The sequence below is a fragment of the Mauremys mutica genome, chromosome 8 (assembly GCF_020497125.1).
Source record: "Mauremys mutica isolate MM-2020 ecotype Southern chromosome 8, ASM2049712v1, whole genome shotgun sequence".
Taxonomy (NCBI): Eukaryota; Metazoa; Chordata; order Testudines; family Geoemydidae; genus Mauremys; species Mauremys mutica.
Window position 1 is genome coordinate 48,275,209 of NC_059079.1, and position 288,358 is coordinate 48,563,566.

General features: G+C 40.8%; 5 protein-coding genes across 10 annotated transcripts; 3 read left to right on the forward strand and 2 right to left on the reverse strand.

Annotated features, from left to right (window-relative positions):
* Positions 1-8,672: 8,672 nt before the first annotated feature.
* On the reverse strand, positions 8,673-189,662 carry CDC73 (cell division cycle 73). 2 transcript variants are annotated; one of them, XM_045026657.1, is made up of 17 exons: positions 189,435-189,652; positions 180,699-180,804; positions 176,623-176,692; positions 175,770-175,832; positions 175,626-175,678; positions 172,392-172,480; positions 169,147-169,363; positions 152,540-152,638; positions 150,419-150,497; positions 136,366-136,430; positions 59,192-59,249; positions 54,940-54,975; positions 54,652-54,739; positions 37,706-37,867; positions 35,725-35,825; positions 21,815-21,956; positions 8,673-13,282 (listed from the first exon to the last, which is right to left on the reverse strand). In XM_045026657.1, exons 1-17 carry the CDS (start codon positions 189,563-189,565, stop codon positions 13,246-13,248), a joined length of 1,596 nt encoding a protein of 531 aa, XP_044882592.1. In that variant the 5' UTR covers positions 189,566-189,652; the 3' UTR covers positions 8,673-13,245. The 2 variants fall into 2 exon arrangements, with proteins under 2 accessions (XP_044882592.1, XP_044882591.1); XM_045026656.1 differs by lacking the exons at positions 8,673-13,282; positions 21,815-21,956 and adding an exon at positions 23,167-23,600 and having other exon boundaries at positions 189,435-189,662.
* On the forward strand, positions 94,245-101,598 carry B3GALT2 (beta-1,3-galactosyltransferase 2). Its single transcript, XM_045026658.1, has 2 exons — positions 94,245-94,809; positions 99,857-101,598. Exon 2 carries the CDS (start codon positions 99,989-99,991, stop codon positions 101,264-101,266), a length of 1,278 nt encoding a protein of 425 aa, XP_044882593.1. The 5' UTR covers positions 94,245-94,809; positions 99,857-99,988; the 3' UTR covers positions 101,267-101,598.
* A 15,503-nt stretch (positions 189,663-205,165) lies between the features above and the next one.
* On the forward strand, positions 205,166-210,591 carry GLRX2 (glutaredoxin 2). 4 transcript variants are annotated; one of them, XM_045026045.1, is made up of 4 exons: positions 205,166-205,251; positions 206,494-206,557; positions 208,769-208,945; positions 209,643-210,591. In XM_045026045.1, the coding sequence occupies exons 2-4, from the start codon at positions 206,495-206,497 to the stop codon at positions 209,787-209,789; spliced, it is 387 nt and encodes a 128-aa protein (XP_044881980.1). In that variant the 5' UTR covers positions 205,166-205,251; position 206,494; the 3' UTR covers positions 209,790-210,591. The 4 variants fall into 4 exon arrangements, with proteins under 4 accessions (XP_044881980.1, XP_044881977.1, XP_044881978.1 ...); XM_045026042.1 differs by lacking the exon at positions 205,166-205,251 and adding an exon at positions 205,403-205,530; XM_045026043.1 differs by lacking the exon at positions 205,166-205,251 and adding an exon at positions 205,795-205,996.
* Positions 210,592-216,840: 6,249 nt separating this feature from the next.
* Positions 216,841-252,298, reverse strand: RO60 (Ro60, Y RNA binding protein). Its single transcript, XM_045026652.1, has 9 exons — positions 251,864-252,298; positions 239,069-239,668; positions 237,968-238,188; positions 237,511-237,657; positions 228,479-228,616; positions 223,286-223,402; positions 221,833-221,946; positions 220,421-220,567; positions 216,841-219,056 (listed from the first exon to the last, which is right to left on the reverse strand). Exons 2-9 carry the CDS (start codon positions 239,646-239,648, stop codon positions 218,904-218,906), a joined length of 1,617 nt encoding a protein of 538 aa, XP_044882587.1. The 5' UTR covers positions 239,649-239,668; positions 251,864-252,298; the 3' UTR covers positions 216,841-218,903.
* On the forward strand, positions 252,232-282,324 carry UCHL5 (ubiquitin C-terminal hydrolase L5). Of its 2 annotated transcripts, XM_045026655.1 has the most exons (12): positions 252,232-252,293; positions 256,863-256,926; positions 259,234-259,339; positions 265,618-265,701; positions 272,198-272,323; positions 272,421-272,482; positions 272,570-272,700; positions 274,345-274,408; positions 275,017-275,119; positions 275,559-275,672; positions 277,884-277,982; positions 281,640-282,324. In XM_045026655.1, exons 6-12 carry the CDS (start codon positions 272,421-272,423, stop codon positions 281,682-281,684), a joined length of 618 nt encoding a protein of 205 aa, XP_044882590.1. In that variant the 5' UTR covers positions 252,232-252,293; positions 256,863-256,926; positions 259,234-259,339; positions 265,618-265,701; positions 272,198-272,323; the 3' UTR covers positions 281,685-282,324. The 2 variants fall into 2 exon arrangements, with proteins under 2 accessions (XP_044882590.1, XP_044882588.1); XM_045026653.1 differs by lacking the exons at positions 252,232-252,293; positions 265,618-265,701 and adding an exon at positions 252,365-252,577.
* The last annotated feature ends 6,034 nt before the right edge of the window (positions 282,325-288,358 follow it).

The following is a 288,358-nucleotide window of genomic DNA, read 5'->3' on the forward strand; positions in this document are numbered from 1 at the left end:
GCAGCGTTTACCATCTAAATTCGAGACATAATACACGTATTGGGTTTATGCAAACAGCATAGAGGACAGACAGACCAGGGTAAGATTAAGAATACTGCATAGTTACATATGGCACAGATAAATTGCCTGACAGTTACCCTTAGATTCTGGCGAACTAGTAATAGCTTGCTCAATAGCAGGAATTGGAACCTAATGGTACCTGGCAACCACAGGAACATGGAAGTGATACTAGTCCTCTGGTTAACTACTACCCATTACATTGAGCATTTGCATTGCCTTGGCCACTCAAGGCAAGGATTGTTCTTTGGCAAGAAGTTTTTCTTTTTTTCGCCAGTGAGCATAAAAAGGGTTGCCTTGTGGTTAAGGTGATAGACTGGAACTGGAAAGATCTGCGGTCAACTCCTGACAGATTTCAGGTGGTGCTCTGGCTAATCATGTAAGTTCTATCTGCCATCTTTAAAATGGCATAGTTCCTGTCCTTCCCTTTGTCTGTTTTATCTATTTAGACTGTACACTCTAGAAGGCAGGGATGGTCTTAGTATGTGTATATACAGCACTTAGCACAACAGGGGCTCTAGCTGCTAGTGTAATCCAAATTGTAAGTACTAACAAACTCAACTTTATTTTGGAACCCTGGCAATGAATGTGAAGAGAAGCATGACAATATATTGAATATGAGCACATCACTTACACATACAATGAGACTGCATTGTAATTATTGTCAACAGGCAATTTTCTACCCAACTATCTAGAAACATCAATTTTACAGGTGGCAATACCAAGTGTTAAGTTTTTTTTAATTTCCAATTTTTCTCAACTGTTAGCTTTAGTAAAAGACAGAATTTACACATAGTAAACCTGAGAACCTCACAACAATTTACATAGAACATTTAACCATAATGCGTTTTGCTGGACACATCCAGAAGTACAGCCAAACACATGCATGTTTCTACTCTTGCATGTGCATAACCATATCACAATAAGAGCAAGGAATCCGTTCTGTTTCTAGCACACATATATATTCATACACCTGCATAAACCTGAGATGAAGTATATCCTGGAACACGGCCTCACAGAAGGAGAGTTCCTATTCTCTGTACTTCATTGTGGAAAGGCTTGTATTGAAAAGAGCATCCAAAATGCTGAGTTTCGCCCTTTTCACAGTAAACTATTTTTATATTCTGCTTGTAATATTCTTCTATTGGTCTTCCAGTGGGATAAAAAACAATTTTTCAGCTTGTCAGCACTTAGACTACCATAAAAAGAAGCTCCATTGTAAAGAGCCAGTATGTGTCATACAAAAAGCTAACTAATCAATATATAGCACGTTGGAGATTAGATCTTGACAACTTGGTCACTGCTTTACCACAACTACCTAAGCAGCAGCAAGAGTGTCTTTTACTGCTGTCAGTACTGCTTGAAACTCTCACATATACTCCCAGTGGTCCTTTTTCAGTATGGGAAACACTGCATTTCTTCTTTAGAATGACAGCAGTTGACTTCTGACTGAGTAAAATGACCCTAACAGGTCACATTAATCGATCCTGATATTCAGAAGGCAAAATCTTGTAATATAGCTTGGGATCAAAGTTAAAAATATTGCAAATAGGTAAGTTTACAAGTTCCCATGAATTTCAGTGTACAACCCAATTTTACATTGTGTGCAAAGTCTGAAGGTATGTCTACACTACGGGATTATTCCGATTTTACAGAAACTGATTTTTTAAAACAGATTGTATAGTCGAGTGCACGCGGCCACACTAAGCACATTAATTCGACAGTGTGTGTCCATGTACCGAGGCTAGTGTCAATTTCCGGAGCATTGCACTGTGGGTAGCTATCCCATAGTTCCCGCAGTCTCCCCCGCCCATTAGAATTCTGGGTTGAGATCCCAGTGCATGATGGGGCAAAAACAGTGTCACAGGTGATTCTGGGTAAATGTCGTCACTCAATCCTTCCTCTGTGAAAGCAACGGCAGACAATCATTTCGCACCCTTTTTCACCTGGATTGTCCTGGCAGACGCCATAGCATGGCAACCATGGAGCCTGTTTTGCCTTTTGTCACTGTCACCGTATGTGTACTGGATGCTGCTGACAGAGGCGGTACTGCAGTGCTACACAGCAGCATTCATTTGCCTTTGCAAGGTAGCAGAGATGATTCCCATCCCTATTGCACCGTCTGCCATTGTAAATTGGCGATGAGATGATGGTTATCAGTCATTTTGCATTGTTTGCATTTGGAAATTGGTGATGATGGTTACCAACCCTTTTGTACCGTCTGCTGCTGTCATGGGTGCTCCTGGCTGGCCTCGCTGAGGTCGGCCGGGGGTGCATGGACAAAAATGGCAATGACTCCCTGGGTCATTCCCTTCTTTATGTTTTGTCTAAAAATAGAGTCAGTCCTGCCTAGAATATGGGGAAAGTGTACTAGAGAACCAGAGAGCACAGCCGCTCCGTGTCAGAGCCCCAGAGATCCCGCAGAAATGATGAGCTGCATGCCATTCTAGGGGGTGCCCCTGCAACAACCCCACCTGTTGCTTCCCTCCTCCCCCAACCCTCCTGGGCTACCGTGGCAGTGTCCCCCCATTTGTGTGATGAAGTAATAAAGAATGCAGGAATAAGAAACACTGACTTTTAGTGAGATAAAATGATGGGGAGGCAGTCTCCCGCTGCTATGATAGTCCAGGCAGGACATTAAAGGGTGTGGGGGGAGAGGAGCACAGCCTCCCGCTGCTATGATAGTCCAGGCAGTACAGAATCTTTTCTTTAGACATGAAAGGGGGGGGGGCTGATGGAGCTCAGCCTCCAGCTGCTATGATGAGGACGGTTACCAATCCTTTTGTACCATCTGCTGGGAATGACCAGGAGTCATTCCTATTTTTACCCAGGCGCCCCCAGCCGACCTCACCGAGGCCAGCCAGGAGCACTCACGGGCTGATGATGATGATGATGGATAGCAGTCATATTGTACCATCTGCCACCGGGAAGGGGATGCTGGTGTTCAGCACTGCAGCACCCTGTCTACCAGCAGCATGCAGTAGACATAGGGTGACATTGAAAAAAGGCAAGAAACGATTTTTTCTCCTTTTCTTTCGGGGGAGGGGAAGGGTGAAAATTGACGACATACACCCTGAAACACCAGGGAAAATGTTTTTGACCCTTCAGGCATTTGGAGCTCAGCCAAGAATGCAAATGTTTTTCGGGAACTGTGGGATAGCTGGAGTCCTCAGTACCCCCTAGTTCCCCCCCCTCCCTGAGCGTCCATTTGATTCTTTGGCTTTCCGTTACGCTTCTCACACAGCACTGTGCTGAGTCCCTGCTGTGGCCTCTGTCTATCATAGCCTGGAGATTTTTTCAAATGCTTTGTCATTTCGTCTTCTGTAACGGAGCTCTGATAGAACAGATTTGTCTCCCCATACAGCAATCAGATCCAGTATCTCCTGTACGGTCCATGCTGGAGCTCTTTTTGGATTTGGGACTGCATCGCCATCTGTGCTGATCAGAGCTCCACGCTGGGCAAACAGGAAATGAAATTCAAAAGTTCGCGAGGCTTTTCCTGTCTACCTGGCCAGTGCATCCGAGTTCAGATTGCTTTCCAGAGCGGTCACAATGGTGCACTGTGGGTTACCGCCTGGAGGCCAATACCGTCGATTTGCGGCCACACTAACCCTAATCCGACATGGCAATACCGATTTCAGCGCTACTCCTCTCGTCGGGGAGGAGTACAGAAATCAGTTTAAAGAGCCCTTTATATCGATATAAAGAGCCTCATTGTGTGGACGGGTGCAGGGTTAAATCGGTTTAATGCTGCTAAATTCGGTTTAAACGTGTAGTGTAGACCAGGCCTGATAATAGCTCAATTGTTGCCAAAATTTTGGTAACAGAACTATTTTTTTTAAACAACCAATTCATTACTATACATCATTTATCTGAAGCAAGTTTTCTATTGTGTTTCATGCTGTCAAACAAGCCGTTGCAGCTTCAATCCAGTGTGAGGCGAGTGAGATGTTTCCTTATTTTTGTTCTTTCATGCCCAATTTGCAAAGTTCGTCACTGATTTCATGTTGTAGGAAGATATTTGTGCTTTGAAATTGTTACTGGGCACTACTTTTAGCTGAGAAATCTTAAAATTAGTAGTTGGATTCTAGCTAGTAAGATACACATTATGAAATTATTTATATTAATATTAAAAATTAGTAAGCAAGCTTGGATAGTCTATTCAGACTATAGTATAGCAAAAATAATCCAATATGGATGCAATTATATCACTATAAAAGTGCTTTTATACTGGCATAGCTATTCAAGGGAGGGGGAATAATGATTCTGGTGTAAATCACCTTCACACCAATATATAAATGTACCCACACACGGGCTTTTATCAGTATGACTATTTTAAGAATTCATACCCCTCTAACCAAAATAATTATACCAGTACAACTTTCAAAGGCTCAGAAGGTTCTTTTCAGTATTTAATGTGAGTTTTAGTGGTGAAAGGTGCTGGATGTAATAATGCAAGTTTTCCTATACCAGTCTGCCAACAAGCCTTAACCCTGACCTGGAGGGACCCCTTCTACAAAGATCAACATTTCACTTATGTCCCCCATAGGGAGGCTGGGAATGTTTTACTACCTATGCCTGTAGAGAGGAAAACCTGGCCACTCTTATAGGAAGAACAGAAACCTAAAAATCTATGAGTGAGATTTTATATATATATAGCTGGGAGACATGCCACAGTGAAAATTAAACCTGTCAGATTAGATATGTGGAGAAATAAAATGTGAAGTGGTACTACATCCACCACCACCGGCCTCAGGCTACACATGTGACTCTGCAGAGAAACCTAAGAACATAATGCAGGGATATTTCTGGGAGTGGAAGCTTATCCCAGTCTAGTCTAGTGAAGGGTACGAAAAAACCCCAAAACCTGGAGGCCACCTAGTCCCATTCTGGGAGGAATGATTTAGTGGTATCTCTTCTCAAAAAGGGAGACACTGATTTAGGGCCCGAGCCAAGACCCAGACTGCAAGCTCTTAAAAATAAGAGAAATATAACCATCACATCCCTTGAATGTCAACATAGGCTCTAATTTTCAGTCTACCTGGTAGGTGCTTATATCTCAGTAGGCAACAAATGGATAGATGTCTTAAAGATTAATACCAGTCTCAAAATTGGACCCCAAAATGAACAGGCAGCCAGTGGAGGGCACAGCTCTTGGCCATCAGTCTGGCTCAGATAGGTCATGCTTGCTAAGTCCTCATCTAAGATGACAGTGTAGTTTCCTGGCAAGCTGGAAGAGTTTCCAGCTAATGTCACTTCTTGCTTAAAGAGCAGTGATGAATCCACTGAAACTCTATACTTTGCACTATTTTGACTATCAGAGAACAGATGTAGTTAATGGGAGAGGGCAAGGTTACTGCTAATTGGTCCAAGTACTTCCTTTTTCCTACCAGGTGACTTCAGCCTTTCCTGAGTCAGATGCCTACTGTCCAGTTTCACATGTCTTGGGCCATTAATATATGTGGTGTAAACATCAGTAGAAAAAAATAGAAGCAAATTGGGAGCACTGTAGTCCATTGAGTCACACGTCTTCTCCTCAGGAACTTATATGGATTGTGTGTTAAAAAGAGGAGGGAACTGGGCTGAGTCTTATTCCCCTCAAAGAAATGCAAGAGGAAAGATCAAAACTTTATAATGCTTCACTATCTATTCCTACTGAATCATGTTTGCATTTCAGGATATAACTAAGCATATAAATCTCATTATCAAAAGGTTTCAGATTGGTAGCCGTGTTAATCTGTATCAACAAAAAGAATGAGAAGTACTTGTGGCACCTTAGAGACTAACAAATTTATTTGGGCATAAGCTTTCATGGGCTAAAACCCACTTCATCAGATGCATGGCATGGAAAATACAGTAGGAAGATATATATATATATATATATATACACACACACACACACACACACAGAGAACATGAAAAGATGGGGGTTACCATACCAACTCTAATGAGACAAATCAATTAAGGTGGACTATTATCAAGAGGAGGGGAAAAAAACTTTTGTAGTGGTAATCGGGATGTCCCATTTCAAACAGTTAACAAGAAGGTGTGAGTAACAGTAGGTAGGAAAAATTAGCATGGGGAAATAGTTTTCAATTACAGACCTAAAAGTGGCAATTCTTCAACAAAAAAACTTCAAAAACAAACTTCAATGAGAAACTGCAGAACTGGAATTAATTTTCAAACTGGGCACCATCAGATTAGGCCTGAATAAAGACTGGGAGTGGATGGGTCATTACACAAACCAAAAACTATTTCCCCATGCTATTTTTCCCCTACTCTTACTCACACCTTCTTGTCAACTGTTTGAAATAGGCCATCTGATTACCACTATAAAAGTTTTTTTCCCACCTGCTGCTAATAGTCCACCTTAATTGATTTGTCTCAGAGTTGTCATGTTCTCTCTCTCTCTCAGTATATATATATCTATCTTCCTAATGTATTTCCATTCCATGCATCTGATGAAGTGGATTTTAGCCCATGAAAGTTTATGCCCAAATAAATTTGTTAGCCTCTAAGGTGCCACAAGTACTCCTCATTCTTTTTTATTATCAAAAGGAACTCCTGTCGTAATAACAGGGCACAATAGTACATCTCAGGAATAGAATATCCTCCAAGAACGGAAGCTCAAAGCAACTGCAGCACACTTTTCCCTGACTGAAAACCAGTAAAATATCAGTGGACTAGTCTTGCACTGAAAGGAAACTATAAATTCTATTCAGATTAAATCCATTAAAGCCTGCACTAAAAAGCAGGTTCTAAGGCAAAACGTTTGCTCATTTGTCTATTGATTGAATCAGGATATTAATGATCTGCCTGGTGCTTATTATTTGTGGAGGGTGACATTGATTTAGAGTTGCCTGTAATAAATTATGCATACTGTATCTTGACCTGGTTAGTGGGATAATTAGTGTATGACTATCTTGGATTAAATCAACTGTTGGGAAAACAACCAGGAAGGCAAGACAATAATTTGACATAAGACATTTACACACACATTTGGGGGGTTGTTACAAAACACTTGAGGAATAATGCAAGGGCTTTTTAATTTGATGCTCTAGCTCCACCATCTGCAGAGTTCAGACTGGTTTGGGGGAGCATATTAAAGCCTGGGAATTTGAGAAAAGTTTTGACTGGATTTAATAAGAGGTCCTTAAAGACAGAAGGAGAATGTGTTACGAGAAGAGACTAAGTCCCAGACTCCCAAAGGTTAGGAAGAGTCAGGTCTGCTTAAGACTCAAGGTAAGATAAACATACATGTAAACACCCTAAATTATGCTTTGCTGCTACTCTTAAGATTAAACAATGCTTTTGTTTTAAGATGGCTGGTGTGTCACTATATTCACTGCTGGCCACAGATTCCTGAAGAGAAGAACTGCTCAATTAGATCAGATAGGCGAGCACAGTTGGTACAGACAGCTGTAGTCCAGGACCCAATCTAAGAGTGTGAGAAATCACCTGATTCCCCCCACAAGGAGAGGTGAAGACATGAGGACTGAGAGCTGAGGGGTGCCCTAAATGGGTCATAGATGCAGCTAAACCTGTAACAATCATAGTGTATGTTTAAACATGTTTAGATGAGAAGATGCACTGGTGTGTGCTAGAGCTATCAAACTACTTGAGAACACACACACTAATCCTGTGAGATTAATAAATACTTGAGGTATCCAATTTTTAATTATAGCCAACTCCCCCCGCCAAGTTAAAACATACAGCCTGATGTTTTCTTTGTACACAACAATAGTGCTTCAAGTCCTCTCACCAGTGATGTCACACTACCAGTGTCCAGAGTCCATGGTAACCTTTTGGTCACATTTTATATTAAGGTGCCATTTATAAATGGCCAACAAATTATTAATAGCTGTTATAAAGAATGTTACCAACATCAATAGTATGTTAAAACTGATTCTAAGTACATCAGTAAAAGCTATTATAGATCATAACCTACAGTGGATCATAAAATATAGCAATAAAGAAAAGTATTGACTGGTTGGACTAACAACTAATCATTTATTAAAATATCTAATCATTTACTAACCCTTTTAAAACCATTTTTGGAACCTTTATACTAAATGTGATCAATTTTTTCTAAGATCTAATACAATTGCCCGAGATTCAACCCTTACACTTTTATAAAACGTCTCCTCCATCCCTACTTGCCACTCCTTCATTCCTGGAAGATTCTACAGAATCTCTCATTTTAAAACTCTCAGTCTTTAGGACATTGGGTAAATCTAGGCCGGAGTGAAATCAGTGGGAGTTTTGCCATTGACTTCTGCATGGCCAGGATTTCAACCCACCCCGATATACAATCTGAGAAGGCAGCAGCTGGAACTGAAAAACTCTAGTTCACACAGGGCCACTCAAGCACTTTCATTAGACAGGCTAGGCAAACTAGATTTAAAGTTAAGCTTCATTTTTTGCTTCCTTCCTTGCTTGTTATTTTAGACAAATCTGCACTCATAACTTCAGGCAATTACAGTTTCAGGAAGATTTACATTTGACAATTTCAGGAATATACACAAGCATGGTAATCAGGTTTTCTGACTTTGGGATAAGTGAAGAGTAGATGGAAAGAAATTTATAGATGCAAATAAAATCCATGAACAGTAATACTTGTTTATATAGATTTTATATATTACCTCAGAACTTTTCCAGCTTTACAAGTAAACTAGCTTATGGATTTAAATTTCAAACATTTAAGAATATTCTTTGGATCTGCACTCATTTACAAATCTTAAGACAACTTCTGTTTAAAGAAAAATGAATGCAGTGAAGTCAACTTAGAAACACTGCCTGTCAGCATTTGCTTCTTACCAAAATGTGTTCTGCTTCAATAAATAACCATTTTCTCTGAGTTTACAGCAATTATATTTCTCACCAGCAGAGAGAAAAATGAAAGTCATGGAAGTCAACAGCAGCCCTCCCATACAAGTTACATTGCAGTATTCTCTATACTCATTGGCACCAAGCAGAGGATTGGACTCACCACACCATGCTTACACTGCCAAAAGGAAGGAGCTTCATTCCAACCTCTTCACATTTTAAATGATTTCCTTCCACTCCTTATTACCTCAGGATTTACATACAATGTTAAAGGTCTTCGGGTAAAGAAAAAGACTGCACAGCAAACCAAAAAGATAAATGTGTACTTACAATTTGTAATGAAGCATGTATCCATCCAGACAAATGAAACTAACAGGACCATAGACCTTAAAAAACAGGTGCTACATAATTTAGAGAGCTACAATTTGATATTCACAGAATCCAATCTATATGGCATATTTTTCCACAGATTTCTTTTAGCATTGCAGGTGAACTTTAACCTGTCAGGCCAGCAATTTCTTCAGTCAGAGATTTTTAATTTTTCATGAACACATTGGTTTAATAAAGTACTTGGCATTAGTTATGGCTTTTGAATTAAAATAAGCACAACCTCACAACATTAAATTTTAAACCCACCATCTAATCCATTAATTTTGACCAGCTTATTTTTGTATAGTGTTAGCAAGTATTAGCAACGAAGTGCATATTTCATTGGGTATGAGAATGAAAAGTTAGAATAATAAAACTTATTTTTGAAAGTCATTGAAGAGAACTAATATTTTATACACTGATTGAACACAGAATGAAAGCCAAAAACAAATGTGCTGTTCAGATAAACATTTATCTGACATCAAATATCACATTATCCTTGATCATAGGTTCAGCTCCTTTATGAACTTAATACATAGTACACTTCCCACATATTACTCCTTATCTGTATTAAAAAATAAGAAGTTTACAGTATTGTAGAATAGTTCTATAAATCATGTACCTCAAGCACTGGCTTTTAGCATATCCTTGTAGAATTATCTTGATAGAAAAAAATTCTCTGCCAATAACTATATAGTAGTTAAGCCTATTCAGTTGAAGGTGCTGATCCGTTATTTCTTCAGGTATACAAGTCTATTTAAAAAGAAATTACCTCTGCATTTACTTAAGAAATCTGCTTCTGCCACTTTGTTCAGTGCAGCGTTCAGAAAGCTCAAGTAGTGTACAGACAGCTCTTGCTTTGTATAAATTATAAGCAATAATATTTTTAATATAAATTGGTATTTCAAAAGGTCCCTATTGGCAACTATAATATTGCTGTAATTTTTTTAAACCCTGGCAGTATGGAACCCTGAATATCACACTGTAAGCCAGTTTCCATCTTGTCTTAGTACTTTTTAAACAATGATAGTAGAGGTGTTATTGTTTAGATATTTCAAAGCAGTTTTGATTATTAAAACAATACTAGAATAGAGAGGAAACAGTCAATTTGATAGTTGAACCCTAGGTACTGCTTGTGTCATTTAACTTTTATGTAAAATGACAGTCAGTAAAATAGCTCACTTTCTCACTTATACATTTTAATTTTCAATACAATTTACACAAATTATACACGTCTCAGCACTGCAAGCTCTTAAAACTGCTCACCAATAGGAATGCAGCTCACTTAATTAAACAAATGGCAGATAGTACAGCTTCTCCAGTTCCTGGTACCAGTTTTCCTTACAATTCATTAATTTGTAGATAAATTAAGCATAAAAAGTGATCTCAAACACCTGATCTGTTGTAAAATGATGCTGAATGGCTAAACTTTAAGTCCAAGTAGTTTCATAATGTGTGTATAAATGTATATATAGAAAGACCGCAGGAGAGCTATTCTGTGAGGACCGTATCCAACTCCCACTGAAGTTAATGGGAACTAATTGCACAATGACTTAGAAAGATACCTCACTACCTCCACGAATGAAGAGATCTAAAAGTGCCATCTCCTTCATAAATAAGTTTTAGATCGTAATCACATATTATATTGCAAATAGAAAATTCCAAAAGATTAAAAGTCTGGCTTTGAATCCACAAAAAATGGTACAGTTCAACCAACAGATTTCACACATTCTGCTCTCCTGCCAGTTTCACACCTGCATCACTCCACTGCCTCCAATGGATGTACACCAATGTAAGCGAAATCAGAATCAGGCTGTCGTCCAGTGTGCCACATTGAGCCTAAGCATTGCAGGATCTTAGACTGACTGATGAGCAGTAGCACCATGTGCTTTTAACACATAACACAACAAACAGAGGATGGAGAAGAGACAATGTCAACTGGACTTTGCATATTTAAAAAAACAACACAGTATAATCTGTAAATTATAATGCATGTGAGCAGTACATGTGTATACCAAAACCTCATGGGAAAAGTTGCAGCTGCCCATTATAGTAGTCTTTTAAAAACTAAGTACGTTGCCCACATACATAGTACTGACTAACTCTACAAAATTGCCCATTTCTGAGCAGCAGAAACAGAAATATTAGATGCCCCAGAACTTCAGCAGTATGAAACCCCAAATTGTATTGATCATTTCTTCACAGTAAAAGTGTTGTGCCAATGACAATTGTTCCCTAGTTTTATCCCAAGGTTAAGAGATACAAAGAAAGGAAAATTCTGGTTAATTCTGTGAAACAGAATTAGTGGGAGAGTCAGTGACCTGGATCTGACCAAACCTCTTAAACCAGTTAAAGGAACTTTCTAAAAAGGATTTTATTTAATTATTTTACAGTCTTGAATTTTTTGCTCTTCCCAGTGATTTTGTGATATCCATTCAAAACTCCACTCTTAGTGCTTCTGATGTGGATTTTAATTGCTATGAAAACATTTGAATTGGGAGGTTTTTATTTTTCCTAGTTTTAAATTTAAAAATTGTAGTCTTAGTACAGTTGAGATGAAAATATTAAGTATCACCAAAGCCACTGGGACCTCGGAGCCCTGGTATGCCAGTATGGTTCTAAAACTTCAGTAGGAGCTATGCTTCCAGTTATATTAAAAAATGAAGATAAAATGTGAAATAAAAGCAAAAGAAAATGAATATGTAGAATATTTTACTTTTGTCAAACCTCAAATGCAAAGCATAAGAAACATGGTTCAGAATTTAAGAGCAGAAACATAAGCACATTTTTTCTACCCCAGAAAAGTATGTTATAGTATTTAATCATTCTATTATATCAACTGGTATACTATATTAAATTATGTCATAAAGTAAGTAGTTACCATAAACGCATACAAATACCAGTGTTTTCTTGCCTTAGTGATGCTCTTAATCTAGATCAAGCAAATGTGTTCTTTGGTAACTGGAGTAGGTTTATTTTGAGTACAAGTGCAGTACTGCTGGAAGGCTGCATTAGCTGCTCAGATCAGAAAATGGCAACTCCTGGAGACAAGGTTTGGGCTACTTTTGTCATAAGGGAAAAACATTAGAGGTTATCTAATGTACTGGCATTAAAAGTATTAATTTCGTGTGTTGACTTAAAAAAAGCGAACTCTCCCCCGTTCTATTCATTGTTTAGTCTATACTATGTTTGGACTCTCATATATAAAGTATTTGACAAGTAGTAGTGTACACATACACACTTTAAATTTTAAATTAAAGGATCTGTGTGGAAGATGGACATTCTGTGTTAACATTACTTGAATGTATTTGTAATAAAGTTTAAAGATTTGTTAAACTGGAATATTATAAGCCCAAAGAAGTGGTTCTTGATTTTTCATCATCCCTTTTTCAACAAAACAGAATATACAGTACATATACAGGTTGACATTTTGATTTATCCAAAACAATTGTCACTTTGCTTAGTTTTGCAAGTCCTATAGACTAAAACATAATACCATTCACAACAAAATATTTTCAGTAAGTGAAACAATAAAGCAAAGGAAACCAGAGCTAAACTCAGAAGCAAAGTCATTTTGAAAGCCTTATAACATCTATATATATATATACACACACACACACACAGTAACTTTCAGTGAAGATCAACCTATTTTCTAATGAGGAACAAAAACATTCTGTTTAAAAATTTTCCTAACTTAACAAAATGGGGAAGAAACTGCTGCTATCAAAATATACAATTTGATTTGCAGGCTAGAAGGCTAACATTATTAAAAAAATAGTTTTAAGCAAAACACTTTTGCTTGTAATAACAGCAGGAATCAACCTGCCATAACACGAAGCATCCAAACAAGATCTTATAAAAGATTAAACTGTGACCCTTTCTTCATTTGTAAAGTTCCTGACAAATGCATACAGTGAGAGCCTTAGTCTCCAGACTGGAGCATCTTTCATATTTCTCAATCACACTCCACGAAATGAATGGCAGCCAGAGGATTCAGAATCTCAAATGGGATTTGTGCTTTACCATGTACCTGCAATGTTAACAAAAAAACAGCATTAACAGCACTTTCTGGTAGTTATAGAAAGTGTTTATTCAAGGAACAATGCTGCACAGTAGGGAGAAAAGTAAAATTATTTTAAAACCTAATTCTTAGAACATTAATAAATGTTAAAAGATCCAAAATAAGATTCTTCATGAGTCATGAAAGTTGTGTACAATGCTGTGTTCCATATGCCTGAAAAGAGGACAGTCAAATGTTTCCTCTCAGAGAACACTGGCTTGGTTTATAGACCACAGAAATGGAGGGCTGGAAGGGACCTGGAGAGGTCATCTAGTCCAGCTCCCTCCTCTGAGGCAGGATCAAGTAAACCTAGACCATCCCGCTGATAGGTGTTTGTCTAAACTGTTCTTAACCTCCAATGACAGATTACACAGCTTCCCTTGCAAGCCTATTCCAGAGCTTTATTATCCTTATAGTTAGAGAGTTTTTCCTAATATCTAACCTAAATCTCCCTTGCTGCAGATTAAGCCAATTACTTGTCCTACCTTCAGTGGCCATACAGAACAATTGATCACCATCCTCTTTCTAACAGCCCTTAACGTATTTGAAAACTTGTCAGGTCCCCACCCACACCCCATCTTTTTCTTTTCTTTTTTTTCCCTGAAGACTAAATATGCCCAGTTTTTGTTTGTTTAATATTTCCTCCTAAGTCAGATTTTCTAAGACTTTCATCATTTTTGTTGCTCTCCTCTGGACTCTCTCCAGTGTCTCTACATCTTTTGTACAGTGTGGTGCCTAAAACTTGACACAGTGCTCCAGCTGGGGCCTCACTAGTGCCAAGTAGAGTGGCACTTCCATGTCTTCCTTACAACACCCCTGTTAACGCATCCCAGAATGATAATCTTTTTTGCAATTGCATCATGTTGATTTATATTCTATTTGTGATCCAAATTCTTTTAATCAATATTACTGCCTAGCCACTCATTCCCCATTTTGTAATTGTGCATTTGATTTTTTTCTTCCTAAGAACAGTACTTTGCACTAGTCTTTACTGTTGATTTCAAAGACCAATTCTTCAATTTGCCATGGTAGCTCTGAACTCTAATCCTGTCCTCTGAAGTGCTAGCAATCCCTCCCTCCTTGACGTCATCCACAAATTACGTAGGCGTACTCCTTTCCATCATTAAGTCATTAGTGAAAATACTGAATAGTATTGGACCCAGGACAGACCCCCGTGGGACCCCATGAGATACAACCCACCAGTTTGACAGCACACCATCGATAACAGACAGTTACTTTTTCCATAACTGGTGTTCTTTGAGATGTGTTGCTCATGTCTATTCCACAGTAGTGTGCATGCTCACGACGTGCACCGGTGCCGGATTTTTTCCCCTACCAGTACCTGTAGGGGAACGCCCCAGTGACCCCTGGAGTGGCGCCACCATGGTGCAGTATAGGGGGTGCTGCGCGCTCCTCCCACTCTCAGTTCCTTCTTGCCAGACAACTCCAACAGTGGGGAAGGAGGGTGAGATGTGGAATGGACATGATCAACACATCTCAAAGCACACCAGTTACAGAAAAGGAAACTGACTTTTCTTCTTCGAGTGATTGCTTATGTGTATTCTACAGTAGGTGATTCCAGGCTATAACTGTTGGTACCATACACTGAACGAACAAGCGGTTTGGGGGACGAGCTACAGCAAAGCTGGAGTAGAGCTGTTCCGAAGCACCTTCACCGGCGGCAAGAAGGAACTGAAGGTGGAGGGAGTGCGCATAGAATACACATGAGCAATCACTTGAAGAACTGTCTTTACTTCTTCAAGTGATTGCTCATGTGCATTCCACAATAGGTGATTCCAAGCTATACCTGTTGGAGGTGAGTAGGAGTAGGAGTTCACAGACATTCGGGATGGAGAACTGCCCTGCCGAATCCGGCATCCTCCCTGGTCTGGGAGACGATCGCATAATGCGAGGTGAACATGTGGACCAATGACCATGTAGCAGTCCTACAAATGTCCTGAATAGGGATGTGAGCTAGAAAGGCGGCCCACGAGGCTTGCACCCTTGTCGAGTGCACTCTCACAATCGGTGGTGGGGGAACTCCCGCCAGGTAGTAACAAGTGCGGATACATGAAGTGATCCAGCTGGAGAGCCGCTGAGTGGAGATCGGACGATCCTTCATGCATTCGGCCGTGGCGATGAACAGCTGTGAAGACTTCTTGAATGGTTTTTTGTTCGTTCCAGGTAAAATGCCAGGGACTGTCTCACATCTGGTACGTGGAGATGGCACTCCTCACTAGACGCATGGGGCTTGGGATAGAGCTCATATGACAGGCGGAGACCACCTTGGGAAGGAAAGAAGGGTGTGGGCAGAGTTGGACCTTAGCTTTATGAAATAACATCTACAGGAGTTCAGAGGTCAGGGCTAGCAGACATGATTGCCACAAGAAAGGCTACTTTCTATGAACCAGGAGCATGTGGCAAGCAGCTCAAATGGAGGCCCTGTCAGTCTGGCCAGAACCAAGTTCAGATCCCACTGTGGGACCGGGGGCCTAACGTAAGGAAAGAGGTAATCTAGAGTCGATTAAGGAATCGACTGATCATGGCGTGAGAAAATACTGTGTGGCCCTGGACTGGCAGGTGGAAGGCCAATATGGCTGCCAGATGCACTTTGACAGACGAGGGTGCTAGGCCTTGGGCTTTGAGATGAAGGAGGTAATCCAGTATAAGCTAGAGTGGGGCAGCCACTGGTGAGATGCCGCGATCCGTGGCCCACCAAGAGAACCTTTACCATTTTGCCAACTAAACAACAGTCCAAACAGGGAAAGCTACAGCAGAGATCTGGAGCACAGCAGTTCCAAAGCACCTTCACTGGCGGCAAGAAGGAAGGGAAAGCAGTAGAACAGAGACCCTGGACTTCAGAAAAGCAGACTTCGACTCCCTCAGGGAACTGATGGGCAAGGTCCCCTGGGAGAATAACATGATGGGGAAAGGAGTCGAGGAAAGCTGGCTGTATTTCAAAGAAACCTTATTGAGGTTGCAGGAACAAACCATCCCGATGTGTAGGAAGAAAAGTAAATATGGCAGGCGACCAGCTTGGCTTAACAGTGAAATCCTTGCTCGTCTTAAACACAAAAGAACAGCTTACAGAAGTGGAAGATTGGACAAATAACCAGGGAGGAGTATAAAAGTATTGTTCAGGCATGCAGGTGTGAAATCAGGAAGGCCAAATCACACTTGGAGTTGCAGCTAGCCGGAGATGTTAGGAGTAACAAGAAGGGTTTCTTTAGGTATGTTAGCAACAGGAAGAAAGTCAAGGAAAGTGTGGGCCCCTTGCTGAATGAGGGAGGGAACCTAGTGACAGAGGATGTGGAGAAAGCTAGTGTACTCAATGCTTTTTTTGCCTCTGTCTTCACAGACAAGGTCAGCTCCCAGACAGCTGCACTCTGCAGCACGGTATGGGGAGGGGGTGACCAGCTCTCTGTGGAGAAAGAAGTAGTTCGGGGCTATTTAGGAAAGCTGGACGAGCACAAGTCCATGGGGCCGGACGCGCTGCATCTGAGGGTACTAAAGGAGTTGGCCGATGAGATTGCAGAGCCACTGGCCATTATCTTTGAAAAATCATGGTGATCGGGGGAGGTCCCGGATGACTGGAAAAAAGCTAATGTAGTGGCCATCTTTAAAAAAGGGAAGAAGGAAGATCCAGGGAACTACAGGCCAGTCAGTCTCACCTCAGTCCCTGGAAAAATCATGGAACAGGTCCTCAAGGAATCAATCCTGAACCATTTAAAGGAGGGGAAAGTGATCAGAAACAGTCAGCATGGGTTCACCAAGGGCAAGTCATGCCTGACTAATCTAATTGCCTTCTATGACGAGGTAACCGGCTCTGTGGATGAGGGGAAAACAGTGGATGTGCTATTTCTGGACTTTAGCAAAGCTTTTGATACAGTCTCCCACAGTATTCTTGCCAGCAAGTTAAAGAAGTCTGGGCTGGATGAATGGACGGTAAGGTGGATAGAAAACTGGCTAGATGGTCGGGCTCAATGGGTAGTGATCAATGGTTCCATGTCTAGTTGGCAGCCGGTATCAAGTGGAGTGCCCCAAGGGTCGGTGCTGGGGCCGGTTTTATTCAATATCTTCATTAACGATCTGGAGGATGGTGTGGACTGCACCCTTAGCAAGTTTGCAGATGACACTAAACTGGGAGGAGTGGTTGATACGCTGGAGGGTAGGGCTAGGATACAGAGGGACCTAGACAAATTAGAGGATTGGGCCAAAAGAAATATGATGAGGTTCAACAAGGACAAGTGCAGAGTCCTGCACTTAGGACGGAAGAATCCCATGCACTGCTACAGACTAGGGTCTGAATGGCTGGGCAGCAGTTCTGCAAAAAAGGACCTAGGGGTTACGGTGGACGAAAAGCTGAATATGAGTCTACAGTGTGCCCTTGTTGCCAAGAAGACTAATGGCATTTTGGGTTGTATAAGTAGGGGCATTTCCAGCAGATCAAGGGATGTGATCATTCCCCTCTACTCAGCACTGGTGAGGCCTCATTTGGAGTACTGTGTCCAGTTTTGGGCCCCACACTACAAGAAGGATGTGGATAAATTGGAGAGAGTCCAGCGGAGGGCAACAAAAATGATTAGGGGGCTGGAGCACATGACTTATGAGGAGAGGCTGAGGGAACTGGGCTTGTTTAGTCTGCAGAAGAGAAGAATGAGGGGGGATTTGATAGCTGCTTTCAACTACCTGAAAGGGGATTCTTCCGTCCTAAGTGCACTGCTTTCCCCTCATCCACAGACCCAGTTATCTCATCATAGAAGGCAATTAGGTTAGTCAGGCATGACTTGCCCTTGGTGAATCCATGCTGACTGTTCCTGATCACTTTCCTCTAAGTGCTTCAGAATTGATTCCTTGAGGACTTGCTCCATGCTTTTTCCAGGGACTGAGGTGAGGCTGACTGGCCTGTAGTTCCCCAGATCCTCCTCCTTCCCTTTTTAAAGATGGGCACTACATTAGCCTTTTTCCAGTCATCTAGGACCTCCCCCGATCGCAATGAATTTTCAAAGATAATGGCCAATGACTCTACATCACATCCACCAACTCCTTTAGCACCCTCGGATGCAGCGCATCCGGCCCCATGGACTTGTGCTTGTCCAGTTTTTCTAAATAGTCCCGAACCACTTCTTTCTCCACAGAGGGCTGGTCACCTTCTGCCCATACTGTGCTGCCCAGTGCAGCAGTCTGGGAGCTGACCTTGTTTGTGAAGTCAGAGGCAAAAAAGCATTAAGTACATTAGAGCTTTTTCCACATCCTCTGTCACTAGGTTGCCTCCCTCATTCAGTAAGGGGCCCACACTTTTCTTGACTTTCTTCTTGTTGCTGACATACCTGAAGAAACCCTTCTTGTTACTCTTAACATCTCTTGCTAGCTGCAACTCCAAGTGTGATTTGGCCTTTCTGATTTCACTCCTGCATGCCTGAGCAATATTTTTATACTCCTCCCTGGTCATCGGTCCAATCTTCCACTTCTTGTAGTCTTCTTTTTTGTGTTTAAGATCAGCAAGGATTTCACTGTTAAGCCAAACTGGTCACCTGCCGTATTCACTATTCTTTCTACACATCGGGATGTTTTTTTCCTGCAACCTCAATAAGGATTCTTTAAAATACAGCCAGCTCTCCTGGACTCCTTTCCCCCTCATGTTATTGTCCCAGGGGATCCTGCCATCAGTTCCCTGAGGGAGTCGAAGTCTGCTTTTCTGAAGTCCAGGGTCCATATTCTGCTGCTCTCCTTTCTTCCTTCTGTCAGGATCCTGAACTCGACCATCTCATGATCACTGCCTCCCAGGTTCCCATCCACTTCTGCTTTCCCTACTAATTCTTCCTGGTTTATGAGCAGCAGGTCAAGAAGAGCTCTGCCCCTAGTTGGTTCCTCCAGCACTTGCACCAGGAAATTGTCCCCTACACTTTCCAAAAACTTCCTGGATTGTCTGTGCACCACTGTATTGCTCTCCCAGCAGATATCAGAGTGATTAAAAAGTCTCCCATGAGAACCAGGGCCTGTGATCTACTAACTTCTGTTAGTTGCTGGAAGAAAGCCTTGTCCACCTGATCCCCCTGGTCTGGTGGTTTATAGCAGACTCCCACCACGACATCACCCTTGTTGCTCACACTTAATCCAGAGACTCTCAGGTTTTTCTGCAGTTTCATACTGGAGCTCTCAGCAGTCATACTCCTCTCTTACATACAATGCAACTCCCCCACCTTTTCTGCCCTCCCTGTCCTTCCTGACAGTTTATATCCATCCATGACAGTATCCCACCAAGTCTCTGTTATTCCAATCACATCATAGTTCCTTGACTGTGCCAGGACTTCCAATTCTCCCTGCTTGTTTCCCAGGCTTCTTGCATTTGTGTATAGGCACTTAAGATAACTCGCTGATTGTCCCGCTTTCTCAGTCTGAGACAGGAGTCCTCCCCTCTTGCACTCTCCTGCTCGTGCTTCCTCCCAGTATCCCATTTCCCCACTTACCTCAGGGCTTTGGTCTCCTTCCCCCGGTGAACCTAGTTTAAAGCCCTCCTCACTAGGTTAGCCAGCCAGCCTGCTTCCCTCTCTTCGTTAGGTGGAGCCCGTCTCTGCCTAGCACTCCTCCTTCTTGGAACAGCATCCCATGGTCGAAGAATCCAAAGCGTTCTCTCCGACACCACCTGCATAGCCATTCGTTGACTTCCACAATTCAACGGTCTCTACCCAGGCCTTTTCCCTGCACAGGGAGGATGGACGAGAACACCACTTGCGCCTCAAAATCCTTTATCCTTTTTCCCAGAGCCACGTAGTCTGCAGTGATCTGCTCAAAGTCATTCTTGGCAGTATCATTGGTGCCCATGTGGAGAAGCAAGAAGGGGTAGTGATCTGAGGGCTTGATGAGTCTCCCAGTCTCTCCATCACATCGTGAATCCTAGCTCCTGGCGAGCAGCAGACCTCTTGGTTTTCTCAGTCGGGCAGCAGATAGATGACTCAGTCCCCCTGAGGAGGGAGTCCCCAACCACCACCACCTGCCGCCTCCCTCTTGGGAGCCGTGGTTGTGGAACCCCCATCCCTAGGACAGTATATCTCCTGCCTTCCAATCGGTGGAGTCTCCTTCTGCTCCTTTCCCTAAGCTGTATCAACTAGTCCACTCTCCACACACAGTGCCCCTTATACCATGCCATGGTGCTGCCACTCCAGGGGCTGCTAGGGGCACTCCCCTATGGGTACTGCTAGGGGAAAAACTTCCGGCACCAGTGCACGTGGCGAGCGTGCACACCTATTGTGGAATGCACATGAGCAATCACTCGAAGAACTTGCAGGACATCAGACCAGTGCTGAATCTTGGGGTACTGGAAGAGCTGTTGCTCGTATTCCCCGAGTGCGAGGTGGTGGAACTCATTGCTCTGGCCAAGGTGCTTTTGGAAATACTCTGAGTACAGTCTTTCAAATAGTTTTGTACGCACCTTATAGTAATTTCATCTGGACGACATTTCTGTAATTTGCTTATGAGAATGTCATGTGAGATGAAGACTTGAAATTACTGAAGACATGAAATTACATCTGAAATTATAAGACTATAAGAAAAGGAATCTAAAGTTCATTTTGATCAGTCATCTCTGGGAAGCCTTTAGAAACATTTGTGCAGTTATTTGTGGAAGACGTTGATGGGGAGATAAAAGAACAAAGAAGTTTGGAAATGAGTGATTTCACTGGGATTGTCAGAGAAGCCTGAAGGAATTCTAACTTCAATGGGATTTAGGTGCCTTAGGCAGTTTTGAAAATCCCAGCCTTAATTGTTTATATATTTTGCTGTTAAACAATCACAATATTTACACATTGATACAATAGGCTCATCTGTTTTCTTAACGTTTATTGAACTGCTACATGGGAAATGGTTCATAACACTTGTTCCTCAAGCTCCTTCTCTACATTATGAAAAAAAACTGTAGGTATGGACTTAGGGTATGTCTATACTTACCGTCCGGGTCGGCGGCTAGCGTTTGACTTCTCGGAGTTCGATATATCGCGTCTAATCTAGACGCGATATATCGAACTCCGAACGCGCTCCCGTCGACTCCGGAACTCCACCACCGCGAACGGCGGTGGCGGAGTCGACGGGGGAGCCGCGGACTTCGATCCCGCGGCGTCTGGACGGGTGAGTACTTCGAACTAAGGTAGTTCGAGTTCAGCTACGCTATTCGCGTAGCTGAACTTGCGTACCTTAGTTCGACCCCCCCCCCCCCTTAGTGTAGACCAGGCCTTAGTATTAATAGATGGTTTAGCAGCAGTTTTACCGTCACACTTTTTTTAATTAAACTGACACTTTTCATTCCAAGAAGACTGGTTATTCCCCTTAGGTCTATCTGTACTTTTTTGGAAATTTAAGGTGGCTTTGCAGTGTCATAATCATGAATAGCAAGCAATATTTTGTCTCCAAGCTATTGCTTGGATCTTTCTAAGATACACAATTTCCTTGACACCTTATTCTCCCTCCCCACAAAAAAATCATAGTAAAAGTTTTCAGCATATTTACCTGTCCAAAGTTTCCCAGAAACGTAGGAATACTGGTCTGTCCAAGTGCCGTTTGTGATAGCTTAATTCTAATACTGTTACATCCCATTTCTGTACATTTGGATCTAGACGTACTTCATCATACTTGAGATGGAAAGCTTTAACTACAGGACACGAGGGAGCAATAGTTAGATTACAATCATCCTCATTGGACAAAACAAAAAATTCTTCACAGTTAATGAACACTAGAAAATGTAATTAAGGGCACACAGCCATGTCTACATAGGGGACCCATGACCCAACTCTCTCAGTATACATCAGGGGTGGCCAACCTGAGCCTGAGGAGCCAGAATTTACCAATGTACATTGCCAAAGAGCCACAGTAATAAGTCAGCAGCCCCCCCATTAGCTCCCCCCCCGCTCCCAGTTCCTCCCACCCACCAGCAGCCCTGCTGATCACTGCTTCCCCCTCCCTCCATGCACCTCCTGATCAGCTGTTTCATGGCATGCAGGAGGCTCTGGGGGGGAGGGGAAGGAGCGAGGGCACAGCAGGCTCAAGGGAGGGGGCGGGAAGGAGTGGAGTGGAAGTAGGCCCTGTGGCAGAGCCAGGGGTTGAGCAGCGAGCATCCCCTGGCACACTGGAAAGTTGGCGCCTGTAGCTCCAGCCCTGGAGTTGGTGCCTATACAAGGAGCCGCATATTAACTTCTGAAGAGGCGCATGTGGCTCCAGAGCCACAGGTTGGCCATCCTGGCATATATCATAGTAGCAATGCTATGATTATGAGTGAAGTGGCAGTCCCTATTTTTAATGCATAGAGATTCTTGGAAAAATAGCTTGTTGAGCTGAATTCAAGTCAAATGCAATTTTTGGGTGGGGTGGAGTGGGGGTGGGGAGCTGACATTCTATTTAGCCATTTCTGAGTTGTCCCAAGATGAAAATCAGTAAATTTAAACCTTTTGAAGCCATCTTGATCATTTAAGGGCTGTCTATGCAGCAACCTGAGTTGCTTGAAAGTGAACTACTAGGGGGACATTTACTTTGCATAAATTTAACTTTTTATGCATAAACAGTCCTCTGCACAGCAAATTATTAGCCTACATGAAAGTTATTATTTTGACTCAGTACAAAAGCATTAATTTTCTGAACACTATAGAGGTCAATAAAATAATTTAAAGAAAGGAAAACACAGCATTGCTTTATTCAGTAGCCTGCTAGAATTACTTACAACAAGAATGCAGATCACAATTATACCAGATACAGCAGTAGGATTCTTGTTATGTTCTGTGTTCACAATGTGGGGCTCAGAAAACATTTCCCTCCCAGAAGCAGAATCCTCCTCCTTTTACTCCCCTTATTACAACTGCTCTGTCTTAGTGTGTACATTTGAGGTTGAGTTTTTAACTTCAAATACCACACAAATATACAGTAGGATTCTGCCTCCCACTCCAGGCTGTTGCCTTCTCTCCAGGCTTGCTTCACTTCTTATTACTGGTGTCTACTGAGGACATAATGCAGCGTTTATCAGAGCTGAGACTCTTGGACTCATTACAACACTTTGTAAAATTGATGCACAAGTAGTGACCACCAGAGCTTTTATTCTGGACTATAGCTACTGCCCCATCCTGTCAAAGAAGAGTACTGCTCTCACACTGCTGTGGTTGTGGGTAGCCACTGATCTGAATAGTGCTACCCTGCTCAATATCAGTACTCCTGTGGATGGCTCTTGGCTCCTCGTGAACTGAGAATGCTGCTCGAGTGATTTTCAATAATGCATTCATGAGTCTCAATTCTGATACACACGCTACATCTGCAAAAGAAATGAGTTAAAACTGATGAGGCTGCTTCCCAACCAAGACAAATTTACCTTCATAATGCTAAACATACTTTGAGCTCTGTAGCAAGATAATATTCACTGTTTACATATTCATTTGTATAAATGGTATCTTATGCTGTGATATCATCAGATCTCAAATTATTTTAGGTCAGTCCCAATCAGTATTATGACAGAACTTCAAGGTAATCCTAAGGTGCTGCAGGAAGTGTTTTTAATGATTCAGTAGCTGATACTTACCTCTGAGTTGGTACTTGGCTAATGCACCAACATGACATTAAGAGACACTGTGCTATTGGAAGTGCTGTCTCTTGGAGATTAAATAACACTAAGAACTGACCACACACACACACACTCTCTCTCTCTATTGCAAAATAATACAATATTTTTTATATATATACCACATTCCATGGTATTATTTTGCAACAGTAGGAAAGTTACCTGTCTCTCTTGGCCAAATTCCAATTTAGATATTACAGCCAGTCTTTAATACTTAAAATTACCCCTACAACTTCAACTTGGTAAGGTATTCTGATGCATTTCCTGTCCTAAATGGTCTGAAACTTTGCTTTGGTGTTTAACAAATGCGGCATTCCAACCCAGTAGGGAATGAATTTAACTGGGGGTTAGGTGAGTGAATAGACAGACACATGGTTTTCATAAACTCCTTGCTTACTTTGATATGGCAGCAACTAAGGGTACGTCTACACTACAAGACTATTTCGAATCAACTTAATTCGAATTTGTGGAATCGACCTTATGAAGTCGAAGTTGTGTATCCACACTAAATACACTAGTTCGACTGTGTGAGTCCACAGTAACGGGGCCAGTGTCGACTTTGGAAGCGGTGCATTGTGGGAAGCTATCCCACAGTTCCCGCACTCCCCGCTGCCCATTGGAATCCTGGGATTTCCCCCCAATGCATGCTGGGGGGAAAAATGTGTCGAGGGTGGTTTTGGGTAACTGTCATCATTGAACCGTCACTCCCGCCCTCTCTCCGTGAAAGCGCCGGCGGGAAATCTGTTCGCACCCTTCTCTGGTCGGTTACAGCTCGGACGCCACAGCACTGCGAGCATGGAGCCCGCTGCGATCATCGCTGCACTTATGGCCGTTGTCAACTCCTCGCACCTTATCGTCCACCTCTTCCACAGTCAGCTGCTGAGAAATCGGGCGAGGAGGCTCCGTCAGCGCGGTGAGGACAGGAAGTCACAGAGTGGCGCAGACCTCTCACAAAGCAGGGTACGCCGCGCAGTGGAGATCATGGTGGCAATGGGTCAAGTTCATGGTGTGGAACGGCGATTCTGGGCCCGGGAAACAAGCACGGACTGGTGGGACCGCATAGTGCTGCAGGTCTGGGATGAATCACAGTGGCTGCGGAACTTCAGGATGCGTAAGGGCACTTTCCTTGAACTCTGTGACTTGCTGGCCCCTGCCCTGAAGCGCCAGGACACCCGGATGCGAGCAGCCCTGACTGTGCAGAAGCGAGTGGCCATAGCCCTATGGAAACTTGCAACGCCACACAGCTACCGGTCAGTAGCGAACCACTTTGGCGTGGGCAAATCTACCGTAGGGCTTGCTGTGATTCAAGTAGCCCACGCAATCGTTGAGCAACTGCTCTCAAAGGTAGTGACCCTGGGAAACGTCCAGGTTGTCATAGATGGCTTCGGCGCGATGGGATTCCCAAACTGCGGTGGGGCTATAGATGGGACTCACATCCCTATCCTGGGACCGGCCCACCAGGCCAGCGAGTACATTAACCGAAAGGGCTACTTTTCTATGGTGCTGCAAGGACTGGTGGACCATAGGGGACGTTTTACCAACATCTACGTGGGGTGGCCGGGCAAGGTTCATGACGCGCGTGTGTTCAGGAACTCTGGTCTGTTTAAACGCCTCCAGGCAGGTAGTTTCTTCCCAGACCACAAAATAACGGTTGGGGATGTGCAGATGCCTACAGTGATCCTCGGGGACGCAGCCTACCTGCTAATGCCCTGGCTCATGAAGCCCTATACAGGTGCCTTGGACAGTGAGAAGGAACTCTTCAACTACCGGCTGAGCAAGTGCAGAATGGTGGTGGAGTGTGCTTTCGGACGTCTCAAGGGGAGATGGCGGAGCTTTTACTGACTCGCTCGGACCTCAGCGAAAAAAATACCCCCGTTGTTATTGCTGCTTGCTGTGTGCTCCACAATCTCTGTGAGAGCAAGGGCGAGACCTTTATGGCTGGATGGGAGGTTGAGGCCAATCGCCTGGCTGCTGATTACGCTCAGCCAGACAGCTGTGCCGATAGAAGATCCCAGCGGGAAGCGCTGTGCATCCGGGAGGCTTTGAAAGATAGGTTCCTCGGAGAGCAGGGTAACCTATGACTCTCCAGTTGATTTACAGAGAAGCTGAACCTGAGCCTGTTTCAGTGACTGTTGACTTCGATCTGCGGTTACATACCCCGTTCTCCAGGTTTCCCCCCTTCCAACACACGTTTTAAAATAACTTTAATGGAACACTGATTATTAATAAAGTTTTCCTTAATTATGAATTCCTGTTCAAGGGTTGAAACATGGACGCGGACTGTGGTGGGTACGGTGTGCACTGATGTCCAGACCGCTTCTACACTAGAGGAATGACAGGCTCCTGCTCCTACAGCGGTCTCTGGGGGGAGGACGGTTGCAGGTGGGTGTGCAGGAAGGGGTGGGTTTGCAGGAAGGGGTGAGGGGTGCTGTCTTTGGGACGGAGTTTGGATGCAGGCTCTGGACTGGGGGTTGGGGCGTAGGAAGGGGTGAGGGGTGTGTGGGAAGGGTATGTGTCCGTGGATGAGGGCTCTTGCTGGGGCTCAGGGCATCGGAGAGGCTCGTGGCTAGGGGGGAAGGGCATGGTAAGGGCAGCCTGCCTTGCCATTTGTGGATGTCAGGCGCTAGGACCCTGGGGCAGCATACACCTCACAGACTGACCCGGGGCAGCATTCACCTCCCAGAATGACCCTAGTGCCTAGTGACTGCAGTCTGTGTGTGTCCTGCTGTTGATCCTGCCCCCAAGTCTGTACCCTGGTAATGGAGGCTGTCCTATGCAATTAAAAAACCCCTCCCCCCCCTTCACACAAAGTCTTCTGACAAGGAAAACGTGACGGAAACAGTGAATAACAACAAACTACTTTTAATACTCAGCTACACAGTGGGGGGATGAAACTTGGATTTGGGACTGGGTGATCCAGGAAGGGAAGCACTTCTCACACTTTAGGGAATGAGAGCTGTTTGGTACATGAGCGCTCTGCTGGGGTGGAGTGACAGTTTTCACGGCCCCTAGCGCCCCTCCTTCTTGTGATTTTGAGTGAGGGGGGGGGGGACAGGACTTTGTGGCGGGGGAAGGCGGTTGCAGATACAGTTCAGGGGGGCTCTCTGCTCCTGCCTGCGGTCCTGCAGAACATCTACAAGGCGCCGGAGCGTGTCCGTTTGCTCCCTCATTAGCCCAAGCAGCGTTTGAGTCGCCTGCTGGTCTTCCTGCCGCCACCTGTCCTCCCGTTCGCTGTGTGAGCGCTGGTGCTGACATAGGGTCTCCCTCCACTGTCTCTGCTCGGCCGCCTCGGCTCTGGAGCAAGCCATCAGTTCCGAGAACATGTCGTCCCTAGTCTTTTTCTTTCGCCGCCTAATCTGCGCCAGCCTCTGTGAGGGGGATGCCGGGGCAGTTCGTGAAAGAGCCGCAGCTGTGTGATGGGAAAAAGGAAGTGATTTCCTTGAAAATATACATGTTTGCGAACACTGAACACAGTCTAGTCAGTTTCTGTGAACAAGACCATACAGGGCACCTAGTCTCACGAGCTCTCAGGACAAGTTCGAGATTTCGGAATACGCTTTCATTGGCTGCGGTCTTGCACAGGAGATCGGACAAGCGGGGCGGTACAGCTGAATCCGTGTAGCAGCCAGGCCTGGTAAGCACTACACTATAGGCTGCTTAACAGTTAATGGATAGCTGTGCCCTCCCGCTGAAGGCAATCTGGAAAGCATAAAGTCTGACTCTGTTCCAGCCCCTCGCGGCTGTGCACGGGAAAGATCACTGTATGCTTTTCCTCTGTGGCCTCCAACACGTGGCTGTTAAGCGAAGGTCATTGCTATGCAAAGTAAAAGTCAAGCATTCACAATAGTAACAGTACACTAATTGCCCTAATTAGATGCAGCAGTCGCCGAACGAGATTAGCCTGGGGCGGGTCACTCGGAGAGAGAGAGAGCGGATGCTGCTCGAATCCCTGCACAGACCAGGACCGTACGCTGCAATGCTGGTGGAGGCAATGATTCCGCTGTACATTAGGATGGCCTGGCGCAGAAGAGTGTGCTTCCACGGAGCACCAAATAAGGCACCTCTCCCCAGGAACCTCCTGCGGAGACTTTTCGAGCTGCTCTCCGAGAGCTTCGTGGAACTGTCCCAGGAGGATTTCTGTTCCATCCCTATCTGTGTGGACCTTCTCTTTATATAGTTTTTTAAGCAAAAGGTTTTATATAGTTTTTACATATTTTTTATTCCTGTTTTTAAAAAAATAAATGTTTCCATGTTTATAGCACTTACCGACTGATCCTTCCCCTGATTCTGAGTCCGGGTTAACGGCCGGGGAGGGTTGGTAGGGGATCTCTGTGAGGGTGATGAAGAGATCCTGGCTGTCGGGGAAAGCGGTATTGTAAGCGCTGTCGCCTGCGTCGTCCTCCACAAACCCTTCCTCATCTTCCCCATCGGCGAACATCGCCGAGGAACTGCCCCTCGACACTATCCCATACTCAGAGTCCACGGTCACTGGTGGGGCAGTGGTGGCAGACCCACCTAGAATGGCATGCAGTGCCTCATAGAAGCGGCAGGTCTGGGGCTGTGCTCCGGAGCGTCCGTTTGCCGCTCTGACTTTTTGGTAGCCTTGTCTCAGGTCCTTGATTTTCACGCGGCACTGCGTTGTATCCCGGCTGTATCCTCTGAGTGCCATGGCTTTGGAGACCTTCTCGTAGGTCTTTGCATTCCGTTTGTTGGATCGCAGCTCCGAAAGCACAGACTCATCGCCCCACACAGCGATCAGATCCAGGACTTCACGGTCTGTCCATGCTGGGGACCTCTTTCTATTCTGGGATTGCATGGACTCCTCTGCTGAAGAGCTCTGCATCGTTGCAAGTGCTGCTGAGCTCGCCCCGATGTCCAACCAGGACATGAGATTCAAAGTGCCCAGACAGGAAAAGGAAATCAAATTTTCCTGGGTCGTTTCCTGTGTGGCTGGTCAGAGAATCCAAGCTTGGACTGCTGTCCAGAGCGTCAACAGAGTGGTGCACTGTGGGATAGCTCCCGGAGCTAGTAAGTTCGATTTGCATCCACACCTAGCCTAATTCGACATAGCCATGTCGAATTTAGCGCTACTCCCCTCGTCGGGGTGGAGTACCGAATTCGAACTAAAGAGCCCTCTAGGTCGAACTAAATGGCTTCTTGGTGTGGACGGGTGCACGGTTAATTCGAATTAACGCTGCTAAATTCGAATTAAAGTCCTAGTGTAGACCAGGCCTCAGTAACACTGTCACTTAGATACAGTATAACTATAGTCAACAAATAGAAAAAGTCAAAACTAACAGTTTAGAATCACAGTGTGCTTCCAGTTCACAGTTGTTTTTTCAAGAGGCTTTTATAGCATTTGATTTCTTATTTGAAATTACTACTAAAATAAAAAGGTTGTGATTCAGAAGGAGCTGAGACCATATGAACTTCGTATGCTATACTGGATCAGTGGTCCATTTAGTCTATTACCCTGTTGCCAACAGTACAGAATATTGGCCTCTATAAAAAAAAGCATCAGCCCTTGCCTTCCACCATACATGTAACTGTGTAATACAGGAACAGAGAGGGGAGATTTCTCAGACATGAGAACTGATAACCTAGGTCCAGGATAATGAGGAGGACGGTGACACCTTAAAGACTATCATATTTATTTGGGCAGGAGCTTCTGTAGGTAAAAAAAAACACTTCCTCAGATGCATGGGGTGAAAATTACAGATACAGGCATAAATATATATTAGCACATGAAGAGAAGGGAGTTACCTTACAAGTGGAGAACCAGTGTTGACAAGGCCAATTCAGTCAGGGTGGATGTGGTCCACTCCCAATAACTGATGAGGAGGTGTCAATACCAAGAGAGGGAAAATTGTTTTTGTAGTGAGCCAGCCACTCCCAGTCCCTATTGAAGCCCAAATTAATGCTGTTAAGTTTGCAAATGAATTGTAGCTCTGCAGTTTCTCTGAAGTCTGTTTTTGAATTTTTTTTGTTGAAGGATGGCTACTTTTAAATCTGTTATTGAATGTCCAGGTGTGTTCCCCTACTGGTTTTTGTGTGTTACCATTCCTGATGTCTGATTTGGGTCCATTTATCCTTTTATGTAGAGACTATCCGGTTTGGCCAATGTACATGGCAGAGGGACATTGCTGGCACATGATGGCATATATCACATTGGTAGATGTGCAGGTGAATTAGCCCCTGATGTTGTGGCTGATGCAGCTGGGTCCTATGATGGTGTCACTAGAGTAGATATGGGGACAGAGAAGGCAACGGAGTGTGTTACAGGGATTGGTTCCTCTCTTAATGTTTCTGTGGTGTGGTGGTAGTTGCCACATTCTACAGGCCACTATCCTCCGATCCCACTGAGGAGTACCAAAAGAAACTACACCATCTGCTCAAGAAACTCCTTGCTACAGCATGGGAACAAATCTACACCCCTAGAACTGTGACCAGGGATATTCTATCTGCTACCCAAGAGCCATAAACCTGGAAATCCTGGATGCCCCATCATCTCAGGCATTGGCACTCTTACAGCAGGATTATCTGGCTATTTGGACTCTCTCCTCAGACTGTAGGCTACCATCACTCCAAGCCATCTTCGAGACACCACCGACTTCCAATGCATTGGTGATCTTCCTGAAAACACCATCCTGGCCACCATGGATGTAGAAGCTCTTTATACTGATATTCCACACGAGCCTGGACTACAAGCTGTCAGAAACAGTATCCCTGATGAGGCCACAGCACACCTGGTTGGCTGAGATTCGTGACTTTATTCTCACCCACAACATTTCAGATTTGGGGACAACTTATACCTTCTTGTCAGCGGCACTGCTATGGATACCCACAGGGCCCCACAGTATGCCAACATTTTTATGGCTGACTTAAAACAATGTTTCCTCAGCTCTTGTCCCCTCTACTTACGCTACATTGATGACATCATCATCATATGGACCCACGGGAAGGAGGCCCTTGAAGAATTCCATCTGGATTTCAACAATTTCCACACCAACATCAACCTCAGCCTGGACCAGTGCATACAACACAAGAGATCCACTTCCTGAACACTACAGTGCAAATAAGTGATGGTCACATAAACACCACCCTATACCGGAAACCTACTGACTGCTATACTTACCTACATGCCTCCAACTTCCATCCAGGACACATCACATGATCCATTGTCTACAGCCAAGGGCTAAGATACAACCGCATTTGCTCTAATCCCTCAGACAGAGACAAAGACCTACAAGATCTCTATAAAACATTCTTAAAACTACAATACCCACCTGGGGAAGTGAGGAAACAGACTGACAGAGCGAGACAGGTACTCAGAAGTCACCTGCTATAGAACAGGCCCAACAAGGAAAATAACAGAACACCACTGGCCATCACGTACAGCCCCCAGCTAAAACCTCTCCAGTGCATCATCAATGATTTGCTATCACAGGCCTTGGGAGGCAGGCCAATCCTCGCTTACAGATAACCCCCCAACCTGAAGCAATTACTCAGCAGCAACTACACAGCACACCACAGAAACACTAACCTAGGAACCAATCCCTGTAACAAACCCAGCTGCCTTTTCTGCATGCATCTGAAGAAGTGGATTTTTTACCCATGAAAGCTTATGCCCAAATAAATCTGTTAGTCTTTAAGATGCCACCGGACTTCGCATTGTTTTTGTGGATACAGACTAACACGGCTATCCCTCTGATACTTAGGTCCAGGATAAAATTACAAGGTTTAACTGTAATGCTACTCGGTTCAAATCTTCAATCTCAAATGCCTAGGCTACAATACTTGCCTTAATATCCTGCAGTAGGTAGTTCCACAGACTAATTATGTGCATTGAAGCTTATTTCAATCTATTTTATTAAGCTTACAGCCTTCTGAGTTGATTTTCATTTTTGTAGTATAGGAGAAGAAAAAGGAACATCTGACCAGACTTCTCTATGTAATTATTTTATATAACTCTAGCCAGGTCTTCACTTGCAGTTTTCTTGTTCAGTACACCAGCCCTTCATCTTTCCTTCCCACCCAAATCTTTAACCAAACTGGGCTAGTCATTGCCCTCCTATATCCATGGGTCATTCTATAGCAAGATGTACCTACGTGCATGAAAAATGTAAACTTACAACACTAACATATGCACAAAATAAGGGCCTCAGGTTGCCTTTTTTGTACAAAAGTTCTCATTTCTTTACATTAGACAATTAAGAAGTTGCTTCAATAAATAAATCATCTTATGTACTAGACTATCAAGTCAACTTCAAACCTCCTGAATGAAGACTAAGAATGAATAAAGCTAGTTTTTTCATATCAAATGATGCCAAGCCTTTCACAATAAGCAGATAAAGAATAGATAACTGCATACCAAGACTATGCATTTACAAAGAAAATCTCTGAATGTTAAACAGAACCTCTGAGTTTAGGTTAAAGATAATTGAACAAAAGTCAACCCACTAAAACTGGCCTTCGGGTTCAACAGAAGCACATTAACATGTTATAGAAGGAAGACCTTTACAATGGCATTCAAATAAAATATTTATGTAGATTGAAATGGCAAAATATTCAACTTTTCATTTGATATGCCCATTTATGGATGTAAAGAGTATACAGGTAAGAAAACTGTTATTTTTATATGAGTGTCAGTCCAAAAATAGAGTCAAAACAGTTTCACAAGAAGGGCCAAAAGCTGTAGATTGAAAAGAAAACAATGGATAAGAAGAGTAATATTTTAAGCTCCATTCATGAAACTTTACAGGATTTTAACCAGCATAAAGTGACTGAGACAGTAAAACTAGTTTGATGTGATCTGGGTAGAGTCTAATCCATGATTTACTAGATGGATTTAGATCTATTTGCTTAGATTTTACGGCAATCAACTTCTTATTTTCCAAAATTTTAATCTACAGTAACCAGCTTTAAATCTCTGTTAATCATAATTCTGGAAATGGGCCAGGTTGCCTCTGAAAGCTTTTAGCTTCTATAAATGCTGGCAGATTACAGGTTTGATAATGGACTGGTGCAGAAGCTGCTGATCATATTTAGTTAGGCTATTAAAGAGATTGTATGGGGGCAAAATGATAAATGGAGCCAGAGTGGCAGGTAGTACCAGCCAGCACTCGCTCTTTTGAATAGCCCAGAAAATACTAAATAGTTTGTTTGGAAGATGGAATAAAGCTCTTGTAGGAAGATCTAGAGATACTTTTTTTTTTTAGGAAAATATTTTTGAAATATCTAGCATGTGACACAATCTGGTGCATTTCTAAGGTTAAAAAAAAGTTTGCTTTTCTGGAGTACTTTTATGAGCCAGGGAGAAAAGTAATCACATTCCCCTTTCAACTTGAACACATGTATGTCTCTTAGACAGACAACATACTATATGTTGTAACTCTCACAACCCCTTCTTAGTTTGTGCCTTCAGACTAAACTCTTCAGGGCAGGGACATTTTTCTAGCATAGCTTACTGTGTTATCCCTTTTCCTCTTTCATTTTCAGTGCCTACTGTTAACTTGTCCCTTTTCTCACTTTCAGGCCTTTTTTTCTCCATACTGAGTGCCCTTCTCCATGTTCTCAGCTCTCATTCCTCTCCCTCAGTCTTGCTTCTTTTTCACAACTAGCATCCTCTCCCTCATTTCTCTTCCACAAACTCATTACTCTCTTCTTGCCTCGACTAGGGCACTGGTAGCAGGACCTAGGGATTTTTAACTATAGCTCAGAAAACACAGGGCAAGAGTATGTGTGTGTTTGGGGATGAAGAGGAAGAGGATTCTCAGCCTGAAGGCTGCAACACCACCACCGGGTAGATATAAATCAATGATTTTTTAATTGTTGTTTAAATTATAGTAAGCTTTTCTTTTTAAAAATAAACCTGTTTAAAATATGAATTAAATACAAAGTACCTTAAGGCCTAAACTTATAATCTCTTAAAATATTTAAATAAAAAATAAGTACCGTATATACTCGTTCATTAGCTCGTTCATTTATAAGCCGACCCCCCCAAGATGGTTGGGGTTGGCAAAAGTTGGCTCCTGGCCCGTTAGGGTAAGCCTCTGGTGGGCCTGGACGTTTTGTTTACCTGGAGCATTCACAGGCACAGAGCCCCCTAAGCTCCCAGTGTCCACAGTTTGCCGTTCCATCCAATGGGAGCTGCGGGAAGTGGCGCCACTTCCTGCAGCTCCCATTAGCTGGGAATGGCAAACCGTGGCCACAGGGAGCTGAGGGGCTCCGTGCCTGCGAATGCTCCAGGTAAACAAAACAATAATGTATTAGATATTCAATTCGATGATTCCATAGAGTTTAAAATCAACCAATTTTGGCGTATATCTGTTTATAAGCCGACGCCCACTTTTTGATGCGTCATTTTTTTACCAAAAACATTCGGCTTATTAACAAATATATACGGTATGCTGTTTTGTGTGTTTAATTAAATTCCAGCTACCATTCCAATGCAACTTGACACAAATTATGAGCAAAAAGTTAATTATCCCATAAATAATCTATGTATCATTCACCACTTTCTAACATACTAAAAACATACAGTTAATAAGCATCTGAAAATATTAGACTATCCAACTGCTTAAATTAAAGCATATAGTTATAGTGTTCCCACATAGGTACCAAGATGATGTACCAAATCTAGTGTAAAGGCTGTTTTTAGTAGTAAATCAATATGTTTTAACAATTATATCAGCCAATGAGAATGCACCTTTTTGTAGAAAATAAGTGAAGTACAAATGAAAAAGTTGATTAAAACTGATTTCGGTTTTCCACTGCAGATTTAAATCACTCAATCCACTTGCAACAGCAGCACATGAAATGGGAGTACAGATCAGAAGCAGTAAAGGCCTGGAGTTTCCTTAGATGTCGCTCCACATGTTGCAGTCAGAAAAGTAAGCATCAGTTTGTGCTTGCCCATGTAAGCAAACAGCACTGGCCTCAAGGCACACTAGGCAAATTCCTGGCTGCACAGGAGTCTAAATCCAGGGCCTGCATGTCATTATCAAATATCAGCACACTAACTGCCTTTCATCTAGCTTGTACCTGAGAAGTAGCTTTACCTATGTCAGAGGTTAAAGTTTTAGGAAGACATCTTATTTTATACAAATGCCATGCATAGCAAAATACAAACTGACGTAACCTATCCATGACAAGAGAGAGGGGAGCTGATTGTAACCCTGTAATACTCTATATTTTAGGATGTTTGTGAGAACAGAGAAAATGCAAACTTGTGCACTTGCTATTTCAGAAACAACTGGTGAGTACTGTGAACTTCATGAAGCAGCAAGATTTCTGGGAGTTGCTGGGTTGCGGTGGAGGGATATAGTTGTTGGGCTGTCTTGGAGTAAATGAAGAGAGAAGTTGTCTGATGGTCCCTGCCTGGCTGAAGGATAGAGGAGGAGCAGTTCTGTAACAGCAGACCACCTTCTCAAGGAAGATTCAGAGCTCAGACTTATTTAACATATGTTATCAGTGTTTCTGGGGGTAAAGGGAAATCAGAGATGTTTGAGGCATTAAAGGGTCTCCCAGAAATCGAATAGAATCCAACTGTTCTGTAGCAACAGCCCCCTCATCTTCAAGAAGTCTACCTCGCTGAAAAACTTGTTTTCTTGAAGGTGTATGGAAGAAGCCAGGGTGCTAGTTCATTTCCTGGAGGAGAGGGAGCTGTAGAGAGCAAGAATCATACTTGCCAACGGTGCCAAGACACTAGCTCCCTACCACATCCAAATCCCATAACAGTCCCAGCCAAACCTGGACTATTGGTGGGTATGCATTGATGATAAAAACATGTAAGAGCATTTATCTGTAAGTAGAAGCTTACTTTTTGCGAAAATATCAACAGGTGATCCATCAGGCAATAGCCATGGCCAGCCTTTGAACTGCCAAGCAGGACCCTGCACAAACACTGCGACTACACGATCCCTATAATTAAAGGAGAAGGAGACACACACATTAAAGGACTTGAGCTTTTAGTCACTGTAAATCCCTAAAAGGAAAAAAAAATCTCTATTATTCATATGACACAGGTTGTTGTCAACACTACTGTGAGGACAGCATCGTACATTAGCAGTTTCTATTTATAATGTCACCATTATAGCACTGCTGTGCTTCCAATACAGCTGCTTTTTCCACAGGTATGTCTCTTCAGCATTAACACTATTTTTGTATGTAATATTTCTGGGCTTATGTCTGCTTTTTGTTGTATGTAGCTCAATTTCAAACTTTGTATTTATCAAAAAGTAAATCCTGTTCATTTCTTGAGATTACTGTTTAGGATTTTTTTTTTAAAATGCTTTGGAATTTAAGAGATAATCCCCTATGAATTGTACTGTAAACTAAATGGGATGTAGCAATTTAAAAATGCTTATTTGGCACATACTTTAAACTTTTAATACAAAAAGTTCATTGCAACAGGATAGACAGCTGCAACAATTTAACCTACATTTTCAAAGTGTACTTTTTATGAATATACATAGCTACCACCTGTAGTCTAAGAAAAATCTATTCACTGTTAATACAGAAGATGAAATTCACAAATAGCAAGTTCTTTGAGACAGGCATCGTCTCTGTGCTATACATTTGTACAGCAATAGGGCTGGGGTCGCTAAGCACTACCATATTACAAATAAATAGTCCCATAATCTAATTCCTAAATTTGCATTATTGTAAGGATTTCAAAACCCCAATGAAGAAAAATAATCAGATCTCTGAAATGATAAAAACACACAGCTATACACTTAAACATTTCTCACATTAGCTGTTACGAAGTTGTTGAAACAAAAAAACTTTAACATTAATTCCCTATCACTGATTCCACTCTGGAAAATCAATCACAAAGATGGCTTTACCTTTGTCAAAAATGTTTACAGTCTACTGAAGATGCAAGCTGCCTTTTGGTACTTCGGCAGCTATTATTGTTTTCTGTTTGCCTGCTGCTCCCATCACAGAGAATGCCTAATTATCTGGAGAATTAGATCTTATTTCCTTTTAACATCCTGCTTTGAATGTTACAGACCACTAGGTCTTGTACATGCCTTAAGTATTCTTAAAATGGGAGGATAAAGCAAGAATATTGGTTATCTGATTAATCAATACTAAAGGGTTGTCTTTTTACAAACCCTCCTGGAGTGTAAAAGTACTGACAGATACTGTTCATCTTTTTACAGGCCCTCACAAATGGGCCTGCAGGTTAAACAAACCAACCTATGACACATTTGCAAAAAGATGCCCCGTGACTGGATCTCCCCTTTCACAGAGCTCTATCTTGAAGAGTATGTCAGTGTCTCTGACCATTATGCATGTTAGCTTAAAGGTGATGCAAATTATTTCCAGCTTCTTTTTTTTTTTTAAATTTACAGTCAGAAATATAAGGCCCCAACATTTTCCCTTCCAAATAAAATTCAGAAAGATTGGCTATAGACAAGGATTTTTCTTTCAGAGATGCAACGTTTGAGTGAATGAAGTAATATAGTAGCTCTGATCCTGAACAATTCAAGTGCTACTTTCATACTCCTGGAGGGTTTTGAACAAAAAAAAACAACCATGGAATAAGGCAGGAATATTGTTTGTATAATTGAAAGATGACAGTTTGTTCTTTAAAAAAGTCCCCTTTAATAAACACAACCTGAAAGGAACAAGTTACTATATAATTGCTATCCAGCCATTTCCACACACATTTGTTAATGTTTTATGCACCAATTAGCTTGGAGTTATTTTACTAGCTCATTTCAAGATCTGTTCTTGTTCTGAAAGAGAGAACTAAATGTGTAAAGAAATAATTCAAAATAGCAGCTCTGCTTTACCAATCTTGTGGCATAAGTTTCAGAGGCTGGTCTACCACTCGATAAGGTACAGTAACGCTGACTGTTGTGCCCCCAGGCTGCATCTGGTCCTTCCTTCTCTGTATTAAAGTTTCATTTTCTCGCTGACAGCCTTGTTTTTTCTTTTCATCTGATGGCACAAACCTAGGGAACAAAGAGGCATTTAGCAGACCCATGTTATTTGTTTGCTACAGTCAACAAGAGAAGTAAACCAACCATAACCTCTTCTGATAATGCAAGTAATCTGACAAGATCACAGTAGAAGTTTAACAGGGTTAAAAACTATTCTTTAACTCTATGTTTCGTCTCTGAAATGCCTCTGTATAGAATCGTAGAATATCAGGTGTCAAGGTTCCTTCCTCACTCTGAACTCTAGGGTACAGATGTAGGGATCTGCATGAGAACCTCTAAGCTTAATTACCAGCTTAGATCTGGTTTTACTGCCACCACCCAAATCCTGTAAGAGTTATTTGGGAAACTCTGTCTACCTTCCCCCCAGACTATCTCCTTCCCAGCAGCCTTGAGAGATTTCTCCACCAAGTTCCTGGTGAACACAGATCCAAACCCCTGGATCTTAAAACAAGGAGAAATTAACCATTCCCTGTCCTTTCCCCCCACCACTTCCTGGTGAGTGCAGATCCAACCCCCTTGGATCTTAAAACAAGGAAAAATCAATCAGGTTCTTAAAAAGAAGGCTTTTAATTAAAGAAAGAAAGGTAAAAATCATCTCTGTAAAATCAGGATGGAAAATAACTTTACAGGGTAATCAGATTCATAGAGCCCAGAGGAATCCCCTCTAGCCTTTGGTTCAAAGTTACAGCAAACAGAAGTAAATCCTCTTAGCAAAAAGGAACATTTACAAGTTGAGAAAACAAAGATAAGACTAACACGCCTTGCCTGGCTGTTACTTACAAGTTTGAAATAGGAGAGACTGGTTCAGAAAGATTTGGAGAGCATGGATTGATGTCTGGTCCCTCTTAGTCCCAAGAGCGACCAACCCCAAAACAAAGAGCACACAAACAAAAGCCTTCCCCCCATCAAGATTTGAAAGTATCTTGTCCCCTTATTGGTCCTTTGGGTCAGGTGTCAGCCAGGTTACCTGAGCTTCTTAACCCTTTACAGATAAAAGGATTTTGGTGTGTCTGGCCAGGAGGGATTTTATAGTATTGTACACAGGAGGGCTGTTCCCTTCCCTTTATAGTTATGACATCAGGGTTGGAAGGGACCTCAGGTCGTCATCTAGTCCAACTCCCTGCTCAAAAGAGGACCAATCCCCAGACAGATTTTTGCCCCAGATCCCTAAATGGCCTCGTCAAGGATTGAACTCACAACCCTGGGTTTAGCAGGTCAATCTCAAACCACTGCAGAAGGGCATGCTAAGAAAGCTTGATCATTAACTAAATCTATAATTTTACAATAATTTTCTCAGAAATAGGTGATTTAAGTATTTTTAGTAGCAAAAAAAATCAAAGTATTAATATATGGAGCTTTTGCACTACATATTTATGGATTTAAGTATTTAGACAGTTTATGCCATTAAAAAAAAGTTTGTCAGATCTTTGTCCCAGACATGCAAGAAGACAGATAAGATGCAAGCGATGTGGTTTAATTAGGCCACAACTTTATTAACGTAACTCATATGTGAAATATCCAGCAATAACTTATTCAATGCAGGTCATCTCTACATCCTTAATCATTTCCACCTGTTTAAGAACTCCCATCTGCCCCTGATCCAGTACTGGTCCCAGATAGTCTTTGGGATTCCATCATCCTCCCCTTGCGTGAGGGTTAAGGTTTGGGGGGAAAAGGTTGTCTCCCATGCTGTACCAGACATTAGGAGACTCAACCTCATTTCAGCATTCTACAGAAGATGTGAATTTATGCCTCCAAAATTCTTGAAGACTAAGGCATTTACCCAAAATTCCTTTGACGATCTATTGCATTAATGATCGAATCCTCTACTTTTGAGCTATTATACACATCGACAGAAAATGGATTATACAAATCTTAGACAACAGTAACATAGACCTTTGATACAACACTACCTTGTAAACATATATTGTGAATTCAAATCATGAAGCCATTATGCTCACCTATCAATACATACTGTAGCACGAAGGGTTCTAACCTAAATACCGACCATTTCATTTGAATAAATACCTACACCATAAAGATCAAATTCAAATCAGATAGAATTTCTCTCCTTCCACTACTTTTAATTCAATGCTTGCTGGCAGGATGTGGCCTTCCATGGCCAATGACAGTATAACTAAAGAAACCCAGTAGTCATTGCAATCCTCGACTCCTGAATGTAACAGCAGTCACTTTCTTTGTATTCATGTCAGGATTTTTATGTTTTTGAAAACAGCACTCTTTATACTACAATTAAATTGCATCTTAAACATAAAGGGCTATTTAAACAATTGTGACCACTCATGGGTCACCCAATGAAACCAATCATGAGTTCTTACTTCCTGAAGTACAGACGGTTATAAGCAGTTTGACTAAAGGGAGCAGAGTTGATTTCTGAAAATCAAAGTGCGAGTTGTTGCCACACCTCTGGGGCCTGCCCACTTACTTACATGTGATGCACTGGATGGGAAGTCAGAAAGCCATGGCAATAATAGGGGGACACCAGCAGTTTACCCACAACAACAATTTAAGTAATGTCATGAAGCTCATTGGTGCACATTTTATAGCTTTTGGCTATAGGGACTTGATTCTATCCATCAAAATTATGTCTTAGCACAAACCAAAACATGTGGGTTTATCATAATGCTGAAGTTAAAGATTTTTTTTTTATTTTTCATCTAGTTAGATGGTGAGTACTGATAAGACAGAGATGAATTATTTAACTCAGTACAACAATTCCAGATTTTTGAATGCCTAGTCTGAGGTCTTGGGGGTTCCCCCCCCACAAATCATGCTCAATTATGCATGAAAAACTAAGACGATATGATTCTCATGTCTTAGATAATCTCTTAAGGACAAAATAAATCTTCCTAGCCCCAGTCCTAAAAATGCTCCATACATTTGAAGAAGTCTCTTTATCTTGCTGTAAATAAAATGTATGGAGCAGTTTGAAGAACTGTGGTCTTAGATCCCAAAAACATATACATAAATGTATATAGTAGTTTATATATATATATATATATATAATTGTTAAGTATATATAATATAAGTGCTTTTAATCAGTAGACCCCAACTTGCTTTACAAAGGAGGCATTACTGTCCCATCTGCAGATGGGGAAACTGAGGCATAGAGGTGAAGTCAGGAGTCCACAGTTATCCAGAGGCCAGTGCAAAGTTGAGGATAGAACCCAGGTCTCCTAGTCCCAGTGCAGAGTTCTAACTACCAGAAAACAATGCATCTCCAAAATACAAATATTTTATACTAGTAATCAGAGTTGGGAAAAAAAATCAGTTTAAATTTCTATCTCCAAAAAATGCATATTTGGGAGGACCAAAATATTTAGTGAATTTGTGTCAATTTTGGCAAATTGTTTCAAAGAATTTTTTTCATGTCAACATGAACCATTTCAAGATTTTCAAAATGAAACTTTCAAATTTTTTAAACTAGATTCACAAGGAAACTTAGGCCCCATTCATAAAACCCCGAAGAAGGAAGAAATGGTGGTGGTGCCCCCTTAGACCACATAGTCCAGGCAGCACTCACCTGTGCTGGGGGATGTGAGAGACTAAGATTTGAATCCCCACTCTAAAGCAGGAACTTGAACCCACTGCTCCCCAGGTGAGCAGGATGGATAAAAACTGATATTACAAACAGAATGCTGGATTTTTTTTTAATTTAAATAGATTTTTTTAATTTAACCCTATTTAACGTTAAATCTATGTTAAGGCCTACATGTATTAAAATAATTTAAATCAAAAACAAAATAAATATTAAAACATGTTTGCTGTCAAGTTTGAAAGAAGGGGAAGTCTCTGAATGGGTGAAAGTCACCAGCTAAGGACCTGGAATCAGACTTTGTTGAAATGTTAAACTAGCTTTTGACAGCAACGGCCTCTTCTACAGCTGCAGAAAGAATATCTTCTTTTCAATTTATTCAACTACTAGTTCAGTTCAATGACTAGTACATTCAAAGTTAAGAAACCAGTTAGGACTTGAAAAAACAGGACAGCTTACCTTCTTCCAATCTACGAAGTAGGTGTGAGAGGGTGAGATCTCCTAGCTCTAAAATCTTGAAGGACATAGCGACCAGAAACAATCAGTTCAAATCACTAATTACAAATAATACTTTCCTGGTTTAATATATCAGTTATTTTTAAATGCAAACATGTTTTGATAAAAACAATTTCTTAGCATGTAAAGTAGTTTTATTTAATAAAAGTCTAAAATGCTGTTTTTGTGCATTTTAATGGAATTTGGATTTCTTTAGACATTGAAACAAAATTAGAAGTAAAAAATTAATCTGGTCTAGTAAATAAGAAATGCATTCATTGCTCACCATCTTTTAACATAAAAAATTAAGTATCTGAATAAATGTAAGTTAAGCTATATAGCTGCATAAGAGAATATATAGACATAGTGCAGCCTCCCAGTTAGCAAAAAGCAGCATCAAATTTAGTATGTAGGCTATATTTAGTTGCAAATGAACATATTGTAATGGTTATCAACTAATGAAAAATCAATATTTCTTTAGGAAAATAAATAAAAAATACAAATGCAAAACAAGATTAAAAAAATTTAAATCAAGGTTTCCATCTTGACTATTTAAATCATGATTAAAATCAGTGATTTAAACTGCCTTGACCCTCAGGTGTATGCTCTAACCACAAGGTCTCAACTTCTCCTGTTGGAGTTGTCCTACTTTGTATAAAAATTTAAATATTCATTGGGCAAGAAAGAGAAAGGATGACTCTCTAAATGGCGGTTAGTGCACCCAGGTTCCAGTCCTCACTCCAGTTAATATTTACTGCCCTCCCAGCCCTTCTCCATTTTGTGAATGATGCCTAAGGGTATGTCTAACACTGCAATTAGACGCCCGCAACTGGCCCATGTCAGCTGACTTGGACTCACAGGGCATCGGCTAAGGGACTGTTCATCTGCAGTGTAGACGCTTGGGCTGGAAATCTAGCCTTGTTAATCTAGCCTTGTTTCCAAGTTCCCTTTGTTTTTATTAAAAAGTGGTGAAAACTTCACCAAATCAAAACTGAAATCCTTTCAGATTTGCTAAAAGTTGCAAAAATTTTTGGTTTTAGGTTGACCCAAAACTATTCCTCCCACCCCACCAGATCTGAAAAATCAGTAATTCATATACCTTTAACAGCAATTATGGTTGATGCTGGATTCTTAGTACCACGGCTAGAGAAACATTTATTTTTTGTGTAATTACAAATAGTTAAAAAAAGAAAATCAGAATGTGTTCCACTTTTAATGCCAAGATAAATCAGAAGTTTTGATGCCAAATTTTAGAACATATTATCCTGTACATAATTAGGAAGATAAATAGTTATCAGAAGTAAAGTAACATTTAAAAATGGGCTGCACTCTTATTGTTTCATGATGACAGAAGAATGTTACATTAGTTTTTCAATTTTTTTCTCCTGCTTAATTTGCACATTTGAAAAATCAGATCCTGCTTAGCTTGGAAGACACTAACTGTAAATGACTGGAAAACTAGCCAAAAGAGTCAAGATAATGAAAGCTGAAAAACTAAGATGGGAAAAGGATTTTAGTCAGACTGATTATAAATTCTAGCTTTTGTTAACACCTATTTATCTTACCAGTGATCTTCAATGACTAATTAACAGTTTGGAAAAGGAAGTTTGTTTCAGATTCAACACCACCATCTCTTTCATTAGGAAGTGAGAATTAATAATATATACGGTATATCAGAGACCCATAATGAATCTTCAAGCAAAATTAGGAAAGATCAGACTTGACTTTTCTGATGTTTCAAGGAGAAAGTGAAAAAAAATCTACCTCATAGCCTTTCAGGACTTCTTTAATACATTTTAAGACTGCAGAAAAAGGGCACAATCCCAATTTTTAAAATGTACTTTGCAGGTCATCTTTAACAGTACTTAATTGTACTGGGATAGTAAAAAGCTGGAAATGACTGAGAATTGGGAAATAAAATTAACTAGAACTACAGTTAAGTTGATAAAAGTGTGATTCATGAGGGACAAGACAAATTAGAATTTAATTTTTCTTGTCTAATGCATGTAACAACATAGAACACTTGAACCAGAAATGGCTATGCATAAGGTATCCTGGAAAAGACTTGGTAAAGCAAAGAATAGACTGATTTAAAAAAAGATACTGATTTTTATAAATATCATTTATACTCCTCAAAATAGTATAAAATATTTTAAGACATACACATTCTTCTGATATAGGCTCTGAAATAATTAAACAATGTGAAAGGGCAATACATTAAAATATATTTTACTCGATACATCTTATAAGGAAGAAAAATATGGCATATTGGACAACAACACAGTTCTTTATGGAGCAACTCCTGGCAACCATCAAATGCTAGAAATGCATTAATATGCCTCTGATGCTGCCACTAAGACATCGCCACCAGAATCAGTTCTGTTTCAGAACAAGAACTACAATTTGATTTAACAATTATTCTGGAGAATGCTAATCAAGTACCATATATACTCGTTCTTTAGCTTGTTCGTTTATAAGCCGACCCCCCAAGATGGTTAGGTAAAAATAGCAAAAAAAAACCTTTATGACCCTTTCATAAACCAACCCTATATTTCAGGAATTGGCTAACTTTAGCTCCTGGCCTGTTAGGGTAACCCTCTAGCGGGCCTAGACCTTTTGTTTACTTGGACCGTTCACAGGTGTGGAGCCCCTCAGCTCCCATTGGCTGGGAACAGTGAACCCTGGCCACAGGGAACTGAAGGGATCCATGCCTGCAGACACTCCAGGTAAGCAAAATAGCAATGTATTAGATATTCAATTCAATGATTCCATAGAGTTTAAAATCATCAAATTTTGGTGTAGACCCGTTTATAAGCCTACCCTCGCTCTTTAATGCGTCTCTTTTTGACCAAAAATATTCAGCTTATGAACGAGTATATATGGTAGTTATTTCTAACGAGAGATCAACCAACACCACAGCCTCAAAGAAAGTGACTGGATTTGAAAATTCCAAGGTGGGAATGAACAGGACCAAGTGGATTCCACACTGTAGGTTACAATATTTAAAAGTCTTTTGGGTTAAATCAACCACAATTATGAGAGAATATAGCAACCCTATGTAGACTTCCTCATAAACTAAGGATAGTAATCTTCTACTATTCACTGGATATTACTTGAAGTCTACACCTGCCGTTCCTTCACCAAATTAATGTGAAGCCCACAGGAAATGTGAACACTGAATTAAGATCTCATCACAAGTCATATTTGGAGCCCTATGGCAGCCATTGCGTGTTCATCTGCTGATGCAATCTGTCCGTAAAATCCAGTGGATCTGGGCATTGGGAAATCCTCTGGTGACAACAGTCACAGCAGCTCTTAACACTTGGCACACAGTTCCTGGGCCCCAGTGTAAAGAGATGGCTGAGAGGCCCTTACATTCAAGGTTGTGGGAACCAGGTGCAAATTAGGAGCATCTTTTTTCAGCAAGCACTAGCCTGTTCAGTCCCTGGTAGCCCTGGACTTAAAGCCACCCTCAGGCCAGTGCCAATCACATCTCTGCACATCATAGGATCTGGTGCCAATATTCCAAATTGTTCCCTAAAAATAAGCCATTAACCATAATACATTGCTCAAACTATGGTTGGGTCCAAATGATTGGTCAATTCACCAGTTAACCATTGGTGAAATTGTCAAATACCACCAAAAGTGGTCAAATATTTTGAAGTACTAATTTGTTAGAAGTGTAACAAAAGACAGTAAGACCAACTAGGATTAGTATTTATACCTAATTAAAAAAAAAGCACACAAAAACAAACACACACCTTACTTAACTGAGTTTTTTCAACTCAGAAAAATGTGAAACAGTGAAATGAAGTTCTAAAAATAAAAAATTCTTAGTATTGTTAGGTTAGCATTTAAATGTGAACACTATTCAGGACTGAATTGATACAAAAAAAGCAAAATGAAATAAAACAGAAAAACACAGCAACTATAAAAGAAAAAATATTTGAATTTGTGCTCGGTAGGCAGCAGGCCAATTCAAGCTTCTTGCTTTTCATTATTATTTGTTACCATCCTCAACTGCTTCATCTATATCATTGTCATCAAGTTTAATCAGTATCTCCTTCTTCCTGCTCATCTAATGAAGTCAAAATGTTGATGATGTAAAAAACAAGTTTGCGCGGTGAAATAGTGATGGATTCCCAAAGGAAATCTTATCACTAACCGTTTTTAAAACCATCCATGGAACAAAGCCAAACTTTGCAACACTGAACTTGAAAGTAAAACTAATCTAGTGGATTTTCATTGTACAGAGAAATCCAAGAGGAAAGCAAACAGTGCATACATAGTAAAATTGTCTCATTTTAAATTAACAACATAGGACTTTCTGAACACAAGATACCTTTAGTTTAAGGGTTCATCTACACCATATGGTCACACAATATGGTTCCATGTGGTAATGAAATGGGGTATTATATTGAAAATGCTATGTTAGAAGAATTTTATGGTGGCCAACTCAAGCACTCAAAATTTACAAAAGGACAGTGAAACCTTAATTCAGCCTCCTTGAGAGAATGCATATGGCAGTTTTGCCCATCATCATGTAGGAAGCCCAGTATTGCAAACCCTAAGGATGCCAAAATCTTGAATGCTGTCCAAAATCTTAATTTGTCTTAAAACTCATGAGATTTAAAAAAAATAATAAATGTTGGGTTCATTTAATCTTTGGTTTGTGAGCCTTTATGGTTCACGTTCTCAAAATTCTTTCCCTAATCACAAGGGTCAGGAACTTTTTTTTTTTTTAATTAAACAAAACCTGAGATTCTCACATAACAACATGACTGCATGAATTGATACTAGGAAACACCGCCAAATATTGAGACCTGACATCTCAAGAGTTGGCAACACTCAAAGTTTGTGGCCGCGCCAGAGATAGAATCTAGCTTTCCTGGGTATTCGTTCAGCCCTTTAAATGCAGAACAAGATTATTTTCTTGCTATACTGCCTCATATACTATCCAGCCTGTGCACTGATGGAGGCAGGATTCCTGCAGATCAAATGTGTGATCAAATTAAAGTAATTACAGACTGTATACAGAAATTTATATCCGATTGCAGTAATCAGATTCTCATATGGATGGTAATCCAAAGGTCACATTTGCAAATTCAGTTTAGAAGTATCACAGACAGCCACACTTACACTTTAAGTGTATTGTATGGTAAACTGAAATCCATTTAGAAGACAAACATTGTCTATTTCTCACACTCTGTTGCTGTACTGTACAATAGTGATCAGAGTTATTAAATTACTACAAGTTAAAGATCTGTGATAGAGTCAACGTGTGGTTGAAGCACCATTCTTAATTCTACTTTTTAGGCCTAAACATTTCTGTGTTTAACAACTCACTTCAAAATTATTTTATTGACAGCTCCTCCACAGCTGAAAGTCAGCTGGAGGCTGTGCTATATAATTAATGCATAATTGAAAGCCTCCTCAATGGCTGTAACCCCTAGCTTACATTAGCTTCAATTCAATTTTGCTTTAATGTAAAACCCTGAGTCGTCTCCAATTCATTCCTCCAAGAAACCCACAATGCTGCCTTAATATTCTGAACTACAAGAGAAGAGAAGTTAATGGACAAGAGATAGTATACAAAGAACAGAAGAAAAGATGACAATCAAAAAATATGCAGGAAAAATTTAGATCAGACACATAAAAGAAGCACATGAATAACTGATATCCTGCAGAATGTTTCATACAAACATTGTTGAATTCCAAGCTTTTATAGCAATGCAACCACCATTTTCAAAATCTGATAAAAAAGCAAAAAAAAATGTGTCAAGTGCCTGTCAGTTAACTTGCCACGTTAGTTTTCAGTAACCTTTACCCAGGCTTTCCAGGAAAGTAGCACAAAACATGTTTCCAGTTATATTTTGAAACAGTGACAAAAGTTAGTCAGTCCAAGAATCTACAGCTTTAAATTCCTTAAACTTTCATAGCTATGTAAGATATGTGCTACGTCAATGTGGTCCATGCAGAAAGCTGGCACTCTTATACAGACACCAACTTGAAATCTAATTTTTTAAAAATTAGTTACAGATACTATACCTTCCCCAGAACCCCACACACATTTTTGAGACTTTAAAAATCTCAGCTCTTACTGTCTGAAATACATTTCAGGCAAAAGAGGTAAATAGCCACAGGGGAAAATCAGTTACACTGAGTATATATGAAGTGTTGTCAGATGCACAAAATAAACAACTAAAACATACAGAAAAGTGTTTTTTGTTAATCTCTGTTACTAACAGCTAAAATGTTACTTGGACTGGAAGTGAGTAATACATTTTCAAAGTGAAGTGTCATGTTTAAGCTGACAACCACTTTAACACACTAAGGGTTGAGAAGTAGCATATTCCTACAGCCCTGCGCTTGGGACAATGTTGGAATTAATATTTGAAATTATTAATATGGAAACCAAACACCAATTTAACCATAAATTCCTTTATTAAATCTAAAGGACTTTATATAATTGCTTTAAACATGCTTGAAGAGCCTAAATAATAAGCAATTTACTACATCCAAACAGTAACAAAAAACATTTATAAGCATTTGATGAAGATACTTGCAAATGGGCTAAACCCAGGATGCTTAGACTCACAGTGGTCGGTTCCAACGTGATCAGGAAGGTATAAGCAATTTACCCTTTAAGAGTTTCCTTTTTACATCCTTTAACAAAGTAATGGCATTGCCAATTACTGACTTCAGCTAAAAATCAATTTGAGACCGTTCACCCTTATTTCCAGTCTTAATCCAGGTCTGATTTACAACCTCCTATCTCGCCAAGGCCTCCTCCCTTCCTTCTTGCTGACCAGCAGTTTGTCTTTTGCACCTGGGTTCACACAAGCCCTATGTTTTGATGTAATAATGGTAGGTGTGGTGGGAAAGGCCATATTGGCTCACTTTAAGACTGATCTCTTTTGTCTTATTCAAAACCATCTGCAGTCACCCCTATTGGTCAGAGGCCTTCTTTTTAGAAGTGTCCCCTTATCTTATGAGTTATTCTTTGAACCAGACATACTTCCTACTTCACTCCTTCTGGCCTTTTAATTCACTATTTTCAAGGCCTTCCTTTTACTTGCAAGTCAGGGCCTGTCTTTACAACACATATATTTCCTTAAGATAACCTTAATTCTTTAATTTTCTATGTGTGCTACAGAGAGCATGGTGAGGGACCACTTTACATAAGATGCAGGAGGCACTGTGCTTTAGGATGGTTTAATGCTTCCAGAACTACACTGTAGGCTTGGCTTGACACAAGTAATTAAACATGGGGGAGAGGCTTCATTTTTTGAAAGACAGGATTAGGGAGGTAACTAAATCAGCAGGCTACAAGCGGAATGTTTGTGCTAAATTAAGTAAATGGGTCAGCAAGCCAAAAGACAGAATATCTGAGCTAGCTAAGATATGAGAGGAAACTCCAAGGGAACCTTTTACTAAAAACAAGAAAATAATGGACAAAAGTTGAGAACACAAAGATGAGGTAAAGAGTAAAGCTGAACATGGACAGGGCATGGACAAAGCATGTAGCACAGGGAGATTGGTTCCAGCAAAGTAGCCAAGTCAGACCCAAAACATGTGATGCAATGTATAGTGAATGTGATGTGTAAATGTATATGACGGCATGGGGTCTCTGTGTAACTTCGGATGTGTATAGCCAAGTCCCCCACCCTAACATATGTGCCATCTTTCCCTTCCTTGCCAGCTACTACACTTAGTCCAAATTGTGTACTTCAGAGAGCAATGCTATTACAGGACGACAAATAAGCAAACTTTACATGTGTGGTATACGCTGTAACCACCCCTACATTTGAGTCTGATCAACTCAGCATGGCTTTGCTTTATGCCAAATAAAAGAGCCTGAGTGATGAGACTGGAGTCAAACTGAGTTCTTGGGCAACCAAGTGGAAGAGATCTCGGCGGCTACTCCAACAGCCACTGCCAATGCTAGATAAGGAAGAGGAAACAGTAACGACTGTGATGGGCCTACCCTCTTTCCCTCACCTTCTTCACAAAAGGTAAGGGCAGCAGCAGAGGCTTTGGGATCCTGGGACTCTTGCCCTCTCTTAGGGAGTGAAGCACTCTTCCCCTACAGGACTGATTTCCAAAACAAAGTATGCACGGGGCCACAGACACCTATTTTGGAGTAGACCTGAAAACTGATTATTGGAGAATGCAAGTTGCATTCTCACAAAAACCTGGCACTTTCATCCCACTTCGAAAAGATTCAAAAGCAGGCAGCTATGATTAGGTCTCATATTATCATGACCGTACTTTTATAAAATACACAGCACATTTGCTAGCCTACAAAATGTTAAATACAACTACACTAGACTGACAAAATAAGTGAACAAGTGCACCAAATCTGTATGCACAAATTATTGTAAGCGAAAATGTATCTTTTCTTTTTGCACGCAAGTATTGCTGGGCTGATGCATCCACAATTTTGATAACTAGTTCCACATTTATTATTTTACTATGGCTAGGACCTCAGCTCACTCACTACAATAGTGGGTGCAGTATAAGAATCTAAATAAGAGCAGGATGAGGCCAGGGATGATATATACTCACCAAAGAGAAAACTGCAGGAAAATATTAAGTTACTAGCTAGAGAGGGGTCTGGAATGATTTTGTTCTTTTTACTTTAAAAAAATATTGTCAGGACAGTCCTTTTCTAATCAATCATTTTTGGTAGGGACTGGAACTGTAAACTGCCAAACTGTCCATAGCATTATGCATTTCAATTCTATGGTTTCCTACAATTTAAAAAAATAAACCACAGATGCTTCTGTCTGCAAATGGAATGCTGGCATCTGAGAAGACTTCCAAAGAAGGTTGATTTTTAGTATGCAGACTACACACAAAAATGATGCATATTTTACATATACAAGATCAATTTTAACTCCATTTTATTATAAGTTTAAATGATTCAGCTTTAAGTACAAGAAGTAAAACTAAAATTAGTTCTAAAATAAAGACTTGGACAGGATCCATTTGTATGATGACCAAATATGAACGGCCTAGCCAAACATTCCTGTGCTTACAAACAAATTTTACAAAAAAAAAAAAATCTAAACGCTGGATAATGCACTGGGTCCTTTTAGGATTATCTACAGATATATAGTTGTGAGCACTGTTGACTACAGCTTGCAATTGACAAACTTGTTTGGCCATCCAACGTATTGAAAGTCTAACTGTTTTAAAGTTCAGAGACATAAGGTGAGAGACGCATCTTGTGTCTCTAATAATCTGAGACCAACACAGCTACAATATCACTGTAAATGTGTTTTAAAATTTGACCATTAATGGTCCCCTTTATGATTTTTTCAGTTTTTCCTCTTAGTTTCTTTTTGTAAATCTAATCAAGAAAAGTTAACTTCATATCTATTCCAAATCCATCACTCCAAAAATTGGCACCCAAAGTGGTCACATAAATAAGCACTGTGTTTTATACACAAACTTTTATGAATAAAGAGACTGAAATTAATACAGCTTCATTAATTCGTACTTCAACTGGCAATGCCACTCACGTTATTACAAAAACCTGGCATTTTTAGGTCTCATATTACCATGATGGTACTTTTAAAAAATACACCGCAACACATTTACTAGTTTACAAAGTGTCAAATAAAACTCAATTAAACTTGACAAAATAAGTGAGCAAAGGACATTTTATAATGCATTATCCTTGAGACTTACATCCAACTTGTTCACTTATCAGCAAATTTGTAAAGTCTGATAAGCCACACTGTCTCTCTTGGTCATTAGTGTGAATTAGTGCACTTGTACTGTAACTAGAAATCACTTCAAAGGCCTTGTTTACACTAGGACTAACACAGATTGAAATGGAATGGAGACTACTGCTATTTGTGGATTATGGTGCTTCTCATCACAGAATCCCAGAGACTGATAGACCAGAGGCCAGTTATGATTCTTCAGGAGTCTACATGTTGGGCATATATACCTTTTATACCGCCACATATTACTCCTTCTACAGTTGATGCTGTGCATAGTCAATCCTCCGTTCTAACATATGCACTCTCTTTCCCTTCCTTGCCAGCTATTACACTTTAGTCCGAATTTTGTACTTCAAAGTGCAGTGCTAAAATTACATGATGGCAACTAAACATTTTTTAGTGAATTATATCAGTGTTAGCCTCAAAATTAGCATAATGGTTACACTATAGTCTTCAATTTGCATCTTGCTAATACAATTTTAGTTTTACTTCTGCTCTATATACCCTGTGGCAAAATGTAGCTTCCAGACATTCTTTAGCATTAGCAGTTCTCAACACAGAAAAAAATGAGTTAGAAATCTGCCATGTGTAATATTTATGGGTAGCAGATTGAAAAAATTAAGTACTTGGAACTTATAAATAAGCAGGTGTCCTTTATTATTTCTTCTACAGAGACATGCTCTCCACAAAGAATAAAAATTAAGCATTGCTAACAGGTAGCTACATGATATGTCTTCAGGTGTCCCTCATGAACAGTTACGGCTCTGATAAGTATGTCCAAATAGATTTCTTGAAAATTAATGAAGTATTTGCACCAGTAACATCCTTCTGGTTTTTAATTACTATTGTAATTATGTTACCCTTCCCATTTTTCATTTGTTTATGCAAAACAACCAACTAAACATTTTTCAATAACTTAGTGTAACTATACACGCTATCAGCTAAAAGATGGAAGTTAAAAGGACAACCCTGGCTAGCGACATGTACATGCTCCCCAGAAAACAAGCAACAACTATGGAACTAAACTCCCCAACCAACACTAATGTACGTTAACACTCAACATAATCACCTCTAAAAGAGTTACTATGATTCACAAGCATTATGTGGGAGGAGAGGCTGATTAAAACTATTAACTAGAGCAGCATTTTAAGTAGTCATTGACTACTGAAATTAAAGTATATTATTGTGCTGTGTGAAAATAGTGTTTTGGTTAGGTCATCTGTATTAAAATATATTCAAAGGAAGCAAATATATCCCACTATTGCCACAACTGGTCATCTATTAATTCAATTGTGACAGAGATGGTTACTATGGGTGATGACCACAATTCTGACATGGCACTGGATTTAGAAGAGAACACTAAAATGCATTAAAAACTACAAAGACAAAAAAAAAGAGTTATGTAAATGAAGATTATATTCCCAGATATAAAGGTTAGTTTATAGTTAAAGGTATTAAATACAGACCAATACAGCAAATTAAACTGTTTTCTTGAATCTTTTTTTTCCACTTCCAGTTTACAGAATTTGCCTTCTCCCTCAATCGGATTTTTTTTTGGTCTCTTTTACACACACTAAACCTGTGTTTAACCTCTCCCATAAACCTTCACTTCCTTCACGTCTGTAGGAAGCAGACTGTGCTATAGTGGTCAGATTACTCTGAGGGCTTGTTTACTCAGAAAAGTTCAATCATTTTAACTATACTGGTACAGTTAAAGTGGTACAACTGCCCCAGTGCGTACACAGTTATACCTGCACAAAAGTGCTTCATACTGATTAGCTATTTCCATACACTATATAAGACATCTTTTACCTGTATAACTGGATCCAGATTAAGGATTGTACTGGTATAACTTTTTTCCATTAAAAATCGCACCCTCTCTAACCAAAATAGTTTTACCAAAACAGTATAAGTTTTTAGTCCAGGTCCTAGGCTCAGAAAATCCACAGAATATTTCTGCTGCTTTACAGGAGTTTCTATAGGTTCACTGCAATGAGCACATACTCCTAGCGCACCTTCAATGCCAACTACTTCAATTCAGCATAAACTAATTCATGTCTGGTTTTTTTCGGTGAGCCATGACTGGGTATATTTGGAGTTCAAACACCTCAAAGTGCACAATTTAGCCTCAAAAGATCCTAGGACAGCAACTTGTCATGTTTCAGCAAGGAAAAAAAAATCACTTTTAAAGAACACAGCATATAATTTACAAAGGGCTCCATTAATGAAGTGTTAACAGTGGGGGAAGAAACGTCCTTTTCATTTTTTGAGTAGTTCCTATCAAGCCAATTTATTTATGGGAATACATTTCTAAGCAATAATTACTACTCCTTTTAGACCCACAGAAGTAATGGCTGGTGAGAAATACGCAACTTTGCACATTATGATCTACTGATATATTACATTTTTAACCAGAAGAGTAGTTAGTTACACTGGAATAGTAGTTGGTTCAGCAATGCTGAGTTTGATTTTAGACTGGCAGTTGGGTATGCTTCTTTAAGAAACAGCTATCATAATGCTATAGCATCATGGTTTGCAGGGTATCAAAATGATGGGAGAATTTATTAGTTCAACAGTATTCCTATGTGCTAATTTACTTTGCTATAAATATTTCAAGTTCTTGCTTTATTTATATTTTTTAGTAACACGTGAACTCACCCATTCTTTGTGTGAAGTGCAACTCATTCCCTATTTAGCAATGATTTAGAGAATGGGTAAAATTTACCATTTAAAAACAGAAGAGCAAAAAGGTCTGCCTTTAGACATTAACACTTCCTTCCAGTCAATGTATTTAGTTGGTTCAGAGGTCACCATTCTTGCAAACAACATTCATATTAATACTTTTACCTACCATTTCAAGGATGCCTATGCTTTCTTAAAATTTGGACTGTAAAATTAAAATTCAGTTGTCAGGAGATAATAGATACCGCTTCTTGAATAATTACTACTCTGGCTATATCTTTATATCTGAAGACAATCTTTTATAAAACATTATTTAGTCAACTACTTACTTTAAATCCTGCAGAAGGTCTTTTGCATTAAGCATAGTTATTAAAGAAGTTGTAGCCGCTGGAATAATGATTATGGGAGTTCGAGATCCTGTAGAGAGAGAATACAAAAAGGCAAATATAATTTTAACAAAATGCAATTAAAAATTGTATCACTTGCCTTATAGCTCAAAATTGGGAAAGAATATCAAAATCCTCTCCGTCTTTAGCCTTCTCCATTCAGGATAAAAATGTATATTTACATGAAGGTTTGCTTTATAAAAGGGGCTTGTATAGATATAAGTAACTCACCTTTTTTCTGGTTTGGAGGTGGTCTTGCTTGGGAAACTGTAAAACAGAAAATATTAATGACTGACATATAAACACAAATGCTTATCATTTACCACTCATAGGAGTAACTATGTACCAAGGTGAACAAAGGATTCACAATTGGTACTTGGAGGATAAACATCTTTGGTATTAATAAAATAATCCTGAAACAGTTAAATCCACTTAAGTCAAAAAGTTTACTGAAACTAATCCATACACTTTTCTCTTGCCCGTCCCCATCTCATACCAACAAAACACCACACACTACTAAGGATTTTCAATGGCAGAAAGTTGCATGGATATTTCATTGTCCATGATGTGGGACTGAGTTGAGGATCTATGCATGAAGAAATAATCTTCACAGAGCCTCATCCTTTTACTAGTGGAAGTGGTGGCAAATGGCAGTATGAAAACTTGGTTGCCCTTTAATACACAGAGTTCACAATTGCCAAATTTGAATGTCAGGCAGGACACGTTTAGTGTCTCCAACAATCTGGATTAGGTGAGCTCCTCAGATGTCAGGTACAATAAAGCATAGCAGCCCTCAGGCTGAAAAGATGACCAGAAATCATCAAGAAGATTTAACTGCATTATGATAGAAATCCCTTCAACAGATGGGGAACATATTCCCTAAGCTTGGACACAGGGTTTTCTCTTCTTGTTTTCAGGCTTCCAAGTTCAGTGACCTGCTCACATGGGAGATATTCCAGTTCAAGTGTGGAGTTATTTCATGGCTAAAAAATGAATGCGGCCATGGCTCACTTTAAACAACCTGGTAAAATCAGACAGAGACCCACTATGAAAGTGACTAACTGACAACAGGTATGCAACTCTAAGGCTAAGGATTGCTTCTCTTACGAGAGCAAGGGATTGTTCCAACGCCGCCACGGACGGTAAGAAGGAACTGGACGGGGGTGGGCCAGCTGGGGTATATATGCACAGCGCAGTGGTGCCACTCTGGCGGGGGCCCTGCTGGGAGCCGCTAAGGGAAAGCTTCCGACGCTCTTGCACGCACACACCTAATGTGGAATGGATGTGAAGAAGAACTATTATATACAACAAAAACACTATTAAAAAATTCTAAAATTTAAACCAAAAAAATCTGAAATGATACGTCTCCAGCTCAAGTGCGACAAAATACTTTCATCTGATGTACCAAGCAAACATTCCCATGCTGTAAAAGGACAACATTCCCTGCAGACATATTCCTGATACCTGCTCTGCTATTAGTCCAATATTTTAAAGAATGAGGAAACAAAGTGTCGCATGATGGGCATGATATGAATCCATTTTGGAGCAAAAATCCAAGAGACATACTTGCTCCAGATCCTTAATACCTCTGTTCTTAATTCTGTTTGCACCTTACAATAGATGGAAGGCAAGCTAGGGGGCAACATCAACATAACCTTTTTTAATATACAAATACACAGGTCTGTCAGTTAACACATGTGAAATTTCATCTAGCAGTGTAGCCATGTTGATGACAGTGGTTTATCCATTTAGATTTCTGCTCTTGCTATTTCTACCCTTTTCATATCCTTGTTTGTCAGTTCCAAATACATTCATATTCTCAACAGCCCTAGTGAGATAAATATGACAGACAGAGTGACCTTTCTAGCACTGAAACAACTGGGAAGATAAAAAAAGAACAAAAAAGGATACAACAACACAGCACAATCTAAAAACAATTTAGATTATTCAATACTTAATAGACTTTCACGGGGAAACTATTTTACCAAAGCAAATCTTTAAGCATTACTTTCACTAAAAAGATCCCAAGGAATTAACAGAGTATATACTCTCAACATCTGGTGATGTACCCAGACCACACAAAGCAGTAGTTTTATATCTTGCTTTAGCAACATCACTATTCACTGCTTAGTGAAAAGCTTAAAGAGCATCACTAAATTTATTTGACGAAGCTATGAAAAAAATTCTTGCATAACACTTCCCAAAACAATATGGCCTTTGCAAACATCTTTACAGTATCTATACCTGACCAAGTCCTGTAAACAAATTTCCCCCAATCTTTCAAAATTTACCAGTTGTAACAGTCCACTTTTCTGAACGTGTGTATTTAATGTGAGCAAATCAATGACCACCGCATTATGCTAAATCACTAGGGAATATCACAGATTACAAGATTAAAGGGGAGAAGAGAAAATAAATATTGCACTCCTTGGGGTATTCTGCACCAAAAAACTTAAAAATTCTACGCACAATATTTTAAAATTCTTCAAATTGTATTTGTCAAAAACAACACTACATAACCATAACAGTTTCAATTATTTTGGTAATTTATTTCAAAATACCTGTCATCAAGTAGGTCTGTAACAATACAGACACAAATTTTTCCCCCAGGAATAGAGAGTTAAGGAAACCTCTATGACAACGCAGTTCCTATTTCTCTGCCCACTTCCCCTCACCAAAGCCCAGCTGGGGGAGAGAGTGTGTGTGGGGGGGAGAGACACCCAAAAGCCCAGACGTGCCCCTCCCCCCCAGTCAGTAAACCTCCACGCCCCCAAAAGAGCCCAGGACTTAAAACCTTAAAACGAAACAAGTTGGAGATCAACAGCGGACCCTGGACAGCCTGTGCACAAGACAGAACTCTCGTCCACTCTTCCCCCTCTTCTTCTTATGTTACACCCAGACTTGGCCAGCCGTGGGTTGTGCGTGTGTGAGTATGAAAGTGGGTTTGGGCACAGGCACTAACGCTTTCTTCCTTCCTTTGAGTCACATGGGGAGCCCCCACATTCGCTGCTGTAATTTTATTAATAAAGCTTTAAAACTTAGTCACTTTGTGTGCTCCTTCTTCTCCTCCCCTGACAATCCTGTGGCCTCAGCCTGATCACCTGACACCCCAGGCAGATTGGTAACAGAAATCTGTCACACTAGATATACTTAGTCTTGACTCAACATGGGGAGATGTTCTAGATGACCTCTCAAGGTCCCTTCTAGCTCTATATTTTTATGATTCTATGATTTTGATGCACAATATGTTGTGTGTTATGATCCCATCAGTAATGGATTGGGGAAGTGGGGGGAATTTTTCGGTCCACAATGCTTTTAAGAGTTTTTGCTCCTCCTCACCACACCAGTTTTTGATTTTAGTCTACACCCTTCCACTATACCTCCCCTCCCTGAATCCGTCCCTTTCATCCCCCTCATATTCCTGATTCTTCTCTGAAACCCAACCTCTCCCATTCTCACATTCCCCCTTGCTCTTACTCCTCTCCCATCAATTCCTCTGGTCTCCCGAAACACAAAAGCTATCTTAGCATGTAAGCCACCAATATTGTAAGGTATTCAAAGGAAGCCATGATCTTGGCCGGGGTTCTAAGAACTACCGTAATGCTAATTCTACTAATACTAATATCTAAATAGCACCCATCACATTTTTAGATGCTTAGTGAACAAGAAGAAAGGGAATTTGTGGAAACGTTCTTGAAAATTAACAGTAGTGCCCAATGCATGACTAAGAAAAAAAAAATCATGCCCGGATCGCATTTCCCCCCACCCTTATCACTGGGCCAAGACAAGTGCTTGGAAGAACTGTACTATCACTGAACACATCTGTACCAGTCGCCAGATTTTTCCTAGGTCTAACAGGTGTAGTGATATTGAAACTGTGTCATGGAAGTAATGGTATATAGAATGACTGCTTGATTTCAACATTTTAGCTGCCAGTCTCAAGAAACTACAGAATAGGAATTTATACACACTATTTCAATGCTGGTATTAAGTATTTGGAGAAAGTATAAAGCATAGACGTTTTTTGCTTTAATGGTTCATAAGAAATCAGCTGTTAAATTCAACTCAAAATTGAAATGAAACCCCCCCACACACGAACTCAAATACCTTAAGTTTTGGGCACCAGTAGTTCTTGAATTGCTAGGTCTAGAAATAAAAGTTTTATGGTGTGCCAAAGTTGGGTTTAAAAGCATTCCAACAGTATATGGTATTTGAGTCTAGCCCTGGTAGTTCACAAGAAATCAGATTGTAAAACTGCCACTAGTCCATCAACCTAGTAGTGCTATTTCTGCACTAGTTCAGGGTGAGCATAGTTAATCTCAGACCTTGGACCACTGCAATGATAATATGTTAATTAATACACAGTGGCTATATACTTCCAATACATATCTTAACAAAATGTATTAGGATTTTAGCTACAATCTTGTCCTAACTCAAAATGCATTCACTCCAAATAATACACAAATAAAGTAATACTATTTACCTGGTCTTGGCACAGGCTGTGCTGCTGGGGTTTGAGTTTTCCGGGCAGAAGCACCTTCCTTTAAAAAGAGAAAAAGAGTTAACATTTACATGAATAGCTTTTCTCTGATTCAGATTCCTTTTCAGTTACATATAAAACAGCTTTTTAATGATGATTAGGACCTAACATATTCTAACAACTAAATATGCAGAAAACTGATCAGAAAACTCTTCACAACCACTGTTTTGGACTTTAAAAGTCTGAAAATTAAAAAAAACAACAACTTTTTTGCATGTTAATGGTCTATCCACCACAATTAGTATATACCAGTCAATATTTTATCATAAAGTGAAATTGCTGATTTACTGTATTAACGTTTTCACCTTTTAATAAAAATATCTAGCTCTTAAATAGTGGTCTTTACCAGTAAATTTCAGAGCACTTTACAAGGGAGGTCAGTGTCATTAGATATGGCAACTGAGGCAGAGGGGTGAAGTGACTTGATCAAGGTTTCCCAGTAGACTAGTAGCAGAGCCAGGAATATAACCCAGGTCTCCTGAGTCCCAGTGCAGTGCACTGCTCTACTCACTAGGGAACAGTGCTTCCCCTTTTACATATGCTCACTTGGACAAGATATAATATGTGAAAAAGTGGGTAACCATCCACATCACAAACCAAAACTGGTATTATTATCTGAATCTACTCATGAGATGCTCTGGGCTGGAATGTTATGGCCAGGATTTTGAAAGGCATTTCTGTTCTGAAAAGTCTGTATATAAAAACTGTACCTTCTTGCTCAGTAGATCTGAGCATGTGTCTTCCATGTCTTATCTGTTTACTTTAACATAAAAAACCAAATCTGTACCACCACTCTTTACTCCTGTTTGCTCTGCAGCGCCAACACATTAGCCAAGAGTGAGCCAATTATAATTGGTTCTGAATCAACATTACAGTTGTTTCAAATAGAAGGACAAATTCTGTTCTCATTTATTCCTGTGAAACGATATTGGATATAAAATCCTTAGATAATGCACAAATGCAAAAAGGATGAGCTTAAGTTTACAGGTCTGACCGAATAATCACTTTTTGATCTGTAAACTGAGCATACACTTGATCTGCAAGTCATTGAGACATTACAAACACTGAACCCCAAAATACCATTGTTATGAAGTGCTCCGCAACCCTAAATGGGGAACGATTTTCAAAGAGGTTATCACCTGCTTCCCACATGGGTATGTAAACAAGTAACACTGTGCTCTGTAACTAAGAAAATTCATCAGTAGGGGACTGAAGACCAGGAGCTACTAGATCAATAACACTTTTAAAGTCACACAACCCATCTAAATCTTAACATTTCTCCAATGTAAGTTAAAACCCAATCTTGATCTACAAAACTATGTGATATGAGCATAAGGATGCATCAGTTGTCAACTTACTAAAAGGCTCAAATTCAGTCAGATATCTCTCCACTGAACTTCAAAAGAAAATGCCTGATTAATTACATAGGGGTAGGGCTCAGCTTAGTATACAGTCAACTTCTAAACCAACTACTCTGCTGCTGCCCTTGACACAAGGATTTAACTTCCTCCTTAGATGAGAAGGATTAATGCTGAATTTCTCGGTGTGGTTTTGGGTTGGTTAAAATACCGTGGTCTATGCTGGCTGCTACATTAACTTTAAAGATAATTTTTGCAAGACATGCTGCATCTCTGCTCTGGACAAGCTATATTTTGCCACTGTCCTTTCAGAGTAATTATTCAACTGCACAGAAATTGGTAAAAGTCAAAGCATTGCACTCTAAGGGCAAAGCAGCAAGCCAAGCTGGCAAGAGCAAAGGATGGCTATCTTAGAGAGATCCCTTGCTACTAAAGAACAGCTGGAATGTGAGACTCAACACCTATTTTTTTTTCTCCCCTGAGAAAGTGAGAATTTCTGCAGTCCATCTTTACAGGAAAGTCAATGTCATGGTCTGCATGAAGACAATGTTGCCACAAAGGGGTTTTAGTTGTATATTTTGAAGAATACTCTTAATGTTGCCTCCCATAAACTTAGTGTTAAAAAAGATTCCAAATTAGTAAATTTCCTGAAAGGGATGGATGGAGGTGCAGGGAGAATCATAGCAAGTGCCCATAGATAAAGACAAAAGCTCACAAACACAGAAAAAGCCATAGCTATTCAGTTTTAAACAGAGTTTTTGATCATACCCTAGCACTATTCTTTCTCAGACTCTATAGCAACACTTTTGTATAGAAGTCCATACTGTTTGATTTTCAGAGGTAAAGTCAGTTGTATTTAATTGTTGCCTTGTCTCCCCACATCACATTAATATAATAATTTAATTATTAATTGAAAAACTTTTTAAAATACCAGCTAACCAACCTTAAAAAGTCATCTTATTGTGCATAAGAACATACAGCTCTTAAGATCCACCAGCTAAAAAGTGGCAATAGAAGTACTGGAAAGTGGGAGAGGAAAGAGTACAGGAATGCAGACGCGATATGCCAAGTCAAAGAAGAAGTCTGCAACCCTCCAGACACATAGCATGAGAGCAGAATGCAAAGTTTCAGCATTGTGTGACTAAGTTTTTGAAGAAAATCACTAGACTTCCACTCACAGGACTGGGCAAGACATACTACATTCTTTGTCCCTGCAACATGCTGAACAACTTGAGTACTTCCAGCCAAACATACAAATATACAGGAAAAAAGCAACACCTAAGTGTAGAAAACTCTTATGACTAACAAATACTAACATTGCCAACTATGTTCACTGCTAGTCATTTTGGCAGAAGCTTCCAGCTAATGGCAAAGGAAGGTAAGGGAGTTAGACTTCCAATTCCCATTCAGAGAGATTTGATTACCTAACTTCCTTTGGCTGGGGTTTTCAAGGGACAATACATGTTTATGCATTGTGGTTGGATATTAGAGTCAGAAAGAGGTGGGAGACAACATCTGAGGGGAGAAACGTCTCCCCTGTGTAGCTACATCAGTAGAGTAGTTAAGTGAAAAAAGCCCCACAAACCCTGGAAAGCAGCATCCTATATTGAAGTGGATTTGGAATGTATGACAAGGCACAATTTGCTCTCATCTGACTATATGTTAGTCACTCAATAGCAGAAAGATAAGAAATTATTTCCTAGAGCATAAAACAACATTCACTAATCTTCCACATTTTAAAAGGACCACCATTTAAGCTGCATGGGGAAAATTATGAAACCTGGACGGACACTATACAATAAAGGACCTGTAAGAAAGCAGTACATTCTTGAAATCTTGGATAATACAGGACAGGCAAAAAGGAAGTCACCTATTCATTAAACAATCACTTTTCTAGTATTAGCACTGGTTAAGGAGGCAATGAAGCATGGCTAACCACACAACTCCATTCTCTGACATCCCAATTTCACAACGTGTTCTAAGAGCCCTGGGCAAATCCCCACTACACGAACATTATGTTATAGTTGTCATACTTCTAGCTAGGTTAGACAGGATGGAACTCTTCAATAAAATATCCCCCCCCCCCCACCCACCCCCGCTTATAGGCCCAGAATTTTAAGCGTACCTTAACCCCCCGTTACTGCTTGGCGTAATTTGTAGGCCTTAACCCCTTGCCCTACTAGCATATATAAGCAATGAGTTTAATACTTCTGCAAAATGTGTTTGTCTGTATAAACGGCACCAGGAAGTAAAGCAAAAAGAGGAACCAAGCGGCCCTAAGGTGCCCAGCTGTAATACGCAGAGTCTAGCAAGAGCTTTTGCAGAAGTAACCGCAAGCAGGGGTCTTACAGGCAGGCAGACTACCAACGAAAACCACATTTGGGACAATAACAGGAAAAACCCTAGATGGTGACAGGCTCGCTAAAAGTAAGCAAGTATGCCAAATAAGGAGTTAATAACGTATAATGTGTGTGATGTGTAATTATGCTTTGTGGTTTTAGCCTTTATAAGCTTGGTGAAAATCTGTTAAAGGCAAGGCAGCTACCCCCACCTTCTTTGTGTGGGGCCATGTTGACCTTCCCTTTATGCATATCGGAATTTTAATAAAGGTGCCTCAGTGTGTCTGGCCCAAAATCAACGGTGTGGTCAATTTTTCCACGACAAACCACTCCTTAAATCAATCATAGGAGTTACTAGAGACACAGGGCACACTCCATCCCAAGGCCTGAGAGCAATAATAGCACCTGCCAGCTATACAGGGTGAAGGATGGAGATTAGGAATCTAATAGTCAGGTTTGCAAGGCAGTGCTGAGAACTAGCACAAGGTCAGCTCCTAAAAATCCCTCTCCAAGCTACCCAGGATAAATCATGTGTACTTAATGTTAAAACCATATGGCACATTTCCAAAGGATACATCTAATTCATATTTACTGTAGAACATTATGCACCTTCTTCAAAGGCTAAAAAAGAATTATGATAAACTGTTGTTTTGAACAGCATGCTGTCTCATAGCATCTGTTTTCTGATGGGTAGCACACAGAAATTGGCACTAAGAAGAATTGTACATCTGATTATCTTAGTTTTGTGGTCTTGGCATTATGAATTATAATGGCAAACTTTTGTTCTATAAAACATAGTTTGTAGTTTATATGTATGTGTGGTTTCTTTCTTCCATAGGCTATACATACAATACCAGAATAATATGTATACAAAACTATCCTGAGGATATTATTAATTTCAAGGGGCACATGTTTTTCCCTGAATTTTCATCTTTATTGTAGAGCAAACCAATGATCAATGATTCACACCTGAAGTCAAAGAAAAAAATATAAATACCACCAAATTACTAGAGAATGGAAGCATTTAAGACCGTGAAGTGACAAGATAACTGATTAGTTGTGCTGTAGCAAATAATTTCAACAATTCTATTTAAATGGCTGGATAATATACAAAGGTGACCAGCATCTGGAAGGGGAAAAATATTTGGACTCTTCAGAGAAATGAAGAATAAAGGATTAGGGTCAAAATAAGGATTGTAATGAAGGAGAAAAGTGAAGTATGAAGAGGAGTTCAACCAGGATTCAAAAAGCTATCAGCAAGCTGAAGATCCATGCATGAAGTAGTACATGGCCAGGAGAGGAAAAGCAGCACTTTTCCCATCGAGTAATGGAAAAAGCCAAGAACATTTTGTGAAATTGTCTCGTATTCAAAACAATGAAGGAAAAAGACTGAGCAAGAAGCAAATGAGACTCTCCTCAGAATATGGGATCAACGACAGGAAGATGGTGGATGAAATTTACTTTAGACAGCTTACAAAGATCCACCACACCAAGCATTCCAACTCTTCAGTAAAAACAGCTAATGAACTGTTGACAACTGATGATAAATACTCCTATAAAAGACATCTTACTTTGAAATTGCTTGATTCCACCTCTTCTCTTTAAGATTACTGATGATTTAATCTTTCTGACCCTCACATTAAAAACTGTGCAGATCATGTAGTAGAAGCAGCAATTATTAATAACTGTTTAGAGAGTACGAGATTTCAATACTACTTGTTTGCAGGAAATTTTAATGAGACAAATATATCAAGCTGGAGAAAAATATATCTGGCACAAAAGTCATAAGCATGATAATTTTGCTGCCCTGAAAAAGAAAGTTGCTGAGCTTAAGTAGAGAATATATATTACTTTTCAATTGTTGTTTGCAAGTAAAGGTAAAGATTCTCTCATGTTCATTGGTTGTAGTTCAGTTTGTGTGTCAACTATCATACAGATACATAATACTACGGTTTTCCAGAGGAAGGGGAGAGGAGCTAACTTGGAAAATTTAGTTGATATAGTAAGCATCAGGAGAAGTAGCAATGATCACACCTATTGAACAAATAACACACATTGTCTCATAAAAGTTTCTGAAAAAAATGGAACTTTTTTGCTCAAAGGATGACACACCTAATTCTTATGCATAAACTGTCTTAGACTGGTAAGGAGTAGATTATGAATATTCATAAACAAAGTCAGTAATTAGTCACAAAACCCTGTAATTTCAAAAACACAAATCTTCCTTAGACAGATGTTTTACACAATATTTTAATCACAAACAAGTTAGTTTAGTTTTCCTAATTTATCTTGCAAAGTTGTATTTCGCTAACTCATGACTTACACACTTAACATTAGGGTCTTAATCAGCTTTCATTATCTGTTTTTCTGCTCCCACATAACTACCATTTAACTTTTAGGTATGAGTATCAGCTTAATTTATTATTACATATTCAGATACATAATAACGACACCAATGTATGCGTTTTCAGTAAAGAGTCATTCATTCCATTTCAATACTTCTTGCTCCTGTAGTCACAATATTACAACAGCAGCAAAGAATCCTGTGGCACCTTATAGACTAACAGACGTTTTGCAGCATGAGCTTTCGTGGGTGAATGCCCACTTCATCGGATGCAAGAGTGGAAATTTTTCCACATCCGACGAAGTGGGCATTCACCCACGAAAGCTCATGCTGCAAAACGTCAGTTAGTCTATAAGGTGCCACAGGATTCTTTGCTGCTTTTACAGAACCAGACTAACACGGCTACCTCTCTGAATATTACAACAAAAAAGCTTCAAAAACAGACTCCAATGAGAGACTGCTGAATTGGAATTAATTTGCAAATTGGACACCATTAAATTGGGTTTGAATAAAAGACTGGGAGTGGATGGGCCATTACACAACGTAAAACTATTTCACCATGCTTATCTCTCCCCTCCTTCCCCCCAGTTCCTTATATCTCCTTGTCAAGTGCTGGAAATGGGCCATTTTCATTACCACTACAAACAGTTATTTTTCCCTTCTGATGACAACAGCTCACCTTAACTGATCACTCTCCTTATAATGTGTATGGTAACACCCATTGTTTCATGTTCCCTGTGTATATATACACACACATCTTCCTTCTGTATTTTCCACTACATGCATCCGATGAAGTGAGCTGTAGCATAAGCTTTCGTGGGCTACAATAAATTTGTTAGTCTCTAAGGTGCCACAAGTACTCCTATTCTTTTTGTGTATACAGACTAACACGGCTACTACTCTGAAACCTGGGATTAAAACATAACCTTACTTATCCAAAAGCAACAGGGAGCTTCCCAGCTGTCACAAATTTAACCAAATCTAGTCATATTAACTAAGGCCATTATTTTTTATAAAGTATACTAGTTTTTCCTCATATTCCTTAACCTAAAGTTGTCATAAGTGAATTAAATGTTTTGTGATGCATTATTCTTGCTTTTTTTGTTGACTTGATTTGCAAAATTCAGTAACTGTCAATGGATTTCCCTGTCTTTAGTCAGGTCTCACTGTACATTTAAATACTGCCTATTTCTAAAGTCTGAAGGAGCATTAACATTCATAGTTTGAATTATATCAACTGACTGATGAATTGACAAAGTAATTTTCTTTAAGTCTGGTATTGCCATAATATAAATCATTACTACAATTTGGGAAAATGCCCCTAAGATTACAAGACAGATGTATATTGTGTTGTACAACCTTTTTCCAAGAAGCATGTGTTATTTTTCCTTGGAGGAATCTTTTGTGCATACAAGTTAGCTTACATTCTAATGTAGTGCAACTTGGGTGGGGGCTGGTTATTTAAAAAGAGGTTGCTTATTGCTACTATTGAAGTCATGAATTATAGCAGTGAGTGAAGCTTTCAAAATTTGTATGCCTTATATCTCTGCTCATCTAGTACCCAAATGGTTTCTATATGAAAATCCACAAACTGATTGCACTGTTTTTTGACCTTTTGAAGAAAACAGTTTTAGCAGCAAGGGACAGAATTGACAATTTGATGCCATCTTGTGGCTTTCCTAATTGTGGAAGTTTAATTCTCATTCTGGTCCTTTCAACATTTTTGCCCTTTATCACATTTTAAAATAAAGTTGTGCTAGAGTTTTACTCAGAAACATTAAAATTTAAATACATCCACACTGCTGAAATAACACGTAAGTGCAGGTAAAGAGGATAACATGACAACAGCCTGGACATATAAAATGTAAAAAAGCTCTTCATATTACTGCCACTATAGCAAGCATAATAATTCATCATTTCATCATTAAGTTTTTCTACTTATTAAAAGTTTTGGCATTTCAATCATGGGCAAGAATGAAACACTTCATCTGACAGTGAACTTGTAAACCCAGACATTGAGGAACATTTACCTATTCAATTTCAGGGAGAGCAATGTATAAATATTATCTATTATCTGAAACTACTACAGTCTTTTGATGGGAAAGATGTACAAAGATGTGTGGTAACAATGCCCAGAAAAGCTAGAGAACCAAATAAATCAAATCTAGAATTATTGCTGAATGAGCTTCTGCTCTTTGAGAAAGTGAGGGTTTACAGTCTATATCAAGTATACATTTTTGTAGAAATTAAGGTTTATGTGCTTTAAATTACTACAAAAGAGACACGCAATAAGAGGTGTAAAGACAAAAATTGCGAAGACTTAGAGGCAGTAAACATGTGACCTGCTTGAGACATCCACTCATCCCACATTAATGATTCAGATTCTGTGAAATGCAAGAGGTCATTTTAAAAAAGTTTCATGCCCTTATATCGGGGGGGGGGGAACCCTTTTAAGTATGAACCAAGCACAAATAACTCAAATGTAAACTGCCCCCATTCATCTCAGTAGTATGTTCCCTGTTAAGTCAAATGATTCTACCAACCACACAATCTTTAAATATTTTGGGCGTGAAACTTGTATGGCTTGTCTGCACAGTTCTGTGTGTACAAATTGCATGTGCATATAGTCAAAGGGCTGAAATAAATTCGAGTCTGAAGATGCCTACCATAATTTTACATTATATTTTTACTACTGAATCCTACTTTATTTCATTGTATTCAGGTTCTTATATCAGACTCCTTACATACTAACTGAATGCAATTGTGCAGAGGTGGCCAAATTTATTGACTCTCCTAGCTGCATCCAATAATCTTCAGAAATTTCAGAGCCGGGTGCGCCTGCTGGGGCTCAGGGCTTCAGCCTCGCTCCTGCTGAACCCCCGAGACACCACTCCCTCCCCACAGGGCTGAAGCCCCTAGTCCTGTCACCCTGCTGCAAAGCACAGGCCCTGAGCTCTCCCCCCACCCCAAGTCTGGTAGGCAGAGAATGGGGTGGCGATATGGGGGGTTCCCCCAGCCACGCTTTAACAGTAAAAGAGCTGTATGTGGCCTGAGAATTGCAGTTTGGCCACCCCTGCTATAGTAGCTTAATTGATACTCTATTTAAGAGCCATGTCTACCACTAATCACTGGGAAAACTGAGGTGAATTGAGTATAACAGGTAGCCTATTTTATAGATCTGGCCCCTGACCATAATTCAGAATTAATCTGAACCAATTTGTCTACAATATGAAGCAAAACTCTATGACCCCTTCATTCCCCCCCCCCACCCCCACCCAAAGATCACAGTTAGGATCTTCATGCAAGCCTATTAATAATCAACTAGTCAGGAATAAGGCAAAAATAAGATGGGTCACAAAAGCTTAGAAAATATACTATATTAAGAATACAATTACAGTGGAGTCGCATCTTACGCGGGTGTTAGGTTCTAAAGTCAGCGGGAAGGCAAAAAACATGTATAGGTAAAATTACCTTTGAAAATCCCTTAAATCGCCCATAAAGTATAGTATACTGTACATGGTTGTGTACAGTATACAACCATATATAGTAATATGTAAATGTACAGTATATAATAAAGAGTATATATGCAAAATATAATTTTACAATACTGTATTTAATTATTTATGAAGATTCCAACTTGCTGGCTCTTCCTGTTCGTCATCATCATCTTAGTCTTCTGTAGACGATTTTATCCGTTCCTCTAACTCTTCGTTAGATAATGTTTCTCTACGGCTCTCAATTAATTCTTCAATTTCTTCCTCAAGGATGTCGACGAAGCCATCACCACCCACTTGCCTGGCCACCTGAACAATGCGTTTTACTTCTTTGTCAATGGTCGGGAAACCCTTAAAATGATTCACACATTCTTTCCATAGGTTTCAGCAACATGCATTGACTGTTTCAGGCTTGATTGCATCCATTGCCTGTTTAATATAAGTGATGCAACTGGCAATGTTGAAGGACTTACAACACTCCATCACATTAAGATTGGGATCAGCACCCATAGTGCTACATATACGTGAGAATGTAAGCCTCATATACGTGGCCTTGAAACAGTGAATCACGCCTTGGTTGAGAGGTTGGAGGTGGTGGGGGGGGGGGGTAGAAAAAGATGACTTCAACATCATTATGTGCAAACCGGAGTGCCTCAGGATGGCCAGGAGCATTGTCTATGACCACCAACACTTTAAAGTCAAGTCCTTTCTCTTCGAGGTACTGCTTGACCTCCAGAATGAAACACTTGTGGAACTAATCCAGAAATAATTCTGCCATCACCCAAACCTTTTAATTTGATTGCCAGAACACAGGCAGGAGATTTTTGTTCTTGCCTTTTAGGGCACGGGGATTTGCAGCCCTGTAGAGCAAGCCAGGCTTTATTAAATGCCCAGCCGCATTGCCACAGACCAACACAGTCACACGGTCTTTAGCTGCTCTGAAGCCAGGGGCTTGTCTTTCTGATTTCGAAATGTAAGTGCTGCTGGGCATTTTTTCCCAGAAGAGCCCAGTCTCGTCAGCATTAAAAACTTGTTCTGGAAGATAGCCCTCTTCTTCTATGATTTTCTTTAATTGTTTGGGAAGGCTTTTGCTGCCTCTTCATTGGCAGATGCACTTCACCAATAGTCTGCATGTTTTTGAGGTTGAAGCGGTTCCTAAAACTGTCAAGCCAACCTTGGCGGGCTTTGAATTCCTTCTCATCAGAAGGCTGTCGCTCTTCAGCAGGAGGTTTGAACAGCGCATAGAGGCTAAGAGCCTTTACTTGCAACATGTAGCCATCAATAGGCACACATTTACGGTTCATGTCTTGCATAAGTTTAATACCTTTTCAATCTTCACTAAAGTCTTAGCATGCACCTGGCTCGCCACCTTAGCAGTTATTGGAGCACTTGATGCCATGGCTTGACGAATTTCTCTCTCTCGAATCTTGATGGCATGGATGCTAGATTCACTGCGGCCATATTTACGCGCCACGTTGGAGACCGACATATGGTTTCTCAGTAAGTCCAACACAGCCAGTTTTTCCTCCCGTGTTGGAACAGATCGCTCTTTCTTTGGTTGAGCACCAGATGAAGTAGTTGGCTTGCATTTAGGGGCCATGTTGTATGAAAAATATGTATCTTTAAACACTAGAATCACACTCAGCGTGGCAAGATGCTCACGCTATGAGAGGCACACGGGAACTGAGACCGACTGAGGGAACAGCAGATTCACATCTCCCATCTCACGCTCACTCCAAGGCATACGCTCATTGAGTGGAATGGTGGGTGGAATCGCCCGCACTACCTACAGGTATCTTGTTATTTTTCCTTTTTTTGCCGAGCGCATGTAGTTGAATTTGCGTAAGTTAAATGTGCGTATAAGTGACTCGCCTGTACATTTGTTTGAAAATGAACTGTTATGAAACTGCTCAAGCCAAAGAAGCCATTTTATAAATATTTGAACAAAACAGAAAAAAGTGAAAGATGGCTAATACTTTACATAAACGCCAAAACAACAACAGATTCCCATCATGAAAGGTTACAAAGATAAAAGGTAAATTTCACCTTTGAGGGGAATTCCTTTTTTGGAGTATCACATACATTACTGCATCTAAAATTCCACAAGTTAAGAATGCTGAAGACAGATATAAATTGCTCTGAATGAATACAGTATTTTAGAAGCACTTTTTTTAGATCAGGTGAAGTATGGCAGGGAAAATTAGAACGTAATCAGTTTTTGAAGAAAAAAGCAGATTATAAAGTACTGGGTAGGGAATATAACAACTTCAGTTTGAACTGGGACAATTTCTGTTTCATAAGTTTTAGTCCAAAGCATGTCCTGAGGGAAGGAGAGGGTGGCATGCAGGAAACTCCATGCAAGCCTGGGACTGAGCATAAGGCTGTTTCTTCCTCCGGATCCCTGGGCTCTGGGGAGGAGGCTGTGCGGGGTGTGTGCGTGTGCTGGGCTCTGAGAGCATCTGGGCCAGGGGGACTACGCAGCTGGACTCTGGGTGGGGGAGGGGGTTTGGGTGTGTTCGCTGGGGGGGGGGGCATATCTGGGCTCTGCGGGGGAGGGGTTGTGGGTGTCTGACCACCCGGCTGGGCTCAGAGAAACAGGAATTGGGTTGTCATAGGGTTTCTTTAACTCTCTACTCCTTGGGAAATTTTTGTGTGTCTGTATTGTTACAGACATACTTGCTGACAGGTATTCGGAAATAAATTACCAAAATAATTGAAACTGGTACGATTATGAAGTGTTATTTTGATAAAGAAAATTTGCAGAATTTTAAAATATTGTGTGCATAAATTTTTGGTGCAGAATTTTTAGGCACAGAATGTCCCCAGGAGTAATATGTGTAGGAAGCCTATTTAATCATTCTACCCACCCCTACAAAAAAGGAAACAGAGTAATTAGTGGACAGATTCCCCCCTCTCACGAGTTGTTTTCTATCTAATGATCTCAACTCAGACAGTTGCCAACCTTCAGGCACGTAAGGAAGATTGGTAATAGAGTCAAAGTAAAAACTTAATATAAATATACATATTTATTTTACTTTGGATAAAAATTCTTTTATCCAGTTCAGAGTGTCATTCAGAGTCCTGTTCTCCTCTGTCAAGCAAAGATGTGTCCACAATATCCTAACTTCCATTTCTTTAAAATCAAGCAAGTTTCTCATTCTCTTGATTAGTCAATAGAAGATGCACACGTAGCTATCACTAAACAATTTATATACATTTCTTCCTGTTCAGATCATTAATTCGAAGAAAGATTTCAAGACTATTACTTGGCATAATTTCAAGTAATTAGAGAGCCATCAAAGGTTTGTTTAATCTTTGTCAAAAGGCAGGTGAGTGGCAACACAATGCTCTGCTCAGCATAGCACACTGAAAGTTTATTTATATATTCTAAGTAGAAATTCATGTGATGTATGAATCAAATAAAGTTTTCAATTGGGATGTGCATAATGAATTCATTGCAATCTTCCGGACAGCAGTGGGTAATATTAAAACTCCAAGTTTGTGCATGGATTTGTGGTTCAAAAATCACCTGTGCCAATGGCAGGGACTGAACAGAAATGTATATAAGAGTGCAGTTTGATGCAGAAGCCGCACAGGAGATAAGCAGGCTAATTATATATAACTTGAATAGGGACTGGGAGTGGCTGGCTCATTACAGAAGCAGCTTTGTCTCTCCTGGAATTAACACCTCCTCATTTATGATTGGTAGTGGACTACATCCACCCTGACTGAATTGGCCCTGTCAGCACTGGTTCTCCACTTGTGAGTTAACTCCCTTCTCTTCATGTGTTGTTATATAATGTCTCCATCTGTAATTTTCACTCCGTGCATCTGAAGAAGTGAGGTTTTTTACCCATGAAAGCTTATGCTCAAATAAATGTGTTAGTTTTTAAGGTGCCACCGGACTCCTTGGTATTTATTTTGTAACTTCTTTTAATCCACAATATATATATATATATATATATAAACACATCTGTTTAACTAAACATCTCTAACATTGTCCTACTACAGGACAGGCCCAACAAGGAAAATAACAGAACACCACTGGCCATCACGTACAGCCCCAGCTAAAACCTCAGCACATTATCGGCAATCTGCAACCTATGTTACCATTCCTGATGCACGATTTGTGTCCATTTATTCTTTTACGTAGGGACTTTCTGGTTTGGCCAATGTACATGGCAGAGGGGCACTGCTGGCACATGATGGCATATATAACATTAGTAGATGTGCAGATGAATGAGCCCTTGATGGTGTGGCTGATGTGTTTGGGTCCTCTGATGGTGTCGGTAGAGTAGATATAGGGACAGAGTAGGCAACAAGGTTTGCTACAGGGATTGGTTCCTGGGTTGGTGTTTCTGTGGGGTGGTGTGTAGTTGCTGGTGGGTATTTGCTTCAGATTGGGGGGGGTTGTCTGTAAGCAAGGACTGGACTGCCTCCCAAGGTCTGTGAGAGTGAGGGATCGTTTTCCAGGATAGGTTGCAGATTGCCGATAATGTGCTGAGGTTTTAGCTGGGGCTGTACGTGATGGCCAGTGGTGTTCTGTTATTTTCCTTGTTGGGCCTGTCCTGTAGTAGGACCTGTTAGTCTTTAAGGTGCCACCGGACTCCTTGTTGTTTTTGTGGATACAGACTAACCTCCTGATACTTGACAAAATAAATACCGCACTTATTTCCTTTTTTATTCGAGTTTAAGAAAGGGAAAGCTCCATCTTAATTAGAAAGGATATGTATATGGATTTAAATACCTTTTATTCAAGTTTTAAAACAAGTGTCAGACTGATATTTCTCATGACAAAATATAAATTATCCTTTGGTTTGTGGTATTTTACTGGACTTCTGGTATCGACACTGCAGGATCTTAATTTAAAAAATATGGCTCAGATGGTTTTGTAATAAGTAACAACAAAGAAGTGGGAACACTCACATTATAAGACAAATATACAACTAATATTGCAATTTGATCACATCTTTGCAAATGCTATTTAAAACTTCTATTCAAGGGAAGAGCGGTAGTATGTTCAAAATAATACAATTACAGTGAGGGGCAACAGCAAGCTCCCCTTCATACTAGTATGCAATGAATTAGGGCAGGAAGAGGCACAACAAGATTTACTCCAAAAAGGTGCATTTGTAACTGTACTGTAAAGACCTGTGAAATATTAGCAATTCTGTGTGTGCCTGAGTATATCTATAAGCATAGCAGATACTTAAACTGGTGGAGATGGACCTTTAGTATGTGATTTAAAAAAAAAAAGAGGAAAATATATTATTTTTGGAAGATGCTATTGAATTAAGTTTTAATAGATTTGGAGTCCATTGTACAATAAATACAATAAATAAATGCAAATTTCATGTATTATTGTGGAATTATACAGAACTTTTAGGGTGACCAGATGTCCCGATTTTATAGAGACTGTCCCGATATTCGAGGCTTTTTCTTATATAGATGCCTAATTACCCCCTACCTCCTGTCCCAACTTTTCACACTGTCTACCTAGTCACCCTGTTAACTTTTCTAGGGGGAAGATGTGTCCAGTGTAAACTCTAGAAAGTGCTATGAGCTTCAAAGGACTATTTTAGACAATGTGGCAGACAAGAAGGAACACTGGGCACAACCTAAGTTAAACAGGTTTCCTAGGAAGTACCTGGGGTGGAGAGGAATGCAAATTCCGCCCCTCGACCCAAACTTTGATGCCACACTGCAAGGAGAGAATCATTGCCTGGCTGATTGCCTGTTTACAGTCTCTGACAACCAAACATCCAGGTTGTATAAATGGGAGGCTAATCTATGAGTGTTCTTGTTCTGAACAAAAGCTGTGATGAACTTGTAACCACAGCAAAGTGTCCTGTGGCACCTTATAGACTAATAGACATATTGGAGCATGAGTTTTCGTGGGTGAATACCCACTTCGTCCCGAAAGCTCATGCTCCAATACGTCTGTTAGTCTAAGGTGCCACAGGACTCTTTGCTGCTTTTACAGATCCAGACTAACACGGCTACCCCTCTGATACTTGTAACCACAGAAACCCCATATGTGGAGTTTAAAGGACTGATATCTACCAGTACTCCTACTGGAATTGGGGTCAGGGGAAGCACTGGTTAGCTCATTAACATGCATGTAGATTCTTTTATTGTTTTTAATGTTCTCTATAATGCTTTCACCTTAAGAATAAATGTACTTGCTTAGAAAGGTCTGTACAGTAGTTGCTAACTGTGGGCAATTACACTGTTTATAGCCTTTAAGCAGAAAGCAAAGCGTAGACGCAGGCCTGTTGAGGCAGTCTGGCTTGCTGGGAAACTCACAGGGTAGGAAGAGTTCAGTGCAACCTGGAAAAGCCCCAGGAAGGAGGGAAAGAGACAGAAGTCTCACCCCAAGAGAAGTGAGGGCAGAGGAGCCAGGATCCTTGAATGGGTGCCGGACCATAGAGGAGAAGTACAGACACAGCTGTCCTGAACACTAACAGGGTTATTTAAAAAAGTCTCAGTGCTGGGAAAAGAGCAAAGGCTCCCTTTCCAGTTTCTCCTTAGTGATTCAAAAATGTACGTCCAATACTGTGGTATGCCAAATAATTAAAATTCTGAGAAACATTAAGAGATGTATAAAACCCTTGTTTTTCTCCATTTACTTTCTGAATAAATTATCTACCACAATACTTTTTCTAAAAATAATTTTATATCCTGTCTTCTCTTCCATTCACTGGAAAAATTTCATTTAACTTTATTCATCTACACCGTATTAGTTTGAGCAACCCAAATCACAAAGATTTTATCCTTGTGGTGACAGAACACAACTTCATGGGTGGTCATGGTCACAGAGTTGGAGGAAGTTTTCCAGGTAATCACCTTGGAAGGCTCCGAATATCAAAACCAAGCCCTTGATTACGTTTCTGTATCCCTTGAGGAGCCAATGCACAGAGCAGAGCATTGGGGTGAGGTGCTCTCAGCCTGTGTTGCTGAGTCAAATATTCCCCTATGGTTTTCCAATGCTTTGTTTTTCAGCCTCACATGCTGGAAAGCTGCTGCGTTCTGATCAAATATTAGCTTTTTCAGGCTCAATCAGCCTGATTAGCTTTATCAATAGATATAATGAATAGATATAATGAATTTCAATAAATCCTAGAAGTGTTTGTATCATTGTGGTCAAATCAGAATAGAATGAGCTATGGGAGAGTCTTCTGGCCAGCCATACATGGAAATAGATGTTTTTTTAAACAGCCAGAGACCAACAGTAGTGAGGACTCCTGAAGAATTCCAAGACTGCAGATTCTCTTGATAATTGGGGAGCAGACACTCAGTGAAGAGTAATGTTCTAGACATGGTGAGGACTTGAAAATGCTTCCCTCACCAGGAACATAATCACACTCGTATCTTGGATCAGTTGTAAAGAGCTATTGGGGACAGGATGCCATTACTGCTTGAGGATAAATAAGTATAGAGCTGGCTGTCATCCACGTAAGGCTTGGCAGTTGCAGTTTATGCTACCGCAGGATATTCTCCAATGGTTTCACACAGATCAGAAGTTCTAAAACTTTAGCGTGGGCTACATCTTAAGAGAGTGTTATGGAGAATGTCTTCTCCTATTACCAGTCACATCATACATCCCATTTCCAATTCCTTAGCATTCATGTGGAAATTACAGCAATTGCTTATCTGTAAAAGTAATACTTGGAAGAAGTAATGTGCTTTTATCTGACTTTCTGGGCAATTTGGAAACCAGCACCATGTGACCCATCAAGTCTCTCACATCACCAATAAGTAGCCTATGGGTATCCAGCAGTCCAGAAACCAGTTTGAGAACTACTGATAAAGATAATGAACAAGACATCAGGGGTGGGAATGACAGATTTGTGGGATTTCACACATGAAAGCCACAGAGACTGATGAATAGTTCTATACCACAAGTTTCTATGTCTGGTCTCAGATGTACTAGAGTCACCTGAAAGCATTTCTACTCTGATATGACAACTATTTTCTTTCAGGTAGTCTCTGAGCCTACACGCAGAGCCAGTCACACACTGGAACTTGTTCAGGCTATATGTGGACAGGTGCATGATAAAAACAATTATGCCCTGGTTATTATGTGATTCTTACTATAGTCAGGGATAAGTGAGAACTCTCCACCTTCAAACAAAGGTTGTACCACTGTGGTCTGCCCCTGGAAGCTTACAGACCCATCTGAAATTCTAAACCATGATCAAAGAAAATGCCACATAGTCAAGCAAGGAATGAAAAAACTGGAAACACATTTCAACCACAGACTGCTAATATTAATGTGGAACCAGGTGCCCAGCCCTTTCCATTACACCACAGATCTCCTTGGTCTTTTGATAGCCTATATCAAAAGCAGCAGAAAGAAAGAAAATCTGTTCACTACCTTTGATGCTCGTGAGTGGACCAAGTTAGAATATGACATAAGGAATTGAGAAACACAAGACATTGTATTTATTTCTCTGCCACAATGGCAGCAAAGTCATGCCTCAGACACGGTAGAGAACAATTTAAAAATTTTATTCCCCTATGGTTTTCAAATGCTTTGTTTTTCAGCCTCACATACAGTCAGTACCAGAAAGTTAACAAAATTCCGGGCACCGTATATGTATAAATATGCAAATATGCAAAAATAACTACCCCTCTAGACAAAGCTGTTAGTCTGAAATGAAAGTGATAGCTGTTATGGGAAAATAAGTTAACTGATAAATTGCTGTTAGACCATTTTTCCCCCCACACTCCCTTAATATGTAACACTTCAACACTCCTTGACAACAAACTAATAGTTTATTCAAAGTAACAGATCTACTCTTGATTGAAAGTTTTAACAATTAAGCACAAAAAAATCTAATTCATAATAAAACACACAGGAAAGTCACTTGTCATTTAGTGTGCAAGTCTCATTAAAAACATCTATGTCAGACAAAGACTGACTGTTCTCAGCAGAAACTAAACAATACCATAGTTTGCATCTACCTGATACAGGCTTATTTTGTCACAAATGGGGAGTGGGAGGGAGGGCGAGAATCTCTATTTTGAAAACAAACAGATCTGATACTTGGTTGCATGCTAATGTGTTCCTCTACCCATCCAACTGAAGTATGAACCAGAAAATAGAAAGTCTTTTGTTTAGTTTCAATCAAATGGAAGACAAGAAAAACAAATCCAAGTCTGTCAAGATGAAAAATCAGTCTCAACATTCAATTTTTTGTAATCATGTAACTTTGATAGTGTTGCAAATTAAAATGCTACATCTTATCTGTATCGAGCACAACATGATTGCTTATTAACTTGTTAAGAGGTAGGTTAATACTTTGCTACTAAGAATTGGTTAGAAATACATAAATACAAACATTTTCAATGTTATTTCTACACATGAATCTTCAAGATTGCAGGCCACAATCAAACTGATATTACGATAAATTTCTGGGCATGTACCTGGGTACTAGACACACAAGCAATAGATACTTCATTGTTCTAAACTATGAAAGAGGCATATAGTTATTATTATGATTTTTTAACCACAGAAAATTTAGCAAGAGAAAATAAATATCCTAGTAAGTTACTTAAAGCTACCGTGGGCAATGAAATGGGAAAAAATACTGGATGATAGAGAGGCAATTATCAATGACAAAACAATCTTTAATTTGCTTGAAAGTTATATTTTTGTTTATCAGAAGTAGAAATGAAGACCGTGTTAGAATTTCAGGAAACATCTAATACCTCAGTAAAAAACACACAGTTCTAAGTACTCAGTGCCCAGGTCAACTGACTTGGGCTCATGGAGCTTGGGATCTGATCACCTCCCCATCATGGGATTTCAGAGTCTGGCCTTTAGCCCAAGCCTGAATATCTAGACTGCAATTTTTGGCCCTGCAGCCTGAGCCCCACAAGCCCCAGTCAGCTGACCAGGGCCAGTCATAACCATGCTGTGGGTCTTTTACTGCAGCATAGACATACCCTCAGAAAACAGCAAAGGGTCAGGTTTTGCCTGAAGAGGAAAGGAAATTCAACTGATGTCACACAGAACTGATCAATACTACAAACATGAAAGCTGATGCAGATATAGTATAATGACCAATAAATAATGCATAAGAAATGCTGTGATAAAATCACTGATTCTACACAGATTAAGATTTTACAAGTTTATGCTAGAGCACTTATTTCTGGATTATAAAAAAATTAAAAATTCAAGTAGTATTTGACAGAATACTTACTGTTTAAAATTATGAACGCTGAAAAAAACCCTCACAATTTAGAGCAACAAGGAGGAAGTCATTCTGAAAAAATACTTGTATGTGGTATAGTCTTGGAAACTTTGTTTCTTTATAGACAATGCTGCAATATTATTAGGACTGGTGTGTTTACTGGACTAATAAAATAACCATTCACTAATTCCCCATTTACAATTAGATTGTGTGGCCTATCCCCAAATAGTTTTTTATCCATTAAGTGTATGCCATATTGATTTTGTATCATTCCAATGTATTAATCGAAGTGTTGTGTGGTACCAAGTCAAACATTTTACAGAAGTTTAACGTATATTACATCAACACGATTACCTTTATCGACCAAATTTATAATCTCCTAAAATAAAGTTGGAATTTATTTTTCATAAACCCATGTTGACTGGCATTAATAGAGAATTACTAAAGAATTAAGTAAGGGTTATATTTGTCATTTCATTATTTTATCTGGGACTGAAGTCAGGCTGATAGCACTATAAATTACCCATGTCATGCTGTTTACTCTTTTTAAATGCTGCCAAAATACTAGCTTTCTTCTAGTTCTCTGGAACTTCTCTAGTGTTCTAAGACTTACTGAAAACCCAGCAAGATCCCCAGCCAGCTCTTTTAAAATTCTTGCATGCAAGTAAGCTGGACTTGCAGATTTAAAAGCATCTAGCCTTAGTAGCTGCTGATTAGCATTCTCCTGAGTTACATTTGGAGTGGAAAGTGTTTCATCATCATCATATGCTATGCCTACATCTAGCTTTTCCCCAAATACATATTTATTTCTGCCTTTTCTGCATTATTACTGACAGTTCTACCACTTCCTCCTATTAATGGACCAATACCATTGTTGGCATTCTTTTTTGTTCCTAATATACTTCAATTCCTCATTGTTCTTAACTCCACTGGCCATAGACTTCTCCTTGTTTGCTTTCACTTCCCTTATCAATTTTCTACAATTCCTAGCTTCTGATTTATATTAATTTCTATCAACTTTCCCTTTCTTCTATTTGTTTATATATACACACAGGGTTATCCTATTTAAATTACATACACACAGACACATAGGTAGGTAGATTTTTATGGCTGCTTGCACTTCCTGTCTAAGTCTGGTTGGTTTCTGACCAGTGTGGCTTTCTCTCTAGATTGTAGCTTTTTGGGCATCTAGTAAAATGTTTTAAAGCAGTTCCCAATTGTCATTCATAATTCATAAATTTACTGAGAAAGTAAGAGACTGCATATGTAAAACATGCCCATGACTATCACTGCAATCATAATGTTTGCATTTCTTGACTAGTGTAACCTTTTCCATCTTAACACTATAATAAAATTTTTGCACTCAGTATGTGCAGCGCTATCATTAGTTTTGTAATACTATAGCAAAAGTGCTTTATAACAGTTAAATATATGTATCTGAATTGTTGATAAAAATGCTAATGTTTTCATTTGTTTTATTTACACATGCTTTTTTATTAAAATTCAGATAATTAAAATTCTTGGTTTGTATTGTGAATACATTGTTCTAGTTCATGACATAACACTTAGATACAAGGGTATCAAAGCTCAATTTTATAAGGATTTATCCAAGTACTATAATGAAGTTACTCAGCTATTAACAGGCTATAAATATGTAAAAGGATTTTGGCCACATAAACCACATGAGAAGAGTGTTTCCACTGAGTCTTTGCCATTTTCAGCTCTCTTTAGTATTGCTTCCAGGCTCCCCATTATTCTGCTCTCCTCTGCAGTGAAGTGTGAAGAAGGTTAAATTAAGAACTTCTGAAAGCACTGAGAAGATAACATGCTACTTTTATTATTCATGCCATGTATAATAGTCACATGCTAGAGGGCTTTCCCCTAAGCTTTCGTGCAACTGTATCAGGGGGTCTAGTTATAGCACAGATGTCCTTTGAAATGGTTAGAGCACAGCTGCATTTGGTAGCTCAGACAGTCTTTGTAAATGAAGGTCAACAGTAAGTGGATACAAAGAGCCACAGCAAGATGTCAGCAGACCCCATCAGTCCCGTCCCCCCTCGCCGGTCACAGTGCCTCCCATTCACCTGCAACCCTGCCAATCAGCGCCTCCCCGGCCCTCCTGATCAGCTGTTTCATGGCACGCAGGAAGCTCTGGGGGAAAGGGGAGGAGTGAGGGCACGGAAGGCTCAGGGGAGGATGCGGGAAGGGCTGGAGTGGGGGCAGGGCCTGTGGCAGAGCCAGGGGTTGAGCAGCGAGCACCCCCCGACACATTAGAAAGTTGGCACCTATAGCTCCAGCCTCAGAGCTGGTGCCTATGCAAGGAGCCGCATATTAACTTCCGAAGAGCCGCATGGGGCTCCGGAGCCACAGGTTGGCCACCGCTGGAATAGAGGGTTTGAATATGCTCCATTTTAAAAACAGTTTTAGTAATTCTGTATCTTATTTACAAAAGAGGTTTTACAACTTTACAGTTCAGCATTAAATGGTAATGCCCAGCTATCACTGAGCTGCTGAAGATATTGTTGACTGGCCTGGAGTTATCTGGCAAGAAATATCTGTTAATGCGCCTAGAAATTTAGCAGAATTCCAGTTGTCCCTACCCCCCCGCCCCTGGATTTTACAATAAACCTGAAGGGAATGAAATAGCAGAATCTCTCCTTTAGAATTTCACTCCTAGGACACAAGTCCTGATAACTTTGAGCAGTTAGATGGTGGCTACTAAGAAGTGAAAGAGAGTTTGGAGGCAGGTGGGCAATAATATTTAGCCAAAGAGTAACATTTAGAGTGCCAAAATGGATTTTATTGAGAACCACCAACATGTGGCTTCCTGGAGCTTTGTGCACAAATTGATTGTGTCAAGCTCTCATAAAAACTATCAGATGCTCCAGGGACTTGTCCACTGTCATCCTTACTTCACTGTGTTTTGAAATAATTTTGTTTAAAAAAAAGTAAGCATTCTCTTTTGACCATGTTCCTTAGTAAGGGACAGAAAATTAGAGCTACATGCAGCTAGAAAACCTAATAATATCTTCTACAAAAAAACAAAACAAATTTGTTTATTCCTCTGCTCTTGCTAAAATACAGGTTTTGGTTAATTTAAAAATAAGAATGCGGGACCCAACGTCATAATACTATTATTCCTTATTCCTAAACTTTCAAGATTTAGGATTATATATACACATACACAGATGGCCATAAAACAGAACAACTAATAATCTGGTTTATGATTCTGAATTAAAAAGTCTAAAATATACTTTACCATCAATCAAAAGGAAAGATACATTTACTACAGAGATGAAGTCTACATTAAAGACAAGACCACTAAAGATGAAGATGAAGTTTTATTTGCTGAATAGTGTCAATGCACTGAGATCTGATGGGTCTACACGTGTTACTAAAAAAGTTTGGGGGACAATGGATTGGAGCGGGGAAAACCATATTTTTAATTTGGTTTCAAGGTATGAATCTCTCTGAGTAAATGTATGAAACCAAAATCATTACGACACCCATGTAAGAAAGACTGGATGATATTTGGAGAAGCTAGAAGAATATTCACAAACATGTGTCTAAGTACTAGATAGCTCCCCATGACAAAGCTGCTCTATGCAGAGTAAGTTACATTTATCTGATATTGTGGAGTAGATAATGCTCAGAGGACGGTAAATGGGATTACTTGGTTTGAACAAAGGCACAACTATAATCAATTATCTCTTAAGACTCTAAAAGAATGTATTTGATTGGGTCAAGAGATGTTATTTATTTCAAACCCTAACCAAAATATTTAAGTCGTGGTTTAAAATCATGTATAAAAATCCTGAAAAAATAAGCTTCTAATTGTCTCATTTATCCCTTTAAAACTTAGATGGACAAGGCAGACGTCTGCTGCTGCTTCTTAGCATATGCACAACGTGCCTCAGGTGGCACGTGACCAGGACTCATCACCGAATTTGGTCGGCTGGTTGGATCATTAGCTTCCTCGGCTTGGTCTGGGTACTGATGGGGAGTTTGGCGAGTATGCTGATATGCTAAAAACTGCAAGTAACAGAAAGGTATGGGATGATGATAGCATACCATACCAACACAGATATCTGCAGGGTGGGCCCAATTATAAAGAGGGTGAAATGGCAAAAAATATGCCCTTTTCCCATAGCAAAAGTACCCTTTAAAGATTTAGGGACCTATAACCTCAAAAATTAGATTATTTTACTCTAATTATATACCCTTTCCTGAAAAAGTAGAAATACTTAGAAGAATGGAAAGTCCTTACTGTCAGCTGGCTAAGCAGAACATATTTAATTATTATTATTAGCAAGTCATCCTTGCTTCACTCCACTCTCTCATTATCCTGATTCCTATTAATTGACTGATACTTTAAAAAATGCTTACTGATGTAATAAAAACTTTCATCTGGGGAGGAAACAGTCAGTAATATGGGGCCTCCAAAAAAACTGAGAGGCCTGCCTCTTCCAAAATTAAATTCTATTGCCAGGCTTTTACACCTTGCAAAATGCAGTACTGATAGACTGTCTAGTATAAGCCAACAAAGTAACAATGAAAAGTACACTTGGATGCTTAGCTATAAAACCTCCCAAAAGACCAAAAATGAACACTCCTTCTGCCTTAGACACCTTAGCCTTACTGACTTGAGAATTTTCTGAAAGTCTGACTCCTCAGATTATGCTTTATCATTTACTCTAATGAACATTATGGATCCAAAAGATTTGCAGAGGTTTATATCTTAGATCAAGGAGAATTCAAGGGGAATTTTTTAAAAATTAATAATCTATCTTCAATCATTAATGGGTTCTCAAAAAGTTTTCCAAGTATCTAGTAGATATTATGCATGCTTCCTTGTGTATAAAAATTAAACAAATAAATCTATTAGTGAAAGTGAATCTCATCTTTTAGGAAAGACTGGACATAAGGGAACCATACCTGAGGTTTACTCTGCTTTCAGTAAGTTATATTTTAATGGCAAATTCCCTTTTTTGTATACAAGATAAACTGATATAGGAAGATAGCTCAATGTAGAGGAAAGGATTCAAACTTTCCCTATTTTTAATTAATATTCTCTTCCTAATTTAGGGTTGGCCATTTGACTAGTGCAAATATAAATGGTCAATTGACCAGCCACATATTGGTCAAATGTGAAAAATGGTCAAATATTTTAAAGCTCTAATGTATTAGAACAGTAACAACAACAAGAAGAATACTTTATGGTCTCCAAAAGGTTTAGCCTTAGATAGACACTTGTGTTTTGGTTGTTTTTTTTGCAATTAGGCACAAGTTACTTAGCTGAGTTATTTCAGCTCAGAAAAATGTAAACCAATGAAATGAAGTTCTAGAAGAATAATTAACATCATTTAGGCAGTGTTAGGCTAGCATTTAAATATAACATTTTTCAAGACAAAATATTACAGAAAAAAAGATACAGAAAAAGACATAGCAAGTGTAAAAAATATTTTAAAGTCACTTATGCTAGGTAGACAGTAGAACAACTTAATCGATTTTGCTATTCATTATCTTCTTTTTCTTTATCATCTTCAACTACTTCATCTGTATCTTTGATGTTATCAAATTCATCAGTATCACCTCCTCCTTCATTTGATGAATACTGATTTTCTTCTCTAATCTTAAATTGTAATACATGGTCACCAGAGTCCCCACAATGGAGGTCTTCAGTCTGGTCTGTAGTTTCTGAATGGATAAGCTGTTTACATTCAACTGTGGGGATTGTACTCCATACTGTTTTACAACTGAAGAGACTGCTTTTTGGTTTATAATTTGCTCCCTTTGACAGAACTGGTAGTTCATTTGAACAGCCTTTAAAATTGCAACAGTCACTCTGAGGTCACAAGCTGAATCCAATTCATCATCAAAAAGATCTTGGTCATGGAAGAGTGAATCAAGAATGTAGGCTGTATTATGTGTGGGAGTGATCATTTTATTTTATCCATGCTGTTTTACTTATTATATTTTTCTCTTCAGTTTTTCTAAGTGGATGGCATTCTATAATCTCACAAATACCTGTCTTAGCATCGAGAAACTTGTTCTTGGCATCAGACAACATAGAACTATCAATTATATTTCATATTCTGAATGGACTCAGTTCAAGAATCCAAAAGAAATGATCCTAAGAATTGGCCTGGGCTACACTAGTGGCGGGTGGGGTATTTCAACTAAGATACACAACTTCAGCTACGCAAATAGCGTAGCTGAAGTCGAAGTATCTTAGTTAGACTTACCTGGCCATCCTCATGGCGACAAGTCGACTGCTGCGGCTCCTCTGTCGACAACGCTTACTCCTCCTGCCGAGGTGGAGTACAGGCGTCGATTCACGAATCGATTCATCGCATCCAGGCGAGACGCGATAAATCGATCCTCGATACATCGAACACTGCCCACCAATTCAGCGGGTAGTATAGACATACCCAATGTTAGAGCTGATTACTCACGGGTAATACACAGCCAGCTCTTCTTCAGCCGCAGCACTAGGCGGGACACTGCACCCCATATTCTTCAGTGATATTATGATAGGATTATAGCACCTGGGTAACACCCACTACACTAGAGAGTGGGTGGGGAAGGGTTTATTCAGGGGCAATGGGCCATTACGAAATCAATAGGCCTTAGGAGAAGCTTTTCCCCTACCTGGTAAGCCTTCCTGAGACTGCTACAGACAGCCTGTAAGTAATGGCTGCTGTGACTCTACAAGGATATGTGACCAGGCACATGATTCTGGATTCCTTTGGATGTCAGTATTTTTCCCCACAAACTGGTCTGGGCACTAAGTTTTGAAACAAAGGAATCCGAGCATATGCTAAAGCTATATAAGGCCGGGAGTGCCATCATCTGTGGTTCTTCACTCCCCACACAAGAAGACTCCTGGAAACACCTGAGGAACAAAGACTGAACTGGGGGAAGTGCTGGACCCAGGTTAATGGGATTTCTAGCCTGTTTATGAAACACCTGCGGATTCCAAGCTGCAAAGCAAGTGTAGCTTGTGCCTTAAGACTCTACAAGTCTGCCTATACCACCAGTTATGATGAGAATCTGCTATTCATATCCAATCTATTTAGTATATTAAGCTCACCTTGCATTTTTTGTTTATTTGCTAGGTAATCCGCTTTGATCTGTTTATTACTTATCACTTAAAATTTATCTTCTGTAGTTAATAAACTTGTTTTTGTTTAATCTAAACCAGTGAGCTTTGACGGAGTGCTTGGGGAAAATCTTTGCTTTGTTACCACAAAGGTGCATTATCCTCTTCACATTGAGGGAGAGGCAGACCAGGTATTAAACCCATCTCCTAGCCAGATTTGACCAGGGCAGGATGGTGCTACTCTGGGGTCCTAGGTTGGGAAGCTGGTGGTTAGAGAGCCAGAATATAACTTCAGTTGGGTGTGTCCCTTCCTATGTGAATGCTGGAGAAAGTGCAGGCTGGAGGGCTTTGCAGCTTGTCACAGCAGTACAGTGTGAAAGGGAGCACAGGCTAGTGGTTCAGACGGCTCGGTGGTACCCCAGTTCAAGATGGTACCCTGGGGGGACCCCATCATAACATGAAATTAGAAAAATCCATGAGCTGATTTTAATGAACAAGGTGCAAAATTTTGGGGAGTTTGTACTTTCACAAAAGATGATCAAAGCTATTCCAGCCAGGGTACATTTTCAGGGTTCTGAAGGATGGTATATACAATGTTCCAAATCTTACAATTTTACAAGTTTCACAATGTTTGGTGTTTCCAAGACCCAGTTCCTAGAGTCATGTAATTCGGGAAGAATCCCAGTTTTCATAAAAAAGAAAATTTATAGCACTCATGATCGTGGAGGGAAAAAAAACTTTTAGAATGTGAACCGTAGGTGGTCAAAAGAATGGGAAAAAACAAAGTAAATAAAAAGAATCCAAATTTATTTTTTTTAATTTCATGATCTTGGAGGGCTTGAATCATGATTTTTGAATGCCTGAGATGGCAATATTGTACATACCAGCAAGTGGTTAAAATGTGCACCTCTACTCATTAAATTAGTGCTTGTGGTTATTTTTTTTATCATCATCATTATTAATAAAAAAGGAACTTATCTTGAAAACAAATCGCCACTGCAAGTTCTAGACAGTTACACAGTATACATTATTTCATGGTGATGGTGTTACCATGCTTAATATCATTATCAAAAGCCACCAGGATGTTCCATTTTATTTACCAGGTTTTCCCTCTCCCTACCTTATCAAGTAATACAAACAGATGTAGCATAAAAGTTTTTACATTGGGGAAGGAGTTTAATTTCACAATTTTCTATTTTTTAACTGTTTGAAAATGTTCAGTACTGCTGCAGGTTAGCTTTCTCTCCCCTACTGTGCTGAATCAAAGTCTCAAAGTCACAGATCCTTTTAGAATGCAAAAGCACCGATCATGACAAGCAGGAAGCATCACTTCCTAATATGTCAGTGCAGCAGGGGAGCGCTGCAAAAGCCACAATATTGTACAATGCAAATGAAACTATGCTACCCATTCCCTACTGAAAGTGTGCTTTTAACACTCATTTAACATTAGCAAGAATGAGGCCTGGTCTACACTAGAAACTTATACTGTATAGCTATGTTTCTCAGCTGTGTGAAAAATCCACACCCCTGGGAGATATAGTTATACCCAACTAACCTCCGGTGAAGCCATTGCTAGGTCAATGGACGAAGTCTTCTGTTGACCTAGCAACTGCCTCTCGAGGAGGTGGATTACCTATGCTGCTGAGAGAACCTCTGTCGGCGTAGCCAGTGTCTATGCTGAGATGCTACAGCAGAGCAGCTGCAGCATTTTAAGTGTAGACATACCCCTAGATCAGGGGCGGGCAAACTTTTTGGCCTGAGGGCCGCATCAGGTTTCCAAAACTGTATGGAGGGCCAGTTAGGGGAGGCTGTGCCTCCCCAAACAGCCAGGCATGGCCCAGATCCACTGCCTATCCGAGACCTCCTGCTTCCCACCCCCCTGACGGCCTCCTTGGGACTCCTGCCCCATCCAACCGCTACCTATCCCAACAGCCTCATGAACCCCCACCTGACTGTCCCCCGCTACTCCATCCAACCCCATCTCTCATCTGACTGCTCCCACTGGGACCCTTGCCCCATCGAGCCACCCCTTCACCCTGTCCCCTGCCCGCCCCTGGAACCCCTGCCACTGACTGACCCCTGCCGCCCATCCAATCCCCCCTTTCCTTCCTGACTGCCCCCTGGGGACTCCTGCCCCCATTCAACCCCCCTGCTCCCTGCCCTTTGACCGCCCCAACCTCTATCCACACCCCCGCCCCCGACCACCACCCCGAACTCCCCTGCCCTCTATCCAACCCCACCTGCTCCCTTACCACACTGCCTGAAGCACCGGCGGCTGGCGGCACTACAGCCACACCGCCCAGATGGAGCCAGCCACGCCATCGCACAGCACAGAGCACCAGCTCAGGCCCAGGGAACTTGCAGCCCCGCCGCCCAGAGCATTGCCAGTAGCGCAGCAAGCTGAGGCTGCGGGGGGAGAGGGGGGGACAGCAGGGGAGCGGCCAGGGGCTAGCATCCCGGGGTTGCACCTCAGGGGCCGGGCAGGAGGGTCCCGTGGGCCACATAATTTGCCCACCTCTGCTCTAGATACAAGACTCAAAAGGGAAAGCAGTGAAAATTTAAAAAGTAGAGGAAAAAGGGAAATGGGATAAAGAGGGAGAAAAAGCAATGGATTATTCAGGGAGACCCAAGAGTAGCTCTGTATGTTGCATTTACGCATAACAAGAGCAAACAGAAGTGTGCAGGCCAGCATGTGTTTTGCTGCTCAGACTTCAGCTTCCTCCTGCCCCCCCTTGAGGCGGTGTGGCTCAGGCTTCTCACCTCTTCCCCCACCACCTGCATCAGTGGGGCTCAGGCTACAGTCCCGCATCATGGGGTTATGTAGTAATTTTTGTCGTCAGAGGAGGGTCACAGTGCAATGAAGTTTGAGAAGTTATTATTTTCTTCCAAACTCAAGTTTTAAGGTTTTTTGTATGCATCCTGTGTAAAGTACTGACTCAACACTTGTTTGGTATTTTAAAAATTCCTTTGCTCTACACAAGCCAAAACTGAATCTACACAACTACGAACCATTCCCCTGAACTGCTTTGGTTGTTTTTAATTATTTACACCACATAAAGGTGCTGGGATAATCTCGCAAGACACCTGGAGTAGTATAAGCAGTATTTTTTCTGACCTTAAAAGACAAGGCCCTTTCTATTTGTGTTTCTCTGGCAGTTTTCTTAAGGCTTGCCCTGGTATCATTTACCATCAAGTATAGAAAGAGAGTGCACAACTGTGGTAACTGATTAAAAATAGAAGGGGGGAAAAAAAAAAAAAACATGGTCCAAATGCCAAAAGTACCTGCTGCTCTGTGCTCAACATCAGAGTTTTAATTCCTCTAGTGTTATTGCTATATTTCTGTTAGCCATGTAAGAAACTCACAGGTTAATGTAAACATTACAATTCTGTAGATTAGCTACTGTTAAACTTGGAGAGGCAAAATTCCAAATTGCTTGTAGAAAAATGTTTAAGCAATTATAAAATGTGGAGTAATTAAGCAATAGTGAAAGTCTGAAGGAAAATAATGAAGACAACACTGACACTTGTGGTCATTTCTAGAGTTCCATTTTTCATTCAGTTAAGAAAATGCTTGTGATACGAAGTTATGAACCTGTGTTCTGAGCATAAAATAAACGACAAATAAAACACTTCAACACTGACTACAATACAAACTGGATAATTTCTCTACTTAAGACAAAGAACAGTTACTAGTATATGAATAAATGCTTATATGCAGAGTTTTTAAGATACAGAATATTCTCTAACTTAATTAGAACTAAAGATAATTAATATATTTCTGAAAACAGTTACAGCTGTGTGTGAGTAAATAAATACCAGAATGGGAAAAATAATGTATATAGGTCTAGGGACTGAATTGTTCATAGGATTCAACTAAGGTCAAAACAATCAACTTGAAAACGATGCCATTTGCTATATTTAAATTGTTCGTTGTAATATTCTGAAAACTCGACAACATATACATTTTGGAATAGCCTCTCACATATAGCTCTGCAGAGGAACGTCAGCCTTTTCAGCCACATATACCTGGATTTAGAAGCTAAACTATTCCAGCCTCAAAACTGTCTATTCCATACCTTTCAAATACAGATTTGCACAGCCTGCCATTTTATTCTGTTTTAATAGCTATCAGTATTTAATTGCATGACAGAAGTGTTTTTAACCCAAAATATAAATTTAACAGAAGTAAAAACAACAAAATATATAAAATGATTCTAAAATTATGCTGTGCTGTGCAGCAGCATGCAAAGTAAAGCAGTTACAATTGAGAAGCAGAAGCATACTGCAAGTTAAATACTCAGGTGGGTAGTCAGGAATACAAGTGAAGTAACACTGATGGCCACAAAGCCACAAGTTTGAAAATGTACCCATTTTTTTTTTGTTTGACAAACATTTCAAACTTTTCAAAAAAGATGCACAAACATTTCTGACACTACACCTACGCTAAAGAGGCCAGATCCACTCCAAAGTTAAGTGGGCTCTGTTTTGCCCCCCCCCCATCCATATATACACACACACACATATATACACACACCCCTCCCCTTGGCTGCTTTCTTCACTGAACTATTGAACTTTCATGGGCCATGGTACCTTACTGGTGTTCCTTACATAAAAAAAAAAAAGAGTAGCTGCTCATTAGCACAGTGTGACACTCTGTATCTCAGGGGAACACCCTACACCCCCAAGTTCATCCTTATAATATGATTGTGTGGTATCCAATGCAAAGTTTGTCATGTTGGGTGTCTTTGAAATTCTCATGATGCACTGAGCATTGTTGTTATAGTAATGTTATAGGTTGTAATTTCATGTATATAGTTATGAGGCTGAAAATGTGTCCTCATGGCTTAAAACAAGCCCAGGCAAAACTCTCCAGGAACAGAGGGGCAGCTCAGACCTCATCAGGACATATAAGGGACAAGCTCAGCCCCACAGGAACAAAGGACACTGGCCTAGGCAGCAACAAATAATCTGTTGGACTCTCAAGTGAGTCACCCCCCTTCCTTTGGCAGTTTGGGACTATGATGAGGTAATGCTCACCTGACCCTGAAGGGGTGGAGGCCAAAGCAATGAGAGAAGAAAGAACATGATAAAAGGGAGAGACGTTTGCCATGCTCGCTCTCTCTCTTCCACCGCCATCTACGGACACCACCACCAAGCGACTGAAGCGCTGATCAAAGGGGAAAGCCTGGCTGAAGGGCAACAAGCCAGCCTGTGGTGAGAAGGGCACTGAAAGTGTGAATATCAGCTTAGAATGCATTTTGCTTTTATTTCATTTGACCAAATACGACTTGTACTTTGACTTATAATCACTTAAAATCTAACTTTTGTAGTTAATAAATGTGTGTTTATTCTACCTAAAGCAGTGCATTCGGTTTGAAGTGTGTCAGAGACTCCCCTTGGGATAACAAGCCTGGGGCATATCAATTTCTTTGTTAAACTGAAACTCTCATAAGCTTCCAGCGGGCATAGCTGGACACTGCAAGATGGAGGTTCCTAGGGTTGTGTCTGGGACCGGAGATATTGGCTAGTGTCATTCGGTTACACAATCCAAGCACCTTACATGCCAGAGGCTGTGTATGAAGTTAATCCACCTCAGAGAGGCAGTAGCTATGTCGATCGGAGAAGCCCTCCCGTCGACCTGCTTTCTACACCAGGGCTTAGGTTGGTATAGCTGCATTACTCCAGAGGGTGGATTTTTCATACCACTAAGTGTCAGTTAAACTGACGTAAGATGGTAGTGTAGACCAAGCCTTAATATATCTAAGTTTTGGAAGAAGGGGAGGATGAGTTGTATATGTCCCAAAGTTTGAACAGACATGTCAGTAGGCAGGCAGGCAGGCGGCACTCACACTTTTCTCAATACTGATTCTTAATTTATAGTACACTTTGGGCAATACAGTTACTGCCTACAATTACTCACCCTTTTGCTTTTTTTAAACCACTATTTTAGACCAAAGCAGGTACAAGTCTTTATCAATATACAGTAACTCCTCACTTAACGTCATTCCGGTTAACGTTGTTTCATTGTTACATTGAGAATTAATGTCAGTTAGAGAACATGCTCGTTTAAAGTTGCGCAATGCTCCTTTATAACATTGGTTGGCAGCCACCTACTCTGTCCACTGCTTGCAGAAAGAGCAACCCATTGGAGCTAGCTGGTGGGGGCTTGGAACCAGGGGGAACCGGCAGCTCCCCTAAGTTCTCTGCGCGCCAGCCGCCCAGCAGGCTATCAATTGCCAGGCAGTTCAGCTGTTCCTCCCCCCACTGCCATATGCTGCTCCTGTGCTCTGCCTTGGAGCTGCTCCCAGGATCCTCCTGATTGCTGTGCGGGCGGGTGTTTGGGTTAGGGTGTACTTAGAGTAGGGTCAGTGTACTTAAAGGGGCAATGCACACATCTCGCACTCTCTCTCTCACACACGGTATGTGTCTCTGTCTCTCTGCCATGCTATGTCTCCTCCCTCCACTCCTGCTGCCTTGTAGACTGTGAGCCTACGTTAATAAAAATGTGTTAACCCTTGAGGGCTCAGCCCAATGCTAGTTCATCATTTAGCAATAAGGAATTCCCTGGAAAATATCCCACCCTCTGACTCTACCACCTCAACCAAGCTTCACAATCATCATTGCTGTGCAAAGTATTACATTAATTGTTTAAAACTTATACTGAGTGTATATTGTGTGTGTGTGTATTATATATACATAAAATATAGTCTTTTGTCTGGCAAAAAAAATTCCCTGGAGCCTAACCCCCAACCTCACCACCCCTTTTTATGTTAATTCTTATGGGGAAATTGGATTTGCTTAACATTGTTTTGCTTAAAGTAGCATTTTTCAGTAACATAACTACAACGTTAAGCAAGTAGTTACTGTATATAGTACCTCAAAGAGGGTAATAGAGTTTACACAAATTGTAATTAGGATTGGAAATACATAGACTGAAAAAAGATCATTCTAATTAACATGGTGGACTTTTATACATTAATATTTTCGTAAAAAAGGTATATATCTGATTAAATAGTTTTTGTAAGTTATCAGAACATGAGACTGGAATAGTAAACCACACTGACTGCACCTGGGGAAGCACGAATTGTTACTTAATTTCCATTACAGCAGGTACTTGCCCAGTGCACTACAGAAGTCAGAGGTAGCATATGATATGGTAGTCCAATGAAGAAATTCTCAATCTTAGTCAATGGCTAGTCCCATTAGAAGAGCTGCAGAAATGAAAAATCAGTGGACCATTTCCAAAGGACAAGATGGATAAATATTCATTCTTCAGTAAAACTGTGTTCCCTATAACTGGGTAAAATCTTTGGTGTTTTTGCTTATGTACTGCATACACAACAGAATTTACTATGATACTATGCCATAAAAGATCAGGTTGTTGAAATGACAGAAAAGAAAATTTAATACAGGTTGTATTAAGAATATCAAGACAAATTACATACTGTAGACATTTCAAAAGAATAAAATTTATAAAAATATCAGGGTCTCTTACAGTCATTCAGTTCCCCTCCCCTATTTCTGCAATGCTGAACTTTGTGACCTTTACCAATGAAAGAAACCACTAAAGGCTGAACATGCCTTGGTGTTTGTACGTTAGCTGCTGCCAGCTGCTTTGAGTAAACTAACATCATGAAGAAGAGTTTCCACATGAGCAGTCATGGGTGTAGGAAATAAAGGTGGGGTCATTCTATTTTTATTTTAATATTATAATATAATAGGACATAGGTTCTATTTTACACAGAATAACCAGGGATGTTCACAGAACAGTGAAGAGGTTAACCCAAGCTAACATATTTAAAAGTGTATAGCTCTTATCCTCTTCAGAAGTATATCCGGAATAAGAAAATGGAATGTCTAACATTAAAAAACATTAGTGAATTGTAAGTTATGGCACTAAAGATAAGGGAATACAATTTGAAAAACAAACTCAATCATTCACTTAATAATTATCCCATTTTCATATTATTCACTCATCACTACACTTGTACTGAATATGTATCATTTATCAAATAGAAGTAAAAACCTGTAAGCTTTCTGGCTGCCTTAGAATTTAGTCAAAATGAATGCAAACAATCACGTGGGAGTCAGCCAAGCAATGACGTTAAATTCTGCTCTGTCAGAAGACAGCATCTGTCAAAGCCCACATTTAAACTGCTGCCTGCCTGTGCAGCAGCTGAAGAACTATGGAATGGATTTTATAGACCAAAACCCTTAGTTAAAATTGCTCAAAACCTTTTCAGTTACTGCCTAGCAACAAAGGAGGAAGGAAGGAAAAGAGGGAGGGAGAGATAAACCTCATTACTGAATGCAACTGAACCACTACATTCTAGCACTTGCTGCTTAACATTATCGCTAGAAATATGGATACTGAGAAGAGAATACAGCACTGCATTGTCCGACAAGGGAAATACCAGATGTAAAAGCTTCAATGCATCAATTGTCAGGAAAGACAACCCTCCTCGGAACACAAGCAAGAGCTACTGTTCTTTCATTTGAAAGATGAACAAAAGATCTCAAGAAATGGACACTTATAAGCAAGGAAGGTAACACAGCAACGAGCAGACAGATGGACAGATTGGATATCGTGAAAAGCAATCGCAGGAAGCAGACGTTTGGGGGATGTGCGCATGTTCGATAGCATCTTTTTTGCTGAAGTGATGGTGTGCCAAAACTATTTTCAGTGGGCATAATCCTCTCAACGTAAATGGCCTAACCAAGGAAGGTATGTCTAAACCATGTGTGAGATATTAATTCGTCTATTACCTTTGCATCCTATAAGTATAGATCACTGCCAACCTATAATTCCCAGAGATAACATTTCCATGAACAGTGAAAAAGAATTCCAGCAATTCCTCCCCCCAGCACCCACACAACAGAGAACAAATGTCACTACTGCTTTACTTCTTAGTTATTAAATATGTTTCTCATGGTCAACTGAGGGTTAAGGGTAGGGAAGAGGGATTATGGGGATAATGTAGCTATGTGTGGTTATTGTATTTGAGAAATTAAACTTAAGAACCTCTTGTTTTAAAAAAAATCATTTAGCCATCCTCTCAAACTAGGTCAGATTTAATCCTTATCTGAAGTAATCTTAAAGCCCTGGTAAAATGGCTTTGTGTGACACACGCTGAGTGCCCTGAACCATCAAAACAGACCATGCAGTCAAATTACATTAGTTAAGTAGTACCTTCAATCCTTCATGCATTTTCTATATATTGCTCTTAAACACAAGCAAAATATCATATTAAATATCAGCATGCCTAATTTAAGATTAAAAAAGCAAGCAAAAGAATGGACATGATTTAATCTAACAGCAGTACAATTAACCACCACATTTTACAAGAAGTATCAGGCTCCACTGAGATCTCCAAAGGAAACCTTAATACACTGGTATCACTCAAGATGGTGAGCATGTAATTTACATCATGCCATCATTACAAGTTATCTGCTTAATATGTAACACATTGATTGTTTAACTGGAACTATAAAAAAGGCACCATGATAAATTGATTGAAAATTATTTCTATCTATTGTTTAAGCTCCGTAATCTTAAAATACTTTACTGATAAAAAAACAGACAGGAATCTCACCTTACTATCACAATAAAAATAAAAGACCTGAATCTATAACAATCTTATAGAGCTACAGAGTGAACATCCTTATCTGCAAAATCTATCAATAAAACATCATAAATGATTAAAGAGTAATATATAAAAATGCTTTCTTTGTCCCAGGCAATTCTAACATATAAAACTAATGCAACTGTGGACAAAGTCTGCATGTCTAATTTAACAAAAGATGTAGCAAGATGATGTAACTTGAACACTGAGTGGCACCTTAACAAAACATAACTCGTGTTAAATTTGTCCAAAACTTTAATTTTGGAAAAAATTCACCGAGGGGTGGGGTGGGGGAACTAACCTCAGCAGATGTTCCAATGAATGATTAACTATTTATTTTGTGAATTTAATGATTTAAAGTTATTGGATTTTAACTAGCAGAAAACAAACATCAGTTTGAGCATAGTCCATTTTGTGCAACGGATTAATGTAGTTAATATGTCAACATAGATATTAGGCCCTGAATAATGTGCTTAAACCCTGCTGCTATTTACCACCAGTACACCAATTCTCAGGCTGCCTTCTCAACTTTTCCCTCTAATTAAGGGTTTGCCCACAGAGCTAATCAAAATATGAAAATCCAGGATGTATAAATGCAGAGCTGAAACTAATGCTTCAATCTGCAGAGCCATAATTATTGAGCACTACTGGAAATAGAAGGAGCTGAAACAAGCAGAGCAAAGACCAAAAATAAAACATTCAAGAGGCATTCTACAGTCTAACTTTGTCTATTCACAATACATCAATCACTGCACATTCAAGTGTTGAGAAACAAATAGAGCTTTTATAAATAATATGCTTAAAATGCACAGCTGCATACTATAGCATTCAAAGGACAAGGTGACTATTCGACTCTCTGGGTAGGTTTAGTCCCACTTACCAGTAACACAGGATGTGTTAATTCTACGCTATTTAAAAAATACAGCTTAATATTACTGACTGAACAAGTGTTTGATAATACTCTACCTAATAAAAACAGTCAAGTGGCAGGAAACAAAACCATAAATGCTTTTCATAATGTATACTGCCAACTTTTCACAGTTTGTTAAACATTAGGCTATTTTTATTAGGTAATATAATCTGTCATACTTTTTTTCCCCAAAAAAGGACAATTATTATTATACTTAGAGATAAAATTCTTAATTTCCTGCATGCATTTTAAAATATTTTGAACCACAATTACAAATGACATAACGAAGACATCAAGTTTTAATTTAGTCTTTCAGTAAATATTTCCACATGCCTAGTGAACAGACATTTTTTAAACACACGAAATTATACAATTTTTGAATATATGGTTTTATTAAAATACATGAAAATCAAGAAACATTTGAAGAAATCACCTCATTTTTATGAAGTTTTGAGCTGAGGATAGGCTTAACATATTACTAAATTTAAACAGACCACATAAGCATAAAGATTCTAAATAAGCTTTAGCTTTTAAAATCCTCTATTCCTATAATATTTTCTTGTGAAAATTAATTGAAAACAAGTTTTCAGAAGCTCGTTCTACACGTTTGCACATGAAATATTTGCAGATACTTTCAAGTTCCTCCAACTAAAAATGGGTGCACAGCAAAAAGTTACATTAAAATATTACTTAATAGTTACAGCTACCAACCTAAAAATTACTGAAATCTTTTGCATTTAATAAGAGGAAGTTGTGGTAGTGGAATAATTCAGTGTGGCTACAAAGTTAAATTGAACTGCAGTTGCTATCCTTTATTCAGCTTTTCAAGAAATTCTGTGTTTTACCTTTCTGAAATCTACAAGAGCCTACATACATAAGAAATGGAATAACTATTTTTTACCAAATATATCCCCACCATCAGAAGCTGACATTAAATATTCATTGCACTGAGAGATGTTGGCTGAACAGACATTTGAAGTAAGAATGTTATATTTGCTTTTATGTAAATTTAAAACTCAAACCACTGATTTTTCAAATAAAACGCATTGTCAGCGTTATACATTTCTCTCTCACATGCACACATACACAGAAGTTCATGAATAGGCAGATCAGCTCAAAATTAAAACCTTAGGGATTTATTTCCTCCCACACAGACAATTTCAGGTTAGTTCTCAAATTAAATAATAATCACTTACAACTTTAACCTCCATGTTACAGGTATGCGTTGTGCACATTCTAAAATAGTTTTAGAGGCAGCTCAGTATCAAATAAACAATATAAGCCATTAAACAATTTCAATTTCAGACAAAACTACTTCAACTCAGTTGGTTTAGGCACTGCATACAATAATAGAAAATCTTCATATAGAAGGGTTTAATATATCACTGAGCAAATATTTTACTGTTTCAGAAGCAGAATTTTGGAACTATATGGCCTTTTCAGATGCATTTACATTGTTGCAAATCATGGTTAAAATCCCCACTTACTTGCTCCTCCTAGTGGAGGTTAATAAGATAGACAAACTATAGCTTTCATTCAGTAAGATAATACTTTCAGCACTGTATCCAAATATTCTGAATGAGCTGTCCTCTGCAGAAAGAGCTATTCATTTTTTCACTTTAAATTTAGTCTGACATATGGTCATTTTAAAAGCTTAATGTAGAATTTTTTTTTAGAATTTTTATTTTTCTACATGTTTTGGGCACAGTCTTGTAGGCTATATAGGCATACAAACATAAATGGGGGGGAAGTTTAAGTAAAGATTTTTAATCTCTAACCATGGTATGATTTAATAAATCATCATCTCTGTGCCAACCTTTCAAATTACATCTTTACAGTTTAAATCTTGTAATTATCCATGTAACATGTCACTACCTTTTTTAAAATGAAGAATTAATCCAAATATTGGCTTTGGAAGATAGGAACGTAATTAAATAAATTCCACATTTACATAAAAGAAGTGTTTTCCATGGGACTCCTACAAGATAGGAGGTTGGTTTTTTTTCCAACTCAAAACCCTGGAGTCTAGAAATAAATTAGAGCAAATTGAAAATCATGAACAAATTTGTACTGTGCAATGAAAGGCTCATTTATGAGATGATGTGATCAGCTTTTAATATGCAGCATCATGAAGCTGCCATATTGACTCTGCTCTTGAATCTCAAAATAAATTTATGAGGAGATGGGAAGTCATGCTGTAAAGCTACGTTAGCAAATTTTCTATAGTTGCAGCTGCTAGTATAATTTTGTCTGCCCTGTAATATTTTAACAGAAGCACACAAGTTAGTTACTTTAAAAACAAGAAAAGCATCAAAAATAATCTGTGGTTTACTATAAAAATTGAGAAATTACTATGTAATTTTACTTCCTATTTTATACTTCCTGAACTCCCCATCACTACAGTAGATTAAATGTTTAATTTTAAAATTAACCACAGAAGATTCAGGTAAGGAAAATGTTCTCTTCAACCCCTCACTGTGGAACTAAAGGTTAAAGGTGAGTCAAAGACGAACGAATGCATTTATCAATTTGTTGCTGTCTGACAATTGTAGTGAGGTTATTGGACCCCGAAAATTAATGTTGACAGGTGCAACTTCTCACTGAGTTTCTGAACAGTGGGGCCAATGAAAACAGGCCAAGCAGTGTACTGTGACTAACAGAACTCTGCTATAATCAACTTTGCACCGTCTGTCCCACTACTCAAACATGACCATTTTACAAAAAGGGCCTCTGACTGTGAGAGCCATACTACCTACTGCATGTCAAATCAATTTTAATTAATGCCAATAAACCTTCCCATCTGGTATCAAGACCTTTTCACTTGGCCTTTTTCAAGAATTGTAGAACAGTTTTACATTCACTATACACAGAGCTGATTTAAATCAGCCTCAGACTTTCTTGTCCAGAGTTGAACAAGCTACCTTTTATTGCACAGTGGGAAGGAAAAGACAAATCATTAGTACCTAGGATAACTATCCATATAAAGCAAAAGCTTTTTTGTAATTTGTAAAGCGCTATACTTTTCCCAAATGCTAATGTGTCAAGTACATTTTAACCTAAAAAAATTAAGTTTGCCTTTTAGTGTGGAATTCAACTTTCTGTTTAGATAATTACACAGACTAATATTTTATAGTAAAATTGAAATTTTATTTGCTACTTATTTCTCATTGTAACTTTATATTATAAAAACCTGATCTTAAGGTGAATTGTAAAAGGTTGTTATTTTTTCACCTATGCAGCAGGGTGACCCTTTTGCAGAGAATTACTCAATGTGAATATAACAGAAGATGAATACCAAAGAATAGCAGTGGATTCAAAAGGAAAGGAAAAAGCATTTTGTTCAACCATTATCTCACATCCCATTGTTGGATATGTACAACATGCTTCAGTGGAGAAGACGACACTGCTGTTTTGCAAAAATGACGTGGAATACCAAAAGGTCTCTGTTTCGCACCCATCTTATTGGTCTGCTTTCTCTCGTCTTTCTTTTTGCTATGTTTCTGTTCTTTAATCATCATGACTGGCTGCCAGGCAGGGCTGGATTCAAAGAAAATCCTGTGGCTTACACTATTCGAGGATTTAGGTCTACAAAAAGTGAAACAAACCACAGCTCTCTGAGGAATATTTGGAAGGATACAGTCCCTCAGACTCTTAGGCCTCAGACAGTTACTAATTCCAACAACACTGACCTGTCACCACAAGGAGTAACTGGTTTAGAGAATACACTCAGTGCCAATGGAAGTATTTACAATGAGAAAGGTACTGGACATCCAACTTCATATCATTTTAAGTATATAATAAATGAGCCCGAAAAATGCCAGGAGAAGAGTCCTTTTCTAATACTACTCATAGCTGCAGAACCAGGTCAAGTGGAAGCTAGACAAGCTATTCGGCAAACGTGGGGTAATGAAAGCCTGGCACCGGGTATCCAAATTGTTCGCATTTTTTTGCTGGGCTTAAGCATTAAACTAAATGGATACCTCCAACGTGCCATACTGGAGGAAAGCAGACAATACCATGATGTTATTCAACAAGAATATTTAGACACTTATTATAACTTAACTATTAAAACTCTTATGGGAATGAACTGGGTTGCCACCTACTGTCCAAATGTTCCCTATGTTATGAAAACTGACAGTGATATGTTTGTCAATACTGAGTATTTAATACATAAGCTTCTGAAGCCAGAACTGCCTCCAAGGCACAAGTATTTTACAGGTTACCTAATGAGAGGGTATGCACCTAATAGGAACAAGGATAGCAAGTGGTATATGCCACCTGATCTGTATCCAAGTGAGCGTTACCCCGTATTCTGCTCAGGAACTGGTTATGTCTTTTCTGGAGATTTGGCAGAAAAGATATTTAAAGTCTCTTTAAGCATCAGACGCTTGCACTTAGAGGATGTATATGTGGGGATCTGTCTTGCCAAGTTGCGTATTGACCCTATGCCCCCACCCAATGAGTTTGTCTTCAATCACTGGCGAGTTTCTTATTCCAGCTGTAAATATAGCCACCTAATTACCTCCCATCAGTTCCAGCCTAGTGAACTGATCAAATACTGGAACCACTTACAACAAAATAAGCACAATGCCTGTGCCAATGCAGCAAAAGAAAAAGCTGGCAGGTATCGCCATCGTAAACTGCATTAAAAAGGACAATACTCCCTCTATAAAAGTATCCCATGTGCAATTTGTAAATATTGCTGAAAGCATGTACAGTGAAAATGGATGAGCTTAATGGGACAGTCTTTAGTTAAGCCCTCATCACATAATGGAGTTTGAAAATTATTTTTTTAATTTTAGAAGAGTATAATTCTTGAAGATAGTAATATTATGAAACTATAACCAAAAGGTTTTCCAAACAAATTTGAGGAAAAAAGATGGTATACAAGGATTTTTCTGTGTTAATGTGCAATAAGCAGCATGCACACTTTGGTGGTACACTTGCTATTTTATGTGCCAATAAAATATAATTGAGCATATTTTCCACACTAAATTATTATTTTTTTTTAAAATACACACACTGCTCTAATTCAAAAAAGTATTTCCTCTTCAGCCATTAATGATTTCATTCTGTTGTCTAGAACTGTTGTAAATAAAACTATCCATGACAAGTTAAGGACATTTTGTAAGTTTACAAAGAAGTTTTCTTCTTAACTTCAGAACCATGTTAAAAAGTTATTACACAGCTGTTTCACAGGCAATAGGAATTTAGTAATGTGACATTTACAATTTGAGAAGAAACTATCAATGCATTCTAAAGTACTGAGCACATACTTTACTACAGTAAGACAAACAAAACCCGCAGTTTAGAAGGCTGATATTTTGTGGTGTGACAGCTTGTAATGTGAACTGAGGCTTAGATTAAAGTCTAAATTGAGAAGTCATTGATGGTTACTTCAAACTCAATTATATTCGGAGGATGACACAATAATCTTGGTAACAAAGACCATCCTAGTCCTAATATACTACTCAGCATGCAAGTCCATTATATCTGCTATTGCATTCACTTTCTTTGAGGTAGTTAAAGGTGCATGAAAAATGCAAAACTCAGAACCTTTGATCTGGTTTAAAAAAATGCTCCAATTTGTTAGGGGAAAGACTGCAGTTCCCCTCCCCTCTCAAAAATACTATTAACTAAGTGAAAATTGTCATTTAAGCAAAGTAAGCCAAAAATCATCTTTTCCACAAAGGTGGTAGGGAAGTGATAATTTAGCAAAATTGACATTTCTGGATAGTAAGATGGTCTAAAAAAATAAAAATAACACGAGTGCGATGAAAGTCACTCCTGTGTCCCACTGAAAGTGGCAGGTAAAGATATAGATTTATTATATCTATAAATTTCCACTCTACCAATGCACATACACTGCTACCTCGATATAACGCCACCCGATATAACACGAATTTGGATATAACACAGTAAAGCAGTGCTCTGGGGGGGCGGGGCCGCGCATTCCGGTGGATCAAAGCAAGTTCAATATAACACAGTTTCACCTATAACACGGTAAGATTTTTTGGCTCCCAAGGACAGCGTTACATCGAGGTAGAGGTGTATTTAGAAAAAACTCATTTCCCAATAGGTTGCTGCCAATAATACTAGATATTCTATGTCACTATTTGTTGTCACAGTGCCAGGTTTACAGCCATATACCTTTGATTTAGTAGAAAACCATCCTGCAACCTCCAATAGTACCTTTCTTGGGCAAAAAAAAATGCTTGATACATTTGGGTAATAGTTATATTATTTGATTCACTTTTATTATTTATTTTAATAAAAACAGACTATATCTACGGTCACTCAAACCTTCCTTTACAGGAAGGTTACTCAGAAGGTAGTGGTTAGTCAGCTTCTGCATTATTTAAGACTTCTCTGGTTTCCCCTAATCTTTATTGCACTGGGTTTTCAAACTATGTAAGGCACAGAAACTGCATTTATTTTTCGGTTGATCTTCAGGTAATAATGGAAAGAGATCATGAGTCCCTACAGATACTGTTTACTCTTAGCAACCCTTGATATGACTGACCACAAGGCAAGTACTAGTAGGTATGAACAAGCTGAATTACAGTGGTTGTGTTTGTTCCTCCCAGGGAACACTGCGCTCTTGGGTAACATGAGCACTTTGATTTTAGAGGTCCTGCTGTTTTCTATCTCGCCACCTTTCTATATTCAATTTAACTACTCAGATGGTACCACAACCACAGTGTATCAGCATTTTCAAAGTATTAAACAGAACAATCTCTCTTCTTTCCAAGCCTGTAGGAAAAATTGCTTGACTAGTTTACAGGGCCGATGCAAGGATATTTTGTGCCCTAGGAGAAACTTCCACCTTGTGCCCCACCCTCTGAAAACTAGTAAACGTAACATTATAAACAGCCTGTCAGAACGGGTAAGGGCTTTGTAATGTTTCTTTTTTACCTTTAAGGCATTTCAATTGTTTGCCATTGCTTCTGATGGTGTCCCATTCAAAGTCTTACTGTTGTGCAAAGCTGAACAATTGAGCCTTGCATTGCATCACCAGCCAGGTTAGGCAGGGTGACAAATCCCCCTTGCCCCAAAGGGCCATTATCCCCTGGTGACTAATTTCTACTCCAAGTCTATACAGCAGACTTTTAAGGTAAATACATTATTCCTTCAATATTACCCATGCACACATCTCACTCTTGACAAGTTACCAGCTTTGTGTAGATCCCTTCCACGTTCCTCTTTGTGTGTAAGTGCCCTGTAAGACACGTGTTGTGTGCAGTGAGTTTGTCAGGCCGGTGGCAACAGCTGTTTGTGAAGATCAGAGGGCCTTTTGCCAAGGGGTGCTGGTGTCACAGTGAGCTTGGAGTGGCTGACAGTATGGGGCAGGGCACTGAGGCTGGTGGGGTAGGTAACAGACACTGGGCTGGGGGGCAGGCGGTGCCAGGAGTGGGCAGGGGCAGGTACCTGTCAGTCTCCAGCGCTCGGGCCCTGCCAGCAGCCTCTTCACCTCGGAGTCTCCCCTGCTTGCCCAGGGGCCACTCCTCTTCTCAAGCTCCCCGGCTGCTGCCACCATGGCCACCTGGGAGGATGCAGATGGGGGGGGTGCTGCTGCAGAGGAGATGCAAGGGGTTGAGCTCGGCTGGGGCCCCGCACCTGCTGGCCGAGAGAGCAGCAGGAACTGGGCGAGTGGGTATGCCGCTTGGATTAAGTGAAAGCTGCACTGAAGAAATAAATCTCATTTAGTTCTGAAAATGATGACGTCCATAGCCATTCCCTCTACATGTACATGAATGTGACCGAGGGAAACAGACTTTGGGGCTGCTGCTTTACCACTGTGCTGATACCCACGTTTGGTTTTCCTTCAAATACAGATCCAACAGTTTGCTTTCCAGTTGATACTTGTCAGAGATAGCAGTCTGGATGAAAGCTAGACAAGATGGAAATAATGCTGCTGGTTATTGGGAAGACATCTGGAGAGATGGTTAGGGGCAGACTGTTCCCTCCATTAAGGATGTATGCTGTTCCTTAATTATGTGATATGCTATCATGGGTTCATAATGCATCCAGCACTGGGCCTTGATGTTCAGTTAAGAGCAACGGCTCAAGATACCTTCCCCAATCAAAGCTGACCGAAAGAATACAGCCCTTCCTTTCTGAGTAGGACCTCAGTGCTTAGCCATACCTTTGGCACTTCCAGGCTGGACCACTGTAATGTACTTTTTATTTGAGTTCTTCAGAAGTTTCAGCTGGTCCAGAATATTGTTTAACAAGTGTGAAAAAGACATACACAGCACATAACACTTGTATGTACTGGAATTCTGCTTGCTGAAGGGTTAATCCAAGGGGTTAATAGCAAAACCTTATGTGGCTTGGCACTTGAACTCTAGGGTTTGGCAGTAAGTTATCCTCTGTCGAAGAAAAACTAACAGACTCATCTTTGGAACTTGTTCCTCCTTAGAAGTCTGCCAGAGTTTGGCAGCATTTTAGGACAGGTTGCAACATCCATCAGTTTAGTCTGGCACTGTAACTGGCAGAGGATTTGTTAGCGATCAGGTGCAGAGAGAGAGAGAGTGTGAGTGTGTGCGTGTGAGAGTGAGTGTGAGAGAGAAAAGCTGCTTAGTTATATAAGCTATATTGAGAGTCCATCATAGTTTGTAAAAATTTGTATTAGTGCCTATGTGTAACTTGAAGGCACTTTATAAATACAAAAATAAATATTTGGACTATACACAAGATAGCCAGTCTACTGAAGTTTTTTTTGCCCCTGAACACTGTTCTCTTTTCCCTTGTTCAGAACCAACTTTGTACACTGAAAGACTATTACAGGATGAAATAATAAAATGTTTTCCCATTTAAAAAAAATAAAAATTGCTTTCCATTTGTCTATGTTGTGTTTAGATACCACTTAGTTTCTGCTTACCCTAGTACAAAATAAGAAAGCATTAGTTCATGTTTAAAATAATGCAATAGCAATTTATGGTACAAATTCTTTACTCTTTTTTATTATTTTGTTTGTAATTTTTCACTTCACTAGAAGAGAACTATGTTTTGAGTTTTACATTGTCACCTTCCAAACTAAGATGGACAGAAACTATATTTTCCATAAAAGTAGTTTGAGCATTTGTGGCTAAAGATAAGGAATCTGTTCCATGATGTGTTCCTACAATACACATGTACCTACAGCTCAATATATACCTCAATTGCCAATGTTAAATGAAGTATTTTCATTTATCTGTTTTTTGGTTGTAAGATGAGAAAAAGAACAAATGGAATCAAACTATAAGATGACAGTAATATCAGGTAGATATAAGGGAAGGGAATACAGTTAAAAGCAGTCTTAAATGACAAGAACAATGGCTTAGTGGATTATCAGCAAGGAAATTTCATGATTTTTGGCTAACAGTTGATACTTCCTCAGCTAAAAAGAGATGCATATAAAATAACTATGTGTAATCCAGAAAGTAACTACTGAAAACAGGCATCATCTGACAATACATCTGTTCCCTGTGCATCTTCAGCTAAGCGAGCAAGATAGGTTCTTTTCCAGCTCAAACATCAATAGTCTTCTCTGTGAAAAAACGAGGTTTTATGGCTAACAGCACGGGGTTGGGAGACAGGACCAATTCTGATAGATTTCCTGTGTGATCTTGGGCAAGTCTCATGACCTCTATCTCAGTTTCCACATGCAAAATAAGAATAAAAATACTTCCCAGCCTCAAGTGGTGCTGTGGGGAGAAATTCAGTGTCTGTAAGATGCTTATGAGACTTAAATGGAAGATACTACAGAAGAGCAAAATATTCTTAACTAAGTTCAAAGTTATTAACTCAATTTTTCATGGCAGTTATGTATAGCACAACAAACATCCAATTTTCAGATCCTAGGTTGAAGATGACATGCTGGTAAATAGTTCAGCATCCTACCTCAAGCACTGATCACATTTTCTCAGTGCATGTCTACACTACAGACTTAAGTGGACCTATGTTAGGTCCACTTACAGCCAGTCATTGGCTGATGTTTACGCTACCTTCCTTCTGCCAGTGGTGTGCATCCTCATCAGGAGTGGGGGGCTGAAAGCCAGTGCAGCTTCCACTCAGTTCCCTGCTGGGAGTGGGGGATGCAGCCGCCCGGGCATCTCGCTTCCCTGATCGGGGAGCCAGTTACAACAGGGCTCCAGATTCCTGGCTTTCTTGTCAATTTCACAGCTCCAACATGGAGCCCTGAAACTGACAAGACAGCCAACTGCCCATGTAAGTAACACAGTGTCTACACAGACACTGCGTTGCCCTAACTACACTGACATAAGCCCTATGTGTCTCATGGAGGTGGATTTATTATGTTGATGTAGTAGGGCACTTACATTATAATTAGATTGACGTAAGCTGCCTTACATCAACCTACGTAGTGGAGACCAGGCCTTAGTAAACTTTAAACGTCCATCTGATATTGTGAAGCGGTAAACATGGAATCTCACATATTTTACAAGTTATATTTCAGAGTATATCGTACATCCATACTAAACCAAGCATTATATTCCGGTATCCTTACTATTCTAAGCATTTTTATCTAAAGAAGTGTAAAAGCGCAGCTAAAAAAAATCCCTACTCTGAAGGGTCTCTTTTTTCTCCCCACCTATTTTCCTGATGTGTCCTAACCCAGCACAAGCTTCAGACATACGACAGTATGAAATAGTGGGAGAAACTAGCAATGAAATTAAAAATTTAGAGCCGTAAGTAATCAAAAGTATGTGAAAACTTGAGAGTGAAAGGAGAAGATAATATAAAAACACCAATTCCCTTCAGATTTCTTAACAGTAAATACTAACGCATAGTTGAATCTATAACTCTCAGTTTGGGTTGTTTTTTTTTTAAATGACTACAATAGTACATTTGCCAAACTCAGAAAACATTGCTTTTCTTTAATTCTGCATTTTTATGTATGTCATGTACAAATATTTTATGCCTTTAAAAGAACAGCATATTTAGCCACAGGCCGACTGAATGCAGGACAATTACAGTAATTCAAACTATGGTATCTTCCCTTAAATTTCACTGGATGTAGATAGCCCAAAGCGGATTTTACACGGATAGCAACTGAGAGACCACATCTTCCAAAACAGTCTATGTTATAACTTGTATGTGCTAATGCCTTGGAAGACTGAAGTGACTCAAGTCTGTAAGCCATAGTTTAAGAATGTAGTATTTACTGTACTATTGTAGGTCAGATCTTTGGTATTTCAGCTTCCTACCCCAACACTGATCATCAGTATCTATTTTTGCCTGCTGAGCTATTAACATTTGTGTCTAGCCAGCTGTACAACAATGTATAAAGAAGGCAAAGAGAGGGCAAGAATGCCACCTTTACTCTATATCCAAGACAAAAATAAAGTTACAGGTGTAAGGAATAAAGATAGGCACTTCGGTCACCTCAGTTAAAAGAATATCTAGTTGTCAGGCTACAAAGATGAAATTGTCAGGCACTACAAATTAGGCAGCTAACCAAACACTATATTCAGGTTAAAAAAATAGGACACATCTAATGTTAATTTTTTTAAAAGGAGGACAAACTAGAAAACAATGTCTGAATCTATAGTTAGAAAGGCGTATATAGCTCTCCATTCTGAAAGAATTAAAGTACAAAGTAGGGGGTAGATCCATTTCTATATCAAAATTTCAAGTCATTTCACAATTACAAAGGTACACTTTTAAAGAGCTGTACCTTGATCAGAGGGAATACTAGAGAAAGTGACATGAAAGCATATCAGGAGATACTAACTCCAGAGGTAATCTTTTCCATAGATGGCTGTCAGTGAATATTCAAAACAAAGGGAATGAAAAATAGACCTGATGATCTAAAATTTAAACAGTTTATTTACCATGAAATTATTAATTACTGTTCTTTTTTGATTAGTGCAGTAATAAATGAGAACTAACCTGCTACAGAATGGCACTTTCTTTTCACAGTTAAATGATTACAAAAGGATTCAGCTGAACATGGATATAGATGAAAACTACCATGTTGCCTTCCTGGTATTACCATGGCAACAGTTACAAGAGCTCTCTCTTAAGTATTTAAATCTGACAGTTTCACAGTAACACTAACACTAACTGAATGATGGTGATGCTGTATTTTGCTTTATTAGCAAACTGCTCAAATCACAGAACATTAACTATTTTCTTCATACTTTTCAAAAACTAACTCTTGGACAGAGTACTCTGAATGAGACTGTAATCTTGAATGACTTACCGTATATACTCATTCATTAGCCCGTTCGTTTATAAGCTGATTCCCCAAGATGGATAGGTAAAAATAGCAAAAACTGTATGACCCTTTCATAAGTCAACCCTATATTTCAGGGGTTGGCAAACTTTGGCTCCTGGCCTATTAAGGTATGCCGCTAGCAGTCCTGGACATTTTGCTTACCCGGCGCATTCACAGGCACGGAGCCCCTCAGCTCCCAGTGGCCGCGGTTTGCCGTTCCCAGCCAATGGGAGCTGCGGGAAGTGGCGCCTCTTCCTGCAGCTCCCATTGGCTGGGAACGGCGAACCATGGCCACAGGGAGCTGAGGGGCTCTGTGCCTGCAGACGCTCCAGGTAAACAAAATGACAATGTATTAGATATTCAATTCAATGATTCCACAGAGTTTAAAATAATCAAATTTTGGTGTAGACCCGTTTATAAGCCGACCCCCGCTCTTTGATGCGTCACTTTTTTTACCAAAAATATTCAGCTTATGAATGAGTTTATACGGTATCTTAAAATAAATAAATAAATGTCCCTCCAGCATAAGAAACACTCATAGCTACGCCTTTATGTAGTCTCAAAGATTCCACCTAAACCACTTATGTTAAACTTTGTTGGTGTAAAGTTGAAGTCAATACAGCTAAAATCTTTGATAGATTTTCTCTCAAAGGGTTACATTCTTGAAATAACTGGTCAAGAATGTAATGTAAGCATGTCTGAGAAAAGGGGTTGTCTGTCTAAACAGAGAACAATTTCAGTACATACCAGAGCGGATAAAAATCAATTTAAAAAAAATTATATATATATATTTTAAATTTAAAATCAGATTTTTTTAATAAAATTCTTTTTGAGGAAAAACCTATCTAAAGATAGTTTTATTTAAGATACATTATAGCTCAAAGATATCTCATCATGGAATAGGGATTATAAATTCTAATTCTATAGTATGAGAATATATTCATGTAATGTTTAAGAAAAATATTGTAAATGAGTTCCAATATTTCACAGATTAGGGACCCAATCTTATGTGGTTCCAGGGGCTTCTGTATAGATTATTTAGGCTAATCTTTCTATCTACCCAATGGGACTCAGTGCTCAGTCTAGAAGATACCATCAGAGATATTTAGTTTTGCAGTTCTCAAACTGTGCATTTGTGTCTCCAGAGATAACATGCTTGTTAACAGCAAAAATATTTTTAACTAACTATACAGGTGTGAGAAATAACAGACCTCAACCCTATTGTCCCTCGGCAAATTTGTGCAGACAGAGTCAATCCCTTACCTCTCTCTAAAAGTGCAAAGTTTCAAGAAGTTCAATGAATAGAAGATTGTTGGGGGCAGAATAGATCTGGACAAGGAGAAGTCTGGAGATAAATTTGAGAATGGAGGGACAGGCAGTATAAATGAAAGTAAAATTGTTTGAGCAGCATATTCCAGAAGTCTTGAGGTCTTTCTGAGTGTAGCCTTTATTGATTTGAGATCTACCATATCATTCTCTCACTAGAAGGGAAAACTTATAATGGCAGCAGGCCATAGTAAAGACCCAATTTGGGAATAAGAATCATTCAAAAATATATGTTTGCTGATGATGTTTCAAAGAAAGTCACACCAGTGAACTGGTGGAAGTCACTTAAGCACTTGGATTCAGAGACTGTTGAAGTGATGCTTCTTCTGCCAGTGCAGAAAGAATATTTTCTTCCTTTGGACTAATTCAATCCAAATTGAGAAATAGTTTGGGACCTGAAAAAGCAGTAAAGCTTATTTTTCTTTTCCAGATTATGAACAAACAGGAAAATGAAGGTGAAGATGACTGAGTTATCTGCAGAAGCCAATATTTTAGGTTTCTCATGTTGACCTAGCTGACACAGTCAATTTAGTTTTTTTGTTTTTTTGTTTGTTTGTTTTTTAAATATTTCATTTAACTATTTTAGTTTAACAATTTAAACAAAAACAAACCTGATTTTAAAAAATTTGATTAACTAAATTCAAAAATCCATATGCTTGTTTTGTTAAAATATTCTATGTTTACTGTTGAATACATAACACTGTTGTTTTAGTTAAATAAAACAATTTAAATGTCTATCTGGTGATGTTCTCCTAATATAGCATGGCAAGAAAATCCTCCAGATATTAATGATTAACCTCTTGAATTGGAGATAGTTCACCTCCCAATGACTTCATAAATATCTGCTTCAATTACCTTTGGTAAATGAAATAACCAAACAATCCTTCATTTTCTGATACAGCTGTAAAATTAATCTGAAAAGTTTTCAAAATAAATCACTTAAAAAATGTATAAGGTTGTACCTTATAATGAAACCTACATCGATCTCTGAGTTGTGAAGAATATGTATTAAAGTTATAACAACCAACAAGAATGCACTTTTATGCAGAAATCCATCATTAAATAAAGTCTTCTTGACTAGTGATTTAAATCAAATCCACCCTGGTGTATATCTTGAAAAAAATTACTTGAGAGAGCAGGAGGATAGACGCACAATCTTTTCCAATCTTGAACTGTATGCACTCAACTATTTTCATCAAGTTGTAGGCAATCTTAACTCAGTGGGTACATAAAAGGATATTAAAGGCAAATGCATAAATTGGCATAATTTAAACACTTCTGCCTCCAAAAAAAGTCTTTAAAACGCTTCACACCAACAACTGCGCAACAGATTAAATAAGTATTCTAGCATTTATTTTGTCTTTAATCATAAAGTATAGGATACTTCAGTGGTCAGTTGTCAACAAGACACTATTATGTATACTAAAAAGAAAACTGATATTTCCAATAACTAAGCAATTCTCTGAGTAGTGATTACAGATATCTGAAAATGAACTGCACGGTAGCCACAAACACTATTAGAAGCTTGCAAGAAAGTAAAACATTTCATTTCACCAACACAAAAGATCATAGACTCAGACGTTAAGGTAAGAAGGGACCATTATGATCATCTAGTCTGACCTCCTGCACAACGCAGGCCACAGAATCTTACCCACCCACTCCTGTAACAAACCCCTAACCTATGTCTGAGTTACTGAAGTACTCAAATCGTGGTTTGAAGACCTCAAGGTGCAGAGAATCCTCCAGCAAGTGACCCATGCCCCATGCTGCAGAGGAAGGCGAGAAACCTCCAGGGCCTCTGCCAATCTGCCATGGAGGAAAATTCCTTCCCAGCCCCAAATATGGCAATCAGTTAAACCCTGAGCATGTTGGCAAGACTCACCAGCCAGCACCCAGGAAAGAATTCTCTGTAGTAACTGAGATCCCACCTCATCTAACATCCCATCACAGACCACTGGGCATACTTACCTGCTGATAATCAAAGATCAATTGCCAAATTAATTGCCAAAATTAGGCTATCCCATCATACCATCCTCTCCATAAACTTATCAAGCTTAGTCTTAAAGCCAGATATGTCTTTTGCCCCCACTACTCCCCTTGGAAGGCTGTTCCAGAACTTCACTCCTCTGATGGTTAGAAACCTTTGTCTAATTTCAAGTCTAAACTTCCTAGTGTCCAGTTTATATCCATTTGTTCTTGTGTCCACATTGGTACTAAGTTTAAATAATTCCTCTCCCTCCCTGATATTTATTCCTCTGATATATTTATAGAGAGCAATCATATCTCCCCTCAGCCTTCTTTTGGTTAGGCTAAACAAGACAAGCTCTTTCAGTCTCCTTTCATAAGACAGGTTTTCCATTCCTCGGAACATCCTAGTAGCCCTTCTCTGAACCTGTTCCGGTTTGAATTCATCCTTCTTAAACTTGGGAGACCAGAACTGCACACAATATTCCAGATGAGGTCTCACCATTGCCTTGTATAATGGTACTAACACCTCCTTATCTTTACTGGAAATACCTCGCCTGATGCATCCCAAAACCGCATTCGCTTTTTTAACGGCCATATCATGTTGGCAGCTCATAGTCATCCTGTGATCAACCAATACTCCAAAGTCCTTCTCCTCCTCTGTTACTTCCAACTGATGTGTCCCCAATTTATAACCAAAATTCTTGTTGTTATCCCTAAATGCATGACCTTGCACTCTTCACTATTAAATTTCATCCTATTACTTATACTCCAGTTTACAGGATCATCCAGATCTTCCTGTATGACATCCCAGTCCTTATCTGTGTTAGCAATACCTCCCAGCTTTGTGTCATCCGCAAACTTTATTAGCACATTCCCACTTTTTGTGCCAAGGTCAATAATAGAAAGATTAAATAAGACTGGTCCCAAAACTGATCCCTGAGGACTCTATTAGTAACCTCCTTCCAGCCTGAAAGTTCACCTTTCAGTATGACCCACTGTAGTCTCCCCTTTAACCAGTTCCTTATCCACCTTTCAATTTTCATATTGATCCCCATCTTCTCCAATTTAACTAATAATTCCCCATGTGGAACCATATCAAATGCCTTACTGAAATTGAGGTAAATTAGATCCACTGCGTTTCCTTTGTCTAAAAAAATCTGTTACCTTCTTAAAGAAGGAGACCAGGTTGGTTTGGCACGATCTACCTTTTGTAAAACCATGTTGCATTTTGTCCCAATTACCATTGATGTCCTTAACTACTTTCTCCTTCACATTTTTTTCCAAGACCTTGAATACTACAGATGTCAAACTAACAGGCCTATAGTTACCCGGATCACTTTTTTTGCCTTTCTTAAAAATAGCAATTCTCCAGTCATACAGTACAACCCCTGAGTTTACTGATTCATTAAAAATTCTTGCTAATGGGCTTGCAATTTCACGTGCCAGCTCCTTTAGTATTCTTGGATGAAGATTATCTGGGACCCCCAATTTCGTCCCATTAAGCTGTTTGAGTTTGGCTTCTACCTCGGATGTGGTAACATCTACCTCCATATCCTCATTCCCATTTGTCATCCTACCATTATCCCTAAGCTCCTCATTAGCCTCATTAAAGACTGAGGCAAAGTATTTGTTTAGATATTGGGCCATGCCTAGATTATCCTTAACCTCCACTCCATCCTCATTGTTTAGCGGTCCCACTTCTTTCTTTGTTTTCTTCTTATTTATATGGTTATAGAACCTTTTACTATTGATTTTAATTCCCTTTGTAAGGGAAAACTCTACATGGCTTTTGGCCTCTCTCACTTTATCCCTACATGTTCTGACCTCAATAAGGTAGCATTCCTTGATAATGCCTCCCATCTTCCACTTCTTGCAGGCTTTCTGCTTTTTCTTAATCACCTCTCTCAGATGCTTGCTCATCCAGCTTAGTCTACAACTCCTGTCTATGATTTTTTTCCCCCTTTCTTGGGATGCAGGCTTCTGATAGTTTCTCCAACTTTGACTTGAAGTAATTCCAGGTCTCCTCCACCTTTAGATCCACAAGTTCTTCAGTCCAATCCACTTCCCTAATTTCCTTAATTCTTTAAAGTTAGCCCTTTTGAAATCAAAAACCCTAGTCCCAGATCTATTTTTGTTTATCCTTCCATCTACTTTGAACTGAATTAGCTCATGATCACTCGAACCAAGGTTGTCCCCTACAACCATTTCTTCTATGAGGTCCTCACTACTCACCAAAACCAAATCTAAAATGGCTTCCCCTCTTGTTGGTTCAGCAGCTACTTGGTGAAGGAATCGATCAGCTATCGCATCCAGAAAGATCTGAGCCCTATTATTATTACTAGCACTTGTCCTCCAGTCTATATCTGGAAAGTTAGTCTCCCATGATCACACAACTCCCATTAGTGTTTACTTCATTAAAAACATGAAAGAGGTCTCTATCCATATTCAAATCGGATTCCGGCGGTCTGTATCACACCCCAAGCACTATCTCAGGGGAGACTCTAGTAGCTTTCTTTCCCAATGTGATTTTTACCCAGACAGACTCTGTCTTATCCATTCCATCACTTATTTCTGTCTACCTCATCGTTGATATACAATGCTACTCCACCACCTTTGCCTTTATTTCTGTCTTTCCTAAACGGCACATAGCCTTCAATACCTGTACTCCAGTCATGACTACTATTCCACCACATTTCTGTTATCCCTATATCATCGGGTTTTACTTCCTGCACCAGTAGCTCTAGTTCCTCCATTTTGTTATCTAGGCTCCGCGCATTAGTGTACAAACATCTTAATTTTTGCCATTTGGCTTCACTGACATTCTTTACCTGATTAGGCACAGACATTCTACTACCAGTATCACCTATTAGACTGGTATCTACACTACCCATCAACAAGTTAAGTATCTGCTCCTGTTAACACTTTTCAAAATGTCAGACTAGATTACAAATCGGTATGATGCCTTGGTTCATAAAACCACTAAATCCCCCAGCTCTTCTTTTAGAAAACAGCTCTTCTTGAGAAAATGCCAAGTGCTCCCATGCCTAAGTATGCTTCAGGCTTCAAACAACGAAAACTCTGACCACACACACACACACACACACACACACACAGACGCTTTGCTAATAAAATGCTGAATACCTCTGCACACAGGAAAACACATTTTGCTGAACTGTTTTAATTAAATATTTCATATGTGCTGCATTTGAGGAAGTGGGGTTGTAAGAAACATTTGAGAGAGAGAGAGATTCTATGCCCCTTGTATGATTTCCAGGCAGCACACATTGCCTCCAATATAGACGTGAACTTTGGTATATGAAATGAGCCTCAGCATTAACAGCCACTGTAACTACAGTTCACAGGCAGTATAGCATAGTAAACCAAGACAGAACCACTGGGGAAATAGCCATCTGAAAGTCACTCTAAAATTTTATGTCAACTGTTAGTACTTCCATTTAATGCAAATTCCAGTCTTCTTACAGGCATCCCTCTAAAGTCCACTAGACACTGATTTTTGAAGACAGAAAAATTCAACTCAATTAGCTAACCCTGTGGAAAAACTAATTTACGCCTGTATCATCTTTGAATAATGTAAAGCATGTGTGTTCTTATAAATTGTTCTTTTATGTACAAGAAGGTAGCATTTTTATGTTCCAATAATTTAATGGAACAAGGATATAGTTCAGAAGTGCTCTTAACATTACTTAATTCAGACACCAAACTGTAAGTCAGGGGTTCTCAAACATCAATGAACCATAATCCCCCTTCTGACAATGAAGTTACTACATGACCCATCTGGAGGGGTGGGGAGGTTGGGGGTTGGTGCCCGAGCCCTGAGTGGGATAAAAGGGAACTGCAGGCCAAGCCCTGAAAAGCTTGGGTGGGCAGGAAAGGAGGTTGTAGCCCAAGCCCCATTGCACTAGATGTGGGTGGAGCTCAGGCTTCAGCTTCAGCCCTGGGTTCCAGCAAGTATGCTGGCCCTGGCAACTCCGTTAAAATGGAGTCGTGACCCACTTTGGCGTCCCAACTCACAGTTTGAAAACCACTATGAGTCAATATCAAATATACAACTGATGGGACAACTAACACACCTGGTGCTGAAAAAGCAAATTCTAAAGCCTATTTTGTAAACACATGGATACATATAAAATTTAAAGTTGCTCTTGAAATAATAGATACATCTAATAGTAAATATCCTCTAATAATTCTACATTAATGTCAACAGGACTTCTCAGTATTTTTTAAGGAGATAGATTTTAAAGTGTATACAAAAGATACATTTTACTATTTCACCACATCCAAAAATCACAAAAGAAATTAAAAAAAGCTTCTGCTATTTTAGAAGTTTATCTATTAAATATTCAGAGTTTAAAAGTTGCCTCTTTTCTTCCCTGCCTTCTCAAAATATGATCACGGATTGATAATTACAGGAGTGTGGTCACAAATCTATGAAAGCATAATTCAATATTGGTGCTCTCAATCACAAAAGATAAGACTTATGTCATCTGTTCAAGTTTAAAAGACACAAAAGTTTCCATCTATTTTTAACGTTTTGACTTTTCAGTAATGGGTGAATCACTTTTCTTCCTTTCACAGACAATCTGCTTTCTACATCCAATAAGATGTGATTTTCTGTCTAGTCAACTGTGAAGATTGATGTTGCAAACAAACCTGTTATGTCCAACTTTCATTAACGTTAGTAACTAAAATCAAGGTAAGGAAATGAGAGCTCAATTAAAAATTGCAGAATTTAAATCTGAGTAAAGAATAAGTATTGTCATATTCATTATCCACATACCAGATGGGACTACCATCATTTTTTTTTCTTTAAAGCATTACCTCATTTCCTACTCCTACAGCCAAATGACTACAGTGATTTATTGTCTGAATTTCGCACAACTAGAGCAGAATGGAAAAACTAGCAATAAAATATATGATCGCAAGAAACTATTTCTTCCCTATCTTTCCTTCTATTCATTCAAAAAAAAAAAACCTGTGCACACTTAGTAATTATAGAAAGTGTATATTGTGACAAGATGGCTGATGTTGGTCTGGTGGGTCCCGTGCTTTTCTTGGAGGGGGGCTAAGATGCCACTCCCTGCCCCTGGCACCGAGGGCCCCGATAGTGGCCCGGGAAGGTGGTAGAGGAGGGAAGCAGGGGAGAGGTTTGGGTTTGCTCCTCACTCTGAGCCCCAGTCCCGCTCAACCCCTGTGAGTTTCTTACCCTCTTCTCCCTTGGGTGGGGTTACCCTCAGTCCTTAGATACTGGGGGAGGGAGTCTCCCTGTCCTGCTGGGGCAGGGTCTCCCTTACTTCAGTTCTCTGGTCTTTCAAGTCTCACAACACACCTCCAAGCTCCAGTCCTCTCTCCTTCCTCCCACACCGTCAGCCTAAAACAGGGGGTTTCATAAGGCTCCTGCCATGGCCTTAATTGACTACAGGTGCTCCAATTAACCTGCAGCAACCGTCCTTAGATTACAGGAAACCACGCATTAATTAGCCTAGGACTTGTATATCGACTACTTGTATATCTACCACTGCTCCCTGGCTCTCCTGTCAGTGTAACTATGTCACTTGGGGCATGGAAAATCCACACCCCAGAGTGACACAGTCAAACTGACCCAACTCCTAGTTGGAGCTATGTTGATTGGAAGGCTTGTCTCGTCGACATACCAACCGCCTTTGAGGGAGCTGGAGTACCTACCACAACAGTGTAAACAAGCCCAAAGGCATATGAACACACCCATAAACAAAATATACACACACATTGCATATACACAAGGCTTTGTACCACTGAGAACCAACAGGGTCCAAGACTCATTCTAGAGTGAGAGAGATGGTTGCATTGCATTTGCTGCACCATTGAGAATGCATTGAGATTTGCACTTAAAGAATAAATAATATAATACATCCTCTACAGAGAATTTTCAAGTACATCTTAATTAGCTTATGAATTGAGCACATTTTAAAGTAACTGCTTCTTGAATTTTGGTAAGTCTAATTCTTTCAGTACCCTTCCAACAAAGAAATTCATTACGTTTTAGAGCTGAAAACTAACTCAATTAAAGACATTTGCAAAACCCGAGGCCTTTTCAGTGGGATTTTAGCCACCAAAATAGCTGTGCCAATGCAAACTCGTAAGCTAGAAACCATTTATACTGGTGCAGTGCAACTTGCACATGTGCAGCTTACCTCAGTTTCAAACTGAGATAAATTGTACCAGTATAAATAGCAGCTTCACTAGTAGCTGAAGTCCCAATGCAGACAACGCCTAACACATGGGCTGTATCTCCAATTCATTATGTGCATATTTTTAATGAATACTAGTGGTCAACAATTTCTACTAATGTGTTATATGTGGTGCAATTTTTTTTGCCAAATATATTTTACAATTAACATCAATGATTGTCAAATTTTTGGTCTTGGTGTTTTTGGGGTTTTTTTTGGTATTTTTAAATAGAGAATGGGATCCACATGATATTTCTATATTTCTCCACAAGTCGGAGCTCAGCCAGGGCTGTACCAGCATACACAAGAGGAACAACACTAAAAGAAAAATCTATTGAGAAAAACCTGTAAAGAAATTGATATACAGACTCAGACTAAATATATAGAAAAAGCCTGTTTAGAAAATCCATCTAATGAAGCACTATCAGAGTAAAATGATTATAAAACCAATGGTGAGCTGGAGCTGGTTAGTGGGAACCGGTTATGAAATTTAGACGCCGGTTTAGAACCGGTTGTCCCACGCTGGCTTCTAAATTTAACAACCGGTAAGTTGAAGTGACCCAGGAGCGTAGCTAGGGGGGGCCGCTGGGGGAGCACATTATCCAGAAGTGGCACCTTAGGTGCCAACCCCCATGGGTGCTCCAGCTCCCCGCTCCGCCCCCAGCTCACCTCCACTCCGCCTCCTCCCCTAAATCCTCCGCCTCCTCCTCTGAATGCTCCGCCTTGCTTCTCTCCCTCCTCCACACTTCCTGCAAATCAGCTGTTCATGCCCATGCCGCAGCAGGTAACTAGGGGTGGGGGGCCACACAGGGGAACCACTCCCCGCCCCAGCTCACCTCCGCGGGCCTGAGCGTGAAGCCGCCGCTTGCTTCTCAGCCCTCCCAGGCTTCCCGCACGAAGAGCTGATTTGCGGGAAGGGGGCGGGGAGGGGCTGCAAGCTCAGCCTGACCCAGTGCTCCAGGCGCTGCGCATCAGCGGTGTGGTCCAGCTCCAGCTGAGTGGCGCGGCTGTAGCACCACCAGCCACCTCCAGGCAGCGCGGTAAGGGGGCAGGGAGCTGGAGGATGGGGGGCTGATTGGGCAGGGAGGTTTGGAGGGGTGGTTGGGGTGGGAGGGGTGGATAGGGGTCAAGGAGGTCAGAGGGCGGGGAAAAGAGAGGTTGAATGTGGGCAAGGGGCTTGGGGGAACAGTCAGGAAGGGGAGGGGGGTTGGATGGGGTGGTGGGAGGCAATCAGGGGCAGAGGTTCCAGGGGCAATCAGGGGACAGGGAGAAGGGGTGGTTGGATGGGGCACGGGTCACAGGGGGCCATCAGAAATGAGAGGAGGGGTTGGATGGGACGGCAGGAGGCGGACAGGGAAGGGGGTGGATGGGGCAGGGATCCCAGGGGGGCGTCAAGGAACATGGGGAGGTGAATGGGGCAGGAATCCCAGGGGGCGGGGGCAGGCCACGACCCCCTTTTGGGGGTGAGGAGGGAACCAGTTGTTAAGACTTTGGCAGCTCATCACTGTATAAAACAAAATACAACCTACAGTAACAAGCCTAAGTTTACACTAATGTAAAACAAATTCACTATGGACTGAGCAGTAAAGCGAGTAAAACTGTGGAAAACAGAAGAAGGAAGAAAAGACAAACATCATACTGTTCAAAAGAGAAAACAGGAGCTTTAAAAGCAACTCAGAAATCTTTAATCTTCATTCTACAAAAAAAAATTACAGAACATTTTTGGAGGAGAGCAGGCCATCCAGAGACAATATTTTGGGAATGTAAATGGCTCCAACCCTCTTTAGGTTGGCCATTGAAACACCATCCAGCCACTTACGGACGCGAGAGAACACACTTTGTTTCCCTTTCCTCCAAATTCAATTCAGACAACAGATAACGGCTTTGAATTTGACTAAAGTTAAAGAAAAATAATTTTCCATCAACGAAAAAAAAATCTGCTGCATTTGCCACGGAATACTAGTAACAAACCCCTTTTTTAAAGATTTAAATTACTAATGGGAGAAAGCAGTAAGTGTTCTACATCTGGGCAACTCTAATTGAGAACACAGCAAGCTCTGTCAGCCAAGCACAAGAGTCAGTAGTTATGTTTTCTTACAAAACTTAACAGTATATTACTGAAATAAAAGTGTGACTGTTTAGACATTTGGCATATGATGTAGGATTATCAATGCATCTGCATACAGAGAACACATTTCAATATGGGATATATATGAGTTTGCTTAATGATGAAGTGGAATTTTGAAACAAGATGCAGAAAGCATTCAAAAGTATATGTGAAGAAATCATGAAGTGTTAAGTACAAGTAAAATAAAACAGTGTTAATTCGTTGAAGTCTCAACATAATCTTACATATATTTTCTTAAATATATACAGAGCCATAACTGAGAAGGCCTTCACAAACATTTGTACACTAACAACCTCTGTTTAATAAGGCTAAGAAATTCTTGACTTAATCATTTGGAATACAAGATGAGTATCAACTATTTCTATTACCTGATGCATTTACACTTGATATAAACAAACAGCAAACAGTTTTCTGGATCTTGTGCACCATTTCCATTTAAGAAACAAATATATTTTACAACCTATTAAGATGTATTCTCAGCATGCAATTTTTTTTAATTACACGCGTTATAATGACCATATGAAATTACTATTCATATGTGAATTAATTTAACATTGAAGTTAAGGGCAGGTAGCCTTAAAGAGAAAGTAAAATAAGACCCCAAACAAGATCCTATCAAATGAAAAAAAAAGACAGGAGTCTGCTGAAATGAAAGATCATATCCAAAATTCAGCTTAGGGCACCTTCTGACCTTACACTGGCCTGACTGCATTTCTGTTAGACAGTGCAGATACACACTCATGAAATCTGGCCTTGATAAATCCTTCTTACGTACCAAAATCATAGTGGGACAAGATTTCTGAAGGGGCTTTCCTTTCATGCAATTTGCATCTATTAACTTGTTCTATTTTGAATTACAGGTACTCGAGTATTGTGCCTGTAAACCCAATGGAGGAAGTTAATTGTGCAAGTATTCTCATTTGCAGGTTTAAATTTTGAAGGTGAAATATGTAAGAACTGGAAGAAATTCTTGGAAAAGACCAGTCTTTTAAGCAGGCTGAAAATAAGGTAATACGCTGAATAAGTTTGAGATTTATTGTTATCTATCATTTTTACTGCTTTAATACACGTGATCTTCTGTAAGTCTTTCTGTCCAAGTCTAGACACAGTTGGATTTTTTTTTCCAGGCAGTAAAGCATACAGTGAGATTTTCAGGATCTGAAATTCTTTAAGTTATACTGTACTGTAACAGTATGTAACACCACACTAAATTACAAGGTAATTTATATGCCTACATGAGGTAACTATATATATTATCAGCAGTTAGTTAAATTAACTAGAACACAAGCAATAGAATATTAGGAACAAAGTGTATTATAAAGCACATTTTGCCCAGAAGTATTCCACTGAGTTTTATAAATAAAAATAGAAACAGAACATGTTAACTCATTTTTTTAAGACATAACTAGACTGCCAACACTAATGCTGCAATTTGTTTGCCCAACAGCCAATAGCTCCCCAATGTTAACTAGCAAACAGGATTAAAATGAACTGAAATGCAGTGCACGCTCCAGATTCCTTGCTCTAGAATATACAGGGAGGGAGACTTGTGTTTAAAAGAAAGAATAAAAAATAGTAATTAAGTATGGATCAAAATTAAAAAATAATAAAATTACTTTGATAGTTATCTTAGTAAGTAGTGGTTTCTAGGAATGTTCTTATAGTTTAAAAGTCCTCCACAGCACATATCACTAACGCTTGTCAGCCATACTGAAGTTCCCCTCAGATCAGTCATTTTACATGAATGTTAAAGAGTATTTGTATCTTATGAATAGGGCGGTACCAAATTCATGGTCCATTTTGGTCAATTTCATGGTACTGCCACCCTTACTTCTGTGCAGCTGCTAGCTACGGTGCGGCCTCTAGAGCTGGGCATCCAGAGAGCAGCGGCTGCTGGCCAGGCACCCAGCTCTAAAGGCAACACCTCTGCCAGGAGTAGCACAGAAGCAAGGGTGGTATTGTCACCCTCACTTCTGCTGGCTACTGGTAGGGGTGCAGAAGTAAAAGTGGCAATACCACATCATGCCACCCTTACTTCTGCACTGCTGCTGGCGGTGATGCTGCCTTTAGAGCTGGGCACCTGGCATGAAATGGGGAGGGGAGCATATCCTGAAACAAATGAGTTTCAAGTAATAATAAGATGAGAGAATGAGATATTTCAGTATGTAACTGAGTTCTGACCATGATACACTTACTGTTTTGTAAAACAAAACCATCTTGTCTATTCTACTCATGTTAAAACAGAACAGTTACCCACACGGTAACAAACCACTCCATAAGAGCCAGAGAGAAGGCTCTTCACAGCTTCTGGGAGCAGATACTCCATTTTGCACACTTCCCCTTCAACATTACTGGTTCTTCACAAGACCAGCGCTTCAGAAGCCTTCGCAAGTTCAAGCTATAAAACATATCTTTGCTAGTATGGCATTTTTAGTCTTTGACACACAATCCCAGGGGTGAGCAACAGGTCCAACCATCTCCACCATCAAACTGACTCACTTAGCAGTTGCCCTACATTTACTATCATCATCATCTTACCAAAAAGTCACCTAGTTTTGTCCTCCTAATCTTTGCCCTCACTTTCTTATATGTCCTCTGTCCAGACATCCCTCCCTCCAATCTACCCTCCTGACTCCCTCACTTCTATCACTACAATTCCTTTCCCATTTAAATGATTTTGAGCTGTCACATTGTGCCAATTGCTGGTTTATGTAACCACAACATCCACACCACACTGTTACCCTCTAATTCCCTCCTACTGTTTGCTACACTTGTATCTTGTCTTGAATTAGATTTATAAAAGTCCTCAGGGCAGGGACTGTGGGTATGTTTACACTGGAGTTGGAAGTGTAATTTCCAAGTCTGGTAAACATAACTGTGCTAGCTCCAATCTACCTGGAAAACAGCAGTGCAGTCCCAGCAGCGCAAGCAGTGGGACAGGCTAGCCACGCCAACTATATAGGGATTCATATGGGATAGTACTTAGGGTAGCAAGCCCATTCCACTGCTCATGTCATTGCAGCTACATTACTATTTTTAGCATGCTAGCTGAATCAGAGCTAGTGCAGGTATATCTACCCTAGCTCAAAATTATATTTCAAGCTACAGTCTAGACATGCTCTGTGTCTTCCTATAGGTTGGTTTAGTAGCTAGCATACTAGGGCTGAGTTTCACTGAAGCCCATTGATACTACTGCTAGATAATTTTAAAAACCACAACAATATGGGTAATTACCTCCAATTTGTTAAAGCAATTCATAGAACTGCCATGTGAATACTTCAACTAATATACTGTAAGCAATAGGGCCATGTGTACTACTTAGAAATAAATTACTGATTTCATGGGTTTCCCATAGAAAATGTTAAACATTTCACAGTGAGGACTGTTGGGCAGGGATAAGAAAGATGCTACAAATATGCTCACATCTAAGTTTTCTGAAACTGTAAATCATAAAAGCTACATATTGTATCTGAACAGAAAATTTAGAATGAATCAGTACACTACATGATAGCCAAGCTCTTCTTTCCCTGTCTTTTCTGTTAGATATTTGAATCTCTGACAAGAACCTGCCATATGAAGACCGAACTATTATATATTCTGAAGGAGGAAAGGTAATTTGTAGGAGAAAATACATTGACAAGAAGGTTTACCGGTTAAGCCATATGAAATACATGTGATTCAACTACATACAAATTAAAAATAACTAAACTTCTGTAGCTCAAGTTCAACTGATACGCTAAACGAATAATGTTTTACATACATCACCCTATATATTAACATTTCTACAAGATGTTACATAACTATTTGGGGTCGGAGTAAAATCTGATAATCAACCAGCACTGAAATTTTGCAAAATAACCTTCTGAAAATCTTCCCAGTATATTTTTCTATTCTTTGGAAAACCAAAGCTATTGTGCCTTTCTTTATGAGAAAAAAGATAATTCTACATCACACACATTATGTAGTCATCTGATACCTGTTACAGTTTCAAGGTAACTGCACCAATATGCCCCTCCATCCTCCCTCGAGGGCACACAATTAAAGGTCGCTGGTTCCCAGCCATCACCTCATGAAACGAGATCTGCACCTCTCTCCCTCCTGATTTTGATTTTCCAGGCTGCACAGTACCCTGCCTAGACTATGATACTCCCACAGCTCAACTGCCTAAACAGACCAGCATCTGTGCTTTGCTTTCTCTCCAAAGGAGATGAATAGCGTATTGCCTGCAATTATAATATATGAGACAGCGTTTTGTAAGCAAGCACACTTATTTTTAAGGTGAAAGCATTACAGAGAAAACATTAAAAACCATAAAAGAACCTACGTGCATGTTAAAAGGCTTACCAGAGGTCAACCCTGATTCCAACAAAGGCTCTAGTAGGTTTCAGTCCTTCAAAAACAAACAAACATGTCTTTTCCCCGTGGCTACAGGTTCATAACTGTCTGATTCAGAACAATAATTACGGCTGGACAGATAAGCTGTTTATACAGCTCAGGCCTTTATTCTCCAGTCTCTTGGAAAAGGTAATCAGCAAAGACCCATGGCCAGGATGTAGTTTCAAAAGGCAGAATTTTTGCATAACTAGAGGCGTGTATGTGTAAGGGAATTTGCATTAATCTCCCCCCTAGGCACTCCTCAAGAAATCCACTTAACACTTATGTGCCAAAAGTCCATTCTCAATTTAGTCACATTTTCAATATAGTCCTTTGAATTTCCAAGTCTCACATCATTTCTCCCCACTAGAGAAGTTACATGTAATCCCAGCCAGCAACAGTACATAAACTTGGCATTTACTATAACGGACCCCAAACATACTTAAATTCAATAAGGTCTTGCAAGGATATGCAGGAAATTGCCATATCTGTCAACACCCACTTTGGGCTAGTGGAGATCTGCAAATTCCTATAACAATTATCTCAAAATAAAATGCATCCCTTTTTGAGGAACAAAACAAACAACACTATTGTGTGTAGTGCACTGGCACCAAGTCAAAACAGTAGCCTAACACAACATGCCTTGCCACATCTGTACATGATTTGAAAGCTATCCTACATGAAAATTTGTGGACTGCATTATTCAACTTTTAACTCTGACTTTCTTCAAAGTAACACCCACATATGCTGCTGCTTCATCTTATTAAATAACTTAAAAACACAATTGCCTGTTTGAGTGCATTCTAGCTAAAAGAAAACTTGTTCATTTAATCCGACAGCCACAGAACCATAACACTATTTCAAATTACCTAGTCTTGGGAAAGCTAAAAATACTATGAGAACGATGAAAAACTGCAGGATTTTATGACAGAATTTGAATTTACTGAAGGTAGTTGCATCTAACTTTAAAAAAATTATTCTGGTTAACAAGAACATTATGGCTGTCATGGGAAACATTTGAAAAGCTGGGTCAAGAAGAAAAAGGTTAGGAGCTTGATGAGTCCCAGGGAAGAGTAAAACTGTCTGTCCAATACTGTGGCTATTTACTCTGAAGATTAAGATCCCATCGCATGGGGTGCTTTCACATGATTCTGATAAAACCTGAGAACGGTTAAGTCCGTTGGACACTTCTATTTACTCTCATAAGCATTTTGAGGCGGAGACTGTATTTTCATTTATAGCAAGGGTGGGCAAACTACGGCCCGTGGGCCAGCTCCAGCTTGCGAGCTGGGGAGTGGGGCCTGGAGCTTTCCCCACTCCGGTGCTCCAGCTGGGGCGCTGGGGCGGAAGGGAGAGGGCAAACCACGCAGCTTGGGTCGGGGCCACAGCACGCGTTTTCTGGAAGCCGCGGCATGGACCCGCTCCGGCTCCTACTTGCTCCAATGGCCCCTTCCGGCACTCCAATGGGGGCTGCTGGGGTGGTGCCTGCGGATGGGGCAATATGCAGAGCCACCTGGCCGAGCTTCCGTGTAGGAGCCAGAGAAGGGACATGTCACTGCTTCCGGGAGATGCTTGAGGTAAGCACCACTCGAAGCCTGCACTCCTGAGCCTCTCCCCATGCCCCAACCCCCTGCACCAGCCCTGATCCCCCTGTTGCTCTCCAAACCCCGTCATTCCCAGCCTGGAGCACCCTCCTGCACCCCAAACCTCTTATCCCCAGCCCCACCCCACAGCTCGCACTCCCAACCAGAGCCCTCACCCTCTCCCGTACACCAACCCCATTTTTGTGAGCATTCATGGCCTGCTATACAATTTCTATTCCCCGACGTGGCCCTCAGGCCAAAAAGTTGGTCCACCCCTGATTTATAGAAACAAAAAATGTTACAATATATTACTTATTGTGAATTGATGGTTCACATGCCAGAATATAAAAATGGTCTGCTATAGTTTTCTGGTCAGTTTTCTCTTCTGAGTTATATAGAAGCAGTTAGTTTAGGTTTACATTTGAAAGGTAACATTTTCCTAGATAGGCAAATATACAATCCCCAGCTTCACCCAATGCCTTGTCCTGTAACCTTGAGCAAGACCCTATTTGCCCTCCTACTCTGTGTCTGACTTTTCTATTTAGACTGCTATTTATACAAGGCTTGCCTTATACATTTTTGCGCTAGGCATTTCATCCAAGTCGGAAGTAGTGCCAAAAGAACTTTGTTGTACCTTTTCTATTCTCCGCTTTGGAGTTAAGTCATCTGGTGCATAAAATAGTATATAAAGAAATTTAAAGAAAAAGAATTTTCACTAGGCTATGTTTTCATTTTAAAAAAAGATACCCAAAACCTATATTATGGGCCTGACCTATATAACCATGCACCTTTAAATACCAGTCAGCCACCTCAATGATTGTTTTTTCCTGTTTCTATGGTTAAACTTGACTAATGCAGGACTAAAAATGCTACAGTTACAAAACACATTACCATTATGTCCACACCGGGTAATTTACAGAACACAGTTCACCACACACAAGAGACACTGGACTGAGGTTATACTTGTACAGAGAACAATGACCAGTTTGTTACGTAAAGATCGCAAGCCAACTGTGCTTAATTTCAGTGAGAAGACAGCAAAACATCTATTGTTTAATGGCCCATTCTTTCAGTCTCCCTCCCCCATCGTCGCAACCCATTTTATAATATAAAAATCTTGTGTAACCCACACGCAAATAGTTTTGTAAGTGGCTATTCCTTTTCTAGTGTTAAACACTAACTTCAGTGGTGGATTTAGTGTTAGTCAGGCCCTGTGTGCAGCTTCATTTTCAGGGTCCCCCCCCCCCTTGAGATCCAGCCAAGAAAAAGAACATTCTCTTATCTCACTCCCCATCCCCATTGTTTTTCCATTCTTTTTTTCCTTCATCCTGCTCCTATATTATAAGTAATGGGAAGTAAATGAAAATAAAGTGAGGTACCTTGATTGGGGCAGGGGGTTGGGGTGCAGGAGGGAGTGCGGGGGGCAGGCTCTGGGAGGAAGCTTAGGTGCTGGGTGCAGGCTCTAGGCTGGGATAGGTGGTTGGAGTGTGAGCTCTGGGGGGAAGTTTGGGTGCTGGCTGCGGGCTCTAGGCTGGGGTCTGGGCTCTGGGAGGAAGTTTGGGTGTGGGGTGCAGGCTCTGGGCTGGGGGCAGGGGTGTGGGAGCTGGGTGGTGCTTACCTCAGGCAGTGTGGCTCCCAAAGTGACCGGCACACACACCCCTCCAGCAGCTGCTCCTAGGCTGAGGGGGAGTGGGTCTCCACATGCTGCTGCCCACAGGCACCGCCCCCGCAGCTTCCATTGGCCACAGTTCCTGGCCAATGGGAGCTGCAGAGTCAGCGTTCAGGGCAGGGGCACCGAGCATTGAAACCCCCATTCCCTCACAGGGGCCACAGGGACATGCTGGCCGCTTCCAGGAGCAAAGCAGCACAGAGGAAGGGAGGCAGAGCAGGCAGGGAGCCGCATTAGCCCTGCTGCTGGCACATCTCTGCATGCCCCTTGAGGGAAGGGAGGTAGTGGGTCTCTGCGCACTGCCTTGGATGGGGGAAGTGCGTGGAGCCACCTCCTGCCCCCGCCAGGGGCGCGCAGAGACGTGCCAGCAGTCGGCTGCTTCCGGGAGCAACATGGGGCCACTGGCCACGACATGCAGCCAGCCTGCCTGAGCCCTGTTGCACTGCCGACCAGGACTCGGGGACAGGTTGTCAGATATTTGTCCTGTATTTTGAAAGACCCCCTGTCACTGGGGGCCCCGTGCCACCGCATGTTTGTTTCATGGTAAATCTGCTCCTGACTAACTTTAAAAGAAATCTGAGGAAGATGCTACAATTTACCCATTTATTTGAAACAGGTAAAAATAATATTATACCAAACATAAAATCCCACCAAATGCTTCTCTCACACAGTTTTAAAGTGTGAGAGAAGCAAGCAGCTAATGGGTTAATTTACCTACAGTCAATCCACTCACATGCAGGAGATCTTGCACAGGGCACAATTCTAATTTTAAAACTAACATTTTAAAAAAAGCTTGTATTGTCCTCTGGGTTGAAGCTAACAATTTTATAAAAAATTGATGAGGATGGATTTGTATCCTTTTGATTATATTTCTGAAAATCCTGTATAATTGTTTGTTTTACACTGCTGGGGAGCACAACAACTTGCCTTTTTGATAGGCAGCAACAGCATGAGCGCTTGCATCATGCTGGGTGGCCTCTTCAGGGGAGCAATGCCTGAAAGCAGTAGTTTTAATTTAATTTTTAAAATCACATATGCAATGAACATTAAATCACACATATTTACCTTTTTACACCACTACAGTCCTAAATCCTACTGATGGAAATACTTCATTTCAGACATGCATTTAATCTCCGTTTTGGTACCGAGATGCATTGTGTTCTTTTATTTCCTCTGAGTACACCTCTACCCCGATACAACACTGTCCTCGGGAGCCAAAAAAATCTTACTGCGTTATACGTGAAACCACATTATATTTAACTTGCTCTGATCCGCTGGAGTGCACAGCCCCGCCCCCCGGAGCGCTGCTTTACCACATTATATCCGAATTCATGTTATATCAGATCGCATTATATCGGGGTAGAGGTGTACTTCCTTTTAATTAATTGACCAGCATCTCATGATTTACTCATGATTTACTCAATTACCCAAATCTTCCATGCAAAGTCTGTACGTGCACATAATGTTGCACCTCTTCCCCAACCTCAATGACCCCCTCACATGCCAGCCTTAGGGAATCCAGTAGCTCCTCTCTTGACCTTCTTTAGCCCATCACATAATAATCCATGAGGGAGACACTGCGATGCTCTACTTATTGGATCTTCAGATAACCTTTGTTAACTGGATTTTGTATAATTGAGATTCTACTATATGACAAAGTTGAGGATTTTTTTTTATTTTCTTGTAGGGAGGGGCATCAAAATCCTTTGATTATTTAAACCTTAACTTAGTCAAGTCTCAGTTCTTGAACATCAAACCGAAACTGATCTAAAAATGCTTCCGAATGTAGTGGAGTTTAGCCAATATTCAGATTCTTCCAAAATAATTGTCAAAAGTACGGTTTACCTATCAGTACATGTTTATCCTAAAGTGATTCCCCCCCCCCCCCCTGTATAGACTGTATAATGTACTAACTTCATTTTGAAAACATTACCCGTGGACCAAAAGCTCTATTTGGGTAACTTTAGTCCTTGACAGATAGTCAAACAAATATCACAACTGGACTTTCAAGTATCACTAAGTGCTAAAAAATCTTTACAAATATGGATATCTTTTACACCAACTATTTTAATCTAGAAAATTGGACGCTAGCCTGTCAGCACTGGAAAAATAATTTTTAAAAGAGATAATTTAGAAGCTTTAAAAAGAAGGCTTCTTTCCTACAAACTAGGATTTCTTAATAAGTGTAGAACATATATATTTGTCTACACTGCAGAGGTTTACATTTTAGTTTGCTATTAGCAAAATAGCCCAAACTGACTAAAACCTAGCTAGCCAACAGGACTTGTGTAAAACCAGCTCAACTGACCACGTGTCTCACATCAAGGACATGTAGACAACTATGATGTTGCCAAATCCATGCCTTCTAGCAGAGGTTCCCAAGGGAGAGGGGTGTTAACAATGGTTGTAGCTGAATATGACCTTCAGTGACAGCCTCCAACACCAGCAGTCAAAATAAACAGATTGTCTATGCTTCACAGGCTATGATTTCCACAGGAAAACGGAAGTATTAAGCCACAGGTCCCTAAAATCTAGGAAAGGCAAAAAATAGAATCTGTTACACCCACTATGAAAATAAACATGCAGGTCTAATCTGCCTGTAGAAAAATTGAAAACCATGTCTCAGACCAGGGGTGGTCAAACTACAGGCTGGGGGCAACATCCGACCCTCCATCTGGTTTAAACCAGCCCTGGAGCTCCTGTTGGGGAGTGGAGTCTGGGGCTCTGCAGCTATGCAACAACCCCGAGGGCTCCTGAGCACCTACAGCCTGCTGGCCATCTTCCAAGGTATTGTGGTGAACGGCGCTCCAGCCAGGGAGCTGGGTCCGAGGCTGCTCCACGTGCACGTGCCAAGGCTCCGGGGAGCAGCAGCATGTCCCCCTTCCGACTCCTATGCTTTGGGACAGCCAGGGGGCTGCGTGCGCTGCCCCCACCCCAAGCACCACCCCTGCAGCTCCCATTGGCTGGGAAATGCGACTAATGGGAGCTGCAGGGGCGATGTCTCAGACGGGGAAGCACGCAGTGCCGCCTGCCCGCACCTCTGCATAGGAGCCGGAGGAGGGACATGCCACTGCTTCCAGGAGCTGCTTCAGGTAAGCGCTGCCCGGAGCCTGCATCCCTGATCCCCTCTCATGCCCCAACTCCCTGCCCTAGCCCTGATTCCTCTCCTGCACCCCAACCCCCTGCGCCAGCCCAGAATCCCCCCCAACCCCGCACCCTGAACTCCTCATTTCTGGACCCACCCCAGAGTCCACACCTCCAGCCAGAGCCCTCACCCCCACCATACCACAACCCCCTGCCCCAGCTCTGATCCCCCTCCTACCAACTGAACTCCTTGGTCACAGCCTGGAGCACCCTCCTACACGCCAAATCCCTCATCCCCAGCCTCACCCCAGAGCCTGCACCTCCAGCCGGAGCCTTCCCCCCTCCCACCTCAGCCCCCTCCCACACCCTGAACTCCTCATTTCTGGTCCCAACCCAGAGCCCTCACCCCCAGCCAAAGTCCACACCCCCTCCTTCACCCCAACCCCCATTTCGTGAGCATTCATGGCCCACCATACAATTTTCATACCAAGATGTGGCCCTGTTTCAGATGGTGGTACTGAAAAGGAGACCCAGTTTAGACCCTTGCCAATCCAGTTAATGGGACTGCTACATTTGAAAGAGAAGGTTATTATTTGATACAGGATTATACAATTTACCAATACACTTATGTGAAGGGAAGGAGAAAAACCAGGACACAGGAGAAGAAAAACATAGTGGCACGGAAGTCAGCTATAGGTAAAAACTTAGGTCACACTGACTAAGCCTCGTCTTTGTCCTGGACAAGTAACTGTTCTTCGTATGTGCATATGGTCAATACAGAGCACGTCCTCATCAAGGCAAAAGCAAAAACCAACTTTATTGTACATGCAAATCACAAGCAACTCTCATTACTCCAATATTCCACGATGAGTCATCAGACAGCTCTTTTGTGCTGACCTTTACAACCATGTCAAGCTGTGATGACAGCTAAGGGCTTCATCTTTTCTGGTTACAGCAATACTATTAGTCCAGAATTCAGTTTCATTATATCTAATGCAATGTAAAGGTCAAACTATTGTTTAGGTTTTCACTAGATGGCACTAGCTTGGCTTTCAGCTGAGCATCCTTCCTTTAACAAGGTCAGAATAAAAAAGCATCAGGTATATTTTGTGTCCATTTTAAACAAGTACGTTTGTACTCTTAATAGTACAAGCTTAAAAATGTGGGGAATTCTTCCTCAGCATTCACCGGGAGAACAAATGCCAGCTATCATCCAACACTGTATACATGAGATAGAGGTAGGACTACCAATATGATCATCTTCCATATTCATGTTTCCACTGACCCTACCCTAATTACCTTGACAGTGAGCATTTCCCATTTTAAAATGAAAAAAAAATAATAATAAAACCAGTACATGAGATTACAGTTTGCAGTGAAACCTATAGGTAGGATGGAAGGTGATATGTTTCTAAGACACAATGAAGGTGCTGTCCAGTTTGCAGTATAAACTGCTGGATAACTAAATATATCATAATGTTAATACCAGTAGTTTATTGGTCCATCAATTTGAACCATCCCAGGAAAATGTGGAGATGTGGCAGGTAAGAAAAAGGATCACTCCTGAAGAAGTTCTGTTACTGTAATCAATTCACCAACAGAAATAATGAACTTCATGGTTTAGCAATAAAAATTCATTACAGAAAGTCAGTTCTTGCCAACTTCCCTACTACAGAAAAGAACTGCCAGCAGCACAGATTTTAGCTGACACTACTTCAAAAAAGCCCACTATTCACAATCTATTTTGTTACAAATTTTGAATTCTAATTGAGCTTCCAACAGCACTTACAAAGCAGCAGTAAAAATGTAGTTTTGTTTATTTGTAGAAAAATGCAAGCATCTAGAGTCTCTCAAATATCAGTTACAATCCAGAGAGCAGTTTCAGTATATTCATACTCGATAGTTTTGAGAGTTTCATATAAATCAATGCAAAGCAGTTACAACAGGAAGATGACAGCAGGTGGGAGACAAACTAAGAAAAACTCAAAATTCATAATAGTAAGAAGCCTATGAGAAAAATGGACAACTGTATATGGATTACAAGCTGCACAGAAAAGGTAGGATTTTAAGCTGCATTTCTAAAATGTCAGAGGTGGGCAAATTACTACAGAGAGCTGGGTTCCACATTATGGCCCAGAAACAACCAGAGATCTGTCAAGTCCTTTATAGTTGTGAGATGAAAATTGCTGGGAACTAATACCAGCGGGGATAGAAAAAGGAAGTGCTGGTATCACAAAGTGGTTCACAGAACAAAAAAAGTTTGAGAATCACTGAAGAGAAGGAACTGAGGAAATTGTATTTGGATGCATCTGCACCATACAAATCAAGGATTGAAGAACAAAAACCATGAGGGGTGTGCCCAACTCACCAATTTAGTACTTGACAAACAGGGGTGGCTCTAGGCATTTTGCCGCCCCAAGCACGGCAAGCAGGCTGCCTTTGGCGGCTTGCCTGCGGGTGGTCCGCCAAAGCCGCAGGACCGGCGGACCCTCCGCAGGCACGCCTGCGGGAGGTCCGCCAAAGCCGCGGGACCAGCGTGCCTGCGGAGGGTCCGCCGCCAAAGGCAGCCTGCCTGCCGCCCTTGCGGCGACCGGCAGAGCGCCCCCCGTGGCTTGCTGCCCCAGGCACGCGCTTGGCGTGCTGATGCCCGGAGCCGCCCCTGTTGATAAATCAAGGTTAGATCATGTAGTCAACAGTGTTCAACACCCAGTTGTGCTCAGAGAATCAACTGGAGGAACAGTCTTCGCAAGGTTGTCAGTGATCTCCTCCATTCCACATATGGAAGCCAGAATAGAAACAAATCAAGGATGCTATGAGTGAAGAGAATCAAGAGAAGCATCTACCTTGCTGCAGTATGCTTTACATCAGATTTCAGCATTTTTCCCAGAAGTGAGGATTGACCAAGTATTCTAATGCATATTTATTATTTTTTCATTCAACTTGTTGGGAGCAAATTACTGCATTATTTTATTTTTTAAATGTGCAGAATATGTTTCAATTCCCTGGCAGTCTGATTTCTTCCAGTACTGTGTGAAAAATAGAAGAAACAGGACTGAAAAGGAAGAGTGAAACTCAAAAGAAGTCACAAACTTGACAGGTTGGTGGTTGTCTGACTATGGGTATTGTTACAATCTCCTTCAAACCATGCCACTCACTTAAATGAAATCAAGCTTGGAGAGAGATGCATATAGTAATATTTCTGCACCACTTAAGTAACAATTATTTCCTCTCCATCCATAACACAAATCCAGGATTCCACCACAACTCTCAGATTCAGCTTTTAAACTAAAGAAAAGTCTGACATTTCTGGTGGAAAATAAGACTCTAAAAGTAACACAGAACTTGATTCTTAGATGGAGTAATTCTAAAATGGCAGATGAGATTTTATTGCTTCACATGACACTATAAAGATCTTCTGTGTAGTCCCATAATAATCCAGTTTCTTAAAATGTTATTATTCCAAAAGGTTCTAGATTATATTAAATAAAGAACCAGTTTTAGTTTCATTAGTTTTTTTTGTTTTGTTTTTGGAAACTGTGAAACTTTTTTCTTCATTGGAAGAGCTTGTAGGGGGAAAAAAAACCAAAGGAATCCAATTTAGCAACTTGTATTCAAGATTTCAGTTCAAAGTGTCTTAAAACTATAGATCCTGTGTTGAATTTATAAAGTGGGATTATCAGGGGGGGGAAAAATGCCTTAAACTTCTGGATGCAGAACTTTGATATGAAGCCATGCAAAGCTATATTTCTAGAGTCACTTTCCTGACTAATTGCAAATTAAGATTTTTATTTTATTTTAATTAACCCTAGTTTAGCTAAAGCTTTGAGCAACATAATAGAAACTTTTTTTTTTTTTTTTAAACAGGACAACAAGAAGGCAACCTGTTTGCCAAGTCACAACATGACGATTTGAAACAGACATTACACCCTGAAAATCTGTGTTTAGTAACCTCGTGCTGCTAGACCCTTCACTGGAGCTAGCCTAACAAGCACCACTGTAACACAAGGCCTTTGATTCAAGCAGCCACATTTCCCCCCATTAATTCTACACACCAATGCATTTTGAATTCATCTAAAAGGCAGGACTTTTGGCACCAAATGGATTCATTACTTAAAATTAAATATTAAAAAATCAACTGGATGCCAGTGTTTTCAGATTGGAGGACAACAATGGCAAAACAGTTTTATTAGACAAAGGAAAAAGTTCAAATAAGAACCAATTAGTTTTGAAACATTTACATTCTAGGCATTATTTTATGTTCAAATTATGAGTGCACAGTAGGCATAGGTGCACAGATTAAGAAAAATGTTTAGGGCTTTCTATTCAACAGATTTACATAGGTATACAGATGGCAAAAGTCTTAATGAGGCCTTTATGTTAGTTTTGTGGCATCCATCCTACTTATAAGCAGATCAAAACAACATTTGTTTGAGAATGTTCAACCAACTTCCATATAAGTAGACAACTTAAGACAAACATAAAATAAAAGTCTGGTTGAGGGTCTCTGCTTTCTCATCTGTATGTATAGCAATCCACATTAAAAAAGATAAATCAATTCATTTGGCACATATGGTCATCAATCTCACCAGGCTAGATGGAGGAAAAAGCTTAAACAAGTACTGCAGAGGTGAATGAACTCTACCATCACTAAATTAAATCCAAACAAAAAGTTGGATGTGAGGCAATATTCCAAGTCCACAGTTCAAAGTTTTGCTGACATGTTACACCACTAACCAACATAGCTATTCTAGCAAAAGCCTTAGGGCAGACACAGACCGACAAAAAAGACCTTTTGCTGGTATAACTCATATCATTTAGAGGAACTAGTATAAGCAATACTGGCAAAAGAATTACTGATATCATCTGCATCTCCAGTAGGAGAGTTTGCCGGTATAGCTATCCTGGCAAACCCTTTCTAATGTAGGCAAAGTATTAGCCACTACCCAGGGTTACGAACAATCTTAAAAAAAAAAAAAAAAAACCTCTTCAATTTATACACAATCAGTGCATTCCCCAGGTTTTAAAAAAATCAGACACTGACTTCTCATTAACGCTGCTAACAAACAAACAACAACCCTGTTGAGAGGCACAGGCAAAGTAAATCTGAAACATTTATATATGCTGTCACTGAGGCATACTACATTTCAGAAATGCTTTTTAACTTACCGTTACAGACTTCAAAGTCATTCCATGGTAGGTTCCCATAGTGTCAATTTTGAAGCCTTCCGTCTCTGTAAAGTAAAAGAGCCTCTTGTAAGTCATTCCACATGCAAGCATCAGAATAAAGCCCATGTTTAAACTGGCAAGATAGGGGAAATTCCTTTCCAGTCACTTTTGGGAGGAAAAATAAAATACTGTACCAACAGGAAGGCAAGTGCTGTACACACACTAACTTTTAACTACATTAATCACAGTCATTATCTTGGTTGGCTCTAAATATGGCCTATGACTGGTTAGGTGAAATCCTGGTCTCATTGAGGTCCCAGGGAGTTTAGCCATAAACTTCAATGGGGGCCAAAAATGCTCTCTATGTTTAACACTGGTTAAAAACATGGATAGTAATCATGGATAGCTCACACAGTGTTTTGCTTTGGGCAGATGACTCCTTTTTCATGTTTGTTTTCCCTGTAACCAGTTTTCCTATAAGCAGTTCACAATACTTTAATGCTACATGGACAACACTCCTCTACCCATGTTGTGTATCCAGTTTGACTGGTCTTCCTTTCTCTCATATCTTTCCAATATTGCAACTGCTCTATATGCTGCTGGTGCTTTTCTAAATATACATCCTCATAACTCATCTGGGTTGGATTAAGATGGGACAGTGGCTCAGAATATGAACTGAGAATAAGAGTTGTGATTGCACTATTTGGCCCTTAAATCTGGTTTTGATATCCTGACATGCATGTTAGCTTTACAACTCAACATATGCAGAATACTCAAAGGAAGCCTGATAGAGAATTTTAAAAACTGGGATTTTAGTACAACAGCAATATAAGGAATATAAATTCACTCAAGCGTGTTCACTTTTAATACAATACAAGTAGTCAATTTTAAACGCCGATTCTAACAGACACAGAAGCCCCAATTATGCAACTAAAAGCAGCATTCCTAACAGGCTCATGAACTACATTCTACACACTGTAGATGTGTAGGTAAATAAAATTAGTTTTATAAACATGAACACACACACACACTACTAAAATCACCACAAAGAAATGTGTTAAAGATTACACATTTATTTGAATACAATAGTAACACTGCAGTTACACTAATAGCAAAAAAGTGTTAATGACTAATCAATCCTTATTCTTCAGGGCATAAACTGATCTCCAGTAAGGTTAGGATAAAGTTTTCCCTACAACTCCTAACTGAATGCATTGTGGAGGCAAGGGGATTACAACTTCCTCTGGAGTATGTTGCAGTAACCACGGTTAGAAAACTGTAAGAAACTGTTAGTCAAATATACATACTAACTAGAGAAATCAATATTATATATAATATAAGAAAATAACAAGGAATGTTTGCATTTTGTATGTCTCTGCTGATGCAGCATTTCAGAACTTAGCTGAAACAGCTTCAGGATTGTGTAAACCATGAAACCTGGTTTATCTCTCTTATTTGAGAAAACTTTGGTCTGTGTAACAGCAGAGTGTCAAGCTCCAGGTGTACCGCCTCTCCCCCAACAAGAAAAAAACCCAAGGTCATAAAAACAGATCAGTAAGGAGAATAACTATTCTAAGGCATGAACTGGACAGAGCAAGTGGGGAAGACAGTAAAGAATAGATGACAGAAGCAGACAGATAAAAGTAAGTTTTAGCAGGATAAGCAAAAATGTCTTCGTTTAGATTAGTTACTGTGATTAATAGACTCAGACTTTAAGGTCAGAAGGGACCATCATGACCATCTAGTCTGATCTCCTGAACACTGGAGACCACAGAACCTCACCCATGCTTCCTGCAATAGACCCATAAACTCTGGCTGAGTTACTGAAGTCCTTAAAGCATGATTTAAAGACTTCAAATTACAGAGAATTCACCCTGTACACTAGTTTAAACCTGTGCCCCATGACCCAGAGGAAGGCAACAAAAACCCAGGGTCCCTGCCAATGTGACCTGGAGGGAAATTCCTTCCTGACCCCAAATATGGCAATCAGTAAGACTCTGAATATGTGGGCACGACCCACCAGACACACACCTGGGAAAGAATTTGCTGTAGTAACTGAGGGCCCTCCTCATCTAGTGTCCCATTACTGGCCATTGGCAATATTTGGTGCTAGCAGTCACAGATCAGCTACATGCCATTGCAGGCAGTCTCATCATTCCTTCCCCTCCATGCATCAGAATGTTTTAATTAGATAGGTACACAGATGAGGTAACTTGGGAAATAGATTCTGCACAAAGCTACAGAACAAGGGATAAAAGATTGTGATTGACAACAAGAGCGTGTAGGAGACAGGGAAAAACAAACAGACCAGAGATTTGAAAAAAGTTGCTCTATCCCTAGGAGACAGAACTTGATTGGTTATCTTTCTTGCCTTATCTGTTTTTGCATGTATATGTCATTCATAGGTGATAATAGTATTGTCTTAAAATATACAAAATATAGGCTAAGATAAACTGTTTATGCCTAAATTGAAGTGGATCTCATTTTTCACCCACCATCACTGATATGAGAAACCTAACTAGCTGGATCATTGTCTGTTATGGTATAGCAATTTCCATGTTGTAGCCTAACAGTAATTTCAGATGGTTCAATAACCCAGCATGTGTCAACAAATTTTATACTGTGGACCGCTTCAAAAATCTTGGACCACCTTCCCTCCCAACCTCACTCTGCTGGAAACACCATACTTGGCTCCATTTAAAAGGGCTAGGCCCCAAAGTGAAGATAAGCCAGTAAGTACACTGAAGTGAGTTTTTCGGTCTGACTACATTCCACCACTACAATTTGTACACATGCTCTTTATTTCCACTCTCCTGGTAGATTTTACATTTTTAGTACCCAAAATTTTCCCTCATTGCTTACAAGCCCCACTGATCTAACCATTCCAGGTCATTCTGCAGTTTGTTTCTGTGTCCCTTTTGTTGGCTATTCATCCAGTGTTGAGCCGTCAGTAAATCTGATCATGGCTGAATTTACATCAAAGTAATAGCTGACAAAAAAGACTTAACAGACTTTAATTCCTGGAAGGAACCCAAACAGGCTAAAGCAGCACAAGGGAGAACTGCTAGGAACACAAAGGAGCTCTGGTTGAAGGCTGATTCATCCATACCTAAAATGAAGACTGTACACCACTCCCCATTTCAGTGGCACATGTCTCATTCCTGATGACAGCAGCTCTTTGCACTATCTGGAAGGGGTCCACTAATCTGTTTTAAGAACCACTATGCTAATGAAGTCAGACACCAAATTTCATTCCAAACAAGATGTTAACACACCCCTCTTTACTAGCAGTCAAATCAAAAACAAAGGGCTCCATGCAGCGGTTTCTAAACTACATTAACAAAATAACTGAATTGTATAAAATACATCAGATATAAAGAGAGACTGTTTATAAATCCCCTAGCCTATCAATCACTTATCAAATAGTTCAATAATCTCACAACTGAACTCAGCATGAGCTTCCATTTAACAGCCTCTCAATACCAACCTGCAGCTGACGAAATGGGTATTCACCCATGAAAGCTCATGCTCCAATACGTCTGTTAGTCTATAAGGTGCCACAGGACTCTTTGCTGCTTTTACAGATCCAGACTATCATGGCTACCCCTCTGATACTTAACCTGAGTATAGTAACTGAAGTTTTATTTGCAAATATTAATTTTATAGTCTTCTAATACTCAGACATATATCACATCACCCAGCTCACCCACACCAGGCTGGAAAAACATGAAAACATGTATTTCTTCAAATCAAAATCTGTGGACGCCTTGCATATTTATTCTCTATTATTAATGACATTCATTTTTTGATTGTAGGATTCTATTTCTCAACAGAAATTTAATTCTAAGCACAAAAGAAAAATCTGGGCACGGAGTATAATTAAAATTTAGAATTTTGGTAGAAAATGCTATTACACATTTACAAGACAGCAGCAAGCTCTTAAAAACCCCATGACAAGACAAATACATTTATAGTACAACTTCACTGACAACCCGGTTCTCACAACAAATTTGCTTAGTACCTGCAAAAAAGCAGCTTCAAGTTTAGAAACTGGAGACTCCCTGCCTCTATTTCAAAAATTTACTGTTCAAAAGAAGTGGCAAGTATACAATCTGAACACATTAATTTATTGTGTAAATACACCTGTACTGAAACATGAAGCAAAATTACAGGTGTGGATGAAATAGTGATGCCCACACTAAGTCCAACAGCAAGGCTTTCAGTTAAACATGGGAAAACATTTAGATGTGGTAAAGAAGACACTGTGGCCTGTAATGACAGAAAGAATACTATCAGATGGCTGTCCTACAAATCTCTCTCCAGTTTATACTAGATGGGATCACAAATAGTGTCTGTTCTGATAGCAATTCAGCTTTTGATTATGGGAACCTTGGTGGCAGTCTCAGCAGAGAAACAAAGGCCAGCATCTCACTTCTGAAGGTAGCCCCTCAAGTCAGGCATTGGTGGGGAAGTTTATATTGCTACCACCTATGCTGAACATGTTGGATAGAAAAGATCATGCAAATCTTCCAAGTTATCATTTCAGCACTTTCCATATGTGCTAACATCACTTTAAAAGTGGGGTTGATGAAACGCCAGCAAAGCAGTCTAAAAAAAGTCAGCACAGAACAATTTAGCCACTGCTCTTAAAGCAGTTTATTACTTGAATATCCTATAGAACAAAAAAACACCATCATACATTAGCTCAGTGGTCAAGCATGTCACTGGCTAAATTAAGTACACACTGTTCAAAATGAAGGACTAAGCCTTGATGTAAGAGGGAGAAGGGTGCCAGATATGCTGTCCAAAAAGAGCATTGTCTCTGTTTCAGAAGCAGTTATGAATCAAAAATGTAACTTGTTATATTGCCAAGATAGATGTGACAGGTTAGGGGTTAGAAAGAGGTGGTCTGTGCCATGAAAATGATGCCATGCATGAAGTTCTCTTACCTTCTTAATGCCCAGTCAAAATTAAAATGAGTTAAACTTAAAGAGTAAGCATAAAGGAGAAAATCTAGTATTTAAGTTTATTTTGTATTGTTAAAGACTTGTGCTGCTCACGAGCAATTTGAAAGTCAAAGTCAGAAGTGAGGAAATAATGCTGAGCAAAGCAATTGCAGTGTGTTTGCCTTAACAGCTCGATTGTTTGGAGGGGATGGGTCTGGCCAGGTGTACAGCCAGGTAACATGATCTTCCATGGCGAGGACAGACAGACCATTTATGATGGATGGAGCTGCAAGACACATTCTAACATGTTTAATGTGACATACAATAATTTAAGTTTAAAGACAAGACAACTTTTCTCCTTTTAATCATAGCTGGAGTAATAAAGTATGCTTGAGAATGAGCACTGGTCTGTGTCTACTACAGGACTGCTAAAGCAGTTCAGTTTACAGTGGGTATAATAGACTTGTTCTTTACTCTCAAAGAATAGTACTTAACATCTAAAAACTTATTTACTATTGCAGCTACCTTAACTAAAGCATTCCAATAATAGAACTTGTCCTATTTGGCATCAAGACTGTAAGGCAAGCCATCTAGGTGAGCAAACTGATACTACCTTCTGAGTAACAATCCATCCCAGAACATACAGAAACTTGGCTGCAACTCAGCAGTCTACTTACCATATCTTGCCAGGTTAAAGTGTTTTAACCCATTATCTTACATCTACACATTTTAAATTGCTTATGTTAACAAGCAACCTGATTCCCATATTAATCCAACACACTGAAATATCCAAGGTAGAAACAAACCCACATAAGCAAGCAATTTCCTAATTAAGACTGCCATGGATAATACTGTAGTAAAATTGAGATTAAAAGAATCTAAGTCCTTATGCAGTAATTGTTAGTTTAATATTATGAAACTCTTAATGTTGTAAGAGCCTCTGATAGAAGAGTTAAAATGACTGCACACACTATTTTTGTGGCAAGTTGTATATACAATTTAGTTCCAGTTTTTAACAGGTTATTCAGGAGAGCATGAGTAATGCTTTCTGGTATATTTTCCTTATATCTATTCATTATGGAGGAAAATTCAGTGAGTTTTCCTGTTACTCTCAAATGCTAATAGCATATTGAGTTTTAAGATCAGAAGCAACTATTATGATAATCTGACTTCCTACATATCACAGGCCCTAGAATTTCACCCAGTGATTATTTTCAGAAGTGACTAATGATTTTGGGTGCCCAACATGAGATTTGTTAGAGTGGCCTCATTTTCAGAGGATTGGCACTTTAGCATCTTCTAAAAAAAATCAGGCTCCCTTGAGGTGTCAAAAGTTGGACATACAATTCCTAGTCACTTTTGAAAATTTTGGGCTTAATAGGTCTTTACTGCTAAATTTGCTAAAATACTGACAATGTGGTACAAAGAAAAAAAATCAAATGGTAAATGATAAATTTGAAACAGAAAGTTTTTAACTTATTACCAACAAGGTATTAGGAGAACTAGAAATATTTAAAAATAAATGCTGTACTAATATATTTCATGTAAGGAATTCTTCTCCCTTAAGTCTGTCCTATACCCCACAGACTACAGCAGGAGTTGCAGAGTAGCTTCACAGTTCCAGCTTCAGGTTGAGGATTCATCTCTTCCCCCATTTTGCAAGACTTTGCATTATGTTCCTAATAGGTTCTGTACTCTGCCTTTGTACAGGGTATGAAAATTTAGTGCTTAATGAGGTGATACTTTTTAAAGCGTAAGTAGTTTCTTTTCCAATAATGTTCTAAAATACTTTGTATACTGTGAAAAGCCCAAAAATTATCTATCCCACTTCCTAGAATTTGTCTTAATTAATATAATAAGATTTCACTAGATAAAGCTCAACCCATGCCTTCTCTCTAGGTTTAGCTGTTTCTAGGTTTCCTATCCCAGGATTGTCCAACCCAAACACAAGGTTCTTTTTCCCTCTAGGGTACAGAACTACTCCCCACCTCTGTATGTCCATACTGTATCAACACAAGAGTAAGAAACCACCAGAAAATGCTTAATGAATCTAAGTGCCATCAATCCTAGTCACAGGAACAAGAACACTGCCAGCCAGTTACTCTTTTGTGTTAACTAACTCCATGGGGAAACTGCACCCTCCTTGCCTAGGCATGAGACAGAGAGAGAAGGGGGCTTTTTTTTTTGTTTTGTTAAATGCAATTCAAAATTTTTGGTTGTTTATTGTACTTGATTTAAAAGAGCTCTTATCAATTTTGTTAGAGTACAGTCTATTTTCTTTTACAATAATGAGATTACTGTGTGCATATTTAATCACTATGCTGCATAGATCTACAATTTACTTCTTTTTTAACTTAACTGTATTTTGTGGATGCTTCAATTAGCACAAATTTAGCAATGAGGCAGACTGCTCTTGAGCCATCCAGATATAACAAGGCTCAGAACCACATTATCTCCCCTCTGAAAAGATTATGATTGTTCCCTTCCCTACATTTTATACCATATGGAAATCAAATAGTAGCTAGTTTGACTGATAGGTGAACCATTAGTCTATCCAAGAAGTGCACATTGCTATGGCTGACACAGGTTTCAAATTGTAAAAGCAGATATATAAAATATGATACAAGCAATAGACAAGAAATCTATATAGTTGGGAGAATTTTGTAGTTTAAAAGATCCTGGTCTGGTGAAATGAAAGTGCTGTAGTCACCATGTTTGAGCACACTGCACTCCTCTTTCAATAATCAATTACTACATTCTTTTTCTAAAAGAGAGAGTTAGCATATTAAAGGCAACCCTACAAAAACTAATCCTGTTGGTAACAAGAATGAATGCCACACTACATATTCAGCTCTTCACACAAGACAACTTGCTTTCTTCTATGTTTTCAAGACTGGCATTAGTGCCCAATATGATTTGCTGTCACCCAGGCCAAATGATCTTTCAAATGCATTTCACTATGCCAGGGGTTCTCAAACTTCATTGCACTGCAACCCCCTTCCGACAACAAAAATTACTAGAAGATTGTGCCGGGGGAGAGGAAGCCCTGCCACCCTGGGCAAGGGGGCCAAAGCTGAAGCCAAAAGGTTTCAGGACTGGGTGGAGGGGTGTTCATTAGGAACTGGGGAAACTTCTGGGATGGGAGGAGCCTATACAGGAGAGATGGGCTCCACCTAAACCAAAGTGGAACCAGACTGCTGGCACTAAACATTAAAAAGGTTGTAGAGCAGTTTTTAAACTAGGAGATGGGGGAAAGCCGACTGCTGCAGAGGAGCATGTGGATCGGACACAGACTTCTCTTAGGCCTGGTCTACACTGGGGGGGGGGGGGGTGTCGAACTAAGGTACGCAGCGAATAGCGTAGCTGAAGTCGAACTACCTTAGTTCGAACTACTTACCCGTCCTCATGGCGCGGGATCGACGTCCGCGGCTCCCCTGTCGACTCCGCCACCGCCATTCGCGGTGAAGGAATTCCGGAGTCGACGGGAGCGCGTTCGGAGTTCGATATATCGCGTCTAGATGAGACGTGATATATCGAACTCCGAGAAGTCGATTGCTACCCGCCGATCCGGGCGGGTAGTATGGACGTACCCTTAGGGGAGAGTCTGATGATAGAGAATCTCCAGGTTATAGTCAGGAGCAGAGGACTGAAGAGTATAATGTAAGGGCCGGATCAGATGATAAACAGTCACATAAAAAAGAATCTGGCACATCAGAAAAAGGCAGGCTAATAAACAGGGACAAGTTTTTAAAGTGCTTGTACACAAATGCCAGAAGTCTAAATAATAAGATGGGTGAACTAGAGTGCCTTGTGATAGAGGAGGATATTGATATAATAGGCATCACAAACCTGGTGAACTGATAACAATCAATGGGACACAATCATTCCGGGGTACAAAATATATCGGAAGGACAGAACAGGTCGTGCAGGGGGAGGAGTGGCACTATATGTGAAAGAAAGTGTAGATTCAAATGAAGTAAAAATCTTAAGCGAATCCACATGTTCCATAGAATCTCTATGGATAGAAATTTCATGCTCTAGTAAAAATATAACATTAGGGATCTATTATCGACCACCTGACCAGGACAGTAATAGTGATGATGAAATGCTAAGGGAAATTGGAGAGGCTATCAAAATTAAGAACCCAATAATAGTGGGGGATTTCAATTATCCCCATATTGACTGGGAACATTTCACTTCAGGACAAAATGCAGAGATAAAATTTCTCGATACTTTAAATGACTGCTTCATGGAGCAGCTGGTACGGGAACCCACAAGGGGAGAGGCAACTCTAGATTTAATCCTGAGTGGAGCGCAGGAGCTGGTCCAAGAGGTAACTATAGCAGGACTGCTTGGAAATAGTGACCATAATACAATAGCATTCAACATCCCTGTGCTGGGAAGAACACCTCAACTGCCCAACACTGTGGCATTTAATTTCAAAAGGGGGAACTATACAAAAATGAGGGGGTCAGTTAGACAAAAGTTAAAAGGTGCAGGGATAAAGTGAAATCCCTGCAAGTTGCATGGGCCCTTTTTAAAGACACCATAATAGAGGCCCAACTTCAATGTATACCCCAAATTAAGAAAAACAGTAAAAGAAGTAAAAAAGAGCCACCGTGGCTTAACAACCATGTAAAAGAAGCAGTGAGAGATAAAAAGACTTCTTTTAAAAAGTGGAAGTCAAATCCTAGTGAGGCAAATAGAAAGGAGCACAACAACACTGCCAACTTTAGTGCAAGAGTGTAATAAGAAAAGCCAAAGAAGAGTTTGAAGAACAGCTAGCCAAAAACTCTAAAGGTAATAACAAAATGTTTTTTAAGTACATCAGAAGCAGGAAGCCTGCTAAACAACCAGTGGGGCCCCCTGACGATCGAAATACAAAAGGAGCGCTTAAAGACGATAAAGTCATCGCGGAGAAACTAAATGGATTCTTTCCTTCAGTCTTCACGGCTGAGGATGTTAGGGAGATTCCCAAACCTGAGCTGGCTTTTGTAGGTGACAAATCTGAGGAACTGTCACAGATTGAAGTGTCACTAGAGGAGGTTTTGGAATTAATTGATAAACTCAACATTAACAAGTCACCGGGACCAGATGGCATTCACCCAAGAGTTCTGAAAGAACTCAAATGTGAAGTTGCGGAACTATTAACTAAGGTTTGTAACCTGTCCTTTAAATCGGCATCGGTACCCAATGACTGGAAGTTAGCTAATGTAACGCCAATATTTAAAAAGGGCTCTAGAGGTGATCCCGGCAATTACAGACCGGTAAGTCTAATGTCGGTACCAGGCAAATTAGTCGAAACAATAGTTAAGAATAAAATTGTCAGACACATAGAAAAACAAACTCTTGAGCAATAGTCAACATGGTTTCTGTAAAGGGAAATCATGTCTTACTAATCTATTAGAGTTCTCCGAAGGGGTCAAACAAACATGTGGACAAGGGGGATCCGGTGGACATAGTGTACTTAGATTTCCAGAAAGCCTTTGACAAGGTCCCTCACCAAAGGCTCTTAAGTAAATTAAGCTGTCATGGGATAAAAGGGAAGGTCCTTTCATGGATTGAAAACTGGTTAAAGGACAGGGAACAAAGGGTAGGAATTAATGGTAAATTCTCAGAATGGAGAGGAGTAACTAGTGGTGTTCCAAGGGTCAGTCCTAGGACCAATCCTATTCAATTTATTCATAAATGATCTGGAGAAAGGGGTAAAAAGTGAGGTGGCAAAGTTTGCAGATGATACTAAACTGCTCAAGATAGTTAAGACCAAAGCAGATTGTGAAGAACTTCAAAAAGATCTCACAAAACTAAGTGATTGGGCAACAAAATGGCAAATGAAATTTAATGTGGATAAATGTAAAGTAATGCACATTGGAAAAAATAACCCCAACTATACATACAACATGATGGGGGCTAATTTAGCTACAACGAGTCAGGAAAAAGATCTTGGAGTTATCGTGGATAGTTCTCTGAAGATGTCCACGCAGTGTGCAGAGGCGGTCAAAAAAGCAAACAGGATGTTAGGAATCATTAAAAAGGGGATAGAGAATAAGACTGAGAATATATTATTGCCCTTATATAAATCCATGGTACGCCCACATCTCGAATACTGTGTACAGATAGAATATCTTTTTTGAGGTGAGGAGACTACATCACTAGAAAAGGTTCAGAAAAGGGCAACTAAAATGGTTAGGGGTTTAGAGAGGGTCTCATAGGAGGAAAGATTAAAGAGGCTAGGACTCTTCAGCTTGGAAAAGAGAAGACTAAGGGGGGATATAATAGAGGTATATAAAATCATGAGTGATGTTGAGAAAGTGGATAAGGAAAAGTTATTTACTTATTCCCATAATACAAGAACTAGGGGTCACCAAATGAAATTAATAGGCAGCAGGTTTAAAACAAATAAAAGGAAGTTCTTCTTCACGCAGCGCACAGTCAACTTGTGGAACTCCTTACCTGAGGAGGTTGTGAAGGCTAGGACTATAACAATGTTTAAAAGGGGACTGGATAAATTCATGGTGGCTAAGTCCATAAATGGCTATTAGCCAGGATGGGTAAGAATGGTGTCCCTAGCCTCTGTTCGTCAGAGGATGGAGATGGATGGCAGGAGAGAGATCACTTGATCATTGCCTGTTAGGTTCACTCCCTCTGGGGCACCTGGCATTGGTCACTGTCAGTAGACAGATACTGGGCTAGATGGACCTTTAGTCTGACCCGGTACGGCCGTTCTTATGTTCTTATGTGTTCAGCCCCAGCACGTCTAACCCCAGCTGTGGCAACCCATTAAAATATGGTCCCGACACACACTTTGAGAACCGCTGCACTATGTATTCATTTAGATATTTAACATCCAAGTTTTCATATGACTTCATCCATAAAATGGATGGATATACAATAGAAAAAATATGAATATGCCAATCTATCAGGTTTTTTATTTTTAATATAATCTAATTGTTAAAAGTCAGCTGTCACACTTAATTTGTTAAAAACAGGATAGAATCATAACAAGTTTAAAGGATGGCATGAAAGTTGATTGACCTGCAGAATATTAAGGAGAAACTACAGAGCAAAAGACAGAGCAATAGACATTTAGCTGCTGATAGTTATGAAGTGTTACTGTTTTTGCAGCTTAAACCTATTTTCCACTTTAAAGTTCGGTACATCATACATTGAAGGTTATTATTTTTATCAGATGGTTACATTTCCAAAAATTATTTGCACTTTGTCAAAGGCTGATGTGTTCTGCTTAAAGGTTTGTCAGTGTTTATTTCCATGCTCTGCTAAACCCACAGGGCTTTTTGTTTTTAAAGATGTAAAGCCATGGCTTCTATATCTTTGAGGACATGAAATAGATTTAGAAATAAGAACGTGAACATTCCCTTTTTACAAAGCTATGGGTACTTGAGATGCCACCATGAGTCTCAATCTCACCCAATCAAAAAGATGCCATACAGAGAATACATTATAGAACCCACATGGGTTGGAAACTTTGAATGCAGAGGACCCAGGTTTGTCTCAATTATTAATCATCATTAATGATAATGGAAGTTACATGGCTCAGCTACTAGAGTTACTGTGCGTCAAAGCCAAGTAAGCTCTCTTGTCCTTCAATCTTTCCCAGAATCCCAGGTCCCATAAGGTCTCCATAAAAAGATAACCATAGCTTGATAGCTTTATTGTATCTGCTTTTGTCTTTAGATTATAAGCACTTCAGAGCAGGGGGTCACTATCTCATATTAAATGTAGCACTGAAGTATATATAAATACATTATACATATGAAGAACTGTCAGATTTGATTTTAAGCCACACACATTAGGTACACTGTATGGTACAGAAAAAAACTACAAATTATCTTTAGTCTCTGCTGTTTAGGATACAAAAACCATAGCTCCTCCAGCTCCACATGGGTTTTAATTAAATTACACTCCTCTTCCAATTTTTCAAAATTTTGTACTCTTAAAAAAACCACCACAGACACATACACCACTTAGGCCTGGTCTCCACTGGGCGGGATCAATCTAAGTTACGCAACTTCAACTACATGAATAAAGTAGCTGAAGTTGATGTACTTAGATCTACTTACCGCAGTGTCTTCACTACGGTGAGTCGACTGCTGCCGCTCCCCCATCGACTCTGCCTACGCCTCTTGCCAAGCTGGAGTACAAGAGTCGACGGGAGAGCACTCGGGGATCGATTTAGATGCGATAAATCAATCCCCGCTGGATCGATCGCTGCCATACGATCCGGCCGGTAGTGAAGACACACTCTTAGTGCCCAAGTCGTCAAAAGAAATGGCTGACTAGCAGTTCCCCAGTGTGGATTCATTGCTAGGGAAGAAATCCCCAGGTATTCCCTTAGCAATCTCCTAAGGAATCTGAAGGCCAGTCTCTGGCTCTGTGGCTGACTTTATAAAGTTATTGAGGCAATTTCCACGAACACTACACCAGTCTATGAATTAATCTTGCTGTTTAAAAATTAAAAAAAAAAAAAAGAGCACCAGTGCAGCATTGAGGTATGTATCAGTGCCTCTGAAAGTATAGGTTGGCATATCTCCACTCTTTCAACCAACTCCCTCCCTCCCAAGGGACGGGAAAGAATAATGGACCTGAACATGTTATGTACTAGGCCCAAAATATTTGAGGCACCCATTAGAAACAGAAGAACCTTCAACTTTTTTTTTTTTTAAAGGATTTTTTTCCCTTTAATTTCAGGACATACATAATCTATCGGATTTTTTTTTTAATTAGTATTGAAGTTGACTATTGGCTTAACTAATATATGTGCATACCCATGCCCTATGAGTTTAAACTACTTATGCTATCTCTGCCTTGAAACTGAACAAAAAAGTGTTTAACGTGTAAGTTTTGTTTTTAACTAGACAATCTGTTTCTTAAAGGCTAAGGCTAAAAAAATCATTTTTAATAAATAAGATTCCTAGCTTGTGTTACTACCAAAGACTATATGTGAAGATGTTTCAGTCATCATTTATGGGCTTATACTTTGCACTTTATTCAGCTTTGACAATGAAAAACAGGCAAGTCAGTTTCACTTTTCAGTTCTCAAATGCAGTGTTTCCTTAATGCTAATTAGTACTGTGAGATCAACTTACCTTCCTTTCCCTTAAATCTTTCCTGATCGTATCTGTTGTAGGCAGCTGGAATAGACTGCTTAGTCCGTAAAGTGGGATCCTAAAACAAAATAGCAAACAAAATATGCTACTGCATCTCAAAATATATGTTGATTAAGACATTTTAGTCTCTGAACTTTGGAAAATATTGTATGTGAACTGACTTTACAGTTTCGGGCAATTATGTAGGTGTAAGTTTTCAGACAGTTGGTACTTTTAATTAACTTCATTTTAACCTCTTATTGAGACGATATATTTTAAAGAAATACTTAATGGCATGCAAATCTAGAGAACTGACAACATTCTGAAGCAAGACAAAAGTAACAACAGAAAGCCATGTTAATTGAGTTAATTGACTGAAATCCATAGTTATCAATTCCATTCATTTGTGAACATCTTGGGGCTCAAGAATGAATTGTCATCTGACAACAAATGGCTGGTTCTTCAGCCACATGCACAGAAAACTCCACCACAAATAAAGAGGTGCTAAACCTATAGAACAAGATTAAATTGAGAGGGAAAAAAGGCATATTTAAATGCATTTTCAAAATGCTACCAATCTAACGATGCACTAAATATCGATTCATGCATCTTTTTCATGGGTGACTTAGTCACACAGTTACAATCATTCCAAACTGTATGTCTGAGTAGTCCTATGAACAATTTATGAAATTCAGCATAAAGCAAGCATTTAAATGTCGAAATTCATCTTGCTTCTCCAATCTGGTACATATAGCACAGAGGTATCAAAATAAGCTGAAGTAAGATTAACTGGCTTTCATAGCAGATTACCATTAGGAGTTCAATAATTTAGTTATTAAGTTTTATTAAACTCAACAGTAAATATCACAACTCAAAACCATTGTTTTTCTAATGCCTAGATAGACCTGAACAATAAAAATGTAAATCATAGAATATCAGGGTTGAAAGGGACCTCAGGAGGTCATCTAGTCCAACCCCCTGCTCAAAGCAGGGCCTATCCCCAACTAAATCATCCCAGCCAGGGCTTCGTCAAGCCTGACCTTAAAAACCTCCAAGGAAGGAGATTCCACCACCTCCCTAGGTAACCCATTCCAGTGCTTCACCATCCTCCTAGTGAAAAAGTTTTTCCCAATATCCAACCTAAATCTCCCCCACTGCAACTTGAGACTGTTACTCCTTGTTCTGTCATCTGGTACCACTGAGAACAGTCTAGATCCATCCTCTTTGGAAACCCCCTTTCAGGTAGTTGAAAGCAGCTATCAAATCTCCCCTCATTCTTCTCTTCTGCAGACTAAACAATCCCAGTTCCATCAGCCACTCCTCATAAGTCATGTGCTCCAGTCCCTTATGCATTTTTGTTGCCCTCCGCTGGACTCTTTCCAATTTTTCCACATCCTTCTTGTATTGTGGGGCTCAAAACTGGACACAGTACTCCAGATAAGTCCTCACCAATGCTAAATAGAGGGGAATGATCACGTCCCTCGATTTGCTGGCAATACCCCTACTTATACAGCCCCAAATGCCATTAGCCTTCTTGGCAACAAGGGCACACTATTGACTCATATCCAGCTTCTCATCCACTGTAACCTCTAGGTCCTTTTCTCCAGAACTGCTGCCTAGCCACTCAGTCCCTAGTCTGTAGCAAATCTATCTTTTTGATTTGACACAGGCATAGGACAGCTGATTCGATCTGTTGCTGCTCAAGAGTCATGTTCCAGATTCTTAAACATTTTACTACTTTATCTGTCAAAAAAATACAGTTAGCAAGGCATTTTGCTGGAAATGGCTATAGTCTCATCTAATATAATTCTTCCAAGTAGCTGCAGAATGCTAGTGAGTGTTTGGTACATACAGTAGTTGGCACTAACTGTTCAGTCTGTAAGTGGCAACACATATTGAACAAATGAAGCGTATTCAACTCCTCCAAAACCACTATATACAGTTTAAGGTAAAGATGATCTAAGGAAAAGTTCTGCATGAAAAAGTTACTGTAATTTATTTAATTAGAACCAAACAAAATGAAGAGTAGTTTCAGAAGAATTCTTGCCATTATTTACTCAATTCAACCTTAGCTATGGAGCCACGACCAGCAGGTCCATAATAAGATGATTTATTTCTTACCGCTGGTGCTGTATTTGGTGCAGGTCTCTGTTCAGGTGCACGACCTTCTTCTCTGGCTTTTACTGACTGAAGAATCGCAAAAATATTCTTGGCAAAGTTCTGGAAAACAAGTTAGACACTTATGAATCCCACTGACCATCAAAGCTGGTTGGAACACTAGAAATACAGCTAGAAGACATTTTTTGAGTCAACACATGTGCTTCAAAGAGTATATGCCTACTTGTAAACAGAGAAAAACTGCATACAAATTATAGAGACTTTGTTCACCCGTTTGGGAGTGCCTAATGAACTGAATCATTGTGCCAGGACACTCACACATCTAATGGATTTCCATCATATCACCCAATCTGTTCAATGTAGGTGAGGCCCCTCAAAGATATGGAGACACCTAAGTTCAGCAATCATTAGCCTGTCACCACCAAACTTTTTTATCCTGACTGAAACCAGATTCTACGATTTTGTTCCTCTCCATAACAATGCTCTGGATGAAAAACAGCCATCAAACTCAATACAAAGGTGACATATCATGTACCGACCCTAGCTAGATTGACTAGTGGTCTAGTCTGATGTGGCAATTCCTATTATGCTGGTAGGAAAGGAAAAGCTATCTGATTATGATTGCTACTTCAACAGAGAAGTATGGCTTCTCTTATCTCAATGGTTTGTAATCAAAGGAGTTTAGTGGAACCATTGGTGCTCCTAGATTTCCAGGCTGCAGCAGCAGTATAAAGTGCATTCCCATCTTTTGGGTTGAGAAATCTTAGCAGAAACCTTAAGGGACTATAAGGTTAACACCCAAATCTGAATCCATTAAGAAAAAATAATTCCAACTAAACATTTTTAGCTGGGCTTCAGAGAATTTCCCAGCTTCTAAGCTGGGTGACTTAGCAACTACCAACCCTGGAGCACTGTGGGCTTGTCTGTCAATGCAACCATCCACCAATTACACTGTCCTACTCAAAGAGCCTGCAGAACTTGAGACTACTGCTTCAATTAGAACAATGCTGGCCTGCTTAAGCCTTGGTTCTGCCCCATCTAAAAAAATGTGACTAATAATCCGAGCTGGTCAAAAAATGAAGTTTATGGAAATATCTGCAAATCATTTTATGTGGAAATTTTCATTCTAGCTGGTTAGAAAATGAGGAGGAGGAATTCATAAAACAATTTTTACATTGAAATTAAAGCTTTTGAGACTTTATTATTAATTATTATTAACACAACCAGCTCTATTAACAATACAAGAATAGGGTGGAATGGATGCAGGCTGAGCACCAAAACAAAGCTACTGGGTATTTATGGTATTTATTCTGAGACCGTATCCTTTGAAACTGGAGTATACTCAGCCATTTATGATTGCAAAGATACCTGCGTGCAGATGCTAAAGCAGGGGTGGGAAAAATATGGCCCGTGGGCAACATCCAGCCCGTCAGACCTTTTAATCTGGGGAGCGGGGTCGGGAGCTTGCCCTGCTGCTCCCGCTCGGGAGCAGGGTGGGGGACTTGCCACATTGCGCCCACCTGGCACTCCCTGTGTGTTCAGGACCTGCATGAAGGCACGCATGTTATTCTGGCTGCACAACCCAAACAAGCCATCAGAGCCTGGAATGTGCAAGCCCACATGCCAACTACTTGTTGGCTTAGATGACTGATGTTTCAGTAGTGTTCATTTTCCACTGCTGAAGATAAAAGAAAGAGTAGTTCACCCCGGAGTGCTCAGTGTTCAGTGACAGTTCTGGGCTGTCGAGACCTATGGAGATTTCTGAAAGCAGGGGCTGGTGAATCTCAATGAGTTCCAATGACTGGAAGCTGATGCCCAACAAATCCAGGCTAGAGAGAAAGGGCGTGGAAAGGGGGTATGTTTGGTTTAATTATTGTAATACATTGTTATGATGGTATATTTATAACAGTAAGTAAGGTTTTATGTTTATTTCTACCAAAATGTATCTTTAATAAAGAACATTTATTTGAATATCTCTGAATTGTTAATTTCGTGAACATTCATGGCCCACCATACAATTTCCATACCCAGATGGGGCCCTCAAGCCAACAAGTTTGCCCTCCCAAATGCTACAGTGTATTTAAATGTACGTTAGAACAGTCTCTTTAAAAAGAAATTGCAGCGGAATATAGCTTTCAGTAACATGATCCAGTGTAAAAACCATGACTAAATCACCATTTCTTTAGATACGAGACAAGAAGCAGCATATTGTCAGCCTGACAACATGTATAAAGACATGACTATCAAAGATGCAGTCAGAGACGTAGGGAACAGCAGGAGATTTCCACAGATCTCCAAGTAAGTTCTGAACTTGGAGAAGAGTGGGTGGAGAGGAAAGGGAGGGAGGAACAACTCTTCAGCTGGGCTTAGCTTCTGCAGAAGGACATCTAAAACTCACCCACAGAGATGCTTAAAGTCAGTTAAGTTTGGGGTGCACTCAGACCAGCTCTGCATATAGTGGTGTGATGGTAGACAATAATTAGTTTTGTTTGGGCATAAGAGTTGGCAACACACACAAAGTCAGTCCTGCTTCTTATAATTTTCAGTCCTGGCTGCAGCTAATACCAATACTTATCTATATCTCTTTAGTCCTACATCTATATTAAGAGTAAACATTCAAAAATGAAGCTTTCACTGTTGCATGTGGGCTCATTCTGGAACGCAAAATTACAATCTTGTGACAGAAAAAAAAAAAAAAAAAAAGACAGTCAAAGTCAGTATTGCAACCAGCTGACCTACGCAGCTAGTGCTTTCTGAAAGGTAGAAGCAACATTAAGCTTTCATTTTTCATCTCGACACACACTTGTGTCTGAAAATTCCTCTAACTCCTGCTCCAAATTTAACTTAAATTCCAAATTGTGCACTTTTAGATTACTAAAATTCCCCCATTTGGGGGCACAAACTAACAATGGCTTCCTTATTGAAATCTTTGGGTAATTTGAAAAGTACTTTAAAAACTACTGACTACATGGAAATCCCATTGTTTGTCGTTTCTCTTTGTCTGGTTACTACTGTCAGTCATGTGGAAGCTATTCTAGTTGCTTCCGAGTTCATCTGTACCTGCTATTTATTCATTATGTTATATGGACAAACTTGTTATCAAGTACAAAAGTTAATCAGAATTTTCCATTTACCCTTTAAAAAACCCTGAAATCACCAAAATATCAATCAAAGGGGAAAAAATCTGCTGGGAAGCGAAAAGTGTGAAAGAACAGGACAGCTGCAGATGGGGAGCAAGGAAAATACAACAAAAGTCAGGCAAATATAATGAATCATTTTCTTTTAAATCATACTAAAAAAAACCAAACAAAAAAAAAAAAAAAAAAGAAGAGTGCTCCACAGTCAAACAGTCCATCTTCACTTCCAGAATTATCCATTTGGTTTTTAAATGACATGGGGAAGTGCAAATGTTGCCCAACTGGTGCCAATTCAGGCCTCATTTCTACAAGTTACGAGCTGGACATCATTGCCTGCAGAATGAAAGTCTCAGGTGGCAAGTGAGAAGTCGGTCAAACTAGAGCCCTTCATTCTGACCCAAACCCATTAGAAACGTTGGATCCAGGTCAGGTCAAATGAGAAGATAACCAGACCCTCCCTGGCTTGGATCAGGTCGTTTCTCCTCCTCGCCTGTAGGATTGGCACTGTAACATCAGAGTGCTCTGCACCTGGCAACCAGCCGCTGCCACATCACTGCTCTGCATGTGCTGCGGGGTGAGCATGCTGATGAGTTGCAGCACCTCTCTATCCACAGCATACACAGTGCATCGGGACAGGGCAGACATTCGCCAGCACATGCAGCCATCGACATTCCAAAACCACAGACAGGAAATGGAGGTACTGGCTGAGGCTTGGCAGGTAGAAAAAGAGGTTTGGATTGGAAAATGACTCCACCCCTTTCTGATTCAGGTCCTGTCACGCCTAAAAATTAAACCCAAGCAGATCTCTATGTCAAACTATATTACATGCAGATTTTGTCTGCACTGTGGCTTGTTACTGACTGGTAGATGAACTTCCAGTATTGTTTTAATGCAAGTGGTACCCACATTTAACCCATCTTTTTAGCTGGGCTTTTAAAGAAGAAGTAGACTGATGGACTGACAACTAAGTTTTACTGGGTCTGTGGTTAGGTTAGTGTGCATGAGATTTATTATGGGACATTGCAGTAAGTAATACATTTTAAGATTGTGTGAGATGTTTAAAGAACGTGAAATGATTAGAGGCTGAATTAAATTCTGTAGCAGTATAAATACAACAGCCACACACAACCTTTCACAAACAGCTGCTCTTTGAATAAAGTATTGCTTCCTACGGTTCTAATTAGAGGTTTCAGCAGTTCTATAGTGTACTACAGTCTGTGCAGAAAATGCAGATAGCTATTTCCATTAAATGTGTGGATTATGTTTCACAGAACAGATTTCACACCTCATTTGTTCTGCATTATTACACTTTATTCCACTAGTATTTTTATATTAAAAGGGTATTACATGAAAAAGATATTTGAAATTTTTATGTGAAACAGAATAAAGACTAATTCAGAAGTTTGAAACAGCTATAAACATTACAATATGTCAAAGACAGACAATGACTAAAACTGCATAAGAAGTCCATTTGCTTCATTTTTATTTTTTTTCCCCTATCAATACTTTTATGGAAAATGGACTCTGCCTTCAGGGTTTCCATGAGGCTGGTCTATATAAGAAAGCTATTGTAAAACAAGCAAGGGTGTGAATTTAAAATGCAATAGCTATTTTGTGCTAGCTCCCTGTCCAGACACACTTATTCTGCACTAAAAGTGCGTTTGGAAGTGGCCTAACCTAAACTGCACAATGTCACTCAATGTACAGTAAGCGTTCACATGGAGAGCCATTCCCCGATAGCTATTCAGGTAAGGAAACTAAGGCATGAAGGCAACTCCCCGGCATAGACAAGCTTTTGTTAGAAATGCTGCTCCTGTGTGATGGATTATTCATTTAGGACCAAATTACAAACCCCTTATTCAAACAGAATAGTACTTTATTTCATGAGTAGTCCCAAAGAATTCAATGGGATTATTTGTGGAGTAAAATTGAACAGTAGTCTACGTGAGCAAGGGCACAGAAACCTGGCCTTAATTGCAGGTACAACACATATTGGGGGTGTTCTTATACAGAACAAAAAACGTACATACAAAATATGTATGTTGATCTCCATTACAAATACTAGTGTAGTCATAAGTAAATTCCCATAAAGATGAAATGAGGATTGGGATCATAAAATGAAACTTCCATCAGATCTGCAGTGTTGTTGTGGCCATGCTGGATACAGTAACTCCTCACTTAACAGCCCAGTTAACGTTGTTTCGTTGCTGATCAATTGGATTACATGCTCGTTTAAAGTTGCACAATGCTCCCTTATAACAATTGTTTGGCAGCCGCCTGCTTGTTCACTGCTTGCAGAAAGAGCAACCCATTGGAGCTAGATGGTGGGGGCTTGGAACCAGGGTGGAACAGCAGCCCCTATCTGTGTACAGTATTAAAGTGGTTGTTTAAAACTGTGTGTGTGAGAGAGAGAGAGAGAGAGAGAGAGAAATTCCCTGGAACCTAGCCCCTCTACTACCATTTACATTAATTCTTATGGGGAAATTGGATTCACTTTAAAATATCATTTTTCAGGAACATAACTACAATGTTAAGCGAGGAGTTACTGTATTACAGAGACAAGTTGGGTGAGGTAAAAATCTCACATTCATACTGTTAGACAGTCACCATTTTTAAACTACAAATTTATTCAGTTTGAACAAGCTAGGAACAAGGATACTAGCTCCTAATTTAACTGGGCATACTTCACCCTTATAGATTGCTTCAGATATCAAGTGCACTGCAATAGCTGTGAATTTCAGGACCACGGAACAATTCTGCCACCTAGAGCTCATACACAAAATTGCTTTTACACTCAAAGAACAAAATGGGTTTTTTTGTTTGTTTGTTTGTTTTAATTTCCAAGCTTTATCTCACCACCTTATAGAGGTCTTATTAAAGTGCTACAGCAGCACCCAAGTCTACTATACAGAACCTTTAATATAAGGATATCATTGCAAAAGTATAGAATATTAAATTTCTAAAGTTATTATATACTGCTGTGGGAATGGTTGGAGACTGTATTCCCCTCATGTGGAAACAACTCCACAACTAGGAACATTTTAAAAAATAGTTAGAATGACAAAAATCTAGGAATTTCAGTGAAAGCTACTTGGTCTTCATTCAAAATTTCTATCACAAATTGCATCACTTCAAGACAGGGGCAAGTACCATGACCCAGGCTCTCCTGAGTTCTTAAAAAGATGCAAATTAAATTTGTAAATGATATAAAAAACTGGGAAGTATTATAAACCAGTTAACACAAAGGAAGTACACACAAATCATAGCCACAGACAATCAAAAATATTGGCAAGCAATAACATGGTATTGTGTCAATTAATGCTGCTGAGGGGAGAAGATAGTTTAGAATACCTATGCAACGGGAGGGAGAAATCGGGAAAGCAATAATGTTGGAGGATACCTAGGCATGATGGATATCCAATTAGACAGGCGTGCAGTGCAACAGAACAAAAACACAGTGATGTAGTTGTGTGCTGTATACACACACAATCATCAAAGCTACAGGTAGGAAAGCAGTAGTCCCTCTTTATACAGTCCAAATGTGACCAGCTCTAGAATGTCTCATTCAGCAGCACCTCATCACCCCCTCCCCCCCAAACACACGAAAGAGTTCAGAGAAGCAAAACTGGTAAGTTGACTGATTTATGAATCAAGATTAGAGTTCAATACATATAGCTTATTTAAGGGTGTCTTACAAATGAAAAAAGTGGGGTTGTGCCCAATTTGCTTCTAAATGACAAAAAATTGCACTTGAAAAAAAAAAAACAGTATCACATACGATCTACCCTATTTTCCAAGGAAGACTATAGATAACAGAGGGATTAGCAGAACATCACAAGTGAAAGGAGAAAAGTTTTAATTAGATAGTTTAAAACCCTGTGTTGAAATACATTCCTAATCGTTGGGAAAAACTAACTTCCTCTGGTAAAAATCCAAACACTTCCTTCCATCCCTTCAACTGAGGGTTGAGAAAACACCTGCTCCACTGCACTAATCCTCCTGGGAATTCTCCAGCGAGAGCAGGGAAGATGAAATAGATAGTTGTGAATTTCTCAAGCAGGAGTTTTATTTGTTTGGGGGGGTTATAAACTCTTTCAGGTCTTCTTTATACATCATAATAAAAACAGAGGACAGTCTTTTTTTCCTTTGCAAGTTCTTCTTGGGGTCTGCAACTAAAGGAAACTTAGCATACACAAATATTGGAAAGGTGAAAACATCCACAATGGAGAGGATGGTGAATGAGGGGTATAACCAGCAATGATAGAATGAAATTTTCCCTTCCTAAATGTATGAGTATCAGGATCAGACGATCTGATAGTCTCCCAAGCAAAGTGAGAAAGCCTCAGTGCTTGTAACATTTATAGCTAGGTTGGACAAAGCACTGGTAAGTGTTCTGAAGGGAACAATCCTGCATTGGCAAGGAGATAAGTCATTTCCACCTGTAAACTCTCATCAATCTGTAAGATACAGCCTCCAAAAAAGGACTTTTATATAATTGTGACCATATAACAAGTTGTAATGTTTAAGAATTGTTCTGGATAAGTGTTACCACCACCTATGTGTGCAAGGCATCTTAAATTCTTACATTCTTTAATTTTGTACAAAACTACTTCCCTTTGGGCAAGGTTTTAACTCAGATCCACATTTCCCATCTCCAGTTTCTATAGTTCTACGCCAATGCTCTGTTCTCCCTTCAGATTTCCCCACAGACAACAACAGAAATTCAGTACAGGTAGACAAAGAATAATATCTGCAATGATCTGTTGTTCAAATCCAAGTGGGTAATCTTTTCTCTTGTATTCAGTGTAGTTGTAGCCATGTTAGGCCTAGGATATTAAAGAGAAAAGGTAGGTAAGGTAATATCTTTTAGTGGACCAACTTCTGTGGTTGAGAGAGAGAAGCTTTCGAGCAAGAGCAGAAGTTGGTCCAATAAAACATATTACCTCACCCACCTTGTCTCTCTAATCTTTCCTCTTGGCCTTCTGCTGCCCTATGGTGAAACTCACCAGGCACAGAGGGTTGGTCTGAGGCCTTTTGTGTCACTTAAGACTCATATTAGGGCAGTTTGGTTCCACATCCAGGCCTCCAGAGTGAGACTTACACTTGCAGCAGATATAGCAATTTCCTGAAAAATCTCTGGGAGATCTTACAGTATCATTGGGGGCCAGGGATTGTATGTAATTCCAGGGCAGAGGGTAATCACAGCTCTCCAGGAAATAAAAAGAGTGGAGGGTTACTAGGCAAATTCATTCAGGTCCCCACCTTTTGGGGAGACTCGCCTATCCTCGTTCAAAGGGGATTCTCCAAAGGCCAAGAGACAAAGAAAGGATAAATAGACTGAGTTTAAACTGACTCAGAACTTTCCTTTCTGATCCAGCAAAGGGACAGCTCCTTCTGTCCAAGGGGTGGGCACCAATTCTTAGGGAAGGCCTGGAAGAACTGACACTTACCAGAGGCCTTGTGGAGATAGGTGGTGATTTCTAGTAAGCATGTGTGTAGGTTCTTTTACTGTTTTCTCTGTAATGCTTTTACCCTAAGAATAAAGATGCTTGCTTACAATACGCTGTGTGGTAACTTAAAACCACAGGCAATTACCTTATTCATTGCCTTCAAAGAGAAAGCAAAGCGGAGATGCTGGTCTGTTTAGGAAGCTTGTCTTGATTGGGATATCACAGTATAGGCAGTGAACTGTGAGGTCTGGAAATACCCATCAGGAGGGAGAGAGATGCCTCCCTGCCCAAGAGAGGTGCCAGCTGGAAGTCTGGGAATGGATGCCCTTACTGGACTACGGAGATGACTGGTGCAGTTGTCCTGAACTGTGAAAGCATCGATCCCAACAAAGAAGGGATTTAGGAGCCCATCAAGAGATGGGTCATGAAATCCACAAAGCCAGTAGCTAGGAACTCCCAGCATAAGCATCATAAAAATGGATATAGCAACCATTCCAGCTTGTTGGCTAATGTAGAGACCATGGAAGGACTGTGGTGCAGTCCTTCCAGTCTTCCCAGAGGTTGGCTGGTATGGGAAAAGAATGGGGCTAGCTAATGTTCCCTCAATCCTTTGGGTATGACAATCTCATGTAGAAAAAGTAACTTTGAAACATCCTATATTTTAGATTGTGGAAAAATATTCCACAATAAAACATGAATAAAAAGCTCTCACTGTAGTTAATGTTGGAGTTCACAGACTTATGGTCAGAAGGGACCATTATGATCATCTAGTCTGACCTCCTGCACAATGCAGGCCACAGAATCTCACCCACCCACTCCTGTAACAAACCCCTAACCTATGTCTGAGTTACTGAAGTCCTCAAATCGTGGTTTTTCTCCAAGGTGCAGAGAATCCTCCAGCAAGTGACCCGTGCCCCATGCTGCAGAGGAAGGCGAAAACCCCCCATGGCCCCTGCCAATCTTCCCTGGAGGAAAATTCCTTCCCGACCCCAAATATGGCGATCAGTTAAACCCTGAACATGTGGGCAAGACTCACCAGCCAGCACCCAGGAAAACTGTTTGCAGTACATTTGGAAATGGGTTATAGAGGAAAAAGGGATAAAAACATGGAAGAGCACAGGGAGTTCTCAAAAAACCCTGTTCCCAGGAGAATTGGAGGTTTACTTTAAAAAGTACATAAATACACAAGCATAATCATAGAGCATTTGTTAGAGTTCAATTCTGAGATTTTTCCTCACACAACTCCCACATGTTCAACCCAACCTACTGAGTTACACACTGCTTAGTACCTGAGAAATATTTCTGGGCATGCTGTGAGAAAAGGTTTTTAAGCTGGGTACATCAAAAACCACTGAGATGGAAAGACTCCCTGCCAATATTCCTGTGAACTCTGCAGCTCTTCCTTCCAGCTCCAGCATGAACTAATTTAATTTGTTATAAAGGAAGAATAAGTGCCACTAACCCTCTGATGGTATAGACTGAACAGAGGAAATGCTCTTTGTTTACAGACTGGTCACTGAAATCTGCTGTGGGCAGAATTCTAATGCTCAATTGTCACAGGTTATTTTGGAAGGTGGGGGGGAATGGGGTGAAAGGAATTAATTAATGAATAACTGTTTCAGCAAAAGGTAAGGGTTTCCTCAAGAGTTCAGCTCTTTGTTTTACAAAATAAAGTTCAGATACCTGAAATCAAGTTTCCCTTCTTGTCTGGTTTACTGCTGGAGAAATTCTATGCCACTGCACATGCACAGAATTCATGTCCTCTGCAGACTTTTTTTCTCTGAAGAAAACACATTCTGCCTGAGAGGTGCTGCAGTTATGCCTTTCACCCAGCAGGGGCTACTCTGGCACCACAACAGAGGGCAGCTGGCTCACTAGCAGCTACGAAGGAAGGAAGGAAAGCCTGCATTCCTCACAGCACCCTGCTCACAGGGCTAAGTGAGGAGGCATGGGATATGCGGGAGGGACAGAGAGAGCGGGGCACACAGAGCTGCAGGGGGCCACAGATTGGGGTTCAGAAGGGCTAGTGCAAGGGGACAGACTGGGACAGGGGCACAATGGGAATTGGGGTGCAGGGCTATATGGGGATGGGGATGGCTGAGTGGAAGTGCAAAGACATAGGGACAGGGTAGCTGAGTGGGGGTGCAGGGACACATGAAGACAGTGGAGGAGACATGCCTGACTGAATGGGAAAAGCTAGCGGTCAGCCACGGTCTGAATGGGGAAGGCTCCCCAACTCCTTAACAATCCTTCCGCCTCCCCTCCCAGCCAAAAAACCCATACTTCTCCCACCCATAGCCAACAAACCCTCCAGGTTCACTCCCAGTCTCCTTCCCTCTCCCTCAGCTCCATTACCCTGGACTCCCCCAAGCCTTGGCACTGCTTCTGTGGGGTGTGGAAAATACATTTCAGGATTGTAGTTTAAATGAATTATTACTCAAAGTTCTGTATTAATATGCCTAGTAAGGAATCTATGTATCAAAAAACATTTGCTGAATCTTTTTTGTTGTATTATTACAGACATACTTGCTGACAGGCATTTTGAAATAAATTACCAAAATAATTTAAACTGACGTGATTGTAGTATTTTGACAAATAAAATATGCAGAATTTTACAGAATTTTACAATATTGTGCGCAGAACTTTTAAATTTTTGGCACAGAATTCCCCCAGGTGTATGGTATACATCTTTGGAGAAGGAAACCAACACCCATTATTCTCAATGTTTTATTCTGTAGCTGCTCTACTTAAAGGTCCAATCTTAAATTATTGTCGACAGAGTATAAATCCACTCTGGTAAAAAATGTTGTCTAGCTGAAGAACTTACAATGGGAATCTCTTATTAATTTTTTTCTGAAGATTTGTAGCATTACAAATGTGAATATCATTTCTGGCATATGTGAACCAGTCAATATTTCAGTTCAAATTCTTTGAAATTATATAAATATCTGACAAGTCTAACCTTCTCTCTAGAAATAGATTTAGTTGTCAATAAAGTGACTACAATGGCAAGACCTCATGCCACCTAATTTGGTGAATGTCAATGCTTCAGACTACATTAACTGCATGCTTTACAAATCTCTTTGCAAAGGAAAATGCTATTTACTATCACTGAAGTAGAAGCAAGATCTACGGTAGCAAGACTTGTCCAATTTAAGGGGAAGGTTGATCCTTAATCTAATTAGAAATAAACGTACATATTTCATTTCTGTTGAAAACATTTTTAACTACTCTTTCAGTAACACCTAAATTTACTATACCTGAAAAAAAGTGAATTCCTCTAATACCTCTGTTTACTTTGTGCATTTGACAGTACTTTGCATATAGTTTCCACTTTGTGTTGGTCTTTCACACAAGGTAAGAAAAATGCCTTAAAACAGGAAATTGTGGCTGTAAAGAAAAAAATTCAAACACTTGTAAAGCAACTGAGAAGCACATGTAATGTTGGAAACTACTTAATCTGTCTTAAAAGTTGACTAAAGTTCAAGTTGGTAGTGTCCCTTTAAGACAAGTAAAATCAACTGTGTTCCCAATTAGATGCTTTCACTCTAACCTGAAGATATGCAACACTGCAAAACTGATTCTAAACAATTTCTCTTCCAAAGTACAGTTAAACCCTGTTATCTCGACGGCCTAGGGGTTTGCCAAAAGCCATCGAGATAACCAATGATCGAGATAAACCCCTATCCACCCCCCCACCCCCTCCCTGCCCCCTTACCGCGCTGCCTGCACGTGGCTGGATCCGGCAAAGCGGAGCCGGGCGGACGGACGGACGGGCGGGGAAGCGGAGCCGGCGGGCGGGCGGCAGGCGAAGCCGGGACCAGGTATGTGGGGCGGGGACGGGCAGGGACCAGGTATGCGGGCCGGGCGGGCGGGGACAGGCAGGGACCGGGTATGCGGGGCGGGGAAGCGGGGACCGGCGGGCGGGGAAGCGGAGCCGGCGGGCGGGGAAGCGGAGCCGGCGGGCGGGCGGCAGGAGAAGCCGGGACCAGGTATGTGGGGCGGGGACGGGCGGGGACGGGCAGGGACCAGGTATGCGGGCCGGGCGGGCGGGCGGGGACAGGCAGGGACCGGGTATGCGGGGGCGGGGAAGCGGGGACCGGCGGGCGGGGAAGCGGAGCCGGCGGGCGGGCGGCAGGAGAAGCCGGGACCAGGTATGTGGGGCGGGGACGGGCGGGGACGGGCAGGGACCGGGTATGCGGGGCGGGGAAGCGGGGACCGGCGGGCGGGGAAGCGGGGACCGGCGGGCGGGCGGCAGGAGAAGCCGGGACCAGGTATGTGGGGCGGGGACGGGCGGGGACGGGCAGGGACCAGGTATGCGGGCCGGGCGGGCGGGGACAGGCAGGGACCGGGTATGCGGGGGCGGGGAAGCGGGGACCGGCGGGCGGGGAAGCGGAGCCGGCGGGCGGGCGGCAGGAGAAGCCGGGACCAGGTATGTGGGGCGGGGACGGGCGGGGACGGGCAGGGACCGGGTATGCGGGGCGGGGAAGCGGGGACCGGCGGGCGGGGAAGCGGAGCCGGCGGGCGGGCGGCAGGAGAAGCCGGGACCAGGTATGTGGGGCGGGGACGGGCGGGGACGGGCAGGGACCGGGTATGCGGGGCGGGGAAGCGGGGACCGGCGGGCGGGGAAGCGGAGCCGGCGGGCGGGCGGCAGGAGAAGCCGGGACCAGGTATGTGGGGCGGGGACGGGCAGGGACCAGGTATGCGGGCCGGGCGGGCGGGCGGGGACAGGCAGGGACCGGGTATGCGGGGGCGGGGAAGCGGGGACCGGCGGGCGGGGAAGCGGAGCCGGCGGGCGGGCGGCAGGAGAAGCCGGGACCAGGTATGTGGGGCGGGGACGGGCGGGGACGGGCAGGGACCGGGTATGCGGGGCCGGGCGGGCGGGCGGCGAAGCGAAGCCGGGCGGAGGGGCGGGCGGCAAAGCGGGGAGCCGGGCGGGCAGGCGGCAGGCAAAGCGGGGACCAGGTATGCGGGGACGGGCTGGCAGGGACGGGCAGGGACCGGGTATGCGGGGCCGGGCGGGCGGGGACGGGCAGGGACCGGGTATGCGGGGGTGGGCGGGCGGCTGGGGACGCGGGGAGCGGGCGGCTGGGGAACCGCGCGGCTGGAGAGCCAGGGAGCGGGTGGCTGGGGACGCGGGGAGCCGGGCTCGAGATATTAGGGTTGGGCAAATCGACATAACAGATGAGAAGCCCATAAGATAAAGAGGGAGTTTGGCGGTTCCACTTCTAAAACCTCGAGTTAATAGGATTGGCAAGTTAACCGAGGTCGACATAAATGGGTTCGACTGTAGTTCCAAAAGTGAGCTGCTTTAAAGGAAAAATAGGCTAAATAACTGATATCATTAAGTGTGGTTTGGCTCTGAAACATGATTATACAAAAATGGCACCTACTTAACAAATCTGTTCCTTTGTGTATTTGGTCATATCTGCCAACTTCTATGACTAAAGTTATTACAGTTTTTCACTCCTGTTGGTCTACCAGAAAAAAACGCAGCAAAGACTGAATGAATCAAATTCTATTCCAATTTCCACAGAATTCTTCACTGAGGGCAGGTCTACACTACAACCAGGATCAACGCTCTGAGATCGATCCACCAGCAGTTGATTTAGCAAGTCTAATAAAGACCCATAAAATTGACTGCAGATCACTCTCCAGTCAACCCCTGTACTCTACCCCCAACAAAGAGAGTAAGGTAAGTCGACAGGACCCCCCCACAGGCTTATTCATGTAGCTAGAGTTGTGTAGCATAGGTTGACTTACCACAGTAGTGTAGACATAGGCTAAATTGCAGTCATTTAAACTTTTGTAAACTAATTGGGTGGCACCAAACCTATATTACTGGCAGTGATGCTCAGTGTTCAAAACCCAGGCAGAATGATCAGCTAGGATATTTTTTTAAGCTTGTGGACTGAATATATCTGATCTACGAACTGTGGACACATTATAATCATGGAAGACCATACTATCATTTTTACACCATCACTTTTCCAAGCCCAAGCACACAAACAAATTTGGCAGGGTTTTTTGTTTGTTTGTTTTAAATCATTTCTATGATGGCAAGATGTGGTTACTTTCATGTTCAATTGGTATAGCCAAGTAACCTTGTCTTTAGTTGATTATTTCTCACACCTACATAGTACACCTTGAGCTATTGATAAAACAAGGCCGGCCCAAAACCTGCACTGAGAACTGTGCCAGTAGAGTCCTAGAAAGAGATCAGTTTCTCTGCCCTTCCACTTTACATCACTGCTCCATATACCCCCAAGAGATCCTAAGATTTGATCAGTCTCTATTACTGACCTCAGGAACCCACTGCTCTCCCCTGGTTCCTATGGGTAGATTGGAAATGAAGAATCTCTATCATCCTCATTCTCTTCTACAGATTGGTCGCAAAGTGGTCCCATGGAAGAGGACAAGATTAGTGACAACCCATATGCCTCATCCTTGCTTTCTCCCCCTACCTTTGTGGGGAGGCCTGTATTAGAATCTGCCAAACTTCACTACTCCCTGACTCCCTTCCACAGCAGAGCTTCTTGGGTGTGACTCCCACCTCCTCCCCTAAACCAGCTCCACATGCTAAATCACATGCTAAGGATGGGGATGGTCCCTCTAGATCAGTGCAGGACTCTGGGGGAGGGAAAAAGCCACATAGGCTCCTGCAGTTTCTACATGTTTTCTGTAACAACTGCTAAAATCTTGAATATTCAAATTTTAATTTTGTTTAATAAGATAGATTGTTACTAACCCCATCCAGGGTCAAACAGCAGCAGGAACATGACTGGCTCTACAATATTATTTCAGAAAGACAGTGTTTAGGCATGAAAGCCAGAAGTGCAGCTCCATCACTCTTAACAATGACAATATATTGATGTTTATTCCTCTGAGTTTTCCCCTCCTTGTAAACCCCACCACCTAGGTCCAAAGACTAGAGGATTTTTTCATGTTATTACTCTCCCTGTCAATTTAATATCTTTTAGCTAACAAGTGGTTCAAACAAGGCAGAAATCTTCTGAGCATGACAATGAGCAGGACCCTTGCCAATTCTAGGGCTCACACCAGCTTTATTCCATGATGAGTTAAGATAAGGTGAACACGAAGCCCAAACTACTTTGCTTCCCTTTTAACTATTCCAGTTTAGATGCTACTAAGGCCACATCTACACTACCACTTATGTTGGCAAAACTTATGCCGCTCAAGGGTGTGAAAAAAAACACACCTCTGTAACTGACCTAAGTTTTGCTGGCATAAGTGGTAGTATGCACAGCGCTATGTTGACAGGAGAGCATCTCCCGCCAACACAGCTACTGCCACTTGTTGTGATTTTATTATGTCAACAGGAGAGCTCTCTCTGTATCAGTATAGCTGTGCCACTTTAAGCTTGCTGGAGTAGACATGGCCTAAGTTATCAGACAAATGACAAGGCCCAGTGTAATGAAGACAAAAATACTCTCTCTCAACTGAGCTTTTTCCAGATATGCCAATGGCCCTTCAGCCTACTGTTTTCCTGCCACACTGTGTTTTGTTAATCTTACTCCCCCCCCCCCCCCAATCAAATCTATTTCCATTTTGTAGGGGGGGAAAAAGCTCTAGGCACTGCCCATGGAGTTTAGGGCACGAAAGGTTGGGCAAGAGGGTAGAAATTGATTTAGCAATGCATTACAGAAACTCTTCAGATTTTTTTTTTTAAATCCTATCTTTAAATCCTACAAGTGACATGACCAAGAAGTCTAGTTATTTAAAAACTGGTAAAAGGATCATCTGAGCAGCAGTAACTTCAGTTACTATTTGTAGCTGTCAAGACAGAAAGGGTGGCAGAGAAAATTACAAAGATGAAAAGAGAATGAAATGGTTGTTACCTAGGTGTTATATCTGTATTAATTAATACATGTTAATATCATTCTGTTCAACTTAAAAACAAAACAAAAAAAACAAGGAAGGTTTTTTCCTAAATTACTCAACATGGGCAATGCATTTAGCCTTTAAATGCTGGTTCAAAAAAATTGATAACAAAAAGCATTACCTTGCCTGTGCTTTGTAAAATTGTAGTTCTTGTCCTCCACACTCTCTCCCTGCTGACAATGTCTCTGGTTACATCTACCTCCGCATCAACAAAACTTCTTTGTTTAAGAGCAGTTATGTCATCATCCAGATCTGTCTTGATTGTAGATCTTTTCTTCGCCATGATTTTTGCTTTGATAGCAGCAATTTTTTCCACAGACATGGCTTCAGACAAGGATCTAAACAAGAATATCAGAGGAGGCTGAGTAAAGGCATAAATCAGTTACAAGTTTTGTGTTCTGAAGTACATATGAACAATCAGCCTTGATTTCCTCCCAAACTACTAGAAGTTCACATCTGTGCCATACATCATAAGGTGGTCTCCGCAGAGACATCAGCACTGCTACTTTCGCCATTAGAGCCATTCCCTGACAGATGACTTCCCAATTAATTTAAAAACATCACAAGAAAACTAACACAATATACAGAGCGAGAGAGAGATGCCAACACTTATGAAATGTACAGCCCTGGGACTAAAGGCTTCAGGTTACTGTATGGACAACACTTGTCCCTCTGTCACCCACAAATGTATATCGTTCAAGTTACCTGTCTATTCAATCCTTGGCCACTGCTCGTGTTGGTAAGAAGAGCCTAGTTTAGTACATGCTATGGTAGTAGTTTTGTTATGCTAAGAAGTGGACCGACATTACCAATTCATTTCACCCAGACCAAATAGTCAAGATGGCATTAAACTCTGTCGCTATGAACCTGTGCTGCATTTCAAAGAGTTCTTCTTCACCCAATATTTCCCCATCCTATATTTTTAAGTTGCATGTGTTTATGTTTTATGTTAACACATTTAATGTGTTGTGTTTATGTTTAAATGTAAACAAAATGAAACTCAGCTACCTGACAGCCTAACTCCAATTCAGATACTATCATTCTCAAGGTAAACTGCAGAATAAAATGAAAATTGAGTTAAGCAAAGAAGTCTGTGTAAGTGAATTTTCATTTTATTTTGCAGTTCACACTGGAAAAAGTGTATCTAATGAGCATCTGATTGGAAAGCATTCTATTTATGAAAGTAAGCTATGTAGAAAGGCATATGTTTGTGTAGTTTGTTATTTGTAGTAACTTAACTAATTCAACAGGTATGCACACACTTTAATACCTTTAAATATTATGTAACTTGCATTTTAAAAGAGTGTCTTTTGTACTATTAAAAAAATAAAAGACATGATACACAAAAATAATGAATAATCAGCAATCCTCATTGCAGCATTGCCTGGTACTCCACAGAACACTAAAGGCAGTTTGTGAAGCCATCCGAACATCAGGAACACCATGACCCTCAGTGACCTGACTCAGTACAAAGAGTAGGTCACTAAACTTTTTTAAGTTAGACAGTGATTAAGAATTCTTATTGCAGTTAGCCTTTAATTGCACCTATGCAGGTGGCAGTCTCCTTTATCAACAAAAGGTATGTTTTATCCTGGATTTAGGTGTTATTTGTGGATTCTAGACCATCACTTTGCCAGGCTCTGAAAGTTCTTTCAAAGCTAGTGGATAAGATGAACACTGGAATAGTAACAACTGATGCCTCCCTATCACACTGTCTGTAGAGTCTGAAGAAAGTTCACTTGGTAGGGAAAAGATATTTGCTGAAGTCTTGTTCATTGTGGCATTCATCACAGTATCTGAGCTCCTCACAAACTAAGTCATCCACCACATCCCCTTCAGATTTGGAAGGGATATCCTCATTTTTACAGCTGGGAAACTGAGGCACAGAAGAGATTAAGTGACTTGCACAAGGTCACCCAAGAAGTCTGTGGCAGAGATAACTGAATCCAGACCTTCTGAGTCCCAGTGCAGAGCCTTAATAAGACCACTTATCTGTCCATTTGCATGTCTATATAAACTGAAATAGAATGTGTTTAGCGTACAACTCTGGCATTCTCGATTACTGAATTCTTCAGTTTGAAGGGACAGAGAAATAATATACCTTTTTGCTCCACTAACTGGGACTGCTCCAATTAGAGCTCTAGGCTTTTTCAAATAGTTGGTTCAAAGTATTTTAGGGGCAAAGGGGGTATTTTTGTAACTTTTCAGAATGCTTTTCTTACTAAGAGCTCACCACTTCTAGAAACATTCTGCCTAGCTCTGAAGTGGACTGTTTGCTCTAGAACAGCTTGGCACCATTTTTATTCTTTCATAGCTGAGAAGTGCTAGAATAAGGAGACATCCAAATGCTCTGTCCCTTCCCCCAAGTCTCTTGAGTTTTCTTACTCAATTAGCCAATTAGAGTCTGACATATTCCCCAATGCCAAACCCAAGATGTTCAGAAATACAATAGAGTCTTTGCTCCATGCTTTAGCAATCTGCTCTAGGGAGGTAGGATGGGCCAAGGACAGAACTTGGAGGGATCCTGAGGTAATAATAAAAGGATAGGTCTAAGCAAGGAGAAAGTGGGTGGAGGGAAACGATGGGCAGTTATGCCCACAAAACCTAAAGCCTTTACATCAGCCAGGCTTTGCCATGGATCCATCAGCTTCTGTGCCCAGCTTTGGGGAAATCCAGTTTAAGGCTCTGAAGGATGTTCATCTGTATCCCTACAGAATTTTGTAGAGGTACAAAGGAAAAGGAAACTGCTGAGCTATTAGAATCCTTAAGATGCTGATGACTTCCTGTGGCAATGAAAGTCTTCCTTCTCTGTAGACTTCTCTGCAGAGCTTCATCTACACATATTATGGAAGAGCAATCCAATTTAGAGACCTAATAGGAGACTCATCTGTGCTTCAGCTTGCTTCTTGCAAGGTTTTACTCTTTCTAGAAGCACACATTCCTCAACACACATTCCTCAACAACTTTGGGTGTTGTTTTAAATGCAGGAGATAAAGGGTAGCTGCTGTCCTCGATGGTGTTTCCCATTTTATTAGCCTGTCTATATAATACTATGGCAGAAACAAGGAAAAAGGAAAACACTAGTCAGTGAGACAATCCACCAGTCTGATCATTTCTGGGTGCTGACTGATCAGTCACTGCTGTGAAGTTACCCCTCCAAAACAGGAGAATGACCTCCAATCACATGAAGCTCTGCCACAGTCTGATGGCTGACATTTTTCCACAGACAGTTTTTCTGCAGAAATCCAGGGAACCCCTCAGTGGGGCTACTGGGACATACACTTGAGAACAGATGAAATAACTGGTCGGCTTTACAGTCCTTAAAACTAGCAATTACTACCCCAGGAGTGAAATAAGATTTCTTACCTGATCTGCTCTGTCTGCACAATACCCTCTTTATGCCCCTCCAACCGAGCTGCCAGCCGCTCCTTGTCAAGACGCACACACTCTTCATCCTAGTAGCAATAGCAATGTTTATTTATAAAGCAGCTTCAGTACAATCTCTCTGCCCTCTCTGAAAGCAAGATTAAAACTGAAACTTCACAGAAATCAGCATGTTTAACTTTCTATGACTAGACAAATTCCTTGCCAATCTGGTGTAGTTTTGTAGCCATACTGCACGGATGAATTGCCGAGTGGTAGACTACTAAAAATTGATTCTTGAAAGAAAGAAAACACCGAGTAGTTAACAACTACAGAAAGCTACAAGTCACCTCTTGAAAGTCACAGACAACAATTTAAAGAATGGCTTCTATGTTGGCTGCCAGAGCACATATTTCTTGAAATATGGAATTCCATCATCTCACTTTCCCTCCCAAACAAAATTTAAAAGGTATTTAAGATTTGCACAGATATTTAAGTGATGTATAAGCACAGAGAAAGCCAAATTTAGTTTATATCCTGATGCAGATCCTCTCCAAATGGCACTCCCAAAACAAATTAAATTAACTAGTTAAAAAAAAAAAAAAAGCCAGATTCTCTTGTTGAACTGTGCTTAAGGCAGAAATGTAGTGGGAAGAAGCAGCAAAGGTGGGCTTATGCCATCTTTTTAGCTTTTTGAACTTAGGGCTGGTCAAAGTCAGTTTGGCACCCAAAAAATCTTAAAGCAGCATCAAGTCTGTTCCAAGTTGCATCCCACTTCCTATAGCTTGAAGGGGCAGTTGTGACAGTTATAAATCACTGGAGCACAGTGTAGCTAGCCAAACTCCTACATCAGGCAGATATGGAGTCACTACACAGGGAGAATCCCCAGGTAGCTGGTTAAACAGGCTTTATAGACTTTGAGCTGCTAGAACAGCACAGTGTTTTCTTTAAGAACTATTTACAAAGAGGTCTGGTTAATTCTGAAGACCATGATAAGAAATCTGCAGTACCACTGAAGTGAAGCAGAACCATAACTTGATCGGATAATGCACTAAAGTTGTAGATCACTAGTACTCCATCGCACTGCCCCCTAACATCTTTGCTCCATAGGAGTAGAGTCTTTGCACACTACTTACAGCTTCTCAAGCCACTGCACCCAAGCACAAATAATGCTCCAATCAAATGTCTATTGAAGAGCTGAAGTGGTTGCAAAGATTAGCTCCTTCTGAGACGCAAATCCAGAGCAACAGCTGTAAACTGATGTGGCATCTCCCTGTTTATTTTACAAATAATTGCAAGGCATAACTGCTAATTGAAAAAGGGTCTCCCAGACATTAGTGTGAATTAATGAGGTTGTACTGTATGCTGTCTATTAGAAGGTGAAGAACTGAAGTTAAACATCTGTGACAACTGTTAACATACTGATGTGGGCCCCTGAGCGGAAGATGTTTATCCAAGAAAGCAACAGAAACACAGTTTCTTTAACATTAACTTTAAGAAACAGGTATCTCCCCACCCCCCAGTTAATTTAAATGGGTCTAACTGATTTTTCAAAAAGATTATTTGCATCCATCAAGTTGCACACAACAAATTCTTTGCAGTGACCACTAATCAGCACGGGTTAGCCTTAAATTAATTAGCTTTTAATTATTTTGTTATTTTCATCAGCAGGGTAGGTAAACCGAGCAATCATACGAAACAACGAGGCCACAGGAAAGAATGAGGACAGACAGGATCCATCTATATTCCAAGAACCACTTTTCAGAGAACCTGGTTACAGAGTTGTCTCCTGAACAGAGCTGCACAGATCAAGACTGCAGCATGGTTCCAGAATATACTTAAACCAGAGTTTAGTCTACACAAGATGGAACTGTCCAGAGACAACTGGGTGCCTATACTGTGCTGCAAAGGTCTTGGTCTGTCCAATCTTGTTTTAACTATATCACAACATACCTGTGATGTAAACATAAAAAATGGGCAAAACATAGCATAGACAAGCCCTTAAAGTGAAGCTATGTTGCATGCTTTTCTACATCTGAAAATGAAGCAAAAATTGGTAGAGAAACTGTTAGTAAATCATATACTCAATTACTAATATTAGTGCTGCTTGAATCACTCATCTACTAAGCACCAGGCTAGTGAAAGAGTGGAATAATTTGCAGTAGCTTCACTAACAGTGAGCACATTTAATCCACTTTATCAGCAATGGCACCACCTCCCTAAATCTTTTGAGGATGACTGTACTGTCAAACAAGTTACTTTTCCACAGCAAAATGGTAAAAATAAGTCATGATTTTAGTTTAAAATAGGACAAGTTACAGGACAATATTTTAATTGTTTGCTATGGAAAATAGCAAGGAACATTTAGTAATATTTAACTGGTAGTTTCAGACCACCTAAAAAGAAGCCTATAATACACAGGATGTACAGCCAATTTCATAGAGGAATCTTAGCAACCAACTGACCAGGATGACACAAAAAGGTAACTGAGAAAAAACATTAAATCAGATTTTGTCACAGAATCATGGTCTTGACTGTAAGTAATGCTAGCCACTTCCTAATTGAATAAATAAATGTAATATATTGCTTTGAAGATGCACTTGTGTAAGTACACCATTAAATGAACTGTCAGGATGTCAGATCAGACAAATGGTAACAACGGTGGACTGTAGTTTCACATGTTACCAAGAGCACTGCAGTATTAGAGCAGGTAAACCAAGTATGATAAGGATCCATTAACAAACACACCTAGAATAATGATGGGAAGATGTAAATTAAAGGTCAAATGCTTTGGTCTTGAATGGGGAAGTAAGAGTAGCTACATGTTAAGAGGATGAAATGTGCCTAGGTTTTTTTAATTCCAGTAATTAGGATTTAGGTCCCAATCCTTCAGCCCTTATTCAAGCAACTAGGTTAACTTCCAGCCATGTGATACAAAATATACATCCGTGATCTATAAAGTTGCATATTTCCCCTCTTATACTACAGACCACTTAAATGTGTTAGAATTTAAAGCCAGTAAAGTCAAACATCAAAGTTCAAAGGAGAAGCTGAAATTCCTACTAAGTATTGGTGCACAGTCTCCATTTAATTCACATAAACAACTCCCATTCACATTAATAGGAGAAGTATGTGAACCTACAGGAAAGAAAGTTTATCTAAATTATATCATCAGATAAAAAAATCTAGTTAGTCCCAGAAGAAACTCAGATGGATGACATTAGTCATTTGCATTACCTCTATTCTTGGTTTCTTTGCTTCTGCTAATATTTCATCTGCCGCTCTTTTAACTAAAGGGGAAAAAAAAGGTAATTAAAAATGCAGAATCGTGGTGGGCTTTCATAAAATTCATACCAACACTGCTTAGCAGTTAAATCATACCTTGAGTGGATCGCTGAAGACCAATTTCAAGTGGTGCACTTCTGTCTATACTTGATGACGTTGCTAAGGTTCAAACACAAAATTGTATGTAAGTATTCAAAGATGTGAGCAAAGGAAGCAAACAGCACTGCAAAGGTAACAAATATTTTGTAATCTGGAATCAACTCTCTCTGTAAATTCACTTACATTTGTAAGAGGAATTTAAACTAATGGCCCCCACTGAAATAAAAGCATGCTTATCATACATATCACAAAAAGTGAGTAGCGTCAAATTCCAATTTACTAAAAAAATACAGTACTACAAGAAAAACTGCAGAAAAAATATTGAACACACAACATGCATTAGTATTCATCTACAGACAGGCTAACATATTCAAGCACCTCTCTTCTCTGACTATAGGTAACCTAGATTTTAATGCTGGAAGACCATACAAATTGCTATGCTGCTAATGAACAAGTGTTAGCATGTAATATATCATTTTAGCAAACTGTAGGACTCATACTCTCAATTCTGGTATAGGACATGTGTGGTGTTACTGAATAGGTCTTTGTCACAGTCTAGAAAAAAGTATATGCACATCCCTATCACACAGCAGCATTAACATCTGAAGAAGCTGTTGGCTGAGCTGTCACGGTTTTTATCATACAACTACTACTGACACACAGAGACAGACAAGTGAAATTTAGAACAAAGAGGTGGAAGAACACCTGTAAGCCCATTTGAACAGGCCTCATATTCTCCAACATATATACAGGTTCATATGTCCACTCTTGTTTAATCTCCCCCTCCCACTGCAAAAGTGAAGCAGTAAAATGCAGTATAGCGGTGCTAAAAAGGAAGAACTTCACTCACATGTTTCCCCATTTAGGTACGCAAGTAGATCTTTTCTGTCAGGTCTTCTTACCACAGGAATGTTTTCAGTCTGAAAAGAATTAAAGATTTTATTTTAGATAGACCACATCCAAAAACAGGATGCCTCAGAACAAAACCCAAAATAATATGACATGTATAAAGTTTGTGGGGAAGCCATTTCCTTTATTTAGAAGTTGCTGTTCACAGATACAATTTATTTACAATATAATTTGTGTAAGATCTTTTGGAAATGGAGAGGTGAAGAATCCTCATCTACTAGGTTTTCTAACAACTTTACCCACAGTGCTTAGTAACTATACAATGACATGCAAGCTGTTTTTGTGGAAAAAAAACTGTTGTTGGCAACACATGATAAAACAGAACCACTAAGTTTCATGTCTTTTTCCTTTTAAATTGTTCACAAGAATGATCTTATTTTTCAAAGTTTTCTTTTACAATAAATCTGTTGAGTATTTGAGTTTAAAATTAAGCATTTGCACATAAAGCAATGCTTCATCAGGAAATGAATTATTTCATAAAATGAACCAAGTGAGGAAGGCTTTTTTTCTCTTGGCACTTGCCATGGTTCCTGCATGGTTACACAGTAAACCATAAGCTAAAATAGGAAGAAGAGAAAGGGCTATTAAGCTTTATCCCCAGCCTACCCAAACACTTTCAATAACATATTAAAAAAAATACAGCTGGCTCCACTTAAATGCATAATGGTACGTGTAACACCAATGTACTGTCTAGGTCAGCAGCCAACAGATTGCAATTACTTTTCAAGCATCAAGGAATGTTCTAGGTACATCACAAAATAAATATTAGGCAGCTGCTCAGCATTGGTGGATGCATAATTCATTTAAGCTGCATTCAAAATTCAAGGTGCACATGCTATTCTCAACTTAATTACTTCCAATAAATCAATGGCAACATTGGGCATATCATTTAACATTTTGGCTCATTTCTGGGATTATCTATGCCACCTGAAGTAAAATTCTGGTAGACAGATTTCATTCTAAATTGGTTAGAATTTCTGACTAACCGATTATTTTAGCCATCTGAGCATTTTGTTCCAATTTACATCACAGTAAATAGCTCCTATTTTGGATTTGGGTGCAGTCCTTTTGCAAGCAGTATGTCAAGGTAGTTTTATGATTATGTACCTAAGCAGAGTGTAGAATAAACTAAATTACCTTCAAGTAAAGTCTACTAGATGGAAACACTCTGCAGGTAAGCAAATGTTTAGCCTAAAAATCTTTACAGTATCTCCTTCAGTTTACTTGGTTTGTCACAAACATATGCTAGCTGAAAAAAAAAACATTAAAGTTATAGCCACTTGTCATAAACATACAGATAAGGGTAGCATAAAATCCCTCCTGAGCAGCTGTACTGAATCTTTACCTGTATGGGGTTAAGAAGCTCAAATAACCTGATTGGCACCTGACCAAAAGGGCCAATAAGGAAAGAAGATATTTTGAAATCTGGGGTGGAGGTTTTGTTTGGGCTCTCTTTGTTTGTTACCTCTCCCACAAGAGAAGCCAAGCAGGGACAACATCTCCTGAAAATATACCTGGAATAATCCATCTAAGAATTACAGAAATTGTAAGGGAGGCAAGGAAATGTGTTAGGTTATCTTTTGTTTTACCTTGTGAATTTTCCCTGTGCTAAGAGGGAGTTTTATTCCTGTTTTGTAATTGTGAAGCAGAGTCCAGAAGGGAGTTCTCTGTGTTTTAAATCTTTTTATTACCCTGTAAAGTTACCGTCCATCCTGATTCTGCAGGTGTGATTCTTTTACTTATTTTTTCTTTATAATAAAGTTCTTCTTTTAAGAACCTGATTGATTTTAGTGCCCTAAAGATAAAGGGTCTGGTTTGTACTTACATTAAAGGCAATTGTTTGATATATTATTCTCAAGCCTCCCCAGGAAAGGAGGGCAAGGGGGATAGGTAGTGGCCCCTCCCTGAATTTTCGTTTAAATCACTTGGTGGTGGCAGCAAGGACAAGAAAAGGAATTTGTGCCTTGGGGAAATTTTTAACCTAAACTGGTGTACTAAACTTAGGGGGTCTTTCATGCAGGTCCCCAAATCTGTACCTCAGAGTTCAGAGTGGGGAGGGAACCGACACTACCCAAGAACACACATCTGATCCTACATTTTTGCAGGGTCAGCCTCTCTCATTTTCATTTCAAGTTAAGAAAAAGCATTTATATTTCTCACACTAAATCAACTGCAAGTTACCATTAAGCTGTTAAAAATGAAACCTTAAAGACACTAAGTAAAAGACTGATCTTCAAAGGAGCAAAAGAAAGACAACGGCTTTTAATGTACAAACATTAGTGCTATTCTGGTTCTTTAGATGTACTAAATAGAAATTTTCTGAAAAAATAAGACCATATGTAACCAAAAGCCCTTATTTTGATAATTTAAACCCTGGTATTAAAAGCTATCACTAAACACACATAGCAGAGATTCTATGCTTCAACTGAGACACAGATTAATGAACCAATAAAACACACCTTGTCATGTCTTTCTGCTCAGTTTTGCCACTGTCTTAAGAACAAAAGAATATTTGTTTTTAAAATATGTTCAAATATATCAAATAATTTCTAGCTGCAAGACTAAGAATGGCAAAAAAAAACTTCCTGTTTTCAAGCTTACAAATAAGTAGTAATAGATTTTACATTTAACTCCCTCTTCCTACCCGAGTTCAGAATAGGAGAAAGATATGCGTGCTCAGTTTCCATATCCAGCACTGCTTCTGATTAGCATGCTATCCTTTAGTATTATGCATACTTTTCCACGTGATTTTGTAATCTTTTCTCTTAAATTCTCTTCTTTAAGACAATGTCAAAGTCCACATTAAAGTCCAGTATCAAAGGGGCAGCCGTGTTAGTCTGGATCTGTAAAAGCAGCAAAGAGTCCTGTGGCACCTTATAGACTAACAGACATATTGGAACATGAATGGGTATTCACCAACCGACGAAGTGGGTATTCACCCACGAAAGCTTATGCTCCAATATGTCTGTTAGTCTATAAGGTGCCACAGGAATCTTTGCTGCTTTTACACATTAAGTCCAGTACTCAGTGTGTCAGATATTATAATTACTGTGTACAGTGAATCATCTACTCATTCAATAAGAAAATTAAGAACAGGTGTCAGCGATTTTAGACACACAAGATGGGTGAGTGTTGGTCAAAGACGAGCTTTTGAGCTTCACAGAGATATTCTTCAGGTCAAAGATTTTAGTCAGTTTCAGTATTTCAGACTAACAGATGCTAACAGCATACAAAATATTGTACTAACTTGGATTAATGCTTATGAAGTATTCAAGAAAGAAGGTACAGGTCACAAAGTGATTTACTTGTACTGTCAATATTGAAGTATTAAAATATGACAGCCTTTTTCAGCAATCTAGTGATTATGCTGAAAGATATTCTATGCTCTTTACTAGTCCTGTATTGTTTTCCTCGTGCTACTCCAACCTCAGTCAGCAAGTGCTTTTTATGAAAATAAAATAAAATAAATAAATAAAAACTACTTCAGAGAGCATGTGTGAACAGGCTATAAACAACTTACCCCATCACTGTTGAAAAAGAATACAGAGCATCAAGGGAAGAACTAAGAGGAGTGAAACTGTTCTGCACAAGACTGGAGTGGACATTTAGTGAGAAAATGATGGAGATGTTTCAATATAAAAATGCAAATGGTTTCGATTTTTCAGAAGAGGAGATTACTACTGAACACTCTTATGTACCTAAAATTATAGCTTGGCTGTACCAATCAAGTAACAATTCCAGTTAGGTGAGGTGCGAAAACAATAATGCAAGTCACTGAAATCTATGCTTATTAAAGTTATGTTTTTACTGTTGTTCATGATTAAAACTATGGCATATCATGTTGTTAGCCAAGTAACTATCAAGAAACAGCTGAGTATTTGTACGTATGTTAGTTAATGTCACAGTAACTGTTCTCCTAATTTCCTGTAAATACTAACATGATCACAAAAATTATTAGCTGTCAAGCATGCACCCTCCAACTTTATTAAGGAACAAAGTTCCATGTGCTCTACTTACTGCAGCACGCCGGACGTAAACAGGATGTGAAAGGTGCACATTATTCAGCAGGAACAAGATAGAGTCCAAAGTGTAGTATTCCCTGGGCTGGCCCTCTTTCCCTGTCCTGTAACATCAAGGAACAGATTTTATTTACAACCATATTTCCTCACACATATACTCCTCATTAATCTTTGGTATACCAAGCTATTTAAAAAAACATTGAAAAGCCACTGATCAAATTTGTCAGCGAGTACAACAGATATTTTAATCAATCATTACCCACATACTTACAGCCTCTACATGGAATAGATTCAAAATTCCAAAAGTGAGTGGAGTAATTAGGTGCAAGAAAAGAAGCCAACTAATAAATAAAAGGTATAAAAGTATAGTTACTATTCTCGACAGCTATATAAGATTAATATTTGTTTTTCTTTTAAAAAGTTTTGGAAGACAAACCACTACTTCGTGTTTATTCCCCTAATTTTCAAAAGAGCTGCAATAACTTACTCAGACCCTTGGGGATGGGGGAGAGAGGCTGAGGAGATTTTCAACATACGTTAGGAAATAATTTAAAGTATTCTCCAGATGACTTGCTCTGGAGATAGACATGTAAAATCTTCACTGTACAATCTATGTTAGTGAAGAGCTCAGAGACTACAGAGTGTATCCTAAATATTTGAAGCACAAGAGTCTGGATATAAGCAAAATGTAAGGAATCCTCATAAGGAACATGATAGACAGCTATTCAGAAGATAAACCAGTAAGATGGAAATAAACTTACAAATGTATACTGGACTCCCAGATTGCTGGCATCAGACAATGTCATTTTTCAGCAACAGAGCTGCTAAAAGCACATTAGCAGTTCAGCCTGATCTTCAAAGTAACGTCTCTTTGCACAAGCAAATGACTTTTCCAGCATAGCTAAAAAAAACCTAAATAGCTTTTTCTGTGCCTTGTGACCAACTATCAATCATTAAGGTAGTACCTAGGGCTTGAAAACTCCACCCCAGAAGCAGCAAGCTTAGCAAGAGAAGATGGGGCATAAGGCAGAATTTTAGTTTATTGAGCCTTTGTGCTTTAAAGAGCACCTACCAAATATAAATCAATGTAGTAATGTGGTCCCAATGTTCCAGACACCTGTGCTCTACAGGTGCTATGACTGTTGCTTTATTAACAGTAGAGTGAAATTAACCAGACTGGTCAGTTTCAATGATACTATCAGGAAGCACAGATCAGCAGCCAAGCTATCAAGAATCATATTGGTGGGGGAAGAGGAGAAGAAGAGAGGGGTGTACAGCTTCAAATCGATTAGACACATACTAGCCAAGAGCTGGTTTTAAAGCTAGTGCCCAAAACCAGGTTTTAGGATCGGTACCCTGATAGAAATCCCAGCAACCTGCCAACCCCAGAAGCTGATGATGGTGAGAGGGAGGGGGCGGTCCCAAGTCACTGCCCCAGCAGCTTACTGATGGCCCCTCCCACTTATTTTCATCTTTTTTACCATTGGCTAGTAGATGTCTAGAACATTTCTTGAACCCTGGTAGTAATGAAAGCTCTTCCTCCATTCAACATCCCCCAGAAGTGATGTCATCCACAACAAATACCTGGTTTGTGCAGTAGTATTAGCACTTAAAAAAAAAATAATTCTAGATTGTCTCATTGTTTCTTTGAACTACTGCTTATCTCTATGTGATCAGGCATAATAGGCATTTTAGTCTGAGTTTGCAACTGATCAATAAAAAGGCAGAAAAAACTGCTAGATCTCTATTATTATACTGGCTGTGGATATGGTGTTACAAGATCACATTCTGACTTGCTGATTAGGCTATTTCGATGATCTAATAGCCATCACCAACTCGCCACAGTGCACTGGTACTTCATTGGTTAACCCCCATGAAAAAATTCCTACTCCCATTATGGGTGATGGGAAAGTTAGTACAGAGCAAGGACACTAAGATAAATCACACTAGCAGGAGGTGGGAGAAAGATAGGTAGGAGAGTGAGAGGCTGAAGAAGGAAAACCAGTCTGAACAGCACTTAGTGGGAAGGGCAAAACTGCCATTCAAGCAGCAGTTTTTAGTCCTTTTAGCCACTTCAGACTCACTTTGTAGCCCAAAAGCCAAATGGCAGCTTGGTCAATAAGCAAAGTATATAAATTAAAAATAAGTTGAAAGTGGCTGTTAGGTCATAAGCTACTGCTGAAAGGGCAAGTCAGAACAACACAGGAACCTTGAGAGAAAAAAAAGTTAGAAATGTATAATTTTCCATACTGTTATCACTTATCCTTTTTATAGGCACAACTTCTCACAGTAGAAGGACATTATATAAACCCCAGAATGTTTTTTTTTTCCCAAAACATGTTCTTAAATGCCAAGACTTTGCCTAAAAAAGATATTTAAATTTTAATTCCTTTGAAAGTCAGTTCCTCTCCTTGCTTACATGTCAAGACCTAAACTGAGGCTTTGGCTACACTTACACTTCAAAGCGCTGCCGCGGCAGCGCTTTGAAGCGCTAAGTGTAGTCAAAGCGCCAGCGCTGGGAGAAAGCTCTCCCAGCGCTGTCCGTACTCCACCTCCCTGTGGGGAATAACGGACAGCGCTGGGAGCCGCGCTCCCAGCGCTGGGGCTTTGACTACACTGGCGCTTTGCAGCGCCGCAAGTTGCAGTGCTGGAGAGGGTGTGTTTTCACACCCTGCTGCAGCGCTGCAAATTTGTAAGTGTAGCCAAGCCCTGAGGGTAGCTTGCTGCAGTTGATATCACAAATACCCAAAGCAGCACAAGGACTAATCTAACTTCTACTTTTGTGTTAGTAATGCCATCAAGTGTTTCAGAAGAAACAAAAAGTCCTGAATTTAGGCCTGCACAAATACAGTATTTTTCATTCACCTTGTGCATCTCTCCACTTACATGTAATTCCAGATTAACAATTTCATGCCATATTAGTAAAAGAAAGCATTTGCATTAAGCAAGAGCAAAAGTTTGTTGTTTTTTTTAAACCAGACACTTATTTCCAGTTCATTCATTTACCCTCAATCTGTAGATGCTAAGAGTTCATTAATCCATCAGACTTTCTATTCTCTTTCACACTGGAAGATGTGAAAGATATTGATTTTTACTGGCGTGCTTAATGTAAAATGTATCCCTCATGCACAAAAGAAAGCAGTAACATGGACAGCCCAATACTTGAAGAGAAGGATCTATCTTCAGAAACACGCACATGTAAAAGCAACATGTACACTGTCTATTACACAAATTACAGCAACAGTGAACTAGCTGTTCACTATTCCCTAACCTCAACCCTAGAGATCGCACCTTCTGCTGGCTAAGTAGACTGCATAAAAGTCTTTCTCTGGATCTACTTGTCTGCCCCTTGGCTCAGCAGTTGCCTTTCAGGAGTAACAAACAACAACTAGCAGATCAGAAGCCAACAAACAACTTTACACTCACACGGTTAGTAAACATAGTATTTGTGTGTGTGTGTAATCTACTTAGCAGTGAAAGAATGGCAAAGGCAATTTTAAAAGTGTCCTGTGTCCACTGAGGGGAAAACACACACAATCGGCTTTAGAAGCTAGCTAGAGAAAGGATTTTAGAGCAAATGTAATCCTTTGGAAAAGTGCTGAACTACTGGAAGTGAAAGCTCTATTTATCCACAGAAAATATACAATAGCAATGGAAGCTTCCCCATATTATCTTGATAATGTACTTAAACTTAATTCCAGAGGGACTAATTTTAAGGCCCTCAGAATAGTTTTGTCTCCATGACTATGCAGTTTTTGACCCCTCTGTCCAGAGTGCAAGGAGGGTTGTCAGTTACAATTAAGTGAGGACAAACACCTACTACATATTGGACTGAAACCACACACCCTCTGCAGAGTCAGGCATTAAGAACTATGAACAGGGACTGGATTCTCTCCAGTGACCTAGATGTAAAAAGATCTGAATCCTATTACTAAGGTTCTAAGCCAAGTGTATCTCACTCACCTACAAGAATCGGACAGTTATATGAATAATTATTTAGTCTAAACAAAGATTTGAAAATTTTACTGGACTCCTTCCACCAAGGCTAATGATATAAAAAATAGGGAAAGAACACCCACCAAGGAGGTCCACAAGTAGCATCCAATCCTCACACTGCTAAGAAGAAGTAGTGAGATTCTCCTCAAGGGGCTATCCTTGGACCCCGCTCAAAGCACCTTCTTTTGGATCAGCCTCCCCTCCTATTCCTTCTGGCTCCCAAAAGACATTCTTCAGGCAACCAAAGACTCTTGGTTCTCCCTTCCACACCCAGAGCATCTCGTCCACAACTCTTCTTCCCTCAGCCCCATAACTAAAGTGAGGAATAGAACTTTACTATTACTTGCCTCAATCTGTTTTGAATCCTCCTCCCCTGTGAACAGCTCTTGTGCCTGCCTTAGGCACTGCTTGAAGCTTTCCTAAGCAGCAGCACTTACACTGACAATGTAGTTTACCAGCATAGATGTGATGTATCTTGATTTTAATAAGGCTTTTTACACAGTCGCACATACTCATAAGCCAACTACTGAAATGTATTACATTTGAAATTACTTTAAGGTGGGTGTGAAATCGATTGACTGATCATACTCAACGAGTAATTATCAAGAGGTTGGTGTGAAACTGGATAGGCTGTATGTAGTGGGGTTCAGCAAACATCAGTCCTGGGTCTGATGCTATTCAATAATTTGAAAAATGACTTGGATAATGTGGGGAGAGTATGCTTATAAAATCTGTGGATGACACCAGCCTGAGAGGGTTGCAGGATTAGAATTCAAAACTACCTTGAGAAATTGGAGAAGGGGTCTGAATTCAACAAGATGAAATTTAATAAAGACAAGTGCAATATACTACATTTAGTAGGGAAAAAAATAAATGTACAATTACAAAATGGGGAACGACTGGTTAGGCAGTTGTACTTCTGAAAAGGGTTAAAGTGGATCACAAATTGAACATGAGTCAAAAATGTGATGCTGTTGTGAAAAAGGCTAATATCACTATGGGGTATATTAACAGGAGTATTGTATGTAAGAAAAGGGAGGTAACTGTACTACTCTGCTCAGCACTGGTGAGACCTCAGTCAGAATACTTTGTCCAGTTCTGGGTGACACACTTTAAGATGTGGACAAAATGGAGAGTGTCTAGAGAAGAGCTACAAAAATGATACAAGATTTAGAAAACCTGGTCCATGAGGAAAGGTTAAAAAAACTGGATATGTTTAATCTAGAGGAAAAAAAGACTGAGGTGGGACCTGATAAGTTTTCAAATACGTTAAAGTCTGTTACAAAGATGACGGCGATCAATTGTTCTCCATGTCCTCTGAAGGTAGGACAAGTAGTAATGGGCCTAATCTTTAGCAAAGGAAATTTAAGTTAGATATTAGGATAAACCTTGTAACTATAAGGATAATTAAAAACTGGGTGAAGCTTCTCAGAGAGGTTGCAGAATCCCCATCACTGAAGGCTTCTACAAACAGGTTGGACAAACACCTGTCAGGGATGGTCTAGGTTTACTTGGCCCTGCCTCAGAGCAAGGAACAGGACAAGATTACCTCCCAAGGTCCCTTCCAGCCCTACATTTCTATGATATTAGTTTCTCTGCTCCCTCACATAGTTCTGAAAAACAGTAATGAAACTGACCAGAGTCTTGTTAAATTTTACTGGTTGCTATCCTGGAAAACTTTGAGCAGGAGACACCCCTAAGTTGCCTCCCTGCTTGCTCAAGGAAACAGCACTAAAAAAAAAGTTAATATTTGGAAAGATATCTAAAGCAATCATTCCTCTCCCCTTAACTAGGAATTATCCATTTTGGCAGAATTTATGTGAGGCGAGAAGGGGAGGAAAGTGCATATACAACTCAAGCAGATTTTTTAAAACCCTGAAAGAAGGGTAATAAAGTCACATACTTCAGATTCAGAGGGGTAGCCATGTTAGTCTGGATCTGTAAAAGCACCCAAAGAAGTGGGTATTCACCCACACAAGCTCATGCTCCAATACATCTGTTAGTCTATAAGGTGCCACAGGACTCTTTGCTGCTTATACTTCAGATTATAAACTGACTAGTCGAAAGGGTCAGAAACAAATCCCTAACTCTAACCTCAAATTAACAGGAAAGAACAACTGGCTAGCTGCATTGTGATCTGGACAAACTGAAGAAATGGTCTGAATGAATTTCATCCTATTTACTTAAGGACAAATGCGAAGTACTCCACTTAGGAAGGAACAATCAGTTGCACTCGTACAAAATGGGAAATGAAGGAATACTGCGGAAAGGGACCTGGAGGTCATTGTCAGGGGCGGCTCTAGGAATTTGGCCGCCCCAAGCAGGGCGGCACGCCGCAGGGGGCGCGCTGCTGGTCGCCGGTCCCGCGGCTCCGGGGGACCTCTTGCAGACGTGCCTGCGGAGGGCGCACTGGTCCCGCGGCTCCGGTGGAGCATCCGAAGGCGTGCCTGCGGGAGGTCCACCCGAGCCGCGGGACCAGCGAACCCTCCACAGTCATGTCTGCGGGAGGTCCGCTGGTCCCGCGGCTCCGGTGGACCTCCCGCAGGCATGACTGCGGAAGATCCGCCGGAGCCGCCTGCCGCCCTGCCAGCAAAATGCCACCCCAAGCGCGCGCTTGGCACGCTGGGGTCTGGAGCCGGCCCTGGTCATTGTGGACCACAAGCTCAAATATGAGTCAATAGTGTAACGCTGTGGCAGAAAAAAGCAAACCATTCTGGGATGTATTAGGAGTGTTGTAAGCAAGACACGAGAAGTAATTCTTCCGCTCTACTCTGTGCTGATTAGGCCTCAACTGGAGTATTGTGTCCAGTTCTGGATGCCACATTTCAGGAAGGATGTGGACAAATTAAAGAGAGTCCAGAGAAGAGCAACAAAAATAATTAAAGGTCTAGAAAACATGACCTATGAGGGAAGATTGAAAAAACTGGGTTTGTTCAGTCTGGAAAAGAGAAGACTGAGAGGGGACATGATAAAAGTTTCAAGTACCTAAAAGGTTGTTACAAGGAGGAGGAGGGAAACTTGTTCTTCTCAATCTCTGAGGATAGGACAAGAAGCAATGGTCTTAAATTGCAGCAAGGGAGGTTTAGGTTGGACATTAGCAAAAACTTCCTGTCAGGGTGGTTAAGCACTGGAATACATTGCCTACGGAGGTTATGGAATCGCCATCATTGGAGATTTTAAGAGCAGGTTAGACAAACAACTGTCAGGAATGGTCTACTCTAGATAATTAGTCTTGCCATGAGTACAGGGGACTGGACTAAATGATCCCTCAAGGTCCCAACCAGTTCTATGATTGTGGTGGTTATTTTTGACTTCTTCTGAAAGTTAGGGCCAACACTATAAATAGAATACTGGACCACGGGTCTGATCCAGTTAACAAATCTAATGTTCTTACCCTAGTTCAGAAGTTCTTTAATAATGCCTCAGACTTCAGATGACCAGCTGAAAGATCCTTGAGTGTGTTGTTGCCTCCTTTCCCTGCCTATGGAGCTTCTATGGGAAAATTATTTTTCCCTTTGATCTCCAGCTTTCTCTGCAGCATTATTTTTGGGAGAAATTGAATGCCTTACTACAATTTAATGACACTTAATAAAGTCCAACTAAAAACCAGACACTCATTTTCAAGGAGTATAGGAAAGAGAAGGAAAAAGCAATCCCTTGGCTTTTAAACAATATAATTGCTGGGCTACAAAATGTATACAGTACAAAGAATAACATTTTGAAAGTTCACTTTAAAAAACAAACACACCCTCTTTCTATCTGGGGAGGTATTTGCATTGTGAATGTACTTGTTTACAATGTGTTGTCTCCCAGAAAAGTTGGGAGACTGAGGGGGGGCCCCCACTAAGGATAGGCCTATATGGCCCCATAGAAACTTCTGTAAAGTTCACAGGTGGTCAGATGCGGAGTTTCTATTTGGACCCAACTATACTCCCTACACAGGAGAAGAAGTGAGTCTAGAAACACAGCCTCATGAAAGGGTAATTAACAAAGTGAGCAAACAATACAGAAAACTTAGCTAGAAGATTAGTGGTAAAACAACTTCTAGGATACTTGTCACTTCCTTTCAGTATGAGGTACTAAGTCAGAAAAAAACAACTCTCAGGCCAGCCACCAATCTCATCTATAACGTGCCCTCTAGAGCAGAAGTCTAAAACCCCAACACCAGAAATGGACATAACGCTCTTGCCAGCTCCCGCGGCAGGAAAGAAATCACCGTCTTTCCTTTGAGGTGCTGGATCTGCTCTCTCCAACTGGCTGAACCTCAGAGCTGGGGGGGGGGGGGGCAGGCTCCTCCCAAAAGGAAGAAAAGCGACTTCGTTGTTTGACTTGAGATCAAGGCTCCCAAGGGGGTGACAGAGGAGCGACACCCCCCCGGGGCACAGGGACACACACCGCGTACAGCCCGCCCCCACCGGCTCGGCTCCCGCTGGCCCCCCACCCGCGCTCTGCCAGCCGGGACTCGCTCCCCCAGGAAACAAGGGGCCACGTCCAGCCCCGGCCACCCGGGAGCAACAAGCAAACAACGGCCGGTCCCGGGGAGGGGAACCGGGCTCCCAGCACATGGCAGAGCCCGCAATGGAGACAGGACCCCCGAGGAGAGGGGCCGGGGTCGCGGGCTCCCCCCCACGCACGCACCAGCTCCCCCGCCCCGCCTCCCCGCTCAGCGGTAGCAACTTTCGGGGCGGCTTCCACCCCCTGCCCGCACGCGGGGGGCAGCGGCGGCCGCGCGACTCACCCCCAGATGACATAGTTGGTCTTGACGTTCTTGGGCCAGGAGAACTCGCCGAAGATCACCTCGTCCCCCTTCACCACGATCTCCTTCTTCTGCGTGTTGTACTGCCGCAGCACGCTCAGCACGTCCGCCATCTTCCCGCCGGGCCGCCGCTCCGCCGCCGCCGCCGCTCCGCCCGGCCCGGCCCGCTCGGCCCCGCCGCCAGCCGCGCGAGGACCCCGCCGCCAGCCGCGAGGGCCCCGCCGGGCTGCCCCTGCCGAACGCCTGAGCGCTGCCGCCTGGGGGAGCCGCCCACGCCGCCTGCCTCACCTATGTGCCCCTCGCCGCCTCCGCCTCCGCCTCATCTCCGTGCTTCTGCCCCCTCACCCGGTGCGCCTGGCTCGGGCGGCCGTATGCGGCCGGTTTGGGCCAGGACAGTCCCCTTTTAAGCCCTGTCCGGGTGTCCTGACTCTTTGGGGCCTGGGCCCTTGTCCCGTCTTTCTCCTCGTGCCAGTTGCAAGTCGCTCTGACCCGTGGGAAGAGCAAGTGGCACGTCCAGTTTTGCCAGGACGGGGCTGCCTGCCCGAGCCCCACGCCGCCTGGACCTGGGCCTGCCCGAGCCCCACGCCGCCTGGACCTGGGCCCGTCCGCACGAGCCCCACGCCGCCTGGACCTGGGCCCGTCCGCACGAGCCCCACGCCGCCTGGACCTGGGCCCGTCCGCACGAGCCCCACGCCGCCTGGACCTGGGCCCGTCCGCACGAGCCCCACGCCGCCTGGACCTGGGCCCGTCCGCACGAGCCCCACGCCGCCTGGACCTGGGCCCGTCCGCACGAGCCCCACGCCGCCTGGACCTGGGCCCGTCCGCACGAGCCCCACGCCGCCTGGACCTGGGCCCGTCCGCACGAGCCCCACGCCGCCTGGACCTGGGCCTGCCCGAGCCCCACGCCGCCTGGACCTGGGCCCGTCCGCACGAGCCCCACGCCGCCTGGACCTTGGCCTGCCCGAGCCCCACGCCACCTGGGCCTGGGCCTGGCCGCACAAGCCCCACGCCGCCTGGGCCTGGGCCTGTCCGCACGAGCCCCACGCCACCTGGGCCTGGGCCTGGCCGCACGAGCCCCACGCCACCTGGGCCTGGGCCTGGCCGCACGAGCCCCACGCCACCTGGGCCTGGCCGCACGAGCCCCACGCCACCTGGGCCTGGGCCTGGCCGCACGAGCCCCACGCCACCTGGGCCTGGCCGCACGAGCCCCATGCCACTCCGGGCTGACTGCCCGAGCCTTGCGCTGCCCAGGACTGTGGATGGGCCTGACTGACTGCCCGAGCACCGGGCGGCCTGAGCCCCGCACCGCCCAGGGGTGACAGCCCGAGCCCTGCCACCGCCTCATACATCCCTCCGTACCCCCCCCCCGTAATGGGCGCAACCCATTACTCTGCTGCCCAGAGCAGGGTGCGGCTTGGGTGGGCAGCCCCGGGTAGTGCAGGGTTCAGGTGAGTAGTAACACCAGGTGGCTTGGGACAGCCACGGGTCGGGGGCTCAGGCAAGCAGTGATGGCAGGCAGCTCAAGCCAGCCCCACACGTGTCCCAATTTTACTTTGGTAAATACAGTCACCCTACCCCTGTCCCTAACCCCCCATCCCGAGTGTTGCCCTCCCTCTGCCCCTTCTCCTCCCTGCTGCCTTTCATCCTGGGTATTGCCAACCCCAAATGTTCACAGATCATGAGTCAGGCTTTCCAAAAATCCTGAGCTTGGCTATAAAATCATGAGATTATGTAAAAAATAATATATTTTTATTTGCCTTCTACTTTTTGAGGCTTTAGGATGCAGTGTGGTCACTTTTGAAGCTTTCTTCACAGCCACAAGTGCTAGAAACTTATGTTTTCTTTAAGAATGAAGGCTTGAATCATCACATATCCACTTGACTCCAGAAGCTGGGGTTTTAAGGAGAACAGTAATTATCATGAGACTCATGACAAAATCATGAGTGATGACAATACTACACTCAGCCCCACAGGCCTGAGTAGGGTTACCACCTTTGAAATGTAAAAAAAATGGTACTCCACCACCATCACAAGGCAAGGCTGCCACAACCCCAGCTACAAGGCCACTCTGCAACCCATCTCCCTTCAACAGCCACTTATAATATGCAGAGCGATAACACATGTAGATAAGATTGATAATATAATTGATAACAAATAGGCATTTGTTTTATCAGCACATTTTGCCAGCCAGCGTTTGTAATCTGTTTTATTTTCTGAATGTGCAGTTTCTGATGTGAGCTTTTTTTTTCCAGAGGTGCAGTAGAATCACACGCACCATCACCATGATCTTCCATTATTTAATATACCTTGCACATCTCCTCTCACCTTCTCATGTGACTAAAACCCCCTTTCACACACATGAGTGGTGCATTTGTGTGTTGGTGGGCAGACAGCTGCTGTATTTTCAACAGTTTTGATCAATTATTGCTTAAACTGTAGAAGTGGGAACACTGCAACATCTTTAGCTGGACACAGAAACTTTTAATATTATATATCTCAGTGTTTTGTGATAATAATGCAAATTTTTAGATCCACATAAATAAAGTGGCAGATTAAATTGTTTTTCTGGCAACTGGCAAATCAATAAAAAACTGGCAAGGCTGGTCAAATACCAGCCAGGTGGTAACCCTTGGCCTGCACGAGGGGGGCAGCCATTCTTGCCTGGCCCTGCAACCTGGGGGCCAGTCTTGGATTTACACAAGGTTGCTCTTAGTCTGTCCAGCCAGGCACCAGCCAACACCAAGCTGTAAACCCAGCTGCTGAATGAATCAGTTACTCTCAGCCATGTCTACACTACAAGAGCTACAGCAGTACAGCTATGATGCTGTAACTATGCTGCACCATACTGTAGACATACACTACAGCAGCAGCAGTTTTCCCACTGCTGTAGTAACTCCACCTCCCCGAGTGATGTTGACAGAAGCATTCTTCCATTGAGCTAGCTGTGTCTACATCTGGGGATTAGGCTGGCATAGCTGCAGCACTCACAGGTGTGGATTTTTTCCCACCCAAGTACCAGGGCTAGTCAACCTAAATTTTAAATGTAGACCAGGCTTCAGTCCAGTAAAGGGAAGTAATTCACTTAGCTAGCAAATTACTGGTCTATTCCATTCAGTAGAGGTCAGTAGTGCACATACTCAAGCCATTCTATAGAAAGTACTACATAGTTCACAAATATGGTTACATATATTTGGATTGGGTAAGGTCTCACTGGGTTGACAATCTGGAACATTTTCTACAACCTATCATCTCATAGTCAATTGTTCAAACCATTATCCAACTTCAGAAAGTAAGCTTTCATTTTAAATAAATTAGTGGCTTGATTTTCAAAGCACCTGTGTCTCTCATTGAAGTTCATGGAAGCTGTGGGTGCTCATCACTTTTGAAATAAGACAAAAATATCTAGACTTTATAGTTGAGAAGACATCCTTCAAAATGTGAACCAACGCCTGCATGAGTCTTCAGTGCTACAGAGGGCACCAAACAATCTCTGAGGCCTTGTCTACACTACAGGGGAAATTCGACCTAAGCTATACAATTTGAGTTATGTTAATAGCATAACTGAAATCAATGTAGCTTGGACCTACTTACTGCGGGGTCCATACTACGCAATGTTGATAGGAGACGCTCTCCCGTCAACTCCCCCTATCTTCTCAATCTGATGGAATACAGGAGTCGATGGGAGAGGGATCTGAGGTCGATTTAGCAGGTCTTCACTAGATCCGCTAAATTGACTGCTGATGCATCAATCGCCACTTGTCAATCCCCCGGTAAGTATAGACAAGCCCTGAAAGATGTGAACTGCCCCATGCATCGTGACTGTGTAATATTACTGGGCATTACCAGATGGCATAATTACAGATAGTTTTACAAATTCTATTAAACTGCTAAGGGCTGTATTATATTCTGAAGAAATGCTGATTGTTCACTATGGTGTAGTTCTTTTCACTGGGAATTGTGCATGTTAGACAAGATTTTCAAAAATGACCAATAATTTGGGTTATATCAACTGAGAGACTCCAGAAAGAGGCTTGATTTTCAGAGCATGGCAATCAACAAATTCTGAAAAAAATCAGGCCCCTTTAAGGTGTCTCAAGCTGGGCACCCAAAAACTGAGTTTCTTAAAATCACTAGTCACTTTTTAAAATCTTGGCCATTACCAATGAAGTTGGTTCTTTCTGATGTAGTCTATCTGACTGGAATCACCATGTATAATAAGTGCAGGTATTGCTGCTTAGACAATGGCAGTGTTCCAATAAATCCTTTAATTTACGTAAGCAAGTATTACAAAATCCACACAAGCAAGCAAAACTGCATGGTGACAAAACCTTGTGAGAAACTTAATGGTAATTTAATGTCAATATTGCTCTTTCATTACAGATCAAAGATGGATGATCATATGCTGGTTTACACAATCTATTGAGCAGCATCTCATTTATGCATCACAAATGCGTAGTTGGGGCTGTGAATAGAGCCTGGTGTAGAATACAGTCCATTAACTATATTGTTGTACTACAACAACCTACATTGCTTTTTTTTTTTATTGTTGTTCACAATGACTGAACTATTAGTTTGCTAGTTTTAGTGCTTAATGCGATGTCCCAGTGTTAGAACCACTTTGGAAGACAAGTACAAATGCTTTTGGAACCACTACATTTTTCCAAGCACTGATCCTGGATTAGAGAGTGTTCTGTATTGACAACTGCATTAAAATTATGATCTGTCACTTTAAATGCTCAGGGAGGTTTCCAGGTCCTCCTTGCAGATGAAAGAGCTCTGTAAGGAAGTGTATGATCTGGGCCAAGCAGACTCAATTTGAAGACAACCAGCCTAGAAAGAAGAGTAAGGTGAGATGAGTTGTGCCTCTCTGTTTTAAGGAGCTACCTTCTTTCTCTCTGTGTGTGTTTTGGGGTTCTTGTGTATTATTCTGAATTATAAGAAATAAAATGGTGTAATGTTGCAACTGTAGGGACTGGGCTTGTGGGTAATCAGGTCTAAGGGTTAGAGTCAGGAGTCTGGAAGCAGAGCTGGGGTCAGTGTCAGGTGCCAAGCCAAAGGTCAGAACCGAAGTCAGAGTCAGGAATCAAGCCCAGAGTCAGTGTCAGGAGTAGGGCGTAGAAGTAGGGATCTGGAGCAAGGCAGGAAACAGGAACTGGGAGCATGCGGGGGTCTGGAACAAGGAGGGCAGGTACAGTAAGAGAGGCAGGAAACAGGAGTCAAACAAGTAGGTAGAGTCTGTAGTAGTAGCTAGCCAGGAATTCAGCTAGTCGCTCAGACAACTTCCTGTACTTCTTTCTGGCTTAAGTAGAGCATCCCAGCCAATTGGTGGGGCTGGACATCTCCCCCAGTCAGGAGCTTCTTGGATGAGACTCTTTGTGAACTAAAGCTTTTTAGCTCCCCCTTCTCCAGTCATTTGGTGAGCTCCAGCAGTCTGAGCACTGCCTTGGGACTTGTGGACCCATGTTCAAGGCTTACCATGCTCCACAACAACCTTCCAGCAAGAGTAGCTTATGCTTTTATCTAACTTGTGTATATATGTCATAAATGTAACAGAGATCAGAAAAAAAAATGTTGAGACCTGGATAGAAGGCAAAAAGTGGGACAAATTTGGGGCTTCATAGGCGCCGACTCTGTGGGTGCTCCGGGGCTGGAGCACCGATGGGCAAAAATTAGCGGGTGCTCGGCTCCCACTGGAAGCCAAGCTCTCCCCACCCCCACCTCACCTCCTCCTCACCTCCCAAACAAGTTGCGTCCCTACTCCTCCCCCCTCCCTCCCAGCGCTTCTCACCCCCCCCGCCACCTAACAGCTGTTTGGTTGCGCTTAGGAATTTTCTGGAGGGAGGGGGAGGAGCAGGGATGTGGCACGCTCAGGGGAGGAAGTGGAGAAGGGCGGGGACTTGGGGGAAGGGTTTGGAATGGGGGCAGGGTGAGGGCGGTGGGGGGGCGGGCCGGGGGGGGGAGGTCAAGCACCTACCGGGCAGAGGGGAAGTTGGCGCCTATGTGGGCTTAGCAAGCTTGGCACTGTCCATTTAAAATTAAAGGTGGCATCAATAATAATAAAACACATCACAACTAATGCTGTACAAAACAAAATGTTAAAATGTCAAATACCACAGCATCATTATAATAGTGGGAGAAGGATTAATATTTATTTTCTCTTGGTATCTGGAAACATACCATAATAACAACAGTAACAAAACTTCAAGCAAACATCACACTCATGTATTTACTGCCACTACTAAAAAAAAAAAAAATCATGTTATGTTTCACTTGTTACACTGGGTTTACATCTTGAGGAAATTAAGCAGTTGAAGTGGTAGCAGATCTCCTCTGGCACATTTATCTGTTTTCTCATGATTGCAGAGTACAATTTCATCCATTCAAGTCTATACATACTGGAAATCCTTTATGTTTTAGAATGACACCTGAAAGTGAGATTCTGTCACCTCCTCAGGAATAATATTACACTGAATTGTTAGGCCTACAGGACAGTTCAATAGCTGACATTCAAATCCTGAATGCTTTGAGGGCCCTTAACATTTTTCAAGACCAGCAGGAACAAAATGAAAGAGACCCACAGAATTCAAATTAGCATACCGTGAGCTTGGTGAGATGCAGAGAAACAGGCAGTCTTTCACGGCATTTCTTGTTCTGAGATAAAGGTAATAACTGGAGATATACCAATCTCCTAGAACTGGAAGGGACCTCGAAAGGTCATCGAGTCCAGCCCCCTGCCTTCACTAGCAGGACCAATTTTTTCCCCAGATCCCTAAGTGGCCCCCTCAAGGATTGAACTCACAACCCTGGGTTTAGCAGTCTAATGCTCAAACCACTGAGCTAGATGCTAGAAATATCATTCATGTTATAACAAAAAACTATGCAGCATATTTAATATAGATTACATACACATAATGAATCACACATATATCATAATGTAACATATGAATATACTATGATACAGTGTTTATCAACCAGGGGTCCAGGTCCCACTGGGGGGGCCACTAACCATTTTAGGAGGGCTGCCAAGCAGGGCTAGCATTAGACTTGCTGGGGTCCAGGGCAGAAAGATGAAGCCCCACCTCATGGGGCCGAAGCCCAGGGCCCCAAGCACCACCACCTGAGGCTGACACCAAAGCCTGAGCAACTTAGCTTTGTTGGGCCCTGTGTGGCAGGGGACCCAGGGCAATTGCCCTGATTGCTACCCCCTAATGCTGGCCCTAGCTTTTATATGAAGAAACACAGTTATTGTGACAGAGGAGGGCCTCGGGAAGAACGGGTGAGAACCCCTGCTATAATACACAGTAATATAATTACATTATCTACCAAAATGCTATGAACTTTGAAGTACACTGAAGCAACAGTTTAACTTGCATAATACAACAGTGCATAACTATTTAGGAGGTGAAGAACTAACATTAAGATAATTTTAGGTAGGCAGAATTTAATTGCCTAAATTGGAATTTGCTCATATCACTGGAACTAAAGCACTTCCTCTTGCAAAAAACTGCAGTGGAACTTTTAGTGTATGCAAATGGCCAGGATCTTAGTTTTATGTCCCATCCAAAAGAACACTTTTTGAAACACACTGGCTTCAAACTGTGTTACTCGCCAGGCAGGCTCATACATAGATTTGCCAGTACAAAGTATACCTAGAATATATGTGGATCTGTATGGCACATCTCTAGTCTGTATGTAGAATCTTCCTTTATCCACTGTCCACAATCATCATAGTTCTGATGAATGAAAAAGTACCATATATACTCGTTCATTAGCCCATTCGTTTATAAGCTAACTCCCCAAGATGGATAGGTAAAAATGGCAAAAATTGTATGACCCTTTCATAAACGGATCCCTGTTGTAGATCGCTGATGATGGAACGTTGATTCTGGATTTGCTGCTTTAAAAATTTGCTAAAATTTTATTTTTACTTAAATTGTATATTTGTTATGTTATAATTGAGATAAAAGAAGTATGAATATAAATAAAACATATGGATATCGATGATATAATTTTTCTCGTTCATGTCCATGTAAACAAAGCACTTAAAAACACGTACTTCCCTAAAGTTCAATTTTCCTAGTACTAGCTGTTTGCTTTTCCTAGTACTGTTCTACTACAGGACTATATTATAATTATTTTTATAGCGCGTACTTTTATTGATTGTAAAATAATGTACTGATGTCAGTACTGCAGCTGTTTAAAGTTGCAAAGGCTTTGTTTAGTGGACTAGACTTAGCATTCATTTCAAGCCAAAGAGCAGTGATGGGGAGATCTACATGACATTTGACACATTCATTTCACAAAATGCTACACCTTGCAAGCTAATCAGAAAAATACAATGAACAATAGTACTATGGCACTGGTGTCAGTCTGCTACTCTGTAATTTAATCTCTTCATGCATTTCTACCAATGGACCTTGTAAGTCTCAAGCCAATCTGAAAATATAATGTGCAGAATCGATGGAATCTGTAATAAAATTTAAATAGCCTGTTATTGCCACAGACATGCCAATCTACAGGGCTGCTTTGATATAAAGAACAATAATAATTTGACAGTGATAAAGCAGGTGACATTCCTATATAAAGTCCTACAAAATCTATAACTAAATTATTATTTTCTAAGATTTTCATACTAGTATTTAAAATGGATGGTGAAATCAAAAGAAAACGGTCTGCTTATCAAGCAGTGTTCAAACTTAAAGTTGTTGAATATGCAGAATCAAATAATAATTGCGCTGCTGCTTTTGAATTCTGTATCAATGAGACGCAAGTAAGAGAATGGCAAAAAAATAAAACATTAAAAGACATGCCAAGAGGCAAGAAAAAATGTCCAATGAGGTGCGCTTCATTTCCTAAGCTGGAGAAAGATCTCAATGATTGGGTTGTTGAATGTCGACAAAAGGGGTATGTCGTCACTAGAACTGGAATTATTCGTCTGCATGCTCTGCAAATGTTGAAAGACAACAAATACAAGTCAGTAAAGCCATCAATATTTGTCACATCAGTGGGTTGGTGTACTCGCTTCATGAACCGTCATAGTCTCTGTCAGCGAACAAAGATAGTGCAAAAGCTGCCGAGAGATCTGGAAGAAAAAAAATCGAATCTTTCCAAAGGCCTGTTGTAAAACATCGAAAAGAATATGTATTTGAGCTGTCTCAAATAGGCAATAAGGACGAAACACCAATGACATTCGATCTCCTGAGCAACAGAACGGTAACCGGTGTTGGTGAAAAAATTGTTTTAATTAAAACCACTGGCCATGAAAAAAAATCAATTTTAGGGTGGTTTTATCGTGTTTGGCCAATGGATCAAAGCTCCCTCCTGTTGCTATTTTTAAAAGAAAAACCTTGCCTAAAAACATGAAATTTCCTGCTGGTGTCATCGTATGTGCACACGGAAAGGGATGGATGGATGAAAGTGGGACTATTGAATGGCTGGAAGAATGTGGAATAAGAGACCAGGAGCACTTTTCAAGAAACCGGCTATGCTCGTTTGGGCCCTGTTCAGGGCACACAAGACCGAAGAGGTGAAAAATGTTGCCAAAAATATGAGAACGACTTTGGCTGTAATACCTGAAGGCTTAACTTCAGTTCTAGAACAACTTGATGTCTGCCTGAACAAACCCTTTAAAGACAGGCTACGCAAAATGTGGTCAGAATGGATGTGCTCAGGCATGGCAAAGTTGATAAAAGGCAGGAATCTTATGAAGCCTGAAATCAATCTGGTCGCCTAGTGGGTCAGGGACGTGTGGGAGTCCATTCCCTCAGAAACGATAGAAAAATCATTTCGGAAATGCTGTATCAGCAATGCGCTCGAGGGGTCAGAGGACGATGCGATATTTGATGATGACACAACAGAGGCTGATAATGAGAAGGAATCTGAGTCTGAAGATGACACTGCCGACATCTACAATGACAATGCAGGTGCAACTATGATGAAGCTGAGTTTAATGAACTGTCTGGTGAATTGGAGACCAATTCGGACTTTGAAGGACTTTAAGATTTTTAAATAAGTACCTTAGGCCAATATGAGACTTTAAAATCAGTAAATAGATATTTAAAACATTGACTGTAATTTTGAAGGTAAATACATGTTTCTTCAGTTATTATAAGAACAACAGGTTTTTCGTTAGATTACATTAAAATAATTTTAGCAAAACTTTTGAGTGTTTCTTGTGATGCCAACTTTTAAAATATAGCAGGGGTCGGCAAACTTTGGCTCCTGGCCCATCAGGGCAAGCCGCTGGTGGGCCAGGATGTTTTGTTTACCTGGAGCGTCCACAGGCACAGAGCCCCTCAGCTCCCAGTTTGCCATTCCCAGCCAATAGGAACTGTGGGAAGCGGCGTGGCCTGAGGTACATGCTGGCTGCCACTTCCCGCAACTCCCATTGGCTGGGAATGGCGAACTGTGGCCAGTGGGAGCTGTGGGGCTTCATGCCTGAGAATGCTCCAGGTAAACAAAACGTCTAGGCCCACTAGCAGCTTACCCTGATGGGCCAGGAGCCAAAGTTTGCTGACCCCCTGATCTACAATGACAATGTATTAGATATTCAATTCAATAATTCAATAGGGTTCCTAGTATAGAACCTGATTGGCAGGCTCAGAGGGCCTACAAGTATAGCTATCCAATGGGACATTTGGCCAGAGATCTCCAACGTTCCAGTACTAGTATACTGAAGGACACTTTATGACATAGATGAGGCATGTGTGTATAGCAGACCACCACCTTATAGCTTGTATTATTGCACAATACTTGGAATTCTAAAACAAAGAAAAACATGTTAAGATTTAGAGAATATGATGTTGAATGTTTCACTCAACATTAGTAAAAACGTTTGCTTAACTGGTATATTATATAATCCCAAATATAATACCCCAAAAGACATATCAAAGTCCACTGCCTCTAGAGACCTCTATATAGGCCACTAGGGGTTCTTGCAACACATTTTTTGGTGGCCTCAGAATGCGGCCACCAACTCTTGCTGGTGGCCACACTGACATTTTTCCCTACAATTATTTATTTTCCTAAAGTTAATAAAGTAATATATACATCCAAATCATTGTAATTTATTTATGTAAGGTTTGGGTTTTTTGTTTTTTTTTGCAGACTCAATAATAAAAATAACGCACAGTTACCTCTATTCTTTACTGGACCTAACAGAATAGAAACACAAATAAGGTGCTGTGCACATTCTTGTCTTTTTTTTATTATTGTTTCTTTTGCTTTTTAGGTAAAAGTGGTTGTCTGTATAACAATTCTGAAGTAAATTTAAAAATGCTTTGCTATAATAGAAGTCCAAATAATAATGAAAAACATATCTGGGTGGCTTGGGTTCTGGTGGGGAGGGGAAGGCAGCCATGGCTGAGGCTGGCATGCGGCTCCTCTAGGCAGGTGTGTGTGTGTGTGCGGGGGAAGGTCTCAGTGCTTTAGCCAGATTGGTGCTCCTCCGGCTGAGGCGGGGAGCTCAGGGCTGGGGGCTTGTGGCTCCAGACACATGGGGAGCAGGAGATCTTGGGGTTCTGGCTGTCTGGCGGTAGCAGAACGGGTGGAGTCTGGGGGCTAGCCTCCCATGCGTCTGCCACTTTCCTCCTCACTCCCCTGCCACAGCCAATCCTCCGCCCATCATGAGAACCCCCGCTAGCTGGGTGGCTCACCGCTCATCTCCTCACTCCCCCGCTAGCAGCCAGACTCCCCCGCCCACCTCCTCACCCTGCTGCTGACTTGCCGCTCACCTCCTTATTCCCCCACCACTCGCCTCTTGCCTCCTCACCAGCTCCCCCTCCACTCACCTCCTCACTCCCCTGCTCGCAACCAGATCCCCCCACTCCTCTGCTGCTGGCTCGCCACTCACCTCCTTACTCCTGCGCCTACCACTCGCTTCCTCACCCCACCCCCCGCCTACTGCTCGCCTTGTGGCCCACCCACCTCCTCACCCGCCCCTCACCTGGTTCCTTAAGTGTTGTGTCCCACCTGTGTCTCTAGGGAGGCAGCGCATGCGGGAGCAACAGGGAGGAGGGGGTTGATGCTTTCCTTCCCCCCATAACAGTTTCCTGGGCAGTGGCCGCAGGGAAATGTGCAATACAATGAAGTTTTATTTTCTATAGCCTCTTTCATAGAAGATACAGACTGTATCTTGAAATGCTTTTCAGAGATAAATATTGTACAACCTTGATTATCCAAATGTCATGAGGGATATCGAACATGTTCAGATAATTGAGGATTCAGGTAATGTATGGATTTTTCATGACTGTTTCATATAACAGGAAGATTTTGTTTGTATATTTGAAGTTGCATTGTAATACAATTACACAGATAAGTAATAGAAGAGCAAGAAAGAAAAGGAGAAAAGTTTACTTTGCAATGGAGATTTAAAATGAGATGGAGAGCTGACAAAGGAGCAGTATGAGCAACCTGGTCTAGTGTTTCCCAGTGGTTGGCTGGCAGGAATAGGAAGCAGTACTCTTGGCTTCTTTTCTCAGCTCTGAAATTGACCTGTATGACCTTGGGATTCTAAACAAAGACAAACTGGTCAGACAACATGAACTCAAGTGCCACCAATAGGCAGATGACACACAGCTCTACCTATCCTTCACCATATATGACCACACCACTGCCATCAAGCTGGCCCAGTGCTCAGATGAGACCAGCTCATGGATGAACAGCTGGGAGAAGCTTAGCTGAACCTGAGCAAGGAAGAGATGATGCTGGTGGCCAGAGGAAAGCCCTTTGAAAAGTCTGCAGACACCATGCAGTCTCCTTTGGCTGAAGATACACACCCAAAATTGCTCAATTCAGTCTGTAGTTAAGAAGTACTCTTGGATTCCTTGTTGATGCTAAGCTCTCACACAGAAGTATCTGAGAGTGACTCATTCTATCATCTCCAATTGGCTAAAAGATACCGTCCCATGTTGGTCAACAATGACTTGGCCTCAGTTATTCATGCCTTCATCACCTCTCAGCTGAACTACAGCAATGTGATAAACCTGGACGTGAAGTCTTCAGCACTCAGAAAACTCCAACTAGTATACACTACTGCACCATGTCTCCTCAGCAAGATAGGCTGCTGCAAGCACCTCATACCTCTCCTCTCCTCTCTAAATTGGCTTCCCATAGAAGACCAAATAAAGTTCAAGGCCTGATCTTCAAGGCACGACAGGGCCTGAGCCCAGAATATCTAAAAGACCCCTTCAGCTCCAGGGAGAAGAGTGCTGACAACTTGCTCTTGTGGCACAATGGAACTCTCTATAAATAACACAAGTAAAACTTCAGCATGCAAGAAACAGACCTTTACCAGCCTCAGGCTGTCTATACTAGAAACTTGAGTTGACTTATATTAGGTCAGCTTACAGTCACCACAATAATGACAGTGGTGGTGTATGTTAACACTACCCTGTGTGCTCTCACAGGGAATGCTTCCACCAACCTAAGAGGGGCAGTGCAAGGTGCTGAGAGATCTCTTGGCTCTTCTGGGACCTCCCTGCCAGGTGCCTGGCTGCCCCACAGGCTCCTGGGCGGCTGCCTCCTCCCTCTGCTCCCTGTTCCTGGCCAGGAGTTGCATGGCCAGGACTTCTCCTCTTCCCATTCCCTGCCAGGAGCCTTCCCCTAGGGCTTCTCCCCTCCCATTCCTCACTAGAAGCCAGGGGAAGCCACCTGGGGCTTCTCACCTTCAGGGAGTAGGGTCCAGCTACCCTAGCTCCTCAGTCCCCCTGCCCAGCTTCTCACACTTGGTTCTAGCTGGAAGTGAGGAAGGGTGGGGGGAAGCTGTGTGGGCTTCTTACCCTGGTTCTCAGCTGAGAGCAGGGTCCAGCCACCCAGCTCTCCACAGGAGCAGGGGGCAGCTGGGCTCTAGTTGCCTGGCTATCTTGTCAATTTCAGGACTCCTGCCCTGAAATTAACAAGACAGTCAACAGCCAATTAAAGGGATGCAGTGTCTACAGTGATACACCTAACTACAGGGATAAAATCCTAATACCTCTGGTGGCAGTGGAGTTATTATGATGGTGTAGTAGGCACTTACACCAGCAGGAAGAAGGCTGTAATTAAGACATAATTAGGTTGAGGTAAACTGCCTTATGTGGACCTAGCTGTGTAGTGTAAACCAACCCTAAGACAGGTTTCAGAGTGGTAGCCATGTTAGTCAGTATTAGCAAAAACAAGAGTCCTTGTGGCACTTTAGAGACTAACAAATTTATTTGGGTATAAGCTTTCGTGGGCTAAAACCCACTTCATCAAATGCATGGAGTGAAAAATACAGTAAGCAGTATATATATTACAGCACATGAAAAGATTGGAGTTGCCTTATCAAGTGGGGGGGGGGGGTCAGTGCTAATGAGGCCAATTCAATTAAGGTAGAAATGGCCTATTCTCAACAGCTGACAAGAAGGGATGAATATCAACAGAGGGGGAAATTACTTTTGTAGTGTTAACGAGGCCAATGCAATATGGGTGGACATCGCCCATTCCCAACAGTTGACAAGAAGGTGTGAGTATCAACAGAGGGAAGATTTGTAGTGACCCATCCACTCTTTGTAGTGACCCATCCACTCCCAATATTTATTCAGGCCTAATTTGATGGTGTCCAGTTTGCAAATTAATTCCAGTTCTGCAGTTTCTCATTGAGGTCTGTTTTTGAAGTTTTTTGTTGTTGAAGAATTGCCACTTTTAACACTTCTGCCTCCCTGGACACTCAATAACAGACCTAAAAGTGGACATTTTTCTACAAAAAAACTTCAAAAATAGACTCCAATGAGAAACTGCAGAACTAGAATTAATTAGAAAACTGTACATCATCAAATTAGGCCTGAACAAAGACTGGGAGTGGATGGATCATTACAAGAAATAGAAACTAATTTCCCCATGCTAATTTTCCCCTACTGTTACTCACACCTTCTTGTCAACTGTTTGAAATGGGCCACCCTGATTACCACTACAAAAGTGATTCTTCCTCCTGTTGATAATAGCCCAATTTAATTGAATTGCCTCATTAGAATTAGTCTTGTATCCGATGAAGTGGGTATTCACCCACGAAAGCTCATGCTGCAAAACGTCTGTTAGTCTATAAGGTGCCACAGGATTCTTTGCTGCTTTTACAGATCCAGACTAACACGGCTACCCCTCTGATACTCATTAGAATTAGTAAGGCAACCCCCATCTTTTCATGTTCTATATATATATATATATATATATATATCTTCCTACTGTATTTCCTTCCACTCCATGCATCTCATGAAGTGGATTCTAGCCCATGAAAACTTATGCCCAACTACATTTGTTAGTTTCTAAGGTGCCACAAGTACTCCTCGTTTTTACTTTTAAGTCTGTTATTGAGTGTCCAGGGAGACTGAAGTGCTCTCCTTCTAGTTTTTGAATGTTACAATTCTTGATGTCTGATTTGTGTCCATTTATTGTTTTGCCTAGACTGCCCGGTTTGGCCAATGTACATGGCCTAAAGCCCGCTCACTTCTAAAGGCCCCTCCTCCAGTCTACCTGGAGGGACCACTGGACCCAGGAACCAACTAATTGCATGGGACAATGTACATGGCAGAGGGGCATTGCTGGCATAAACTCACCCAAGAACAATCACAAACCTCACCACCTTCTGCTCCCTGTGCCAAGGCGTTTCTTTGACCTTGCCTTCTCTGACACCAATACATAAGAATGTGGCGTTAGCACCTAACTAACCTCTCCCCAAACAAGCCACTGCACTGTGCCCACCTCTCCCGCAGGGGACAGGAGCACGCAACCACCGGCTGACAGATGTGCCGCCCATTGCTTAATGCAGTAGCAGAAGGCGGCTCAGGTACCGTGGCCGCGGAGGGAGAGGGCGGGGGTCATGTGTGTGGCGGTGCGGGGGGTCGGGCTGTGGATGAAGGCGAGTGGGGGAGCGGAGCAGGGACGGCTCTCCCGGGCCAGCGCGGGGGGGGGCGGTCCCTGGGCTCCGCGGAGGGAGGGACGCACGCGGGCAGGCAGCGCGGCGGGCAGCCCGGCTGGCGCAGGAGCTGGCCGGGCTCCTCCCCCGGCCCGGCGAGCCCATGGTGGCCTTGTGGGGAGCCCTGCGCGCCGCCGGCAGCCGGCTCAGGTCCGTGCGGCGGGGTCGCCCTGGAGCTGCGACCTCGCACCCACCTGGGGCCCCGGGGAAGGGCGGGTCTGGCCCCGCCTGCATCGGCCTCTCCCCCCGGTGGGGTCTCCCGCTTGCTCCGTGGCCGCTGCGGGGCTGCCCCACTGCCACCGACCCCGTGCCGCTGCCGAGCGGGGGTTCCGGCCTGCGCCCATCGGAGCAGGGCGGGCCGTGCGCTGGGGCCGAGCCCCGCTCAGGGTGTGCGCCCCTGTGCTGGGCACGCCTAGCCCGGCAGGGAGCGAGCCAAGCCGGCTGAGCCTGCCGGCCGCCGGCTGCCCGCCGCCCACGGGGTCTGCCTGCCCCAGCGCTCTCAGCGGCGCCGCCGCCGCATCCGGGCAGATGCATCAGCCGAGCCCAAGGCAAACGGGGGACAGAGCCCCCCACACCATTACCGGTCTGGTCCCCTAGGACTGGGAGAGTTACACTGGTATAGTAAACTGGGGGAGGGAGAGCGAGTGTTGTCGTTGTGTTAAGGATAAAGTTACACCCCGTAAACTCTAGCAGGCAAACCGGAATAAGCTTCGCCGGTGCAGGTACCTTTGGACCACTGCAACTGAATCCTGGCTAGGGTGGGTTTGCCACTTTAATTACACCAGCATAATTAAAGAAGCAAAACATATTCATGTAGCTAATTCCTTTGTTAGGTGGCATTTTAAAAAGGAATGTTTCTGTAATTCACTTCAAACTAATGACTGCTGTGCAATGCCAAACCTGCGGAGACAAAATCGTGGGATACCAGTGGATTTGTGATGTCAAACTGTCTCTGTTCTGGGCACTTTGCCGATACGTAAAAAATCGGGTGGGGGTAGTGAAGTTGTTTTGACAGAAAGCCTTAGTATCATATTTAAAATAACTTGAGAACCATAAAAATGAATGACTGTTTTTCAAAAAGAGGTTTTATCTATCTAACATTTTTATTTTTAGAATGGGAAATAGTCCATCTACTTCAATGGGATTGTCTAATGCTGCTACTGAGAACAAGATCCAGGTAAATAAAGGGGTCATTTATTATTCAGAAAGAATTATTATTTCTAGCCTTTGAAAAAGGGATCATAATTTACTAACTTCCTTTATTTTTTCTAATCAGTACAAGGATTGCTTTTTTTATTACATCAGGCTACAGAATCTGATCTGTAAATTTAGTCCAGTAAATAATGTATTATACGTTTGAACTCCAGTTCTGCAATCTAATCCATGTGGGCAAACCCTTATACTTTCACAGTGTCCCATATAAATCAGTTAAGTTCACCACTGGTGTCATTATTAAATGGTGATGTCTTGGAGGAGGGGAGGGTTAAATCCAATGAAACCAATTCATTAAGCAATGAGAGCTAGAAAATATCTCAGGTTCAGCTCCAGTAAAGTAATAGTCTTATATTTCTAGAAAGAACTTTATCCTTTTTTCCACATTCATCTTTTGACTACACAGCCTGTCAGACCTGCATCATTTTTACCTTTAGATGACTTATCACAGCCATGTTACCCACAGCTCTGTTATATTTTGGGGGATTCTTGGAAAGGTCCATCCTGTCATGCCAGCCCCCTACAATGTTCTGTTCCCTGAGGTTTATCATGCCTTGTCTATATTCTGTCTTCTGATCTCTTTAGAGGTGTTTTCCTTGGACTACCCGTGCATTTTATCACCCAAACAATATAAAATTACACATGCACATTATGTTAAAAGTTATTATGTTATTAAGGTTACAAAATCAAGAACTCAAGTCAGGAAATTTCAGTATTAAGGTGGCCTGTCCCTCTAACTTTTGAGTGTGTTTGGGAGGATAGTGTGCTATAGTGGTCTCAGACTCTTCTGTCCATTACCCCGCTCAAGTGGGAGCCCGTTCTCACCCATCCTCTACAACTTGTCCCTGTGCCAGTCCTCTCTCTTCCACACTCCTGGCTTCTCATCCCGGTCCCTTTCTTGTCACCTACCCAGTCTCCACTCCTCAGGCTTGTCATCCAAGTCCCATTCTCCTTGTCCAGCCAGTCCTAGTTTCCCCTCCAGCTCCCTGTACTAGTCTTCTTGCCCAGCCAGTCCTGCTTCATGGGTTATAAGGCCAGAAGGGGCCATTGTGAACAGTTAGAGCAGTGGTCCCCAACCTTTTCCGGGTGGCGGGCGCCGGACGACGAGCCACTGAGGACTGTCATCTAAGTGCGCCCGTGTACTGGCTGGTGGACAAGCATCTGCCGAAATGGCACAGAGAAGCAGCAATGTCAAGAGGCGTCGCCGCCGAAATGCTGCCGAAAATCAGCGGCATTTCGGCGGCGATGCCGCTTTTTGGTGGCATTTCAGTGGCGACATCTCTTGATGATGCCGTTTTTTGGCAGCATTTCGGCAGATGCTTGTCCGCCAGCCAGTACACAGGCGCACTTAGATGACCCGGTGGGCACCATGGTGCCCGCGGGCACCGCGTTGGGGACCACTGAGTTAGATTGATCTCCTGCATAACACAGGCCATACAATGTCCCTGAATTAAATTCTTGTTTGAACTTTTAGAAGGGTATCCAGTGATGGAGAAACTACCACAGCCCTTGATAAATAGTTTCAGTGGTTAATTGCCCTCGCTGTTAAAATGTATGCCTTACAGAGGTAAAATAACACCTCTACTCCTATTCACTATTCCCCTGATTATACATCCAAGAATTGTATTAGCCCTTTTGGCCATAGTGTCTCACTCGGAGCCTGTGTTGAGCTGATTATCCTCCACCACCATGACTCTCCCCTCACCCCAATCCTTTTCAGACTTTCTTCTTCCCAGGATAGGGTCCCCCGTACTGTAACTATAGCCTACATTCTTTGTTTCTAGATACAAACTTCACATTTGGCCATTTAAAAACACATATTGTTTGCTTGTATCCAGCTTACAGAGTGATCGTGATCACTCTTTAACAGTAATCTATCCTCTTCATTATTTACCACTTCCCTAATCTTTGTGTCTCTTGCAAACTTAATCAGTAATGATCTTTTGTTTTCTTCCAACTCATGGATAAAAAATGTTAAATAGCATAGGGTCAAGAACTAATCCTTGCGGGACCCCACTGGAAACACCTACTTATAACTTTTGGAATTTGTTACCACAATGAAAAGACAAAACATATTGCTTTTGTCTAAGACTTTCTTTAAGAATGTGATTAATTCATTTAATTAGTACCCATGTGCAGAATACATTGACTCAACCTTTTTAAAAAAAAAATACAGGAAACCATTTCGGACAACTGTGTAGTGATTTTCTCTAAAACAACGTGTGGCTACTGCAAAATGGCAAAGAAACTGTTCCAGGATATGAATGTAAATTACACAGCAATAGAACTAGACATGTATGAAAATGGAAGCCAGTTTCAAGACATTCTTCATCAAATGACTGGTGGCAGGACGGTGAGTACATCTTTTCAGATGTAGTAACTAAAATAGAGGGGGGCTAATTCACTGAAACAATAGTCCACCAATTGTGACCTCATCAGATCTTGCATGCTAGCTGCGTTGAACCTTTATATGAGCTCCTAAGTAAAACACAAGGTGTTTGAGGAAGCCGTAGCAAAGCTTCTGTAAGGTATCTCACATTCCTCCTGGTGCTGACGTACCACTCGAGAGTCATGATAGTTACTGTACTGCTGATCCTGCTGTCTTTCAGATGAGACTTTACACAAAGGTCACATCAAAGACACAAAACTGAAATCCATCAGGGATACTTTTTGCTTGGGTAGAAGTGTTAGCCCCAGTATCCTGGCACCTTTGGGAATTACATTCTGCCTTTGTAACAATTCCCTGTAACTTCATTTGAATCAAGTGTTTTTTCACTGCATGTTCTAAACCTATATGCAAATAGTACATATTACTTTTAAGGAGAAGGTGCAGTGATGCCTCTGTTTAATATAAAGCATCTCAGGACCCCTTTTATAGAACGTTATTATGGAAATGTAAGACTGTCCATTAATATGGTGCATCAAATAGCAAGTATGTAAAAGCTTAGCATTCCTACATTTATATGGCAGTGCGGCAGCATGCATGACCACACTTGGTTTTTAGCCTACCTCCAACAAAATAACTAATGTAATTTTCATATACTTAACAGGTTCCAAGAGTGTTTATTAATGGGGCTTTCATCGGAGGTGCTACAGATACTCAAAGGCTTCACCAGGAAGGCAAGCTGCTTCCATTAGTTCATCAATGTCAAATGAGAAGAGCAAAACATTCTGATCTGCCATGTAGCCTACCTTAGCCTCACTTTAAAAAGTGCCCCTAGTCTAGATGTTAGGTATTTAAAATCCATCTTTAGGCCTCTAAATAAATGGCCTGACTTTCAGAGGTGCTGAGAACCCACAAGGTCTAATATTAGGCCATTTATTTGGCAGCCTAACTATGAATTTAGGTGCCAATTGTTAAGCACCCAAACTTGAAAATTTAGGCCTACGTGTGCAGCATGGTCTACTAAACTAACTAGGGTTTGGAGCGAATAATTCATCAATTTGAAATCATTTATCTAACACAGACATTACGGCCTTGGGCAATAGTTAAACTCTCCCTTCCTCAGCTTCACCGTTCATAAAATGGAAGTAAAAACCATTACCTACCTCACAGAGCTTTTGTGTGGATTAGTTACTATTTTTGTTACAGTGCTTTGGAGACATAAAGGACAACATGTTTTAAATATGTTAAAAAGTGCTACATGAGGTTCTGTGAAATAGGTGACAAACAACTAGTGAAAACTTGCACTGCTTATCACCTTCAAAACATTGTAGTATCCTATTGATTGTAATGTGAGTTGGTTTGCTATACTTTCTAGCTAATTTTACTGTCATTGTGTTGGAACAAAAAATGACAGTGCAATTTAGTGTTTCCTATAAAATCACATCAGTGCTAAAGATTGATTCATCTCTTTGTCAAATTATGTACACTGAAGACACTAAAAAGAACCACTTAATGTCTTTTATTCATATGAAGTCTGCAGTTACAGAGATTTTAATTACATTTCTGCAAATGTAAAAGTTATATTATTAAAGGCAGTATCATGGTAAGCTACAGTAGTTGAGTTTTTCTTACAGTTCTGTATATACTCTCAAGTAACAGTTGGAAACTTTTTTTATTTTTTTAAACATGCTAAGTTCTAATCACTTTGAGACACTTAACAACCAGTCTGTTCTGTTTCAATAATGTAGTTAAGTAGTTTCAGGTACTACACCTGCTGCTGCCTCTCCTGCCAATTTTAGTAGTTTAGTTGTTTTTAAATGTGGTGAAGGTCCAACATACATGGTAATAGTGAATCTGACTATATACAGATATATAAGGTAAATAAAGCTTTTGTCTAATAGTTCAGGCACTGTAATGTTACATGTAAGGAGGTGTTAGTACCGCTATACAAGGCACCGGTGAGACCTCATCTAGAATACTGTGTGCAGTTCTGGTCTCCTATGTTTAAGAAGGATGAATTCAAACTGGAACAGGTTCAGAGACGGGCTACTAGGATGATCCGAGGAATGGAAAACCAGGCTTATGAAAGGAGACTCAAATTGCTTGGCTTGTTTAGCCTAACCAAAAGAAGGCTGAGGGGAGATATGATTGCTCTCTCTAAATATATCAGAGGGATAAATACCAGGAAGAGAGGAACTATTTAAGCTCAGTACCAATGTGGACACAAGAACAAATGGATATAAACTGGCTATCAGGAAGTTTAGACTTGAAATTTGATGAAGGTTTCTAACCATCAGAGAAGTAAAGTTCTGGAACAGCCTCCCAAGGGGAGTAGTAGGGGCAAAAGACATATCTGGCTTCAAGACTAAACTTGATAAATTGAGGGGATGGTATAATAGGATAGCCTAATTTTGGCAATTACTTCATCTTTGACTACTAGTGGTAAATATGCCCAATGGCTTGTGATGAGATGTTAGATGGGGTAAGATCTGAGTTACTACAGATAATTCTTTCCTTGGTGTCTGGCTGGTGAGTCTTGCCCACGTGCTCAGGATTTAGCTGATCGCCATATTTGGGGTCAGGAAGGAATTTTCCTCCAGGGCAGATTGGCAGAAGTCCTGGGGGTTTTTCGCCTTCCTCTGCAGCATGGGGCATGGGTCACTTGCTGGAAGGTTCTCTGCACTTTGAAGTCTTTAAACCATGATTTGAGGACTTCAATGGCTCAGACACAGGTTTGATACAGGAGTGGGTGGGTGAGATTCTGTGGCCTGCATTGTGCAGGAGGTCAGACTAAATGATCATAATGGTCCCTTCTGACCTTAAAATCTATGATTCTATGTAACTATAGTAAGGAGATTTCATATAGAAATATGATTTAAGTTAAATGTCCATCTGTGTTCAATTGTCCATATGCAATATATATGTACTTTTAAAAATATAAGTTACATACTGACTTCACAGTTCCTTTGTGTAACTTTGAAATAAGCAGCTTTGTTGCGGGGAGGAGGGGGCAATTGCTTTCCACGGAACTTTTTCAGGCCCTGACATATCTCACTGTTATTTACTTACTGCTTAAAGTTGTCATGCAACTTTGGGGAGATCTACCTCTGGCCCTGAGACAACAGCTCAGGTGCCACATATGCTGCCCCTAGCTTTTCATTTCTTCCATTCTCCCACCAGATTCTGAGTACCAGCATGCCAGCTGTCTAGAGAGCTATTACTTTGCTGCTTGGAAGCTCTTTGAGCAGTCCCAGAGGGATTGAAACTATCTGTCTTTAGTCAGGAAGACAACATTGCTTCAGTTTATTCAAGTCTACCTCACAATCATATGGGCTAGAAACTTAAAAAAAAAAATCTGAAAACAGATGGCTTAGCTTCTTGAAGTGCCAGGGAAAGCTTCACGCATCAGTTGCAAGTAGGTTTTAAGTCATGAGTTAAGTTTTGGCAGGATACTGTTGGAGTGATACAAATACAGTAATTTAACTAGTGTTAATACCACTAACACGTGGTAAAGGCACCGCTATTAGGTTGTCAGAGCTCCTGCAGTTCAATGTGCACACTAATCGGGTAAATGCATGGCTCACATAACTTTTATGCCATATCAAAACTTACTTGCAGAAGAGAGGCTTTCAGAGCATATGAATAATAAAAACAGCCTGGGAAGCTATGTAGTCCCTATGCACAATATTATAGGTCAAACATTGCAAATTCTATACTAATAGCTAGGACACTATAAGACGCTATACTGTTAAAAAGGGCAGATAGATGGCCAAAAAGGAATTTTCTGAGTTGAACAGTTGGTCACAATGCAGTCTTTGATATAAGACACTGAACTGGGACTCACCCTTGCTTTATTTTTGGCTGTGCCACTTAAGTGTGTGACATTAGGCAAATCACTTCACCTCTCAACTCATCTGTAAAACAGGGACAGTTATATTTACTTTTCTCTGTAAGGAGCTTTGAGATCTTTGGGTAACAAGCACTATGTAACAGCTAATTAGAGTAAATATACCGTATTTCTGCCATGCTTCCTTCCTTTCCCTTTCAGTGCTTCATTTGTCAACCCACTTCCCCCTCAAATGTATGGTTCTGAACATTTCCCTGCTGCAGTGTGACAGACTCATCCCAGCATCTTATACACCAGCAGTTACGTTGCAGCAGTGTAAAAGACACAGCTTGAGATACTCTTAAAGCTTCATCTTAATATAAAACTGCACAGCTGTTGCAGGAAAGACAGCATTTTTTTTTAAAACCTTCCTTGGTTACTACTATCATGCATATCTGTCTTGTTACGTAGATAGCTAGCAACTGTAAGACTGATATCTTAAAGCTTGGTGCTAAATTGGCATGGAGGGAGGAGCAGTTAATCATAAAGGATTCCTTTAAAAAAAAAAAGAAATATTAGGTGTGTCAAGTTTAGTCTTCCTTGGCTTTGTTGTGAAACAGTATCGATACTCTGATCCCCACAAGCTTTCCCTAGCACTTTAGGAGGCCTTTAATTCAAGGCACTGTCAGATTTTTAACCAAGACATCCTTTTTTCTCTCTGTCAATTAAGCATTGGAATTAAATAGGGTTTAGCTAAAGTTCTAAACAGACACAAAATCCCTTCCCCTCTTAATTGCTCCACTTCCAGTCTCAATCTCATGTTTCATATATTCTTCCATCACCACACGTTCTACGAGGATGGGACCCCCCCTAATTACTAAAGCTAAACTAAGTCAAGCAAAAGGTTGGTGACAAAATCCTGCCTTTATATATCATAAAAAGAACCCAAGACCAATTTATTATTCTTTGCAGATCATGATTAAGATTGTCTGAGGGAAAAGGGAAAAGTATGTACCTTAAATATGTATTTCCATTTTTAAACAACTTTTCAGTGTTTTTTAAATAAAAAAATTTATATTCAAGTTTTTCCTCTCTCCTAGTTTCTTATGTTGATATATATCCACCTTACCTAGATGTTTAGTTAAGCTCTGCAAATCAAAAGGAGGCACGTAGCCACATACAACTTACTAAACCCTGTACCTAAGATGTACTTCACAAAGCCAGCATTATTTTATTTGCATCAGTTCTCCAATCCTCCACAGAGCTGCTGGTGCTGCTAAGGCTTCTCCTGAGCTCTCCAACTGCCTGTAGCATGTGCAGTGGTGAGGTTCTTGCAGCTGTCTGAGCAGGAACATCGCCCCGATCAGTCTTACGTTCTCTCTGATTTTGAAGAGCAACTAGCAAAAGACTCAAACTATCATCATCTTTAAGTGCATCAGAAGCAGGAAGCCTGCCAAACAATCAGTGGGGCCACTGGACAATCAAGGTGCTAAAGCAGCACTCAAGAAAGAAAAGGCCATTGTGGAGAAGCTAAATGAATTTTTTGCATTGGTCTTCACTGCCCAAGATGAGAGGGAGACTTCCCACACCTGAGTCATTCTTTTTAAGTGACAAATCTGAGGAACTGTCCTATATTGAGGTGTCAATGGACGAGGTTTTGGAACAAATTGATAAACAGTAATAAGTCACCAAGATCAGATGATATTCACCGAAGAGTTCTGAAGGAACTCAAATATGAAATTGCAGAACTACTAATTGTGGTATGTAAGCCATCACTCAAATCAGCTTCCATACCAGATGACTGGAAGAGAGCTAATATGGTGCCAATTAAAAAGGCTCCAGAGGAGATCCTGGAAATTACAGGCCAGTAAGCCAGTTTCAGTACCAGGCAAATTAATTGAACCTATAGTATTAGTAAAGAACAAAACTACCAGACACATAGATGAACATGATTTTTGGGGAAGAGTCAATGGGTCTACAGTTTGGGCTCACTTGTCACTGCTCTGATCAAAAACGTATCCTCTCACTTCTTTGAGGCAAGCTCTTGGTGTATAAAATTCATGAGCACTTGATCACCCTTTCTGTATTTTACTTACATATTATGCTTCCAGTTCTCTCCACCCGCCATTTCTTTCTCAAAGCTCAAGCCTGTCACCATTACACCCTTAAATATACACAATAGTTAGGTGTTATTCTCAGGTGTTAGGATAATGTTAGATATTTTTGAAATGCTTCCAAACCCCATTAGGCTCTTGCACAGCAGCACTTTCTATTACAAACCCAGCTATTACTAAGTGTTTTTCATTCTTTAAACAAACCACATATATATTCTGTAGCTATCAATAATTCTAATGAAAATCTAGGACTAGCATGTGGGTTTCTAGTGAAATGTAAATTGATTTGAAAGCCTCTTTATTCAGGCAGGTATCAGGAAATCAAATCACACCCCTAACTGGACTTTTGGACATATTCGCTTTGAAAAACAACTTAATTTCAAACTAGCTCTTAAATTTCCCCTTTCTGTAATAAATCTTAGTGCACAATTATATCTGATTGTATTTTGTCTAGAGCCAAATGGAAACAAAGTGTTCCACCAATGCAAACAACAATATTAACTTGATAAGATCATCTCTCCTCTTTGGTGAAAAGGTAATTCAGTATATTTACCATAAATAATTAAATTCTAAATAAAGCTTGGCAATTACACTTTTAGTTCACACATTTTATTTTTTTTAATGTTACTGTAACTATTAGTCTAGTTCTTACCCACACACACATCCACACTCCAATTTGTAAATTATCTTGACCTATTCATTCTGCAGACTAGAAACTGTTTGATTACTGGATTTAAGACTAAAGAACGTAACAACAATAGCAGTCATGTTATGCTCTATGCTTCCAACCTTAGGGTTCAGAACCATATGCTAAAAGAGAATGAGGTGAGTGGCAACATGTCTTCCAGACTTGCGGGACTTCAGCATGTACGCGAATACCGACCTTGTCAGTGTTAAACTTTCAGCTGTCCCTCTCTGTACTCTAGAAACCTTCAAGGGGAGGTGTAGGTGACAACAGCCCCTCTGTATTGCCTCCCAGCTCCTGCCAGAGTTAAGGCCTTTGAAAATCTCAATCATTCTGCTATTGGGGGGAAAAGGACTCTTCTCTCTACCACTTCCATGGAAGGAAGGCACAAACCCTACTCATCCACCAATGGAAACATTTGGGGAGGCAGCCCACATAGGGGACAATATAGTCCTATCAGTACAAACAAAACCAGTCAGAATGTAAAATTATACCCTATTAGTATAAGTACTTAGGAGCATATTCCATACTCCATCTTTTCAATAATGGAGAGGATACGACTAGAAGTGGTACACAACTCTAACAGATGTACTTAATGTCCTATTGACTGTACTGAATGTTTACCTTCACTCTGCTTATCTAGTTCAAGGATTTAGGTTTTCAACTGGGCTTATTTCAGTGATTCAGTATTAGTGTAATTCTCCACTGTTAATCTGTTAGTACGGTCATTAGTCCAATCAAATCCTTTTAATTATCATAGGTTTGTGCAAAATTGCATAAGGTCATTTCACATTTTCTAAGTATACACCTTCCTAATTTTCCAATCCATGTACTATTTATATTAAAAACATTAGACTCTTATTACTTCCTAATAAGAAACTGTACTTACAACACCTACCCAGTTTTCATTGACATTTCTGGCTCAGCAGTAAACATTTTATTAAATGTTCAACTATTGTGTGATTTAGAAAAAATTACTATATTTAAAAAAACAAAACAAAAACCCACCAGTGCCTTTATTTGAAATAACTAACCCACGTCTTGATCGAGTATATTCCCCATGTTCTCTATACCTCTTTTGCAGGAAGCTTGAAAATGTCAGGGAATTTCTCACTCCAAAAGGATAGGTTACAAGGAAAAAAACAAGATGGGGGTGCTGCCTCTTGAAATTCCTTTTACAAAGAAAGCAATGGAGTTGCTTCTGGATATTATCACCTGAAAAAAAACATCAGTAGCCTCACATTTTGAAAACTTTATTCTACTACTGCACTATCACTTACCAACGATTAACTGCAAGAAGTTCCATTCACTTTGACTGAAAGGCACTACTCCGTTACCACCAGTTCTTCAAATGACATAGTTTTAAAAAACAGCTTAAGTGCTATCCGTGTAAAATTCATGACAGAGTGGGATTCTTCACTATTCTGATTAATCCTTGAAGTAGGGCATAAATGGGTAGTATGACACCTTGGACATTAGTCTGACTAACTGAGGCAGTAAGCCTGGGGCATGCCATCACCCATCTGATATTTTAAACATTATCAGAGTCTAAAATCTCCATCCTACAAACACTAACTTGAACTTATTTTCTTTATACTTTAAACATATTGAATAATGAGATATCAAGAGTTTATCCATTGTTCAAATGTGAACACCTGCTTTACATCTCAAAGCATATTTTCAGCATAGAAACAGAAGTGTCATGTATTATTTACTATAAATTAGCTTATTTTATAACTACAATCTTTTTCCATCAAACACCAAATTACTCTTTTAAAATAATCACAGACAGCAGAACTAGGGTGACCAGATGTCCTGATTTTATAGGGACAGTTCTGATTTTTGGGTCTTTTTCTTATATAGGCTCCTATTATCCCCACCCCCATCCCGATTATTCACGTTGGCTGTCTGGTCACCCTAAGCAGGACTCTGACAGCCACATGCATACAATTTAGGGAAAGATGTAAAGTATTACTAAAAACCTTAAAGATAAAACTTGTGTTCTTAATCTGTGACATTTTGAAAAGACCTTTAGATATTATATAAACACATTACTATTAATTCCTGCTCTAAAACAGAGACAAGAAGTTATCTGTAGATATAACTTTCTCCCCTATGCCTTTTGCCCTCTTCTGTCTTTATTGTCATACAGAAGATTAAAACTCTCATTTCCAATACATTGCTAAACAAGTAAGATTTTGAGTATGAAGAGGGCAGCTGTATAATGCAGAAAGATCACTGTAAGAATGTCACTATGAAGTGGAAGTAGTTTTGAAAATAGACTGGATTTAATTTATTTTTAAAAATCAGAGAAATAAAGTTAATCTTTAAGCAGATTAAATGCCATAAAGTGCTCTGCTTTTTAGGAGGATAAGATTTCTTCAAAAGAATGAGCAGATAATACAGAAATTAAGAGCTTTTTTTTTTATATGATGACCAAAACTTAAGAGTTAGACTAATTCAGATGCATTTGTTAATCTTCCTCATCAAAAAAGCACTTGAAACCTCAGCAAGCTATTACTTTGAAGGATGGGACTTCATTTTATGACTTCAGGGATCCTTTCTTTTGCTAAAAAGAGTTTGTACAGATTTCTTAAAAGCATACAAATTCTACAATAGTGCTGCTGAAATTGCAGTGTACAAAAACTGCCTTTCAATTTACCAAAAAAGTTACATATTTTATTTTAGAAGATCCAGATAGTTATCTGTTCAGAAAAAGTCTGATTATCACAATTTAATCACATATTTCCACTTTCACTTTGTCAGTATAAAATTTGACAACTTTTACACTCCATCACAGTTACATGGTCTAGTGCACTCCAGAAAATAATTTCTCTTTTATAGATTTGAAACTGAACAATGGAAATGGTTGAATCTTATTCTTTTCAAATACAAAGATTAAAAAACAAAAACAAACCTTGAGTAAACTGCTGTTAAACTGACACTATTTAAAAACATTAACACCATTTCCCTTTCCTGCCCCCACTCCCAATACCAGAAGTAATTAATCGATTTATTATTGAAGACAAAGGCATTGTACAGTGACAGAAAACCTTAGTAATATTCAACTATTATGAATGAAATTAAATCATAAACTGTGTAGCAACATTTAGAAGGCTTTCCCATTGTTATTTTTAAACTATGTGCAACAACAACAACAAAAGTAATATCTCATCTGCTTTTCCCTTTACAAAAAGGTATCATTCTGATATGTGCATCACGTGTACATTTGGCTGGGAGTTCTCAGGGCAGAGTCTCTTGCCAGCTATGGACCCACTGTGAATAGCAGGTGCTCACAGATTAAATCAAATCCAAAGTGAAGTTGCGAATGACATCTAGAGCTCCTGCGTCAAAGCCACATATATCCAACATGCCTCTATCATCTGGGTCTGCTATGGTAAAGCCATTTGATACCATTCCACAAACGATCAGTTTAGATGGAATACCCATTTTCTAGAAGTAGGAAGGAAAGCAAATAAAGCATTTTCAGTACACCAGAATATACACACAACAATTTATAAATCATCTGGGGCCTAATCCTGCAGTCCTTACTTAGGTACTCCATAGTGCACTGATGCAGTGATGATGGCAGCAGGAGATTTCATGAGTAAGGATTGCAAAATCTAGCTTTTAATATTTTCTTTTTAACCAAAATAAGTGTCTCAGTTTGATTTATGTGAAAATGAAATAAATGCAATTAGTTGCTTTTATACACCGCCAAAGCCTAGGGACAGGAATACACAGTTAACCCATTTTTCAGCACAGACTATTCAAATGGAAACATTTAAATTTTCTATGGACTACATTTCATATGATGACTCTTGACAGTAATGGCCATCCAATCATCTAATAGGAGGAACAGCTGCATTTATGGATAAAGCATTGCTCTTGCAGTCAGATCAGGTCTCAGCTCTGCCACAGACTTCTTGGTGACCTTTGGCCTAGTCATTCAACATCTCTGCCTCAATTTTACCCAACTGCAGAACAGAGGTAACACTTACCTACCTCACAAGAGTGCTGTGGTGATTAACTAAGTCTTTAGTGTTTGTGAAGAACTCTGAGGTCTAATTTTTAGTTTCTAGTTAAAAAAAACTGCAAATAAAAAAGTTGATTCAAAATGTGCAGTTTGACTTCATTATCAGTGAAGTTTCATTTCAAATCGACTTATAGGGAGAAAGTCTACAGAGCTTACATGATCAGCACAAGAAAAGCTACCGGAGGCCCTGCAGAGCTAGTAACTTCAGTAGCTTTCCTCCTGGAAAGGATAATAAGCAACATAAGCTCTGCTTTGAGTGGTTTTTTCACTCCTGTTGATCTGCCTTCTTTGCAGGCTCCCATAACCTTATACTGGCAGCTATTTCTATACAAGTTTTTACTTCATTACTGAAAACAACTCTATCACAAAGCACTGAGGGATATCAGAACTTCACTTTTTTTTGTACAAGTAGAATTTCACTGATTTACCAATCATATATCCAAGAGAAAAGTTCAAAAATTCACTAAGCACTAAGTATATAAAATTCTGTTACAGAAACTTAAACACAGGATTTAAATATTAGGCCAATAATTAATGACAAATTTTTATCTGAAAATTCCTGTTTTTGTTCCAAGATTTATCTGCAAACTAATGCCATTCATTTCTCCCTGAGTGTACAAAGATTCCAAAAATAAACCTTTTTTCTATACTACAAAAGCATACATTTATTGCATTAAACCACAAATGCTTACGTCTCCAAAACAAATTTCTGAACAATTTAATATTTTTTCCATTATTGTATGAGAGGAGAATGATACTGTATTATCAGAAGGTTATTTACCTCCCTGTATTCCTTCAGAGCAACTGCAGGATGAATATCTCCAGCAAAGGTCTCATCATCAGTGAACACAATAAAGACATCAGCTGCTGTGTGTGTTTTTTGAGCCCATATCATTGGAAGAGAACAATCAGTGTCACCCATTGGAATCTAAAAATACATAAGAATATTATTAAGAACTGTATAGGGCACTTCACCATAAAATTCTGGAAGTATTACAGTGATATCTTATAAATATTATCCTTTCATATTAACAGCTATGATTAACTATCCAAGAGCAATGTGGCCCTGAATTGGATAGTACAAAGGAGGACATGAGAAAGTTAACAGCTTTCCTACTTCTATCTACAATGTAGCATTCAATGGGTTACTCTTTGACATTAATTGCATTAGAAACATTGAACATAAAATGTATCAAAATATATTTAAAATGATGTTTATTTATAGAGCTGGTTGAAAATATTTCAGAGATACAGGGTTTTGTTAGAAAATGCAGATTTATCAAACCTGAAGTGTTTTGTTGAAAGATACTGGGTGATTCTAAGACGATCTAAGATACGTCGACTTCAGCTACGCTATTCTCATAGCTGAAGTTGCGTATCTGAGATCCATTTCCCCGCCCCGGTGTAGACCAGCCCTTAGTTGTGATGACTAATTCAGCAGGTCCCATCCTGCAATGCAACATGCATGTCTGCTGAAATCAGTGGAGTTCCACATGGGTGCACAAGTCTACCTATTCTCATCAAATTGTAGGACTAGGGCCTGAATTTTGGCCTTTTTTACTCAATACTGTAATTTGAGGCTAACCGAACCACTGATATCAACTGGAGTCTTATCCAACTGCAATGGGCTTTGGATACATCACCAGAGGAGTTTATTTCCCAGAAACTGATAAATTTTATGGCACATGCTGTTGTAAAGCACAAGTTAACAGTACTGAAAAATATGAATTAGAACATTGCAGTGACTATACAGAATTGAAGATATAAAGATGATTGTTTATACAGTTGCTTTGAAAATGTAAAGTACTTTATGTACTATATGCAGAAGCTTTTTTGGTAATATTACAAAAAAAATACACCATTTTGCCTTACAGAATTTATTGTTCTCATCTATTTTTTAAATTTATGAGACTATGTGCCAATACCACTTCTTTAAAATGAAGTGTTGAACTATTCAGATAGTAAAGTAATATGATTTGCTTGACATAGCTTTTCAGTAGAAATCAGGTATATTAAGAAAAACAAGAAGAGTATTTTACTAAAATGTAGAATAAATTCACTACTAGGGATTAATTAGAAAGCACAAATTAGAATGAAAATATTAACACTCTGATAAATTTATTGCCAAAAATTAAGACATAATTTGAATTATACAGTAACTACAGTACAACAAAACTAAAAGTGTTCACATACTTCAGACATTTTCAGTAATACTTGAGGTAATGTCATGTCTTTCGTCACTGGACAGGGGACTATTTCATCTGAAAAGGCAACAATATTGGAATCTTTCTCTGTGCGTGCAACAACCTGGGAGAAAAATAAGGTTTCAGGGAATTAGATCACGTATTTTAATTATATCACTTTGTAATTATCTGCAGTTAGTTTGTTTTTGATAATTCAACGTATTTTCTACTGAAAACACAAAGCACCAAATTAAAATAATACAGATATGACTGACTGCAAAAAAAGTGAAGTTAATGTTTCAACTCAACCCTTAATTTTCACTGTTATCCTAGAGTGCCTAAATATTACAAAAAGAACAGAACAGGAGTACTTGTGGCACCTTAGAGACTAACAAATTTATTTCAGCATAAGCTTTCGTGAGCTACAGCTCACTTCTTCGGATGCATAGAATGGAACACACAGACAGGAGATATTGTCTGTATGTTCCATTCTATGCATCCGAAAAAGTGAGCTGTAGCTCACGAAAGCTTATGCTGAAATAAATTTGTTAGTCTCTAAGGTGCCACAAGTACTCTTGTTCTTTTTGCGGATACAGACTAACACGGCTGCTACTCTGAAACCTGTAAATATTGCAGCAATCCAAGATGAACTAATGGACCTAATCACTATAACAAAAAAACCCTTAATTTTTAGTTTCTAGTTAAAAAGTTTGCATTTTTTCTGTGCTCTCTCTCTTTCCTTTCTGTTATAGGAAACTGACTGCATTTTGAACATGGTACATTTCTATTTTTCTATATTCCTGAAATTTAAAAAGCACAAGTAATTTCATTTTAAAGTTTAAAGTTTTAAAAACAAATTGACTGCTATTTGAAAAGTGCACTGGAGTATTTTTCTTAATTATTAATCTCCAGCAAAGTAATTTTAAAACCTAAAAAGGAAAAAAAAAGTATGTATTTTCCTCACCATTTAAAATATTATCATCCTTTCTAAATTAACATTCCATATGTGTGAATACATTCCTCAAAGCATGGCTTGATGAGATGGATTCATATATAAATATTTCCGCAAATCACTTTCAATTCAGTCTGCATTGTGCTGCAAGGAAAGTGATTTTAAGACAAAAGCAGCCTGAAGACTCCGCTAATATATGCTGGGTACCAGCCTAGTTTTTAGGCTGCTCTTATTGATTCTGGTTACCAACAGTCTCCAGGGGCCTTTCTAGCAACCATGCATAAGGGTGTCCTGGCCATATCTTCTATGCCAGAAGCCAGGAGGGGGTTGGAACAGAAGCTACTTTACGTGGCCCTATGCCACTCACAGATTTCCACCATGCTTAAGGAATCCTCTAGTGGCATCTTGAAGGCATCTTTGTGCCAGAAGAGCAGTACAATACTGACTCACTGTTCTTAATAATCAAGCCTAAAGAATTCTGGACGGCTACAAGAAAAGATCCATTTCTTACCATACACATTGCTGCAGCAACTGTACTAGCACTGAGCACACTGCCCAAAACTCTTTGTGTCATGGAACCACTGACATCAACTGCAAGCAAGAAACGCTTTCCTGTTGGTTCCACTGTCTAAACAATGACAGAAAAAAAATATATATATATATAAATCTCAGAATATTGATTTATTTTCAATTCTCTCCCCCCTTCCCCCCCCATCTCCCCCATTTCTATTCTAGGAGAGTATATTTAAAAGCAGTTAAACAAATCAAGTGAATTCCCCCTCTTTTGACACAATACTAAAATTACTAAACCTTTGCTACAAAAAATCAATACTATGTTACACATTACATTTACATAATGCCTCTCATGCAAAAGATTTCTAAAATGATTTGCAGAATCTTTTATAAAAATAGATAACTTATCTAGCTCTGAAATACAGAGCCAATCCTAAACAAGTAAGAACTACACAATAAGTTTTAGGAGGAAAAGAGCAACTTGATCTGTTTAAAGTAAATGGGAATTTAGCTTGACATAAGAAGTTACTCATGTTTAAATCTTGCCAAAAAGGAGATTAAATAATAACCCTGGCTCTGGTAAAAAATGTCTTGAAATCTTCATTGATGACACGTGATCAGGACCCTCATTTTTCAGTGTATCTGAAAGACTGCCCATGGAATCATGCTGCGGTATTGATTCATTACAGAAATTTGTCAGAAAATTGTCCCTCTAAATCACCAAATCCACCTAAAGTTCTCTCAAGAATGAATGAAACTAACCATACTACCAGCAGCTGAATTCAATTTAGCCAAACAATTCACTGGTCTACAATTTTTGAGAAGTTGTCTGCTTCAGAGATAAAATGTGCTATTTATTATGTATTTTGATGTGCTGAATTCAGATATGACAATTAAAACAACTCATTGGCTACTGTTTCTAAGATATTTAAGTTTTTACATTTTATGTCTATGTATATTGTGTAGATAGTAGAGTTTTAATCATAAATTGTAAACCTAGGTCTTTTCATGTGTTTATGGTTGCTTTACATGATAATATTTCACCTGTCCTGTTTATGTAACACTTTAAAAATCAGCAAAAGGGTCATCTAACTAAAATTTATTATGAAACAAAAGGCAAAAAACTATTATGTACGTAGTTTAGTCCTATTCAGTGTCTACTCGGTGCTTCTTGGCTTGTCTCTTGTATTCATTAAATGGAGCATCTCTTGTCACTGTCCAGCAATAGTCTGCAAGCATTGATGGGCTCCATTTGCCCTGATAGCGTTTCTCCATTGTTGCAATGTCCTGGTGAAATCGCTCGCCGTGCTCGTCGCTCACTGCTCCGCAGTTCAGTGGAAAAAAATCTAGATGAGAGTGCAAAAAATGTATCTTTAGTGACATGTTGCAACCAAGGCTTTTGTATGCCTTGAGGAGGTTTTCCACCAACAACCTGTAGTTGTCTGCCTTGTTGTTTCCGAGAAAATTTATTGCCACTAACTGGAAGGCTTTCCATGCTGTCTTTTCCTTGCCACGCAGTGCATGGCCAAATGCATCATCTCGAAGAAGTTCACGAATCTGAGGACCAACAAAGACACCTTCCTTTATCTTAGCTTCACTTAACCTTGGAAATTTTCCACGGAGGTACTTGAAAGCTGCTTGTGTTTTGTCAATGGCCTTGACAAAGTTCTTCATCAGACCCAGCTTGATGTGTAAGGGTGGTAACAAAATCTTCCTTGATTCAACAAGTGGTGGATGCTGAACACTTTTCCTCCCAGGCTCCAATGACTGTCGGAGTGGCCAATCTTTCTTGATGTAGTGGGAATCTCTTGCACGACTATCCCATTCGCAGAGAAAACAGCAGTACTTTGTGTATCCAGTCTGCAGACCAAGCAAGAGAGCAAGAACCTTCAAATTGCCACAAAGCTGCCATTGATGTTGGTCATAGTTTATGCACCTCAAAAGTTGTTTCATGTTGTCATAGGTTTCCTTCCTATGGACTGCATGACCAACTGGAATTGATGGCAAAACATTGCCATTATGCAGTAAAACAGCTTTAAGACTCGTCTTAGATGAATCAATGAACAGTCTCCACTCATCTGGATCGTGAACGATGTTGAGGGCTGCCATCACACCATCGATGTTGTTGCAGGCTACAAGATCACCTTCCATGAAGAAGAATGGGACAAGATCCTTTTGACGGTCACGGAACATGGAAACCCTAACATCACCTGCCAGGAGATTCCACTGCTGTAGTCTGGAGCCCAACAGCTCTGTCTTACTCTTGGGTAGTTCCAAATCCCTGACAAGGTCATTCAGTTCACCTTGTGTAATGAGGTGTGGTTCAGAGGAGGAGGATGGGAGAAAATGTGGGTCCTGTCACATTGATGGTTCAGGACCAGAAGTTTCATCCTCTTCCTCTTCCTCGTCTGACTCAAGTGAGAATGATTCTGGTGCATCAGGAACCGGCAGTCCTTCTCCGTGGGGTACTGGGCGTATAGCTGATGGAATGTTTGGATAATGCACAGTCCACTTTTTCTTCTTTGACACACCTTTCCCAACTGGAGGCACCATGCAGAAGTAACAATTGCTGGTATGATCTGTTGGCTCTCTCCAAATCATTGGCACTCCAAAAGGCATAGATTTCCTTTTCCTGTTCAACCACTGGCGAAGATTTGTTGCACAAGTGTTGCAGCATATGTGTGGGGCCCACCTCTTGTCCTGATCTCCAATTTTGCAGCCAGAATAAAGGTGATAGGCTTTCTTAACCATAGTGGTTATACTGCGCTTTTGTAATGCAAAAGTCACTTCACCACAAACATAGCAGAAGTTATCTGCACTGTTCACACAAGTACGAGGCATCTCTGCTCACTTTGGCTAAACAGAAATGTGTCCCTTTGCAAAATCAAACACTGACAAATAAGAGAGCACTACACTGTATGATTTCTAGAGCTGATATAGGGCAATTTGTTCAGCAGAGTGATGTAAGCTTCGTTATGATTGCATCATCCATGACTTCTAGGAATAACATGATGCAATTCATATCATGTATGACGCAATACCAGCTTCAGATTGCATCATTCATTGTTTTGCCTAAAAAGCAAGTACTGTCCAAACCCAGTCATAGATTTATTCATAGATCCAGTCAAAGATGTATTTTAGTCATTTCTGGTTTAAATTGAGATCCCTTCCCTTTATAACTCACTTATCCTCCGCTATTCCCAAGTCAAGGGTTGTATATACTGACCCAGTAGCATAACTTGAAAACTAGAGCCAATCAACAATTTTAAGCATCATTTTCGTTCTCAGTGACCCAGAATTAGTAAAGTTAGACTACATTTATTTCAGAAGCATTTTGGCTGTAGAGCAGTGTTATTTAAGTATTGTTTAAATGCAAAAGTACTATAGACTTCAAAATACTGTATTAGTGACAGAACTTACAACGCAATGTAAACTTTTTAAGAATTACACCCAGCTTACTTCAACATTTACCAGCATTTTTTTTCCATGAACCGTAGATTAGTAACTAGTGTAATTATAGAACTAATTAACTGGTGCATAATATCTGAAAGTCAATGGACATAAAAACGTGGCAATAAAATGCAGTCTTGACTTCATAATATTCTGTTTCCAGGACAGGCCCTGACACCCACGGGAAAAACCAACCAACCAAAACCAAAGACTAACTAGGTAACTGAGTGTTTTGGTTAACTCATCAAAATTATCACTTTCTAGCTTAGCTTCATTGTTCAGATATTCCTCAACTGAAACTGTTGGTTATCTGAAAACATCATCATACTGTGTTTTACAAAGTGGAATGCTAACAGATGAAATAACTTTATTATGTAATAATTTCATAACATGATTTAGTAATGTATTTTTTATTTTGTGCCAATGCTTTTGAACAAAGATGGATAGCTACAAAAGTTAAAAGGACACTATACTTTAAGGTGCCTAAACAAATATGGGGAAAATTCAATTATGGGGAGAATACTTCTCCCCTAAACACTTCATATATTAATCATGTTTATCAGAAAGGCACATTTATATCACAGACCTTAAAGTTCTTTAAAGCTGACTACATCTCATGATCAGACATGGCTAACAAAATGACAGCAAAAAATCTGTCCCTCAATTTAAAATAAACAACCTCCCCCCCAACATTAAGCTATGCTTAAACAAAAAACAAAACCACCACCCATTTTGGGCCATCTAAGTTTAAAAAAAACAAAAAACAACCCACTAACAATGCACTGGGTAGCTGGAAACAGATCCACTTGCACTATAAGAAAAAGAATTAAGGCAGTAGGCAAAATGTCCTTTAATAGTCTTGATGTAATGGGGTCATCACCCACCTCTTGCAAACACCCCCTTCTGGTTGAGGTGTCTGTGTCCTTTCAGTTTTGGTGACCCTTTCAGTGGTTCTTAGGCAGTTTTTCCAGTGACTCAGCCCTCTGACCCAGTCTCTCACACTATCTGCATGTGAACCAGAACAAACCCCTTCTGGGGTATACACTCCGCCAGGGTCTATCTCCGTACCCCACTGGTGGTGTTTCTCTAGCCCTCTCTGGGCTGTCTTTAATTAATCCCAGCCCTGATATGGGACCATACCCCCTGGGCTTCCTCCCTGGAAACACGATCTTCCTGCAGCCCTCCCCAGGCTCACTCCCTACTCAGTAGCAGCCAACCAAGAGCTCCTTCATTGCTCCCCGGCCCCTCCTAGCAAACTGTCTTTGGCTCAGTCTTAGCAGCCAGCCAGAAGCCTCTCGCTCCTCTGGTCCCTGCCAGAAGACTGTCTGTGGTCCTGCTGCTCTTCCAGCCAGACATGCAGTCCTTTCTTCTCCAGCACTAACTAACTATTGCTTTGTTCTGCAGCTCCTTTTTTATGGCTCTTCTGGCCCGACTGGCCGTTCCAGCAGCCTCTCTGATTGGCTGCTTCCTCGCAACCACTCTAGGCTCCTTGGAGGACCTCTCCACTGCTCCTTTTCAGGGATGGGTATGGTAGAATCCTGAGGCCTCCAGCAGGGGGCCACTGGGCCTAGTCCACCCCATCATACTTGGAGAGAATTTTAGGACCAATCTCAGTAAGTAAGAATACTTGTGTATCTTATTGCTTACTCTGCTTTAAAACACTCCAGATATTTGCAAAGCCAGGCTTATGACTTCTCTAGCAGGGATCTACAATATGATAGATAGTTAAACAGACCATTACCTTGAATGTTTTGTAAAAAGAGACATCAAGAGCTTCTAAAATGTCTTTATCAGGAAGCCACCGAAGTTTTCCCCGGTTTCCATGTCCTGTTTTGTAGGTTTTTAATGCAACCAAAACATGGAATGGATGTATTCGAGCCTATAAACAAAACATGCTTTAAAAATACATTTAAAGTACAAAGTTCAATTATTGCAGAAAATATTAACTACAAATTGCATTCTCTCTCTACAGTTGCAATTATCTGCCTTATTTTATTGTTTCTTCAAATTTTTAAAATACAATTATAGGCTCTCTCTGTGCACTTATTTCCTAAATTAAAAATCACAACAAAATAAAAACAAATGTGACTATGCACAAATATATCTCCTTTAGTCCCCACATCCCTTAACAACAACATACCTAAAGAGAGAAAAAAAGGTTATAGGGCTGCTTGCACCTCTGTCCCCTTTCTGGTCTGAGAGCACCCTCCTCAGCTGTTTGGCCTCATAACTTTACTTGACTCAGGGTGGAACTTTGCAATTCTCCCACTCTTAGACCTGGGCCTGGGTACAATTACCCTTCAAAAACCAGTGATATGCAGTGATCAACAACCTTCTTAAAAACAAAAGTATTTTTTATTTAGCAGTAGGAACAAAGCTTTAGAGAAAAATGATTTTAAAACAAACAGTCTACACACGTCTATCTTAACTATTAATTCCCACCATTTCACGATGGCGACCTATGTAAGCCCAGCTTCTCCAGACACCGCAACAGGTTCCTGTGCCTGAGGCTAGTTTAAGTCTGGTTACTTGCTTAGGTCTCCTTTTTTAAAACAGTCCTTTTGAAAACCTTTTGAGTTCTTTGTTCTCGTGTGCCTGGAAAGTCTGAGCCATTCCTGTTAAAAGCAGTTTCACAGGCTGGCCATAGGCCAGAGACAGAATAATTAAGTCCAATAGTTTTGGCATTATCCCATACCAACTCTTAAGTGTTTGCTGATAAATGGCTATATTGAGCGATTCTTCTCCTTCTGACCTATATTGCAGACTGCTCAATTGAGTTAAAGCAATTTTGTCATACAGCAAACATTATCCCAACAACCAGGCCAATACAGAACATAAATTATTACAGGGCACCACCAGAAATTTCACAATTTTCACAAATTTTACAGTATGCCCCAAAGGTTAACAAGTTTGGGCTCCGGCAAACCAGGGAGGAGGGTGAAGCAACTTAAAAAAAATTCAATGACTTATCACAGCAATTTTTTCCCCAGTAGCTCTCTCTCATTTATGTTGAGAGAACTCCAGATCCATTGCCTTTGTTAATCTCAACTGCGGCAGTGTACCATGGCATGAATCATTCAGCTAATCAGGTACCCAAACATTTAAGGCTTTATAGTTATAATCAACACTTTGAATTCCACCTAGAAGCTTACTGGAATCAGTGCAGATCACACAGCACTGGTCTAAAGTGCTCCCAAAGTGCAACTCCACTTGATAAGCAGACTGAAGCATTCACACTACCTTCAGCTTCCAAATAGTCCTAATGTGTACCCTGTGCACAGTGCATTGCAGCAGTCTAATCTTGAGAGTTAACAAAAGCATGGATAATTGTGTCACCAAGGTCCTCTCTCTCTCACAAAACATACACAAAATTGCACTCTTTTGATCAGGCACAGATGGAAAATCTCCACTAAGGCAACCAGGCGCATCCCAGGATCTAACAATACCATCATATCGTGCACCTGTTTTACAAATTGCAGTGACATTCCCTCTGCGAGGGGCATGGGTATGAGGGTGCCCACCAACATAAACTCAATTTTCTCTGGACTGCTTTGCAGCCTGCTAGCTCTCATCCATGCCCTAAGTTCATCAAGGCATTAGGCAAGTTGTTCCATTTCTCCAGCTGGGTCAGATGCAATGGAGATGTAGAGCTGTGTGTCATCAACCTATTGACTGAATTGCAGCCTATGTCTCTTCACTAACCCTCCTACCGATCATATACACATTAATCAAAGAAGTGACAATATCAATCCCTGCAACAATCCTACATGAGTGTTTGGGACAGAGCTGAAGTTGCCCATAAACATCTTTTGAATTTTTTTGAAAGAACAGAATCAAACAGCAGCAGCTACACCCATCCAAACTTCGCAAACAAGCCAACAAAAATCTCATGGTCAACTGAATGACAGATCTTAAAAAAAAAAAAAATCAACAGGCATACTTTTAGAACAATCTAGTATAAAATGAAAACATCAACAATTTAAAGTAATAACAAAAGGGGGGAAAAAACCAGAACTTATGCCTGGGAATCTTCTAGCTTGGAAGATTTGAGGGACAGAATACAACCCTGTTAAGCATTCTCCATCTTAATAACTGAAAGAGATTTCTTTTGGGTTGACCTATTATAGCACATAAATAGGGTTTCATCTCAGAGCTAAGTGGAAAAAATAAATCCTTTTTCAAAATAGAAAAGTTGTCATTTTTATGTATTAAATATGAAAGTACGCTGCCAAATTCAGTTATTTGAAACTGACTTTTTTGGAAAAGTACTATGTTAGCCTATTCAAGTGGTCCCCAAACTTTTCAGGGTCATTCCCTGCCTTGTCCACGTCCATACCCACACCTCCTGAAGCAACATTCAGGCTATGCGGACAGGGGTAAGGGAGCCGAGGCTGGGACCGCAGCTGGGGGTAGGGTTGGGAGCAGAGCTGAGGCTAGGTTGTGGTGCAGACTGGGACTGCGGAGCTGTGGCTGAGGGCCAAGGCTGGAGCAAAGCTGGGGCCAAAGCAGGGCTGGGTTGGCGCTCCCTCCCCGCCCCCTGTGCGGGCTGGCCTGGGCCCCAATGTGCCTACCTGAATGTTCCTCTGTGTCCCCCAGGGGTTACGTCCCACAGTTTGGGGACCACCAGTCTATTGTCTGTTATGTATTTTAGCCATTGTTTTTTATTTTGCTTTACTAATTTATTTTTCCCCTCATTTTGTTCTCCTTTAGTGGTGTTTATGTAGCTTGCTTGTGCCAACAAGCAACTGTGCAGGTCCAACAGATCTAAACATGTACACACCTTCCCTCTTTCATAATAGCTCCTCCCCCCTTTTGGTCACTCCTTTCCCTGCCAGTTCTGATGCTATAAGCTTTTTGGAGGGATCTGGGAAAGAGCAGACCCTTTCTTCTCACAAGCTTCTGCTCTTCTGTGAGCCTCTTGGAGAGGATCCTGGAAAATGAAGATTCCCTAACTGCATTATCCCCAGTCCATGGAAGGCCCAGGGAAGGAGCCACGTGCTGAAGTCCAAGTAACTCATTCATCATTGTGGCAAGGACCACCCCACTTTCTTCCTTCATTTTCTCACCACGTGCCTCTAAAGGCTCAGATAGTAAGGGGAGTGGGGGCGGGGGGAAGAGTCTCTCTCCCCACTTATCATGCTTTGTCTTCCTGTCTTGACTCTATGCATGTCTTCTCCACTTGCTCTCCTAGTTTCCTCCGGGATCCCTAAGAGTGAGGAGATACCTTCACAACCTCACTTCTTCTGCTCCTTCTCCTTGTGCAGGGGCCTGAAAATGGAACGTACACCAGGCTGCTCTTCCAGTCCATTCCCAGGCTTCTGCTAGATTTTTCCATTAACAATCTTAAACTTTCAGAAATTCATAAATTTAAAGTATTTCTAATTATATAGCAGCATCCAAACAAACTCTGAAATAGCACTTTTACCCCACTATTGGAGTAGCTTCAGAAGACCATGTACAATTGATTACTTTTCTGTGGAGAAAGTGAACTTTTACCCCACTATTGGAGTAGCTTCAGAAGACCATGTACAATTGATTACTAAAGCAGTACATAAGAATGCTTAAGTTATAACATTAATGCATGAGACCAGCAAATGAAATTATCCATGGCTTCAACTCAGGAAAGCACTTAGTCAAATACTTAAAGTTAAGTATTTGACTAAGTGCTTTCCTGAATCCAGGTTCATAAGCAAAGTGAAGTCAACTGCAGAATAGTAAAAAAATAACTTTTCACATAAAAAGGTTATCTTTGATTAGCAATTATTATATGTAATTGTATTTAACTATGTCAAAGCATACCTAAACATTTCTCATCAATACATGCACTTCTGAGGTTTTTAAGAAATGCAATTTAGGAAGAGAATCATACCAGAAGTAAAAGCACTGAGGCCTGGTCCACACTAGGACTTTAATTCGAATTTAGCAGCGTTAATTCGAATTAACCGTGCACCCGTCCACACCAGGAAGCCATTTAATTCGACCTAAAGGGCTCTTTAGTTCGAATTCCGTACTCCACCCCGACGAGGGGAGTAGCGCTAAATTCGACATGGCTATGTCGAATTAGGCTAGGTGTGGATGCAAATCGAACTTACTAGCTCCAGGAGCTATCCCACACTGCACCACTCTGTTGACGCTCTGGACAGCAGTCCGAGCTTGGATGCTCTGACCAGCCACACAGGAAAAGTCCCGGGAAAATTTGAATTCCTTTTCCTGTCTGGACAGTTAGAATCTCATTTCGTGGTTGGACATCGGGGCGAGCTCAGCAGCACCGGCAGCGATGCAGAGCTCTCCAGCAGAGGAGTTCATGTAATCTCTGAATAGAAAGAGGGACCCAGCATAGACTGACCGGGAACTCTTGGATCTGATTGGTGTGTGGGGCGAGGAGTCTGTGCTTTTGGAGCTGCGCTCCAAAAAACGGAATGCAAAGACCTACGAGAAGGTCTCCAAAGCCATGAGAGACAGAGGATACAGCCAGGATGCAACGCAGCGCCGCGTGAAAATCAAGGACCCCAGACAAGGCTACCAAAAAATCAAAGCGGCAAACGGACGCTACGGAGCCTGCCACCACTGGCCCACCAGTGACCATGGACTCTGACGATGGGACAGTGTCGACAGCCAGTTCCTCGGCGATGTTCGCGGACGGGGAAGATGAGGAAGGGTTTGTGGAGGACGAGGCAGACGACAGCGCTTACAACACTGGTTTCCCCGACAGCCAGGATCTCTTCATCACCGTCATGGAGATCCCCTACCAACCATCCCCGGCCATTAACCCGGATCCTGAATCAGGGGAAGGAGCAGTCGGTAAGTGCTTTAACCATGTTAACTTTTATTCTTAATATAACAGGAATCTGAAGTATGTGAAAAGGAGGTCTCTCTATATATGGGGATAGAACAGAAATCCCCCTGGGAGATCTCCACGAAGCTCTCCTGGAGGTAATCGAAAAGCCTCCGCAGGAGGTTCCTGGGGAGAGCTGCCTTATTGGGTGCTCCGTGGTAGCACACTTTTCCGCGCCAGGCTTTCATGAGGTACTCAGGGAGCATTGCCTCCCCGAGCACGGCTGCATAGGGCCCTGGTTTGTGCTGGCTTTCACGCAGCATGCGCTCTCTATCTCCTTCAGTGACCGTCCTCAGGGTGATCTCGCTCAGAGACTCCTGCATCTAATTAGGGGAATTACTGTAATGTTACGCCTGGTCCAAAGTATTTTTAAAAAATCTCCGAACAGACGGCATAGCAGAGACTCAGCACGCTGCTGCGTGACGAGCGTAACGGAAACCCAAAGAATCAAATGGATGCTCATGGAGGGAGGGGGGACTGAGGACGCAAGGTATCCCACAGTTCCTGCTGTCTCCGAAAAGGATTTGCATTCTTGGCTGAGCTCCAAATGCTTCTAGGGTCAAAAACAGTGTCCGCGGTGGGTCAGGGCATAGCTCGGCAATTTACGCAGCCCCCCACCCACCCCCAGAAGTGAAAGGGAAAACAATCCTCTCTTGACTCTTTTACATGTCACCCTATCTTTACTGAATGCTGCAGATAGACGCGATGGTGCAGCACTCAACACCAACATCCTTGCTCCCCCCACGCTATGGATGGCTGATGGTACAATAAGACTGATATCCATCGTCATCATCAGCCTATTGGCACATGGGGCAGTGCAAAAGGACTGGTAACCATGCTGACTAGCATCTGTTAGGTCGATCAAGGGCGCCTGGCCCTAATTTTTCCTGGTAGATGGTACAGTATGGCTGATAACCATCGTCATCATAGCAACAGGGGGCTGAGCTTCATCAGCCCCCACCCTTCATGTGTAAAGAAAAGATTCAATTGCCCCTGGACTAGCAGCAGGATGCTGGGCTCCTCTCCTCCACACTCCTTAATGTCCTATCTGGACTATCATAGCAACTGGAGGCTGCCTTCCACTCATTTCTCACTAACAAGTCACTGTGTCTTATTCCTGCATTCTTTATTACTTCATCACACAAGTGGGGGGACAATGCTATGGTAGCCCAGGAAGGCTGGGGGAAGAATGGAATGAACAGGTGGGGTTGTTGCAGGAGCACCCCCGGTGAATAGCATACAGCTCATAATCTATGCAGGATCTGACACAGAGCAGCTGTGCTCTCTGGTTCTCTGATACAGTGGTTCTCTAGTACACTTGCCCATATTCCAGGCAGGACTGATTCTATTTTTAGATACCAAAAAGGAGGGATTGACTCAGGGAGTCATTCCCAATTTTGGCTTTTGTGCCCCTGGCTAAGAGCAGCCAGGGGCACTTATGACAGCAGCAAATGGTACAGTGCAAAAGGACTGGTAACCATGCCCATCTTATTACCAATTTATGGTATGGTAGATGGTACAGTATGGCTGGTAACCATCTCTGCTGTCATGCAAAAGCAAAAGCATGCTGCTGTGTAGCGCTGCTGGACCGCCTCTGTCAGCAGCATCTAGTACACATACGGTGACAGGCACAAAAGGCAAAACAGGCTCCATGGTTTCCACGCTGTGGCGTCTGCCAGGGCAATCCAGGGAAAACGGGCTTGAAATGATTGTCGGCTGTAGCTTTCCCAGAGGAAGGGATGACTGACGACATTTACCCAGAACCACCCGCGAAAATGGTTTTTGCCCCATCAGGCACTGGGATCTCAACCCAGAATTCACAGAGACAGAGTAGACTGTGTTCATTGTTCGCAAAAATGTATCTTTGCAAGGAATTCACTCCCTTTTTCCCTTCACACAGCTTCGACTGTGTCCAGACCTGCCACAGCATCCCCCTCACAGAGGCTTGCAAAGATTAGGCGGCGAAATAGAAAGACACGGGACGAGATGTTCGCTGAACTTATGGGGTGCTCCCGAGACGAGGCGGACCAGCAGAGCCAGTGGAGGGAGACCCTCTCTCTGTACCAGCGCTCACACAGCGAACGGGAGGAGAGGTGGTGTGAGGAAGACAAGCAGGCGACTCAAACGCTGCTTGGACTAATGAGGGAGCAAACGGACATGCTCCTGCGCCTTGTGCATGTTCTGCAGGACCTCAGGCAGGAGGACAGAGCCCCCCTGCAGTGTATCTGCAACCGCCCTCCCCCGCCACAAAGTCCCATACCCCCCTCACCCAAAATAACCAGAAGGAGGGGCGCCAGAGGCCATGAAAACTGTCACTGCACCCCAGCAGAGTGCTCAAGTACCCAAAAGCTCTCATACCCTAAATTTTGAGAAGTCCTTTCCTTCCCACCTCACCCAAGCCCCCATCCCAGTTTCATCCCCTAACTGTCTAGTTGATAATAAAAAATACTTTTCTGTTAATTACTGTTTCCGTCATGTTCTTTTAGAGGAGACTGTGTTTGAAGGGGGGGGAAGGGGGTTGGTAATTGGACAGGACACTCACCTTTACCAGGGTACAGACATGGGGGCAGGATCAGCAGCAGGTCACACACACGCTGCAGTCAGTACGCACCCTGGTCGGTATGGGAGGTGGTTTGCAGGTTCTGTGTGGGTGGGGGGGTACGTGACTTTGTAGCGGGGGAGGGAGGTTACAGATCTCATGCAACGGTCCCTGTCCTGGACCACAGAGCCACGCAGCAGAGGAATCTGTATCCGTCCTCCCACGCCAAAAGGCCACATAGCCCCCGCACACAGAGTCCCAAAAAGGAGGGATGGCAGGCTCCGTTGAAACATCCAGTCTGGCACTGCAGACCGCTCTGGGAGCAGGAGCCTGTCATTCCTCAAGTTTACAGGCGGTCTTTACATCACTGCACACCCTACCCAGCACAGTCCGTGTCCCAGTTTCAACCCTGTAACGCAAAGTCATCAATAAAGAAACCTTTGTAAAGTTACAGTGGAACATGTATTTTATTTTTAAACGTGTGTTGGAAGTTGGGGAAGCGGGGTGGGCGGGGTATGTAACTGCAGATGCTAGTCAACAGTAACTTGGTCAAGAAACAGGGGCAGGTTCAGCTTCTCTGTAAAGAAACTGAACAGTCTCAGGTCACGCTGCTCACTGCTCGCTGGTACTTGAAGAGTTCCTTGTCACTGTGCAAGGCACCTGCACAGAGCTTCACGAGCCAGGGCATTAGCGGGTAGGCTGGGTCCCCGACGATCACTATAGGCATCTGCACATCCCCAAGACTTATTTTGTGGTCCGGGAAGAAACTACCTTCCTGCAGGCGTCTAAACAGACCAGAGTTCCTGAAAACACGGACGTCATGAACTTTGCCTGGCCACCCGACGCTGATGTTGGTAAAATGTCCCCCATGGTCCACCAGTGCTCGCAGCACCATTGAAAAGTAGCCCTATTTCTCAGCAGCTGACTGTGGAAGAGGTGGACGATAAGGTGCGAGGAGTTGACAACGGCCATAACTGCAGCAGGATCCGTGCTCAAAGTGCTGTGGCGCCCGCGCTGTCACTGAGCAGAAAAGTGCACGAACAGATTGCCCGCAGGCGCTTTCAGGGAGGGAGGGAGGGAGGGCGTGATTGACGGTTCAATGATGACAGTTACCCAAAACCACCCTCGACACATTTTTCCCCCCAGCATGCATTGGGGGGAAATCCCAGAATTCCAATGGGCAGCGGGGAGTGCGGGAACTGTGGGATAGCTTCCCACAGTGCACCGCTTCCAAAGTCGACACTGGCCCCGTTACTGTGGACTCACACAGTCGAACTAGTGTATTTAGTGTGGATACACAACTTCGACTTCATAAGGTCGATTCCACAAATTCGAATTAAGTTGATTCGAAATAGTCTTGTAGTGTAGACATACCCTGAGTAGTGAAAACAGTTCTTACCTTTTTTAACAGTTTCTCATTTCTCAGTCTTTCACACACTATTGCTACTTCTGGGCTTGCTGGTTCAAGTACTGAATTTGCAGTCATCTTTCCTAGATTCCTCAACATTGCTGTAATGGGCATCTCCTGCAACAATGCCTTCCACACCTGTTACAGTAGTATATGGGGGGAGACAACATTTTAATTTGATGAGAGACTCTGTCTGGTGTATACACAAAACATCAAGCAAAATATGTAAACAATGTACTTTAAAATGTCAAAATTATACAGAGAGCTTCATCATGTTGAATTAACGACTTAAAGCTTTTTTTTTTTTTTTTTTTTTTTTTAAGAGTTCCATTTGGATAAAAATATATTTTCAGCAATCCAAAATTGTCAAGATAAAAAAAGACAACGAATTTTAAAAGGGCATTAGTTATTTGATGCAAGACGTTAATATTTACATACACATACCCACCTCTTTAGATTTCAAATGGTTTGTCTGGAGATGCTCCCTAACTAGCTTATACTCTTCTATCAAATGAATAACTTCCAGTTCATCTTTCGTACGTTTCACTTTCTCCACAGCCTCCAGATATTTTAACAATTTTTCAGTTTCAGAAGAAAATTCCTTGTCTTTATATGCCTCTTGGACTTCCTTCCACCCCTTAGTGATATACTTAGTAACTACAGCGAGTCCTATTGAAAGACAAAAATATTTTCCATTCAGGATTATGACCCAGCTATCAGAGAGTTTAGTAAGTCTGGCAGGAGAGTTGGTTAGAAGGATGCTTTTAACTATGGTTTCATTCCCAGAACTGCTAGCCAGCTATCAGTAGAGTGGGTCTAAGTTAGAACACTACAGTCAAATACATTAGGATGCACAATTCAGAATACTTTCCAAGATTTATTTTATTTACTGTATCATCTCCCTTTGGAAGGCTGAAACTTAATACAAGTCGTCTTCTTTACAATGTTTTGTCCCCTACCCAATGCCCCAGCAAGCACAGCCTTGTGAAAAATAAGGGGATAAAACTAGTCAGAACATACAATGAAAAGATGACTGTCAATCTATGTATAAATATTTCAGTTACCCCAACACGCTACAAAACATTAAAACATTTTGAAGTAATCTGCATTTTTTAACATATAAAAATAGATTATATTTGAGGAGAAACATAAAACTGTGACCAAAGGTCAAAAATAATGAGGAAACAACAGATCTGGTTGAATAATGAAAAAATAAATGTATTTGCCAACTGATGGGGAAAAAAATCAACTGAATGATTTGTAAGAATTATTCAGCCATCTCTTGACAGCAGTCACACAAAATAATGAAAGACCACATTTATTCTTAAAGAGTCAAGATAAACTGACCATGTTTTCTAGCTATCAGCTTTTGTTTTATTTCTAAAGTTTAACCTGAAGGATACATGGATGCTGAGAGACCACTACACCATCAGGACCTTTAGACTTCCAGGACAGACATATGCTAGAAATGAAAGGCTTAATGTAGTATCTGATATAACATATTTTCTTAACTACTCCAGTCTCAAGGTCAATAAAACATTACTGTTACCTTCACTGGCAGGTTTTAGGTGGGACAACCTCAGCAGATCTTTATGAGACCAACCATTTCTTTGTTTATATTTTGTAACTGCTAAAGCAACCGCCAGGCCATTCTTTCCATTGTACCAGTCTGCAACAGCTTTTCTAAGGGCACGGCCCCACATGCCACACTTCATGCCCTCCTTCAGATCCTTTTTAAACTGGATGAAAGTAAACAGATGAGTTGGTATGCGGCAGACTTCAGAAACAGCCTTAAATGCTGCTTGTTTCGTTTTTGCATCAGAGCACTGTGAACAAATTGCAAGAGCAAAAAGCATGGGCTCCTGTTTTGCTGCCCTTCCTTCCAGGCTGAATGTCTTTATTTCCTGTACCACATCACAACCTTTACCATCTTCAATCAGTCTTATTAAAACTTCAGCATTTTCAAAGCCAAGTTTCTGCTCATTGATGTAGTATGTACCACCTTCTGAACCAAAACATAAGAAACGGTGGAGTCGATTCATATCGGTGACCTGCCATACATATCCACCTTCAGAGTTCGGCACCTGCTTCTCATTCAAGGGCTGCATTTGGTTTGCGTCTTCATCCATTGCTTACAGTTTCAGGAAGCCTGTTAAAAAAGAGAGTTCAACTTTACTACAAATAAACGTTGAACTATGTTGGATTTTTTGGCTCGTAACATTTCCTCCTCTTACATCTGTAGCCAAATGAGTACATTATATCTAATGCCTTCTCCCCTTGCCTCTTCTAGATTTATATTAAACATACTCCAGAACAGCAATAACATAGACCAATAAATGCTTAAGTTATTAAAGAGCATCTTCAAATAATATATTTAAAAATTGGGTTTATGCCCTTTTTGGCTTTGCTATAACATATAAATAAGTTGTGAAAAGGTTTGCTTTAAGCAGGGATATCAAGTTTGGTTTTAATTTCCTCTCAATTTGCTGGTGGTCTCAAAGCATTTGTATTGTTAGCCCTAACAGCTTAATTGAAGGGGTAGAGGTACTCAATATTTAAATACATCCTTTATCTAAAATGTTAGTCACTGAAGATAAGTAAGTGTTGATTAAAAAAAAAAAAGTCATAAGCAGTCCAACTAAAAATTCTGAGTGATGTCAGCATTTTACTAGTTCTCCACGCAGGTAAGTCTTCCAGGGAAGTTAGGTCCTGAAAATCTGTGGGACAGGTTGTACCTAAGACTAGCAAAATGATACTAAACTTTATGAAGGGGAATTTTTTAAATTCAAGCTAATTAGGAAGAGCCTTAATCCCAAAGATGAAAACTTAAATTCCTTAGAACCAGCATACAGGCTAGTTAAAGGTGACCTGCCAAGGGAAAGATGGTGTTTGTGCTCTGTCTGATGTTATAAAAATTATTATAAAGATTTTTTTTAAATTAAAATTTATCAGATCTTTCCCCCCCATTTTTTTCTGGAGGGCTGAATGACAACACTGCATTTGATAAAGGTAAGAGACCTGAGCAACTCAGAACGCAAGAGAGTCCTAGACTTTAAAACAAACAAAAAAAACTTTTTGTATTTTGTTTGTTTTGGTTATCATCTATTTAAATGAAACACCTGAAAAATAATGAAGAAAAATGCCATCATTAATAAAGATTCAAACACACTTGTCCTTTTATATGAGACCTTAGAAAGCTCACAAGCAAAGAGAGAAAGAGAAACAAAACACATCCCAAACCTTTCAGGTCTTGTTTACACTGTTAGACAGAGAACTAAACACAATATAATCTGTAGGTATACCATATTCTTATTCCTATCCAAAATAAGACGCAAGGCCACAAAATGTATATGGTTAAAAGGTAAAAAGTTATTTTTTGAGAAGTAAAAATCCAGTTGTAGTGTAGCCAAAAGAAAGACTCATACATCATAACAAGTGAAACATAAGCTGGAAATTAGAAGACCTAAGTGGAAATTTGAAGATATAGACTTTGCATGTTTTTATGTCTTGGGCTATTAAGTATCAGAAAGAACAATCCTTTGAGTGTCAGATGATCTTCTAGATTACTAGGGAGTAAAAGGAGCAACAGAAAAGACTAAGTACATTAGCTTCTCTGGAAAGTACTTCGCTGCATCAATTTTAAGTACAGAAGATCACAGACCTATTCTTTTAGGAGTAAAAAAGATGAGGCACTGTCACATCCTGCGGTCACTGATCATGACTAGCTCACACATTTTTATAGGTGTTAAACTCTATTACTGTTTAAAAGCATTTTAATTAAAAACATAATCAACATTTTTAGTTATTAATTCTATTCCTACTTTGACATCTCAGAGATTGAAGAGAGTCAGTATTCTACTCCCCTATATGTGATGAGATATACACACCCTATCCAGGAATTACAAGGGAAAGAGTTAAAGATTAGTTGTCTCGTTGTATCCCTACTCTGCTAGATACACATTTTTTTTGACAAGCAGTGAGGTGCCAGCAACTGGATTAGGAATGTTAATTTTATTAATCTTTTATTTTCAAATAAAATTTCCAAGAAGTATTTCTCACTGTGATTTTTAAAGCAAGTATGTGCAACTTTTTTTTAAAGGTCAACAGCTCTCTGTTCAAAAACTGCTTGCAGCCAGACTCTAATTTTAAAACACACACTGACTTCGGAGACACGCCAGATACCCTGAAAATAAGTGTTAGCTAAAAGGGCTGCATCTAAGGTATATATGCAACAAAAAGTGTTTTGATATCTGAAACACATGATATTCCAACATGTATGAAGTAGTATGCTTTGCCAAATTGCAGCTATAGTTACATCATACTTTCAAAATACTGGGCTACATTAATCTTTAAAGTCAAGTGTTACACAAGAGATTAATTTAGTCAATTAACAAATTACAAAGGTTTTCTTCCACGTGTAAAAAGATTTTGGTATAGAACACTAACCTGAACATCTCAGTAATAATACAAGTGGGATGTGCAACAGATTGTGACTCTCAGGAATCAGAATCCTGTGTGTGAAATCTATGGAGTGATTTTACCCTGTGTTGTAAGTACCTGCACTTCTGTAATTCTGTACTGTGACGTGTTGGACCCCTTGGGAAGTCACCTGATGTGCTGATATACCACTGAGTCTACCTGTTCTGCAGCATAGGCCCCCTTGAACTTGTCTTGCTGAGCCAGGCTATTAAAGCCTTCTCTAAGAGTATGTCTATGCTACGAAATTAGGTCAAATTTATAGAAGTCGGTTCTTTAGAAATCATTTTTATACAGTCGATTGTGTGTCCCCCCACAGAAAATGCTCTAAGTGCATTAAGTCAACGGACTGTGTCTACAGTACCAAGGCTAGCGTCGACTTCCAGAGAGTTACACTGTGGGTAGCTATCCCACAGTTCCTGCAGTCTCTGCTGCCCATTGGGATTCTGGGTTGAGATCCCAATGCCTGATGGGGCAAAAACAGTGTCACGGGTGGTTCTGGGTAAATGTCGTCAGGCCCCCCTCTCCCTCCCTCCCTCTCTCCGTGAAAGCAACAGCAGACAATCATTTCATGCCTTTTTTTCCTGGGTTACCTGTGTAGACGCCATACCACGGCAAGCATGGAACCCACACAGCTGAGATTCACTGTAACTCTCCTGGGTGCTGGCAGACGTGGGACTGCATTGCTATACAGCAGCCACTCCTTGCCTTTTGACAACAGACGGCGCGTTATGATTGGTAGCCGTCGTCATCATATTCCTGGGAGCTCTTTTAACCAACCCTGGTGAGGTCAGTCATGGGTGCCTGGGCAGACTCCTTCTGCTGAGCACCCAGGAGACAAAGACTAGCAGTCAAACTGCACCGTCTGCTACCACCCTAAAGATGTAAAAGATAGATGGAGTGGATCAAAACAAGAAATAGTCACGATTTGTTTTGTATTCATTTGCTTCCTCCCACCCTCCGTGAAATCAACGGCCTGCTAAACCCAGGGTTTTGAGTTTGATCCTTGAGGGGGCCATTCTGTGTGTGACAGTTGTTTGTGTTTCTCCTTGACGCAAAGCCACCCCCTTTGTGGACTGTAATTCCCTGTAAGCCATGTCGTCAGTTGCCTCTTTCTCCGTCAGAGAAGACAATCGTTCCGTGCCTTTTTTCAGCCCAGACGCCATAGCACTGGGATCATGGAGCCTGCTGAGATCACCACGGCAATTATGAGCACTGTAAATACCACGCACGTTATCCTGGAGTATATGCAGAACCAGAACCTGCCAAAGCCAAACCAGGCAAGGAGGCGACGCAGCGCTCACGAGACTGATGAGGACATAGACATGGACATAGACTTCTCGCAAAGTATGGGCCCTGGCAATGTGCACATCATGGTGTTAATGGGGCAGGTTCATGCTGTAGAATGCCAATTCTGGGCCCGGGAAACAAGCACAGACTGGTGGGACTGCATAGTGTTCCAGGTCTGGGACGATTCCCAGTGACTGTGAAACTTTCGCATGCATAAGGGCACTTTCATGGAACTCTGTGACTTGCTTTCCCCTGCCCTGAAGTGCCAGAATACCAAGATGAGAGCAGCCCTCACGCTTGAGAAGCAAATGGCGATAACCCTGTGGAAGCTTGCAACGCCAGACAGCTACTGGTCAGTCGGGCATCAATTTGGAGTGGGCAAATCTACTGTGGAGGCTGCTGTGATCCAAGTAGCCCACGCAATAAAAGATCTGCTATCAAGGGTAGTGACTCTGGGAAACATATGGGTTTTAGTGGATGGCTTTTCTGCAATGGGCTTTCCTAACTATGGTGGGGCGATAGATGGAACCCATATCTCTATCTTGGCACCGGAGCACCAAGCCAGTGAGTACATAAAGCGAAAGGGGTACTTTTCAATGTTGCTGCAAGCACTGGTGGATCACAAGGGACGTTTCACCAACATCAACGTGGGATGGCCGGGAAAGGTACATGATGCACGCATCTTCAGGAACTCCGGTCTGTTTCAAAAGCTACAGGAAGGGACTTTCTTCCCAGACCAGAAAATAACCATTGGGGATGTTGAAATGCCTATAGTTATCCTTGGGGACCCAGCCTACCCCTTAATGCCATGGCTCATGAAGCCATACACACGTAGCCTAGTCACCTATAGGCTAAGCAAGTGCAGAATGGTGGTAGAATGTGCATTTGCACGTTTAAAAGTGCGCTGGCACAGTTTATTGACTTGGATAGACTTCAGCGAAACCAATATTCCCAGTGTTGTTACTGCTTGCTGTGCGCTCCACAATATCTGTGAGAGTAAGGGGGAAGACGTTTCTGGCGGGATGGGAGGTCGAGGCAAATCGCCTGGCCACTGATTACGGGAGGGGAGGGATAGCTCAGTGGTTTGAGCATTGGCCTGCTAAACCCAGGGTTGTGAGTTCAATCCTTGAGGGGGGCACTAATCAATACTTGGTCCTGCTAGTGAAGGCAGGGGGCTGGACTTGATGACTTTTCAAGGTCCCTTCCAGTGCTAGGAGATTGGTATATCTCCATTTATTACATTACACGCAGCCAGACACCAGGGCAGTTAGAAGAGCACAGCAGAATGTGCTGTGCATCAGAGAAGCTTTGAAAACCAGTTTCATGACTGTCCAGGCTATGGTGTGAAAGTTCTGTTTGTTTCTCCTTGATGAACACCCCCCCCCCACCCCCTTTGGTTCATTCTACTTCCCTGTAAGCTAAACACCCTCCCCTCCCCCCTTCCATCACCACCTGCAGAGGCAATAAAATCATTGTTGCTTCACATTCATGCATTCTTTATTAATTCATCACACAAATAGGCTTAACTGAAAACAGCGTAAGAAGTGTTCCTGTCTCCAACACTCAGCTTCCAATGGGATCCAAATAAATCCATTTTACCCTGTATAAAGCTTACACAGAGTAAACTCATAAATTGTTCGCCCTCTATAACACTGATAGAGAGGTATATACAGCTGTCCCCCCCCAGGTATTAATGCATACTCTGGGTTAATTAATAAGTAAAACATGATTTTATTAAATACAAAAAGTAGGATTTAAGTGGTTCCAAGTAATAACAGACAGAACAAAGTGAATTACTGAGCAAAATAAAATAAAAAATGCAACTCTAAGCCTAATACAGTAAGAAAGCTGAATAGAGATAAAATCTGACCCTCAGAGATGTTTCAATAAGCTTCTTTTACAGACTGGACACCTTCCTAGCTCGGGCCCAATCCTTTCCCCTGGTACAGGGGATTTCTCATGACTGCAGCCCCCTTTGTTCTGTTCCGCTCACTTATATATCTTTTACACAAGGCAGGAATCCTTTGTCCCTCTCTGGGTTCCCGCCCCTCCTTCTAAATGGAAAAGCACCAGGTTAAAGATGGATTCCAGTTCAGGTGATATGATCACATGGCACTGTAAGACTTCATTACCCACTTGCCAGCATGCAGATATACAGGAAGACTTACAAGTAAACAGAGCCATCTACAGTCAGTTGTCCTGGTCAATTGGAGCCATCAAAATTCCAAGCCACCATTAATGGCCCACACTTTGCAACATTACAATAAGATCTCAAAGTTATATTTCATATTTCTAGTTTCAGATATAAGAATGATACATTCATACAAATAGGATGAACACACAGTACATTATAAGATTTGTAATGATACCTTACAGGAGACCTTTTGCATGAAGCATATTCCAGTTACATTATATTCACTCATTAGCATATTTTCATAAAATCATATAGAGTGCAATGTCACAAGGTTAAAGGGGGCCTATGCTGCAGAACAAGTAGACTCTGATATCTCAGCACATCAGGTGGCTTCCCAAGCGCTCCAACCCCTCACAACTATCACTGTCCAATTAGGCTGAGGGGAAAAAATTCTTGTCACTTGTCCATGGACTGCTAAGATTTAAATTTGAATTGTCTGAGAAGAAAACATGGTCATCCAAATGTTCAGGGTATGGTCGCATTTTCTCAAATTAAGGAGAAATATTGTTGCTTCTGTGATTATCTAGAGGCATTTCTACTATATTCTGCTTTTTCTTGCTTCAGCTAGTAGGCCAACTTCTTATTCTAGTTCTCGTTTTCAGTGCACCTATTTCTCTTGCTCTTAAATGCTCGGTTTTGTTTTCATTGTAATATAAAATAAATGTCACAGCCCCCAACAGTCTGAGACCACAAGTCAGAATAGACTATTTAATCATTTATTTTAAATTCATTCCAATAGCTTAACAATATTATGGATAATGCCCATCTAGTTTGAAATCAAGATCTGGATTCTAGAGAATAGAATTAGTCTAAATCTCCACTAAAACAGCTTGCTGTTGCTACTGAATACACTCTGCCTTTGTATTCAAAACTGTGTTTTATTCTAGTTGAACCTTTATTTCAACAGAGAACAGCCTGTTGATAATGGAAACTATCTATCTTTGAGCCATTCACTTGCACCTGCATCAAATCCTTGGAGTTGGTGCTCTGCTGCATATACTTGCATGGCTTGTTTTAATTAAATTTACAGTGGAAAATGTACATTCCATTACAACAGTGCTGTCAGACAAAAGCATTATATCCACCAAGAGCCATATATCCTGAAAGGAAAATAGCCTGGTGGTAAAAAGAGTTGTCATATGTCATATGTAGGGTTCCGTGTCTGCTGCGGAAGGTGCGGAAGTCACAGATTCTGTGACTTCCTGTGACCTCCATGACTTCTGCAGCATCCAGTGTAGCTGACTCCAGGGTCACCCAAGCAGCTGCTCAGGCAGCCCTGGGGACAGTCACACCAGTCGCTGCGCTAGAGCATCTCTGCAGCCAGCCGCTTGGGCGGTCTCGCAGCCAGGGTTACTGGCTGCTGCTCTGGCGGCCCCGGGGACCACCCAAGCAGTTGCCAATGCAGCTGGACCCAGGGCTCCCCCCTCCCGGCCGCGGGCACCCCGGGGCTTCCCCTCCCAGCTGCGGTTCCTCCCCCACAGTGGGCCCCAGCTTTCCCTCTGCAGTCATCCCGTTCCCCGCCCCCCATTCAATCTTGAGTATTTTTAGTAAAAGTCAGGGACAGGTCATGGGGCCATGATTTTTTGTTTTTTGCCTGTGACCTGTCCGTGACTTTTACTAAATATACTCATGATTAAATCATAGCCATAGTCATATGCAGCACTGTCTCATTGTTATATTTTTATAGTAATAAAGTGTAATTTTAGAGGTATAACTGATGTAGGGCTCTCTCCCTCACTCCTTTTTACTCAATATCTCTATAAAGTGGTCTAGCACAGTGGTTCTCAACCAGTGGTCTGAAGTCCCCTGGGGGGCTGCAAGCAGGTTTCAAGGGGTCTGCCAAAATAAACCAGAGAGCAGGGCCAGCGTTAGACTCATTGGGGCCCAGAGCAGAAAGCCGAATCCCAAGCCCTTCCTCCCTGGGCTGAAGCCAAAGCCTGAGCAACTTAGCTTCACAGGAACCCCTGTGGTGTGAGGCCCTGGGCAACTGCTCTGCTTGCTACCCTCTAATGCCAGCCCTGGCTTTTAATCTACTGAAACCAGTTGTTGTGGCACACGTGGGCCGTCCAATTTTTATAACATGTTGAGGGCCCCTTAGTAGGAAAAAGGTTGAGAATCCCTGGTCTAGCAGATTGCTAATTTGTGCACTGCAATAATGGATTTTTTTTTAAATCACTAGGCCACTGTGGAGTCAAAACATTGAAACCATGTGTGTGTTAGTTACTGTAGCCTGATGAATCTGATAGCTGTATGTTCAATGTTAGCTTCAAGCTTACAGATTTGGTTTTTCTGCAGCTTTGGCTCTGAAGACCCAGACCTATTGACTTCTTCAAATCTGCCATAAAGATAAATGTTTTCGATGCAACAACCAAGATTGTATTTCACTCCTGCAAATTCTAGCTGTTGCAAAGCCTCAATCAACGAACTCCTAGAAAAGAGACTTCAATCAGATGGTAATTAACATAATCATGAAATACAACATGCCCACAAATCTGCTTATCTGATCTTCTTAAGAACGCTCTTAACTTGGGCAAGGTCAGCCCTGACTCAGTTTCTACAATATATTTCAAATAGGAATCAGCCAAATATTTTTTTATATTGCCTTTAGAGCTGTGGCTTGACTAGCAACCCAGTGGATAACTCTGAAACAGCTCAGTTACCTCAACAGCTTGAAGTTGATGTAATCTTTTGGGCCTTAAATACAAAGTAAAAAGGTGGTTCAAAATAAATTCACACTTTTTAAGATAAGGATAATCTTTGAGATCAAGCCTACCAAACTCAAGGTAGCCACTCATGTACTGCACAACATGAGAAACATCTTCTATAAACTTCATCTTAGTGTATGCGCAACAACGTGACGAGGATTCATCAGCCAATTTGGTTCGCTGATTGGATCATTAGCTGCCCTGGCCCAGGCCAAGCACTGACGGGGAGTGTGACATGAACACTGATCCATCACGTCAGTTGAAAAGTTCATATCCACTGCTGTATCATATAAATCTGAGTCAATCATTTCTGATTTGAGCTCTTCTCTGTTGATCTCCCAACTCCTAAATCTGAATTCTCCCATGTGATATCTTCGGTCCTCCCAGATTCCAAGACTATACGTTTGCAATGTTTTCTGCCTTCTACTATCCAACGTTCAGCAGTACCAAACTCTGAACTTCAAATTAACTTGCTCTATTATGATCTGAAGTTCCCCTCTTTAGCAGCATAAGCAGCAACAACAACAAAAGGGCAATAATCATTCTGATGGTTATTGTCAAGCTGTACAAATAATGTTACCCATTATTGGATTATTTTTATACTGGATTATTTAAAAAAAAAGAGGTAGGATTGTGTGTGTCTCTCTAAAGTGCAGAATGGAAAAAAGTTGTTTTTTTATGTGACTACAAACTTTAATGGCTTTATGACACAGACAGTAGGTTTGTTTTTTCCTGAATGAAGAAAACTTGCAGAATTTGAGAAATACTTTAGAGCCAAAATTCTTGTGGGACTTGTTCCCTACATCCTTGCTATTTTGCACACTTTTTCTCTCCTTTATATATTTGATTTAAAAATAAAATATAAAACGGCTGGTCATAATTTAACCTGAGGACCATTGCCCCTGCACCTGGAACCCCCTCCTCCCAACGAGCCTGTGTGCATTCAGATCTCCCATTGAGCTGCCCGCACCTAGATTGCCCCACACAGAAACCTCTCACCCCACATCTGAATTCCCCCCACACTAGGATCCTGCTGGGCTGAGCCTGCCCATGCACACCTGGTGCACCTGGCACAGAGAGGCAGGGCCCCAGAATGTTTCTGGGGCAGGTCCAGTCCTTGCAGTGTCAGGGTCAGCTGCAGCCTCACTGCCAAGTCTCTCTACTGAGGAGGTGAGGTCTTCAGGGTGATCTCCCCCCTCAATGCAGCCAGTGGCCTGTGCTCCCCACTGCCATGCTGGAGCCACACAGTTATTTATTGATAAGTAAAATTTGCAGAATGTTAAGATATTGTGTGCATAATTTTTAGGCACAGAATTCCCTCAGGAGTACAGAGTACAACGTTCTTGTTGGCCAAAACCCTAATGGGGAAAATTGTCTTAAGTAAAGTGTACTCTATTTTGTTTATTTTGCTTTATACTCCATTTTGCTAGTTTTAAATTAGTAAAAAAATAAAATTGTTCTGAGTTTATTCTTTACTAATTGTATTAATAATTGTTCTTAAATGAATAAAAGTTTTATGGCTGTAATTATTGCCTTATTTACTGTTTGGTATGTAAGTAAAAAATGTATGGTAATTAATTAAAAAAAGACAGCTGGGCTAAATAGTCAAGGAAGGAGTTGAGAAGCACATACTTTATTATCAGAATCACCCAGATGGCAAATTGACAACCCTAAAGCAAAGGCATACACCCTAAAACCAAAATAAAACATAAAGCCAAAAAACCAAAATAAAAACAGACGCAAATAGTCCCTGTAACAACCCAAGTAATTCTAATTAAAAGCAACCTTAACTACCTCGTAATTAACAGCTGGGGTGTAACACAGCAAGGTCCAAACACTTGTATAAAAACATATTACTATAAAGAAAAGGGTGTATTGCCATGGGACTTTGGGTTCGTTCTGCATCAGCATCAAAGCTTCGCGTTCGACAAAGGTCTAGCTCCCCTCCTTCGTGTGCAGTTTCAGCTGGACACCGTAAATGACCAAGCAACACTAAAAACTGGTAACTATACAATCCAGCTGCAGAACTCTGTGTGTGTGTGTGAATAAAAGCATATGCTGATTTTAATGCTTAAAGGCATATTGCCTTATCCCCTTTAAAAAAAATTGTGTTTCTTATAAGCATAACATTCTGAATCACCATTTTCCACATGACTGAAAAATTGTCTCAGAATAACTACAGCTGTATGTTGCAACTACACCGAATTTGTTATTTGTGCTCTAAAAGTACTCAAAAGTGGTTTAAAACGCTTAGTGTCACATAATTAATTCAAATTTTGAAGGTTTACATTAAAAGCACATTTAAAGAAAAGCTGTAATAAAACTATGGATTCCAACCTAATTTTAACAATTGCTACATTTAACAGGTATTTGAATTGCAAATGAAACGCAGCACTTAGGAATTAATTTGAAATTAAACTTTGGTTTTATGTTGGCTAAACTATAAAAACAATTACTGGAAATCTACAATGATCTGTAGTATTTATATTTGTAAGCCATTTAAGACTATATCTTTTTCTGTTCTGTAAAGAACTCTATTCATCTGCAGTCTTTTTAAAAATACTAATACTAATATAGAAGCCAGCAGCCTAGAAGGATTCAAAATTCCAAAAAGGATTAGATATTTATATAAATACTGAGAATATATTCAATGTCAAATTAGATAAAATTATTTTTTTAAAGTACTCAAAAAAACCCCACAGCTTTAGAGAAATGCTTCAGGACATAAGCCTACCTCTCTAACTGAAGGGATTAATAAGAAATTTCCTGTTAATTTGTTTTATAGTTGCTCACTTCATAGTTCTTGCACATCTGCTAACAGCTGTTGTCACATGGAGACCACTGGTTTAGTTAAATAAAGCAATTCCTAAGTTCATATGAAAAATAGTATGGTCACTGTCTAAAGGAAGATTGGCACAGAACCTTCGATAAGGAAATGGGGTTTGATAATATTAATTTCTGGCTAATATATAGCATTTTTCACGTGCAGACTCCCATTTCCATTTTACAGATGTGATTTCATTTTCACCAGGAAACCATTCTTCACAGGGTTATGCCGACCCCTTGCTTTCAACCCCTTGTATAACTTTTTGAGGCATCTTAACAAAAAAGGTTACAAGAAACAAACACCACTATCCCAGAACACCTGGAGCACGAACACCGGTGCCCTGCGCGCTGTGTGCGCCTCACCCCTCTGTGGTTTTTTCTACCCTTCCCTTATAGAAGGGATCTCGGGCACCTGTCCTGGGGGTTTACTAGGCGCCCCTTCCCGCGGAGAGCTGCTCTGCCAACCCACTAACACCGGCCGTTCACCCGCCCTCGCCCTCCCAAATTGGGAATATCAGCAGCGCGCGAAACGCTCCACGCCAGCGCCTACTCCTGCTTCCCAGGGCAGCTCCCGGGCCTCGCCTCACCAGGGAGTGGCGAAGGCAGAAGAGGCCTCCGGCCGCAGAAAGGCTCCACACCCAGCCTTAAGCAGACGGGCGGCTCTCGGCGCCTCCTGCTGAGGCAAGGCCGCCGGGAGGGGCGATCCTTAAGCGGGTGCGAGAGGTGTATGGCGAGGCCGCTGCCCAGCGGCCCTCCCCAAGGGAGGCCTTGCCTACGGCGCGGGGCTGTGGCGCAGCACAGGACGCTCGGTGGAGACAGCGGCTGCTGTTGCTCAAGCGGGGCCTGGCCCTACCTGCGCGCGTGAGCCGGGGACCGGGCCGCTGGGCGCAGCAGGAGGTGCTGGCTCCGCAGTCTGGCTGCGGCCGGCTCTGTTTCTCCTCAGGCAGCTGATTTCCCTCGAACTCCGCCCCGCCCTGGTAGGATTCCTGTCAGGACAGCATCGCTAAGACCCGGATGGAGCCGCTCTTCCTTCCCACGGTGACCAGGCTCCGAGGCCCCGGATGGAACCGCCCCGCCTATCCTACCCCCGGGGCCAGCGACCGCGGAGGTAGTTCCCCGCTTCGGCAGGACAGGGAGGAACACTGGGACCCGGACAAAGTTCTCCGCCGCGCCTCCCGTCAGGCCACTCTCCAAGGACCCGGATGGCGCGCTCCCGTCAGGCACAGCCGCGTAGGGCCCGGATCCCCTCAGCGGATAGGCTGAGGCCTCGCCCGTGACCGCTGGTAGGTTCCCGGATGTGCTCTCGCCTCTCGTGTTCCGTCCGGGCCGAGCGCGCCCCCACTTCACCATAGAGATGCCAGTGTGGGCCGCGGAGCCTGCTGGGAAGGAAGCGGCGGCGGCGGCGGCGTGCGTGGGGGCGGGCAGAGAGCCTCAGCCGGCGGCTGGTGGCAGCGGCTGCTCAGCGGGAGCCTGCGAACCGCCACCATGTCGGGAGGAGGCAGCGCCGGAGAGTGGTGCCTGATGGAGAGCGACCCGGGCGTCTTCACTGAGCTCATCAAGGGCTTTGGTGAGGGGCCGGGCAGGGGGTTGGGACCGGCGGCTGGGCAGGTGGCTGGCGGGCACTTTTGAGGCCTGCAGCTTCCCCTCCGCCTCTTGCGGGAGGGGGGTGGCTCGTCGCTTCGGGACCTGCCTGAACTGCGCCCCATACCTCTTTAGCGGCGTTGCTGGGGTGCGACACCCCCTACCTCCAGCGGATGGGACGAGGCGGGCTGAGGCGGCAGTTTTGCTTGCGGGAGCCCACGGAGAGCTGCCCAAATCCCCGCGAGCCAGACATCCTCCTCCGCTTGAAGGGCGCAGTGCCCAGCACCTGCTCAGCCTCTGCAGGGTTAGCTCTTGGCAGGGGAAACAATAGCCCGCTCTTCTGCTGCTACGCTTCAGCCTGCCTCGACACATCCCAGCCTGCGGCACGTTTCAGCTGCCCCCGAAACTCAGTCGGGTCCCATTTGTGCTTGAAAATAGGACTGTATGGTTGTGTATGGAGGCGGCTGCGGCCCTCACGCACTGAACTGATGCTGTTTCTTTGAGGAAGATCTTGCCCTCATGCTCAGTAGCTGTAGTGAGCCCTGCCCAGGGTGTACACATCAGCATTTTGAGAAAAACATCCTGAATGAACAAACTTGTACGCAGGTTTGCATGAGCATGTGCCTGCTGATCTGTGAGAGGTTTCTTGTATCTTGGTATGTCCAGTATGTTGCATTTAAGATGTAATACTTACATAGCACACTTGCATCTTCCAAGCACTTTATAAATGGTAACTAATACTCAGAAAACTTGTGAGGTAGGTAAATAATATCTTAATTTTACAAATTTGGATACTGAGTTACAGAGGACCAAGTTCTGGCTTGATTCACACCAAATACAATGCAATTGGCACTATTGTGTCAAGTATCAGAGGGGTAGCCGTGTTAGTCTGGTTCTGTAGAAGCAGCAAAGAATCCTGTGGCACCTTATAGACTAACAGACGTTTTGCAGCATGAGCTTTCGTGGGTAAGCTTGCATCTGAAGAAGTGGGTATTCACCCACGAAAGCTCATGCTGCAAAACGTCTGTTAGTCTATAAGGTGCCACAGGATTCTTTGCTGCTTTGGCACTATTGGGATTTTATGGATTGTAAATCAACATAGAATTTTGCCCAAAGAAGCTAAATTGCATATCTAGTTCTACATAGTCTAGTAAAGGACTCTAATCTTCTATCTTGACTTATAGTTCCAAGCATGTTTCTTACCTGCTCCATCTTTTTTCCCTCATTTATCGGCCAATGCTCAAACCACTGAGCTATCCCTCCCCCCATATTTATCTGACGCATGAATAAGTCTGACTTTTTACACCAGGGTTTGCAAAAATGCCTTAGTAGTGACACAAACGTGGGCACTTAAGCCATCCATTTTTGCAATCCATAAACTTTTTTCTTTTTTTAAAATAAGTTTCCATCCTTCATGGCTGTGACAACGAAATGTGAATTGTAAACCGTTGTAGTGTTCCTATACTGGAGTTTTCAGACACAGATCCTGTGTGTCTACTTTTACTTGCAGCATTGTGAAGCAGCACAACCCAAATGAGATTAACAAGTTTTTGGGCAGTAAAACTATTGCTGTTGAGAATCATTTGGGCAGCAATGAATTGGTCAAATCATATTAACTTCATACTGCCACTGATTATGAAAGCTAACGGGCGGGCACTGTAATTATTCACAGTTTTGGAGGGAGGTGGGCGAAGTGGGAGTGTGGTAGAATAACAGAGACTTTCCTGCAGTCCAGAAAGCCTAAGAGGGGTAAAATAGTGGAGATTTGATCCTACTCTTTAGGAGGCTGTATCTTCCAGAAAGAGGAACAATTCTAGAGGGATGTGGAGCTAAGCTTTATCACATGAAGTAGCCAGAAGCTGATAGAAGTTTCCCCCAACCAAGATCCTGAGACATCTTGGAAGAAATTTCAGCATACTTCCCAGTAGGTGTTGGTTGCAGGATGGGCTGAATTTCTCACCAAGGATTTGCCTCTGGACTTCACCAGCAAAGCCTGCCCCACTCCCATCCTTTGTAGCTATATCTGGCTAGTACAGGGGTCGGCAACCTTTCAGAAGTGGTGTTCATTCACTCTAATTTAAGGTTTCGCTTGCTAGTAATACATTTTAACGTTCTTAGGTCTCTTTCTATAAGTCTATAATATATAATTAAACTGTCTGTAAAGTAAATAAGGTTTTTAAAATGTTTTAAGAAGCTTAATTTAAAATTAAATAAAATGTAGAGCCACCCAGACCAGTGGCCAGGACCCAGGCACTGTGAGTGCCACTGAAAATCAGCTCGCGTGCCACCTTCGGCACCCGTGCCAAAGGTTGCCTACCCCTGGGCTAGTAGATCTACTTTTTTAGCTCATACATTTCTGGAAAACTTCTCAAACTCTGTTTTACACAGTCTGATTCAGTAAAATCTTGTGATGGCTGACTTAATTTCTTCTGTAGGTAATGAGAAAGGAATTAATATAATTTGACAATTGGATGATGCAAAGGACTGGTAATGGGATAAAGCATATTTTGTTTTTACATTTGTGTCAGTGTCAAATTTGATAATTTTAAATGGTAGTCAAATTTGAAAGCCATTCAGTTGCCTTTGTTGGGTGAATTGTACTGGCCGTGTGTCTGATATGTAGAGCAAGAGTGTTCTCAAACTGTGTATCTGCAACCTCCTCCCCTAGGGCTAATTTGACAATTTGTCTTCTATGGAACCTGTTCCTTATTCACTCTTCCAGACTCCCACTGAAATAGGCTTAGATCCTCAGATGCTACAAACAGCCATCAATAAACATTTTGTCAATTCTTGGAGGATTTTTTTTATGCAAGTGGAACTCAAAACCTCATTTGAAGCCTCAGGATTGAAACAAAAGACTTTGAGACACATCTGAGGACTGGTCTTGATTGGTTGAATGTTGTGCTATATTATGAAAAAAGATTGGTTCTCTCTCTCCTGGTTAAAAGTCCACCTCTTAATTGGCACTGTTATTGGCAGTATTATCAGTGAAGTGAAAGACTGAACCATCCTCATTCCTAGAGATGGTCCTACCAGGTCAAAGCTGAGGCATATTGGCAAGCTGTTCAGGAAACTTGTACTGATACTTGGTTTATGGGCAAATTGAGAACTTTAGTCTCCAGGATTGCCTAGTTTGCTCCCTTTCACAAGTACTGACATGATTTAAAAAAACAAAAAACAAAAAAAACCTATTTGTGTAGTACAGATGCTCCCTGACGAACGGAACGCTTGGCGTAATTCAGATCTTGTGTAAATCGGAAATGTATCCCCGACTAACTCTCCCTCCCCCCCCCCCCCCCAATCAAACCCCAAAAGTCCTATTTCTAGCTTATGGAAAAAGTTGGATTTGCATACGTCAAGTTTACGTAACTCGGGGAGAGTCTGTAGTTAATTCTGAATATTAATTCAAATTAATATGTTTATGTAGTGTTTTACATGCTTTTACCTACAGTATATTAAAATTGCTGTCTCTGTCACAAAGTGAAGATTAGTGGCCTTCTGAGATTCTTATGGTTCTCCATTAAAATATTTGACTTTCTTATTCAGTCAACAGTGATTTCTCTCATCTTCTCTTCCCCCCCCCTCCCCCCCCCGGTGCTTTGCTTTTATGCTTCTGACTAATCCAAAAATGGAAGATTTTGTGGCTAAAGGCATAGGTCTGTGAGTTCCTGGGGTTATCTTCCTGGCTTAGTCATACACTTCCTTTGTGATGAACAAGTTACTAAATGTTCTTGTATCCAAGTTTGCTCCTTTAAAAAATTAGGTTAAGTATTCTACTGTGGATATATGATGCTATAGCAATGTTTGCAAAGCACAGTTACCTCCTCTGATGGAAGATGCTGCTATGGTGTAAGGGTTATTAGTATTGCTACTAATATATAGCTTAAGTAATACAAACACTAATTGAATTTATATATCTATACATGAAATAAATTAATGATTTTAAAAGAATGCTGCTAACTTTGTGTTATACTTAACCCAAAATATCTTCTGCTGATTTTTGTGGTTTTATAGTCCCGTTATTTCTTAAATAAAGACTGAAAAATCAACACAAACAATGGTAACTAACTAATGAAAAAGTGACACTCTGTTCATTTGATACTGCTCACTCTATAAAATTACGCAAACTGGACTAAACATTTTTTTTCTCTAATCTTTCATCCATATCAGTCATAGGCTTTTTTCTAAGTCTGGGCTTAGTTATAAGAGTGTGTGTGTGTATTTTTCCTCTCCAAGTTAGGATAGTTAAAACTATATCTTTTCTCTTTCAGGTTGCAGGGGAGCACAAGTTGAAGAAATATGGAGTCTGGAACCAGAGAACTTTGAAAAATTAAAGTAAGCTATTGAATCTACAAAAGCAGTCTCAGATAAGATTTCTTTTGTCTAAATTCTTTGTGACATCACTGAAGATGCTATTTGTCCAATATGCTGTATTGCTTTTGGCTTCCACAGCAATTTGACAGGATTTTAAGCTTTCATTATACAATACGTTCAAGTTAGTGAACTTTCAGACGTGCCTTTTGTTATTTAAACTGGCTTCCCTCTTTACGGGAAGTGACCTAGACCAGTGGCTAGAGCATAGGACTAGGAATTAATCAGCATTACTATTAACTGACTTGCCCAAGAACACACAATAAATTTCTCTATTCCTTGGGTTTTTGCAGTGATATTTAAAGTATCTACCACCTTAAATTAATTTATTGCACTTGTGCACAACTTCAGCCTCTTTCTTGCTGATCTCTCTCCTGTCAACGCTAATTTTGTTGTGATTCTTCATGTTTGATCAAAAGCACTGTATTTGTTCATGTATAGTACCTTAAAAGAAAAGTGCCTCCTTCTTCACTCCCGTGTAAATATCCTACTCTATAATCTGCTAGAAAATAGGACAAGAAGTACAGAATGTAGGGTCTCAAAAGCTATCTGACTAAAGCTTCTTAGATTAGCAATGTATTCAAACTAGAGGCCCTCAGACATAACTTGCCCTGTCTACAGTAGGCATTTTTAAAACTTCTTGGTTATCACATTTTAAAAGCACTTGGAAAAAATTCTGTCATACCTCTTAAAAAGCATCTCCTCTTATGTCTGTAGTAGTGAATATGACGCCAATGCATATGAGCATGCATTCTGACTGTGCTTCATTTCATAGAATTGTAGAAGATTAGGATTGAAAGAGACCTCTGGAGGTCATCTAGTCCAGACCCCTGCTCAAAGCAGGACCAACCCCAACTACATCATCCCAGCCAGGGCTTTGTCAAGCCGAGCCTTAAAAACCTCTTAAGGATGAAGATTCCACCACCTCCCTACATAACCCATTCCAGTGCTTCACCACCTTCCTAGTGAAATAGTTTTTTCCTACTATTCAACCTAGACCTCCCCCACTGCAACTTGAGACCTTTGCTCCTTGTTCTGTCATCTCCCACCACTGAACAGCCTAGCTCCATGCTTTTTGGAACCCCCCTTCAGGTAGTTGAAGGCTGCTATCAAATCCCCCCTCTCTCTTCTCTTCTGCAGACTAAATAAGTCCAGTTCCCTTAGCCTCTCCTCGTAAGTCATGTGTCCAAGCACCGTAATCATTTTTTGTTGCCCTCCCCTGGACTCTCTCCAGTTTGTCCACATCCTTTCTATAGTGGGAGGCCAAAACCAACTCAGTACTCCAGATGTGGCCTCATCAGTGCCAAATAGAGGGGAATAATCACTTCCGTTGATCTGCTGGCAGTGTTCCTGCTAATGCAGCCCAATATGCTGTTAGCCTTCTTGGCAATAAGGGCACACTGTTGACTCTATAGTTGTTGTCTTGGCCTTTGTTTTAGAGCTGATCCTAAATTCAGATTACTATGATGGGGAAAGATTTGTGCTAGTGCATTTTAAAAAGATTTCCTAAAACATTTTTAGAAGGACTCTCCCTCTACAAATGTTATTAACCATTGTTATGGTAATACCTAGAGGCTGCAACTGAGATCAGTGTCCCATTGTGCTGGATAATTTACAAACATAGTAAGAGACAGTCCATCTTGTGAAAGACAGAAAACCTAAATAGACAAGAAAAACCAATGATGGAGAGAGAGAAAGAATTACCCTCATTTTACAGATTGAGAACTCATATGAAATCTTCACAGGGGATCTTAGCTTTATGGATTTTTCCTTTTGCACCCAGCAGGATTACCAAACTTATAGTTTCAGCGCTTATCAATACTTGGATAATGAATCTGATATTAGTTTCCAAAGAAAGTGGTACTAATACTGTTACTGATGAAATCGCCAGATGCATTATGCAGGGAACTATATAGTGATGGTGTGGGGAGGAACAGGGTCTAAGGATTTCTTTAACCTCTAAATGTGTATTAGAGCTGAAGCAAACTGGCACTTAAAGCCCAGTTTACCAAGTGACCAACAAGCCAAATTTTGACTTTTCAGCGGTGCTATTTGAGCACTAACTCCACCTGGAATTGTGGGTGGCATCTCTGAAAATTTTTAATCATTCAAAGTTAGAGGTCACATCTGGGAGTTTGAACCTAACTGACCGTGTTTAAAAAGGAAGAGTTAACTGAGTTGCCTTATCAGATGATGATACACTTAGATTAAAAATAGTTTGCATAGTTCTTTATCAACACACTTTTTCTGCTTTGACCTTTTATTTTATAGACCGGTTCATGGGCTTATCTTCCTCTTCAAGTGGCAGCCAGGAGAAGAGCCAGCAGGCTCTGTTGTTCAGGATTCCAGACTAGACACACTATTTTTTGCTAAACAGGTACAGTAATTTCAGTGACTTCCTTATATGCTCCATGAAACATTTTTTAATACAGAAAGACAGAAGATAACCGAAGGGTGCACAAAGGTGAACAACTGTGTACGAGGTATGTTTAGTCAGACAAAATCTTGCCAAACAAGGAAAAGTAAAATTCTGTTGGAAGAAGGAGCTGAAGAATAAAAGAAAATGATGCTTTTAAAATTTCCTTTCAGTGATATAAAGGATTATTTAGAAGGTTTTTTCTTTATATGTTCACGAGTCAATGATATTTTGAAACCACTTTCAACAAAAGGTTATGGGGGAAATTTTATTTCAGTCCATCAGAGTAGAGCTGCTATCACTATATTTCTCAAATGCGCTTTGTTATGAGAAATGCTCACATTCTAGAGTCATATTTACCTGTTTCCTGTACAAACGTGACCTGAAAATATTCCTTTAATTATTTATATCTGAAATACATAAGGTTTGAAACAAATGATTGAAAATATTGTTTATGCTAATGAAATCCATTTTATCTCATTAAAGATATAATGCACTGATACAGAATTCTTGTATTTTTACTTTGGCAGGCAGATCAATGTCTATCACTAGCGACTTAGAAAAGCAAGGAAGAGTAGTCAGATCAAATGGCAAGTTTCTAACCAAGAGAAGTTAAGTCAGTAGTAGGGTGTGTGTTTTAATGCATATAGGTATGTATGACTGGCTAGGCTGGCCTTTGTGGCTTCTTACAGGAGGCCCTGTGTCTGCCGACACCCCACCACAGGAAAGGGACAACAAAGGTCCCTTGTATCCAGGCCTGCCTAAAGAGGCTGCACAGAAGCAGCCAATCAGACCAGGAGGCTCAAATAAAAGGTGCTATATTGCCTTAGCAGATTAGTTTTTGTCTGGGACCAGAGGAGCAAAGAAGGGTGCTCCCCTCTCTCTGGCCAAAGTTGCTCAAGGGACAAGTAGATGTTGGTCCTGGCTGCATTTGCTCAAGCTCGGGGAGAGAGCAGCTGAGAACTTAACCCTAGTAAGGGGCAAAGATAAAGGGGCCAGGTAAAAGGAGGCCCAGGGAAGTAGCAGCAATGAATCAAAGTGAGCGGTACATGGTAGATATTTATAGTGTTCCTGAGTTGAAACCATGAGTGGCGAATCCGGGATTCCTCCACTGGCAAAGTGGTGCAAACCCCAAGAATGGGACAAGGCTTGTTTGGAAGCCCAAGCAAAGGGCTGAATTAAAGGGCCCAGGACTGGGACTGAAGAACCTGGTGAGGGTAGATAGACAGTTTTTGTTGGACTTCTGTTACCCTGGAAGGAGTTCATTTTGATTGTATGACCCAGCCAGAGGGCTGAGGCACTGAAGATCCACCAAGCAAAGTTGACAACCTACAGAGGATGCCAGGAGTGGGGAAGGACTACGGTAGCATACCCAGCCACTGGAAAGCACTGATGGTGAGTTTTCCCCCTTCATCACAACTTGATATCACAGGTGGGGTTACAAGACTTCCTTCCCGTCAAGGAGCGATGTCGTGATGCTTACTCCTGTCTCAAGTGCATGAGATCTGATATCCCATCTGAAGCTTGAAACGGAGCCAGGAAGCCATGACCTCCAAATAAACCTGGGTGTCGCAGGAGCCAAAAGGAAAGAAGTCAGATGGCCCTCTAAGTAGATGCATCTACTGTGCGCTTGAAAGGAATGCAAGTTCAGTTTGCCCCTGGAGTAACCAGACAGATTATTGGCAGGTACAGAGTACTGAGATGCCGGGCAAGGTCAAAGTCACAAAGGATGCCTTCCCTCAGATGCCAAAGGCTCTGATGGCTGCTAAATGGACTGATAAAACATGGTTTGGTGCCAAGAAGAGTGAAGGCCAAGGAGAAATGTGTTAACTGTATCAGCAGTTCAGTGAGGCTCACAGAGAGTAGTGGAAGGTATGATTTGAACTGCCACAACAACTAGACAGGTTAGAGGCAGCAGCAGTACCTGTTATGGATCCTGCAGGAAAGAAGCAGCAATGGCTTCAAGCACTGGGTAGACAAGAGTGATCCAGTGGGCCTGAGACCTGTCTGAGGAGATATTATGGTTGTGGACACGGCTTGCCCTTGAGTGAACTGGGGTGGGAAAAGACTGAGTTGCTGGGGTGAGCTGTGGGAAGAACCACAAACTCTGCTAGTGGCAGGGAGGTGGACAAGGCTTAATTGTCTTTGGTTTGGAGAGATGGGCCACATAAAAAAGGTTTTGTCCATCTTCAAAAGGGCTTGCTGCAGGAAGAGATGCAGGAGCCCCAAGAATAGGCAGGATAAGTAAAAGGTGTCTGATGGCACAAATGCCTCCGAGCTAAGTTCATCAGAACTGGACCTGGAAACAGTGTATACGACTGGTTGACAAACCTATCCAGTGGAAGATGGAGTGTGGCATGGAACAATTACAGTCACTGACACACATCTTGCTGAGGTGTCAGTGTACACAAACATGGCCTGTGGGGGCTAGGAGGTGACAGTAGAGTCCACAAGGGGAACCTGGTGCCATGAGGCAGACTCTACTGGCAGTCCTAAGAGAACATGAGTTGGATGTCTTTCTGAGGAGATGAGACCAAGGCTTCTGAAAAGGGCTCAGCCTTGAGAGGAGAGAATGTGAGAAGCCTTCTCTCTTTGCCAAAGTAGTACAGTAGGGAAATTGATGCTGTGAAAGAAGCTAGATGGAAGGCTCTGGAGGAAAAGGAGCCTGAGTTGCGGAAGCTCTTCAAGCAGAAGTGCCTGAGAGAAGACCCCCGACCAAGCAGGCCACCTGATTAATCAAGGCAAGGACCACAAAAGCTCTCCAGACAGAAGCCTGAGACAGAAGATTCTACCAACCAGGGCAGGGACTAATAAAAGCTCTCCATAGAGAGGGGCCTGGGAGAGAATACCCTGAGAAAGAAGGGCAAAGACTGCATAGGAGAGAACACTGCCTTCAGACAGGACCACCACCTCAAATTCTTTCTGTGGGGGGAGGTATGTAATTTGGTATACCACCTTCATGGCTCCATACAGGAGGTCCAATAGTTCTTCTACACCCTGCTTCAGGAAAGGAGTGACACATGTGGACCTTCCAGGCTTGCCTAGAGAGGCTGCACAGAAGCAGCCAATTGGAGCCCAGCAGGCTCAGATAAAAACAATTGTAGGGCCTTAGCAAGTCAGTTCTTGGCTGGGGCCAGAGGACCTGAGAACTGCACCCCTAAGGTAAGCAGTGAAGATAAAGAGGCCAGCTAGGAGGCAGCCCAGGGTAGCAGCAGCAATGAATTTGACTGCTGTTTATAGGGTTCCTGGGTTGGAACTTGGAGTAGTGGGTGGGCCCAGCTTCCCCCACTGGCCAAGTGATGTGAACCTCAAGAAGGAAACAAGGCATGTTTGGAGGCCTGAGCAAAGAACTGAATTTAAAGTTCCCAGAGCTGGCACTGAAGACCCATATGAGGACAGACATAGTTTTGGTTGGACTTTTGTTACCCTGGAAGAGACTGTGCCACTGAAGACCCACCAAGCAAGGCTGACAAACCTACAGGTTACACCAAGAGTAGGAAGAGGACTATGGTACTGCACCCAGCTGCTAGGATGTTCATAAAATGTGAGCCCCACCCACCATACCTTGCCTCTCAAACATAGAGGTATAGCATTCAGTTTAAACCAAATATTCATCCTTCCCACAAATTTTATATTTTCCTATTTGTCCTTGTAAAGATCTGAAATCTTGCAAATCTTGAAACAGAGCTTATAGAAATGTATCTAAGTGGAACACTGCTATTTTTGTTCCTTGTTTTGTATCCGTTATAAATTGAGACCATTATCACACATTTGCATTTTAGGAAATTGAAAGGTATCCACATAGATCTATCTACAAGTAGAAATGTGGGAGATAAAAGCATACTTAACCCCTCTAGCTGTCATGGCTCCTCTATATCTGTGCTTCTGTCATATGCTGATGAAAATTCATCTATGCTTTGTTCTTATCCCATTGTCTTCCTTTTTCACTCCTCTTTTGCCCTGCTCTAGAGGCCCTCATTCCTTGCCCTTTCCTAATCCCACTTTCTTCATTTTCTCTGCAGTCTCTTGAGTCTTATCAAACAAGAAGTCTAAGATCCAGTTGTAGTCTTGTAATTCAGTGAGGTAGCTGACAGTTGTTCAGCTAGTGTCTGTATGAATGGTTGGTTGCATATTCACTTTTCTGGGTTCTGCTTTCTACCATAATCAAACATGCTGTTGCTTCTTAAATATTCTAGACCGCTTGTGTGTTCCTCATGTCTTTTCTCTTCCCCCATTAGGCTTGTTTCTGGATCATAGAATCATAGATTATTAGGGTTGGAAGGGACCTCAGGAGGTTATCTAGTCCAAGCATTGGACTTGGTGTTTAACAACTTGTTTTATTTGATTATGTTTAAAGGAGCCTCTGAGAATTGACCTATAGAATGCAAATACAGAGTCTAAGCTCAAATAACATTACATTTCTAAATGGAAAAAGCTAGGAAACCTCAAAGCAAATGGTGAAAGAGTGTTTAATATCCAAGGTTCTTGGTAATCTCTGAACCCTGAAAGTATAGCTCGTCTGTGTAATGGGAGAAAGGGAAATCATTAGGCTTTTTTGGATACCGTCTTACAGACAGTAATGACTGCTTTGGAGTGTCTGGCCTACTGTAAAAATATATTTATTGTATTTCTTTTAAATGGTGAGAAATAACTAATGTGCACTGGTAACTGCTCTTAAAGTAGTAGTGCATGATTTTGCCACATGATGGCACCAAATATTTGAAAAATGACCTGCTGGGGGGTGAGGAGAGGAATGGGCTGGTACCTTTTTACTTCTTTGACCTTGTCCTTATTAGACAAGTGCAGCGGCTTAACTAAATCAAAGCACTTGATAATATAAGGATGCCTAAAAGTGTTTTTTTGCTTGTTTTATACATTAGAAATTCACATTTCTCTAGTCACACTAAATCCTTCAGTCTAGACAACTAGTAAAATTATGGCTTACAGGAGCGTGAAAGCTGGTCATTAAGAGGGGAAGAGTGTTGTGTGGGGTTTTTTTTTGTTTGTTTTTGTTTTTAAATGAGACTGTTAAATAGGTGTTTGTGACGTTTTAAACATTTAATGATTAAAATTTAGGGGAAAGTAAACCTGCGTTAAATAATCAGCCACATCAATCATGGTCTGAGCGCTACCCAACAAGTCCTTCAGCAAAACAAGGGAAGACCAGGGCTGTTTCTTACATTTCTGAAATGTAAAATATAAGAAATAGGGGGTGGGATGGGATGGGGGGGGTAAAACTTTCTTTATACATCATAAAGAAGCAAAAAGAGGCATAAGCCTAGTTTTGTTTTGTTTCTTTTCCTTTGCAAGTCATCTTCAGAACAGATTGCTATTTTATAGTCTTGCCACTGCTGCGGGTTTTTTTTGTTTTTTTTTTAAAGAACAGATGAATTAAAGTATCCATTTTTTGTATATAATCCACCATAATGTAAGGGAGGGTGAGCAGATCTTCTGTCTGGGCAAGCAAACTTTCCTGGCAATTGTGTAAGACTGCAGTAAGCCAATGGAGTAGTAAACACTGGGGTTTGGTGGTCTGTCAGTTTGCATAGTCTCTTAAAAAAAAAAAAAAAATAATACAGTGAGAGTTCCAGACATCTTGAGGATCCCAACTCTTTTGCTCTGAAAACCCAAATTTTTAGCCATCCTTCCATATGTTGTTTCTCTTAAAAAAATAAAAAAAAAATAAAAATAAATAAAAAATTACAATCTAGATAGAGACCTTGTACTTTGTTCTTAACTTGTGTGCTGATAACTTGTTATAATGTAATGGTAAATCTTTATATTGATAAGACTAAGTGTATATAATCTCCTTGTATGATAGTGCTATAATATGGGAACTAAATGAAGGTATTCTCAATGCACAATTCAATTTGTACCTAAGTTTCCATACATCTTAAAACTTTTTTTAAAAAAGATTTCTGAACATAAACTTTACATGAAAAGATCATAACTCTGAAACAGTGTTTTATTATAAAATTTAAATACCTTGCATGACAATGGAACAATCTAAAAACAAGTTTTGAATGCATCTGAGCACTTTTACAGCACATGAATATGTACCGTAGTTGTGGGTTAGTAACTGAAATCTAACAGCTACTGTGTATTACAGGTTAGAGCTTGAGTATTTTGAAAAATAAATTGAATGATGGTATGTTTAATATGCATGCTTATTAACTTTTTATTATCTTGGTCAGTTTTATATGTACTCATGTTAAATTTGGCCTCCCTGTTATGCCTAGGTATGATATGGTCCTCTATTTGGGGCCTCAGAACTGTGGATGATCTTACATGCCATTTGAGCTAGGATACCTAGGCACAATGAGGTGAGTTAAGGATACGATTTCAGCCTTAACTCTGAATGTCTTAACGTCTGTGTGTTGTTAAACCAGACCCTTAATTTTATTTTCCAAACACAGTGGTTACATGTGTTAATGCTGCCACTAAAGTATTCAATAATCATTAATGTTGTTGCAAACCACTGTTTGTCAAGGAACAATTGCTCATGGCTTAGCACAAGAAGTAGACCCATCTCTCCAAGAACAACATTTGCACAAGTTGCCACTGTGGGTTGACACATTTTATACTGATTTTTGTTTTGTTTTGTTTGGTCTCTTCAGTATTTTACTAGTATCAGGATGATACATGAATTTTTACTGAGCATTCATTCACTGTTTTTGCAGTAGCATGATAGAACGCTAACTAGGAACTAAGCATATTGTACCTGGCAGGGGAGGAAAGGTCACTTCCAAAGAGAGGATTTTAGGCATAAGTGCATCCCAGTAATCTGGGGAGATTTGTTTTGTTCATGTAACACTCTCATTGATTTAAATTGTTTGAGGATCAAGCCCTTTTATGTTTGCAGGTTTAGTAATGCTAAATTTGAGCATTGGGATTGGCCCAATTTGAGAATTAACCAGGTTAATAGATGAATTAATTAATTACAAAACATTTGCACCTCATGGCACACATAATACAGTCACGGTCATGGAGAGATTGTCTATAATGGAGTATAACTAATAAAGAGAACTCACGTTTGTTCTGAATGGTAAAATTGTGCATGTGTTGAAAATAACAAGTCTTAGAACCCAAATCTACCCTATAGTAACATGGTTGCATTTGGCTGCAGATCTAGTAAAATCTATTTTGTGGCATGCAAAAGTTTAGAAGATAAATCTACAAGATTCACAGTGATACAAACCCATGTATTATAATGCGAGACCCTCAGCCCTTATCCTCTTTGGTTCTCCAGAACTCTTTGAAAAAGAGAATAGCTGACCTACAAGACCAAGGTACTTCTCCCCTGTCCACAAGAAAGTAGATTGGAATGTATGTGGTGCTACACATGAAATCAGCCCAGAAACTCAAGTTGATGCACAAGGCTGGTGCCCACTTATTAATGGTGAATATCACTGGGACCATGTGACATGAGTGCTCTGGGATAGGCATTAACTGCATATTGGTTTCTGGGTGAACTTACGATGTTGGGTTTAAACCAGTAAAGCCAAAAGCTTTGTACTAGCTTATTTAAGATAGCCTTATGCCATACTTCTACAGTATGGCATCAACACAGATGCTTAAGTAGAAGGGCAAATACTTGGGGAGACATCAGTCGAACCAAAGAAAAGACAAGGTGGGAGTGGGGTTAGGTAACCTAATTTTCCTTTTTGTTTTTGTTCTTGTATGTCTGGCTGTCATCTGAAGTGCCCATCTTCATCCTCAGTTACCATGTTGATTTCCCATCCAACCTCTTAGCCTCCCACCTCCATGTCCTCCTTTCCTTGTTTGACTTTCAGTCTTGGATCAGCTTTCCTAGTAACCAAAACAGCCATTTGCTCAAGCTTGTCTTCACTGTTCCTTTTCACATCTTCAAGTCCTTCTATAACTAATGTTTATGACTTATGTCCTCTCCTCTGATTTATCAACTCAGTCGTTGACTCCTTTGCCCCGCATTCCTGGTGCAAAGCCCATCCCACCACTCACAGCTCACTCCTAACATCCACATCCACTTGCTCAGCACCTCTGAAGAAGGGTCCATAATTATGGTCCATCCTCCACTACAAACTTTTTTTCCTCTTACAGTTCGTCTGTCTTCCTGGTTACGAAGAGCTACTTCTCCATTCTCAATTATCCTAGGCCTGCAATCCCATCTATATGCCACTATTTGGCTCTGTTGTAAAACCCTTCCGTTGTTCTCCCGCTACCTTGCCAAGTTTTTCAAAAGAGATGTTCCCTTTCCCCTACTTCTCCATAGTCTCTCAAGTGTCTCACCCACTTTCCAGTTGCCTCCATCACCTCCTGTTTTGTGATTCCCTATCCCCCCACTTTTGTTTTTCTCCTTAATCTCTTGCTCTTCCCTTCAGTTTTTCATTTTATAATCTGCTGTGGTCTTCCCTCATTCTAAGGTCCTACTCTAGACTTCATCTGTCTCTCCTGCTAATCCCATCTCCTTTCTCTCTGTCACCTAAAGTTCATATATATTCCATCTTCAACTGTTACCTCAACTTCGCCCCTTCAGTCTGGCTTGTGACCTTTCCACTTTACTGCAACTGCTCTCAGCAGTATCTACAAGTACCTTTCCTGGTCATTTCTCAGAGCTTCTATTCAAACCTCATCATCCTCAACATTGAGTGCCTTCTACACATATCATGCAGTTTTTTTAAATCTTGTCCTTCCTTATCTTTTACAGCTGTGTGCTGTTTTTTACTTTCTGCCAGTCTACTTCAGTCTCTTGATGCTTCTATTTCCCTTTCCCACTTTAATTGAGGGACATGATTGTGTTCCCAGGTGCGCAATCCCTTGGCTTGACTGTATAACTATGCATCTAGATGCTCTGTGTAAACATGTGTTGTTGTCATTATTGTGTCCTAATTCTACTATTGCTTCCCATTGTCTTACACCCACTTATTGCATCTTATTTCAAAATTGACTCTTTCTTTGAAGCAAAGTCTGTCTTACTGATTATTTGTTCAGTGCTTAGAACATTGGGATGCCAATCTTAACAGGTGGCTTCCGGGCATTATAAATCAATCAATTATCTAGTATGGTGTACAACATGAGAACAGCTGAGTCTTCTCAAAAAAGGGGTGAGGTTTAAGGTTCTTTCTATGAGGTGAGGGGAGCAAGGAAAATGAGAAGAGGGTTGAGGGAATCAAATAATCTGTATTCAATAAGCTAAGAAATATCTGTCCATCTTGGCTTTGTCCTCCGTACCAAGATGGCTATATTTAATGTGTGTAACTTGTGAATTACTCAAAATAACTTTTGTCTTCCCCTTCCCTCCAATATACATTTTGAGGCATGTTGTAACGCTGCACCTTTGTTAGAAGAGCCATACAATTTCCAAGAGCATAATCCCATATTTTCCATTAAATAGCAGACCTAGGTTAACTGTATTTCCTACATGCAAAGCTATGCATGCGCTTGAAGGGGGAAAAGGCTAAATATGTATTCTAACCCAGTAGTATAGATGCAGTCCAGTTTTCCAGTGACACACTTATTTTTGGACAACTGAATGATAAACTCATATCATGGAGCCAATGTACTGTTCACTACATAAAGTGCAAATAGAGTACTTTCTAGCATCCTGATATCTTGTGGATTTTGTTTTGTTTTCCCCTGATCTTGCCAAAGAAAAGGTGTCAGTCTGTTCTGACCTGCTTTGACTAGAAAACAGATGTTGTCTGTTCACTTTTTTGTTGGAAGTGGTTTCATGTTTACAGCCCTGAAGTATTTCAAATGCTTGATATATAATTAACCTCTTAAATTGTCGTCTTTTAAAATGTATGTAAACCTTTATACTGGATGCTACTCACACAGACTGGAAAGTCTCTTCCCCACCCTTCTGCCTACAAACTTACTGAATGAAACAGCTAATAATCATCCCTCATGCTGCACATATCCCCAAACCAATACAAAGTAATTCCTTGTCCAAATTCTGCCCTTAATTACACCCTTGTCAACTCCATTGACTTCATTGGGGTCACATAAAGGTAACTAAGGGTAGAATATGGCCCCATATCTTTTATTATCACTTTTGAAAGGTAATATTCGCTCTCCATCCTTCAACATATACAGAGCCCATATTTCACTTCCCCCTCCCTTTTTTAAAAAAAACCAAGACTGTCGAATAATTGCAGTTAACTTGCGCGATTAACTCAAAAAAATTAATTGCGATTAAAAAAAACTAATCACACTGTTAAACAATAGAATATCAATTGAAATGTATTAAATATTTTTTGATGTTTTCTACATTGATTTTGATTGCAACACAGAATACAAAGTGTACAGTGCTCACTTTATATTATTTCTGATTACAAATATTTGCACTGTAAAAATGATAAATAGTATTTTTCAATTCATCTCATACCGGTACCATAATGTAATCTCTTGATCGTGAAAGTGTAACTTACAAATGTAGATTTTTATTTATTTATTTTGGTTACATAACTGCACTCCAAAACAAAACAATGTAAAACTTTAGAGCCTACAAATCTACTCAGTCCTACTTCTTGTTCAGCCAATTGCTAAGGCAAACAAGTTTGTTTACATTTACAGGAGATGCTACCTGCTTCTTATTTACGGAGTTTCCTGAAAGTGAGAACAGGTGTTCGCATGGCACTTTTGTAGACAGTGTTGCAAGGAATTTACGTGCCGTATGCCCCTTCATGCTTCAGTCACCATTCCAGAGGATGTGCTTCCATGCTGATGATGCTCATTTAAAAAAAAATGCATTAATTAAATTTGTGACTGAACTCCTTTGGGGAGAATTGTATGTCTTCTGTTCTGACCCGCATTTGGCCATATATTTCATGTTATAGCAGTCTGGGATGATGACCCAGCACGTTAGTTTTAAGAACACTTTCACAGCAGATTTGACAAAACACAAGGAAAATACCAGTGTGAGATGTCTAAAGCTACAGCACTTGACCCAAGTTTTAAGAATCTGAAGTGCCGTCCAAAATCTGAGCGGGACGAGGTGTGGAGCATGCATTCAGAAGTCTTAAAAGAGCAACGTTCTGATGTGGAAACTATAGAACCTGAACCACCAAAAAAGAAAACCAACCTTCTGCTGATGGCATCTGATTCAGATAATGAAAATGAACATACATTGTCAATCCGCTCTTCTTTGGATAGTTATCGAGGAGAACCTGTCATCAGCATGGATGCATGTTCTCTGGAATGGTGGTCGAAGCATGAAGGGACATATGAACTTTCAGTGCATCTGGCACATAAATATCTTGTGATACCAGCTACAACACTGCCATACGAATGTCTGTTTTCACTTTCAGGTAACATTGTAAACAAGAAGCAGGCAATGTTATCTCCTGCAAATTGTAATCAAATTTGTTTGTCTGAGTGATTGGCAAATAAGAAGTAGGACTGAGTGGACTTGTAGGCTCTAAAGTTTTACATTGTTTAATTTTGAATGTTGTTTTTTGTACATAATTCTACATTTGTAAGTTCAATTTTCATGATAAAGAGATTGCATGACAGTACTTTTACTAGGTGAATTGAAAAATACTTTTTCTTTTTTTACAGTGCAAATGTTTAATAAATAAAATGAGAACTGTACACTTTGCATTCTGTGTTGTAATTGAAATCAATATATTAAAAAATTTAGAAAACATCCAAAAATATTTAAATGGTATTCTATTGTTTAACAGCGTGCTTAATCGCGATTAATTTTTTAAATTGCTTGACAACCCTAAAAAACATGTTTTAGGCTATGTATCTCTCTTTAATGTACAAAAGCTCTGACTAACATTAAGGTTTTGATTTACTTTTTTTAAAAAGTAGAATATTTTACCCCAAAAAAATTCAGCAAGGTGAATTATGTCTGATACTCTATCTTCTTATTAACTGGCTTGAATTTTTTGGTGTACTAGTTTGTGCAACTGTCTCAGCTCTTAAAAATAAACTTGGATTGAAGGAAGATAAGTGTTCTATAAAATGAAGTGAAAAACAAAAACTCTGAAGTTTATAAAACTTTCACACAGAACAGATCTGAATTTGAGACTAACTCAGTGTATTTGAGGGGGTTTTCTTTGTTTGTTTTTGTTTTTTTTTTTAAATAGGATCATCTTAAATCTAGGTCACATGCGATGCCTTCTTTTAAAAATTTATATTTCGGTAGTCTTTTTCCCTGTTAATCTAAATTGTAGTGTTCATTGAATGGTATCATTATATTTTAAAGGGGGATATGGAAATAGCGATATGAACAGCCAGGTTCAGACACTCTTTTTGTGTTGAGTAATACCTTACTCTGCCAGTGGTCCCATTGAAATCAAGCAAGGTAAGGTGCTAGTCAGCCTGAGTACGGATGAAGCCCTGAATCACTAGTAGAATAAGGGTATATACTAAAAGTAACAAATGTGTCTTAAAAGTAAGCCAAAGATTCTTTGCTGTGCTTTAGCAATCGATGACATCACTACGTCTTGCTTGATCAGGTTGTTGTATTCTTTACTCTGTTTTAACTGTTCTTTTAGAAGAAGTGAGGGGGCAGATTACAGGGTGTTTCTAATATTTACTTAGAATAATTGCACTTTGTTTTGCCATTTGCACCTGTACAACCAGCATCACTTGGTTTGTCTTGTACAGCAGAGGCTTTTATGGCTGTCCAGGCTAGATTTGCTACCTAGGTGGTAGTACATGTTTACCAAAAAATAGGTACTGCTTCCAGGCTGAAATTTTGTAACCTAAATCAGAGCCGTGTAATCCATGCAAAATAAGGGTTTATAAAGGAAGAATTGGTCCAACTTTAATTCTTTCTATGTCATTATCTGTAATGAACTGGTCCTCACTTTCCATACCTCTTTCTAGGTAATAAACAATGCTTGTGCTACTCAAGCCATAGTAAGTGTGCTATTAAACTGTATCCATCAAGATATCCATCTAGGAGAGACACTAGCAGAATTTAAAGAATTTTCACAAAGTTTTGATGCTGCGGTAAGTGCAACTAACTTTTTTATACTTGGTATATGCTGATTTGAACAACTGGCTTATGTTCTCTTTATCTTATTTTATTTTTTATATATATTTTTAGATGAAAGGTTTGGCACTAAGCAACTCTGAAGTGATTCGGCAGGTTCACAATAGTTTTGCCAGGTAACAAAAGTTGTGCGTGTTACAAATCATACAAAATCCAGTAATCTTTTCTCTCTCACTTCAGCATGGTCTCTGTTTACCTTTTAGACAACAAATGTTTGAGTTTGATGCAAAGTCATCAGCAAAAGAAGAAGATGCATTTCACTTTGTAAGCTATGTTCCTGTTAATGGAAGGCTATATGAACTAGATGGACTAAGGGAAGGACCAATTGATTTAGGTAAGTTTTCAGTTCACTGTGACTAATTTTTAAACATTGTACCTTGTTGCATTTTTAAGTTTTTGGTGGCCATATGTGACCAAAACAACTGTCCTTTTGAGATAACAGCTGGTTCTTGTTAATACTTTTTGATCTTTCACTGAGAGACTTATTTAGACACTGTATTGAAAAGGATGATTAACTGGATTAGTCCTCTCCCACACCTTTTCAGGTTTTTCCTTTCAACTAGTTTTTGTGATGTCAGAATCTCAGAATTTTATTATTCATTCCTTTAATATTTTAGTTCCAAGGCAAAATCAACTGGTACAAAGAAGTGGAGCCTGTTAATGCTAAGTCAAGAAGTTAAATCAAATCTTTTCATTCCACTTAAAATGTAACCATCTATCAGATGTCTGTTCTAATTTTTAAGATTTGCACAGTCTTATTATTTGGTATTAAACTAGCTAGTTTCACCTGGAACAGTTCTTGTTTCCATATCTTTTTTTCATGTTGCCTTCCACCTCCTTTTTATATTCCAGGGAGCATGTTAGTCATCTTTGTAATCCTAATGTTATGAGAGTAGAAATTTCACTACTTGGCACTAAATTGATACTTTATTTGTTCCTTGTAATATTTATTATGGTAACGTACAAACTATCAAAGTAAATGCATCATCGAAAGGTGGATTTTTGTCACAGTTTCTCAAATATTAAGACAAATGTGAAAGATTATTAGTTTCAATATAGTGAATCTTTCATTTTGAAAGATTCTGATTGCTTAAGGGGGGACTTCCTACCAGACAATGGCCCTGATGTAGTCAGACCTGCATGTCATATAATTGAAGTATATGGGCTTTCTGTGGACATAAGGCTCTGTTGACATGGAATCCATTTGCAGGATTGGGGAGTATGCATATAATAACTGCTCAACTCACTACTATAGCAAAATACAGAATTTAAAAGCATGCTGTGCAACAGTTTAGGACTGGAAGTGAAGAATACAGATAAAACTACAGATGGAGTTTTAGGTCTCTTTGATCTAGTCCTCTTTTTGAAATGAGAGTAGATCAAAGTGCTACAAGGAACGGTTAATGCACATTAAATGTTCATTTAGACAAGCCCTTACTGTTCAAATGCTTTGCAAGTGCTAAGTATTGTTTTAAAACATGAGGAGGAACCCTCCAAAATTTGGAGAACAGAATGGAAGAATAGATGATCCTAATGATATAAAGGTTTCCCAAGTTTCTAAATTTCTGGCAGAAATTACTGGATGAGAAAAAAATCAAGATTTTCATATACTTGCTCCCTCCACCACCCACCCACCCAATTTGGAAAACAAAATTTCTTTCTTTACGCTCTTACCAAATGACTTGTGCTTTTTTTCCCCTGCCAGTAATAGAGTAAAGGTTAGACCTTTTCCTCCCTTTTAAAATCTACTCCACTTCTGTTGCTTTTCTAAATATTGTCTAAATATTATTCAGTAGATTACTGAAAGATATTAACAAGAACCAGTGATTAACTTCCTATTTCAAAAAGACCATTTTGAACAGTTTAGAATTGTCTTTCTCCAGAGAAGAGATCCACTAGTAGCCTGAATTATCAGTGTTTTGAATTTGCAGCAAAGCTGGCACTTTTTAAAAAACCCTTTTTTATGTTTCCTATCTAGGTGCCTGTAATCAAGATGATTGGATCAGTGCTGTCAGGCCTGTCATAGAGAAACGAATACAAAAGTAAATGTTAAGTGCTGCTTTTTTTTTTTTTTTTTGAAGAACGTACATGTATAACTTTTTTTACTGCAAAAGAACCAATTCCTAACTTTTTTTTTGATTTAAAAGTAGTTTTCTATTTTTTTGTTTAGTTTTCTAAAAATAAGCTACTGCCATCAGTTTTCCTAACTTCTTAACCCTCCTTCCCAAATCACAGCTCCAAAACAGCTTGGGCTAGAAACACAACTTATTTTATGATCTCAGTTATGGAGGACACTTACTAAAGGGAGTCTTCTCATACTCTCACGTTTTATTTTTTAATAAGCAGTTAACTAACAGTCAGATTATATAAACAGAAAGATTAACATTTAAGCTCAGGTGGGGCAAATAAACTTTGGTGCAGGTGCTGTAAAAGATACTATTGGACTAATTGCCATATTTAGTGTTGTTCAATGCAGTCATCTATGATGTGATTTTTGTTTCACAATAAGAGTAAAACAATATCCACAACTTTAATGTGAAATAAATAAATATTTATTTACAATTAAGGAAACCATAGAGGACTTTTGTTTGTTTATTTGGAGCTGCTGTGCAAATTATTTAATTTTGAAAACTATGTTCTCTTCTTTTAGATACAGTGAAGGGGAGATAAGATTTAACCTTATGGCCATTGTGTCTGACAGAAAAATGATATATGAGCAGAAGATAGCAGAATTACAGCAGCAACTTTCAGAGGTAGGATATGATATTTAAATAATGCAGTAGTTCCATGCCACTGTCGCTTTTTGCTTAGAAGGGTTATAAAAATAATGTTTTAGTTACTATTTATTTTGCAACTAACCTATTCCTGCCCCGTAAAGGAGAGGGGGGAGAGAAAAGAAAAACCCTGACAGTGTTTTTACTCCACAAAGGGAGATGTGCCAAGAGACTATGAAGTTTGTTATGGACTTTATGTTGCCATTGATTTTTTTTAAATGGAAGATGCTCAGATATTATGTTAATGGGCCCCATTGTACAACACTAAGACAGAATTAGCCAAATAGGTGTAGCATATTGCTACCACAGTCCTTAAAAAACTAAAAATATTAATTTAGGTAATAGCAGTATAAACACTGTACAGACCAGACTTTTTATAAAATTCTAACTTTGTTGCATTCATTTTACTTTCTTTAAGGAAGAGCCAATGGATACAGACCAGAGTGGTAATATATTAAGTTCTATTCAGTCAGAAGTTGCAAAATATCAGATGTTAATTGAAGAAGAGAACCAAAAACTAAAAAGATACAAGGTACGTGTAGTTTTTTTGTTTTTCATAGTAAAACTGTCAGGAAGATCATAATGAAGAGCCAACTTGATGTGAGGCCTGAAAATGAGGCCAATCTCATGCTCCTTCACATCAGGGCTGGAGGAATTACAAGGATATTAGCAAGGCACTGCACTACATTATTCACATGTATCAACTTACTCCTGAGTTATTGGTTTGTTTACTCACCATCTTTCTTTCTAGATACCTGGGAAACTGATATTTTTATCTACTCTTTTTATTTGGATTGTAAACCAATCACATTTTCTTATGTATATTCTTTGAGCCTCCCCTATTCTGCCATCTCCTCCCATTCAAGTATGTGTGTGTATATATAAAAGTTCATCAAAAAGCTTTTGTAAATAGTGACGTGTAGAACTCCTGGACAGAGACAGTTGCATGTGCCTCAAGAAGTTACAACTATGGTCACCATTAATTCTGCTCTATAGTGGCATTCTTTTACTTCTCAGAATTTGTTTTTTTTGCTATAGTGGTGGGTTTTTTTTGGGGGGGGGGAGTCATCCCTCTAAACTCCTTTGATAAGATTGATATTTCTAATAAACTTTTCCGCCTTTCTTTGTTATAAGGGTATGTTTTAAGTTAATAAAGAACATTTGATACTCAGCTTATCAGATGTGTGTACTGGATTGGCGATGAACTACAGAAAAATGGAAATACTTAGCTGTTTGCTGCTCTGTATCAGAACATATCTGTGATCCCTGAATATGGCATAGAAACAGCTTGCATTTTTTTGGTCTTTACATTAGGTACGGATGTGAGATTATACACTGTTTAGAAACTAGCAGAGCATATTTATATTCTTTGCTTTTTGAAGTCCAGCCCCTAGTTTTTGATGAATGGAATGAAGTGCAGAAGAAGTTGTCATGTTTAACAGAGATTCTGACTGATTATCTTAAATAAGGAAGTAATCTGAATGCATTTAATTGTATTCATAGAAATGGGGAAAGATTTGGGATATGTCTGCAGTGCAGTTAGACACCCACAGCAGTCTTGGGCTCAGGCTGTTTTAGTTGGTGATGCAGACATTTCGGATTGGGCTGTATTCTGTAAGGTGGGAGGACACCAGAGCCTAGGCCCAAGCCTGAAAACCTGCACCAGCAACTAAAACAGTCCCGTGAACCTGAGTCAGCTGGCACAGGCCAGCCGCGCACTTTTAATTGCAGTGTAGACATACCCTTTTTGATCAACATTTGGAGCCGGTCACCAATGATTTCAGGGGATATAAAAGAAACAACAAATAGGCAACTTCAAAATTATTTGCTTTAGTTTCTCCAAAGTGATGGCCATCTAGCTCCATTGTTAGTTATACCTACAGAATACATGCTGTGGAATGTTTAGAGAAATAAGAGAATGAGTTGGGGAAAAAACCTGTATGGTTACCTATCTTTAATATCTATGAATATCTCTCTGCCCCTTGGTAGGATAGAAAATAAATTTATTTTAAATTATGCAGGTCACCATCAAGAGAGATACTCCTAAAGCTTTTTACTAAAATGCATATGTATACAGTAATTTCTTTTAGATAAACTTATTTATTTTACTAGTTCCCTGAAGATAGAATTTTTTTATTGAAACCTTTGTCACCTGTAAGAACTTAAATTCTGTTTCTGTTCTGCATATTTAGGCCTTTTGCTATATGACAAAGTGCTATGAGATATATTAGGAGGATTTATCTCTGTAAAGCATCTTTCCTCTGATGTCAAAAATTGATAAATACTACTAATTATTTTTTGTATTGCAATTTTGTCTAAGGGAACTAGTCCTGGAGCAGAGCCCCATTGTGCTAGGGAGTGTACAAATACATAACAAAAAGACAGTTCATGCTCTAAAGAGCTTATAGTTGAAATATAAAATGAGAGATGGGGAGCACAATTAAACAGCATTTGTCAGCATGTTAAGCAGGAGCTACAACATTCTAGCTGTCTATTCATTGTCAGGTTGAGTGTTTTGGTAAGTGGCATGATATAAGGTGGCATGAGTCTTAAGGAGGGTTTATATTTATGCCATACAAACTTTGTGTAATGCATCGACGCATCTGAAGTGCTCTAAACCTCACCACCTGAACTTGGTAACTGGCTCAAAAAGAGGATGTAACCTTAAGAGAACTCTTATGAGAGAGAGGTGCCTTTTGTCTGACACTTAGCAGTTCCATTAATGTTTGCAATTAATTTTCAGATTGAAAATATTAGAAGAAAACATAACTACCTGCCTTTCATCATGGAATTGTTAAAAACTTTAGCAGAACACCAGCAGTTAATACCACTGGTAGAGAAGGTGAGCATTTCTTGTACGACTTTTTTAAAGAAGCAAGATGTATTAATTCATGTATTTTGCATGTTTTCTACCTGAACAGAAATGTAGCTGCACTTCTAAAACTGGAATTCTTAAGTGGAAGAGGTTTATTTAGTTAAACTTGCTGTGTGCTACTAAATGGCAAGTATGTATGGGGATTCCCCCCCACCTCCAGCCCTGTGTTTTGAAGATGCAGAGTGCTCACCAAGATGGGGGGGTACACACTCTGCTGAGCAAAAGCTCCAGGGAGTGTCTTCCCTGATAGCCCAAAGTCTCCATATGCTGTAAAATCAGGGGGCCTTTCAATAACGACTATATTAGTGAAGTGGAGGGCAAAAGGAATCTGTCTTCACTAGAAATGCGTGCAGCTGTGCCGCTGTAGCGCATCTGTTGAAGACACTGCCGACGGGAGAAAGCTCTCCTATTGGCATAATAAAACCATCTCCCCGGGGGCAGTAGCTGTATCAGCAGCACTGACATAGTGCTGTCCACACTGGCACTTAGGTCGGTGTAACCTGTGTCACTTAATGGATGGTTTATTCATACCTCTGAGAGACATACAATATACTCTGGTATAGAGAACCCCTATAACTTATCTCCTCAAGGGGAGCACGGAAATCTAAAACTTATCCACACACAAGGTCTGTGTATCCTTTGTCTTATTAGATTCCAGGACCCCGTCTATACTATCTGTGAACACTAGATGGCAACCCATGTGTGGCTGTATTGCTGCATCGTGTTGTACGTGTCTGCTTCTTTTGTCTGATCTTTCCTAACTTTTGCTGTTTCCTTTCTATGCTTCTTCCACTGATAGTTTTGATTTACTGTTAAACATGCCTTGATTTAAGCTTTAAATAAAGTATGTATTGTTTCAGTTGTCTCCCTGGTAAGATCATTAAACTAGGTTATTCAAACAGCTAACTTAATTGGGGTTTTTATTATGTTATTGGCTTGCATATATGTCTCATATGCAGTAGTTATAACATGTATTCCTGATGTTAGACTCTTACATTAAATAAATAGCTATTTATTTAGCTTAACAAGCATCTCCATTTAATTGAACATTTTGGGTTGGGGTAAGAGGGGAGTTTAGAAGCCCAGTTGCTTGCGCAGATCACTGCTTTACCAGTTGATGTTAGGACCACTGTTTTGAGGTGAAGGCATTTTGGTCTCTGCCACTTCCTAGTGTTTTTTGTCTAATGTTTTTACCATGTGAAATGGAGACAGAAAAACTCTTAAAGAGCCTTAAATAGTTGGCCTCACTTCTCTCTCTGTACATGTGCAAACGTGAAGAAACTTCCTTACAGTTAGTAGTTTAACTGTGACCCAGAGAAATTAAGCCAGCTTTGAATTTTCTTATTTTTAATTAAACTATATATTTTGCAGTCTTGTGTTACCAACAGCATTGTATGGTTTTTGTATTAAGTTACATATTATGAGTTTGTGTCTCACTACTGAACTTCAGGGGAGACTTGGTGACTTAGAGCAGCGGTCCCCAACCTTTTTGGCACCAGGGACTGGTTTCGTAGAAAAAAAATTTCCGCGGACCTGTGGGATGGTTTTGGGACGATTCAAGCGCATTACATTTATTTTTGTACTTTTATTTCTATTATTGTAATATATAATGAAATAATTATACAACTGACCATAATGCAGAATTAGTGGGAGCCCTGCCCCCTATCTGACCCCCACCCACTTCCTGCCCCCCCGACTACCCACCCCCCTCAGAATCCCCTCACCATCCCCCAGAGACCCCCACCACCCTGGGACCCCACCCCTGCTCCCTGTCCCCTGACTGCCCCAACCCCTATCCCATTCCCCCCCTGCTGAGTCCTGACAGACCCCCCCCAGAACACCCACAATCCAACCCCCCCATTCCCTGCTCCCTGACCGCCCCCCCAACCTCTGCCCCCTCTCTGTGCCCTGACTGTCCCCAGGACTCCCTGTCCCTTAGCCAACCCCCCTGGCCCCAGCCTCTTACCCCCGGCTCCCACCTCACCCATAGCCTCAGCGCCTCGCTGAACAGCTGCAGCGTGTCTCCGGCGGGGCCTGAGCCCCGCCCCGCTCAGAGCCGCGTGGTGAGGGGCGGGGCTGGGAGCTCCACGCCAAGCGGAGGCAGCTGAGCTCAGCCTGGAGCTCGCAGCCCCGCCCCTTCACCACGCGGCTCTGAGGGGGCGGGGCTCAGGGGCCATGCCGGAGACACGCCGCTTGATGTGCTAGGGGTTGGTTCGCGGCCCGGTTCCTAACAGGCCACGGACTGGTACCAGTCCGCGGACCGGGGATTGGGGACCCCTGACTTAGAGGATTCGTAACGGCGCACAAAGAATTTTACTTCAGGGTCCTTTAGTTAGAGCCAAAGCAGTTCAGTAACAAGCAACAGTCAGAGCTAGGTGCATGCACACCTTTATACAAAGGACCACAGTTACTATATGGACGGGTGAATAATCTTTCTCAATATCATTTTAGTCTTTAAAATCTGTATATAAAAGGAAGAGGTTAAGTCATGTGACATCAAGGTAAATGCCACCAGGTGCTTCTAAGATTTAATGTGAAAACTGCCTCAAACTTAAATGATTGAGATAAGTGAGAATGTCTTGATTGTATCTTTTTGGCATATTAGTGTGATCTGTGTGTAAAGAAAGTTTTTAGCTTGATTTAAAGCTCCATATATACACATCAAGAGAAATGTCACCCCTCAGAATTCTGTTGCTGATCTTAGTTTAGTGTGTAGCTACCACAGCAAATGATATGATGAATAGCAAGAAAGAAATGGAGAGGGATTTCTATTTTAACAATGACAGATTTTTTTTTTTTTTGCATCCTAAGGGAAATGATTGCCTGTCTGATCGTCTCACATTACTATTCAACACAACATTTTCTAGTTGAATATTGGTAAAACCAAAATTTGCATATTAGTATTTTACTAAATGGTGTTATGAAAAGATGTACCAGGCTGCAAGTTTGTTGCAAAACAGTTACGTCCATTTGTATGGAACGTAGACTTTTAACACGTTGTGGAAAACTGAACAAGAAATTCTATTTGAAAATAACCTCACTCTTAGTTTCTGTATTTTTCTTCCTTTGTGCTTCTTGATGATGAAGCAAAATACTAGTAAAAAGATCTTTGTTGCTTCAGAGCTCATCAACTGATAATTCCTCACTTGAGCTCATTTTCTGTTTGATTTATATGATTCTTCCCACTGCTCCAATTGTGATATTCATACGGAGGATTATGATTGTCAGGTGTAGAGTAAACTGCATGAGCAGATGATCTCCAGAGTAATAAAAATCTTATTGTTGGATATCTCTCCTTAGTTATGTGAAAAAAGATAGAAACATAAGACTAAACTGTTTTTAAGTAAAGTGTGGGGTTTTTTTCAGATTTTTCCACAGAGTCAAGAGGGCTTTAATCTGTTTTGTGTTATATAAGCATATGCCCAGAGATATTAAGGTTTAGTAACTTCATGTGCGGCATTCGACAAGCATCCAAATTATGTTTGATATTTTACTGTAACAAAAGCCACTTTTAATTGTGTTCTATGTTCCAGGAGGTAACACAGTCATGTATATTTTGAGTTGTAGACAAAAGTAGGTAGTAGTCTCATCGTAGTATAACATGCTCTCTATTTTTACCTTTAGGCAAAAGAAAAACAGAATGCCAAGAAAGCTCAGGAGGCCAAGTGAAGATAATTTTGGAGGAAAAATATATACAATAATGTGCTTCTGACCTTGTTTTCATGAAACAAGCCTACAAGACTTTTCCATAAACTTTAAATTTGTCCAGCGCACGTTTGACAATTGTAACAGTTTGTCTTGTATCGTATGTACGGGTCTATAAATCTCCTCCCCTTGCATCATGTGCATGTAGAACCTACTAAGTAATGTTTAGTCTCTTGATCAAATTCCATTATTTAACGGTTGTATCTGATCAATTCCTCATAGCTTATTGGGAAGTAGAACTGCCATTGTTACAGATCTGAAAATGTGCAAATAATGTACCCATGTTTTAATCTCTTCCTAATGAAAATATTTACACCTCATCCCATGTTAAGGGACTTGGATTTCTAATGATGCAGAGAATGTCAGAATTTTAAAATAACAGTTGGGCTTTCTCTGTTCATCACCATTAACAGGTATTATAGTCTGACTCTTTTCACCAACTTCCCCTGTGTCTTTGTTTTTATGAACTTTGACTAATTTTTTACAGAGTTGAAAAGTATGAATTTAGCTGTAAACCACTTGCAAAGACCAATGTGTAATCTCAAAAGATCTGCATTGCTTTAGTAGAAAAGATAATAAATTTTCCCATTTTTATTTTGGCAAACTTTCTTCAGGTGGTATTTTGTAGCCCTATCATTTGGTACCGTGACTGTTTTGGATAGGATAGTACTTGAAATCATGGCTTCTTGACCATATACATCAAACTTGCAACAGGGAAGTTCACCATTTGAGTTCACGAGATTTTTCTGGAGATGTATTTATTCCACAGTTTTAATTGTAAACCTTTCAACATACACTTTGGTAGGTTTGTGGAGGGGTTCCTTGACCAGTAGAAGAGACAGATTTGGGAGGGGCGGGAGGTGACTTAACCATATAAGAGAACTAAATGCATGGGAAAACTTAAAATACCAGAGTTTAAAAACAAAATTTCAGTGATGACCTCAGTCCAGACCATGGGAAAACTAGCATTGCAATTATTCTTACTGATTTCACTAGCTCTGCTAGTGAAAGGATAAATCTGCTTTAAATCTCAAAGTGAGAGAGGAAGGTGTTTGTATTATAATATACGGTGATGCACTGTTAAAGTGGTTTGGTATTATGGAACATATTTACAGGTCGTCTACTCTGTTTGCTTCTGATGGTTCCTGATAGTATAATCTGAACTGATTTGCTCAGTCTGGTTTTGAATAAGTCAGACAGTGATTCTGCCACTAACCTAGGGAGAATTTTCTCTCTCCCTCTTCCCCTCCCCCCCTCATTTCTTTTCCTCTGTGTTTCATGACCTTGTCTTTTCTTTATGAATAGATTGTGCTTATTCTGAAATTTTCCTCATTTTTTGGAGGAAAGCTGTGTTCAAAGCACATTGATTACAATGAATAAAATATAGTACTGTCTTTAAAAAGGCAGTATATAATGAAAGTATTAAATATGATTCAAAGGGGTAATACATGCTAATTTTATGTTCAGTCCACTTTTGGTCCCCACCCAGAAGTCCTACTTAAGAAATACAGTATAATCAATTCCAAGAAAAGAGACACATTACTTAGAAAAGGAAGGCAGCATGTTTAAAACTCGTAAAAGAATATTAGTTTTACATAACCTGCCTGCAGGCATAGCTCCTTGGGCTGCAAGTTCCTCTGATTTCATATGCTTTGCGGGGCCAGGTCTGTTCTTTATTTGGGGAGATCTTTAAGGAAATATAGGAAATTGTGCCTAAACTGCTACTGCAATGCTACTGGTCTCTGTGCCTCGCAACTCCCTGTACGTGCAGTGTCAACAATACATACGTCCATGGGTTCCATGATATTTTTCCATCTTGGTGGTTCCTTTTTTTCCATCCCTTTTTTTTGGATCCAAAGGCATTCTTATTACCAGGGCCAGAAGTAACACTGTGTACTTCCTGTAGATGTTGATGTGGTATTTCTGCTACCTTAACCCATAGTGATGGGGGAGAAGGGAAATCTGTGTATGGATTTCGCTAATTGCTTTGCTCCATCTGATGGAGGGAAGATTCTGCTGCTGCCTGCTTCCCTCATGTATGATGCTGAAGATTTATACCAGGGGTCAGCAACCTTTCAGAAGTGGTGTGCCGAGTCTTCGTTTATTCACTTTAATTGAAGGTTTCGCGTGCCAGTAATACATTTTAAACCTTTTTAGAAGGTCTCTTTCTATAAGTCTATAATGTATAACTAAACTATTGTTGTATATAAAGTAAATAAGGTTTCAGAATGTTTAAGAAACTTCATTTAAAATTAAATTAAAATGCAGAGCCCCCTGGACTGGTGGCCAGGACCCGGGCAGTGTGAGTGCCACTGAAAATCAGCTTGCGTGCCACCTTCGGCACCCATGCCATAGGTTGCCTACCCCTGATTTATACCATTCCATTCCACTTAAAAGTGAATGCTCTGTTGAAGTATAATAGCATCTTTTCTCTCCTGGAGGAAACCCAACTGAAATGAGGTACTGGTGCCTCAGACTGGGACGTGGGAGCCAATTTAATGTGTGGTTGCTTACTTGATCATCTGTATATTGATCAATGAGAACAACTGAGATGTTGAGTCCCCCGGGCTTCACTGACTCATTTGCGTCCATTGCTTGGGATGGGAAGAAAATTTTCATAGTGACAAGCCTCACTGGGATCAGGTTGTTCGGAGCTCTATTTCTGCAAGGGAAAAGGTCTAACTATTTCCATTTTGTTTTTAAATGGCAGCCTAGGACTCGTACTGTACCTGACCATCCATACAAAACTTCATGATATTTCACTTTTATAGCTATATTTTTGGCACTACACACAAGATCTCAGCTGGGAGAGTAGTAAACATTTTTTTTTTTTTTGCCCCTCTTCTCTTTTTTTGGATTGAGGGGAAGGGGGTTTGGGAAGACTACTGAGGATTGGGTGAGGGAGGGATTGACTAGGGAGTGGAAAAAGTTACTCTTGAAACTGGAAAAACATTAGTGGGTGTTGTGAACCAGCACCCTTCTGTCCAAATCACTTTAATTTTTCCTATGCTACCAAAAGTCTATCCCAATCCAACTCTACCTTGTGGATCTGCAGGGTCCCTTTTATGTAGTGCTATATACACCTTTTCTCCTGAACAAAAGCCTATTCTAACTTTTTCAAAGGTTATTAGGGCCAATCAATAAAGTACTTTTCCTCAGTGTGGACCTTAGTTTTAATTGCAGTACAAATAAGCTGCCTGCATCAAGCCAAATGATAGACCACTGGCCATGGAAGTGAATCACTTTTTTCCATAGAGCAAGAGCATAACAGCCATACTCTATCAGACCAATGGTTCATCTAACCATGTATACTCTCTCTGATAGCGTCCAGAACCATAGCTTCTTGGACAGATCCACCCCAGTCTTTCCCTTCTAGTCAGAGGGTTAGGGTCACCTTGAGCACAGAGTTGCATCCCAGACCATCTTGGCTAATAGCCAGTAACAGACCTAGCCTCCATAAACTTGTCTAGTTCTCTTCTGGACCTAGTATGTCCTTTGCAACATCCCATGGCAATGAATTCAACAGGTTAATTGTGCATTGTGTGTTTAAAAAACACAAAAACCCTTCTTGTTTGTATTAAACCTGCTGCCTATTAATTTCATCTGATGACCTGTAGTTTTTGTACTGTGGGAAAAAATTGAAACATTAAAAGCTATATTATAAGCTGATCAAAGAAATGTGGCAAATTAGATTTTGCCTTCTTTAATTTAAAGGTGTGTGTTTTCCTTCCTTCCTTCTGTATCCAGGGAGGTGATGGCATTTCCATTCTGGTTATGGAACAAGCGGTTTCATCCAGAAGCTGTGGTTTCTGCTGGCATAAACAAATGAAAATGTGTAGGCTTCCACAACCTGATGTATATTGTCTATACTTAATATAAGCCTTATATTTTTAGTTTCTGTGAAGAATTCTGCCTGCTCTTGGTTTTTCCTGTCTCCATCAAAGAGCAGGCACATTTTCAAAAATTCTGCTACTTGCTGAGAGGTGGTGGCTGTAAGCTCTCCTTGATCACATTGCACTGAGCTCTTGCTACCCGTGTCAGATCTAATAATAACAAAGAATGCTTCCTTGTCTCTGTTAATGTCAAGGTTTCCAGATATTTGGCTCAGGTTTGGGTCATTCTTAATCCTGTTTCTCTCTTTCATTGTAATGTTCAAGTGAGTTATGGCAGTTAATGTGTTAGTGACGGTCACCATACTTTAAAAGAGAAGTTTTTTTGTATACCACATCAAATTAGTCTGAGTAATTTAGACATAATTTAAAATGTTATTTACAGAAATACACAAACTTAACTAAATGTGAAAATACCCTAAAACTTCACGTACAGTGAGACTAGATGGTCGCATGCTGCATCCCCAGAAACCTTACAATATTTCACAGGAGGCTTGAGGTCAGCATGAAGGCTGTCCCAGAACAAATCTTCTAATGCCATATTATAAAATGATGGTATCTTTTCTTTCCCAGGTGTTTAAGTACTTCCTTACGGCTAAGAAGTGCATTGATCTCTATAATGAATTGAATGTAAATGAGTGTTTTTAAAAATAGAAGAGTATTCAGTGAAAACAAAACTTACTAAATTGAGACTTTGAACAGACAAGGATCCTGATGTAACCTGGCCATTTCCTTCAGAGGTAGAACTTTTTATTGCTGTAGATTACTTTAAAATTCACAGTATGTATGTATGTACAAAGGGACTGTGGGAGAAGAATGGGATTCCATTCACTGAGCAATATCATTGTAATCAAAATGTTTGTGCCTCCTTTGTGAATAAGTGATTGGCTGATAGACGCATCTAGTTAAAAATGCAGTAGCCTGTGGTTTTTATAAGATGGGATAAGGGGATGGAACTATCAGTCTTAAAGTATATTGTTGCCTTAGGGCAACATCCCAATTCTTATTCAATGGAGAATAGTAATATTCTTTCCCGGTTCTTTAATCCAGAGAAAGATATTGGTCACATGGGAGCCAGATGATTTCTGGACTTGCTCCAAGAGAATGGAGAAGAAAATATAATTTAATAATAATAAATAATTTAACATGAGCTTCCCCAGAATGGAAACAAAGTATTAGATGAAAGTCCTGATTCAGACAGTGAGGGCATTAGCAGGGCAAGCAATTGTGTTAGAAAAGTAGACAGGGAGATTTTAGAAAAGAAAAATTGGAAAACAAGTATAAAACTTGTATTAAGTATGTTTAGAATAGAAGTTTATACTAATCTACATATATTAAAAAAACCTGACCTCCCATTAGCAGTTGCTGAGTTCATATAACAACATCTTAAATCTCCATATAAACAAACCCTCACTGACTAGCTAGATCTCGTATCTGCATAAACATATTTTTCTAAGGTTTCAGAGTGGTAGCCGTGTTAGTCTGTATTGGAAAAAATATCGAGGAGTCCTTGTGGCACCTTAGAGACTAACACATTTATTTGGGCATAAGCTTTCGTGGGCTAAAACTCACTACATCAGATGCATGGAGTGAAAAATACAGTAAGCAGTACATATATTACACACATGAAAAGATGGGAGTTGCATTACCAAGTGTGTGTGGGGGGTCAGTGCTAACAAGGCCAATGCAGTCAAGGTGGATGTCACCCATTTCCAGCAGTTGACAAGAAGGGGTGAACTAGAGAAGGGGTGAATATCGAGAGAGGGAAAATTACTTTTTGTAGTTATCAAGAAACTGCAGAACTGGAATTAATTTGTAAACTGGCCACCATCAAATTTGGCCTGAATAAAGACGACTTCTTCGAGTAGTTGTTCATGTCCATTCCAAGCAGGTGTGTGCGCGCCGCGTGCACGCCCGCCGGAAGATTTTCCCCTAGCAGCGTCCATAGGGTCGGGCCTGGCGACCCCTGGAGTGGCGCCACTACGGCGCCCTATAAAGGGGCCCACCGACCCTCCACCCCCTCAGTTCTTTCTTACCGCCGGTGATGGCTAGCTAGAACTTCTCTTGCATAGCAAGTTAGCAGTGTCCTATCCTCGTGTATAGTCTGTGTAGATAGTTAGTATATAGTTAGTTTACTTAGGTCATTTGTATATAGTTCTTGGTAGTTGGGGGGTTCCCTCCCACGTTTTCGTCGCCCGTTGGGGCATGCCCGGGTCCCCCGGGTTTAAACTCTGCAAGGACTGCGGGAAATTCATGCCCAAGAGTGACCCGCACTCTGCTTGTTTGAGGTGCCTCGGAGAGAGCCACCAAAAGGACCGGTGCTCTATCTGCAAGGGCTTCCGCCCGAGAACTCTCAAAGACGGAGCTCAAAGACTTAGAGTCCTCCTGATGGAGGCTGCCCTGCGGCCACCCTTGGACCTGGAACCGGCCGAGGCGGTGCCCAGCACGTCTTCCTCGGTGCGGAGCGCCCCGGCACCGGCATCAGGACTTAGGGCCCAGCCCAAGTCATCTAAGACCCAGCACCGAACAGAGTCGGGTCATAGGAAGTCAGCATCAGTGCGGCACCGCTCACCGTCTCCGGTGCCTGCTAAGAAGAGAAAGCCGGTTAGGGAATGGTCTCCCCACCAGGACCCCCAGAGGCCGATGCCGTCCGTGGGTGCAAGCGGACAGGCTGGGCTACAGCCCTCGGCTGCTCCGTCGACTCCCGCACCGCAGAGAAGGCGGTCGAGTCCGGATCGGCCTAGATCC

Bases quoted from the DNA above. Each gene is read 5' to 3' on its own strand.
- CDC73 (XM_045026656.1), bottom strand. From the start codon at position 189,565: ATGGCGGACGTGCTGAGCGTGCTGCGGCAGTACAACACGCAGAAGAAG. The intron at 136,431-150,418 runs GTAAGTTGATCT...TTTACTTTACAG, and splicing joins AAGATTTAAGGGAAAGGAAG to AGACGGAAGGCTTCAAAATT. The intron at 35,826-37,705 runs GTAAAGCAGAGC...CTTTAATTATAG, and splicing joins AAACTTATGCCACAAGATTG to GGATCGTGTAGTCGCAGTGT.
- RO60 (XM_045026652.1), bottom strand. From the start codon at position 239,648: ATGGATGAAGACGCAAACCAAATGCAGCCCTTGAATGAGAAGCAGGTG. The intron at 228,617-237,510 runs GTAAGAACTGTT...TTTTGTTTATAG, and splicing joins ATGAGAAACTGTTAAAAAAG to GCTCGAATACATCCATTCCA. The intron at 219,057-220,420 runs GTAAATAACCTT...TCCTACTTCTAG, and splicing joins CTCTGAAGGAATACAGGGAG to AAAATGGGTATTCCATCTAA.
- GLRX2 (XM_045026042.1), top strand. From the start codon at position 205,484: ATGGTGGCCTTGTGGGGAGCCCTGCGCGCCGCCGGCAGCCGGCTCAG. The intron at 206,558-208,768 runs GTAAATAAAGGG...AAAAAAATACAG, and splicing joins CTACTGAGAACAAGATCCAG to GAAACCATTTCGGACAACTG. The intron at 208,946-209,642 runs GTGAGTACATCT...TATACTTAACAG, and splicing joins AAATGACTGGTGGCAGGACG to GTTCCAAGAGTGTTTATTAA.
- B3GALT2 (XM_045026658.1), top strand. From the start codon at position 99,989: ATGTACAACATGCTTCAGTGGAGAAGACGACACTGCTGTTTTGCAAAA.
- UCHL5 (XM_045026653.1), top strand. From the start codon at position 252,496: ATGTCGGGAGGAGGCAGCGCCGGAGAGTGGTGCCTGATGGAGAGCGAC. The intron at 272,324-272,420 runs GTAAGTGCAACT...ATATATTTTTAG, and splicing joins CACAAAGTTTTGATGCTGCG to ATGAAAGGTTTGGCACTAAG. The intron at 275,120-275,558 runs GTAGGATATGAT...ACTTTCTTTAAG, and splicing joins TACAGCAGCAACTTTCAGAG to GAAGAGCCAATGGATACAGA.